The 258,710-nt window shown below is 49.6% G+C and overlaps 1 protein-coding gene across 3 annotated transcripts; it reads left to right on the plus strand.

The window, feature by feature from the left end:
* Positions 1–95,019: 95,019 nt before the first annotated feature.
* CARD11 (caspase recruitment domain family member 11) lies at positions 95,020–235,903 on the plus strand. 3 transcript variants are annotated; one of them, XM_084763893.1, is made up of 25 exons: positions 95,020–95,268; positions 175,495–175,629; positions 191,404–191,616; positions 195,759–195,896; positions 197,380–197,705; positions 201,462–201,641; positions 203,283–203,435; positions 204,443–204,568; positions 206,123–206,320; positions 208,464–208,640; positions 210,113–210,164; positions 212,367–212,455; positions 213,430–213,530; positions 215,659–215,711; positions 218,096–218,228; positions 219,616–219,817; positions 220,012–220,138; positions 221,820–222,060; positions 223,369–223,465; positions 224,372–224,470; positions 226,440–226,578; positions 228,765–228,944; positions 230,515–230,639; positions 234,468–234,583; positions 235,389–235,903. In XM_084763893.1, exons 2-25 carry the CDS (start codon positions 175,623–175,625, stop codon positions 235,591–235,593), a joined length of 3,477 nt encoding a protein of 1,158 aa, XP_084620019.1. In that variant the 5' UTR covers positions 95,020–95,268; positions 175,495–175,622; the 3' UTR covers positions 235,594–235,903. The 3 variants fall into 3 exon arrangements, with proteins under 3 accessions (XP_084620019.1, XP_084620020.1, XP_084620021.1); XM_084763894.1 differs by lacking the exon at positions 95,020–95,268 and adding an exon at positions 152,074–152,237; XM_084763895.1 differs by lacking the exons at positions 95,020–95,268; positions 175,495–175,629; positions 191,404–191,616; positions 195,759–195,896; positions 197,380–197,705 and adding an exon at positions 197,953–198,020.
* Positions 235,904–258,710: the final 22,807 nt, after the last annotated feature.

The raw sequence follows: 258,710 nt of genomic DNA on the forward strand, positions 1-258,710 counted from the left end.
CAAGAAGCCTTCACCTGTGAGCCCCTCCCTCCCCCTGTAGAGACCACATTGCGCCTATGGTGGCTGAGTGGGAAATGTCCCCTGGAGGCTTGTGTGCTTTGATACTCGGTCGTGGCTGGCAGTGCCATTTTTTGGATGAGATTATGGAACCTGTAGGTGCAGCTATAAGAGTGGATAGCCTCACTCCACTTAGAGTCCACTCTCTCCGCTTCATGTGTGACAACGTGCGATCTCTCCACTTCCTGCCACCTACTGCTGGACCTCCCTGGCCATTATAGCCCCCCTCCGGAACCAGGAGCCCACATAACCTTGTCCTTCCTAAAGCCCCTTTATGCCCCGGTGTTTTGCTATGGCAACAAAAAGTAACTACAATGCCCTGAGTCCACACCCCTTCCCAGACAGCTGTCACCCAGCAGCCAATTAATGGGGATGAATTCCCAGCTTCCTGATCAACCTCATAGTCCAAACCTCTGAGCAGATGCTGCTATACCTCCGCCAACAACAACTCACAGAGTTTAAAGCCTTGCTTCTTGAAAACATGAAATATGTGTGTGTGTGTGCATGTGTATATGAGTATGGATATATTTGTACGTGTATATATATTTGTTTGTGTGTATGTATATGTATATTTCTGTATGTGTGTATATTTTGTGTGTGTTTGTGTGTATGTGTATCTATGTATATTTGTGTATATTTATGTATGTCTGGGATACATATTTGTGCTATCTGTATTTGTGTGTTTGTGTATATGTGTGTATTTATATATTTGTGTGTGTTTGTGTATATGTATATGTGTGTATATGTGCATATGTGTATGTTTGTATGTATGTATATATGTGTGTGTGTATGTATTTGTGGTGTGTGTGTGAGTGTGTGAGTGTGTGTGTATGTGTATGTATTTATGGGGGGTGTGAGTGTGTGTGTGTGTGTGTGTGTGTATGGTAGGCGTTTTGGTGATGCGGCTGCCTCCTCACCCTCAGTGCTCCTGTACGCGCCCCATCAATCTCACTGGCCACCTAGCTGGATGAACAATTTCTCAAGTCTGTTGATGGCCACCTATATGTGGTAAGTAAATATTTGCTCATGTCTCCCAGAAGCAACACCGCACCTGGTCACATCAGCACTAGTCCTGGAAAACAGAGACAGTTTCAAGGACCCGGAGCCCATTGGAATCATTCAGTCAGCCCTGAGGGCTGCAGATATGGCTCAGGGCTTATATCCTGATGGCCTTGAGTTTGATCTCAAGTACTGGAAAAAAAAAATCAAACCGAACAACAACAAAGCCAATGCCAAACCTATCTGCCCAGCCTTACTTGTCCATTTCCTGAAGCCCCACTGAAGGCCCTCCTGACCAGTGCAGATGCTTCCCAGCATGCCCTGCGGTTCCCTACCTCCCCATCCTGGGGATTTGTGACTGTAGGCTTCCTCTGGGGCAATCATTTCTGTGAAAGCATGTCTTGCCATCTGCGACAAAAACAAATCCTAAGCGCAATGAAAACAGCAGGCCTGCCTTCCAGGTGGAGCGCTGGCCCAGGGGACACAAGGAGATGCGTGGCGTCCTCTCTGGGGTCCACAACGCAGTCCCTGGGAAGGAGGAAGTCTGATGCAGCGAGGTGTGGCTGTGGGCTTCACCTGGAGAGAGGCCTAAAGAATCTCAGGCTACGGGGCTGGAAAGGCTCCTCAGAAGGGAGAAGCTCAAGGGCAGCCTGGGAGACAAGCTTGCATCTGTGGGTGCTCGCGCAAGAGAAAGCAGGTGCCAGATAGGCTGTGGCTGGAAGATAACGGCCTTGGAAGGACCAGGGATGGAAGAAGGAAGGCTTTGATGCTGATGGAGATCCTACTGAGGCAGGAAAACATACTGACAATGCAGCAACCTAGAACCCACTTGGCTTCAACTACACAGCACCCCCACTTTCATCACGCCTCATCCGCACCGCCCCCCCCCCCCCCGGCTCTCTATACAGGAGTCTCTTTTCACTCCAAACTATAGCTCCTTAAAATTCCCCCTTTGTGCCAAACGCATCCCGCAGTGCAGTGTAACTTGGAACTAGGAGCAACAGGCCAATGCCCCCTGGGACTGGTTTTAGGTTCGTGTTCAATAAGGCAAACTAGGCTCTGGGTACATTTTTAGGGAAAAAACCCCTAATTTCCATCTTATTCATGATTGGGTGCGCAGATGATTAAAATCAGATGCATTATGGGAAAGGCCACATACAGCTAGCAAAGGCCTACATAACGCTAGTCTGTCAATCAAAACAGAAAACCACCCTCACTCCACCCATAGCAACCAATCCCTGGCAAACTCACAAAAGGAAGTCGGGGAAGTCACCAGGGGCCCTTGAGCTGCTCAGAACTCTTTGCTTCCTAACAGTGTTATCAGCCCAAACGTTCACTTTGACTCTGAATAAAAATCCTTCGCTGCTTCTCTCTTTGTGCCCACTTCTTCAGTTCTTTGAACAAGACGCCAAGTTCCTGGAAACACCCAGTCTAGACAGACCACTCATAACACTAGTTAAAAACCACTGGGAACTTCGGACTCTTGTCAGACAAAGAGGATACCTAGTGACGGCTAGGCTGAGATGGTGCTGGGCTCAGATAGATGCTGGTGCACGTGAGGAGTCTGTGGACCGCTCAGTGTGATGATTTCACTATGACCTGCCCACCATAGGTTCCTGTGTCTGAACATTTGGTCCCCAGCGGATGGTGTTATTTGTGGTACAAACCGTTAGGGGATGGGGCCTAGCTGGAAGGAGTGGGTCACTGCAGGGGTTTTGATTGAGGGTATATCTTGGCTCTGATTTCTGCCCAAGTTCTTTGCTTCCTGGTCTGAAAAGATGCGAAGAAGCAGGTGTCTGTGGCTCCCGTAGCCTCGACAAAGCCAATCCCAGCCGCCCTTTAATTGTGAGCCCAAAGAAGCTCTCCGTCCCTGAAGCTGCCTCTGTCAGGTGCTTTGTCATAGCAAGGAGAAAAGTAACTAATGCTAACTCAGCTTGTGTTGGCTCCGTGACCAGATGGAGGAAGCAGCTGTTGCAGGCAGAGATAACAGAGCGGACGTAGTCTCGAGCCATTAGGGATGCGGCGTCAGGTTTGTGGCTGAAATATGTGTGCCTTGGCTAGCAGTGGCAGAACGAGGTCAGCCTGGGACTCCCTTCACTCTGGTGGGGAAACTGGGGGATGCTGGGTCACAAGGGCAAGGTCAGCTTGAGAGTAGATCCTACTTGGGAGCAAAGTGCTCCTTGAACACAGATCTGGGGGCAGAGTTTGGAAGTCATGTGCTCTTGTCAGCAGTGGCCTGTAAACCTTAATTCCTATCTTCCGGGGCCCCACTTGCTCCAAAAGTCCCACTTCCTCAAGGACTACCAAACCATGCTTCCATCTGGGGGACCCAGTAGTCCAAGACACTGAGCCTACGGGGAACGGGTCACACTGTGTCCATCACACGGAGTTTGCTTGCTTGCTTCTCTCTCTCATTATTTTCCTCCTTTTCTTTCTCCTTTCCGTTCTCTCTACAGTGTGTTTTGAACATTAGTCTACACAGGCATTAAGAAAACCCTGACACTAATTTTGTGTGATATAAAAAAAGAAACACACAGTTTTACATTTTTGTTTGTTTTGTTTGTTTGTTTGTTTGTTTGTTGTTCCTTTTAAAGGCTTGCTCTCATGCAGCCCTGGCTGGCCTTGACCTCACCATGTAGCTAAAGATGGTAGCTCTTGAGTTTCTGATCTTCTTGCCTCCTCTTCCCAAGTGCTGGGATTCCAGATGTGCGCCACCATGCCTGGCCCCCCCCAGTTCTGCATTTTCATACTTAGAATGAATGGAGAGTTTGTTTTACTCCAGATGAGGCTCAGATAGTAGTGAATGGAAAAATGTCTGGACAGCCAAAAACTGTCAGATGCCTTTCTCGATTGCTGTCCACCTTTTTTTCTTTTTAATTTTTAAGCTTTTATTGTATTTTTAAATTGTGTTCATATGTGTATAGTGGGTGAGGGCAGTATATGGATACACCTACGGGTGCTTTTGGAAGCAGAAGAAGAGCTGGAGTTACAGGAAGCTGCCCACTGTGGGTACCAGAAACCAAACTCAGGTCTGCAAAAGCAGTGTACATTCTGAACTGGTAAACCATCTCTCCAGGCCCACCTTGGTTTTGTTTGTTTGTTTGTTTGTTTGTGAGGCATGGCTTCTTTCTGACCCTGGAGCTTACCTATGGGCTAGGCTGGCTGCCAGTGAGCCCCAGGGAGTTCACCCATCTCTGTGTCTCCAGCAGAGGGGTAAGAGATGAATGCTACCATCTGCACTTTTTATGTGGGTGCTGGGGGGTCGAACTCGGGTCCTCATGCTTGCTCCGCAAACACTTTACCACTGGCCCATCCCCCCTAGGCCTGTCTTATTTTGATGCTTAGAGGTTGTGAGCCCTTCTGCCATGGACCTTGGGTGCATTAAACATCACAGCCTCCTGAGAAGGGGACCATCTCTTGTCCCCTCTCCGAGCTGTGCTTCATGTCTCTGCTCTACCCTGGTGGGAAAGGACCGTGACTCTGTGACACCCACCCTCAGTTTGGTTTTTCCAGCCCCATTCTCCTTCCCTAGTTCACACCAATTTCCTCTGTAAGTGATTACAACGCAGAATGGGTTCCTTCCTATAAGAGTTTCCCTCGGGATAAATTGCAGCCATATTTTTCCCTTCTCATTTTTCTCCCCCCGTGGTGCGTGCTTCATCATCTTAAAGACCCCTTTGTTTGACAGTTAAGTGCATTAGCGTAGACTGTAGTGATATTTCTTCTCTATTGCAATAATTATTTCCTCTTATAATTTCTGAGTTGTATCCGAGCTTTGGGTGTTGTTCCCTAGCCCTTGAACATAAAGATCTCTACTGTCCTCTGATAGCATGTCAAACACACAAAAAAAGAAAGACATCAGCGAAACTGAACAAACGGCGTAGAGCTCTTATAAGAATAAAGAGGAGAGCACTGATTAGCAAAGCAGGGAGGGGAAAAAAATGAGCCTTGTAAGAGAAATACTGGCATATTCAGTTAACAGAAGCTCCAAACAAAGCAAGCACAGCATCAAGGTTTAGGGCAGCTCCTATCATCTCTAATAATAAGATAATTCTCTATGGTAGTAGCCCAATTAGGAAGCTCAAATGTTTGCTCATCAAAGAATTGGAGAGAGCTGTGCAGAAGGTCTCTGGGCACAACTCCACATCACCATTGAAGTCCCGTAGCTCCATAGCGCAGAGAGGAACAGGAGCCACATAAGAGAGGAGCTTGTGTTGGGGGCCCTGCAAGAGGAAGAGCAAAATAGCTTTAGAACTCATGGAATGCAGCCACCGGTTAGCACAACCACAATGGATGTGTCTCGGGGAGGCAGAGCCCTGAGGACTTTATGCTGTTATGGAGCGTTGCTCTGCTTGTTGCCCTCATGGTCACCACATCCCTCATCTATGAGCCATATGAAAACTCTAAGGGGGCTTGCAGCCCCTCACTGGGCAGTGTCACTGGCACCTACAATAATAGTGCTTGGTCTTTTTCAAGCATGGCTGCTGAGGCAGATTCGTGAATTACCCACCACCCTCAGGAAGGACTTAGATTGTTAGCAATGTCCACCATTCTTAGGAAGTGGTGATGTGGATTGTTAGTAAAGTTAGTTCAAGATGTTTTTGTTAGTGGCTCTGATGTAGAAAATCTCGGGGAACAATTTGGAGTTCAGAAAGGCACACTCTTAATAGTTGAGCTAGGGATTTTCTGAGCTCAGGGAACAAGAGCAATGGCAGCCCAACTGGCTCTGGCTGACATGACTCTCTTGCTAAGGCTGCGCTGGTGATTAAGGTGATGATTAATTTCTTGTACCACTTTTGCCCTCAGCTTCCTGATATGATTTGATTTTATATATATATATATATATTATATATATATTATATATATATTATATATATATATAATGAGTAGATGTGTACCTTGAGAATTTAAAGTAGAAATGACTGATTACTTTTTATATAAAAGCTTAGATTTATGATTCTTTTATGATTTTTATAGGATTACTTTTTTAAGATAAATAATAAAATAATTGATCCTTTCTTTGTAACAGCAAATTACAGCCTGCCAATAAAGAGAAACTGGCTGAGAAAATTACCTTGCTTGCTTATACTTTGTTAATCTATAAAAAAAATGTTGCTTAGTTACAAATGTATGTGGGTTCTTGGGAATAATTTGTTTTTCATATTTGTTTTCACCCATAATACTTAAAACATTTGACTATGTGAACATTTGACCATTGTTATCGTTCACTTAAAGAAATCAGAATGTAACTACGTTGTGATTTTTATACCGCTTGAAAGACTTTGCTGAGATATATAGGATCTGTGGGAGAAAAAATAAACTTATTGGAGCTTTGCTCCATTTGCCCAATGGGTATATGTGTATATATGTATATATGTGATATGTGTATATATGTATATATGTGAAGTTGTTGGAGCTTTGCTCCATCTATCAAGTGTGTATGTGTGTGTGTGTGTGTGTGTGTGTGTGTGTGTGTAAGTGTGTACATGCTTTACACTCATCTCCGACCCCACATCCCCTCCTTGGATCGCTGAACACACTGTTGGAGCTGACCTCCCACAGGCTTGGATTGGGGAGATGGCTCCATTGGGTCAAGTGCCTGTTTCACAATCATGAGGATCAGAAGCCTTGTTGAATACTGAGTGTGGTGAATGTGAGTGTTTATGGAGCATGCCTGTTATCCCAGCACTGGGGAACTGGAGACAGGAGGACACCCTGGCGCTCACTAACCCCAGGCGGAATTGAAATGGTGAGCACCAGGTTCAATGAGGTATCTTGTTACAAAGAATAAGGACAGCTGAAGGGCTGGGAAAATGGCTTGGCTACAGAGTGCTCTTGCTGGGACCCAAGCATGGCCCCTATCAACCCTGTAGGCTACTCAGAACAGCTCCAGGGGATCTAATGCCCTCTTCAGGCTTCTAAGGGTACTGCATTAACATACCTCTATCCCCACACAGACACACAGGCACAAACATAATTAAAAATAAAATAAAATCTTTTAAATTAGTTTCCCAAAATTAAGATGGAAAGTGATTGGGTGGAGAGCAATTGAGAAAGACACCCTATGGTCTCCACATATATGCAGACAGACAAACACACACACACACACACACACACACACACACACACACACACACACACACACCTCAGCCCAAAGCTTCTGCTTCCTTTCACCCAAAACTACCTAAACTACTTTGCCCCGGGTTCACGAGACTGCAAGTAAACTTCTTGGGGTTTTTTAGGGTGAACCAGGATGTTTCTGACAAATTACAAAGCTGACAAGTGACAGTGAAGTTGGAGCTATGCTATATGGTTCCCATAGCAACCACCTGGGGGGTCTCCTGGTTTGCTTTTGAAGGGGTGTGTACTCACTCTAGCCCGTGCTTGTGCCGTCAGAGTCTGGAAGCCAATAGCAAGCACAGAACAACCTGCTTCTAGAAGACAGATTCAGGAAGGTAAAGCCTGGGCAGCGATCATGGTCTAACCTTAGGAAACTCTACCTGTAAGGTCCTATTTCCAAATGAAGCCCCATCCTAAGGCTACAGATGGGTATTATTTCGGGGGGGGACACTTCAACCTGACATGGAGAGGAGGAAGGACCAGGAATCCTACTTAGGCATCAGGGGGAGTCAGCATTTGGGCTCTTGTCTGAGTCTGTCTCTATGTGTATAAAATATTATTTTTGTTCTATTTATTTTTAAGTTCAACTTATGTGTGTGGGGCATGTTGTGTGCATGTGAGTACACATGCCCACAGAGGACAAAAGAGGACATTGGGTCCCCTCAAGCTGGAGTTAGATGCTGCTGTGGGCCTCACTATGTGGGTGTTGGGAACTGAACGCAGGTCCCTGAGAGAGCAGCGTATGCTCTTAGTTGCAGAAGCCAGCTCTCCAGTTCCTAAAAATCTTTCCTGAAGCATAGATTCTGAGCTTGGGAGAGGACTCGGTTCTCAAAGTGCCTTCTTTGCACGTGTGAGGACATGAGTTTGGACCCCCAGAATATGAGAGGGAGAGGGAGGGAGAGAGAAAGAGGGAGAGACAGAGACAGACAGAGACAGAGAGATAGGGAGAGACACAAAGGGAGGGAGGGAGGGAGGGAGGGAGGGAGGGAGAGAGAGGGAGGGAGAGAGGGAAATAAGTAGCTCTGCACATGTGTTTACACACACACATGTGAGACCAGAGACCAGAGTGCCTTCCTCAGTTGATTTTTCCACCTTGTTTTGTTTTGTTTTGAGATAGGGCCTTCCACTGCCCTGGGTCCCGTCTCTCCCTGTCAAAGAACACTAGGATTACAAGTGTGCATGGCCACAGCTGGCTTTTACACAGCTTTGGGGGCTCTTCAAGCCTGTACAGAAAGCACTTTACTGACAGGGCAGTTCTCCGAGGTGCCTTGGGTCACGGTGTTTCGTCACAGCCATGTTAACCCTAACAAGGACAGATCCCATCAAGAAGTCAGTTCTCGGCCTCCCCCTGCCCCGCCTGAACCCCACCCCGGGATGTGAGCCGCTTCCATCTTCTTGCACCCAACACAAACCTTGTGCACTGGGACTCCCCCCATAGGAATCCAGGGAAGATTTGATATTTAAACGAAAATGATTCTCAGCCATGCTGCCTCAGGAATACTAACAAGGATGCAACCTATGAAGGTTCCTCGGCTTCTAAATCTGGCAGTGAGAGAACAGGAGGGTGGGAGGCAGGGACGGGGAGAAGGAGCTATTTTTAATTCCTGGCCGAGAAAAAAAAATTTTTTTTTTAAATCCACACTAATATTATGAGTTCAGCTTGTTCGAACAATGAATTCTGTTTCCGTAATTGTCCTGTTCACGGTTAGCACTGGGAGAGAGAGGGAGCAGGGAGTGGTGGTGATTCCTAATCGAAATCCGCTCCATTTCCCAGCGGCAGAGGGGAGGTGGGTTTCTTTCCGAGTCCCAGGAGAAGGCCTGAAGGAAGGGGAGATGGTGACCCATCCCGGGGTCGAGCCATACGACTCGTAATTAATATTTAACACTGCTTTTAAAACTAAGTGACAGGCCCCTTAATCAGCACATACATTATTTGAGGTCAGGAGGAGAAGAAAGGCATATATTGATTGAATCGCATTTTACCCCTCGCCCCATTCACACGCTTCTCTGGCTACAGTGATCATGATCGATAAGGTCTACAGTGCCCAGATATTTTTAAGGTCTCTAGGGTAGGGCTGTTAAAGCCAGCCAACTCTTGCCCCATGTGTGGGCCAACCTGTCCGGGGGAAGACAGGTTAGCCAGAAAAGCCTCTTGTCTGAGGACAGCGAATTTGTCTCCTTGTGCTGTCAGCCCCAACCTTGAGACTGTTACACCACTCTTTAAAGAAGAGGACCACAAGGATGCAGGACGTCGTTTCTCATTAGCTTTTATACATCAGGAATGTTTAAAAACACAAACAAATACAGAAAATAACAGAACAAATTCCAGACACTCTAAATGGACAAAAGCAAGATTTGCACTTTGAGTTGTTTTTTTAGTGTAAAATAAGTAAGATTAGCTTGATGATGCAGGCCTCTAATCCCACCATTTAAGAGGCTGAGACAGGAGGATTGAAAGCTCAAGGCTACGGGGTCAGACATATAGCTCCGTTTTGCCAGTGCTGGTATTGTATGCATCAGGCTGTGGACTTAATCCCTACCAAGAAAAAAGAAAAGGGCCAGGCCATGCAAAGAAAAGAAAGCTCAGGGCCAGCTTGGGCTACAGAGTGAGTTCCAGGCCAGCCTCAGCTACATAGTGAGTTCCAGGCCAGCCTCAGCTACATAGTGAGTTCTAGGCCAGCCTCAGCTACAAAGTGAGACCTTATCTTAAACCCTTACTGACCCTGAAACTGAACCTTCCACAGAGTCCCGTCCGCAGAGCCATTCCCTCATGCCCTCTCCTGAATGGGAAAGGGGGATGTGTCCTTGGCCTGCCACCCACAAGCCACTCTTGCCCTCCAATAGCCATCACATTCAAGAACAATCCAGAATGATGTTGCGGGACTTCTCAGGTCCCTGGGACCTGCTCCCCTCTCCACCTCCTGACGTTATATTATGGTGACCGAGCACACCACTGCATGCTGGCCTTGCTTACATGGTCCATCTGCTCAGACGTCTTCAGCTTTGCCCCTCTTTGCTTTGGTGATGGACATTTAGGGGATCCATCCTCAAGGTCACTCTTATCCACACAGTAAGTTTGAGGCCAACCTGGGCTCTATCACAAGAAAAATAAAGGAAGATGGCCAGGGGAGGGGAGGAGAAGAGTACAAAGAGGGAAAGAAGAAAGAAAAGAAGAAGAGAGAGAGGAAGGAAAAGAAAGACAGACAGACTTGGTTTAGGGGTGTGAACTGCAGTGACCACTGTGGAAATTTGTATGGAGGTTCTTCCCAAACAAACCCTAGAACAACCACTGTGCCACCCCTGAGTGTGTACTGAAGTCAGCATGCCACAGCAATGCCTCAACATCCATGATTTGTTTTCTGTTTTCTGGTGGAGATTATATATATATATATATATACACATCTATCTCCGTGTATGTGTGTGTGTGTGTATGATGTATGTACATATATTTTTTCACTCTTATCCCAGGCTATCCTGAAACTTACCATGTAGCCCAGGCTGCCCCAAACTCATGACAATCATCCTGCCTTGGCTCCCCAAGTCCTGGGATTATAGGCATGAGCACTGTGGCTAACCACGTTTACTACCTCCCTGCTCACAATAGCCAAGGTTTAGGATCAGCTTTTGTCAACAGATGCACAAGTAAAGAAAAGGTGGCAGATGTGCACAAATGAAAGTTTATTCAGCGACTCGGGAAAATGAAGTTATGTCGTGGGGAAACTGGTAGAACTGTAGATCATCGTGTTACATGATAAGTCAAGACTCCAAAAGACAAAAATCTAGTCCTCTGTGTGCACACACGTGTATGAAAGGAGAAGGTGGCCTATGTGGAAGGAAATCAAGAAGCACTGGGCCAGGGAAGGAGAGACAAGAGAAGGCATTGTAGGGTGTATTAGAGTAAAGTACAGTGACTCATACACCTGGAAATAGTGTATAATGGACTAGTCTTGTGTTATAGGTCTTCTATCCTACCTATTCTGGAGGCTAAAGCAGGAATGTATCAAATTTCAGGCACCCTTGACTATAGAGGGAGCTCAAGGACAGCCTAGGCAAGTCAGTGACACTTCATCTCAAAATAAAAAGTTAAAAAACAAAAACAAAAACAAAAACCACTGGGGATGTAGATCAGTGATAGAGCACCTGCCTAGAATCCCCCAGTGAGGGGCTGGGGTGTGGCTCAGTGATAGAGCCCCTGCCTAGAATCCCCTAGTGAGGGGCTGGGGTGTGGCTCAGTGGTAGAGCCCCTGTCTAGAATCCCCCAGTGAGGGTCTGGGGTGTGGCTCAGTGGTAGAGCCCCTGCCTAGAATCCCCCAGTGAGGGGCTAGGGTGTGGCTCAGTGGTAGAGCCCCTGCCTAGAATCCCCCAGTGAGGGGCTGGGGTGTGGCTCAGAGAAAGGACACTTGCCTATCATGGCTGAGACCCTAGATTCAATCCCCAATCCTGAAAGAAAAAGAAAAAAACAAAAACAAGTGTAGTTTCATGTAATAGGCCTAGGAGCATTCAAGCATGTGATAATGGCCCAATAAATATTCCTAACAGAAAAATTCTTGCAACCAGAGCCTCCCTGTGGTTTGGGCAAAATTTGCTCAGGAACCTTGCTTGACCAAGATCTCGGCAATGACACATAGTTTACAGCATAATGGAGTCATGCCTGAAGCCAGTCTCCTGACTGTACACTTTAGCACTGTGGTGAGGGCAGAGTTGTGCTGTGTGGCGTGAGCCCGCAAGGACCCAGCGCCCTCCAGCCCTGACCTGCTCTTTTGTACCCGAGGAACATCTGGCCTCCTAAGGCTTGTGAAAACTCCAGGCCAGAAAGAAGAAAGGAGGCTTCTCACTGGAGAGAGGCATGCTGCCTGCAGAAGCTGCCCCCACACATGGGTCCAGGAAAAAAGTAGATTGGATTGCCTCTGTGGTAGAAGCAGCAGCAGGAGGCGACATCAATTCTGCCCTCTTCTGAGACTCCCCCTGCTAGTATTTCGAATGATAAGAAATCACTCATTTCTGACATGGTTTCACTTTCAAAGTGTTTCCTGTAAGAAGCATCCAGCCGTCTCATTTCAAACATAGTTCAAATGGGGAAAAAAATAATCCTGCTATGTTTATTATTAATTAAACAGGATTTTCGGGATCAGCTTGACAGACACAGGTGGAGGGGAGGCTGGCATCATCTTAAATATTTTTCACCCAGGCCACCAGACCTTTTAAAGGAGGGATCTCCAGGAGCGTGTCCCTTCCTAGTAAATTCTAATATGGATCCATGCTATCTGCCTTCCAATGTAGGAGTGAGGCGCACCATGGGTGTGAGATGCAGCGTGAGTGTGGACGTTGGGTTATTTATTATTTCATGTTCCCTGGATTGACATTTGTGTGTAAGGACTGATGACAAGCTGGTCATGTGAACAGGTGCAGAATCAAGATCATTTCACAATGAGTCCTGTTATCTCTCTATCTCTGAGGAACAAGAAATCGAATCTCTGGACATAATCCAGGTGGGAAAAAGAAATAAAGGACCAACCTATGAATCAGTGGGTTCTGTTTCCTGGTCGGTTGGATGGGAGCGTGATTTTCCTTTTATGATCTTGTTACCATTGCAAATTTATGAATTCTAAAAAATTTAGAGACTGTGTGAAATATTTAAGTGCATTTTAAAGACTCTGCATAGACGTTGGAGCTGTAACCTCAGAGCATCCAACGTGGTTTTCATGAGCTGGAGGCCAGCTCTGGAAGGCCCTGGCCTAGCCTTGGCCTGAACCACATCTGTGTGATGCAGGGATGTGGGTGAGTACCAGTACAAGCAACTCAAGCATGGAATGTCATCCAACAGGGGAGGGGACAGGCAGAAAGGGTTGTTTCAATTGTGGTTAGTGTTATTTGAGATAGGATCTAACTGGCTAATCTGGAACCTCTGATCCTACTGCCTCTGCCTCTCCATACTGAGATTATAAACACTAGTTCCACAACCTTACTACCAAGCCCCTCCCTAGGGGATTCTAGGCAGGGGCTCTACCACTGAGACACACCCCCAGCCCCTCACTGAGGGATTCTAGGCAGGGGCTCTACCATTGAGACACACCCCCAGCCCCTCACTGGGGGATTCTAGGCAGGGGCTCTACCACTGAGACACACCCCCAGCCCCTCACTGGGGGATTCTAGGCAGGTGCTCTACCACTGAGCCTCACCCCAGCCCCTCACTGGGGGATTCTAGGCAGGGGCTCTACCACTGAGCCTCACCCTAGCCCCTCACTGGGGGATTCTAGGCAGGGGCTCTACCACTGAGCCACACCCCAACCCCTCACTGGGGGATTCTAGGCAGGGGCTCTACCACTGAGCCACACCCCAGCCCCTCACTGGGGGATTCTAGGTAGGGGCTCTACCACTGAGCCACACCCCAGCCCCTCACTGGGGGATTCTAGGCAGGTGCTCTACCACTGAGCCACACCCCAGCCCCTCACTGGAGGATTCTAGGCAGGGGCTCTACCACTGAGCCACACCCCAGCCCCTCACTGGGGGATTCTGGGCAGGTGCTTTTTACCAACTCAGCCATATCCCCAGCCATCTGTAGAAAACACTGAAGCAGGAATAAAACCAACAAACAGTCAATTTGTTTCTTCATTACTGCCATGTGCCAGCTAATCTGCCTACTACGCTTTCTGTCTCTCCCCCAAATCTTTTCATTGCTCTAAGTTCTACACAATGTGGCAGTTAGAGTTGAGTGTAACGATGCAGCTTCCAATTAGCACATTGTGCGATCTGCCCTCTCAGCAGACAATGTGCTGGCTGTGGAGCATAATTTGGAGAAGTCCCAGGTACACAGTTGGTGCTCCATACACAGGGGCTCAGCTGTGAGTTGTTCCTGTGGAAACAGACGCTCGCCAAGATCCTGGGCTGTTGGGCTCTCTTTTGTATATGGTTCAGGTCTTCGAAGTGTCATGCATAACACATTTCTGTGCTTAAACAGTAGATTCAACACAAGCAATCACACAATTACTGCAGAGACAAAGAACGGTAATTTGAACGCCTTTAATTCTACCTTCCTTTGTCACCAATCAGAGTTTTGGTTTGCTTAAGAAGTAAAAACACCAGAACAGGGCCAGTGAGGTGGCTCAGGCAGTAAAGAAACCTGCTGCCAAGCCTAGTAACCTGAGAGAGATCCTCAGGACACACGCAGTAGAGAGAATCAACTCTCTGGATGTCCTCTGACTTACACACACAAACACTACACAGACACACACAGCATACGCACATACCACATGGACACACACCACACACATACATGACAGACACACCACACACACATACCACACACATGTACACACACACACACACACCACACACATCACACACATGCACACACACCATATATACACACATCACACATCACACACATCATACCACAAACACACCACATTACACATTTTTTTTAGAAAGAAAAAAGAACCGAGGAGGGTCATCTTTTTGTATGATATTTGATGATTTCAGTGCATACAGAGATACCTCCACTGAATCCAAACAATACATATTACATGTAGAAAGTAGTTTTGTCCTATAGAGGTAGATAAAAAAAAATAGCAGAGTAAAGGTGTCTGTGTGCTTGGCAAGTGGCCCCCTAACACATCGGCAGCTCTCTATGCTGTTTGGCACTTGTGGTCCCAAATTTAAGTGTCAGTTTCTGCCCAGGTCAGGTCCTTAAGACTACCCAACCTTCTCTTCACAATTAACTTCAGAATAAACTATGTTATTGCATATACAGCTGCTATGAGTGTTATGTGGGACACCATTGATTGTCTCTGGGTTATGGTTTACTCTGTCACCTTGATAAAAGGCCAACTGTGATGACACACTCTTGTCAATTTGATGCAAACATAGATCTGTCTGGGAAGAGAGAATCTTTTGCTTGGTTTGGTTTGGATTGGTTTGGTTTGGTTTGGTTTGAATTTTTGAGACAAGGTTTCTCTATGTAGCCTTGGCTGGGCTGTCCTAGACTCACTTTGTAGACCAGGCTGGCCTCGAACTTACAGAGATCCGCCTGCTTCTACCTCCCGCAGTGTTGGGATGACAGGTGTGTGCCTCTGCACTGGCGAAAGAGAGAATTCCTCCATAAGTTTGACCTATCGGCCGTTCTGTAGGGCACTTTCTTAATTAGTGATTGATGTGGGAGGGCCTAGCTCATTGGAGGCGGTGCCAACCCTGGACCTCGATGGTATAAAAAAGCCGTGGGGGAACAAGGCAGCGAGCAGCACCCCTCCCTGGTCTCTGCCTAGGTTCCTAGGATTACAGGTGAGCCACCACAGCTCTGCAGGATGTATGTGGGTTCTGGTCCTCACGCTGTGGGACAAGCACTTTGACCACTGAACTATCTCTCCTCAGGTTCTCTGAGACAAGGACCCTCACTGAACGCTGAGCTCCTTTATTCTGCTAGTCTGACTATCCAATCAGTTCCAGAGACATCCCATGTCTCCCCATCCTTCCCCTGGGCTACAAACAACAGGCACCTATTTGCCCAGCCTTTTACGTGTGTGCTTCAGATCTGAACTTGGGTCGTCACTCTTACACGGCAGTCACTTTATCCATGAATCCATACCCCTAGACCCCTAGGGGACCTCTCATCTCCTTTCTTAGCTTGATTCCTGTCCACTCTGATGGTTTAATTCAGTAGACTAAAAAGTCTTTGGTTAAGCCACACGAGGTTGTGTTAGGTTCCTGTTACTTGCATCCAGAAAGTCCTGACAAACACACAACCTGCCTTGACAAGACTTGCATCTTCCTAGAACAAGAAACTCGCTCTTCCTTCCTCTGAAGATGAAGCACCAGTTAATTTGTATGCAAATGAGACAGTGGCCTCTCCCTTATCAGCTGGACTGGCTTTCCTTTTACAAAATGGAAACATACGTTCCACTTTATACAAACGATACAACACAGGGCTTCAGCCTAAAGCATCTCTCTCTCTCTCTCTCTCTCTCTCTCTCTCTCTCTCTCTCTCTCTCTCTCTCTCTCTCTCTCTCATCTCCTCCAATTGCTAAGCAAGCCCTTACTTGCTGTGTAAAGGCTTTTGTAACCTTTGACACGGTTGCTTCAGATCTTTCCTCCTGGGTGAAACTTTAGGCAGGAAGGGCAGGGCCAGGAGCACTCATCCAAAAGCAAATTGCCCACAGCTCACATGATCAAAATGCAGAGTGTGTCTGTCTCTGCAGGCTGATGTGCCAGAAAGAGCAAGTGAGGGGAGATGGATGTGTATCCATGCCAAGTGTTGGTCAATAGGTCAGTACTGGGCGGGAACAACACTAGATTCCTGCTGCAGAAGAACACAGATTGTGGAAGACCTGACAAGAAAGACGAGAAGGAAGAATCTCATTGAGATGTCATTGAGCCACAAGTGTAAGCCTGGGTACCACATGATGCTCCCAGTGATGGTGAGCCACAGGTGTAAGCCTGGGTACCACATGACGCTCCAGGTGATGGTAAGCCACAGATGTAAGCTTGGGTACCACACTATTGCTCCCAGTGATGATGAGCTACAAGTGTAAAACTGGGTACCACATGATGCTCCCAGTAACAGTGAGCCTAACTCCTAAAAGAGCCACAATCTAAAAATATTTCTTCCTCCAGATTGTGTTTCCTTCTCTTAGAGTCTAGCAAGCTCTAAGGGAAAGCAGGAAAGACTCGTGTGTGTGTGTGTGTGTGTGCGCGTGTGCGTGTGCATGTGTGTGTGCGCGCGCGCGCGCGCGCGTGTGTGTGTGTGTGTGTGTGTGTGTGTGTGTGTGTGTGTTATACGCATGAATGAGCATGGTTGCACATGCATGTGTGGATGTATTTGCATGAAGGCCTGAGGTCAATATCCGGCGTTTCTCTTGATCACTCTCCACTTTATATTATTGAGACAGAGTCTTTAATTAAACCTGGAACTCAGATTTGACTACACTAGCTGGCCAGTAGCCTGCAGGGATCCTCCTGTCTCCATGCATACAACCCAGCAATGGCATCACAGACAGGTATAGACACCGTACCTAGCTTTTTACCTGGGTTCTGGAGGTCCACCTCATGTGTCTGGACCCACATGTGAAGGTCAGAGTAGGTCATTGGTGCCTTTTTCTATTGCTTTCTGCCTAATTGACACGAGACAGGGTCTCTCACTGAACTGGAAGCTGGCTGGTTGATTAATCTTTCCAGCTAACATCTCCCCAGCCCAGCATCAGTTGTTTTTAAAATTCCCCAGGTGGAGGGCCTGCCAGGTGACTCAGCACATAAAGGCCCTTCACAATAAACCTGGTAAGAGCACTTCTCCAGATAGAGACCAGCATGACAGAGCATGGCACCTGGGAGGCTGAGGCAGGAGCGTATCCAGCTTAAACCCAGCTTGGGCTCCAGAGTAAGGTGTTATGTCAAGGAGCAAAAACAGAAACCAGAAGGTGGCTCAGTGGGTAAAGTGCTTGCCCGGACAAGCATGAGGGCCTGAGTTTAAATCCCAGCACCCATGTAAGAAGCTGAGTGTGGCGGTGTGGGCTTGTGGTCCCAGCTGCTGGGCACTAGGGCTCTAGCTACGTGGTCTAGCCTGATCAGCCAGTCCCAGATCCTAGTAAGAGACCCTGTCACAAAAAGCAAGGTAGGTGGCTTGGCCAGGCATGGTGGCACATGCCTTTAATCCCAGAATTTGGAGGGCAGAGGCCAGTCTGGTCTACATAGTAAGTTCCAGGACAGCCAGGCCTTCATAGAGAGACCTTGTATAAAAAAATCAACACCACCCCAACAGAAATAGTAAAGTAAGATTGAGGAAGATACTCACATACGTGTGCATACATATGTGCATGCTGACCTACGTGCACAGGGGCCCTGGTTTGGTTCCAAACACCCACATGGTAGCTCACAACCTCCCATAAGACTAGTTCCAGGTGATCTGATGCCCTCTTCTAGTCTTCACAGAAACTGCACGCATGCAGTGAGCAGACATGCAACCAACACACTCATACACATGAAAGAAAAAAAAACTTTTTTTTTTAAAGTCAAGCACAGGCCGATGACAGGTAAAGGTGCTTATGACAAGGCCTGATTACCTGAATTTGGTTCCTGGAAACCTCAGGCAGAAAAAAGAATTACCTCCTGGTCACCTCATTTCTGCACATGCACACAATAAATTATTCAAACACCAAGCCTGGGGGTACACGTTTGTAATCCTAGTGGTGGGAAGTGGACACAGGAAAATCCCTGGGGTTCACTGGATAACCAACCTATTCTACTTGGGAGGTAGCATGTCAAAGTCACATCTGGCTTCCACATGTGTGAGATCACACACACACACACACACACACACACACACACACACACACATGTGCACACACACACACACACACACACACACACCACACACACACCACACACAGGTTCCTTTTAGTAAAGTCATGATTCACACAAAGTGGCAGAGAGCTTGATCTCACTCCTGGTGTTGGGGAGCAGGTAGAAAAGGAGGGAGCAGAGGGGGTGATGTTGCTTGTGGAAAAGGGGGAAACACCAGATGGTAGCCATCTCATTCAAGTTGAGGGTGGGATCCCAAGAGAGAGAGGACACAAGGGTGGGATGGACTGGCGAGAGCTACAAACAGGACTCGATCCTCAGAAGCTAGCCTCTTACCTGGAGCCTCTGTGCCATCGATACATTGGTACCCTGTGCGGATGGATGCTGCAGTCTGTGCCATCAGTGCATTGGTACCTTGTGTGGATGGATGCTGCAGTCTCCCATCCATCCGATAAATAGCAATGCAACAGCAATGCTTCGCTCTCGCCCTTGCTCGTCACCTGACTGACAGTTTGGATCCATCAGAGGGAGAGCTCACGAGCTGCGTCTGTCATTATTAAACTGAAATCGATAGAGCGCATTCTGTGAAGGAAGCCTCGGGCCTGTAACAAGGCAGCGTTTCCTCTAAACTCTCAAGTCCGTTCCTGTTCCGCAGCTCCAGAGTTTTGGGGGTGGGCCCTGTTGGGACCAAGCCCTGGAAATGCATGCATCAGCCTTAGAAATTGTGCAAGTATATGCATGTGCTTAGGTACAAGTACATACGTTTGCACACGCATGTGGCGGTCACTCGTAAACCTCAGATATTATTTCTTAGTCATTATCCACCTTGATTTTTGAGATAGGGCTCTCTAATTGGGCTACAGTGGCCCAGCCATCAAGCTTGCTGGACCTGGTCTTTGCCTCCTCATCGCTGGGCACAAAAGATCACACCACCAAATCTTGTACGTGGTACCCTAATAAGCTTTAACTGTCACCTTGACATAGACTAGGGACATATGAGAAGGGCGTCTCGGTTGAGGGATTCCTTGGATCAGGCTGGCCCATAGATCTATCTGTGGGGAGGGGAAGAGGGGTATTAACCGGTGGTTGATACCCACTGTGGGTGGCACCACTCCCTGGGCAGGTGAGGCCTGGGCTGTGAGTGAGCAAGCTAGCCACGTTCTTCCACGCTTTCTACTTTAAGTTCTTGTTTGAGGTCCTGCCTCGGCTTCCCTGCGTGACAGACCATGACCTGGAAGTGTGAGCCTTTCTTCCCCAATGTCACCATTTGTCAGAGTGCCTTGTCACAACAGAAGGGAACCCAGAACACACGGATGCTGGGGATGGACCTCAGACCCTACAATTGCAAGGCCATCACTTTTTTTTTTTTAACTAGACAGCCTCGAAATTGATAGTTCAAGATGCCTGCGGTGTCAGATGCAACGTCAGTGTTGTGGTTCGAGCGTGAAATGTCCTCCGCAGTTTCATATTCTTGAACACTCGGTCCCCAGCTGGTGGCACTGTTTTGGGGGAGGCTGTGGAGCCTTTTAGCTATGGCCTACCTGGCAGAAGTGGGGCCTTGGGGATGTGTCCGCATCAAGTTCCTGCTTTCTGCCTCATGGCCCATGAATATAAAAACAAATTGCGCCAGGAGCTTCCATTGCCACAGGCCAGAGCTTTGTCGGCTACCTCAACATCTCTTCAGCTTGATGAACTATGTTCCCAAAACCAAGAGACAAAACCTAAAGCTCTTTCAGTCGGCTCTGCCCTCACAGACATTAGAAGAGCAAGCAGCATAGTATATTAAACTTTAAATTAATTTGGGGGATGCCTTGCCAGATGGGAAGAAAAGGTTTTCTTTCTGCTTTGCCTCCCCCGCCTCCCCAGCCTCCCCTGCCTCCCCTGCCTCCCCCGCCCCAGTGCAGACCTGAATGTGAGCAGTGGCCTTGCCTCGGCTCGAATATTTCTCCCATCTCAAAATCTCCTCCACCAAACAGATTATTAGCTCATTACTTATGAGTTCAGCATCACTTGCTCCTCAGGACATGGCGGAATAACAGCAAGACTCTTTACTGAGCCACCACCACACAGTTGGCTTCAGCTCAGTTCCTGACGAAATCGTGGTTGACTGCGAAACATCACGGGCTGGGCCTCCCCTGCCTGTAGTTCTCTTAGCATTGTGGTCTTTTTAAACTGCCCCTCCCCCTCCCCCAGAGCAAGCCCATTAAAGCCTCTTGCAGCATTCTAGAGTAAAGTTGTAGACTCTTCCACACTCCTCCCACGAGCCAGTTCCAAAGGTCTATAGACCACATAGAGAGGTTTATCAGAGCAACATTTTATGTATTAGTTTCTCATCGTGACAAAATGTTTGACAAAAATCACGTAAGGGGAGAGTTTATTACGACTCTCAGTCCGAGGGAATAGCCAAGATGGTGGTGAGGCCCCAGCAGCAGGAGCTTGACCTAGACAGCTGGTCACATTGCAACCACAGTCAGGAAGCCGAGAAAGGAATGCTGGTGCTCAGCTCATTTTCTCCTTTTCATTAAACCTAGGACCCCAGCCCGTATGATGGGCACTCCCCACGCTCAAGATGGATCTTCTCTGATCTGGCCAAACCTTTGTGGAAACAGATTCAGCAACACAGCCAGAGAGCGTGTCTCCCAGGTGATTCTAAATCCGGCCAAGCTGACCAGGGGATGAACCGTCACGTGGAGAGAGCAACGCCAGCCCTCTCTGAATCTGCAACTGAACTGCAGAGTGAATTCACACTCCCAGGCCCAGCATATGCACGCACCACCTCAGAGCGGTCGTGTGGATCAAAAAGTGGGAGACGGCCAGCGGTCAGCAAGGCACAACTACAGTACTCACAGACAGAGAGCTTCACTGCAGGTGTCTGGGAAGTCAGACACCCATGGTTCACTTGCTGGTGGGAGCCCCATCTTAGTCCCAAGATGGACCAAGTCTTTTGGTACATTTGGTAAGCGAGAGAGACAAAGATACACCCGTGCTGCATCTTGACCCTTAGAAGGTGTTGGTCCCCTCAGGTACACACAGTTATCCCCAAGTCTGCAGAGCTGTGGTTACCCTGTAACTAGTCACAGACAATATAATTCTGTATCTGATAGAAATGCTCGCTGTGAGCTGAAGGACGCCTAGGTGACATCATTGCATTCTCACGGCCACCCAGAGAGCTAGGATCTGTCATCACTCTATTTTACAGGGGGCATAATCGAGTGTTGACTCAAGCCTTGACTTCCTGAAGTGGCTTTATAGCCACTTTCCGCAGTGCAGGGAGATGTGGAGCCTTTCCCTGGCTGCCCCAATCCCAGTGCTGGGCGTGTCCCTGCAGGTGGTATTGGAACATCCTGTATCCCCTCAGATGCCTTTGCCTTGATCTCTAGTCTCATCGGCCAGTACCTGACTCTCCACGCAAGCAACTACCTTCTCCCTGTGGAGGCCATGTCAGTTCCCAGCGCAAAGAGATCCTTAACCTAGGTATGGAATCAATGCGGTTACACCATAACTATGTAACAGGCAACCTTCCCAGTTTCTCTCTCTGTCTCTCTCTGTCTCTCTCTGTCTCTGTGTCTGTCTCTCTGTCTCTGTCTGTCTGTCTGTCTGTCTGTCTGTCTGTCTGTCTGTCTCTCTCTCTCTCTCTCTCTCTCTCTCTCTGTGTGTGTGTGTGTGTGTGTGTGTGTGTGTGTGTGTGTGTGTGTGTGTTTGCATGTGGGCACATGTGTACACAAATATAGAAGCCAGAGGTTAATTTCCAATAGCTTCCTCCATCAGTCTCCACCTTGTTATTTTCAAACATGGTCTCTCACTGAATCCAGAGCTCACTAATCATGCTTAACCAGCTCTCCAGCAAGACCCCAGGATCCGCTTGTCTCAACTTCCCCTGGGCTGGAATTATAGATACTCATCACCATGTCCCACTTTTATGTGGGTGCTGAGGATCCAAAATCAAGTGTTCATGCACGTGCAGCGAGCACTAACCACTGGGCAACCTCCCCAGCTCAGGCATTTAAGTGCAACAAAACACCTATCACATAATTTCTGTGCGTTGGGAGTTTGTGGGTGTTCTAGTCTCCTTTCTGTTGCTGTAACGCTGGCCAAGAGCATCCTAGGGGAGGAAAAGCTGTGTCCTGCTTACACTTCTAGGTCCATCACTAAGGGAAAGTCAAGACAGGAGCTTGAAGGCTGGACGGCTTTCCATCTCACACAGCATTGCCTTCTACTCAGGACCTCAGTTCATAGCCAGGGAAGTAATGTGGGAATTGTGGGTGATGCTGCTTGATGCTCTAATAGATCTAATTTATACAGCCCAGGGCCATCTGCCTAGGGAATGGTGCTGCCCACAGCGGGCTGGGACTCCTACCTCAATTAGCAGTCAAGACAATCCCCACAGACATGTCCACAAGCCAATCTGATCTGGGTTCCGTTGCCAGGTAACCGTAGTTGTATCAGGCTGGCTCTTAAAGCTAGTGAGGATATGGGTGTGTCCCCCCCCCCCCACTAGGTGGCTCTGGTTCAGAGTCTCACAGGAAGCTACAGTGGAGATGTCCGCCGTGGGTGTTGCATCTGAAGGCCCATCTGCAGTGAGGCTATCCACCACCGTGATGCTATGATACCAAGGCCAACCTACCAGGTGGCTCTGGGCAGGAGGCCCCCAGCTCCTCACCACTTGGCACTCTCCCTTGAATATCCCCACAGCTCAGTGACGAGCCTCTTCCACAGTGAGTGGTTCAGGAGGAGATGGGAGACCCTGCGAGAAGGGGCCTTAGTATCTAGCCTTTGAAGGCACACAGTGTCATTCCCATGGTGTCACATTATCACGGCCCCATCCATTTCAAGGGGGAAGGAGCTGTGCCAGGCTGTAGATCCCAGTATAGAAGCCCCTGAAGCTGCCGTGGGGAAAAAACGTTCCAGGACACCATGGCCTTCGGGATCTCTTTCTGTTGATGGCCCTGATCCCCTCTTTTCCATCCATTTTTATTGGTTTATCTTCCTTTGTCCTTTTCCTTTATTTCATTTTTATTTAGCTTCACTTATGTTATTACCGGGGATAGAACCTAAGACCCCAAATAGGTTAGATAATTGCTCTACCACTGAGCCACACCCCAGCCCCTCACTGGGGAATCCTAGGCAGGTGCTCTACCACTGAGCCACACCCCAGCCCCTCACTGGGGGATTCTAGGCAGGTGCTCTACCACTGAGCCACACCCCAGCCCATCACTGGGGCATTCTAGGCAGGTGCTCTACCACTGAGACACACCCGAGCCCCTCACTGGGGAATCCTAGGCAGGTGCTCTACCACTAAGCCACACCCTAGCCCCTCACTGGGGGATTCTAGGCAGGGGCTCTACCACTGAGCCACACCCCAGCCCCTCACTGGGGAATCCTAGGCAGGTGCTCTACCACTGAGCCACACCCCAGCCCCTCACTGGGGGATTCTAGGCAGGGGCTCTACCACTGAGCCACACCCCAGTCCCTCACTGGGGGATTCTAGGCAGGTGCTCTACTGCTGACCACTGAGATATAACACTAGCCCTTTAAACAAACAAACAACTTTTTATTTTAGGACAGGGTCTCACACTAAGCTGTCCAATCTTACCTTCAACCCACTCTATCCCTGAATTTTTTTATCCTTCTTTCCTCAGCCTCCTAAGTAGCCAAGCTTACAGGCTGTGCACCCAAGCTAATCGCATTTCTTCTCAGGGGATTTTCACTTTTGCATGGACACTCTCCAAAGACTTGTAGCAAAGACCCCAGCAGGCAACGTGCAACCTCCATAGCTCCTTTCTGACCATCTCCAGCTTCTCACACCATTAGAGCGCCACTCGCAGCTTCACCCCTCCTTTCTGTGGCCTTTTCTCACAGGTGGTCCCAATCTCTCATAGGTCTCTACAGATACTAGCTGAGGTCCACTAGAACAAAGTAACCACTGTGCCCAGGACCAAAACGTGATCCCGAGGACTGGACCTAGAGCCCAAATCATGCTACCCAGCTCCCATACCCTTTGCGAACTCCCAGATGGATGGCCCTTCACAGCAGCTATTACCACCTGCCTTTCACAGGAGCGATTTCTTTGTGAGCTTGTGTGTGTGCTTATTATGTGCACATGCGTGCATGCATGCAGAAGCCAGAGGACAAACCTGTGTGCTAATCCTTGGGTGCTTCAACCCTTTTCCTTGAGACAGCATCTCTCACTAGCCTGGAGCATCTCTTGCAGGCTGAGCTATCTGGAACATAACCACACACTCCAGGGATCCGCCTGTCCCCACCTCCCTAGGTCTGGTATCAGAAGCACCTATGCCACCACTCTCAAGGCTCAGATGCTCACTTTATCATCCAAGCCATCTTCCCAGACCCATAGGAGACATCTCTACTTTAAGAAAATAAGCCAAATAGTCATATTTTCTTAGCTAGCATCAGAGACACCACTCAGATCCACATCTGCAATATCCAGAGCTCACATCTGCTCCTTGGCCTTTCTCTCCAGCTGCTGCCAAGGTCCAACCCTCCCACAGGAGGCTACAGATGGAGACAGAGAACACACAAAACCGCCAGTCACCACCACCACCACCCATCCTGTGGTCCACATCCTTTACTGGCACAGTGGTGACTTCCTGTCTTTCAAAACCCACACCAGGAAACCCCAACATGCATCTGCTTTCCCTGCTCGGACCAGTCCAGGACTGTGGTTACTCAGGTGAGGACATGTAGACCTCTGCTGTGTTATACTCTCAGGCTCAACACCCACGATTCAGAAATTCCACATCCTCTGAGCTCCAGGCATCCTGCCTGGCTGCAGCAAGCAGAGGGGCCTCCCTCCAGATGTGATGTACCTCTTCCCTCGCATTTAGGTTGAGCCTGGGCATGTAGGCATGGTGGAGTTCACACCAAGGACAAGGCTTGATATGTAGGTAACACCTGCTTGCTGCCCAAGCCTGATGGCCTGAGTTCAGTCCTTAGAACTCAGTGGAAGGGGAGAACCAACCGCTGAACTTTGTCCTCTAGCCTTGCTGAACAGAACTCTCCACCAAGCCAAACTGTCACCATCTTGAGGGGTTTGACTGGGCCTGCTCTACGAAGACCATCACAGATGGGCTTGTTGGCTGTTGGTCTTCCCTTCTGGAAGGAGGGGGAAGGCATGGTCGCGGGCCCCTCACCTGAGTAAACAGCCACCTCTCCAAACTAGTTATGTGTAATTTTGCTCTGACTTCATATGGCTTTGAAGTCTCTGAAGAGAGCTATGGGATATCAGTCTGGATAAAGAGGGAGACTCCGTCTATATGGCCATGGGTGTCAGGTCCAAGGAAAATTTGATGTCTTAGTTAGGGTTTCTGTTGCTGTGGTGAATCACCATGACCAAAGCAATCTGGGGAGAAAAGAGTTTATTGGGTTTACACTTCCATATCCACAGTTTATCATGGAAGGAAGTCAGGACAGGAACTCAAACAGGGCAGAAGGCAGGCCCTGATGCAGAGGCCATGGAGGGGCCAGGAGTTTACTGGCTTGCTCCTCATGGCTTGCTCAGCCTGCTTTCTTATAGGACCACCATCCCAGGGGTGGCACCACCCACAATGAGTTGACTCCTTCCCCATCAGCCACCAATTTTTAAAATGCCCTACAGATTTGCTTATGGTCTGAACTTAATGGAGACATTTTCATAGTTGAAGTTCCCTCCCCTCCAATGACTTTAACTTGTGTCAAATTGACATTAGTAGTAGTAGTAGTAGTAGTAGTGGTAGTAGTAGTAGTAGTGTTAGTATTATTAGTATTATTATTTACTATACAGCACACTCCATTAACCCCAAATTCTGGCCATTAGGGAAAAAAAAAGCTAGCATTCCTCAGGAATTTGTGAAGCTGCTTCTCCTCTAGCAAAACAAGACATTTCCTTTATCCCTGGTAGAAGGGGCAAGTGGCTGTCTGTAGTGTTTGTTAGCACAGCACAGTGCATGCTGGCCTCCAGGCTCCCTCAGCATCACAAGGACCTGTTGCACGTTTCAGACTCTAGGCTCCTCCCACTTTCTGACCTCATTCCTACCCTAACCGTCTCCAGCTCATGGGCTTACCTCCCCTCAGCCACTCATTCTCCTATTGCCCTGCTAACTGGGTACTAAGCGTTCTCTTTTCTTTATATTCTCTTTGTCTTGTATTCCCCTCTCTGTCTCTCCATCTCTGTCTCTGTCTGTCTCTGTCTCTGTCTATCTGTCTGTCTGTCTCTCTCTCTCTCTCTCTCTCTCTCTCTCTCTCTTTCTCTCTCTCCCTCTTCCTTCCCCCACCTCTTTCTCTCCTGTCCCCCTCTCTGCTCTGTTCTTGCTTCTCTCATGGCCAGATTCAGTTCAGTCTGCTGTCCATATTCAATCTACTACTTTCTCTCTCTCTATGTTCTGGACTCTTCCAGATGCCTCTAGCTCTTCTCTCTCTCTCTCTCTTTCATACATCACAATAAAATCTTTCCCCTTAACCATACCATGGAGAAATCATATAGTCAGTTTTTATAATCAGGAGTCATCATCCATGATGCAGGCACACTGTAGCCACACTGGCTGCTTTAAGGCCACCCAGGCTCCTACAACTCCCCTCACCTGTTTCCTGTAAGTAAGCCTAATATACTCTGTGTCCCCTTGAAGGAACTTTGGTAGATAACACCTTGGTTTGTCCTTGGGCCTATAGGAGGAGATATTGGCATCTCCCTCAGGGAAGGAATTTTAGCAGCATACTTCCAGAAACACATCATGGCATGTGTGCATGAACACAGAAACACACACACACACACACACACACACACACACACACACACACACACACACTACTAAAAAATAAAGTAATTTTAAAAGAAGGAAATGGCATCACTTCTGGGCTGAGGAGAGGGCTCGGTGTTAAGGTACTTACTGTGCAAACATGAGGACCTATGTTTGACCCCCAGAGCCCACATAAAAAGAAAGGCAAGTGTGGCGGTTTATGCATGTAATTCATTTGCTGGACAGGTGGAAATAGACAGATCCCTGCAGCTCAATGGCCAACTAGTCTAGCTGAGTCAGCAGGCTCCTAGCCAATGAAGAGACCCTGCCTCAAAACACCAAAGCAGGCAGCGTCCTGAGGGATGAGACCCACGATTGACTTCCGGCCTCCAAGCACACCCTCATTCCTATGCAGGCTCACCAGCGCAGACAGAGCATACTCACGCCATTGCTACCCCCCCCCCCCCATTCACACCATCTCCCCTCTTTGTGAACACTCCTCTCTACACAGGGACCTCGCTGGATCCCTGCAGGGGGTGGTGGTCTCTCACCACACAGAACAGTTCAACAGCTTCATGGGGAAGGAGCAACCCATCAATCAATGCTCCAGGCTGCCTTCCGCATTGTAGCTCCTCAGTGTCAAAGTAGCCTCCAACGGCTCTCTAGCCACAGGGAAATAGAACGGAAGCCCTAAATTTGCAGATAATTAGTCCCAGTTTGTTTATGGGCAAGTCAGGACCATTAGGCTATAAACATCGAGTTCAGAGGCAGTTAGCAGCAGTTATTTTTTTTAAGTATGCTTTAAAAATAAAGAGGAGGGGAGATAGCTCAGCTACTAAAATGTTTACCTTACAAGCATGAGGATCTGAGTTCAATTCCCCAAGCTTCCACCAGGTGTGGCGGTGTGAGCATGGAATCCCAGTGCCTGGAAGGTGGAGATAAAAGTCTCGGTGGCAGCCAATCTAGCCTAATCGGTAAGCTGTAAGCCAGTTGAAAGAACCTATCTCAAAGGAGGTGAACTGCATTCCTGAGGCTATCCTCTGGCCTCCACATAAACGTACATTAGTGTGCAGCACACACATTAAACACACACATACCATGCGCGCGCACACACACACACACACACACACACACACACAACACACACACACACACACACACTTTTTTAAAGCTTCTGATGACATTTTGTGTTACATAATGCTCCAAAAACTTTTCCAGAAACATCCTGCTATTCGGGTACACAATAATTTCAATGTTGGCTTTTTTCCCCTGGAAGTTCTGGCGATTGAACCTGGACCCTCATGCTTTGCTCCTGGGCTGCAGCCCAGACCTCCAAGATGACGGCCTCACCCATCACTGTGCTCACGTGACTGTGTCGGGATCTGTCTTCAGCATGTGTCATGCATTGGCTAAATTAACTTAAGCATGAGTCTACCTCAGCCTCCAGATGCATAAAATGAAGGACAGAAAGTCTAAGAAAATGGCACCAGGTCACAAAGCTTGTAAAAACAGATTGTAGGAGCCAATTCCAGGAAAGAGAGGACCTAGGAGCTTCTGTGGCTCATGTTGCAGCTGATGTCATCAAGTGATGACTGGCTCTCCTGAAAAAAAAAAAAAACAGGCTCAGGATATGGACCACACAAGAGGAGTCAGAGCTCAGAGCCTCTACAGAAGGGGCACACGGTTCCCTTTGCCTGGATCAGGCTTTCAACGTGTTTGTCCATCAGGCCAGGAAAACAGAAGAGCAGCTGCTCTAAAATCAAAAGTACACAAATAGGATGGGATGAGGTTGTGCAAACCTGAAATCCCGCCCTTTCTGGGAACTGACCCCAGTCCTCTGCAAAATCAGCAGGCACTCTTAGTTGCTGAGCTGTCTCTTCAGCCCCTCGTTCGCTTGTTTGCTTGCTTGCTTTCTTTCTTGCTTGCTTGCTTGCTTGCTTGTTTATGGACACAAGGTCTCCCTCTATATCTCAGGCTGGCCTGGGCTACATAGCAAACCTGCGTCTCCAAACACCAGAGAGGGGGGCGGGCGGGGCAGAGGAGGAAAGTGGCTGAGAAAAGTGCCTGCATGTGGTTTCCATTTCAAAATATGTACGTGCTCTCACACAGGGGAGCTAAATATGTATGTGATGCAGAATAAGACCCATGAGCCAAAATCCAAACAAAAAACCTTGGACCTCTTCCCGCCTTGGAACACATCCTGGGAGGAGTTTCCTACAAAGCCAAGGAAAATACAAGGTTAGCCTTTTTCAGGGGAGTCACAAAATCACAGTCATGTGAGGAGGGGGTGGTTGAGAAGGCTTGAATTATCATTTCTAGAGCAAGATGAAAGCCAACAGGAAGCTTTCAGGGCAGGCCCTGGAGGGGGGGGGTTGGTGAGGGGGGGTTGGCAGGGGGTGGGGGGACCAGACTGAGGCTCCTAACCTTTCTGCAAACCTTCAATGTCCTTTATTTATTCAGCATCACTTGACATATACTTTGTTACTGTATCGCGTATTTTCTGTTGCTGTGAACAAAGGGCTACATATGATGAAACTTTGTATAAGCAGAAAGGGTTTATTTTGCCCCCATAGTCTGTCATGGTGGGGAAGGTATGAAGATTAGAAATGAGGCCAGCCAGTCACATCTCATTGGCAGTCTCGAGGTAGAAAAAGAACTGGAAATGGATCCAAGATAGAAAAATCTCAAAGCCCCGCCCCCCCACCCCCCAACCCCCCCAGTGACATACTTCCTTCATCAAGACCCTACATCGTGACCCTTCCCAAAAGTTCCATCTCTTTTCAAACACCTCCACCAGCTTATGTCCAAACACATAAGCCTATTGGGGACATTTCACATTTAAAACACAACATATGGGGAAGTGTCACTGGCATTGAGGGCCTAGGTCATCTAGAGACCTCACACATCGTGTCCGACCCCTAGCCGGTCTTAAAGGGCAGCTTCCGAGTGTGCCTTGGATTTCTTCATCACAGAAGTATGTTCCCAGGAAGAGAGGCCCAGAGGGTGTCTACAGAGTGGTCATCCACAGAGAGCCAGGTAGGTATATGGCCTCGTCTAATCTGGCCTTAGGATGGTTCAGCATTGCCACTTGCCACCGTCTTTTGGTTCCAGGCACCGTATTGAGTTATTCAGTCTGGATCCAAATGGGAAAATGCCAGGCTCTCTATCTCACAGGGGCCACAGGAAGGTCTCGCTGAAGAAACATAATGTTGAGTGGGGGGGAGGGAGTGAGGGTGCTCCCAAACACACTCCAAGCCATGCCAGCTTCTCCCCACCCACGCTCAGCATCTGCTGGAGCCCACCTGTCTCTCCCTTAACACCTGCAGTGGTGCTCTGCATCTGCTGGAGCCCACCTGTCTCTCCCTTAACACTTGCAGTGGTGCTCTGCATCTGCTGGAGCCCAGCTGTCTCTCCCTTAACACCTGCGGTGGTGCTCTGCATCTGCTGGAGCCCAGCTGTCTCTCCCTTAACACCTGCGGTGGTGCTCTGCATCTGCTGGAGCCCACCTGTCTCTCCTTTAACACCTGCAGTGGTGCTCTGCATCTGCTGGAGCCCAGCTGTCTCTCCCTTAACACCTGCAGTGGTGCTCTGCATCTGCTGGAGCCCACCTGTCTCTCCCTTAACACCTGCGGTGGTGCTCTGCATCTGCTGGAGCCCAGCTGTCTCTCCCTTAACACCTGCGGTGGTGCTCTGCATCTGCTGGAGCCCACCTGTCTCTCCCTTAACACCTGCGGTGGTGCTCTGCATCTGCTGGAGCCCAGCTGTCTCTCCCTTAACACCTGCGGTGGTGCTCTGCATCTGCTGGAGCCCACCTGTCTCTCCCTTAACACCTGCTATAGTGGCTCCTGTAGAATCTTCTGGTGAGGGAATGAGGGCTTGGGCTCAGTGGTCAAGCTCCTGCCTGGAATCTGACAGCAAAAGAGCTGGAACATGGCTCAACAGTAGAGCATATGCCTAGAATATTCTAGTGAAGACCTAGAGGCCTAACTCAGCATTAAAGGACTCGCCTAGAATAGCCCAGTGAAGACCCGGGGCATAGCCACAGAATAACCGCCTTCATCTGGTCAGGCCAGCTCCCACTCTATAGCGCCTGTGCTGGTTTGAGTGAGAATAGCCATCATGGACTCATGTGTTTGAATGCTTGGTTTCCTGTTAGCGGAACCATTTGGGAAGGATTAGGAGGCATGGCCTTGTTGGAGGCAGTGTCTCACTGGGATGGGCTTTCAAATGCCCATGCTGGCCACAGTGCCCTCGCGCCCTGCAGGTAAGATGTAGAGCTCTCAGCTACCTCCCCAGCACCATGTCTGCCTGTGTGTCGTCACGCTCCAGGACATGATGACAATGGAGTATGCCTCGGAAACTGTAGGCAAAGCCACCAACTAAATTATTTCTTTGATGAGTGTTGCCTTGTCTCCTCACAGGTGAAGAACAGTGACTAAAACAAGGCGTGTCACTTGGGTGGGCTTTGAGGTCCTAAAAGCCTTCACTAGCGGGCCTGGTGTGGTGGCACACACCTTTAATCCCAGCACTCGGGAGGCACAGAGGCAGGGGGATCACTGTGAGTTCGAGGCCAGGCTGGACTACAAAGCAAGTCCAGGACAGCCAGGGCTACACAGAGAGACCCTGTCTCGAAAACCAAAAGCAAAACAAAACGAAAAGCCTACACTAGGGCCTGGCTGGCTGTCCAGCACCATGCCATCTGCTTCCTGCCATGATGATTGTGAACTAAAACTGTAAGCAAATGTCCCCCCCTCCCCACCCCCCACCCGCCCCCACCCCATCCCGTTAAATGCTTTCTTTTATAAGAGTTGCCTTGGTGTGGTGTTTCTTCACAGCCACAGAACAGTGACTGAGACAGCTCCAAATAATATGTCTCTCGCTTCCCACTGTGATCACCTGATGTCCCCCAGGACAAAGCTAAAACCCCTGCCATGACACAAGGACCCACTGCACTCTGGCTTCTGCGTGCTTATGGACCTCAATCATGTTCAACACTTGGCTGCCAGCCACCTCTCCAGGGTCTCAAGGGCATCTCACCACACTGACTGGTACTCCAGCATCAGCCACTGTGCGCCGGGAGCGTCTGCCAGTGTGTCACTTGACCCCGCTCACTGCATGGGGTGACACACCATGCACGTAAGCTCTGTGGCTTCTGTTAGCTTCCTCAATCCCCATGGGCATTCAGTTCCAAAAAGTTAAGGGTCTCCAGTTTAAAAAAAAAAAAAGGTAAAGTCCAGGTTGACCCGGAGGTCAAGAAACCATGAACTTCCCCTTCTAAGAACAGCTCAGACTGAATTTGAAAAGGCAGAAGTCAAAAATAGGGAAAAGGGAAGTGAGCACCCACAGAGAGTAGAAACAGAATTTGAGTCCCATGCTTCTATGGTCTCTCCAGAACAACTATGAGCACCCAGGAGATAAAGGCAGGGAGATCTTGGGTTCCAGGATAGTCTGAATAGAAGATGTAAAGAAACCTCCTCTCGAACAAACAAAACAGGAAACAAAGCCAAGCACTGAAGCACAGACCCCTTATTCCAGCTACTTCTAGGCTGAGGATAAAGAACTGCAAATTTGTTGCCAACCCAGGCAACTCAATGAGACTCTGACAAAAACAAAATGTAAAAAGTAGCCGGAGGGTGTGGCTCAGTCACATTTGATGAGAATTCCTCAATAAGGGTTGAAGTGTGACTCAGTAGTAGAGCACCTGCCTAGAATCCCCCAGTGAGGGGCTGGGGTGTGGCTCAGTGGTAGAGCACCTGCCTAGAATCCCCCAGTGAGGCACTGGGGGGTGTGCCTCAGTAGTAGAGCACCTGCCTAGAATCCCCCAGTGAGGGGCTGGGGTGTGGCTCAGTGGTAGAGCACCTGCCTAGAATCCCCCAGTGAGGGGCTGGGGTGTGGCTCAGTGGTAGAGCACCTGCCTAGAATCCCCCAGTGAGGAGCTTGGAGATGTGAATTAATGACAGCACTTCTTCCTATGTGCAAAATTCTGGGTTCAATCACTGGTATCAGAAAATAACAAAAAAGTTCTGTTCCTACTTGTCTCGCGCACCATTTGAGCTACATTAGCTTTAATAGCCAGTTAAAAGTATCTGTCTTGAGGCAAAGTGGAAACTCGGTAGGTTTTTTTTTTCCAAATTAAGATGATAATAAAACTACTTTGGAAAAAAATAACAGAAAACTGACTTAAAGAGGCCCAGATGCATCTGTCCATCCATCTCACTGATATAAATAGAATTAATCCACACATTTAAGTGGTTTCACGGTGTGACTCCATTGAACTTCCTGGGCAAACGGTGTCTGTGTAGAGCACTATTAGCTATGATTTGGTGTCCTCTAATTTATTAAATTTCGTCTGCATAGCGCTATACTTATTTTTAACAAAGAGGTTTTTAAACAAATAGAAGTAGTTGTAGATTTAATTTATTTCTTCATGTGAAGAATTCTCAAGAAAATCAATTTTCATTTGGGCAGGTATCTCGGCAGCCTGGCATCCCTATTACTTCCCGCTTGCTCCTTCCGTGGCTGGCATGTATGTGACAGATGGCTTCATTTCCCTGCCACGGCTCTATTGCCTGTGCAAAATATATATATATATATATATTTAAGACCTATTAAAGGTCTCACTTAAAATGACAAAAACCACTAAAGCTTAGGCTGACAGTCTCTTGTGTTTATTTACTTTTAGAGTGTGTTTGTGTGTCCACGTGCCACAGCCCATGTGCAGAAGTCAGCAGACAATTCACACAAGTCAGTTCTCTCCTTCCACCATATAGCCCTCCCCCCCCCCCCCCCGGGATCAAACTCCAGTCATCGGGCTTAGTGGTGGGAGCATCTCAGAGGCTCCTATGTAGTGTAACCTATTTAGACAAACCAGAGACATCCGGGAAGGTGTGCGGTACCTGGGGCAGTGGGACGTGTTTGACTTCATGCATTTCAGTAACAGATCTATAATCGTATCAAAACGGGTCTCTACCAGGCATGAGGAGATCTAAGGACAGATTCTCCCTCCTCTCTCAGAAACTTCCTGGGACCAGTTCTAAAGGTTGTAGCTCTTTGATCTTGGGTCTGCTCCTGAGTGGTCCTCTTCAAGTTCTGTCTGTCCCCAAATGCACTGCTAAATTCTCTTCCATTCTTCTTTGTAGATCTCCCCGTTTCTTCCCAAACTGATCTTTGTTCTTTCTCTGCAAGCTAATAGCAGGTTGTACTATCCTGGGTGTACACCTGTGTGCGTGTGCCCGTGTGTGCGCACGTGTGTGTGTGTGTGTGTGTGTGTGTGTGTGTGTGCATGTGTTGTGTGTGTGTGTATGTAGCAGAGGTCAATATCAGCTGTCTTCATTGGTCACCCTCACCTCATTTATTTAAAAACTTTTTCTATTACATTTGTTTGTTCATTGTGGAAGGGGCATAGGTTTGGGGGGGAGGGTCACAGGCCAACTTGCAAGAGTCAGTGTTTTCCTTCCACCCTGTGGGTGCCGAGGATTGAACACAGGTTTTCCAGGTTGATGGCGAGCCTCTTGACTCTGTTCCCATCCACCTTATGTTTTGAGACAGCCTCTCACACTGGACTTGGGAGCTCACTGAGTTGGCTAAACCAGCTAGCCAGCAAACTCCAGTGAGCCACCTGCCTCCACCGCTCCGTCCTGTGCTGGGGTGACAGGCAGGTGCTGCCACACCTGGCGTTAAGCGGACGCTGGAGATCTACATACTGGCTGCCATGTTTGTGCAGCCAGCACTTTACTGACGGATCCATCTTGGTGCCTTCGGCCTTAAGTGGGGAGGAGATAGTTTTTGGGAGACAGACATTCCTGGAGTGCTCAATATGCTTGTACCTAGAGGTCAGCGCATAACTGGTCCAAAGGAAAGCAGACAGAATGACGGCAGAGGTACATGGGCCTTTTGTCTTTTTGTACTCAGCTTGTTGTCCTGAGAAAGGGTCAGACTTTGTACCAAATCAGCCTTCGTGATGCCTGTTATACATTTGTTGAACCGAGAACACAAAGCGTAGCTTCCCTAGACACATGAACTGAGCGAGTTTCAAGAGCAATGAGGACGTCTGTGGGTTGAGTCGAAAGAGTCAAAGTCTTTTTTGGGTTGGCACAATCCTCCCTTCACTGCCCCTCCCAGGCTTCCTGCATCCCCCCAACCCCCCAGGGAGTCACTGGAACTTTACTGAGCATCCTAGAAAGGACGTCACCGTCCCCTGTTGCCCTTTCAGGGATGCATATCACACAAAAATCCCGGGAAATCCCTCAATGAAAACAGATGGCCTAAAGGAGATAAAAGCATTTTTAGCTAGGTCTTACTCAGTGCTGAAAGGAAAGCTAACAAACTTCCTGGGACACAGACTCTCCTGCCCCATGGGAACGGCTTTCCTCCCACTCCAGCGCATTTTTTTTTCTCTTGCCTACATTGGGTCAGGTACTGTGGTAGATGCTAGGAGTGACAGTGAATGAAGTGGACGCATCTCTCGCCCTTCCTAGAACAGACAGGTACGGAAGGCATGCTTGAGATAGGAATGCAAGTATGGCATGAGCCTGGTCATGATAGAAAATTCTAGAAGCTAGTCTATCTTGGGAAACACTAGCCTATAGCCAGGGGCTTAACATTTCTTTGTTGCAACAGAGGTTATTCTGTAACCCAGCCAGGCCTTGAACTTACTCTATAGCCAGGATTGAATTCAAACTCATGGCAATCTTCCTGCAATATATATATATATATATCCTCTTGGTTCTCAAACATGCGTTTGTTTGTTTGTTTGTTTGTTCATTTATTGAGACATGGTCTCACTGTGCAGCCCTGGCTGGCCTGGAATACTTTATATAGACCAGGCTCACATGGAACTCACAAAGATCTGCCTCCTGAGCACTGGATTAAAGCTATACATCACCACAGTTAGCCTCTCAGTAATTTTTTTTTCCAGGGAAACTTTTCCTCCCAAGTGTCTTTAACATCAGCACTGTCACGATCATTATTATATTTCATTATTTTAAACAGTTTTCAAATTCAAATATATTTTGATCATATTCTTCGCTTTCCCAAGGCCCTCCAGGGCTTCTTCCCCCCCCTACACACCGAACTTTACGTTCTTCCTCAAAAAGAAACATAAGCCCAATACAACAACAAAACTAAGAAAGCAAAATAAAGCCACATACAAAAAGATTTTTAAAAAACAAAACCAAACTGTGACCAAATAAAAACACAAAAAAGAAAAAAACAAAATAAACAAACAAAAAGAAAACTATAGAGTCCAGCTGTAGGTTAGTCAACTACTCCTGACCTGTGGAGGTTGATAGAACCAGTGTCACTTTACTGGGTAAAAAAAAAGTTAACTTCCCTTCTTCCCAGCAGTTCAAAATGGCGGTTGAGTTGTTAAACTTTACTCTAGTGGCTAGGTTTTCATTCATTCATCCATCCATCCATTCATTCATTCATTTTTTTTTTTAGGTAAGACAAACCAACATAAGAAAAAGAGTCCAAGCCGGGCGTGGTGGCGCACGCCTTTAATCCCAGCACTCGGGAGGCAGAGGCAGGCGGATCGCTGTGAGTTCGAGGCCAGCCTGGTCTACAAAGTGAGACCAGGACAGCCAAGGCTACACAGAGAGACTCTGTCTCGAAAAACAAAAAAAAAAAAAAAAAAAAAAAAAAGAAAAAGAGTCCAAGAAAAAGCACAAGAAACAGAGACCTGCTCATTGGAACACTCAGAAATCCCATAAAAACACTAAACTGGAGGCCATAACGTATGCACAGAGGACCTGGTGCAGACCCTCGCAGGCCCTGTGTGTGCTGCCTCAGTCTCTGTGAGTCCATACAAGCTTTGTTCAGAAGGCCTTGTTTTCTTCATGTCCTCCACACCCGCCCGCCCCCCCCCACTCTTACACTGTTTCTGCCTCCTCTTCCAAAGGGTTCCCCAAGCTCTGAGGGGAGGGATCTGATGGAGACATCCCGTTTAGGGCTGAGCGTTCCGAGGTCTCTCACTTTCTGCACGATGTCTGGCCGTGGGTCTCTGTGTTTGGTCCCATCTGCTGCAGGAAGAAGCTTCCCTGATGACGGCTGAGCAAGGCACTGATCTATGGGTATAGCAGGATGCCATTAGGGGTCATTTTATCACTACATTTCCCCCACTTTTAGAAAAGACTAGTGTATTTAGCTTTATCCTATGGCCATAGTGTAACTCATCTTAGGTTCTTAGTCACCCAAGTAGTATCAGTTTGGGGTTCCATTCCATGGGATGGCACTTAAGTCAAATCAGTTACTGGTTGGCTATTCCCATAAGCCTTCTGCCACCATTGCCCTAGAACATCTTGCAGGCAGCATGCCACTGTAGATAAAGGTTTTGTGGCTGGCTTGGTTTTTATGTTTCTCTTGTGAGAGTGTGCAGAGTACCAAAGATGCTGGAACTTAGGGGGTGAAGGCTCCACGTGGGCACCAGCTCCACTTCTCCATGCTCGGCGAGCTGTGTAGGTGTTGTCGTCAACAATGGGTCCTTGCTTTCCGTTTGTAAAGAACAGTTAGGGAAACTTCTCATGAGCAAAAGACTCGGAAGATCTTCCTCAGGGATGGAGAGACGGCACGGTAGTTAACAGCACTTGTCATTCTTGTAGAGGACCAGGGTTCAGTTCCCAGCACCCGCATAGCAGGCCACAGCCCCCTGTAATTCTAATTACAAGGGATCTGTCCTCTCTTCTGACCCTTGCAGACACCAGGTGCATGGGTGGCACAGTCATCCATCCATGTAGGTAAAACACGTATACCCCTGAAATAAAAAAAAAATAAGTAAACATACCCTTCATCCCTCATCCTAACCACAGCTGCTACAGGGAGACCCGGAGAAAGTCAGGGAGACCCGGAGAAAGTCACCACAGATGCAGAAACACAGCCTTCACCTCAACGGTCATAAGAGATGGTTTATTTTGGAGCCAAATAAGAGCAACCACAGCCAGGGGCCATATATATTAGCTTAGTGCCAAGTCCATGTTGCAGTATGGTAGCGGTTTGATGACGTTTTATAGTAACAGAACACAGGAAGTCGTAAATCAAGGCACTTTCCACGTATATTTGGTGGAAACCGCTCTCTGTCATAGGCCATGGACGCTGTCTGAGGATACCCTTAGCCTGCTGGGTGGTGGAAGCCAGGGGCTTGTTATCTATTAACCCCAAGGAAGTCAGCCTCAGAGGTGAGCACGGGACGGCTACTAAGGGGCCTGAAGACAGCGTGAGGCAAACGTAACTAGGCTCTGGACCTGCATCATCCCAACCTCCCTGCAGTCACTAAAATTCTAACCAGTTTATCCGCCTTGCAGGAGGCTCAGCGGGAGGTGTGAATCTTTCCAGGATCTTTGATTCACACCATGTTCTGATTCGTGCTCACTTTTGAAGCAAGCCATTGCACACCGGAAGTGCAGCCAGCTTTTACAGGTTGATTCAGTTGGAGAAGCCCCCGGGAAGGTGTTCTTGGATTACACAGCCGATGATCCTTTTGTCTGGAGGATGGACTGGAGAGCTCCAAGTTCAAGACCAAGGTTCCAATAGGATTATGTAGAATCTGCCTGTGGGAATGGTAAGACTAGTGCATCCTTGTTGAGGTGTACTGAAGCAATGGGCAAGAGCGATGGCTGGGGCGATGGCCAATGGGTAATATGTTTGCTCAAGTGTGGGGTCCTGAACTCAGGTCCTCAGTACACGGTAAAAGCCAAGAGGGTGACATGCACTTGTACCTCGAGCACTGACAGGAAGGGCACAGAAGCAGGAAAATCTTCGAAGCTCAATGGCCGGCGAGTCTAGCTGAAGCAATGGGCTCCATTTTCAGTGTGAAACACTGTCCCCCACTCCAAAAAAAAAATAAAGTGTCCAGTGATTGAAGAAGATACCTGATACATCCGTTTTAAACACTCATGCACTGGTGTGAACACACACACACACACACACACACAGATAACAACAAATTGAAAACAGCCAAGGGACTGGCAAGGTGGCTCAGGAGGCAAAGGAGCTTGCTGCCAAGCCTGAAGAACTGAGTCCACATGGCAGAAGGAGAGAACCCACTCCAGCAAGTTCTCCTGTGATTGCGTAATTCCATAAGCACACTAGGGCATGCACACACATGCACCATGTGCAGAGAGAGAGACAGAAACAGAGACAGAGACACAGAGACACAGAGACACAGAGACAGAGGCAGAGATAGAGAGAGACAGACAGAGAGACAGGGAGAGAGACAGACAGACAGACAGAGAGACAGAGACAGAGAACCAGAGAGAGGCAGAGAGAGAGAGAGAGAGAGAGAGAGAGAGAGAGAGAGAGAGATCAGAATCTAAGACTCACCATCACACTGGGATTTCCCACTCATTTTGTTAGAGACAGGATCTCCCTATGTAGCCCAGTGTTGGCTCAGTTTATTAACAATTAAACTTTATTATACAACCCAACTAGCATATACAAGAAGGAAAAAAAAGTTAAAGGGACAGAAGATTAAAACCTCCTGGAATCCGTTCTACAGGACGGGTCCTTAGGTGTCTCAGTCCCATGAGCTGGTCCGGTCCTTTTCTCTCTCTCCGCGCCTTCTCCTTCTCTCCTTCTACCTCTTGTTTTTCTCTCCCCCACCTTCCCAGTCATATGCAAAGGGCGGTCCCTTCTCCCTGCGAGGGTCAATTAGGAAAACAATAGCCACGGTGGGGTTCCTAGGTAGGCTTCCTGAATTCCAAGCCCAGGAAGGCTCCAAACAGTCTCTCACAAGGTATTCATGGTGTGCCCTAAGGGTAAAGCCCGCCAAGACTGCTTCCACCTGCGACAAAGCTTAATCTATCCCACAGCCCAGGCTGGCCTCAAACACACATCCCTCTTGCCTCTGCCTTCATGTGTTGAGACAGGCATGTTCGCTGAACACAGCTCCTCCGCTCTTTGGAGAATTCTAGTTTCTAACTCTTTGCCTTCTGAACCCCGACTCTGGAAGTATCCAGTAAAACCAAGTGCATGAGACAGGTTCCGGAATCCTAAAAATACTCAGCAGAACGCGCGGCTGTGAGGAGCCGGTCTTTGGCTCAGGAACCGCAAGATCGATCTTGCCACAATGCTGCTGCTAATTAAAGCCAGAGCCACCGGCACGGCATCTCTTCACAGGTGAGGTGCACAGTAATCCAGCATTCTGTACAACTTTTAACACCTCGGCCAGAGACGCGGCCGCCACCCCCACCCTCTTCTTCACAACACACAAGAAAAGACTATTTCCCAGGCAGCCTCTTATGTGCTGGGCAGAGAAAAGGAGGCCTCTGAAGACAACAGTATTTTCTTCCATGTTGGAACTTGAGTGACACTTCAGAGCCTGGACACTGTGCTCTCTCAGGGTGAACTCCTTTTCTAATGAGGTTTTTTCGTTTTGTTCTAGGGAATTATATGCAAGCTGTCCCAAATTGAGGTCTAATCGAGGCTGCGCTTTCATTATGTAATTGCCATAAGCCCCCAAGAGACAGGAAGGGATTAAACATTTCTTCTATGGGACATTCTATTGCTCTCCACTGACTGCAAAGTGGGAGCTGCTGTGGGTTTTGCTGCTCCTCCATGCTCTTCAGCCCTCCACTGTTTGAACTCAAGGCTTCCTACATGCTAGGCAGAAACTTTGCCACTGAGCCACACCCCAGCCCCTCACTGGGGGACTCTAGGCAGGTGCTCTACCACTGAGCCACACCCCAGCCCCTCACTGGGGGATTCTAGGCAGGGGCTCTACCACTGAGCCACACTCCAGCCCCTCACTGGGGGATTCTAGGCTGGTGCTCTACCACTGAGCCACACCCCAGCCCCTCACTGGGGGACTCTAGGCAGGGGCTCTACCACTGAGCCACACCCCAGCCCCTCACTGGGGGATTCTAGGCAGGTGCTCTACCACTGAGCCACACCCCAGCCCCTCACTGGGGGATGCTAGGCAGGTGCTCTACCACTGAGCCACACCCCAGCCCCTCACTGGGGGATGCTAGGCAGGTGCTCTACCACTGAGCCACACCCCAGCCCCTCACTGGGGGATGCTAGGCAGGGCCTCTACCACTGAGCCACACTCCAGCCCCTCACTGGGGGATTCTAGGCAGGTGCTCTACCACTGAGCCACACCCCAGCCCCTCACTGGGGGATTCTAGGCAGGTGCTCTACCACTGAGCCACACCCCAGCCCCTCACTGGGAGATTCTAGGCAGGTGCTCTACCACTGAGCTACACCCCAGCCCCTCACTGGGGGATGCTAGTCAAGGGCTCTACCACTGAGCCACATTCCAGCCCCTCACTGGGGGATGCTAGGCAGGTGCTCTACTACTGAGCCACACCCTCAGTTTTCTTACTTTTTATTTTGAGACAGTCTCCCTCTAAATTGTCCAGATTGATTTTGGACTCATTCTTCGGCTTGGAGCTTTCTATATTCCTGCCTCGGCCTCCTGGGTGCCTGTGATGACAATTCTGTGCCATTGCACTTGTCTCTTTTCTGGATTCGAAGAAGAAACACTTCAGAAACTGAGAAGGGACACGGGCTCCCAGATAAGGTCACTAGCCAAAAGCTGTGGTGAGCTCAGAGGCCTTTCTGATCTTGTAACTACATTGGGAGCCCTGGGTGCGCTTTGTAACCAGCTGGGCAGCTGTGGCTTCTCATTTTATCTGGAGAAAACACCACAACATTTGGACTTCTGGCCTTGCTGTCACATTCATGAAGGCACACAGATCTGTTCTGAGCCTTTCCTTCCTCTTATTTGGGTTGTGTGAGTGTGTACATGTGTGTATACATATGTGTGTACATGTGTACATATGTGTGAAGAGCCAACCAGAAATCAACTTCAGCCACCATTCCTCAGACACTGGTCTACCTTATGATAGAATTTGACAAATAATTCAGGTTGCCAGGTGAAGAAACCCTAAAGGCCCTCCAGCCTCTGCTTTTCCCATTATTTTGTTTTTTTTAAAGACAGAGTCTTATCATGCAGCCCAGTTTGACCTCAGGGTCAGAGCAATCCCCCTGCTGCATCCTCTCAAGTGCTGGAACTATCAGCATGGCATGTTCCACTGTGCCCAGCTTTGGGATTTTGAGGCAAGGTTTCACTATGTAGTCTAAGCTGATCTTGAACTCAGTTTCCTAAATGCTGGGCATGGCAGCCTTGTGTCACCAAACCTGGCTTCTTCTTTTTCCATTTTCACAGAGCAAGTCTGTTAAGTGTTTTAAGCCTCTGTGCTTCCTCCTTTGGCCCTCGACAGAGCAGTTTTGTGTACGATATGTGTGTGAGTGTGTACGGGGGTGCATACATGTGTGCATGTTTGTGTACATCACGTGAGAGCTACGCCGGGCTAGCTAGCCCATCGTCCTCTGAGGAGTCTCTTACACGTCTTACCCTAGGAGAGCTAGGATTGGCAGACATGGCCAACTCAATCTGTCCCAGGGACCTGAGCTGAGATCCTGCCACCTGACCAGGAACTCCTTTACCTTACTGAGCCACAGTCCCCAGCCACTTCACACTTCCTCTGTAGAGCCCTCAATGAGGCGCCCCAGCAGCAGCCTCAGAAGAGGCGCCCTTTCCACCTCACCCCGCGCTCTCTGCGGCAGCCGCCTGCCCTGCAGCTCCCTAACTCCCTGACATTAAACAAAAGCGAAATCGAGCTTCCCCTAATTGAGGATCATAATCAAGAATCTGTCATGAGGTCGCTTAGAAATTAATTCAGCTTGATCGCTCTTCAGCCCTTCACTAAGGAACGGCGTGTTCTCCCTGACACCGCCATGTCCCGTTTCATCCCGTATTAGCTCCCTAACAAGGCTGCGTGCTCAGCTCCAAGCTCACAAATTAGGGAAAAAATGGGCAACGATCCTGCCTGCCGAGCTCTCCCCGGATTACAGTGCCGGGCTTGTCTCCAGGCTTCCAGTTCTTTCTATGCAAGCCCAAATGGGTTTTCAATGTAACTTCCGGCCTGATTCCCGGACCACAACCTCCTCGTGTGTCACTGTCGTTATGCTACATTTAATTAATTATTAATCACTTATAAAGGACTTCACCCAGTTGCCCACCTTAGGGAAACTGGAACAGAGTGTTGAACGGTACAGTTTTAACTTCTTTAGAAGCTTTAAGAAAAAAGTAGCCGGGCGTGGTGGCGCATGCCTTTAATCCCAGCACTTGGGAGGCAGAGGCAGGTGGATCGCTGTGAGTTCGAGGCCGGCCTGGTCTACAAAACGAGTCCAGGGCAGGCAAGGCTACACAGAGAAACCCTGTCTCGAAAAAAAAAAGTGTAGATGCCTTCAGAACGTATCCCTCTGGCTGCTGAAAGTATGGTTGTGTTTCCCTTTACTGAGAATCCCTGGGTTTAGGGCATGGAAAGTTCTAGATGGACAACGAGATAGCAGTGAGTGCCACATAGTATTCCACTGCCAAAGCTTCCAGTTCCAGACCTACTTGCAACTGACATCTATCTATCTGTCTATCTATCTGTCTATCTGTCTATCTATCTGTCTATCTATCATCTGTCTATCTGTCTATCATCTATCTATTTAGAGTAGGTTTCATGTAACCCAGGCTGGTCTTGAACTCACTATGTAGGCAGGATGGCCTGGCTTTCTCCACTCCCCCAGTGCTTATAGGCAAGCCTCGCCATGTCTCGCTTAGGCAGTACTAGGGATGGAACCCAGGGCTTTGCGCATGCTAGGCAAGCTCTCTACCCACTAAGCTACAGCCCCCCCCCAATTCGGCAATTGATACCTTTTATTTGTTCTTCTTGTTTACTAAACCATAGTTCATTTAATAAGGTGCACGGGTGATAGGAAGGCTGATACACATCTCTCGTCCTCGGACTACCTCCGTCTTCTTGCTTATTAGCAGTACAAGCAAGTTGAGGTCTGTTTAAAGGCATTCTTTATAACTGACCTCTTGAGAGGAAGTTAGAATAAGAACCGCACGGGCCATTTAGTAAATACGCCACAGGCCGAGAAGAAGTTCGAACTGCATGGTTCTGAAGTCTAAGGCCAGAGAGCTTCCGAAGCCTGAAGACTGAGCGATCTGCCGTGTTTCCAGCACGTCTTCAGCTGCCTTGAGAGAGTATTCGGGGTTCCTTCTTACTTCGACCTGCAAACTGATAAGCCCTGTTTATTTGACTAGTGGCCCAACTAGCGAATTTGATGCAGTCTCTTTTTTCTTTTTTTTCTTTTTTTTCTTTTTTGCACTTGCTTTTGGATTAGAAAATGAAGAGAGGAAAACTCAAGAAATTGCAGTTGGTAATAGCTACTTCCTCCTGGAGTGCCTACAGATGTGTGATGTTCTGTCTTGTGTCCTCGTCTCCTCACCTGTAAAATATGATGGGCACAAGAGGTTGGATACTGGGGCCTTGCAGGTGATACAGAACCCAGCAGGGCCCAGCACTAAGGAGGCTAAGGTATGAGAGTTGAGAGTTTTGAGACCAGCCTGCTTCTGCCCGTTCAGACTTGAGTGGCTTTGCCTTGCATTGACGTCTAGGGCCTCTCTAAAGGTGTACCTTTAGAGAGATGTAAATCAGATCCCTGTTATGAGGGCTGGGGAGATGGCTCAGTCAGTAAAGTGCCTGCTGTGTGAACGTGAGTGCCTGAGTCCAGATACCTAGCACCCATGTAGGAAAGGCCGGACCTGGCAATACATGCATCCCAGAGCTGGGGTGGGTGGAGGCAGGTGGATGCCTGGGCCTGCTGGTTGATGCTCTAGGCTACATGGTCACTTCTAGGCCAGTGAGAGACTGTCTCAGTAATCAAAGTAGATAGGAACTAAGGTCTGTTGCTACCTAAGGTTGTCCTCTGCCCTCCACATGCTGTGCACACACACACACACACACACACACACACACACACACACACACACACAAGCACAGAGAGGAAGAGAGAGAAAGGGAGAGAGAGAGACAGATAAAGACAGGGAGTGAGGGAGAGACAGACAGACAGACAACCCCCCCACACACACACATGTGCACTCATGCACACACAATCACAGTTACGAGTGCAAGCACCCAGCTTGTAGCTCAACCCCTTATCCTGCTTCTGCAGCCCCTAGTTCTTATCTGTGGGAGATCACAAAGCCTCGCAGTGTCAGGATCCCACCCTCCACCCCGGGCAGAGCTAGCTGCTGAAACAGGAAGTGTTTATCCACACAGTAAGACTGAGACTGCCAGTAAAAGCTGAGGAGAAAAGTAAAGAAAAGAAAAAAAAAGTATGTGTGCTTCGTGGACTTATTTTCATAAAATTAACATGATAGTGTATAATAATGTTCCCAATATAACGTCTTTTCCCAATTAATATTTATAACCTTGCGCGGATTAAGCTGTGCTTTTGTGATTATGTTAATCATCATTTTTAAAGCCGTATTCGGGTCCAACGATAATGGCTGGCTGCGCCTTTTGTTTTGTTTTGTTTCCTTCTCTTTTTGAGACACTTCTCCTACGTAGCCCAGGCTAGCCTCAGACTCTCAATCCTTTCGCCTCAGCCTCCAGTGTGCAGGGATTACAGGCGCATGCCGAGGTGCCTGGCTTTTCCTTTTGTTGGCTTTTGTCTTTATAATGTTCTAGTGACATTCTAAAGTCTTCTAAGGGAGAGAGCCATTGTAACTTTTAATAGTGGTGACACGCACACATAGGCATCTATCCCTGGGACTAAAGTCTTCTTAGACACCTGGCCTGAAAAGGCGTGCAGGTTTTTATGTTGTTTTTTTTCTCGAAGCCTCCCTCTTTTACGCAAGTTAAACATGACTGAAATGGGAGATGTACGCACTCGGCTCCCACTGCTCTCCTGAACTTGCTCCCGGTGGGACCATTGCCTCCTGGGATATGGGTCTTCGGCGACGCATGAGGGGCCAGAGCACCCAGCAGGCTAGTGCAGGCAGGATTGCAGCCTGCACACAGCCTGCCTGCTCTCAGCTATGGGTTCCCGGACTCCCCAGCTTTGTGCACAGAAGCCACACACCCCACCCCACAGGCGGCACAGGAAGTGGAGCCCGAAGCTGCATCAAGCCTGCGGGCTGGCAGTGGGCAAATCTGACCGCCCTTCCTTTCCCTGCAGCAGATTTTTTTTTTTTAATCCTTTTAAGGACTGAAGAAGTGGCTCAGTTCCTGTGTAAGCGCAAGGACCCGAGCTGGGATCCTCAGCTCCCACAGTGCACATCAAAGTGCTAAGAAAAAGTGACTGCTGTGTACTCAGCCCTAAATGGGACATCTATATCAAACCCTCCTCCGTGGCGCAAGGACCATTGTGGAAACCAGGCAGAGATGTGGAAGAGAGCTGCGGAACACGGGCTTCTGGACCGCAGTACTCGTGAACCGACTGCCGTGGTGGTTACAGCCAGCACACAGTCAAGCCAGTCAGCAGTCCGGCTTGAATGGTAAAGGCGCTCATAGGCTCCACCCTCATCCATGATTGACAGCAAGGGGAGGGAGAGTCGGTTTTCTCCTAAGGCGTAGCAACTGCTCAAGCCCCACAGCCTTGGATATGAGCAGCACTAACTAGGTGCAGCCTGTTATAACAAAAGAGGAAACCTTCATGGGAGAGGCACCTGATGGAGGGTCTTGGAGAAGTTTATTACAGCGTAGATATGATCAAGATGTATTGTATAAACAGGGCGCTGTGGCGCACACCTTTAATCCCAGCACTCGGGAGGCAGAGGCAGGCGGATCACTGTGAGTTCGAGGCCCGCCTGGTCTACAAAGCAAGTCCAGGACAGTCAAGGCTACATAGAGAAACCCTGTCTCAAAAAACAAAACAAAAAACAAAAACAAAAAAACCAACCAAACAAAAAACATTAATAAATTATAAATGCTTCCAACATCAAAAAAAAGAAAAAGAAAAAAGAAAAGAAAAGAAATTTAAAAAAGAAAAAGAAAAAGAAAAAAGAAAAAAGGAAGGAAGAACTAGGGTGGAGATCAGTCAAATGGAGGAACACATTTAACCATCAACCTCCGGCCTCCACACATGTGCACAGACTCGCCTGCACTGCCTGCACACACATCAACACATATGTAAGTGGAGGAAGGACAACAGGCGCATGGCCTATCTGCAGTCTCTCACCAACCATCTCCTGAGTCCCAAGTTAGCCAGCGCTGCTGTAAGAAAACATCACCTTGCCTTTAATCCCAGCACTTGGGAGGCAGAGGCAGGCGGATCACTGTGAGTTTGAGGCCAGCCTGGTCTACAAAGCTAGTCCAGGACAGGGACAGCGAAGACTACACAGAGAAACCCTGTCTCGAAAAACCAAAAAAAAAAAAAAAAAAAAAGAAAAAGAAAAAGAAAAGAAAGAAAGAAAGAAAGAAAGAAAAAGAAAACATCACCAGGCAGCTCAAAAAGTCACATGCCATGCTGTGGGGGCCTGACGTCCAAGATCAAGGGCCATCAGCTCGGCTCCTACTGAGGCCTGGGGAGGGAGAAATGTGTCCTCCCATCTCTAGGTCATTTGCCACCCATCTTTGATGACTCCTGACTTGTGCAACTTAGGGGAGGAAGGCTTTATTTCCGCCTCCCAACTCCCGGTTACTGCCCATCGCACCTGAGAAGTCAATGCAGGAGTTTAAAGCAGCTATCCACGTCACACCCACAGTCCAGAGGATCCAGAAATGGAAGCAGGCACGCTTAGCGGACAGCTGGCTTCCCCTACCCGTACACATCCCGACTTCCAAGCCTGCGAATGGTGCTGGCCACTGTCAGGCTGGGTCCTTGCACATAATGATCAAGGCACCCCCTCTGGCCCCACCCGCAACAGGAACACTAGCCAACAGGATCTAAATTACCTCTCATTGAGCCTCTGTTTCCAGGTGATTCCGGATGGTACCGGGTTGACTGACTTTTTGTAGGGAGAGATGAATGCCAGTACCCAGCCAGCTTTCTGCCTTTCTTCTTCAGCCCAGTACCTCAGGCCATATGATGACCCTGCTCACAGTGAGATGGTGGCTCTCTCCACCTCAGTTCTCCCAACCCAGAAATTCCCTCATAGACATGCCCAGAAGTTCCCGCCCTTCCACCCCCAAATCCCCCACCCCCAAGCCCCCCACCAACCCTCTCCACCACCAACCATGATTCTAAACCCCATAAACTGACAATTAAATTGAACCACCACAGGGCCTGCCTAAGGACCTTATCTTAATTTGGTTATTTGCAAAGGACCTATTTCCCCAATAAGGCTGCATTCACAAGCCCTGGGGGGTTAGAATTTCAGCATTACCCTGAACGCGATTACACCAAAAGCAGCCTCCTTCTCTCCCACACCCCCATGGAAAGGAAGAGGCGGGCACGGGCTCAGAAATAAGTTATTGAGCTTCTCTGGGGTTCCAGTGAAAGCCTCGGGCACCCCAGAGGGGGCTCTGAAAATACGGGGGCACCCAGGGCTGTCTTCGGGCTGTCAGCAGCATCGATGCCCTCGGGCCCTGTTTGGACAGATGCCACACACTGCTTTCCTGAATACGGATGTGACTCAGACGGGCGCCCTCTCCAGCAGAGGGCTCTTCTCACATGCTGTCTCTACTTCCTGGTCCACGAAGATATAAGGAGCCTCGACCTCAGGCTCACATCACCACAGGCTAAGCTGACGCTACTGCGCATGTACGGACTGAAGATAGCCAAATAAAACCTTTTTCTGGGTTTGTGCCGACGCTTAGTAAAGTACTTGCTTCACAAACATTGCGACCTGAGTTCCAATCCCCTGGCATCTGTGTAAAGCTCCGTGAGGTGGCTTACAGCTATAATCCCAGCACTGGGGAGGAAGGCATAAGAGGGCTCACTGGCCAGGCAGTCTAGCAGAGCGAACCAGCCCCAGGTCCAGCGTGGATCCTTGTCTCAGAAAATAAGACAGAAACTGATTAAGAAACACACAGACAACGTTAAGCAGTAAGAAAGACAAAGGCACAATAAAGGCATTCCTGGTGCACGCCTTTAATCCCAGCACTCAGGAGGCAGAAGCAGGCAGATCTCTGTGAGTTCGAGGCCAGCCTGGTCTACAGAGAGAGTTCCAGGACAGCCACGGCTGTTACGGAGAAACTTTGTCTCAGAAAAAGAAAAAGAAAGAAAGATACTTGATGTCAACGTCTGGCCTCTCCACATGCGCTCGCTCTCTCTCTCTCTCTCTCTCTCTGTCTCTCTCTCTCTCTCTCTGTCTCTCTCTCTCTCTCTCTCTCTGTCTCTCTCTCTCTCTGTCTCTCTCTCTGTCTCTCTCTCTCTCTCTCTCTCTCTCTCTCTCTCTCTCTCTCTCTCTCCTTCCCCCAACCCCATCCCTCTCTCTTTCTCCCCTGTCCCCACACCAACAAAAATTCACATAAATAAACCACACCTTTCTTCCTTCCGTTAAGCTGTTTCTGCCAGGTACTGTGGGCACATCAACGTGAAAGAAATAATGCCATGCATAAATATTTATCAGGTTAATTAATTAGGCCACTCATCAATTAGCAACCAACACACACACACACACACACACACACACACACACACACACGCAATGGGAGACACCATGGGAAATCTGTGGCTACTCCCACTGGCTGTTAAGAAAATAAACACAAAAGGAGAAAAAGAACACAATGTGCTTCCATCCTTTGACGGCTCTGAGAGATTGACGGCCCGGCTGTTAATAAACAGCTGAGTGTCTACAGAGACACCAGGAAGCCATTTTCCCCCCATGAGGCTGCAACTCATGGGTTGGGAGGATTTACTGAATGGGCCCTTGGTAGGATGAGAACAAATGTGTTTTTGCCATGCTGGGCCCGACCCTGTCACCTCTGTTGGGTCAAGAATGATATCTCCTCGTGCAGGGGTGGAGGGGTGTCACTACTGTCTGCCTGGGCTACATCCCAGGTTTATATTCCTGACGTGTCCTGGGCTAACATCAAGAGCCAGTGCGAGGGGAGGGCAGGAGCTGGGATGACTGGCTGGCTTTTAAACATCCCTGTATTATTTGTGTGTGTGTGTGTGTGTGTGTGTGTGTGTGTGTGTGTGTGTGTGTGTGTGTATGTACACGTGTCTTGGCATATGGAGGTCAGAAGACAACCCTGGATGTCCAGCCTCACCCTCCATCTTGTCCAAGGCAAGGTCCCTTTGTACTCTGCTGTTGTGCACACCAGGCTAGCTGGCCTGTGTGATTCTAAGAATTCTCCTGTCTCCACACCCCAGTTTGCTGTAGACGCACTAGGTATACATACAGACATGCACTACAGCATCCAGCTTTAGTTGAGTTCTGAGGGTTTGAGCCCAGGTCCTTCTACTTCTTGAGGCAAGTACTTCATCTGCTAAGACATCTCCCCACCGTGACATCAAAAGCCGTGGTGACTCATACCATCACTCTGACAAGTGCCCGAGGAAGACTGGACATCTTCAAGAGAGGCATTTCTCCTTTCGGATGATAGTTTCTCTGCTTTCAGCCTGTAGTTGCTTGGCCCTGTGCGCACACTTGGATGGAACGTGATGGTGGTGGAAATGTTTGACAGGGGAACTTCTTCATGGAGGACAGGAAGCACAGAGACAGACAGGAAACAGGGACTGGGTGTAGTCTTCAATGGCCTATCTCTCTGCCCTACCTCCTCTAGCCGGACCCCACCTCTTAAAGTTTCCACAACCTTACCAAAGCAGCGCTCCCATCCTGGGACCAAGTGTCCTAGCCGGAAGTTGACGTGGTGAGTGACCCCTACGGAGACCCCTGCCTGCCTTCCACCTTGTTCAAGGCACCGTCTCTGGTTTGCTGCTGCCTTGTAAGCCAGGAAGCCTCCTGCCTCCACGCATCTTACCACAGAAGTTAGGATTTCCCATCAGCCCTTAGCAATTTCCAGGCTTGCTTCTTTTGTCATTGTCGTTTCGTGTTGTCCGATGACAAAGACGTCCTCTGCCGCGTGAGAAAATGTATCTATCTCTGCCGAAGTCTACAAAACAAACTGCACTGACTGAACACTGTTGCTCCAGACCCTGGGCGTGACTGGGGACACGAGACGGACAGACATCTAGGCATCCAGAGACCTTCAGTATTTTCATTGCATCCAAGCCCTAAACAGCAGATCAAGCCAAAAAGCCACCTGCTATGGAGACGAACCTCCCCCTCGGCTCCTGTGGCCTTCTGTTCCCAGCCCTGTAGCTGGAAAGTAAATGTTATACTGTGAATTCTCTCCTAAAGCATCAGTGGTCCATGACCAGGGCTTCGTCCCCGGCAGAGAGGCTCATCCATCACTGCCAGTAAAGTGGGATGCAGGTTTTCAGGGTTCTTGGCAAAATGCACTTAACTCAAAGCCTGCACCTGTTCTGGGCCACGCTGCCAGGATGGGAAGATGACCTGCGTTGGTTGGGAGGATTCAGGAATGAGGAGCCGGGGCTGAGCTGCCCTTCTCCAAGGTGAGTGAAAACAGTGCCACATGCAGGGGCCAGTCCAGGCGGTGTCACCTCAGGGCCAGGAGCAACGCCCCTGCAGGAGTTGCAATCCAGGTAGGAAGAATTCACTTAGCTGTTGCTGGGACTTTTCTCAGGAAATGACACAAGCTACCATGGAGTAGAGGAGGCTTCTGAAAGACAAAAAGGCAAAATGACAGTCTTCGGTGTGTGTTGGGTGGGAAAGAGAGCCCACCCCGGGGTCATGCTGCCTCTGTGGCCTGGGGACAGGGCTGTCACTGAAGAGTACAGTTGACCCACGAAGTACGCAGGCCCTTAGAACAATGCCACCTCTGCTTCTTGCAAAAAAAAGCATTATAACCAGGCTGAGGAAGATGATTCAGTCAACAAAGTCCTTTCTGCCCAAGCAGGAGCCCCCAACACCTATCAAGAAAAAAAAAAGGATGAGAATAGGGGTGCATGCTCGTAACCCCAGTGCTGGGGAGGCAGAGGTGAGAGGGTCCCTAAGACTCATTAGCTAGCTGGTCATCTTAGCCTACTGAGTGAGTTCTAGATTCAGTGAGAGACCCTGCTTCAAATAAACAAGGTAGACACTGGTGAGATGGTTCAGTTCCTTAGACATGAAGCCAAGACATGTGTGGCTCCTTTGCCCCACAAGCATGGAGATTCGGGTCTGGACCCTTGGCAGCCATGTGAAAAGCCAGATAAGATGACATATGGCTGCAGTCTGGAGAGGACACGGAGGCAGTTGGATCTCCAGCCAAATTGGTGAGCTCCAGGTTTAGTGAAAGACTTTGTCTAAATAAAATAAAATAAAATAGAGAACAATCAAGGAAGACACACAGCCACATAAACAAAACAAAACAAAAAAGGCCTTAGAAATCTTACCATGGGGGGAGGGGGAGCTGGAGAGATGGCTTAGAGGTTAAGAGCACAGTCTGTTCTTCCAAAGGTCTTGAATTCAATTCCCAGCAACCACATGGTGCCTAACAGCCACCTGCAATGAGATCTGATACCTTCTTGTGGTGGGCAGGCACACATGTGGGCAGAATACTGTATAAATAAATTTTTTTAATCATTAAAAAAAAAAAGTCTTACCATGGAGTCAGGCGGTGTGGTACACTCCTTTAATCTCGGCACTCTGGGAGGCAGAGGCAGGTAAACCACTGTGAGTTCCAGGCCAGCCTGGTCTGCAAAGGGAGCCCAGGACAGCCAGAGCTACCCAGAGAAACCCTGTCTCAAAAAACCAAAAACTAAAAAAAAAATTTAAAAATAATCCTACCAGGAAAACACACACACACACACACACACACACACACACACACACACACACTTACTTTCCTTCACAGTGGCATTTTTTTTTCCTGCCCAGGACATTTTATAGGAGTGACATTGAGTTCCTCAGGAGAAAGTCCCGCTGCGTGCCACACTTAAACGGATTAGCTATACCAAAGTCCGCGCGTATTCAGGCCCCAACTCCCCATCTCAAGATAGTAGGTCCCTGCTTTTCAAATATATGGTTGCTGCCTCTGCTGTGGTGTGTGAGGACAAAATAGTAAATATTATCTCCATCTTCTCTGGCCATCAGGGGAGGACGGGTGGAAAAAGGAGGTCGTAATTCTCTTTGCCAAAGTGAACAGTCACCTTGATGCTATTATCCCAGCCTGACCTTGATGCTCGCTTGGGGGGTGGGGCTTTCTGCTTGGTCTTCCAAGCTGTTCCAAAAGAAACAGGTGCGAAGAGCTAGAAGGTGTTTAAAGTAGGCACCAGTGTTCCTCTCAGCTGGGCTGTCGCTGAGAAAGGAAGGGAAAGTGTGGGGAAGGAGGGGCGAAAGATGAAGGGAGTAAGGGAAGGAGAGCTCTGGGTTTGATGTCCAGCACTGGCCTGCCATCTCTCACTTGGGTGATAGAGGCAGGGGATGATAGGTTTAAGGTCATCCTTGGTTACATAGGGAGTTCAAGACCAGCCTGGGCTACATAGGACCCCATCTCACATGAATGAGTGAGTGAGTGAATAACCAATCTAATGCCCCTTACTGAGTGGGCTCTCACACAAGGCTGCCATATACCTGTTAGCACACCTGCCGAACGGTCAATTGATGTGGTCCTTGTCTTGAGCTTGACTCGGCCGTGACCCCCCACCACCACCCCCGGCGACGTCCCCCATTCTGAGCTACCTGTTTCGGTGGCCTCTGCTATTGTCACAAAAGACTTTCTTGGCTTCTTGTCCACATTGTCCTTTAAAGCACACGTCCTTCAGGTGTCACATGTCACACGTCCCCATGTAGACTTGGTCCGGAGCAGATCAGTTCCCATTGACATGGGTATGACCGGACCTGGTTCTGTCCAAGGCTTCTTGGTGTGCCTGCCTCCTTAGCCTCCTGAGAACACCAGGCCCCTCTGGCACAGCATCCCTCCAGGGGACCACTCTGCTCCTGGTTCGCAGTGCCATCCTGGCTCCCCCTGCGCGATCCAGCTGCCTATCTCTGCAGTGATCCTTGTAAGTCTTCCAACTTCAACCATTTGATAAATTACAAACGTCTGCTTGTATTTGCATAGGAAGTCTGTAATTAGCCGTGGGGCATTTTGTTAAACTTCTCTGTGAAAGATGCTGGAGGAAGAAAAAAAGAAGAAGAATAAATTCTCGCATTGTATAGTACTCCTGGGAGAGCGCTCCGGCTCCCTGCCTCCTCCACGTCGCCCCCCCCCCCCCGCCCCCGCCACGTCACCATCCACCAAACTTGCCTGCCGGTTCTCTTTAGCTTCTGAATTCATTTTCAGGGTCCAGAGCCGTTTCCAAAAATCCTCATCTCTGTCAGGAGGGCCTTATTTACCAAAGTTAATTTTGCTCATATTGCAACATGCTTGAAAAATAACTATGAATCTTGTTTATCTTCATTTGCTGTGTTCTGCCTGTAAGCAGCAATCGGAACTGAACTACTGTTGTCCAAGGAACGTGCTCACGTATTTCAGAGCCATTGAGAGGCGTCACACGAGACAAAGCCAGGCTCAAGGAAAGCTCCATACCAAAGCGTAGTTAGCTTAGGGTCCCCTGAAAAGGGAGTCCCTTGGATCTAGGACCTTAGGGATAGCATTTGTCTCAGCTGCCAAAAGCCACGTAGTTCTACCATCTGTCCCTCTAAATCCCTGGCAGGCAAGCTGAAGGCGGGGTTCACAGGACGGCTCTGTGCCCTTTTAGAAATGTGAGCCTCTTCATTTCCTTGTAAAGAAATCTCTGGCTCTATTCAATGCTGCCCAAAGGGAACAGGGCTGTCAAGGAAGAACTCTGTACTTGGCTCAACAAGGTTAGTCTCCGTTGATTTCCCAGAAAGCAATTGGGCTCTGTACTCTAGGGAAGGGAGCAGGGGGAGTACCATCAACAGACATTTGGGGATGAGGGATGGGGACGGAAGAGGGGGAAGGGCGGGGCAGGGGCAGTCTTGCCAGTGCCTGGAAGATCCCCGCCCTCTCACAGAGTCTTCTCTGACAGACAACAGTGGCCATTGGAGAACTCACAGGGAGAGGGGCCGCCCTGGGAACAAGCACAGAAGTCAACCCAAAACAGGAGCAGGAATCTCCCCCTTTAGGATGAAGGCCTGCCTGCCAAGGGCTCCTTTCCTGTCTTACTCTGTTTCTCTTTATGGTACTTGCACTAATTGGTGCCCTGTACATGCTAGGCAAGTATTCTGCTGCTGAGCCACACCTCAGCCCCTCACTGGGGGATTCTAGGCAGGGGCTCTACCACTGAGCCACACCCCAGCCCCTCACTGGGGGATTCTAGGCAGGTGCTCTACCACTGAGCCACACCCCAGCCCCTCACTGGGGGATTCTAGGCAGGTGCTCTACCACTGAGCCACACCCCAGCCCCTCACTGGGGGATTCTAGGCAGGGGCTCTACCACTGAGCCACACCCCAGCCCCTCACTGGGGGATTCTAGGCAGGGGCTCTACCACTGAGCCACACCCCAGCCCCTCACTGGGGGATTCTAGGCAGGGGCTCTACCACTGAGCCACACCCCCAGCCCCTCACTGGGGGATTCTAGGCAGGGGCTCTACCACTGAGCCACACCCCAGCCCCTCACTGGGGGATTCTAGGCAGGGGCTTTACCACTGAGCCACACCCCAGCCCCTCACTGGGGGATTCTAGGCAGGTGCTCTACCACTGAGCCACACCCTAACCCCTCACTGGGGGATTCTAGGCAGGTGCTCTACCACTGAGCCACACCCCAGCCGCTCACTGGGGGATTCTAGGCAGGTGCTCTACCACTAAGACATGAGCCTAGGCCAGGCTTGAGGGCTTTCTGAGAAGTTATTAAACTTGGAGTATAACAACTTATGCCCCAAGTCGGATCTGGCCACCTACCCCTCAGTATGCCAATAATAGTGAGAAGCAGAAAAAAGAGATGTCTTGATATATTCAATGTGGGCACAGTGAGAAGAGGGACAAGGAGATTTGGCTAGAACCTCTCCGTCTGTCCAGAGGTCAAGGGCCAAGGAGAGGCATATCTAAGCAATCCCAAGCAGTGACAGTGTGGTCCACCATTAACCCATCCTTGTCTAGGCTTCAGCCTCACAGTGTAAGGGGGTCTGACAAGCCCTCAGAACTGGGTGAAACCCCCTTGGAAACAAATTCCCCCTCCCGGTGGGGCCTTTTTCTTCTCCCAGCATGAGATTTCCAGGAACATTCCCATTTATTCCAGGTCCACTGTTCCAATAGTCTGACAGCCAGCTTAACTGTCTCTCTAGAATACCTTCATTTCTGCCAGGCTGGTTACAAAGCAGAAAGTCTGTACCTGTCTGAAATCAACCCCAGCAGTTGAGTAGACTTTCTCTTGGGCCTTGCTAAGGTGTTAATCGCCCCTTTTCTTATTTAACACATATAAATTTCCTGGGACACCCCAAAAGTCTTAAAAACACATCGTTAGTAATTTTGTAGATCGATCCTGTGTGTTCCCTCTTGCTTAATTACAGGAAGTTTAACTTGGTCTCCAATTCCCGGCTGCAGAGCAGGGACTCCTAGCTGACTCAGCATTTCTCCTCACCACCTCCAAACCCCTCCTCCCCAGACAGGAGTAACTGTTGGTCAGTGAGCCCTTAACCATGTCAGAAAGTTCTGGAATTAGAAGCTGGGGTGGATTTTCCTGTACAGCAGGGGATCGTTTTGTTATTGATGCTTTGTGTGTGCGCCTGTAGGTGTACGTGGAGGCCCTGGGAGTCATTCCTCAGGCATTGTCAATCTTTTTCTTTTGAGACAGGGTCTCTCACTGGTCTGGAATTTACCAAGGAGGCTTAGGCAGGCCAGAGAACCCCAGAGATCTTCCTGTGTCCTAACCTCTGCTGCTAAGATTACAAGCATATAGCTCCATGGCTGGCTTTCTTATGTGGGTTCAGGGGCTTGAACTCAGATCCTTACGCTTGTAAAAACAAGCACTTTACCCACTGAGCCATCTCCTCCGCCCCCAAAAGCCATTTGTGGACAATTGGATTCCAAACTATTTAATTTTTAAGGTCAAACTTTACATCCAAAATGAAAATTCCAGTGATCTTCTAGCTTGGGAACAAAGTGCTCTGCAGCCCTCCTTGAATGCAGTCTGACTGCGTGACTTACAACGGCCATTACAATGCAGCAAAGATGAGGGCAAGCCAGTCATGAGGCTAGGCTTCAAGAGTGTGTGCCCAGGTGCTCTCTGACTTGGAAGGATGCTGTCTCCATGGCAACAGCCCAACTCTTGCTGGAGCCTGTAACAGCCTGGAATCTGTAGCTGCCAACAACTTACCCACAACAGAGGTGAACCCAACCAAGATGTTGAGGTTCAGCTTGTTGAGGGTCTGAGATCTGGAGGTGCCCAAACTCATAAATGGGAGGGTGGTGGGGGGGCATCTTTCAATCCACACAGTTATTTTGTCTCCTGGCATCATATAGGATAGTGGACACTTTTGGTAAGTTTTGGGCACTATGCTTGCTCTCTGGTGTCATGAGCAAGATCCTACCATGACTCCAGGGGCTGGGAGTCTGTAGGGTTTTCCAAACCAGCAATTCTGGCTTTGCTACTTTTGTGCTACTGCAACCAAATACCTGAAGAAAACATGTAAAGAAAAGAAAGGTTTGTTTTGGTTCATGGTTTCAGGGGACTTGTGGTCTGTCTTTGGGGGGAAGGTGTGGCAGTGAGAATGAGTGTCTGGGGGCCCCTCGCATGGTGTATGATAGGAAGGAAGGCCAGGTCAGAGGTCAGCAGAAGCTACTGTCCTAGTCAGGGTTTCTATTTCTGCGATGAAATGCCATGGCCGAAAAGAAAGCTGGGATGGAAAAGGGTTAGCTTAGCTTACACTTCCACGTCACTGCCCATTATTGAAGGAAGTCAGGACAGGAACTCAAACAGGACAGGATCCTATAGGCAGGAGCTGATGCAGAAGCCATGATGGGGTGCTGCTTACTGGCTTGCTCTTCGTGGCTTACTCAGGCTGTTTTCTTATATGACCCAGGACCACCAGCCCAGGCATGTCATCACCCACAACGGTCCTTCCTCCATCAATCACTAATTAAGAAAATGTCCTGCATCTGGATCTTACAGAGGCATTTTCTCCATTAAGGGTCCCTTCTTCCAGACAACTCTAGTTTATGTGTCAAGTTGACACAAGATAAGGCCAGCTAGCACAGCTACAAAGGCCCATGCCTAGTGTCCTACATCTATGAGCTAGGTGTACAGGAATTTTAATCCAACAACATGGCTGCTCTGGCAAGGGATCACATCCAAAGACCTAGGTCTTTGTGATCCAGCTGGAATACAGACACACCTTTAATACACACCTGTAATCCCCCTGGCTGGAATGTAAACACAAGACACCTTTAATCCCTCTGGATGGAATTTAGTACACACCTTTAATCCCAAACAATGATATCTAGTTGAGAGGCAGACAAGGTGATGAATCAGAGAAAGATTTGACCGAATGAGTCAGAGACAGGATATGCCCAACTCTCAGGAGAACAGACAGGAAAGAGAAGCTATTTAAGATCAGGAGAGAGAGAGAGAGAGAGAGAGAGAGAGAGAGAGAGAGAGAGAGAGAGAGAGAGAGAGAGAGTTCATAGAGACAATACAGTTTGGTGCAGGTCAGTGCAGTTCAGTTCTTGGAGTTCAGAGACAGTTTTTCCAAGCAGAGCAATTCAGTGAGAAGCACAAAGAAGCCAGTTTGAATCCGTCATCTTAGAGAGGAGTTTTGAGCCAGCCAGCCAGAGTTCAGAAAGAACTAGAAAGGGTGAGCTTATTCAGCAGTAAGGCCCAGAGGCTGAAACATTCTAGGCCTAGGTTAGCAGACGGAGACTGGAAGTCGAAGCTTTCACGGTCTGGGCTTGCATAAGATTAGATAGTACAAAGGCTAGAGGCTTCCAGGCCTAGGGATATTTAGACGGAACCATCCTGGGCTCAGCCCAAGTCATGTATTAGTAAAGCTTGGGGTGCAGTTCTCATCTTATTCCCACCCCCCATATAAGGAAGTAAAAACAACATTTACAGCCAGGACTTCCATCTACAAGGTTCCACAATCCCTCAGACAGCCACCCATGGGGGACTCAGGGTTCAAACACATGAGCTTATAGGGGACAATGACGGGTGATCTCATCAGCCTTATGAGACTTAGAATCACCATGGAAACAAACCTCTGACGTGTCTGTGAGGGACTTTCTAGATTAGGTTAAACTGAGGTAGGAAGACACCCTACATGTGGACAGCGCCATTCTATGGGCCGGGGTCCTTGAGTGAATAAAAAGGAGAAAGAGAGCTAATCCCCAGCATGCATCTCTCTCTGCTTTCTGACTGGATGCCACATGACCACCCTGCTCAGAGTCCTGCTTCCAAGACTTTGCCACCAGGGCAGGTTGTACCCTTGAACCCTGAGCTAAAGTAAGCCTCTCCTTCTTTAAGCTGCGTTTATGAGGTATTTTGTCACAACAGCAAGAAGAGTAACTAATATGGAGACATTTCATATTTAAACTGTTACCAGCCCCAAATTCAGAGCCAGCTATTCATGTATGCAACACACACCACATACAGACACACATACATACACATATCACCAGCTAGAGCAGTGGTTCCAAACCTTGCTAATGCGGTGATCCTTTAATACTATAAAAGTATTTTTGTTGCTATTTTATAACTATGAATTTGCTACTGTTATAAATCAGAACCTAAACCCCAGATATGCAACCTGTGCGGGGGTCGTGACCCAAAGGTTGAGAACCACTTGTCTGGACCTACACACTCATTGCCTTTGATTATTGTTATCTGCCTTGGAACAACAGGCCCAGAAGAAGCACAGAGGACATATGGTATTCTCTTTGCACCCTAACGCTCAGTCACATAAGCATTGGAGTTTTGCTGCCCCAGGCAATAGTTTGTTCCTTTTTAATTAACTTGCCTCTATTGATTTTCCAAATTCATCACCAAACACCAACATACCTTCATGTGTGCTTATGAAGCCAGCACTCACCCGGCATAGTGTTCTGAGCCACACCTGGTACTCCAGGCCACGTATGGTGATCCTGCTGTGTATGCCTTTGCACTGGGGGGAGGCCCGGAATGTCTCCTAGGGAAATTGATATATATGTTTCTCTCTGTTTTCTAGGATTGGGTATTTAATGGAAGGTCTTGTGAATTCTAAGGTATGAATTGAGCGTACGCCACACCCCAAACCCTTCCTGGGGGATTCTAGGCAGGTGCTCTACCACTGAGCCACACTCCAAACCCTCCCTGGGGGGATTCTAGGCAGGTGCTCTACCACTGAGCCACACCCCAGCCCCTCACTGGGGCATTCTAGGCAGATGCTCTACCACTGAGCCATACCCCAGCCCCTCACTGGAGGATTCTAGGCAGGGGCTCTACCACTGAGCCACACCCCAGCCCCTCACTGGGGGATTCTAGGCAGGTGCTCTACCACTGAGCCACACCTCAGCCCCTCACTGGGGCATTCTAGGCAGATGCTCTACCACTGAGCCATACCCCAGCCCCTCACTGGAGGATTCTAGGCAGGGGCTCTACCACTGAGCCACACCCCAGCCCCTCACTGGGGGATTCTAGGCAGGTGCTCTACCACTGAGCCACACCCCAGCCCCTCACTGGGGGATTCTAGGCAGGGGCTCTACCACTGAGCCACACCCCAGCCCCTCACTGGGGGATTCTAGGCAGGGGCTCTACCACTGAGCCACACCCCAGCCCCTCACTGGGGGATTCTAGGCAGGTGCTCTACCACTGAGCCACACCCCAGACCCTCACTGGGGGATTCTAGGCAGGGGCTCTACCACTGAGCCACACCCCAGCCCCTCACTGGGGGATTCTAGGCAGGGGCTCTACCACTGAGCCACACCTCAGCCCCTCACTGGGGCATTCTAGGCAGATGCTCTACCACTGAGCCATACCCCAGCCCCTCACTGGAGGATTCTAGGCAGGGGCTCTACCACTGAGCCACACCCCAGCCCCTCACTGGGGGATTCTAGGCAGGTGCTCTACCACTGAGCCACACCCCAGCCCCTCACTGGGGGATTCTAGGCAGGGGCTCTACCACTGAGCCACACCCCAGTCCCTCACTGGGGAATTCTAGGCAGGTGCTCTACCACTGAGCCACACCCCAGACCCTCACTGGGGGAGTCTAGGCAGGGGCTCTACCACTGAGCCACACCCCAGACCCTCACTGGGGGATTCTAGGCAGGGGCTCTACCACTGAGCCACACCCCAGCCCCTCACTGGGGGATTCTAGGCAGGGGCTCTACCACTGAGCCACACCCCAGCCCCTCACTGGGGGATTCTAGGCAGATGCTCTACCACTGAGCCACACCCTAGCCCCTCACTGGGGGATTCTAGGCAGATGCTCTACCACTGAGCCACACCCCAGCCCCTCACTGTGGGATTCTAGGCAGGTGCTCTACCACTGAGCCACACCCCAGCCCCTCACTGGGGGATTCTAGGCAGGTGCTCTACCACTGAGCCACACCCCAGCCCCTCACTGGGGGATTCTAGGCAGAGGCTCTACCACTGAGCCACACCCCAGCCCCTTCCTAGGTGATTCTAAGCAGGCCTGATAGCAGGTGCTTCTTGAGCCATCTCTCAGGTCATTTACCTTATTTTTTTTATGGAAGCCCTCTCACTGAGCCTGAAGCTTGCCCGTTTTTCTAGACTGACTAGCCAGGGACTCTCCTGACCTTGCCCCTCCAGCACTGGGATCACAAGTGCATGCTTCTCTTTGTGGCTCTGTGGACCTGTTGGGGATTGAACTCAGGTCCTTGTGCTTGTGCAGCCAGTGTTTTACTTGATGAGCCATCTCCCAGGTTCCATAGCTCAACAGACTTTATGGAAAGTATACCACCCTCCCTCACAGTGTTCCTGCTGCCACCTCCTCCTTGCACAGGCCTCCCCTGCAAGTGTTACGTCTTTTAGGAGAAAAAGCAGACTTCCCTAAGGCAAAGAGAACCTTGCTGCAGATGTTCTTAGCTGTCAAAACTCTGGGCACAGCATCAGTTCTTCCCAGAGCATGCAGTGCCACCCATCAGGTCTGCAGATCCGAGGTAGACCAGTCTCTACTGCATCTGCCAGTCTCTTAAAATACACCTGCGTTTATGTGTAAATGTAACACACACATATGTATATGCATACATGCATACACATCTACACATGTGTATACGTGTGCCCAAACACACACATTCATCCTGTTGATTCTATGTCTGTGGAGAACGCACATTGACAACTCGAACTTCCTGGCCAGGAACTCTCTCAGTAGACTCAACTTGGGCCATGGAGATTCCAAATATACCAGACATGGATGCGAATTTGGAGACAGTATCAGTTAGTATCCACTGTCGTGACAAGATAAACCCAACAAAAGCAACTTAGCGAAGGGTGGGCTTGCTTCGATTCATGATTTGAGGGCACAGCCCACCATGGTGGGGGAGTCATGGCTGCAGAAGCGTGAGGCGGCGGGTCACGTTGCATCCACAGTCAGGAAGCAGAGAGATGGATGCTGGTGCTCAGTGCACTTTCTCCTTTTTGTCCAGCCCAGGACCTCAGCCCATGAGATGGTACCTGCCTGTACTGGGTGGGTCTCCAATCAAGTCAATCTAGAATGTCCCTCACAGAGATGCCCAGACGTGTGTCTCCTAGATACTTCTAGATTCTGTCTGGTTGACAGTCAATACAAACCATCACAGACATCCTTCCACATGCCAGGCTGCAGAGCCGGGTGCAGACAGGAGCAAGGCATGCAACACAAGCACGTAAGGTGGACCCGGTGTGGGGCATGGGGTGAGGATGAAAGCCAGGGGACCCATCGGAGCTCTCTTCAGCAGCCATGGTTACAATGCACCACCAGGAACAGTGATCACCTCCTCAGAGCTAGCTCAGGGGTCTGTGAGATGCCCTGTGGGTCTCTACAACACACTTATCAGTGAAGACAGTATTATTTGGGAGTTCCGCTGGGTTGGCATATCCCAGGCTGCTCCTCATGTGGCTTGGGTCTTATCCACAGGATCCCTCAGGCAGTCTGGGCTCGGTGGCCATATGCATCTGGAGTCCCCCTTTGGGAGTTACTCGGAATTACTTTTGCTGGTCAAAGCCAGCCTCAGGTGCATCAGGTTTTGAGGGTGGGAGAGTGACCAAGAGTGGAAGTGCTAGGTGCGTGGTTCACAGGATGGGTGACACTCCGTCCATCACAAAAGAAAGTTCATATTTAAAGACACCGCTAAGACACAATTAAACACCCTGTAGTGAGTTTGGCTCACAACCCAAATCTTCGGAGTGGAACTGTCCACGTAGGATTTCCTGTGTCCTCCGACTTACTTCACTGACTCTCCTGTTTCAAAACTCGCCTGTGCACCTTGAAGTGTGTCTCAGTGCTGTCTTTCTTTTTTTGTGGCTTAGTAATATTCCCATTGTGTGGCTGTTCTAGATTGTACCCATCCACACTTCCACCTGGGGGACGTGATGGTTGTTTTGAACGCTGTGAACAGGGCTGATGTGGATATTCAGGCACAATCAGCATATTTTTTAAGCCACACTCAGAAGCAGATCTTAAATGAAAATGTAGGTTCTTTGGTTTTCAAACTAACACATATTCCCAGATAATGTTAAAACTAGGTAGAGCCAAGAGAGGTGTGAGGAGGTGGGCAGTCTGCCAGGTCCTGGCTGTGTCCGAGGTGACTTTAACGATGAATCAGAACTGGAAAAAATTGCTCTGGTCAAATCCCTCCCAGATGTTCATAGAACACAAATAAAGCTGCCTGCTGAGGCAGTTTCCAGGGTGGAGATGAGTTTGATCTTATGTGCACACGTGCACACACGCGCGCACACACATGCTTATGCATACACACTCAGGATCATACACAGTTTTCATGTGCACACATACTCACTCGTATCTGTCTACACACACACTCATGAGCACATACACATTCATGTGCACACACTCAGTCATGTGGTCACATGCACACACACACATACACACACACACACACACACACACACACACACACACACACACACACACACACAATCACTGCTGAGCCCAGGGACAGCACCATCATTTTCAATACTAAGAATTGTTCCCAAAGGGTCCCCAAGCCCTCCCGGGATGGTGCTTTTTGTTTTTGTTTGTTTTGCTTGTGTGTTCACAGGTGTGTACATGCCACAACACGTGTGTGGTGGTCAGAGGACAGCCTCGGGTGTCAGTCCTTGCCTTCCACCTTCTTAGGGACAGGCCTCCTCTTTTGCTCTTTGCTGCTGTGTCTGCTAAGCCAGCTAGCCCAGGAGCTTCTGAGGACCCTCCATTCCCTGCCTCCCACCTCACCAAAGAAACGCTGGGATTACAGATGTGGGCTGCCCCACCAGGCTCCACACAGCTTCTGGGGGATTCGAACTCAGGTCTCCACAGCAAATGCAGCAAACGCTTTACCCACTGAGCTATCTCCCCAGCTTTGTTTCATCTCTCCAATCCCAGGAGAGCTCCTACCAGAAATGGCAGCATCTGAAAAAAAAAACCTGAAGCTGTGGTTAGAACAAAAAAGACCCCAACACTCCCATCCTTGCCCCTCTGCTTTTCACGGGTCCACAGAACTGTCATTGTGGCTGGATTTTAAAAGAAACATCGCCACTCCCAGGGGCTCTGGAGGTCTGGGGCTTTGAGTTACAACTGAGGATCTCAATAGATGTTGGCTGTTATGCAAAATTAATTATCTTGGTCATTTGAATGTTTTCCCCCAAACATAATATAATCTCATTACAGACTACTCCGTACCAGAGTGAATCGCGAGCCAAATTCCATTTAGGAAATTGAAGGTAATTTAGAGTTATATGATTTGAAGAAGAAAAAAAAAAAAAGGAAGAAACCCCTTTCTTTGCTAAATGCTAATTTGGTCCGACTCCATAATGTAAAAGTGACTTTCATTTGCTTGGGAATTGCTGTAAGCGTGGGGGGCAGAGAAGGCTCAGTTTGAAATGTTTGAGTAAGTTCTCTGGACGTCTTTGTGAAGGAATTCTGAGATACAGCAGCAACAGGCAAAATTCCAATGGGCTTCCATAAGACAGAATTTGTCTGCCGGTGGTCCATAGGAAATGGAGCCCTTAGCATCATAGACAGTGAGGATTCCAGAGAGGAGACACCAGGAGGAGGAGGAGGGAGGGAGGGAGGGAAGGAGGGAGGGAGAGGGGCCAGCCCATTCGAAATTTGAACATGGACAGTGTATGTCAATCAGCTCAGCTGTTGTAAAAAGGGTATTATTGTTAGTATTAATAGGTATTCATCAGCTGCTGTAACAAAAGGATACATATTAGCTCAGTTAACAATAAAGGGGTGTGTATTAGCTAGCTTAGCTGCTGTAACCAGAAAGTGTGTGATATAGCACATCTGTTATGACAAAGGGATGTGTATTAGTTCAGTTGCAGTAACAAGAAGGTGTGGGCTGGTCAGCTGAGTACTGTAACAAAATGGTATGTATCAGCTCAGCCCTTATAACAAAAGTATGTATACTAGCTCAGCTGGTGAACAAAATGCCAGGAGCTGGGTGATTTAACATTAGAAACTTATTTTCTCACAATCTGAAAAACTGAAAGCCCGAGGGTGGAATATAAGCATGTTGGCAGCTCACTCTCGGCTTTTAGATGCTGCCGTCTCCCAGCATCCACATGTGGTCCTCTCCCTTTCATGTCTGTGTTCTGGTCTCCTCTCTTCTTCACCATCTTTATAAAACTGCATGCATTCACATTGGATGCAGGTCCACGTCAACAACCTCATTTCACTTTGGCTACACCTTTCAAGGTCCTTTTTCCAAATACAGCTGCATGGCCAGGCAGTAGGAGTACGGTTTCAATATCCGGATTTGGGTCAATACAGTTCTCCCTTAATCCACTATGGAGCCAAGTACTTCAGTCCAGGCCCACCATGTCAAACTGAGATGCCAACATCCTCATCTGGTCTCCCTGATCCCTCCCTCATCTTTCTACAGCATTTTATACATAGTATCCAGGGTAACAGCCGTCCTTTCCTCCTTCCATCTGTCCCTCATCCTCTCTCCTCCTTTCTTTTTCCTTCTTTTCTTCTTCCCTCCTACCCTCTCTTTCTCCTTTCTTTTATTCTATGTCTTCAGTATTGGAGGTAGAATGCCAAGCAAGCATTCTACCACTGAGCCACACCCCCAGCCCCTCACTGGGGGATTCTAGTCAGGGGCTCTACCACTGAGCCATATCCCAGCCCCTCACTGGGGGATTCTAGTCAGGGGCTCTACCACTGAGCCATATCCCAGCCCCTCACTGGGGGATACTAGGCAGGTGCTCTACCACTGAGCCACACCCTAGCCCCTCACTGGGGGATTCTAGGCAGGCGCTCTACCACTGAGCCACACCCCTGCCCCTCACTGGGGAATTCTAGTCAGGGGCTCTACCACTGAGCCATATCCCAGCCACTCACTGGGGGATTCTAGGCAGGTGCTCTACCACTGAGCCACACCCCTGCCCCTCACTGGGGAATTCTAGGCAGGGGCTCTACCACTGAGCCACACCCCTGCCCCTCACTGGGGAATTCTAGTCAGGGGCTCTACCACTGAGCCATATCCCAGCCCCTCACTGGGGGATTCTAGGCAGGTGCTCTACCACTGAGCCACACCCTAGCCCCTCACTGGGGGATTCTAGTCAGGCGCTCTACCACTGAGCCACACCCCAGCCCCTCACTGGGGGATTCTAGGCAGGTGCTCTACCCCTGAGCCACACCCCAGCCCCTCACTGGGGGATTCTAGGCAGATGCTCTGCAACTGAGCCACACCCCAGCCCCTCACTGGGGGATTCTAGGCAGGAGCTCTACCACTGAGCCACACCCCAGCCCCTCACTGAGGGATTCTAGGCAGGGGCTCTACCACTGAGCAACAGCCCAGCCCCTCACTGGGGGACTCTAGGCAGGTGCTACTTAGCCACACCCCAAGCCCTAAGGGGAAGACCCTGGGCAAGTGTTATACTGCTAAGCTATACCCCAACCCATATTTCTCATTTTATTTTGTGATGGGATCTTACTAAGTTGCCCAAAGTAGACTTGAATTCACTCTGTAGCCCAGGCTAGACTTAAACTTGTAATGCTTCTCTCTGAACTTTCAGAGTAACTAGGGTCATAGGCCTATGCCATGTACTTAAAGCCTCTATTAGAGACCATCTCTCCAGGCTCCTGGTGGCTTCGATGGGGTTATAAGTAGATGTCAAACCTTCTCTAGAACTCCCTATTCTTCTCAAGGTGGGCAGCTCATGGTCCCAGCCATGATGTTCTACCTCACCATGGACCTGGAAGCAATGTAGGCAATGGGCTGAGACCACTGAAACAGTGAGCCATGATAAGTCTTTCCTCAAGTCTTTTTTTCTCCGTTCACTTGGCATCTGTTATTTTGAGAGATGTTTGGTGTAAGGGTCTCCAGTACAGCAGTCAGCAGGAGGTCTGAAGACTCCCTGAGGAATTGACATTGTAGTAAAGACTCCAAAGATGAGAAGGCATGAATCAGCCACAAAGGAGAGTTCAGAGACAAAAGTAGATATTTAATTTAAGATATTTGCCCACATGTCAGAGAACAGTGGAGATTATGGAAGCTCCCAGAAGCCAGAAGAGGCAAGGAATGGTATTCAATTTCCTTCCTGTTGCTATGATAGAATACTCCGACCAAGAGCAACTTAAGGCAGGAAAGGTTTTATTTAGTTTTATTCTTCTAGGTCACAGTCTGTCAATTTAACAAGTCAGGGCAGGAGCTCATGCAAATCATGGAGGACACTGCTTACTGGCTCCCTTATATAGCTTGCTAGCTTTCTTATATAAGACCACATACTTAAGAATGGTGCCACCTAGGATGAGGTGGGCCCTCCTGCATCAATCAACAATCAAGAAGACCCCCTAAAGATGTGTCCTCAGGCCGAATCTGACCTAGGAAATCTCCCATGGAGACTCAGCTAGTTTACTCTTACACAGCTTAGGGCCAAAAACTAGGGAACGGTGCCGCCCACAGTGGGTTGGGAGAGGGATGATGCTGCCCACAGTGGGCTGGGTCTTACCACATCAATTAACATAATCAAGACAAGCTCCTACAGACATACTCAGAGCCCAACCGAATCTAGTCAACCCTTCACTGAGACGCTCTCTCTCTCTCCAGGTGATTCTACCTTGTGTTAAGTTGGCAATTAAAACTAACCATCTCACACTGTAGCCTAGTAAACCATCTAAAAGAAATATCAGTGCTTTGCTAAGCGTCTATATCAGCCAAACGCTGGCATCCATCCTTTTGTGGATTATGTTGTAATTCTCTCTGGATCCGAGGATTTGTTTCCTGGGGTGTCACAAGTTGCCATAAATTGAAGTATAGTCTCTTTACTGTTCTGAGGGCCAGAAGTCTGAGGAAAAGTGTTGCCAGGGTTGATTCCCTGGTTCTGCGCAGCAGTCGGCATCATGACACTCTGAGAGAGAGCTTCTGGCAGCCCCAGAAAATTCTCGGCATTTGTTCTGTGATGTGCAATGTGTGTCTCTGGCCTCTGCCTCACCTGGGTTTCTCTGTGTTGGCCCCTCTTCTTTTAAAAAAGCCCAGCAGTTACTTTCCTTTTAGCTGTGACGAAACACCAGACAAGAAGCGGCGGGAAGAAGGCAGGGTTTGACTCAGCTTATGGTCCCTCTTAGCTCAGGATGCACAAAGCTGCTGGGCATGTTGCACCCACGGCCAGAAAGCAAAGAACAGTAAATGATGGCGCACAGTGGGCTTTCCGTCTTTTTATTCAGCCTGCCTCCCTCAGCTTTCCCAGTCTAGAAATTCCCTACGTGACGTGCCCAGAGGCTTGTCTCCTAGGTAACTCTAGACCCTGTCAATCTGAAGATGAATGCCCACCATGTCTGAGCATGGTCATGTATGCCTTTTGTCCCAGCACTTGGGAGGCAGAGGTAGGCATATCTGTGAGTTCAAGGCCAGCCTGGTCTAGATAGATAGAGTCAGAACTTCATAGTGAGCCACTGTCTCAAAACAGCAACCAACCATCATATTTGTTATTGAATCTATGTTGGGTCTACCCTTAAGGCAAAAAGACATCATCTCAAAAATCCTCACCCTAGTAGAAGCTACAAACACCCTATTTCCAGGTGGCCTTACTGTCATAGTTACATCGGCATTACTGTGACCAAACACCTAACTGAAACATCTTAAAGGGGGCATTTATTTACTTATTTATTTATTTATTTATTTATTTATTTATTATCATTTTTGTTTTTCAAGGCAGGGTTTCTCTGTGTAGCCTTGGCTGTCCTGGACTCTCTTTGTAGACCAGGCTGGCCTCGAACTCACAGAGCTCCACCTCCCTAAGTGCTAGGTTTACAGGCCTGTGCCACCTCTCCCACACAGCAGGGGCTATTTATTTTAGCTCAGGGCTTCAGAGGGATTTCAGCCCATCACAGAAGAAAGCTTCTGTTCATATGACAGTGAAGAAGCAGCTCAGAGAACTCTTCAGAACCCCGGGGGCAGGTATAACTCTCAAAGGGCTGCCCCTAGCAAACTACATCTGCCACCCAGCCTCCGCCCTCTAAAAGGAGCTACAGCCTTCCAAACTGTGCCATGTGCTGGGGGCCAAGTGCTCAGCGTGAGCGCCTCTGGGCAACAGGTCCGATTCAAGCCCTAACAGTGGCTCTCTGAGGTTCTGGTGAACGTGAACTTGGGAAAGGATTCTATTTAGCTGTCTACAGATTTCCTCACTTCTTTTTCATCATATGTGCATATTCATGGTGGCAATTGCATATGCATGAATACTCTCATCCACCTGGAAGCCAGAAGCCAAACTTGGGTAGACTAATTATCATCCACCTGGATTTCCTGAGCGAGCTCTCACTGAACCTGGGGCTCACTGATGTAGCTGGACTGACTGACCAGCGAGCTCCTGGGATCCTCCTGTCTCCACTCCCCCAACACTGGGGTTACAGGCAAGTGCCCCCACTCCTAGCTTTTTCAATTGGATACTAGAGATGTAAACTCAGTCCTCACGGCTGTAAGGCAAGCACTTCACCGACCAAGCCGTTTCCCCAGCCCGGGGTTTACTCGTGTTATAATGCACAAGGACACATAGCTGGGAGTGGAAGAGAGGTACTTCTAGCCTTCTCCTACCCTACTCTGTGTTTTGGGGATTTCATAGAGCTCTGGGTTGACCAGATATACACTAGACTTCATGAACATTTCTTGCTTACCTGAAATGCATGCTCCTAGAGGCCACAGACACAAATCATTTCTCTGTCTCTCTCTCTCTCTCTCTGTCTCTGTCTCTGTCTCTCTCTCTCTCTGTCTCTCTCTCTCTCTCTCTCTCTCTCTCTCTCTCTCTCCTTCCCTCCCTCCCTCTCCCTTCCCTTCCTCCCCTTTCCCTCTCCCTTCTTTCTCCAGAACCTCATGCCCTAGAAATTTGAGAGGAAAATGTGATGTGCCCGGGATGAACTGTGTGCAGTTTCCACTTCTGTCTACTGCTGTCGTCCTTGGCGTTGGTGACAGCAGAGGCCCCAGTCTATCTCTTACCCTCGCTCCTTCTCACGCGTTCCGCAGTTTCGACGGTACTCCACCACCTTTTGTCCTTAAAGCTCCGTTTTCTCAAAGTTTATTTTTGGAGACAAAGCGAGTAAACAAAAGAAGAGACAGAATCTGACTTGATCCCAATAAATCTCAGCCAAACAAACTGGGTCTTTTCCTGTTCTGTTCAGTTTCCTTGCTGCCTGCAAAATATTCACAGGTCCTGTGTGTTGTTAATTTGTTGACACTGGGGAAAGCATTTATGCACAACTATTAAGCACGGTAAAGTGGAGTGATGATAGCATGCTTCACGAGTGTGGCCTCTGATCCGAAGGGCCCAGCTCCCGTTAAGAGGGTGTTCTGTTTTCGTTCTGTTGTTGTGACAAACACCACCACTGAAAGCAACTAGGAGGAAGATAGAGTTTATTTCAGCTACAGGTCACAGTCTTTTATTATTAAGTGAAGTCACGATAGGAATTCAAGCAGGAACTTGAAACAGAAACTATAACAGGCTGCCGCTTACCGGCTTATTCACAACCTCATGCTATTACAGCCCAGGACTGCTTGCCTAGGGGATGGGGCTGCCCAGAGTGGGCTGGGCTGCCTCTGCATCAATCAATCGCAACCAAGACAATCCCCCACAGATTAGCCTGATTTCTGGGCAATCCTCCATTGAGCCTCCCACCTGAGGTGCCGCTAGGCTGTGTCAAATAGTGCACTCTCTCAGAGGGAAACACAGATAGATACCACTGTAAGGTTTGCACTCCTACTTTGGTGTGGTCTTCTTTGAGACCTCCAGATCATAACTTCTCGCCTTTCTTCTCACCTTTAGTTAAAAGTAGAAGATGGGAGCTGAAGAGATGGCTCAGTGGGAAAAATGCTCTCGCCTTGCAAGTGTGAGGAACTGAATAACCCTGGTAGTGGGGAGATGGGAGGTAAATCCAGGTAGATCCCTGGAAGTCCATGGGCTAGCTGACCTTGCCTACTTGATGTAGTTTCAGGACAATTAAAAAAAAGGTGGGGGCTGGAGAGATGGCTCAGAGGTTAAGAGCACTGTCTGTTCTTCCGAAGGTCCTGAGTTCAATTCCCGGCAACCACATAGTGGCTCACAACCATCTATAATGAGATATGGTGCCCTCTTCTGATGTGCAAGTGTACATGCAGGCAGAACTGCTGTATAAATAAATAAATCTTTTAAAAAAACAAAACAAAACAAAACCTTGCCTCAGACAATAGTTGACAGTTACTTGTTTTAGTTTCATTTTTGTTGCTGTGACTAAATATTCTAACTAATAGCAACTTAGGAGAAAAAGGGTTTAGCTTAACTCATAAGCTCCAAGGCATAGTCCATCACCATGGGAACTCAAGGCAAGAACTTCAACTAGCTGTTCACATCTCATCCGTAGTCAAGAGCAGAGAAAAATGAATGTAGGCATGCTTGTTTGCTTGCTTGCTTGCTTGAGCTTGGCTCAATATCTTTACATTTCAGAACTCTCTGCTTAGGGAACAGTGTTACCCACGGGTGGGCTGGGTCTTTTCACATCAGTCAACTTAATGAAGACAACCCCCAATAGACATGCCCAGGTGACATGGGCACAGAGTGGGACAGCAACGACCTGGGGAGACAGGAACTAGGGATTTTGTTGTGAATACTATCTGTGCTTTGTTCTATAGAACTTGCCTCCTCTTAGGACTTGCTTGGGGCAAGAATCTCCAAGGGAGGTGACAGACAGGGCTTGTGTTAACTTTGGAGCACTGTGACCAAGACACTGAAACAACCTGAAGAAAGGGGTTTCTCTTGGGCTCACTGCTTCAATATGTCAGCCTAACACAATGGAAAGGGCATGGCGTCATGGCTCGGTTCACAATGGCCGGAGCCCATAGCACTGTTTGCTCACATGGTAGCAGGACCAGGGGACAGAGAGAGCCTCTGTCATGTCCACTTTTCCTGGGGAGACGTCTAGTCACCCCAGATGGGTACCAACTCCAACTTGGGGAGTTGATGAGTTTATTGAACTTGCTTACCAAGCAGGAATGAGGGGTTCCTTACGAGAAGTATGAGTGACCCCAAAACATCACCACAAAGTCCCGCCTCGTGATGGATGGCCACTGAATGAAAGCTGCATCATAGAAGCCCCTTTTCAGCCAAGCTTCCATTTCCTGTAAGCACTAGCACCACCCAAGATGCCTTGCAGCAGGAGGAGGAAATCTCAGGAAGATGTACAGACCCTGCTTTCATCCACTACATAGGAAAAATGCCATTCGCTTTATTATTATTATCATAGACTGATACTAGTACCATATCAGCACTGATGTGATTGCCATGGCTAATAGGACAAAATAGGGGGATACAACCTTCAAAAGCCCACCTCAACCTCTACTGGCCAGGCCCTGCCTCTTAAGGCCTCACAGCCTACAAAACAACTCCATACTCATGGGAGCAAGCCTTCAAAACATGGGCCCGCAAGGGCCGTATCAAGCTCAAACCTTGGCAGGACTTACACACAGCCAGCCCTGGTTTTGAGCCTGAGTTTCCTGGCGAATCAGGGAACGAGGCAGACACAGTCATAATTACCCTTCATCAAGTTCCTCGTGGCTTCCCTGACAAGCATCTGTGTTTCTGTGCCTAAGGGATGTGTCAAGAAAGGGACGGTACATGAAGCCAGGGTGTGGCGTGGCACATGCCCAGCACTCGGGAGATGAAGGCAAGAGGATCTCTGTGAGTACAGGTCCCAATTTTTAAAAGAAGAGTGAAAAAAAAGACTGGCAGGAAGGAAGAAGGAAAAGAAGAAAGACGTCTCTGTAGCACACAGAATCACACACACACACACACACACACACACACACACAGCACACATACATAGGCAGGTAGATAGATAGATAGATAGATAGATAGATAGATAGATAGATAGATAGATAGATAGAGTGAGTGAGTTTTGGGCTTTTTTATTTTTAACTTGTTCCCTTTATATCCTGATTGTAGCCCCCCCTCGTCACCTCCCAGTTTCACCCGCCCTCTCTCATCGCCCCTCCCTCCCTCACTCCCCTACTCCTCAGAAAGGGGGAGCCCTCCTCCCCTAACGTCTGACCTCAGCCTATCAGGTCTCATCTGGACTGCCTGTATCCTCTTCCTCTGTGGCCTGCCCCTCCCCAGGGGGAAATGATCAGCGTGTGGGAACCAGAGTCTATGTCAAAAGTAGTCCCTACTCCCCATACTATGGAGCCCACAAGGAGACTGTGCTGACTGTCTACTACATCTGAGCAGGGTCTAGGTCTTTACCATGCATGGTCCTTGGTTGGTGCATCAGTCTCTGCAGCACCCCTCTCCTCTGCCTGGATTTGGTGGCTCCATTGGTCTTCTTGCGGAGCTCCTAACCCCTCCGGGTCCTTCTATTCTCCAACTCTTCCCTGAAGTTTGGCTGTGAGTCTCAGCATCTGCTTGGAACCCTTGCTGGGTGGAATCTTTCAGAGAACCTCCCATCCTGTTCCTTTTCTAGGTAGATAATTTTTTAACAAGGTGGAAGAGCCATTAAGAAAGACACTCAGCTTTGACTCTTACCTCCAGAGCACACATGCGCATGTACACACATCTGCACACACACATACACACACACACACACACACACACACACACACACACACACACACATACACACACAGAATCAGACATCAGACATCAGAGCAACCATGGTGAGCTTTCACAGAACGGTCCTGCCAGGACCTTTAGGAGACGAGACAGGGAGAGTCAACATGCTGTTGCTCCTGCCTCTAGAGCCAGGGTGTTCTCTTCTTTCTGGTCATCCACACAGAACCATTTTATATGGCTGAACTACAGCTGAGAAAGCCCAGGTGGTGACTCTTAGGATGATGGGGACAGAGCCCCACAGTAGAGAGTACAGGGCCAGGGGTGAGGGCTTGACAGCTGCAGGAGCAGCTAGAAGAAGCACTTCCTCTTTCTGCCATGGCTTGCTCCTCTAGAAACAACTCACTCTCCCTCTCTCTCTCTCTCTCTCTCTCTCTCTCTCTCTCTCTCTCTCTCTCTCTCTCTCTCTCTCTCTCTCTCCTCTCCCCTCCACCTCGACTCTGCATAGACTACAGAGCATCCTAAAATCCCTGCCTGGCCAGTTCAAGACCTTGAAGATTGAGGTGATGCCTGCAGGTAGCATCCCCTTTTCCTTTTACTCAGGGCACCTAGCTCCATCCCTGGCTCAGCAGCAAAGCCACATTTACAAAACTTTCCACTCTGAAACAGCAGTGAGATGGGGGGAAGAGGAAAGGGAGGGGCTGGGCTGGTGGCAGCAGTTAGAGGTGCTCCATCACACAAAAAAGAAACTGAAAGAAATATTGGGGACCCAGGATGACACACTGGGTCCAAGGCAGAGCCCTGCTGCCTGGAATGTGCAAGGGTCTGGGGGGACACACCCTACAGTCCCACCCACTGTCCTGTGTTCTCTGGACAGCCCCTGAAGCATTGCAGCTCAGCTCTGTAGGTGTGTGCCCTTGAACTTCTGTGCTGTGCTGTGAGAAAAGCAGAAAGGATGCACACACCATTCCCGCCCATGGGACAACCTGTGTGTGCATCGGAGAGGATTATGTCAAGAAGGGGCCCAGAGGACCCAGGAAAAGTAACATGAGCCTTAGTATATATACTAAGGATAGGTTATTGAGAGGCATCTCCATGCTGGGTGTCCACAAAAAAAATGGCACCTTTTAAGCATAAAACCAACTGTGTTTAGCTACACAATGCCAGCTATCAGTCATCTTCTCCCAGAAAGTAATCTTGGGTGAGTGTAAGTTCCAAGCAACCGATGGGGTTACCTCTGATTTTAATGATGTATATGTGAGCCTCAAATTAGCACATTGTTTATTCCTTGAACGTAAGTACTCACCTGGAGTTCTGCTCTAGGATATGCCCCCAAAGCACACCTTCCCAGATGCAAGCCTTGTTTCAAGAATGAGTTCCCACGGCAACAAAACAGGACTGCCCACTCTGGCTGCTTCTAGTGGTTCTAGCCCAGGCAATTAGGCAAGAAAAAGAAATGAACGGTATCCAAGTAGGAAAAGAAAGATGATTGTTCCTATTCTCAGATGGCAAGGTCTTGTAGAAAAACCCCAAGGAATCCACTAAAAACTATCACAAGTAATAAACAGGTTCTGCAAGCTGGAAAAATATGAGATCGATAGTAAAAATCAATTGGGGTGGGCCACACCATGGAGAGTTGGGACACCACACTTTAATGAAAATTGCTGTACCCAGAGAACACAGGCAGGCCCAGAGCCTCAGATGAGTTATTAATAAAATATTGATATATTTAATTTCTCTACTCAGGTACTTCAAAATTATACAGGCCATTTCTGTACTGTCAGTTAGCTTCAGCATTCCCTGCTACAAACAAAATGCTGAAGAAACTGTGTGTGGGTTTGAATGTGGTATAAGTCTGAATGTAGGAGTGTGTGTGTGTGTGTGTGTGTGAGAGAGAGAGAGAGAGAGAGAGAGAGAGAGAGAGAGAGAGAGTTCGAGCACGTGTGACTGTGTTTGTGTGTAGGTGTATCTCTGCAAGAGTGTATGAGTCCCGTGGGAGGAGAATAGATGTGTGAAAGTGTTTGAATGTGTGACAGCTCTGTGTGGGTGTACAGGGTCATGTGATCTCAAGTTACGCTGTGCAGCGTTATGCCCTGGCTAGCTTTTTAACTGTCAACTTGAGAAGAGGCCTGAGTCAGCTGAGAAGAAAGCCTCAACTGAAGAGTGGCCCGTGGAGAATTGCCTTCCTTGTTAATTGGTGCGAGACCGCCTAGCCCACTGTGGGCGGTGCCATCCCCAAGGCAGGTGTCCCTGAACTATGAGAAAGTCAGCTGGGCACGAGCCTGTTCCTGCTGTACTTCTTTGTGAGTGACTTCCCTGGTCAGAGAGGCCGCCTTCGTGCTCCTGCTTTGAGCTCCCTCAGTGAATGGACTATGTTCTTTCTGCAAGAGGAAGCAGAAACAAAACTTTCCTATGTTGCTTTTGGCCACAATGTTTTTTGTCACTGAAACAGAAATGAAAGAAGGATACCATGGTGACAAAAACAACATGGTCCAAGACACACACACACACACACACACACACACACACACACACACCACAAACACAAATGGTGACAAAAACAACATGGTCCAAGACATACACACACACACACACACACACACACACACACACACACACACACACCACAAACACAAACACACACACCAATAAAACAGAATAGAAGAACCAACCATAAACCCACACAGCTACAAACATCTGGTTTTTGGCAAAGATGCCCCAAACATACATTTTCCTCCATAAGTAATACCTTAAACAGAAAATACTAAGGACACATGTACCAGATAGCTATGTGTAGAATAATGAAACTACACCCTTATCTCTCACCCGGTGTAAAATCAACTCCAAGTGGATCGAAGAACTTAATGTTAGACCTGGAATTCTGAAACTGCCAGAGGGAAAGCACCTCAAGATATTAGTATAAGTGAGGATTCACTGCACAGGACTCCATCTCTCAGGAAATGATGCCAGCAACTGACAGATGAAGTATTATGGCATTCAAAACTTCTGCACAGTAAAGGAGACTGTTGTGTGAATGGCCAACCTACAGAAAGAAAAAAAAAAATCTCTGCTAGTCTCCCATCGGATCGTGGATTCTCATCCGGAATAATCAAAGAGTTTTAAAGACCCGAACAACAAGCCATCAAACTCCCCAGTCAATAAATGGGCTGTGTAATTGCCGAGGGTTTTTTCAAATACAAAATACAAATGGCCGATAAACAGGAAACACAAATGTTCAACCACACTCTCGCTGTCAGAGATGCAAATTAACGCTATATTGTGGTTTCATCTCACCCCTAGTCGGAATGGCGGCCCGTCAAGAAAACAAATGACAACAAAACGCTGGTGCTGGTGAGGACGGGGAAGAAAGGAATCCTTACACACCGCTGGCGGGAACATAAACTGCTGTAGCCAACATGGAAATCAGTATGGAGGTCCCTAAAACACCTGGAAACAGATCAACCATAGGAGCCAGCCACACCAGGCCTGCTTACACCAAGGCAACACATTGAAAGACACTTGCGCGTGAGTGTTTCTTGCAGCGCCTTCCCAGCCCGCCAAGTCACTGAAGCCGGCCTGGAAGTCCATCAGTGAAGAATAAATAAAGTGACTGTAGTTTGCCCGCCGCACGGCAGCACTATTTCGAGCTATAGAGAAGAGCCATGTGATGTGATTTGCAAGGGGAACCAGTGCCGCGTTAAAGGCGAATGCCGCATTTTCCTCTCAATTGTGGGTCCTAGATTTTATAGAGATACATAAACTCGCATATGTACAGATGATGGGAAAGTAGATCGAAACTGTTTTAGGGGATCAAAGGGAACTGGTGGGAGGGGGAGATGGGAGGGCCGTGGGGATGTGGGGAACATGCACAAAGCAGATTTCAGGAAGAGGTGCTTACATGAGAATGGCCCCATGTGGCCAGGATAATAAAATAAAGGATGCAGCAATACGCTTAAGCTGGGAAGATGGCTCAGTGATGAAGGGTGCTCGGTACACAAGCATGAAGACAGGAGTTCAAATCCCAGCCCCCACATAACAAGCTGGGTGTGGTCCCACACACTCCTATAACCTCAGTGCCAAAGGGAAAGGGCAGAGACAGGAGGATCACTGTGGCTAGCTGGCTGCCAGCCTTGTTGAAAAAAATAAATAAGCTCCAAGAGACCCTGCCTCCAAGGTACAGAATTATGGGGGAGGGTGTCTCATGCTTCTTCATGGGCACACACACGCGCGCGCGTGCGCACACACACACACATGCACACGCACCACACACATGCACGTGCACACATTCGCACGCGTGTGAACACACACGCACACAGTACATAAAAACACATTTAATTTGACATGATGTAAAATGTCGTAAGGCTTAAACCAGAGAGATCTAAGTGTTCAGGCTCAGAAAGCCATCCAGTGTTTTACGTACCGGTCACTGTCACACATCAGCGTCTCTAGTGGTATGTTGGCAGGTGGGCATCACGTTACTCACGGTCAGCTCACTTCTCCATCGGCCGGACTGATCTTGTAAAAATCAGTGCCTGGCTGAGCCTTAGGGACATACACAGTCGTGTGCACACACACAGACCGAGAGAGGCCTCATAAAAACTCAGACTCCTATAAACCAGTTTGAGAACCACTGAAGTGTAGACGCCTGTGTTTAAAGTGGCCCATTCCATAAGCCACAACATCCGTATTTTTAATGAGGCCTGACTTTCCCACTCAAGCACTCTGTGCTAAAAACAGACATAACTCAGGGCCATTGCTGGGTATTGCCAGATGCTGTCTCTAAAAGCAAAGTGGGGGGAAGGGAAACCAGAAAAAAAAAACCAGTCAGCGGACATAGTGATGGATGCACAGGGCTACACAGCTTCCATTTTTAAAACCTGGGAACCAGGAGCAAAGATCAGGCCACCCTGAAGTTCCATGAGGAGAGGAGCTAGGCTGACCGGCTTGATGGAAGTACCTTCCAGGCCTCAGGTGACCCAGAGCGTTTTAAAAGCCTAATCAGTTACGTGCTAGTAATACAGTCTCCCCCCCCCCCCCCAAAGACAACAAAGCATCCATTATGCTCCGGCCCTGGTGGCACATGCACGCGCGTTCACACACACACACACACACACACACACACACCACTGGTGATTATTCATTATTGATGTGGAGCGTATCCGGCACACTGAAATGGATGTAATGTGCCAATTACCCTAATGCTGATTAACTGTGAGGGAAAAATAACACCGGTCAGGTGTCGGTGACTGTCCTCTCCCCATCACTCTGGGAAGGGAAAATAAAGCAGGAAGTGGGGTGGCTTTTCCTGTGCCCAACATCATCTGCCGAGTAAAAAGATGGCACCTCTGTAGAGGAGAATGGGCCGGTGGGGCTTAGGCTAAACCCTTCAATCCCCTCCAAGTAGAACTCTGTCTTAAAAAACAGTGTGTGTGTGTGTGTGTGTGTGTGTGTGTGTGTGTGTGTCTGTGTCTGTGTCTGTGCAAATATGTGTATATGCATGCACATGTATGTGAACATATTCATGTGTGTGAGTGCAGGCACATGTAAGCCATGATGTATGTACGGAGGTCAGAGAACAACCTTGGTTCTCAGCTTGTTTAAAACAATCTCTCGTCCACAGCTGTACACACAAATCTAGCTAGCTCACAAGCTTCTGAGTCTCCTGTGTCTGCCTCCCATCTCCCCACAAAAGAGCAGAGATTACAGACATGTGCTATTTTACCCAGATTAATATGAGTTCTGGGGACACAAACTCAGTCCTTGCACTTGCAGGAAAATCACTTTACATACTGGGCCATCTCCCCAGTTCAGTGTTCCTCTCTTAATATACACTCTTGTTAAAAAAAAAAAAAAACCAAAACCTTCCTCCATGCCAGTACTATGGTGGGTTAAATTTCAAGGTATCTTAGCCCCCAGTGAGACATACAGCCGGCTATATAGTATTTCATAGCCCAAGCCATGGACAATCACCACGTCTCTTGCCAGCCTGCAGATGGGAACACTTGAATCTTGGACAGAGGCCACACTTTCTGGAAGAATTAAGCAACAACATTATTGCATTAACAAAAGAAAGGAAGGAAGAAAGGAAATATCTAAAGCAAGGCAAGGGTCATTTAAGCTTGGCATAACAAGAAGCCAATGGGCCTTTTAGCAGGTTATTTTTTATTGGTGGAGAGAGACCATAACATAGACACAAGGATGCTTTTCTAGAGTTTTCTCTGCATAGGGAGACAGCAGGGAAACAATGTGAAATTAAGAGACACGAGCTTGCCGGGGCAAGGGAGAGCAATAACGTCATAAAAGTCTGAAAGTACGTAAAACATAATTAAGGCCCGAAAGGTTCTGTCTGGTTGCTGTGCCTCTTTTGAAGGGGTGTTCACGGGCACAGTCGGCGTTATTAATTCTCAGATCAATAGTTTGTGAAATGCCTCTCTCCTGTCCCAAGCGTGTGACTGCTGCTCTGATAAGGAATGATTTTCTTAGAGTCAGAAGCATCAGCAGTTGGAGGGGATGGCTCTCTAGAGGCGAAGGCAGGAAGAGGGCCGAGTGAAGAAGAGGTCATTGAAGAGACAGACCCAGGTCCCCTGGGCGCCTGTTCCCGTTCCATTTGGTTTTCGGCTGCGGCGTATGGAAATGTCTAAAAAGGGCATTGGGATGGAGGCTGAGCCCCCCTCCTCCCCTGGGAAAATCTCAGTTCCTCATCTTCCCCTCCCCTGACCCCTCCATCTCTGTTCTCTGATTGCTTTAGGGGTCTTTGGGATCCCTGAGTTACTGTGGAAAGTTAATGTTTGTCACTGGAAAGCAATGGAAGACGGGAAATGCCTGCAGATATGTGGAGAAGATTTGGGAGACGATAGGGAGAAAGGGGGTGCAGAAAGCAAGCCAAGGATTTGGGACGCACCTAAGAAGCAGAATCAAATTCTGCAGCTGGGACCCCGAGGATCCCTGGGCTGGTACATGATCAGGAGCATGTTCCTGCTCTCCCTCCCTCTCTCTCTTCCTGTCCCTCCATTGTCTGTCTGTCTGTCTGTCTGTCTGTCTGTCTGTCTCTCTCTCTCTCTCTCTCTCTCTCTCTCTCTTCCTTCCCTTCCTTCTTTCTCCCGTGTGTGTGTGTGTGTGTGTGTGTGTGTGTGTGTGTGTGTGTGTGTGTTTATGTGTGCACATGTGCACAGCCACCCGTAAGAACCAGAGATCAACACTGAACATCTTCCTTGTTGACTCTGGACCTCAATCAGCTCTAGGAGATTGGCTGGCCAGCAAGCTTCAGGGGTTATCCTTGTCCCTAGCTCTGAAATGACAAGCACAAGCCACCATCCCAGCCTTTTTAATGTGGGTTCTGGGGGATCTGAACTCAGGTCCTTGTGCTTGCATGCATGCATTTTCCTGAGTGAGCTATGTTTCCCAAGCCACACATATTTGCCTACGCGCGAGCACACACACACACACACACACACACACACACTTCAGTCTCATACTGCAACCCTGGTTGGCCTGGAACTCACTAACTAGCCCAGCTTTGAATGTGTCGTAATCCTCCTGAGAGCTGAGATGACAGGCATAAGCCACCATGTTGAGGCGCCATCTCTGTTTCACTCGGGGAGCCCACAGCTAACTAGCTGCTGATGGTACAAGCCACATTCCCATAGGAAGCTGCCTCAGTGGGTGGGCATCTAAGGCTCAGAGCCTTCGCCCCACCCCCACCTTCCATTCCCCCCCTCCGTGCCTCCACCCCCGCCCCACACCAGGTGGGAAGCCTGAGTAGTTTTTCCCTCCCCCTTTCCTGCTCCTTGAAACACACTCCGTAAATCCCACCAGAATGTGCATGCAACGTTCTGTTCAAGCCCTCAGAACATTGAGCCCACATGGATGACTGCATAAGGCTGACTTCCAGGCCCCTCAGTAGGGGGTGAGGTGATTGGGGCTGCTGGAGATCTCCCTGAAGGTGGGCAGAGGAGACAAAGAGAAAGTGTCAGAAGAATTTTTGTCTGTGCTTGCAGAAACAGTACAGTACCCAAGTCTGTCTCCAGACCTTATGTGGGTGGGGGCTGGGGGTGTGGAGTGGAGGGGGGGTGGAGGGGGGTAAGAGGGGAGGTGGCCTTCATTCCCAAACTGCTGCACATTCCCCCAAAAAGATGGGGGCGGGGCTGGTGGGACACTAGATACCGTCAGAGGTAACCGGTGATGTGTAACATCCAAGAGCTCCAAGTCAATATGCATTCCATTCGAGCCAGGTTGATGGCCCCTGGTAAAGAGAGGCCACTAACTGGACACCCAAGCCTAAGGAATGGAGGCCCAGGATACCCAGCATCCTTTTTGCATCCCTTTCTCTTGCCTCCCTTTTCCCACACACTCAGGCACCAGGAGAGGAAGTGAGAGGGAAGAGAGAGGTCACCTTCATTCCAGAACAACGGACTGAGACGGGCCTGGGTCCTAACACACACACACACACACACACACACACACACACACACACACACACACACACGTTCCAGAGGAAAACACCAAGTAGGACAGAGCTGTTTTTCCTGAACGTGCTGCTGGGGTGTGTGGGTAGCCCTAGGCCAGCTCCCCAGCTGTGATGATGTGGACATATAAGCTCAGAAGCAGGAAGTAAACTTTTCTTACTCACTGGGACACTGTCCGAGCTCAGTTTCTTGTTGCTAACGTTAAAACACTGACCAAAAGCAACTTGAGGAGTTAAGGGTTTGTTTCAGCTGATAGATCCCAGTCCATCCTGAACTCTTCTGGGGGGGGGGGGGGCAGGAACTCAAGACAAAAACCTGCAGGGCAGAGACTGAAGCGCAAGCCAGCGAGGAGTGCTGCTCAAGGCTCATCTTTCTTTCAGCCGCCTTTCTTACAGGTTCCAGGACCACCTGCCCAGGAGTGGCACCACCAATAATAGCTGGGTGCACCCACATTAATTCTTTTTTTAAAAAAAAAAAATAATTAAATTATTTATTTATTCACTTTATGTCCCAGTGGTAGCCCCCACCCTCCTCTCCGCCCTGCCCAACCCTCCCTCCATCTTCCCCCTGTCCCCCCTCCCTTACCCCTCAGAAAAGGGAAGGCACCACCCATCACATCCCAGCACATCAAGTGGCAGCAGGACTGAGCGCATCCTCTACTACTGTGACCTGATAAGACAGCCCCACCATGGGGAAAGTGACTGAAAAGCATACAAGAAAATCCTTGTCAGAGACAGGCCCCACTCCCCTTACTAAGGGACCCACATGAAGACCAAGCTGCCCATCGGGGACATCTGTGTAGGGGGACCTAGGCCCTGTCCCTATGTGGTCTTTGCTTGATGCTTCAGTCTCTGCAAGGCCCCTAGGAGGCCCAGGTTTGTTGCCCTGAGGTGGGACAGTGTCCCAAGGGTATCCGGAGGTCTCTTTGTGGAGCTCCTGTTCCCTCCTGGTCCCTCCTATCTTCCCTCCCACTCTTCCACGAGGTTGTCTGTGCTCCTCCCACTGTTTGGCTGTGAGTCATCTGGTTCTGTTGCTGGGTGGGGCCTCTCAGAGGACAGCTCTGTCTGCAAGCATAGCAGGATGTCCTTGGTAGCGTCAGGGGTTGGCTCTCTTGCATGGTGTGGCCAGGCCTTAGTTGAACATTCCCTCAATCTCTGCTCTTTCTTTATCCCTGAGGAGGGGAAATAAAATAGAAGAAAACAGGATAGGAGAGAGAGAGAGTACTGAAGGAAATGAAGGTGGGCATCCAATGTGAGGAGAGTGAGGTGGAGACAAGAGGACAGGGAGAGCTTGCAGAGAGGAGAGAAACTGTCGCCTGAGGCATCTCTGAGACAGTGGGGTAGGCTCCTGGGAGGATACGGGAGTGACTCTAGCTGGGACCCCCTACTAACAATGGTGACTGAAAAGGACACCCTCTAACCAGACAGGACTCCTAGTAGACAGAGGGGAAATATCAACCTACCCACAAAAGCTTCAGCCCAAAATTAGCCTTACTCATCCATCATCCTTGAGCACAAAAATGCCTCATAGCCTAGCCTACAGTCTGATGGAGGCATTTCTCAGATGAGGTTCTTCTTTTTAAGTGACCAGCTTGTGTTAAGCTGCCAAGAAGCTGAGTAACCAGCACACACACACACACACACACACACACACACACACACACACACACACACACACACAGACTCACTCCCAGAAGCAAGGATTTAGTTTTTACTTTGTGGGCCTGAGGAGACGGGTCATTCACTAAATGTCTGTGGTACAAACACAGGGACTTGAGTTCGATTCCCAGAACACATGTCAAAAAAAAAAAATCAATGCATAGTGATGCAGGTTTATGAACCCAACACAGAAATGGGCAGACTCTTTTTTTTTTTTAAGATTTATTTATTACATATACAATGTTCTGCCTGCATGTACACCTGAAGGTCAGAAGAGGGACCAAAACTCATAGATGGTTGTGAGCCACCATGTGGTTGCTGGGAATTGAACTCAGGACCTCTGGAAGAGCGGGTGGTGCTCTTAACCTCTGAGCCATCTCTCCAGCCCCAATGGACAGACTCTTGGGTCTCATTAGAGAGCAGGCTACACACACATAATCATGCATACACACGCATGCACAGGCACTCACACAGCCCTTGCAAGCGTATACACACGAACAATTAGAAACAGTTGTTTGCCAGAGTAGAAAGTGCAATGTTTGGAAGATAATTTGTCTTCTAGAATCCATACGGGAGTTCAAAGCACCAGGTCCTGTGCTAATGGTCAAGAGGGTGGACATTTATTCCAACAGTGGCATTTTCAAGTGTGACCTTTGAGAGATGATTAGATTAGAGAAGGTCATTGGGAAGGAAGCATCTTCCTGACTTTCTAAGAAGAAACAACCACGCCCATGCCCACACCCACGCCAAGAAATACACATACTCTACCCACAATGGGACAAGCCACCCACAGCCTTTTGACACAGCCTGTGCCATACTGTTTGCACTTCTAGTCAGTCTAAACACGGCCTAAGTAGAGCTCTTTTCCCTGTAACGCTCTATGTAACATACCCTGCCTCTGGTAGTTTGTTACAGTAATAAAAAGCCGGCTGATACAGCACATAGGGCAGGTAAAAAATAACACACAGTGTTGCTTACTCCCTTTCTAGTAAGACTCCTTAAGGGTGACCATTTTTAACACATAATGGGGAATCTGGCCAAAGTAGCATGTAGCCCAACATGCTACTACTACTTAGACTTTTTTCAGTTCTTTTGGGTAGCTAGCATCTTTCTGCTAGCTGTCGATGGTTTTTGTTGTTGTTGTTGTTGTTGTTGCTGCTGCTGCTGCTGCTGTTGTTGTTTTTACTGAAATCCCTGGCATACTAATTTTTCTCACCTAGGTCTCCATATTCATTGATTTTTTTTTCTATTACTGTCACAAAATACCTGACAGAAGCAACTTAATAGCGAAAGGAATCATACTGGCTCACAGTTTGAAGGGGTGCAGTCTGAATGCGGGGTGACTGGTCACATTGCATCTGTGGGCAGCACACAGAGAGAATGAAATGTTGGGTTCAGCTCGCTTCCTGATTTTTTTTATTCACCCAAAGACCTTAGCCTATGTTCAGGCTGTGCCTTCCCATGTTAATTAACCTTCTCTAGGAAATTCCTCTCAGACGCGCGCTAAGATTTGTATCCACAGAGGTTCTAAATCCCATCGAGTTGACAATGAAGATTTAACCATCACAGTATCTGAGGCACTCACTCTTTTGGGTTATTTTTGTCCTTCTTTATATTTTCATGTGTGTGTGTGTGTGTATGTGTGTGTGTGTGTGTGCACATGTGCGTGCAGGTACACAAGGTACATGTGCATATGTGTGTGGAGGCTAGAAGTCAACTTCAGTGGTCACTGAACATTTTTTTTTCCTGAGAAAGACTCTCTTGGTGAACCTGGAGCTCATTGGTTGGGCTTACTGGCTGGACATGGCCCAAGTGTCTTTATTCCCCATCTCTCTCATCACTAGGGCTGTAGACATTCACTGCCACACTTGGCTATTACACAGGCACGGGGGTGGGGGGGCAAGAGGAGGGAAGGAGGCGAGGGGGGAGGGAGCGGGGGGGGGGGGCGGGGGCGCGGGGCTCAAACCCGGGTCCTCGTGCTTGAGCAGCAGGCGCTTTCCCCGCTGAGCCATCTCCTCGTCCCCTGTTTCCCTCCTGTTTATTATCCTTTTGGACGTCTCTCGGTCTTTGGATCCCATGTCTTCTCCTCTTACCACATTTCTTCATTATATGCTCCCTAGTTCTCTGGCAATGCGCTACCCGAGGGCTGTGGGAAGTGACTCGTCAACACTCCCTGCATATCTAAGAATGCTGCCGCGTTTGTTTTGCCCTTGATTGATTGCTCCACTGAACGCAGAAGCCAATTTCTCTGACAAGGCGGAGGCCTCACCTCACTGTCTGTCCAGCTGGAGCAGCTCTGGGAACTCGGAAGCCGTTTGATTCACCATTGGTACGTGTGCTTTTCCTGTAAGATTTCAGAATCTTCTAAACTGCCCCTGAATCCCAGCTCCTTCCCCAAATGTCCTGTGGCTATATCTGGATAAAGAGCTTCTTATGTCTGTGTGTGTGTGTGTGTGTGTGTGTGTGTGTGTGTGTGTGTGTGTGTGTGTGTGCAGGGGCATGTGCATGTATGTATGCGTAATTGACAGTGGAGGCCAGAGGACAACCTTGGAGTTCTTCCTTAATCATCTTCTACGTTCTGTGTGAGTGATCTCTGTCTCTCTGTCTCTCTGTCTCTCTATATCTCTGTCTGTCTGTCTGTCTCTCTCTTTCTCTGTGTGTCTGTGTGTGTGTGTGTCTGTGTGTGTGTCTGTGTGTGTGTGTGTGTGTGTGTGTGTGTACAAGTCACAGTGTGAGTACAAAGTCAGAGGACAGTATTCCAGAGGCATTTCTCTCCTTCCACTATTTGGTCCCAGAGAGACCAAATTCAGTGTCATTTGTGGTAATGGGGCCTTTAGCTTTCTCACATGTCCTCCGCCTTAGTTTTGGAGACAGGCTCTCTCCCTGAACCCAGAGTTTACTGAATCAGCCAGACCGGCTGACTGCCTTTGTATCTGCCACTCCAGGGCTGAGATTGCACTACCACACCCAGCTCTTTATGTGGGGACCAGAACCCAGATGCTCAAACGTGTACAGCAAGCATTCTGCAAACTTAGCCAGCTCCTCTGTCCTAAGGATTATTTTTTAAACTCATGCTGTGTCCATTTTTGTTTTGGGGCAAGATCTCATAAAAGGTAACTATACTGGCCTTGAACTTCTGGCTTCCAGCAATCCACCTGCCTCAGCCTGGGGTGCAGCTGGGACACGGGTGCTCGCATTCAACTTCTCAGGGTTCTTCCTGGATCACCCTATAGGGCTGAGTGAGCTCTGAGACGAATTCTCATTTCCTGGTGAATCCTCCCTTTCTGTTGGAAGTCTAGGCGAGCCTGGCCTTTTGAATTGACCATTGGCATCTCACTCTTTCTCCTAACTTTTCCTTTTCTTTGGGGTTTTATACTGTTTTTGCTCTCTAGCCTCGGAGGAGGGGCCTGACTGATGTTTTCCAACCCAATTATGCGATGTTTATATTGATTTTATTAATTTGCCAATTGTGTTTTCCAAACCCAGGAATGGCCAGGCTGTCCCATAGTAATCATCTTTATTATGTGGGTGTGGCTTCTGTGTGTGTCCTAGAGTTCCATTGTTTGAGATCATATACCTTCCCAGCATCCCTTGCTCCTTTCCACCCTTGGGAAATGTTTGTTCCAGCTGCTTTTGTGAGCTTTGATCTTTTGTTCTTTCCTTCCTTCCTTCCTTCCTTGCTTCCTTCCTTCCTTCCTTCTTTTTCTTCTTTTTTGAGACAGGGACCCCAGGCTAGCTCACTACTTATTTGTGGTACTTTGAATAAGAATGGGTCCCCGTCTTAGTTAGGGTTTCATTGCTGTGAAGAGACACCATGACCAAGGCAACTCTTACAAAGACAAATGTAGAGGAATTTAAATTTAGAACATGGCTGTTCTGGCAAGAGATCACCTCCAAAGACCTTCTAGGTCTAAGTGACCCAGTTGGAATGCAGACACTCCCTTAGCACACACCTTTAATCCCAAGTGATGATGGTAAAGTTAGTTGGTATAAGGAAGCAGTGATGTTTGAAAATGGTGTCTAATTGAGAGGTAGACAAAGTAATGAATGAGAGTAACTGGGAGAGAGAGAGAGAGAGAGAGAGAGAGAGAGAGAGAGAGAGGGAGGGAGAGATATGACAGAATGAGACAGGATGGGCTATGCCCAACTCTCACCAGACAAGACAGGAAAGAGAGGACTTAGGAGAGCAGTGCAGAGGGACAGATGGAGGAGACAATTTTACTGGGACAGTTGTACCGGGACAGGTTGCAGAAAGAGAGCAAGCTAGACACTGGTGAAGATAGAAAGAGCCAGAGAATGAGAATGAGACAGAAGATTAGAACAGATTGCCGAAGTTAGTTTGAGGCCAAGCAAAACAAATTCAGAGTCAGAGGTGGAAAGAGAAGCCAGACTGAATCAATCAGCTAACAGTGGACTTTGAGTCAGAACAGCTGAGTTGAACCAGCCAGCCAGAGTTCAGAAAAAGCGAGAAAGGGTGAGCCTATTCAGCGGAACGTCTCAGAGGCTGGAAACATTCTAAGACTAGATTAGATTGTATGGAGGCTAGAAGCTTCCGGGACTAGAGTAAATTAGCAGACAGAGGCAGTAAGCCTCTGAGACGACACTTAAGTCGGGAGAATAAAAGTTCCTTTAACAGGCAAGCGTTTTTTTAATTGGGGCTGGCTTACAGTTCAAAGGTTCAGTCTATTATCATCCAGGCAGGAAGCATGGTGGCACGCAGGCAGCCGTGCTGCTGGAGAAGGAGCCGAGAGCTCTACATCTTGATCTGAAGGCTGCCAGGAGGAGACTGGATTTTTGTTTCACACTGGGCATAGCTTGAGCATTTAAGTGACAAACTTCCTCTAACTAGGCCGCACCCCCTCCAACAAGGCCACACCTCCTAATAGTGCCACTCCCTATGGGCCAAGCATTCAAACACATGAGTCTATGGGGCCAAACTTATTCAAACCAACCACAGTCCCATAGGCTCATATATTTATTTGAATGCTTAGTCATCAAGAGTGGCATCATTTGAGAAGGATTAGAAGGATTAGGAGGCGTGGCCTTGTTGGAGGAAGTGAGTCGCTGGGGGTGGGCTTTAAGGTTTCAAAAGCCTATTCCAAGCTCAGTCTCCTCCCCTCCCCCCACACCACCTCTGTCTTTCTGCCTGTGGGTCTCGCAGCTGGTTCTCCAGCACCACGTCTGCCTGTGTGTCACCATGCCCCCCACCATGGTCATACAGACTAAGCCTCTGAAACCTAAAGCAAGGCCCTAGTTAAATGCTTCCCTTTATGAGTTGCTTTGGTCGTGGCACCGCTTCACAGCGGTGGAACGGTGACTAAGACAATATCCAAGGATGATCTTGACTTCTTGATTACCCCATCCCCACCTCCCCAGTGCTGGCATCACAGGCATACTATCGTGCCTAGTCCATGCAGTGCTGGGGTTGGAACTCAAAGCTTTGTGCCTGTCAGGCAAGCGCTCTGCTAGTGTGCCGAGACTGAATCTGAGTTGAAAAAACTCCCACCTGGCGGGAGGAAAGCGGCTCATGAGCCTTAGGATACAAAGACATCTCACAAGTCCCAGAAGAGATGAAACTTACAGGATTCATAAGACCCCCCTTGCCAAGTCAGAGAAGCCACAGCAGCAGATGCTGGGGAGAGAAGACTCCAACCTGTGGAGTGCCATGCAAGTGTTGTGTGGAGCTTCAGGGATGCAGCTCTCCTAAGCCGTCACTCTGGCCTGGGCTGGCTTTGGGTGATGCACCAGGCTTCTGTCATCCATGCTTCTGTCACTAACCCCTCACCCATACTCCTGTAAGGGACCCCGCTAGAACTTGTTGATTCCCCCAAGCTGAATTCTATGGAGTCATTTCTTTGCTCCGTGCTTGGTACTCTATGGGGTGAATAGTCATTTGTTCATTTCTCCCCAGAAAATGTACACACATCTACCGACTAGCTATAGTCTCACCCCAAGCCTGGATCTTTCAAGCTGCTGACTTCAGGCCCTGATTGTGAACATCCAAGCAACCAATGTGATGTTTATCTTTCCTCTTCCAGTGGGTTCAGGAGGGAAGGCTGGGCTGGTCCGTCTCGGGGCAGACACGAGCATCATCAGCAAGCTGTCTTTTCTGCAGGGGAGCGATCCACAATCTGGCATGAGGGCCTTGTGTAGGCTAGTCCAAACCAGAAGACGTAAATGGAGACTCAGCATTTTGAGATTTTTATAACATGCCCAACATTGTTGCGGTAGCCAAGCATGGTCTGTCAGCTTGTATCTTGAGTGTCTTTTTAAACATTCCATTTTCTAGTAATTAATTTTCATTATATTTTACAAAACAATCAATCCATAACAGATTAGATATTTTAAAAAAACATTTGATTTAATCTTTTCTTTTTTTTTTTTCCTGTGAGTCCCGCTGTATCGCCCAGACTAAGCTCAAACTGGTGATCCTCCTGCCCCTCAAGTGCAGGAATTACAGGTGTACACCACCCCACCTGGTTTAGACATTTACTTTAAGAAGGGGGAGTGTCTCGTACTGCAGAGAGTTCTGGAAGAGCTGCTGTTATGAGGTTCAGTCATGCAGCCTGAGGTAGCCGCCGCAATGCTGAAATCAGAACACATGGTGACCAACAAGAGACTATCATAAGATCCGGCCCACAGCATCCCCTCCTAGAAGCTCCATGGCTCACTTTACCCTATCCCTCAACGCGGGCACTTGGCAGCTAACCCTGTATTTGTTCCTCCGCGAGTGAGGCCCTAGGCTCAATACCTAGTACAGCCCCATCCTCTGTCCTTTACTCTGCGTGTAGGCTTGGGCTCTTGTGTGTGGATGTTATGCACCCGTGTGCACGCGCAATTGCAATCTCTCGATAGAGGTTGTGAGCAAATGTCTCCTTCCCTCGAGTCTGTCTTCTTCACTGAAGCAGGGCCTCTCGCTGAACCCAGAGCGTGCAGACTCGTCTGTCTAACTGGTCATCTTGCCTTGGGAATCCCCATCTCCGCTTCCCATAAGCTGAGATCACGGTGGAGGCCACCACGCCTGCGCACAACGTACATGGGCGCCAAGGATCCGATCACTGCTTCTCACACTTGTGCTGCAAACCCTTTACCTGCTGAGCCTTCTCTCCAGCTCCTGCCTCACCTGATGTGTATGAAGTAGTCCTACAAGCCCGCCAATGAACATCCAGTTCCTCTCAGAAATATTTGTTCTCTACTTAGGTTCCGTGGAATTTCTAAGTCGGCAAGTAAATTGCTTCAGTGTGCATGAAAGGTTTTCAGTGACAGAGTCAAATAATGGTTCCTAGATTTAAGTTAAGATCAACTAAACCTAAGCAGAATTTAAAGTTTAGTGCCTATTCATAGCAGCCACCCAAACAGCATTCAGCGATCAGAAGTCACTGGATACAGCCGTATTAGACGAAGAGGTCTTGTGTCTTCGCGAGGGTTTTTGCATGACACGGTACACACATTTACCAAAATTCATTTTATCACACAGCCAAAACCTGCCTGTAAGTTTTAGGGGCTGGAGAGATGGCTTACTGGTTAGGAGCAAATGTTATTCTTGCAAAAGACCCAAGTGCTGCTCCTAGCACCAACACCAGATGACACACAAACTTCTGAGACTCCAGCTCCAGGAGATCAAATCTCCAGCCCCTGCACTCATGTGGGCATGCATGCACGCGCACCCACGTACACATACGCATATTTATATAGAGAGAGACATATACACATAATTTTAAAATAATATATTTAAATATAATATATAAATAATTTATATTTTAAATAATATAAATATATTTAAAATAGCATATAAATAATTTACATGTATAATATATACATACATAGTGAGACCCACATGTAAATTGTTGCCTTTAAATTTTTCTCTGATTAGTTAGGCGGTGGTGGCACACGCCTTTATTCCCAGCGCTCCAGAGGCAGAGGCAGGTGGATCTCTGTGAGTTTGAAGCCAGCCTGGTCTACATAATGAGTTCCAGGACACGGAAGGCTGCACAGAGAGCCCCTGTCTCAAACAACAACAAATTGTCTGATTAGGGCTGGGTAATGCCTTAATGGGTGGAGTGGCGCCTTACAAACATGAAGATTTGTGGTCCATTCCCAGAGCTGATGTTTTACATAAAACTGAGTGTGGTAGTATGTGCTTGTAACCCCAGCACTGGGGTGTCCTAGACAGGTGGGTCCCTGGCAGTGTGTGCTTGTAACCCCAGCACGGGGGTGTCCTAGACAGGTGGGTCCCTGGCAGTGTGTGCTTGTAACCCCAGCACTGGGGTGTCCTAGACAGGTGGGTTCCTGGCAGTGTGTGCTTGTAACCCCAGCACTGGGGTGTCCTAGACAGGTGGGTCCCTGGGATTCACTGGCCAGCCACCCTGGCTGAATTCCAAATTAATGACATACACTGTCTCAAAAGAACAAGTGCACAATTTCCTAGTAATCAACACCCCACGTTGACCTCTGACCTCCACACACATGCACCCCCCCACACACACACACGTGCAACTAAACACACAAGAAAACATTGCACACACAGAAAAATCTTTTAATTTAATTTTTTAAAGATAAAAAGTATAAAGAGGCCTAAGGGCATAGTTTGCTCGGTATGGGCGACGTTCTGTGTATGACCCCCAACATGAGGACAAACCCAGTTCTCCAGCGAGGGACATACAGGATGGTGTATGTAGAGGGTACCTTACCAATGTCTGCTCACCTGTTTATAAAATGCATTCAAATGAAGATTGATAGATGGAGAGGTTATGATGCGCCAAAAATATCAACTATAAGAATCAGGTGTCGGGAAATCATGGCTATCACTGCGTTCTTCTTCTGAGCTTTCTGAAAAGTTTAACATGTTTAAGAAGATTTGGGTGGGAGGAAGCCAAATCTTAATGAACTACACCTGCATTCGATCCCATCCATAAATGTCAAACACTGAAGACTGAGTGAGAAGGAAGAACAAAAGGGGAAGCCTGTGCTTGCTTCCAGTTAGGGAAAGTTTACAACCAGGGGCTGGGGATGAGACTCAGCAGGAGAGCACCTGCCTAGAATCCCTCAGTGAGGGGCTGGGGTGTGGCTCACTGGTAGAGCCCCTGCCTAGAATCCCCCAGTGAGGGGCTGGGGTGTGGCTCAGTGGTAGAGCCCCTGCCTAGAATCCCCCAGTGAGGGGCTGGGGTGTGGCTCAGTGGTAGAGCCCCTGCCTAGAATCCCCCAGTGAGGGGCTGGGGTGTGGCTCAGTGGTAGAGCCCCTGCCTAGAATCCCCCAGTGAGAGGCTGGGGTGTGGCTCAGTGGTAGAGCACCTGCCTAGAATCCCCCAGTGAGGGGCTGGGGTGTGGCTCAGTGGTAGAGCCCCTGCCTAGAATCCCCCAGTGAGGGGCTGGGGTGTGGCTCAGTGGTAGAGCACCTGCCTAGAATCCCCCAGTGAGGGGCTGGAGGTGTGGCTCAGTGGTAGAGCCCCTGCCTAGAATCCCCCAGTGAGGGGCTGGGGTGTGGCTCAGTGGTAGAGCCCCTGCCTAGAATCCCCCAGTGAGGGGCTGGGGTGTGGCTCAGTGGTAGAGCACCTGCCTAGAATCCCCCAGTGAGGGGCTGGGGTGTGGCTCAGTGGTAGAGCTCCTGCCTAGAATCCCCCAGTGAGGGGCTGGGGTGTGGCTCAGCAGCAGAATGCCTGCTTACTATACAGAAGACCCTGGACTCAATCGCCATCAATTTAAAAACAAAAAGTAACAATGTTCCTGAATGGGTGAAACCAGTCTCAGCTGGGGCTGAGCGAGCTGCTACGAGGTGAGACAGTGATTGGAAGAGAACCTGGGGGGAGACACAGAAGTCTCACGTTTTGATGGGGCACAGTGTGGGTGTGAACTACACGCTTTGTTCAGTTGGTGAGAAGTTGTCACTCGGTGCATGCGCCCTGTGTACATCTTCATACAGTTCAATTGTCTGAAAGCATGTGGATTCCTTTCTCGCCTTTTATGGGGAGAGCTCTCCTTTTTATAGAGGGCTTGGCATATAAGAGCTTACTGTGAAAGCAGGAAGATCCAAGTTCAAATCCCAAGCACTCCCTCCTCCCTCCCCCGCCCCCACACAAAGCTGTGTGTGGCCAGACCTGCAACCCTGGGGCTGTGGGCGTGGAGACAGGAGAGTCACTGCAGTTTGCTGTCTGTCAGCCTAGGAGACTCAAGGGGAAAAGTCAGAAAGCGATTTGAAAAGCCAGACACAGCATCTTTTAGAAACCAGCACATATATACCCCACCCCCACCCCACACTTTAAAAAGTAGTTATAATTAATATTTCAAACCGTTCTCCCAAGGCAAGCCTATTTCTCTGAGCCCGGTGTTGGGGATCATCTGCTGGCTCTTTTTTTTGGGGGGGGGAGGGGGGACATTCTCTTTCTGACTCCTGTCTGGCTCCATTTCCGAGCAAACTTGAGTCTCTGATGGAAGGAGAAGCTGCCCTCCTGTACATCACCCCTCCCAATAAAGAAATCAAGACCCCTCTTTCCAAACTACCCCAGAAAAAAAAAAAACGTAAAAACGGTGCCCCTCCTAAACTCTCACGGGGAACCCATGGCTGGGCCAGCTTCACCCCCATTTAAAGCAGGTAGCCTGGCCACCTTGGACTTAGTACCCAGGCCTCCGCAATGTCGTCACCCTGAGAGCACCCCTTACCTCAGTACAGCCAGAACCCCCAAAGCCTTAGGCTCAAACTCCGCCCATCCCCCTTCCTTATCTCTTTTTCTAACCTTTTGCAATTTTTTTCAAGTCTCATTTCCTGTCTGGTTTTGCATTTTTTTCTCCCCCGCCCCTACCAGCTTATGACACACTTTCTCTGTCTCTTCTCTCTTCTCTTTCTCTCCTCTCTTTCTCCCTCTTTTCTCTCTCCTCTCTCTGAGACGGCTTATTTCTGGGCTCCTGGCCGCTGGCGACCCCGTGGGTCTCCAAGGCCTGGGAAGGGTGGCAGCCTCCAGCAGGTAACCGCTGAAGGCCGGAGCCCAGCGCTGGAGGAAGCTGGAGGCCAACGTGGAGGAAGCACCCGGAGCCTGCGGAGCATGAGCACGCCAGGTAGGTGCAGCAGGGTTGGGGAGCAGAAGATATGAAGAGGGGTGCTGCTGGGACACCAGGGCCATTCTGGAGGCAGTAGGGCATGTGCGGAGGGTTGGTAAGGAGTCCACTCAGCAGTCCCCACCCCCACCCCTGTCTCTCGGCTCTCCACCCCCCACCCCACCCCCGACCCTCCTTAAGTGTTCTGGACCTCACTCTGCAACTCTTAGGTCACTAACTGCAAACACATCTGGCTCTGACCCTAGCAATCATCAGAAAGGAGGGGAATGAATGGGGAGTCCGGCCCCCTCGTCGTACCTGCCGCCAGAGACTGGCGTAGAACTTAGCTCACAAGGGAACGGCCGGAAGCTGGCAGCACACAGCCCAGCCTAACTCAGAGGCTCTTGAGAGAAGGTGGCCTTCCTTGCTGTCTAAAGAGGGATACCAGGGCAAACCATAGTCCTCCAGTGGCATGTATATTGGGGGACCAATGGCCTGTCCCTTAGAGTCACCTCCCCAAACTTGATGGGGAGGTTCAGAGCTCTTCCATCCCTTTAGGGGTTCTGAATACAAGAGAGTGTGACATATCGGCAAGGGATATATTTATGCTATGAGGAGCAAAGGTGGCCACCTTCAGGACTGCCCAGGATCATTCCCTAAGCCTGGACTTCCTCTCACTGTCTTAGCCAGAGGCAACTAGCTCAGCCTTGATCTTTAATGACCAGCCAGTTTGATTTGTAGTTTGGAAAAAAAAATTGTGACATTTATGACTTTTCTGGAAGGTATGACCTACTAGTAAGTGGGGGAGGGAGGGTCCCTCACCCAACATTTATTTAGTACCTTCTCATGCAAAATGTGTGCTGGAAATCCCGGACAGTGAATTAGTGGATGGCCAGGAACTTAACTGTAGTCCTTCACCTTCACGCCTTCCCTGAATCCCAGTCAGCCCCATCCCCAAGGCATCTGTGAAGAGAGAATAGACACCCCTGGGCCTGTGATGGGGGCTTGCAGAGGAAAGCCAGGAACTTGTTGGGACATCACAGGAAAGTGCACACACCTGTGCAGATTCAACTAGCGAAGTATCAGGAGGGCAGGCTGGTCTGTCACCAGCCCCAAGCTCAGAGCTTAAAGACACACACACACACACACACACACACACACACACACACACACACACACACAAATCCTCCATGACTACAAAGAAAAATCACTGTATCACATAACTGTATGTAAAACTCACAAGGGTACGAGGCAGTCTGGAAGTAGAGTCTAGAGGTCTGGGAGTTCTAGGCTAGCCTGGGCTATACAGAGAAATCCTAGACAGACAAAACTCTCTCATGAGGATGCCAATTTGCTTTGGTCTTGCTCTGTGTTTGACACATGGGGACCACAGAAAGAACATGAGGCTGCTTGCCCTGAGATGCCTATCTTGCAGGCAGGCTGCTCAGAGGGAGACTATAGGAGACAGCTGGACTCCAGGGATGAGTAAGGATCCCAGGCCGAGGCAGGATGGTAGAGTGACACCTAGGCTTCCTTCTCCACTTTCTGGTGGAGATTTTCTGCACCATCTCTACCAGAGACCCACCCCAGGTGTTCTACCACTGAGCCACACCCCCAGCCCCTAGGCAGGTGCTCTACCACTGAGCCACACCCCAGCCCCTCACTGGGGGATTCTAGGCAGGTGCTCTACCACTGAGCCACACCCCAGCCCCTCACTGGGGGATCCTAGGCAGGTGCTCTACCACTGAGCCACACCCCAGCCCCTCACTGGGGGATCCTAGGCAGGTGCTCTACCACTGAGCCACACCCCAGCCCCTCACTGGGGGATTCTAGGCAGGTGCTCTACCACTGAGCCACACTCCAGCCCCTCACTGGGGGATCCTAGGCAGGAGCTCTACCACTGAGCCACACCCCAGCCCCTCACTGTGGGATCCTAGGCAGGTGCTCTACCACTGAGCCACACCCCAGCCCCTCACTGGGGGATCCTAGGCAGGTGCTCTACCACTGAGCCACACCCCAGCCCCTCACTGGGGGATTCTAGGCAGGTGCTCAACCACTGAGCCACACCCCAGCCCCTCACTGGGGGATTCTAGGCAGGTGCTCTACCACTGAGCCACACCCCAGCCCCTCACTGGGGATTCTAGGCAGGGGCTCTACCACTGAGCCACACCCCAGCCCCTCACTGGGGGATTCTAGGCAGGTGCTCTACCACTGAGCCACACCCCAGCCCCTCACTGGGGGATTCTAGGCAGGGCTCTACCACTGAGCCACACCCCAGCCCCTCACTGGGGGATTCTAGGCAGGGGCTCTACCACTGAGCTGTTCTATCCCAAGCCCAGCTTTTATTTTTCTTCTTACCATTCTCTCTCTCTCTCTCTCTCTCTCTCTCTCTCTCTCTCTCTTTCTCTCTCTCTCTCTCTTTCTGCATGTGTGTATGTGTGTGTGTGTCTATCTGTCTGTGTGTCTGTGTAGATGTGTGACAAGATCTCTCTTACCTGTCCAGGCCAGCTCTTTGAGTTCTTTGAATTTACTCTGTAACCTAGGCTGGCCATCATCATACCATCCTCCTGCCTCAGATTATCTGGAAGGGATAGGCGTTCATTACCAGGCCCAGTTCCCCTGGTGTGTGTTTGTAAAACCGCTCTTGGTTCTCTCTGCTTTGAAGGTCATCAAGATGGGGCCTTGTCATGTCTCCTATGGGCCAGCATCCCAGACAGCTACCCTGGCTCAGACCGTAGCTTGTTCTGCTGTTTTGCAAAGACAGACCTGTGATGCTAGAATTAAAATATATACATAGGATCAGGGGGCAGTAGGGTGCAGTAGGGGCCAGTGTCTCAGGTTCTGTGCTCTGTGTTGCTGGGAAGGTCTGGGACGGCCTTGCTGCCTGTTGAGCTCTGTGGTGTCAGGCTCTAACAGAGATGGAGTGCCAGCCCTTGTTGTCTATAGCACGCTCTGTGAGGGCAGTTCTCAAGCTGTGGCTTGTGACCCCTTTGGTGGTCAAACGGTTTCACAGGAGCAGCCTAAGACCTTAGGAAAACACAGATATTTGCATTATGATTCACAACAGTAGCAAAATTACAGTTATGAAGTAGCAATGAAAATAATCTTATGGTTGCCAGGGGTGGGGGGGTGGGGGGAGTCACCACAACATGAGGAACTGTATTAAAGGGTTGCAGTGTTAGGAAAGTTGCCACTCTATGGTATTAGGGACAATTACAGATGTCTTGGAGCTGAAGACATGGCTCAGTGGTTAAGAACAAGTACTGTCCTTTGCAGATATGTGTTCAGTCCCTAATGCTCATGTCAGCAACTTACAACAACCTATTAAGCCCAGCACAAGAGATACTGTGCCCTCTTCTGGCCTCTATGGGCACTGCACTTACATGCACATACTCACATAGAGACGTACACGTATATACATTATTTAAAATAAATCCTTTTTTTAAATAATTCTAAAGGAAGCGAGGAAGTGATAATGCAAGCCTTTAGTTCCAGAACTCAGGAGCCAGAGGCAGCCAGATCTCTGAGCTTGAGGCCAGCCTGGTCTACAGAGTGAGTTCCAGGACAGCTAAGGATGTTCCACAGAAAAATCCTGCCTTGAAAAAAAAAAGCAAACAAATTTTTTTTAGGAAAGATGGGCCTGCCACTCACTGCCTTGGCTGCTAACAGCCAAGCCTCAGGCACATATCCAAGCTTAAAATTTGAGTTCAAACTTGGAGGCTCAGCACCACTGACTGCTCCCACTATAGACCAGCTGGGTAGGCTTCTTTGCCCAGGTTGCCTCAGTTTTCCTATTTATACTCCCAGTAATCAGGGTGACTGGGAGAATTGAAGGAATTTAGAAAGTGGTGCTCAGGAAATCTACCCTGGAGATAAGCTGCTCTCACTGGCGTGACTGCATGGCTCAAGCCACCTGGAAAATACTTGGATTGATTGAAATATGGGGCAAAAAGAAAAGCAAAGACAGCTTTTAAGGGAAAATTGCTTTCTGCTGAAGAAAATTGACATGGTTTTGTTTGGATTTTATTCAATGCTAGAGAGCAGAGCCAGGGACTCACTCAAGTTAGACAAGGGCTCTATCACTAAGCCATGCCTCCATCTCCTCACTGGGGAATTCTAGGCAGGTGCTCTACTACTGAGCCACACCCCAGCCCCTCACTGGGGGATTCTAGGCAGGTGCCCTGCCACTGAGCCACACCCCAGCCCATCACTGGAGGGTTCAAGGCAGGTGCTGTACCACTGAGCCACATCCCAAACCATCACTGGAGGATTCAGGGCAAGTGCTCCACCACAGAGAACACATTCCTGGCCCCAAAGAAACATTACCAGGCACAGATTCCCAGATACCATCCTATTCAGCCAGCCAGGCCACATGGGAAGAGCACCGTTCTTACAAGCCACCTATAAAGCACACAGCCCACGTGCATCCCCACACCCTCCTCTTGGTTCCTTGCTCTCTGGCCCGGTGGTTTTAACGGAGTGACAGTTTTCAGAAAGGTAACCTTTCAGGCAGTGATTTGCTCAAGGGCTCAGGGATTATAACGGTCACTCTCAGATTTGTGTAATGAGTGGCCGTGGCCCAGTGCCAAGAGTCATAAAAGCTCACCACCAGGTCCTTCTGCCTGGCAATTGCTCCCTCTTCCCGCCTTTGGCTCCTCCCCTTCCTCTCACCAGTACATCCGTCCCACTGTAATATCGTGGTCCACACATCCACCCGGAACTGGATGATGCTCCTGACAGGTTGAGTAAAAGAAGGATGTCCATGCTTCATTCCAAACTGCCCCCCATATGCTTTATGTGGTAGTATACCATTCTCCTTTATGCCTGTTTCACTGAGGAATATGTACACATTACATTTGAGGGCCACCCTGGCCGTCATGCTGGGCCCTGCATCCCTCTTACACCTAGAGGGAACGAAGCCAGCACCTGCCGGGACTCCTGCTTTCTCTGGGCACTTGGAGCCAGGTAATGAGGCTGCTGCCCTAGCTTTGCTTCCTGTGAGCTGTGGGACCTCAGCAAAGAGCACGTATAAAACAATACCCTCCCAGGAGCTGGGGAGTTGGCTCAGTGACCAAAGGCTTGTTGCTGTGGCAGAGTGCCTGCATTCTGTTCCCAGCACCCACACAGTGGCTCACAACTGTCTCTGACTCCAGTTCCAAGGTGTACCTCACACTCTGTCTAGCCTCTGTGGGCACTGGGCACACACATGGTGCATAGACGTACACGAAAGTAAAACACTCATAAAATAATAATAAAGTATGCATTTACTCCCAGCACTTGGGAGGCAGATGCAGATGGATTTCTGAGTCTGAGGCCAGCCTGGTCTACAGAGTGAGTTCCAGGACAGCCAGGGCTACACAGAGAAACCCTGTTTCAAGACAAACAAATAAACATCTTGAAACAAAAAATTTCCCTCCCATATAGAGAGATGGCTTAATAAAGTGTTTGCTTTGCTAGGATGAGGACCAGAGTTTAATCCCTTGCACTTATGTTTAAAAAAAAAAAAAAGCACATGTTGGCATATAGTTTTAATCTCAGAGCTGGGGATGCAAAGTCAGGAGAATCCATGGGCTTGCAGGCCAGCAGGTCTAGCCTAATTGATGAGCTAAGGAGAGCTAAGGAGAGACGCTGTCCAGATGTGGACGATGAGGTGAACAGCATCATCCCTGATGAGAGTACTCAGGATTGTCTTCTGGCTTCCATGTGAATTTAAAAAGCAAAGCAAAACAAAACACAACAACAACACACATACACACACTCACACACGCACTCATGCACACACAAACTGTTCCCTGAATGGACATGGGAATGCAGTCCTGTCATCCCAAATACTTAGAAGGTTGAGGCAGGAGGATGGCAAGTTCAAGTTCAACCAGGACTACAGAGTGAGTTCAGTCAATCTGGGCAGCTTAGTGAGACTCTGTCTGTTTAAAAAAAAATTTTTTTTTAAGTAGTATCCCTACAGTAACACAGAGAGTACTTTCGGGTGAAGCAAGTGTGTCTCAGTACTCTGAGGTATGTGCTTTGAAGTTTGTTTTCCTTTTGTTTGGATTATTATGAGGGTAGGAGGCAGAAGAGAGTTCCATGCAAAACAGAGTAGATAAGACAAAGAGTCCTTTCCTTAATATATAAAGAGCAAGATCATAAAACAATTAGTCACTGCAATCTGCTGACTTCATCCTGAAGGGTCCAAATTAAAAAAAAAAATTTTTAGGGTGTGTGAACTTTGGTCCCTTTCAATGTGACTCAACTCTAGGCCACAGACAGAATGGGTGTGTGGGAGACACAGGGTAGACCTAGTGGAACTTCACCTACCCCAGAGTAAGAGAGTTCAACCCAGGGGGGAAAGTGCTAAAGGAGACGAACAAACAGAAAAACTGACAGAGCAACGGACACGTGTTTACAATGGATCCATGCAAACTAATACTGAAGGGGTAACACCAGTTTAAACGGCTGGACTAGAAACACTCAAAACTGTTTGATGGAAAAAGAGAGTCAGGGAAGATATTCAGTCATAATGTCAGGAGTTCAAGGCCAGCCTGGCTTGCACAGCAACACCTTGCCTCAAATACTGGGGGAAAAGGTTGAGGGGTGGACAAAGTGCCTGCAGCACAGACGTGAGGTCCTGGGTTCAGGTCCCCCGAAAGCTGAGTGCTGTGTCATGCTTTCTTAGCCTGCCAGCGCTGGGTAGGGAGAGCTGAGAAGGGAGGAGTCAGTCAGTCTGGACTCCCAGTGAGCTCCAGGTTCCGTGAGAGACCCTGTCTCAAAGCATCAGGTGGCAAACAACAGAGTAAGGTCAATGCGTGACCTCCACATGCACGCATATGGGTGAGCGTGCATACACACTCATGTGAACACACAAATTAGGGAAGAAAGAGAAAGGGGCAGGGAGAGGAGGGCAGAGGTGGAGAGGGTTTGGCGAAACCTAGTCATGGCCAAGGGGAAGGGAGTGGGGCAGCCTCCCACACCGTTGACAAGGCAACACACGTCATTACATGAATGAATAAACCTGTAGCTCAAAACTTCTGCTTTTGTGAGCCGTTACCTTGAAGACGTGCTTGCACAAGCATATGAAGATTTGTGCAAACAGGCAGACATTCAGGCAGGTGCAGCTTATCACAGGGTAGAGCCAGACACACACTGGGTGCTGTGAGGGCACTGCTGCTATGAGGTGAGCTTATGGGGACCCTTCTTAGGACAGTGTGTGAAAGAAGACACTAAAATACATGTGAGACACAGTTTACAGCAGGGCCTCTGGGGCTGTGGGCTTGGGGATTGAAAATATTTATCTTAAATCCTTTCTTTCACCTGAAATGTGTACGGTGCATATATATATTTGTGTGTACATATGTGTTGGTGTATATACCTGTTTGTTAGTGTGTATACATGTGTGTATGTGTATACATTAGTCTATACATGTGTGTATATATATTTGTGTGTACATATGTGTTGGTGTATATACCTGTTTGTTAGTGTGTATACATTAGTCTATACATGTGTATATATATGTATACATGTGTATATATGTTTATGTGTGTATAGGTGTGTGTACTTATATAAATGTGTTTACATGTAGTGTGTACACACATGTGTGCATATGTATGTGTCCCTGTACACATGTGTGATTATGTGTATATGTGTGTATACATGTTTGTGTGTTTGCATGTGTATGCTTATGGAGACCAGAGGTCAACCTCAGGTACTGTTCCTCAAGAGCTGTCCACTCTGTTTTGGAGACAAGGTCTCACCAGCCTGCGGCTCGCTGATTAGGCCACTGGTGGCTGGTCAGTGCAGCCCAGGGCCCCTCCTGTCTCTCTCTGCACCAGTGCTGGAACTTTAAGCATGCACCACCCAGCCCACATTTTTTCCCCTTTCTCTTTTCATTTATTTATTTATTCATTCATTCACTTTACATCCCAATCATAGCCCCCTCCCCCTCCTCTCCTCCCAGTCCCACCCTCTCCCCATCTTCCCCCTATCCTCCCTCCTCCACTCCTCAGAAAAGGGGAGCCCCTCCCCACAACCAACCCACCCCAGCTCATCAAGCTGCATCAAGGACCGAGCGCATCCTCTTCCCCTGTGGCCTGGTGAGGCAGCCCCGCCAGGGGGAAGTGATCAAAAAGCAGGCAGCAGAGTCCATGTCAGAGACGGCTCACGCTCCCCTTACTGGGGGACCCACATGAAGCCTGAGCTGCCCATCAGCGACGTGTGTGTAGGGGCCCTAGGTCCAGTCTATGCATGGTCCTTCGTTGGTGCTTTAGTCTCCGCAAGCCCCTCTGGGCCCTGGTTAGTTAACCAAGCTCACCTTTTCTGTCCGTGCTGGGGATTGAACTCAAGTCCTTACACTTGCATGGCAGCACTTTGCTGACATAGCCACCACCTTCCCCCCCCCCCCAGCCCTTATCTAAAACATTTTTAAAGCTGTGAGTCGCAGGCTAGTCTTGGAGACTCCAGCTCACTGAGACCTAACAACATTTCCTTTAGGGCTGAGTATCCCTTTCAACTATGTCCCACCATGAGAGCAGCGTGAGAAACCCCAGGCTGTGGCCTCTGCTGTGACTCAAAACTAATGCCTATCAATGAAAAAAAAACCCACCTTATTTTACTTCATTTATTATTAGTATTGTTGCTATTTACGTGGATGATATTTGGCTTGCATGTATGTCTGTGTACCACATGCAAGCCTGACCAGAAAAGGCCATCAGGTCCCCTGGGACTGGAGTTACAGACTGCTGTGAGCAGCTACGTGGGTACTGGGAATTGAGCCCCAGGTCAGAGCTTTAAGCCACTGAGCCATCTCTCCAGCCCCTGTTTGTTTGTTTGTTTGTTTGTTTACTTACTTACTTACTTATTTTGAGGCAGGGTCACACTATATAGCCCTGGCTAGCCTAGAACTTGCTATGTAGACTAGGCTCGAAAGATCATTAAGATAGAACGTACAAGCTGGGCACCGTGGCGCACGCCTTTAATCCCAGCACTCGGGAGGCAGAGGCAGGCAGATCTCTAAGCTCAAGGCCAGCCTGGTCTACAGAGTGAATTCCAGGACAGCCAGGACTACACAGAGAAACCTTGACTCAAAAAAAAAACCAACCGAGAGAGAGGAGGGAGGGAGAGAGAGAGGAGAGAGAGAGGAGAGAGAGAGAGAGAGAGAGAGAGAGAGAGAGAGAGAGAGAGAGAGAGAGAGCATTGTTCGCTTTGGTCTTACACACATACACATACAGCTCAGCTTTGGTCTCACATATACACACAGCTTGATGAGTTTTGTTCAGCTGTCTTAGACTGGGCTATATCAGGCCACCTTCATACAAAAAATATATTTTGAGTACATTCCCTCATCAGCCTCCCCTGTCTCTCCCCTCCCCACAGCCTGTTCCCTTAGGTAGTTTCACTTCTATTTTCACGTCCTCTGCACATAGTGACTTCGCGCCGCTCTAGAAAAATCTAGGACAAGAGAGATTTCCTGTACACACAGGCGGAGCCAGTCACTCAGACCTAGGAATGGGTCATTCACAGACCTCCAGGTCTCTCCCAGCAGCCAGCCCCAAGGTAAACTCTCCCCTCGGTGCCATAAGCCTCGCCGGCCCTGCCCTTCACACAAATGCAGTCATGCGTAGTCAACTCGCTCTCCGGCCTCCTTTTTTCAGTGGGTCTGGGGAACTCCTCTACGTTGGTTTTGGCTGAGGCCGCTCAGTGTATTCTACATATTTGCTGCAATATTTTTTTTTCCATTCTACCACCAGTAAGCATTTCTACTAGGTGAAAGATGTATCCTGGGCTGGGAATTCATCTCAGTGGCAGAGTGTTTGGCTAGCCTGCCTGAGGATCTAGGCTTAATTCTCAGCACTGAAAACAGACGGGGGTGGGGGAGGGGGGGAAACGTGTACTTATATTAGACAACTGGATTCAAGTGGGTTAAGTCTGACTTCGCTGGCAATGCCTGGAGCACCCTAGTCTGAATCAGTAGGTGCCTTCTTTTCCGGTGGTAGGTTGGATAAACATGGCGTCCGTTGGGTCATATATTTGAGTGTTTGGTCCCCAGTTGATGGACTGTTTGGGAAGGGTAAGACGGTGTGGCCTTGTTGGTGAAGGCGTGTCACTGAGGGTGGGCTTTGAGATTTCAGAAGCCCACGCCAGGCCCAGACTGTCTCTCTACCGCCTTCCTTTGGATCAGACGTAATCTCTCGGCTACTGCTCCAGCACCACACCGGTCTGCCTGCCGCCATGCCTCCTGCCATGGCGGTCACGGACTCAGCCGCTGAACCTGTAAGCAAGGTCCCCGCTAAACGCTTCCTTTTATAAATTGACTAGGTCATGGTGTCTCCTCGTGGCAATAGGACAGTAACTAAGGCATCTTCCCAGCATGCTTAGCCAAGGCACTGACTTTGACAGTGTCGTCGCAGAGCGTCTTTGTGGCCTATTTGGCCTCATGCTTGCTGGCATTGACACTCAGGGGTGAACACAGATGTGGGGGTCTTCTGTCTTTCTCATAGCGGAGCCCATGGGTGGGGGTGGGGTGGCCACTTGTGTTCAGTGTGCTTCTCCTAGTGGCTGGCTTCATATCCAGGGGATCTAAGGCTCTCGGTCTCTCTATCTGTCTCTCTGTCTGTCTCTCTGTCTCTGTCTTTGTCTCTCTCTCTCTTGGTTTTTCAAGACAGAGTTTCTCTATGTAGCCTTAGCTGTCCTAGAACTCACTCTGTAGACCAAGCTGGCCTCAAACTTTTAAAAATCCGCCTGCCTCTGCCTCCTTAGTACTGAGATGAAAGGTATGTACCTCGACCATCCAGCAGGTCCCCTCTTTTCTCTAACCATCTTTTGGGGGGTGGGGGCAGCACAGCTCGTGTGTGGAGGTCAGAAGACAGCCTGTAGGAGTCAGTTCTCTTCTTCTGCCTTCTGGGCCCAGAGACGGGACTCAGTTATCAGACTTGGCTGCAAGCACTTTACCTGTTGAGCTATCACATCAACACTGCTTATCTTTTTAGTCTGATGAGAACAGAAGCCCTGGGCAAGCAGCACTTGAGAGTCAGGGGATTAGTACTAGTACGAAGTAAAACTGCATTTTATTGACGTTGATAATCCGCTTGTTGCCTCCAGAAAGGATTTTGAAACTCACTCAAGCCTTAGAAGAAGTAATAGCTTTTTTTTTTTAAGGTGTTCATATGTAGTTGAACAGTTAGTTCTGGGTAAGTGTTTGATTGATCAGCTTAGCTGAAACAGTGAGCTTCCAGTTCAGTGAGAGACTGTGACACAAGGCATGAAGGTATGCATAGAGTGATAGAAGAAGACACTGGCCAACACACACACACACACACACACACACACACACACACACACACACACACACACTGAAACTTCCACCTTAAATTCCACCTTAAATAAACAATATAAGAAACATATTTAAAGGTGAGGGGCTTTGCTTAGATTTTGTATCACTGAGCCACAGGGCAATCTTAGTCAAGTCCCTTCAGTCTACAGAGACTCATCCCTCTCACTAGTCCAAGGAGATCAGACAGTATTGGAAGTCGAAGGGGATTCCATTTTGCAGGGCCGTTCCAGGCAACTGGTAACGGCTTCCAGGAGCACTTCAGAGAGGATCCCAAACTCAGTGGTAGAGAGTTCTGGGATCGATTGCTGATGTCTGCTGTGGTCAGGAAACTGAAAAGGGCAGCCTGAGCCCCTCTTCTCTACCAGCTATAGAACCCCACGGTGACCTTGCGACTTTGAATAAATCACTTCACTGCCCCCAAGGTTTTGTTTCTTCACGAAACAAGATGAAGATGAATAACCTTTGCCTTCCTGCCGTGCAAAACTGCTCAGAGGCGCTTATGAGCTAAGTGGGTGAAAAATTGTGATGGGAGCAACAGAGCTCTCAGAAAAGTGAAGGCTGATTTTTATTAATTGACCTAGCTGGGCATGTATTGTAGTCCCCTCTGCACCAGTCTTTGCTCTGACCTTCAGCGTCTTCCTCTGACTTCCGTTCCTCTGGAAGATAGGGCCGTTTGACTTCCCTGGGGTCAGCCAGAAACAATAAATATGAACGTTGGATACAGGCTGTGGTCCTTCAGTAACCCAGCATCTATCTTTAAGTGTGGTGTGTGTGTGTGTGTGTGTGTGTGTGTGTGTGTGTGTTCAGGTGTACATGTATGCATATGCATGTGGCAGCCAGAGGTCAACCTTGAATGTCATTCTCAGGATCCATCCATCTTGAAGTGTTTTGGGGGGGGGCAGTTATCATGGGGGGAGGCACGCATGCCACAGATGTGTACGGAGATCAGAGAATAATTTGCCAGCAGTTGGTTCTCTCTTGGGTCTCAGGGGTCAAGCTCAGGTCATCAGGCTTAGCCGCAAGCTTCTTTATTCTCAGAGCCATCTCACTGGCCCTCACATTGTTTTTTGAGACAGAGTCTCTCACTGGGACCTGGTGTTAACTAATTTAAGAAGGCTGACTGGCCACCAAGCTCCAAGAAGCTGCCCATGTCCAACTCTCCAAGTGCTGGGATTACATGAGTACGCCACCACACTCAACACTGCTCCTGGGTTCCAGGGATTGAACTCAGGTCCTCATGCTTGCACAGTGAAGCCTTTAGCAACTTGAGCCATCTCCCTGGGTCACAACTCAGCATCTTTAACAACTGGCCAAGTGCAAGTCCAGAGTTCCTCCTTGCATAATGGAACCCGCAGAGCTCCTGGCCCATACCACTGCTCTCATCACTGGTGCCGCTGCCCCCAGGTGGGAAAAACATCCTCCCCAAATTCCTCTTGATTTCCCTTAAGGGTTCATCTTTCTTCTGCAGATCTCTAAGGTGGACCGAGTCCTCTGGTTGGGTACTTAGACGCACTCTGTCGCTGTGGCAGCTGTGTCTGAAAGCTCTGGTAAATCTGATGGGCTCGCACCCACCGACAGCTCTGAGGAATCCAGTGCAAATACCCAGACACGTCTATCTTTGTCACCCAACAAATGCGTACCTGTCCCTAAATCCACAAATCTTCTTTCCTTCACCTTGAATGCTCCTAACTTCTGTTATCTTCCACCATCCCACATAGGCTCCATGGGTTGCCAGGTCTTCCAGCAATTCCAGAGAACCCATCTGCTCGTCCACTGTGTGGTCTAGGCGAGGCTTTGAGGTTTCTCCTCTTGCCAGTGGTGTGTACTGAGTCGGATTTGCAGAATGATTTTCCAGGCTCTTGTTTATTGCTATGTGTATGATATGGCAATCCTCTCTCCTTCTGCCTTTTACCTTGGGCAGCCTCTGTGGTGAGCAGTGTTTGCTGTGGAGTGAAATAATACACATTCAGAATTTTCCAAGACACAAAAGTGTGGGCCTTTTTTTTTTTTCCTTTTCCTTTTAGCAGCAGATTAAATAGAGGACTTGAGTTTCCTGCCATGCTGGAAACACTGAATCAGACTTTTGTTTTCTTTAAAATCTGAACATCTCAGCCGGAGTCAAGAGTCTAGAGGCTATTGAAGGTGGTGTCACTAGGAGGCTGAGGTGCCACCGTTTGCTAAAGGACTGTTCTGGTGGAGGGGTGTGATCTCCTACACAGACAGTGAGATTGAGTAACCCAGGCTCCTTCTGGGAGAGTGTTGAGAAGATGGCTCCAGCAGTTAAGTCCTGAGTTCCAGCCCCACAATCAACATTAGAGGAGGAGGAAGAGAAGTGGAAGGGGAGGAGAAGGAAGAGGAAGAGGAGGAGGAAGAAAAAGGAAGAAGAGAAGAAGGAAAAAGAAGGAGGAGGAGGGAAGACTGAGTACAGTAACACTCACTTGTTGATTATTGAGTAACTTTGGGACTGACAGATACCTAGCCAAATGAGAGAGCTCCAAGCCAGTAAGAGATCCGGTTTCAAAAGTAACAAGGTGGTTGGCTCAAAAAAGCAACACTCAGATTGTTCTCTGGCTCATACAAACACACGCACATACATGTATAGCCACAAGTACACACATACCCCTCCCATACACACATGAATAAGAAAATTACTGATCCAGTGAGGTGGCTCTTCAGGTAAGGATGCTACAGATAAGGATGCTTATCCCTAGGTCCCATGTGGTAAAAAGGAGTGAAGAGACTCCTGTGAGCTGTCCTCTGACTTACACACACACACACCACGAGTACCTACATCCTAGCATGAGCACGTGAGCACACGCAAACAAATGCTGAACCAAGTAAATGCTGCGGGAGCTTGAGCACTGCTTGACACATCTTCCCATGATTTCACTGTTCCCTCAGGCAGTTCGAAATCTGGCATCATCCTCAGAGTAACGCTTCTGATGACCATGCCTGCCATTACCAGCCCTGGGACCTCCGACAGGTCACTGAACTGTACCTCAATTCTTACCTATGAAGTGAAGATAAATCAGGAGTGGTGGCCCCTATCTGTAGTCCCCTGACCTCAGGCATGGAATAGAAAGATCAGGGGTTAAAGGTCATCCTTGGATACATAGTGAGTTTGAAGCCAGCCTGGGCTTGATAAGACCCTGTCTTGAAGAGGAAAAAGAGGAGGAGGATGAAGAGGTGGAGCAGGGATGAGGGAGAAGCAGGCAGGGGTGAGGGAGAAACAGGCAGGGGTGAGGGAGAAGCAGGCAGGGGTGAGGGAGAAGCAGGCAGGGGTGAGGGAGAAGCAGGCAGGGGTGAGGGAGAAGCAGGCAGGGGTGAAGGAGAAGCAGGCAGGGGTGAGGGAGAAGCAGGCAGGGGTGAAGGAGAAGCAGGCAGGGGTGAAGGAGAAGCAGGCAGGGGTGAAGGAGAAGCAGGCAGGGGTGAAGGAGAAGCAGGCAGGGGTGAGGGAGAAGCAGGCAGGGGTGAGGGAGAAGCAGGCAGGGGTGAGGGAGACGCAGGCAGGGGTGAAGGAGAAGCAGGCAGGGGTGAGGGAGACGCAGGCAGGGGTGAAGGAGAAGCAGGCAGGGGTGAGGGAGAAGCAGGCAGGGGTGAGGGAGAAGCAGGCAGGGGTGAGGGAGAAGCAGGCAGAGGTGAAGGAGAAGCAGGCAGGGGTGAGGGAGAAGCAGGCAGGGGTGAGGGAGAAGCAGGCAGGGGTGAGGGAGAAGCAGGCAGGGGTGAGGGAGAAGCAGGCAGGGGTGAGGGAGAAGCAGGCAGGGGTGAGGGAGAAGCAGGCAGAGGTGAAGGAGAAGCAGGCAGGGGTGAGGGAGAAGCAGGTAGGGGTGAGGGAGAAGCAGGCAGGGGTGAGGGAGAAGCAGGCAGAGGTGAAGGAGAAGCAGGCAGGGGTGAGGGAGAAGCAGGCAGGGGTGAGGGAGAAGCAGGCAGGGGTGAGGGAGAAGCAGGCAGGCAAGCAAGCAGGTCCTGAGGGCTCTAGATTAATGCTGGTGTCACATAATTAAGTAAGTCATCTTGAGAGTGGGCTCCTGATAGAAAATGAGCCTTGTCACCTTTCTAGCCTTGTCACCTTTTTAGCCTTGTCACCTTTCTAGCCTTGTCTCCTTTCTATCTCCCTTATATAACTTCTTTTGCTCTTTCACTGTGGGTGAAGCAGTAAGCAGATTCTCGCCAAATATGGCCCCTTGACCTTGGACGTCCCAGCCTCTAGAAGCACAAGTCAAAGGCATTTCTGTTCTTTCTATATGACCCAGTCCATGGTTTTCTGTTCCAGCAGCAGAGTGGTGGACTGTCAGAAGCAAGTGCGCACACATGTGCGCATGCACACACATATACATATGCACAACACACACATAAATACAAGACACACACACATACCACATGCACATAACACACACACACACATACACACACACACACACACACACACACACACACACACACACACCACATGCATTTAATACATCCCCAGGGACTATCATGTATAAACACTATGTATGTACTAAGAAGTCAGAAAAGGACTGAAAATGTGGCTCAGTGGGCAGCGCACTTGCCTAGCATGCATGAAGTCCTGCGTTCCATCCCTGGCATTGAATTAATCAGGTATAGCGGCAAATATCTGTAATCATGACATTGGGGAGATAGAGGCATGAATATCAGAAGTTCAAGGCCATCCTTGGCTACTTGATGAGTTGGAGGCCAGGCTGCCTGAGACCCTGGCTCAAAAAAAAAAAAAAGCATATTGATGAGGGAAAGATGGGACGTGACCCCAGTGAGTATCACGTGGTGTCATAGCAGGCGGCACAGCCTAGACTCACCTGGGGAAGGCTTCAATCACTGTCTTTATCAGGTTGGCCTACAGATGTGTCTGTAAGGGATTAACCTGATTACTATGGATGTAGGAGGACCTCACCTGTTGTGGGCAGGGCCATCCCTGGGCAGTGGTCCTTGGCTAAGTAAGGAAGTGAACAAGCCAACAAGCAGCATCCCTCCCTGGGTTCCGTTCCTCAGTGATGGGGTGTGATCCGGAAGTGTACGGCAAACCCAACCTTTCCTCCCCAAGTTGCTTTTGGTCAAACATCTCGCCACAGCAGCAGGAAGGACACTACAGTATCCGTTGAGACAGATGTGTAACACTCAGGTGCATGATAGCACGGTTGCTTTGAATGACAATCTATGGAGCAGGTTGACCAGAAGGCGCTACGGGACCTCCTGCAGCTGAGAGAATCTGAAATGACAGTGGGAATATAGATGGAGTTTGTGTGGCAGGCGAGGAGGGAGACTGATCTATACAGTACTATGATGGGGCCAAGGAGGTGGCTCACACCGAGGCCCTGAATTTCATCCCCCAAACCCTTGTTATATATGTGTGTATATATGTATGTATGTATGTATGTATGTATGTATATGTGTATGTATGTATGTGTGTATATATATATATATATATATGTATTTTTTTTTTAAGTCAGGCAGTGTACTTTTGTAATCTCAGTGCCAAGGAGGTGGAAACAAGTGGATGCCGAGGATTCATGGAGACCTTGTCTCAAAAACAAAGTGGGGAGATGGCTCAGTGGGTGAGAGGGAGCGCTGTTTGAAGTGTGGTGACCTGAATTCAAATCTCCAGCATCCAGGTTAAAAAAAAGAAGTTAGATATGGCTGTGCATGTCTATAGCCTGTGAAGAGTGGAGACAGGAGGATTGCTGTGTCTTCTGGCTACCAGCCTAACTTCAGGCTCAGAGAGAGACCCCCGTGTGAAAGGGAAAAGACAGATCGTGATAGAGCAGGGCACGTGATGCCCTCCTTTAGCCTGTACATGCATGCATGGCAACACAAACACAGAGAGAGAGAGAGAGAGAGAGAGAGAGACAGACAGACAGACAGACAGACAGACAGACAGACAGACAGACAGACAGAGGACACGGGGCAAGGGTGGGAGGCCACCACAAGCTTGGGATGCTGTGCCAAGGAGGGCAGATGCTGTCCTACAGGCAAAGTTGAGCCACTGGGGCATTGGAACAAGGGCTGCAAGCCAGGATAGAGGGACAGGTTAAAGAGATCACGGATGGCAGCGAGGAGAACAGATGGGGCCCTCAAGGCAAGAGGCAAGCCCTCATTCAACTGGACACAGGCCAGGCAGAGTTTCACCGTTACTCCATTGCTGCATTAAAGTGCAACACACACACACACACACACACACACACACACACACACGCACGCACGCACACACAAGAGCCACGCAGCTCCTGAGTGTGTAGTTCTGTGATTGTCACAAAGTGTGCACACATTCCTGAGGGACACTGAAGCAAAAACAGAACACAGTAAGCTGAAAGATAATATTGTAGGGTGATTGTTTGTAACACGCTAGAAATTTTAAGTTATGTATGCCCCAAGTATTAAAAAGGAGAAAGCAGGCCCAGCTCCCACATTCATCTCCCTGCGTCCTGAATTTGTGGGCAGTGAAACCAGCTGCTTCACGCTGCTGCCACCTTGATTTCCCCACCATAGTGGGCTACGCCCTCAAACTCTGGGCCAAAATAAATCCTCTGTTTTAGATTCATTTCTATTACTGTGATTAAAATACCCTGATTTTAATTTTTTAAAAAACTTATTTTATCTCACAGTTCCAGGTTACGGTTCCTAACTACAGGGATGTCAGGGAAGGAAGCAGCTGGCCACATCACACCCCATAGTCAAGAACGGACAATAAATGCTCACTTCTCAGCTCCATCTCTACACGTGTACAGTTCAGGATCCCTTGCCTAGGGAATGGTGCTGCTCACAGTGGGCTGGGCGTTCCCACATCAATAACCAATCAAGGCTATGCCCCACAGACATGATCTGAGTCCCTCACTGGGACTCTGCCCAGGTGAACCTGCACTGTGTCAAGGTGACTATGAAAACTATCATGCCCTTTCTTGCATACGTTGGTTTCTTTAGGTACCTTGTCACATCCATGGCAAAAGGAACTGATACGCGGTATAAGCTGTGTGCTCTAAAGCAAACTCACTGAAGCGCACATTCGGTGGGCCCTCATGTCTTTAGCCGCGTAGCCACAATCTCAGTTGGGATAGAGAATGCTTGAATGACATCTTGGTACTCAGCACGGTCCCTGAGACACCAGCTTCCACCTGTACCTGGGGCTGTCGGAAACGTACTCTCAGGCTCCACCCTGAGTCTGCTGGGTTCAAATTCTCATTTTAACAAGTTTGTGGGTTACTCTGGGTGCACGTAGAGACAACCCGAGTTCCCACAGAGAGGGCTGACAAGCCAAAAGTGCTGTTCCCCTCAATATAAATAGCATGGCCTGAAGCAGTTGAGAATAAATGGTATATGATCGAGTTTGAGGAGGGGAAAAAATAGAGGAATAAAGAAAGCGCTAAGCTGGTAGGAAACTGGGAGCTCCTCTGATCCCTAGACCACAGACTTGCTCTCCACAGGCCTGCCTGACCCCAGTGACCTGACAACTCAGGAAAACTCTGAGGGCAAGTTTGGGAGCACTGTAGCTTGTGAGGAAGCTGCTTCTTGCTCTTTTTTCTGGATAAGAACTGAGAAAAAATCTGACCAAATATGTGTAGCAGATACATTAATTTAGAAATTTGTCTATAATTTTTTCACTTTTGTCTGCTTATAATATTTGACATTGAATCCAGTGTCTTCCACACGGAGAATGCTCTACCACTGAGCCACACGCCAGCCCCTCACTGGGGGATTCTAGGCAGGTGCTCTACTGATGAGCTATACCAAGAGCCCTTTATACTTTTTATTTTGAGCGAGGGCTCTTAGCTAGATAAGTTAAACCTTGATCCTGTAATCTTCCTGCCTCACCCTCCCAAATCCTGAGCTTATAGCCATGAATCACCAACACCCATTTCTGTAGTTTTAAATGTGAGTTAAAACTTTTTAGCAATTGTTTATTTATTTACTTGCATGTGTGTGTGTGTGTGTGTGTGTGTGTGTATGTGTGTGTGTGTGTGTGTATCCTTTTCTAACCAGGAATAACTCACTCTGTTGCGTGTGTGTGTGTGTGTGTGTGTGTGTGTGTGTGTGTGTGTGTGTGTGTATCCTTTTCTAACCAGGAATATCTCACTCTGTTGCGTGTGTGTGTGTGTGTGTGTGTGTGTGTATCCTTTTCTAACCAGGAATATCTCACTCTGTTGCGTGTGTGTGTGTGTGTGTGTGTGTGTGTGTGTGTGTGTGTGTGTGTATCCTTTTCTAACCAGGAATATGTCACTCTGTTGCTGGCAAATGGAGCCAATAACTCAAGAAGGACCATGGCAGGAGATGGACAAGTTTCCTTTGGCAACAGGCCAGCAAGTAGAAAGTAGATATTGTTTTCACCCCCCACCTCTATTTCTTAGGCACAAAACTTTATCTGAGTTTTTTGTGGGTCTAGCTCATGTATTTATCTTTAAAACAGAACCTCGATTCTTTAGGCCAGGTTGGTTTGAACTCACTGTGAAGTCAAGGTTAGCTTCAAACTCATGGCCCTAAACTTCGTTGTTTCTAGTTCCTCGCACAACCTTTCTTAGCGTTTCCATTTTCTGTCCGCCCTGTGCACTGCTCCCGCTTGCTCCTTGCCTCCCGCCCTATGCAAATGAGTCATAATTATTTTCACCCCCTGACTGGCCATCCCGGCACCGTTGCACATCACTGCTGGATCAGGGTGTGGCACCATTTTATCCTCAGAGTGTAGTGGTATTTGTTTGTTGTCCTTGTCTTGTGATAGGCCTTGTATTCTTTATGATGGTGTCTGGACGTGCCGTGTTGAGCGATAAAAGTTGAGGTTTGGGGCTTTGGAAGTAGCTCAGCTCTTTACTGTCCCCAAATTAAGGACTGCTTCCCAGCACCCACACTGAGGCTGCACAGGGTCTGGCCTTTTGGGACACTGTATATATGCATACAGAGCACCCACAGGCACAGGCATACATATAATTAAAACATTCTTTTAAATCTTTTTTTAAGCAAATTGTTGAGTTATACTCTGCAGTGAGAAGGTTCATGTACTTAGCTTCAGTTAAATACTTAATGCCTTTAAAAAATTTTTGCATTGTATATTTTAATTGAAAACTATTAATAATTTATTTACAGAGTTCAATAGTGTCCTTTTTCAGAGAAATATTTTTCTTTAAAATTTCTGTTTTGTTTTTTTTTTATTCTTCCTAGCATAGACAGTGACTTGACTGTCAGTAGGTGCTTATGGATGCCTCACAGGACTGACGATCAGCTACAGCTGCAGCCTTATAGTTATTCTTTTTACTGGTAGCTTCACGGTTCTCCAGCCCACCTTTGTAGAATTCGGCTGAAATTTCCTCCCTTGACCCAGTCGTCCCTGTGTGCTCCTCCATACAGCTAAGCTAACTTCTGCAGCCCTTTGGGCTAAAATCCACTCCCACTTGGGGTCCGTCAGGGGTAGCTACAGTTTTAGGCTGCGGGGGGATGGGGGGGGGATGGGGGGGTGGGGGAGGGGGAGGTGATGGGGGGGCGGGGAGTTGACACTGCAGCAACATTCACAGGCTAGGTCCAGCTGCCCACACCACCGCACTGCTGAAAAAGACACGTTGCTGAGCAGCAGAGAGAGGAGGATTAGCCAATGTTACCTTCGGGAAAACAAAAGACCCCTCAAGCCCACCTTCAGGGACTGACTGATATGAAGTGAGATTCAAGTTTAAGTTGAGAAGGAACTGAGGCACAGATGGGGACACATCCTGGTCAAGATGAGGTCTGGCCGGCTGCCGTCTCAGTTCTTGCTCTGCAAGGTGTTTTGGAAGAAGTCCTGACCACCGCCATGGCTTGGTGGAGCCAGCTGTGTCTCTCAGGAGGTAGACATTTCTGCTCGGGGGATGAGCCTCTGCCATCACCGTTGTCTGCCCTGCCTCACCCCATGTGGGCAGAGTCTGTCCAGCAGGCTTCCGGGTGCCTAGGAGTTGCTTTAGGTCCCTCACAGTGAAGATTGCTTATGGGTCGGTCCTGCTGTTGTGAAATTCCCAGTGACTCAAGATGAGGTGAATCAAAAGTTAGGAGGGGCAGCGAGGAGGAGGAGTTCATTAGGCCAACAACTGGAGTCCTCATTTGGACATTCTGGAAATGGGGCGGGGAGGAGGAAAGTGCTTTATAAACTGCCGTTAGTATCAGTATTCCCTGCGCCTGTGCTTTGGCGCTGGGGCATTCGTAAATGAATCTCCAAGAACACACTTTACCCCCTACCTCTGAGGCCACATGTAGGTGAGTCCACAAGGTCACACCTAGGCCGTCCTCTGGCCACCAGGAGCTAAGATGCAACAGTCCCTATGGAACTACAGCCCGCACAGCCTTCTCTGGTTGGCAGAGAATATTCTGATGGAATGCCACCATTGGGTCCCCAGAGAAGTCCTGTAGGGGTGTGGCGTTCTCTACCGACCCTCAGTGAGGTCCAGTACTAAGTTATGTATTTTTTGGTAATTGACTCTGTTGAACTCACTGTAGGTGATTTGAGGAATTCAGCTTAAAGCCAGAGAGATAAGAAACAAGAGCCACTGGCTTCATACCCTCCCCCCCCACCCCCCACCCCCCGCCGCCCTGCTGGTACAGTGTGGCTTGCTAGCTTCCCCACTTGGCACAGCTCTTTTGTGACCTCTTATAGCTGTAGGATGACAGCTTTGGTGGCCTGATGCTGCACAGGAGAGCCAGGACACCAGGAGCACATCACCTCTTCATGCCCCCCCTTGTCTCCTCCTGAGACACTCCTAGAGTCAAAGGGGGCACTCAGCCTCCCGCCACGCGAGGGCATGGTGGTTTGGCCCCATCCTGCAACCAGTGTCTATATAAATAACTTCAAAGCACACCTTCCAGAGGCCAAGGCAGTGGCTCAGTGAAGAAAATGCTTGCTCTGCGAACATAAAGACCTGCGTTCAGCTCCCCAGCTCCCACATACAGCCAGTATCTCTACACCAAGAAAGGAGAGAGAGATGGGAAAACCCCCAAAGGCTCAAGGTCAACTAGCCTGGTGCGTGCAATCATGAAGGTCAAGACAGCTCACCTCCAAGAAAGGAAAGGCAAAGCTCAACACCTGAGGCACACACACACACACACACACACACACACACGGATGGACACAGACATGCCTGCACACACACATTAAAAATCAAGCAAAGCTGGAGAGATGGCCCAGAGGTTAAGAGCACTGGCTGCTCTTCCAAATATCCTGAGCTCAATTCCCAGCAAACATGGTAGTTCACAGCCATCTATAATGAGATCTGGTGCCCTCTTCTGGCCTGCAGATGTACATGCAGGCAGAATGCTGTGCATATAATAAAAAAATAAATAAATCTTTAAAAATCAAGCAAAAAAGCTGTCAAGACTCCCTGCACTTAATGCCTGCATCAGGCTCAGCTGTTGCCCAAGCCCAGCAGCATGCCCCTGCCCCTGACCTCTGCCCCACTGCTCTCCCTCCCTGGACTACTCCCCTGCCTGCTTTCCTGACAGTTCTCTCCCACACAGCTGCCTCCCTTCTCTGACTTTCCCCTTGAACCTGGTGGTGAAAACAAATCACATCCTGGGCTGTGGCTCAGTGACTAGAGGGTTTGCCTGGCATACAGGGAGCCCTAGGTTTGGTCCCAAGTGCCTGTGGCACTAGCACTTGGGATACAGAGGGAAGGGGATCAGAAATCCAAGGCCATTTTCAACTAGATAGTTTGGGGTCAGGCCAGGCTTTTAAAAAAAATGAGTCAGGGGTGGGGATGGAGAAATACCTCATTGGATATTCGTGTACACATGAGGACTTATAACCACACTGCTGTGAGGGTAGAAACGGGAGTGTTGCTAGGGTTTGCTGCCTATCAGATTAGCTCCAAGCTCGTGAGATATCCTGTCTCGTGGGAATAAGGCAGATAGTGGTAGAACAAGGGACCTGCTGCCATCTTCCTCTGGCCTCCCAGCATGCACACACACCGTGCACGCAGACACACAAAACCGAAACAAAACAAGACTCAGAAGCTGTAATACAAATGCAAAGAGGTGCAGCCACTGCAGGAAACACGTAGGCAGCTGCAGGAAGAGTTCCCTTAGAGATGTTGTTATGAGGGTTGATATTTACTTAACGGCGTGTGCTTGCCTGCATGTATGTATGTATGTATGTATGTACACCACATGTGTGCCTGGTGCCCCCAGAGGTCAGAAGAGAGCATCCCTGGAACTAGAGTCACAGATGATGAGCCACCATGTGGGTGCTGGGAACCAAACCCAGGCCCTCATCAAGAGTAGTAGCAAGTGCTCTTAACCACTAAGCCACCTCTCCAGCCCATAATGATTAATCTTTATCATCAGTTTGACTGAATCACTTAGGAGACATATCTCTGGGCATATCCATGAGAGACTATCCAGAGAAATTGAGGGCATGGCTCACTGGTAGAGCCCCTACCTAGAATCCCCCAGGGAGGGGCTGGGGTGTGGCTCAGTGGTAGAGCCCCTGCCTAGAATCCCCCAGGGAGGGGCTGGGGTGTGGCTCAGTGGTAGAGCATCTGCCTAGAATCCCTCAGTGAGGGGCTGGGGTGTGGCTCAGTGGTAGAGCACCTGCCTAGAATCCTCCAGTGAGGGGCTAGGGTGTGGCTCAGTGGTAGAGCACCTGCCTAGAATGCCCCAGTGATGGGCTAGGGTGTGGCTCAGTGGTAGAACCCCTGCCTAGAATCCCCCAGTGAGGGGCTGGGGTGTGGCTCAGTGGTAGAGCATCTGCCTAGAATCCCCCAGTGAGGGGTTGGGGTGTGGCTCAGTGGTAGAGCACCTGCCTAGAATCCCTCAGTGAGGGGTTGGGGTGTGGCTCAGTGGTAGAGCATCTGCCTAGAATCCCTCAGTGAGGGGTTGGGGTGTGGCTCAGTGGTAGAGCATCTGCCTAGAATCCCTGCTCTAATATTGGATGATCCCCGTCTCTCTGAACTCTGGTTCCTTATCTGTGAGATGAGGACTGGATTGGCGACCTTTTCACTTCTATGACTAACTGCCCGACCTAAAAGAAGGAAAGTTTCACTTTGGCTCACAGTTCAGAGGGTTTTCCTCCAAGGATGCCCAACCCCATTTGTTGGGGAAGAACATCATGGCATCAAGAGGGTGTGGTGGGGCGAGACATATCCCCAGGTACCCACACCCAGTGACTGCCTTCCTCCAGCTAGACTCCACCCTCTGATGTTTCCGGAATCACACAGAAAAGTACCACCATCTGGTACTCAAGAATTCAACACATAAACCTGTGAGGGAAAGTTGCTAGTCAAGTGTAATGTCTGTGTATCCCAGACACAGACAAGTAGGGCATCAGCTGTGAAATGCTTAGAGCCACATGTGGCCAAGTCAGCCAACAGGGGTGATCGTTATAGGTATTTACGATGCCAATTTCCTCCCCTGTCCTTGTTTGGATTTTCATATTAATCACCAAACAGCCCCCTCTCTCTGGTTAGTTAGAGTGACCTTCTAATTTATTATCCAAACCCTGGTGCTTTTTTTGTTTTAATTAACATCCAGAAAATTAACTCCCTTTGGCATGTAGCGCTATGAATTTTAATGCCTGTGTGGGCTTATGGAACCGCCAGGGCAAGCTGGATTCAGAATGTCTCCATCCCTCTGAAGTAACTCACTGGTACTGTCTCTCTGTAACACCTCCCACTTCTTGCCCCAACCCTGGTGCTGCTACTGTTGGGCTGCGGCATTACGAGTTTCTCTTTGCAAGAATATTCTATGAGCAGCGTTCTATAATATGCAAGCTTCTGACGCCACTTTCATTCACTGAATCGCCTACTGCCTTGAAGACTGTTATTCTGTTGTTTATACATCTATGTTATTACATGTAAAAAAAATTTCTTTTTTGTTGTTGCACAATATTCCATTGTATGGATGTACCGTATTTGCTATTTCACCAATTGGTGGACACTTTCATTGGTTCTGTTTGGAGCAGTTCGTGGAGAGATGTGTGAAAGGAAGTTTCCATTTTTCTAGGGTGAATACATATGAGTCAGGGTTTCTTAGTTTATAGGAAATGACCATGCTGCTTCCCAAAGCAGGTTTTGTTGTTGTTTGGAGGTAACAGGGGATGGAACCTTGGGACTTCATGCATGCTAGGCAGGTGCTCTAATAGTGAGTGTTAGCAGCCCTGCCAGTGCCAGTGAGTTCTACTCACTGCACGTCTTCACTAGGGTTTGGTGTTGTCAGGATTTTTCCAGCTGGAATAATGCTTGAGCCAAGGAATGGCATCTCAATGTGCTTTTGCTTTCCTTGATGGCGAATGCTGCCTGTGATGGCTTCGATGTGATCGTCTCCTGGAAACAGCTTAGCCTGTTTACCTTTTAGTCTCAAGCTGCTGGAGTATCTGGAACCCTTGGAACAAGGGGTCTGGTGTGTAGACATAGGAGTGAGGGGACAGGGCTAAGAGGATCAGTCTGTAGTACAGCATTGTGTCCAGCCTGCTGATTCTCTCTCTCTCTCTCTCTCTCTCTCTCTCTCTCTCTCTCTCTCTCTCTCTCCTGCCAATGTCTATCTCTCCCTCTCTCCCTCTCCCTTTGTCCCTCTCTCCCTCTCTGTCTCTGTCTTTCTGTCTCTCTGTCTCTGTCTGTCTGTGTCTGTGTCTCTGTCTGTCTCTGTCTGTCTCCCTGTCTGTGTCTCTCTGTGTCTGTCTCTATCTGACTCTCTGTCTGTGTCTCTGTCTCTGTCTGTCTCTGTCTCTCTGTGTCTGTCTGTCCTCTCTCTCTCTCTCTCTCTCTCTCTCTCTCTCTCTCTCTCTCTCTCTCTCTCTCTCTCCCTGCCAATGTCTCTATCTCTCCCTCCCTCCCTCTCCCTTTGTCCCTCTCTCCTTCTCTGTCTCTCTCTGTCTTTCTGTCTGTCTGTGTCTGTCTGTGTCTCTGTCTCTGTCTGTCTGTGTCTCTGTCTCTGTCTGTCTCTGTCCGTCTCTCTGTCTGTGTCTCTCTGTGTCTGTCTCTATCTGACTCTCTCTGTCTTTCTCTCTGTGTCTGTGTCTCTGTCTGTCTCTGTCTCTCTGTGTCTGTCTGTCCTCTCTCTCTCTCTCTCTCTCTCTCTCTATCTATCTATCTATCTATCTATCTTCTTCCCTCCCCACCACCATGTGAGCAAACCAAGCACTAAGTTCCCGTTGCCACATTTGCATACAGCTCCTGCCACCATGCCTTCCCTGCTGTGATGGACGGTATCCCCTTAGACCATGAGCCAGATTAAACCCCTCCTCCCTTGCCTTGTGTTTGTCCGTCTGTGTGTCACAATGATGTGAAAAGTAGTTAATACAACACCGAAACTTTCTTATGTGTATGTATGTGCACAGTTGAACACTTGCGTGGGTTTTCTTTCATGTGCACATCTGTGCAATGTCACTGAAGTCCTGGGGTGGAAGGAAAGTGTCACCCACCGTGCTCTGTCTTGAAGCAGGGTCTCTCACAGGCCTAGACCTCACCATGTAGGCTAGGCTGGCTGGCCAGCGAGTTCCAGAGACTCACATGTCTCCACGTCCCCAGTGCTAGGATTACAGGCATACATCACTACAGCCAGCATTTTAAAGCCATTTTTATTCTTATTTTTTTATTTTATTATATGTGTGTGGGTTTTACCTGCATGTATGTCTGTATAGCATGCACATGCAGTGCTCATAAAGGCCAAAAGAGGGCATCAGATACCCTGGAGCTGCAGTTACAGATGACTGGGAGTCATCAGGTGGGAGCTGGGAATCAAACCCAGGTCTTTTGAAAGAGTACCAGGTGCTCTTAACCACTGGGCCATCTCCATCCCCTGACTAGCTTTAAAAGAAAATCTTTATGATCATTTTAATTGTGACATCATGTGTGTATATGATGCATCCATCGCGATACCATTCACTCCAAGCACTCTCTCACATTCCTCTCTCTTTCCCTCCCTCTTTCCTTCCTTCCTTCCTTCCATCTGTATTTCTTTCTCTGGGCCTCTGCAGGCTGTCACAGTCATGTTTGCAATGATCAAATTGCATCCAGAAGGCGGAAACCATCGCCCTCCGCCCCATCCCTCAGCCACTCAGTCCCCACCCTCCTTAGAACCCTTCTGTGATATCCCCTGAGGTTCAGAGAGGATGTCACAGATGCCCTACTTGGGGCCAAGCACTCAGCAGTCATTTGTTTGCAATACTTTGCCCAGTTGTGTGTCCCCGTGTTGGCTACATCCGTGCTTCTGTTTAAGCACACGACCCATTGTGAATTCGTCTTGTATAAGATCTGAGGTGTGTTTAAGGTTTGCTTTTCGGAGACCAGTGGCCAATTCTTCGAGTGCCATTACTGAAGGCCTGCCCCTCCCTGTCGGATCGCCTTTGAGCCTTTGTCAAAACCCTGCTAGCCTGTGTGTTTCTGGGGGCTATTTCTGTGCATGGTGCTGTCCCCTGACCCGTGTGTCTGTCCTTTCACTGATATGACACTGTGAGGTCTGGTCACTACGGGAGTTTTACAGGTCTGAAAAAAAAATCAGATTTCAAAACCGTTGCGACTATTTTAGTTTCTTTGTCTTTCCCTATAAATGTAAGACTCGGCTGGTCTGTGTGTACAAAAAAGTAAGGCTGGAGCTTTATTGTCATTGAGTTGAATCAGCACACGAGCTTGTCAAGGGTGTATTTAAGTCTTCTTTCAGTTCCTTCATCCGTGTTTTATAGTTTTCTATAAAGTGATATTATGCTCATTTTGTGAGTTTTACTTAATTTGTTTCCTGGGTTACAGGGATCGCCTTTAAATCACACCAAGCATTTAAGGAGGTGACAGCGGCAGTTGCTGGGGGGGTGGGGAGAACGGCGGTGGCGGGAGTGGGGGGAGGTCAGGCTTGTTCTCTGACAAGTATCTTAGAAAGACAGTTTCATTCCTAAAGGCAAATGGTTTGGTTGAGTTCCTGGAGTAAGACACTCCAACTGCAGATCAGCTGGCTCTGTTGCTTCCACAGCAGGAGTGTGTGGCAGGGTTGCTCACCTCATGGTGGCCAGCGAGCAAAGAGAATAAAAAGAAAGGGGGCAAGGATGAAGTATACCCCCCATAGGCATGCCCCAACAACACACTTCCTTCAGCCAGCTGTACCTTCCCCTCTCACGGTCCCAACACCCACGGTGGTACAGCTGCATTTTTAATCCATCAAGGAACAAAACCATTAATTAGGTGGTCTGAGCCTTCAAGATCCAACTGTGCACCTCGGTCTAGTCAAGTCCACAGTCCTGGTCACGATTACCCATCACAGAGTGACTCCAGTCTGCTGCAACTCGTTGTTAATACCGGCCTCCCATCGCAGAGGTGGCCACCTTCCTAGGTCAGATGGCAAAAAGAAAAACCCGTCGAGTGGTCGAACCCACCTCGGCTACCGTAACAAAATGCTGAGAACGGTGTGGTTTGCAAACAACAATTATTTCTCACAGTCCTGGAGATTAAGAAGTAACAGATCAAGGGGCTGTGGGTAAAGGCTAGCTTCATCTTAGACGACGCCTTCCCGTTGGTTTCCCACATGCTACAAGGTACCAGACATGTCTGTGGGCCTGTGTTACCAAGGCCTTCCCCACCTGTCCCAGTTAACTATCGACACAATAATCTGAGAAGAGACTCTCAAGGAATTATCTGGATCAGATCAGCCTTTGGGCATATCTGGGGGGCAGTGTCTTGGTTGTTAATTGCTGTAGGAGGGTGCAGCCCACTGTGGGTGGCGACATAACCTAGGCAGGTGGCATGGGCTATATAGGGAAGCCAACCGAGCACACGTCTGTCTACCACGCAGTAAGCATCGTCCTCAATTGTTCCTGTCTCGCTCCTCTGGCTGTGAAGTGAGTTCCTTGGCCAGGCAGTGCTGTGTGAAACAGCAAGCAGCCTAGCCTTCAAGTCCCTGCCGTGACCTCCCTCGGTTGATGGACTAAGACCTGGGACTGTATGCCACATTAACCTTTTCTCCTTCAAAGTTGCCTCTGGGTATTTCATCACAGCAACGATCGTTTGAACAGAATTGCCTCCAAAGTCAGGCTGTTCTACTTCGCTTCCTGACTGACCATGTAGAGGTCAGTGCGTGGTTTCTGGAGAATAAACAGTTATTCTGACCATAGCATCAGAGAGAGAGAGAGAGAGAGAAAGTGTGTGTGTGTGTGTGTGTGTGTGTGTGTGTGTGTGTGTGTGTGTGTGTGGGATGTGTGGTGTGTGCTGAGATACATTACCAAATTAGTTGCTGGGCTAGTTTATATTCTCACCAAGATGGGGGGAGGGTTGTTTATTATCAAGTATAAATTTGTGTGCGTGTGTGAGTGTGTGTGTGTGTGTGTGTGTGTGTGTTTGTGTGTGGTGTGTGTGTGTGTGTGTGTGTGTGTGTGTGTGTGTGTGTGTGTGTGGTGTGCTGAGATACATTACCAAATTAGTTGCTGGGCTAGTTTATATTCTCACCAAAATGGGGGGGAGGGAGGCGTTGTTTATTATCAAGTGTAAATTTGTGTGTGGGTGTGGGTGTGGGTGTGGGTTCACATGATCTGTGTGCACATGATTGTGAAGGTCAGAAGTCAAAGTCTAGTTTCATCATCAGTCACTTTCCATCTTATTTTAAAGATTTATTCATTTTGAGTGGGGGAGAGAGAGAATGTATACACCACATGGATGCAGTACCCATGGAGGCCAGAAGAGGGCACGTGATCTCCTGGAACTGGAGTTAAAAGGTGTCCTGAGTTGCCGTGTGGGCCCTGGGACCTAAGCTCAGGTTCTCTGCTAGAGAGGCCAGCACTCTTAACCACTGGGCTATCTCTCCAGCCCCTCTTCCATCCTTCGCCTTCGTTAAAAAACCATCTTTTAATTATGTGTGTGCATGTGTGTCTACACAAGCACGCTCACAGGAATGTGGGTGCCTACAGTTATAGGCAACTGTGAACCACCCAACCTGGGTGCTGTGCACTAAACACCCATCTTCTGCAAGATCAGTGTACCCTCTTACCTGATGAGCCATCCCTGCAGCCCCTCTACCTTATTTTCAAGTCAGAGCCTTTCACTGAACCTGGGCTCACTGATTTGGCTAGACTGGCTGGCCAGAGAGCCCCGCCCCCCCATCCTCCTGTCTCTACCTCCACTACCCAGAGATCCTCCTGTCTACCTCCAGCACAGGGATTACAAATGTTCATCACCACACCCTGTAGGCACCAGGGGATCCAAACGCAGGTCTTCACACCTGCACACTTGAGTCCTCAGACCTGGACACTCAGGTCTTCACACCTAGACACTCAAGTCTTCACACCTGGACACTTGTGCCTTCACAACTGCACGCTCAGGTCTTCACACCTGCACATTCAGGTCTTCACACCTGGACACGCAGGTCTTCGCACCTGCACATTCAGGTCTTCACACCTGGACACGCAGGTCTTCTCACCTGCACACTCTGGTCTTCACACCTGGACACAGTAAGCCCTTTTACCCATTAAGCCATCTCCCCAGCTCCAGCTCCCGCTGCCTATTTTACAGCTCAGGGTGCTCATGTGGACTACAGCTGTGCTGCCCCCACATATCTCCAATCCCATTAGCAAGCCTCCTTGTCACTGTGTTCTTTGGCCACATAAGCTTCAGTGACTTGCTGTCTGGATTTCCGGCTCTCCTCTACCGTGTGCCTTGTCTTTCTCTTATTGATGGTGTGCGTATTTGTCGCCATTTCATATATTACAGATGTTTCCCTGGACCATAACTTATATTTTAACTTTGTCGTGCTGTTTTTCACCAGGCTGGAGTTTTAAATTATGATGTACTTTGAAGCATCAATCTTTTCCCAAATGACATTAGCATATTATGCCTTGTTTAAGAAGGCCTTTCCTATCCCAAGGTTATAAACATATTTTAATTTTTTTCCCTCTAATACATCTGGAATTTATTATTTAATTTCTAAGTCATCCATCTATCTGCAGATTATGTTGGCAAAGGGGCAGGGGGAGATGTAATTTTTTTTAAAACAACTTTGCTAGCATATGATCAAATGCTTATTGAATATTTATTTTATTCTGTACATTGTTTTGTGATATGGCCCTAGCTATGCGCTAATATTTAATCTGTATGTGTGGTGGCGGGGGAGGAGGGAATGTACGTGCCTTAATACAGGTGTGGAGATCAGAGGACAACCATCTTCAAGGCAGGGTCTGCTGCTGGTACTGCTGTGTACGATCAGCTCAGTGACTTGTGAGCTTCCGGACTGTAATGCTTTAACTGTCTACCTGACTAAACCTGTAACCGCCTGGGAACAGTGTCTCAATAATCTCTATCAAATCGGCCTGCGGGTGTGGCTGTGGGAGACTGGTTTAGCTAAGTTAGTTGATCTAGGAAAACACAGGCCCACTTCGGGCGGCACCATTCGCTAGGCAGGATGTCCCGGACTGTGCAAGAGCGGAGAAATCAGTCTGAGCACAAGCAAGCTTCACTCCTGACTGTGGATATGGTGTGACTAACTGGCTCAAGCTCCTGTCACCTTGACTTCCTGCTGTGATTCCCCTGCCTGACCCTGCCCCTCTCCCTGGCCCATCTCTTCACAGAAGCACTGGTCTGACAGATGTGTTACTGTGCCTGACTTTCCCTGTGTTCTTGAGATTTGAACTCAGATCCTCACATTTGCACAGCAGACACTTTACTTCTGAGCTGTCCCTAGGCATCAAGCGATCCTTGACTCATCTTGCCCGTGGTTCTAATTAACTATTTCCACACCACCGAGCCTATTGCTTTCTACTGTGTCCTATCTTCTGATCCAGGAGCTGCATTTTCCCATCAGTACAGATATATAATCGTATTATTGTTCATCTGTAAAGACGTTTATTTTGAGTTTTTATACTTCTAGTATATACTTTAGAGAGCATTACACTGGAGTTCTTCATTTTTTTTTTTTAATCACCGGGTCTGACAAAATGGCTTACTTGGTAAACGCGCTTGCTGCCAAGTCTAAGGATAACCCGAGTTCCAACGCCAAGACCCACACAATGAAAGGAGAGAACAGCTCCCAGAGTTGTCCTTTGACACCTATACCCTGTGTGCTGTACTGCCCATGCTCACATGCACATTCACGTGCACATGTGAATACATAAGTGTGACAAAAGCTAAAAACAATACAATTTAAAATGTACTGTTTTGCCAAGCAGATAAGCCATGTTACTCCTGATTTGTTTTTTTTTTTTTAATTACTGGAATTTTCCTTGGTGTCTAATCCATGGTGAATTTTCATGAAATCTGTTAAAAATTTGTATCTGGACTTTGTTGGGTCCCAGACTCTGGGTCTAGGCTCTGGGCTCTGGGCTCTGGGTCCCTCTGAGACAAAATGCTTTATTTTGTCATTTGTAATTATGCTCCTTTGTCCCCTCGTCTGAGAACCTTGTGGCTGTGATGACATCTTCACTGGTTTACCTGGATTTTCTTCTGTGTACTTTAAAGCTGATTTGAGGCATGAAAACTTTAGAGCACTATCACACATGCGTGTGTGTCTGTGTGTGTCTGTGTCTGTCTGTGTACGCTCACGTGTTGGTGCAGGTTTGGTTAGATGTGTGGGCACATACCACCATGTCTGAATTTTTTACATGGATGTTGTGGCTCTGACCTCAGGTCCTTAGGCTGGGGCAGCAAGGGCCTGGCCAGTCGAGCCGCGACCCCAGCCCTGATAGCTCTTTTTTGTGCCTTTCAAAGCTGTAAGCCCTAAATTCTGCTGCCCTGTAAAAATAGTATGCCACCCCTTTATTGCACGTATTTATGTATTTATTTACTTATTGATTTATGTGTGCCCCACTGTAGCAGACCGAGTTTAATTTAATTTTCATATATATTATAATTTAATTCTTATATATATATGTGTGTGTGTGTGTGTGTGTGTGTGTGTGTGTGTGTGTGCGCGGGCTGGCCTTGAACTCACCACGTAGCTGATGATGACTGACCCACCCCCCTGCCCTTCTGCAGTGTGTGGCAGCATGCCCAGCCTTAACTATTTCTTCACCCACCCTGTCTTGGAGCACAATGATTGTCTGAGGTCCCAGGACCTTAGTATTTCAGCGTGTCAACATAGGGACAAGTATCCAGCCTGTCACAGACAGAGGCTTCCTGGCGCTTCCTGTTCCTTCCCCCTTGAGGCTCCTCTCTCTTCCTGGCCTGTCTACGTCTTTTACTAGTTATTTCATTAAAGGACTGTGGGGCCTGAAAACTTTTTGAGTCTTTAAATGTATGGCCAAAACTTCTCCCCCATTTTTCTAACACTTGTGTCATTGTTTAGCTAAACATAGAATCCTAATTACAAAGTTATTTTTCCTTAGAACTTTAAATCTATCACCCATTGTCTTCTTGCAGCTGAGATTGTCAATGGCAGCCTCTCGTTCTTTTTATTTGTGTGGGTTTATTTTTGAGGGGGGGAATGTTGTTTGCTTGTTTGAGACAGGATTTCCTGCAGCCCAGGCTGGCCTCCAACTCACTGTGTAACCCCAAATGAACCTTGAACTCCTCAATCCCCTGCCTCCACCTGCCCTGTGCTGAGATTACAACTAGCTTGCATGGTGCTAGGGACGGAACCCGGAGCTCCCCATATGCTGGGCAAACGCTCTACCCACTGAGCCACACATCCCCAGTCTCATTCTGCCACACACACAGCGCATCTCTGCAAGCTCTTGGGATTTTCCCCCCAGCTTTTCCTTCCTCTGAGTTACTGAGGTGGCCCTGTCCAGTCTTTTAGCTTAGTGACTGGACCGGAGGCTATGTCTAAACAAGAGGTCAGTCAAGAGGTCAGTCAGCCTGCAGGTTCCTCTCCGTGTGCTGTGGTGGCATCTCCCACTTTCCTTGGCTGGGGGGTGTGAAGCACACATTTCTTTGAAGGTGTTTTGCTTTGTATTTTGTTTGTTTGTTCGGTTGGTTGTTTGGTTGGTTGGTTTTATTGCTTTGGGGTTGTTTTTTTTTTTTTTGGTTGGTTGGTTGGTTGGTTGGTTGTTGGTTTTGACAGCATCTCATGTAGCCCAGGCTAGCCTTGGATTCTCTATGTAGCTGATAATGACCTTGAACTCCTAATTCTTCTGCTTCCACTTCTTTTTTTTTTTAAGATTTATTTATTTATTATGTATACAGTACTCTGCCTGCATGTACACTGCAGGCCAGAAGAGGGCATCATATCCTATTACAGATGGTTGTGAGCTACCATGTGGTTGCTGGCAATTGAACTCACTATCTCTGGGAGAGCAGTCAGTGCTCTTAATCGCTGAGCCATCTCTCCAGCCCCCCCTTCCCCCCCCACCTCCACTTCTACAGTGCTGGTCTACAGGCACGCACCATTGTACACACTTTTAATGTTTTGTTTTGGTGACTTTGCTCTCTTCCGGGTGGAGTACCCATCTATTGGCTTTGTCCATCTTCTGATGTCCAGTGCTCCTAGTGAGAGGACCATCCTCCAGGGGACATTCCCCCTGGTCTGCCTACCGTGGCTGCGTTTGCTCATTGCAGCCTTTCGAGGACAAGATGGCGCCCGCTGTGATATAAAGAAGTCGTTGGACCCAATGCATCCTACTTCCCTCAGGTCCCCCTGCCCCTTCATCTCTGACCTCCAAACCCCATATCTATCCCCGCACTCTGCTGCCTAACCACAGGGTGGATGAAGTCACCTGTCCCATTTCAGGCAGGTTCTAATTGTCGCCTTGGAGCCATCCCTGGTGCGTGGCTACTCATATCTTGGGGACAGCTTTTCCTTCAGCCACTTGCACTGGTTTGTGTTGTTTTTCAGCCTATGCCTCATGGCAGCTACTGAAAGATCTCTTGTCCATTCCACTAAGAGTAGGAGAGAGGGGGAACTGTGTTTACCATGTGTCTTATCATCAGCTAGCCTTGCCTGTTAGCGAATTGGCACTTAGCATTCAGTAGGTGGAGGCAGGAGGACTGTCATGAGTTCAAGGCCAACCTGGGATACATTAATGAGTTGAAGGCCAGCCTTGTTATATAGCAAGACTCTATAACAGAGAGAGAGACAGACAGACAGACAGACACAGAGATACAGAGACAGAGAGACAGGACAGAAAGACAGAGGCAGAGAGACAGACAGAAAGAGACAGAGAGACAGAGACAGAGAGAGAGAGAAAGAGAGACAGAGACAGAGAGAGACAGAGAGACAGAGACAGAGAGAGACAGAGACAGAGACAGAGAGAGACAGAGACAGAGAAAGAGAGAGAGAGAGACAGAGATAGAGAGAGACGGAGACAGAGACAGAGAGAGAGACAGAGAGAGACACACAGAGAGAGAGAGACAGAGACAGGGGCTAGGATATAGGTCCACGATAGAGAGCTGGCCCGGCATGTGTATAGCCCTAGCTTCAGCCTCAGTTCTCTAGATACGAATAAATAAACGTAAAAAGAGTTCTTTTTGCTGTGTCAGCTCCTCCCATCCTGCTCCAGCACACGGGGCTAAGGCACAGTCCAGCAGCTCATATACATACCTATAAAGCCCCGTGTTGTGGTTTGGGGCCTGCGTCATTTTAATTGTGTTGGAGGAAGCATGTGAGGCAGCACGAATGCAGAAGTCAGATGACCCCTATACATAGGCTGGCACAGCGGGCACCTTTACTTTACATCATGCCAGCCCCAGGGGCCTCTGTTCTTGCCTCTCTTGTCTTCTTGCATATTAATGAATGTATTTATCATATTCATTATCTCCTCTTCCAACTTCTTGCGACTTGCAGTTTGTCCCCTGTGTCTTCCCTTACACACCAGCCAAAGGTGTTTGATAAAGCAGGACCCAAAGTGGGACTTTTGTCCTCCCCGCTTCTCCACAGTTTTAAAATATTATTCAGCACATGCTGGGGCTGACGGGTCATATTTATGAGTCCATCACTTAGGAGGTAAAAGCAGAAGGATCGGGAGTTCAAGACCAGCCTCTGCGCCATATGAAGTTTGAGGCTAGCCTGGGCTACGTAACAAGATCCTGTCTCAAAATTGTGACTCAAGCCACATAAATACATGTTCCTGTCAGAACCCTACTTAGGCAATGGTGTTCACGCGGGTTAATGTTCAAGAAAGCCTGACTAAGCTGCCAGGATGGTTCAGGGTAAAAGCATTTGCCGTGCCCTGGAAGGCATACGGCAGAAGGAGAGAACCGATTCCACAGAGTGATCCTCTGGCCACGTGCACACACTCACACACATGCACATAAGGAGGAGGAGGAGGAGGGAGGAGGAGGAGGGAGGAGGAGGAGGAGGAAGAGGAGGAGGAGGGAGGAGGAGGAGGGAGGAGGAGGAGGGAGAGAGGAAATCTCCATCTAACTTCTACTGTTTTGGTCTCAGTGTCATAGAAGAGTGCCCAGGCTGGGCATGGCGGCACACACCTGTGATCCCAACGCGTGGTAGGAGGATCCTGGGTTCAAGGTCAGCCTGAGCAGTTTAGCGTGATCTGAAAGAAGGAAATGAAAGGAGAAGAGGAAGGAGGAAAGAGGTGGGGAAAAGGGAAGGGGAAAAGTAGACGGAAGCAGAAATTAGATGGCAAATGTAAAGCACAGTAGAGGTCTCAGAGTCTTAGATGGGGGAGCGAACAAAAAGTCTCATGATTTTTATGATGATCATGTGTCAAACTGATCCAGTTTTGGATTTATTAGTGGAAACACAGTAATAATCATTTCTCCCATTTCTTATGGCTTCCATGTGCCTGTCAACATCTTCAGTCTCGCTGGGTGTGGTAGCACATGTTGGGAGTCCCATCTCTCACCAGGCAGAGGCAGAAGCCTCGATTTTTGAGGGTAGCCTGGACTATGTAGTGAGTTCCAGGCCAGCAAAACATTGTGTTATTCCCTATTTTGTTTGTTTATTCGCTTTGTATTCATTTGAGAAAGTGCCTGGTGCTATAGAGCAAGCCAGCTTTGCTCTCACAACCCACTTCCCTCCACCTACTGAGAACCAAGGATGACAGGCTTACACAACCAGGCCTAGCAATGTTGCTTTTTGTTTTAAATATATAATAATGATAACCTTGAGGGAGGCTGAGGAGATGGCTCAGTGGGGAAGAACACTGGTTGTTCTTGCAGAGGGGACTCAGGGCCAGTTCCCAGCACCCACATGGTAACTCACAATGATCTGTAACTGTAGTTCCAGAGGATCCAACGCCCTCTTCTGGCCTCTGGTGGAACAGCACACACTTGGTGCACATATCAATAGGCACACACACACATATGCATAAGTAAAAATAAATTTAATTTTTAAAAAGTTATTTACTTTTTTACTCTTTCCTATATGTGCATATGTATTTTGATTATGGGCACCCTGCCCTGCTCTCATTCCCCTCTCACTCCTTCTAGAACCATCTTCCCAACATGTCACTCTATCCTTTTATTTTTATTTTTTCCATGTCTCTGTATTTAGTTAAAGTGGCCTGCATGGATTGGGGCTGTTTACTCTCTCATGGACAAGTTATCAATGACTGCATCACTGAAAATAAAAACAATTCTCCCTGCCTAGGTCATCAATAGCTTTTCAGCTGTGTGTATAACCTCAAATGCCCCTCCCAGTCCATGCCCAGCAAAATCTTCTCACTGATGTCTCCAATCACTGACTTGATGCCAGGTAAACTCTTTGAAGCCCTGGATCACCTTGAGGGGTAGACACTGCCCCCTTCGTGTCACTGATACAAAACTGTAGAAAACTAACTCGTGGACCAGGCAACCTAATATACATGGCAGCAAACAGGAGACGCTGCCTCAGGCAAGGCAGAGGGCAAGCATCTGAGCCTGAAGTCGTCCTCTGACCTCTGCATGCACGCCCACACTCACACCTAAGGTCACACTCACACCACACTTGCATGCTTGCACTCTCACGTGAGCATTATTCCGGACCTCGGGAGATAGATCCACAGAACCTATGCAATGCCAAGTGAGCTTGCAGCTCACCTATAATCCTAGCCTCAGAGTGTAGACACAGAATCCCCTGAGCAAGTGGGCCAGCTAGGTTTTCTATATCGATGACCTCTGGGTTTGATGGAGATACCCTGCCTCAAAGAATAAGACAGAGTTATCAAAGTAGACTACCAAAGCCAGTCTCTGGCCTCCACACAGGCACCCACCTGTACAGAGGCATGTAACTGCACACGTGCCAAGCTGTGTCCAGATGGATACACATAAGAATTTTTTTGCAAATTAAAAACATCAGTCTAGATATAATTCCAAATAGTAAGTGGACTCAGAAATTGCTGCCTCCTGGGAAAGAATTCACTATCTTGACTTTATGAGAGGAAGGCTCCCTTGTAGTCCAAGCTGGCTTTGAACTCACCGGGTAACTCAAGACGGTCTGAAGTTCCAGATCCTCCTGAATCTACCTCAGAACCACATGTAGATTTGCACCTGCAGGTATTTCTAGAGCAGAGGGAAGGGTGGGGCCTGAGAGGCAAGGAACTGACAGGCAGCACTCCTGCGGCCAGCCACTGAGGAAGATGACTGACCAGAGGCCATGAGAGTGACACCACGAGGAAGAATGCAACTTGTCACAGACTGTTCTCAACCATCCTGGAGGGGCAGGAGCTATCATAGAGGAAAGAACAACCTCCTCAGAGAACCATGATCCTACTTTGTGCATGGGCGCTGTTGAACTTACTGGCTTGAAAATATAACTGTGGTGTTGCCAGGCAAGAGAGTGCACACCTGTGATCTCGAACTCAGGATGGTGAGGTGGGAGGGTTATGGGATCCCGGGTAGAATGGATAGCTAGGAAGACATTAGCTCAAAGTAAAAACCAAAGGATGGAGCTCAACGGGAGAGCCCCTGCCTGAAATCCCCCAGTAAGGGGCTGGGGTGTGGCTCAGTGGTAGAACACCTGCCTAGAATCCCCCAGTGAGGGGCTGGGGTGTGGCTCAGTGGTAGAGCACCTGCCTAGAATCCTCCAGTGAGGGGCTGGGGTGTGACTCAGTGGTAGAGCCCCTGCCTAGAATCCCCCAGTGAGGGGCTGGGGTGTGGCTCAGTGGTAGAGCCCCTGCCTAGAATCCCCCAGTGAGGGGCTGAGGTGTTGCTCAGTGGTAGAGCACCTGCCTAGAATCCCCCAATGAGGGCCTGGGGTGTGGCTCAGTGGTAGAGCACCTGCCTAGAATGCCCCAATGAGGGCCTGGGGTGTGGCTCAGTGGTAGAACACCTGCCTAGAATATCCCAGTGAGGGGCTGGGGTGTGGCTCAGTGGAAGAGCACCTGTCTAGAATCCCCCAGTGAGGGGCTGGGGTGTGGCTCAGTGGTAGAGCACCTGCCTAGAATCCCCCAGTGAGGGGCTGTGGTGTGGCTCAGTGGTAGAGCCCCTGCCTAGAATCCCCCAGTGAGGGGCTGGGGTGTGTCTCAGTGGTAGAGCCCCTGCCTAGAATCCCCCAGTAAGGGGCTGGGGTGTGGCTCAGTGGTAGAGCCCCTGCGTAGAATCCCCCAGTGAGGGGCTGGGGTGTGGCTCAGTGTTAGAGCACCTGCCTAGAATGCCCCAGTGAGGGGCTGGGGTATGGCTCAGTGGTAGAGCCCCTGCCTAGAATCCCCCAATGAGGGGCTGGGGTGTGGCTCAGTGGTAGAGCACCTGCCTAGAATCCCCCAGTGAGGGGTTGGAGTGTGGCTCAGTGGTAGAGCCCCTGCCTAGAATCCTTTAGTAGGTGACTGAGAGTTTAGCTCAGTGATAGAGTGCTTATCTAGCATGTACAAGGCCCTGAGTTTCCAACCCCAGAACTGCAAAGGAATAAAAACCCCAGAGTCACTAAGGTAGAGAAAGCTCCCTGTGACTTCTGAAATACACCATTGGGGTTGCCAAGCCGTGCTTGACTCATTCTCTGGAAAATGTAGTGTTTGGTGTCAGAGCTGTGATTGAATGGATCCTTGGTCAGCTACAGAAACAAGTGTGTTAAGAGTGGCGCATCAGTCTCAACGGTGTGTGACCTCGTTTTATTGCCCTGCGCTGTGACCTCAGCATTACTTAAGTGGAGTTGGTGTGTGTGTGTGTGTGTGTGTTTTATTGCACTTTCCCCATCTTTCCCCACGGCTGCCCATATTTTGTGCCACGTTCCCTGTCTCTCGTCAGCCACCGGCCATTACTGTCATCCTGTCAGCTCTGCCTGATGTCCTTGCAGTGGGTGCCAAATGGAGTTGTCCTGGTTAAATAAACTGAGAGAGACTGAGCTCCAGATGAGAAACTGAAATACAAACATCGGAAAGGAGACGACAGTAACTGGGCATCAAGGTGTGTTAGTTGGTACTGGCAGAAGGCAGAGACTGTTAGCGTGCAGAGTGCACTGTAGATGGATCAGAACCAGTGCTGGGAAACCAGAAACCATCGCCCAAGGGCCTGGGAATTCTGCTTTCTCGTTTGTGGTATGTGGTTGAGTTTCCCATTCATTTCTACAATGAATTTTTATTCCCAGCTGCCTAACTGCAGACATGAAAAATTAGATTTTTTTTAAGAGAAGGAGGGGCTTGGGGCGTGGCTCAGTGGTAGAGCCCCTGCCTAGAATCCCCCAGTGAGGGGCTGGGGTGTGGCTCAATGGTAGAGCCCCTGCCTAGAATCCCCCAGTGAGGGGCTGGGGTGTGGCTCAATGGTAGAGCCCCTGCCTAGAATCCCCCAGTGAGGGGCTGGGGTGTGGCTCAGTGGTAGAGCACCTGCCTAGAATCCCTCAGTGAGGGGCTGGGGTGTGGCTCAGTGGTAGAGCCCCTGCCTAGAATCCCCCAGTGAGGGGCTGGGGTGTGGCTCAATGGTAGAGCCCCTGCCTAGAATCCCCCAGTGAGGGGCTGGGGTGTGGCTCAATGGTAGAGCCCCTGCCTAGAATCCCCCAGTGAGGGGCTGGGGTGTGGCTCAGTGGTAGAGCCCCTGCCTAGAATCCCCCAGTGAGGGGCTTGGGGTGTGGCTCAGTGGTAGAGCCCCTACCTAGAATCCCCCAGTGAGGGGCTGGGGTGTGGCTCAGTGGTAGAGCACCTGCCTAGAATCCCCCAGTGAGGGGCTGGGGTGTGGCTCAGTGGTAGAGCCCCTGCCTAGAATCCCCCAGTGAGGGGCTTGGGTGTGGCTCAGTGGTAGAGCCCCTGCCTAGAATCCCCCAGTGAGGGGCTTGGGGTGTGGCTCAGTGGTAGAGCCCCTACCTAGAATCCCCCAGTGAGGGGCTGGGGTGTGGCTCAGTGGTAGAGCACCTGCTTAGAATCCCCCAGTGAGGGGCTAGGGTGTGGCTCAGTGGTAGAGCACCTACCTAGAATCCTCCAGTGAGAGGGGCTGGGGTGTGGCTCAGTGGTAGAGCACCTTCCATTCCACCCACAGAATCACAAAGAAAAGTATTACATTATATAGTGCCTTTACATATTTAACCCCAAGGGTGATGGCAGCCATGGGTGACAGACCATGGGACATGTTATTCCAGATGCTACAAACCAACCAGGACCTGATTCAAAATGCAGTTTTCCCAGCCTGGGGACAATCGACCTCAGCGGTCAAGAGCCTCCTTTTATTTTAGGGTAATTTTAGTGAATTGAACAAATAAATCTGTGTTGTGCTATGTCGTAAAGTCAAGAAAAATGACTGATGCTACTGAAGGGATTCACAGATGGAGCCCAAATGCACTCTGGAGAATTTGAATCCAGCTCTTTACAGGGAAGGAAAAAGGCCCAGAGAGGGTGGCTGTTTGCCAAGGCATAACAAGGTTGTGGCTGTGTGGTCTATGAAAGCCACCCACTACGAAGCACCAGAGGCCTTTGTCTTAGCCTACCGATCTGCAGTTTGGGTAGAGCACTTGGAGCATCCGGGCCAGTGAGGGCAACTTCCCAGAGCTCCATTTCGCCGCCGCTTCCACAAGCTCGCAATGACCGTGTTTGCCAGTAGGGGGCGCAGTGAGTCTCGGGGCTGGGAACCTTGATTCCAGCGACCTGGGCCTCTCCTGTGGGTGCGGTGTCCTCCTCCTAGAGTGTGCTTGAGTTTTAGAGTGACTCTCCCAGCAGACAGGCAGGAACACACCGTCAGAAAGGGAAGGAGGAGGGAGAGGGCGAGGATGGAGCAGCGGGTATATGGAGAAGAGAGGAGGCGAAGCAGCACGGCGACCTCTTCTTCCTCCAACTGTGTGTCTCCCCTTTCCACTACCCACTCTGCCTTCTCTTCTTCCTCCTCCGCCTCCTTCCTCTCTGTTTTTTTCGAGACTAGGTCTTACCATATAGTGCCAGTGAGCGTCAAACTCTCCATCCCCCCTCTCTCGGCCTCCTGAGGATGACAGACATACCCAGAACACGCTGGGGCCCAAGTTCCTTTCAGCTCAGTTCTGAGAGTCTCCCATGCTGCTGTGACCCTAGTTCTTTCATTTTTATTACTACTTTGTTGCTGATCCGCCCTCCTATGGATAGATGTTATAGGGGGGGCCACTAAGATATTTGTGCACAAGCCCCGCCCCTCCTTCACCCCTCCCCCTGCCCCCCCCCTCCTCCTCTGCTCATGGACAAGTCTTCATTCTTGCCAAGCAAATCCGTGCAATTGAACTGGGTTTGAAATCAGTTGGTAGAGTGCTGCTTAGCATGTAGGAAGCAAAACTGTGTGAACCAGGTGTGGCCACACCCATACGTCATCCCAGCACTAGGGAGGTGGAGGCAGAAGGATCAAAGTCATCCTTGACTCCACCGAGAATTCAAAGCCAACACGGACTACATGAGACACAAATTTCAAAACGGCGGCCACTGAACTGGCCCACCAGGTAAAGGTGCTTGCCGCACAAGTCTGATGAGCAGCGTCCAATCTCTAGAGCCCATGTGAGGTGGGCGGAGAGGACAGACTCCACAAAGTTGTCCTCTGACCTCCACATTGCAAGTCATGGACATGCACCCACAAGCACACGTGTTCAGTTATAGTAAATGTATTTGTTCACCTCTCGGGCTCTTGAGACTTAGAGGCCCAGGTATCTGCTGAGTCCCTGGTGATCGGGTTGTTCCATTTCCCCAATAGCTGTGTTGTCTTATACCTTGCTCTGTGTTGACTGTTTCAGTTACTACACACCTCACACACTGGAGTCTTAAATCTTCCGTGTGTGTGTGTGCGCGCGCGCGCGCGCGCATGCGCTATGCGGAACTGTGGGTGCATGTATACCACAGCATGCAATGGAAGTCAGAAGGAGAGTTGTGTGCTGGCCCTGGCTTTCTGTTTGTTCGAGGCCAGGTCTCTTGTTTACTGTTGCATATGCCAGTCTTCCGGTCCGCGAGCTTCCACCTCCCCTCTCGCTGGAGGGGCGCTGGGATTACAGACGCCCGTGATCATGGGCTCTGAGGATTTGAACTCAGGTTTTCATTCCTGCACAGCAAGCCTTTCCCCCACTGAGCTGTCTCAGCAGGGTCCTCTCTGGAGTTTTAATTTGCATGACCCGATGACAAATGGCACGGAGCATTTTCTCCTGCATTTATTGGCCATTCGTGTCTTCTTCTGCAAATGCCTGTTTAAACCTTTGCACACTTTTAATTGGGTTATTCATTCTTGACGCTGTTATGTGAAAATATCTTGTCAGCTATATATCTTGGAGCTGTTTTCTCCAAACGGCTTACCTGTTCACATTACTAGTAACATTTCGTGTATACAATTGCTTATTTTGATTAGTTCCCCCCCTCCCTCAATTTGTGGGCCAGTGCTTTCTGAAGTGTCAGGAAATAATCTTTGCCAACCCTGAGATTATAGAGGTTGTTTTGTGCCATATGTGGTGATGATGTGCACGCCAGGATACCGGCCAGGTAGACAGAGAGAAGGAAATCGGCCACATTGAAGGACCTCATCTCAAAAATACAACTAAAGTCTTACATTTGCATCCTAGAAATTCGTTGCTTTGAGTTTGACTTCTAAGTCAGCAAGCTGGGGCTGCTGAGAGCATGGCTCTATCTGTCAAGTGCTTGAAGTGTGGGGAACCCATGCAGCCATGTAAAGGCTGAGCCTGGCAGCCCACCTCTGTTACCTGAGCACTGGAGGGCGGATCCTCGGAGCTCATTAGCCAACCAGCCTAGCCAATTAGCGAGCTCCAGGTTCGAGACTAAGCCAGGCTCACAAATAAAGACTGGGCAGGGGAGTGGCACAGTGGTTAAAAACTGCATGCACTGTTCTTGCTGGAGACCCAAGTTCAATTCCCAGCATCCGTTCTGGCGGCACACAACCTCTTACAACTCCCACTGCAGGGGACCCAACACCCTTTTCTCACTTCTGCAGGCGCCGCACATAGACACACAGAACTTAAAGTTTTTAAATCTTTTAAAAATGCCAAAGTGGAAGCTGAAGAGACAACTCAGCAATGTGGTTAAGCGCACTTGTTGCTCTTGCAGAGAAGCCAGGTTCAGTTCCCAGTGTTGCGTGGTAATTCCCAGCTGTGCATGCATCCAATGCCAGTGGTTCTAACACCCTTCCTCGGACCTCCGTGGGCACCAGAAATGCACATGGTTCACACGCATTCATGCAGGCAAAGCATTCATACACATTAAATTAAATTAAATTAAACAGATTTTAAAATTAGTACATATACTGGTGACATACGTAAGACATCCAAATGTTAACATCAGCCTCCTCACACATGCACATACATGTATACACACACACACACACACACACACACACACAGAGTACACCTTTGCATACACACCAAAACCCAAAGCACTCAATCTGTCTTACACTGCTCTTATCAAAGCCTAACTGACCCTATAAGTGTAGCTCCAATTTCAGACTCACCGTAATGACTGACTATGGTTTCTCCATCTGCTTCCTCCACTTATATTTAGCTTGACACCCCCACCCCCACCCTGCACACCCACACTTAGCATATCTTGATTTGTGTGGCATCACAGAAGCCCTTGAAATCAGATCATGTAAGTCCCTCTGGCCGCTCAGAGCCCTTCGCTTGTCTCCCCTTCTTCTGTGTGGTGTGTGTGTGGCACACGCATGTGAGTGTGAAGGTTCATGCTGATGCACAAGCATGCAGAGGCCAGAGCAGAACGTCAAGTGCCTTCCTCTATCACCCTCCACTTTATTGGCCTGAAGCAGGTTCTCATTGAGCCAGAAGCCATTTCGGCTTCACCTGCTGGTCAGCAAGCTCTCTGCTCACCCTACGTGCTGGGCTGACAGACCAGTGCAGCCACGCCCAGCTTTCCACGCGGGCTCTGCAGATTCGAACTCGGGTCCCCGCACATGCAGAGCAAGCACTCGAAATCGCTGAGCCATTGCCCCAGCCTTCTCACTTTTCTGTATGCATTTAAGAATTATTTTGCTATCATTCAACAGGGGGGGGAAAAAACACTTAACAGAGATGTGGCTGGAATCTTCTGAGGCTCCAGATCACGGGAGCGCGTTATCTTAATGATATAAAACAATCATATGGTTCATGAACATGGTATATCCTTGCATTTGGTTTAAGGCTCCTCAGCATCTCTTAGCGTTTCCTTGTATTTTCAATGTGGATATCTTTTATACGTTTGAATCTTAAACATTTTATGTTTTCATATGTTAGGTTTTGTTGAGTTTTGTATATCAATCTTCTGTCCTATAGCCTTGCTAATTGGTGACTATTTGTTGTTAGTTATTATTAATTGGTTCTAGGAGATTTTTCTGTAGCCCCTTTTAGATGTTTAAGGTAACCGCGTCGTCTGCAGAGATAGCTGTAGTCTTTCCTTGCAGATTCCACATTCTTATTTCTTTCTTGTCTTGTATTTTTATATCGGCTGGGGACTCCAGTATGTTGAGTGAAATGGGTTAGTGTGAGTATCCTGGCCTTCCTCCCAGGATGGTCTTGAATTCACTACGTAGCTCAGCCTGGACTCAAACTCACCATCTCCCTGCTCCAGCCACCCGAATGCTGGGGCTGCAGGTAAGCACTACTTGCCCATCATAAGGAAATGGTTAGGTTTTTTTTTTTTTTTTAAATCTCAAAGTATGGTGGTACCCGTTATTGGTCAAGGGACAACCCTGTCAGCACTCAGTTCCTGCGAGTTTTTAATACAAGTGACAGCAAGTGGCATTTCCTGGAGACACATAAACAAATGCCTATTCACCCAGATAGGCCACCAATGACAGACCGAAGAAATCACCTCACTCAGGTCTGAAGTTCATTGGGGTTATTTACAGGAGTGTGGGTGAGGGGTTATTTACAGAATGTGGTTAACTCAAAAATAGCTAAGCAAAAACAAAAACAAAACAAAACAAAAACAAAAACATAGCACAACCGAAAATTCCAGAAAGCTGCATCCCTGGAGATCCCTGCATAACTTACAGGTCACTCTATTGGAACGTGTGCTGTCAACCATCAATTGTTACTGTTTAAACAACCATGGAAAAAATATATATATATATAATACCTTCAGGAACTTCTTGAGACTGTGGTTTTGGTTTACTTCCTGAGTCTTATGAGCCTTCCTCCTCCCTTCAGGAGAGAATATTTTAATTCAAAGGAAATAGCTACAAACAAATGGATACTGATTTCTCCCAAATTATTGTTTTTTTTTCCTGCCATCTAGTGATGGCAAACATGAAGACTTGAGATCAAATCCCCAGAACTTACATAAAGTTAGATTCAGTAGTGTGTGTGTGTGTGTGTGTGTGTGTGTGTGTGTGTGTGTGTGTGTGTAATCCCACTACTCCTATGGAAAAATGGGAGACAGATAGGAAAATCCCAGGAAGATCAAGAGCCAGCTAGCCAAGCAGGCAAGGAGCAAACAAGATACCCAGGCCAGCTAATTAGCATATGAGGCCGTAAAACAATAGACTGCAGCAACAAGTTGTATTCTAATTTCCATGCATGTGCCATGGCATTTACATGCTATTCTCATACACACGCTTACATCACACATAAGCATAAGGCACATGAGGGGTGCTGGAAATTGGAAAATAAAGGAGACTCATTTTTAATGGACCCTGCAATCCTGATCAGACGTAATATTAGTCTAATCTTCTATGACCTTGCTTTTTATTTTCCAATCCTAACATTGGGCAAAAGAGGACCAACTATTGAAATGGATACTGAACAAAACAAACAAACAAACAAAAAAACTCCAAAGCTTTGTGTGCAGGCAGTTTATCAGACTGCTGAGAAAATACACAGTCAGTGACGTGTTTGTTTTACAAGCACAAGGACCTCGCCCCCCCCCCCCCAGTTCAATGCCTCAGTGCCCGTGTTAAAGAAGAACATGGGTGTGGTGGCCTCCCTTAGGAAATGAAGGTGGGCAGATCCATGGGTCTCACTAGACAGCAAGCCAAAACAAATCAGTGAGTTCCGTGCAGCTCAGGAAAGAAGGGGACAGCGCCTGAGGAACAGCGGCCAAGACTGACCTCTGACCTTCACATACATGAGTACATTCTCCCTCCCTTTCTCTCTCTCTCTCTCTCTCTCTCTCTCTCTCTCTCTCTCTCTCTCTCTCCTTCCCTCCCTCCCTCCCTCTCTCCCCCTCTCCTTCCCTCTCCCTCTCCCTCCTCCTCTCTCTGTCTCTGTCTCTTTCTCTGTCTCTTTCTCTCTGTCTTTCTCTGTGTATCTCTCAGTGTCTGTCTGTCTGTCTGTCTCTCCCTCCCTCCCTCCCTTTTAAGAGGAGGAAAAGAAGGGAAGAAGGGGATTATGGAGGGAGACAGACAGGCGGACAGACAGGCAGGCAGGAAAGCAGGCAAACTCTTCTCTTTCAGTTTTAGCGCTGCTCAAGTTTTGTGTCTCTGGATGAAACACATCTTTCAGGTTGTTTTCTCTTTTTGTCGATTGGCTGTGCATCTCTGTGCTGCTCTCTTTACAGCTGGCAGTGCCTTCTTGCCTGTTTCTCAGACGGCCACTTTTTTGTGTGTGCACAGTGTTTCCCTCTGTTTATTTTATCTTCTCCAAGTCTTAGATAATTGTAAAAGATGTGTGTATATGTGCGTGCTTGCGTGTGTGCACATATATAATCATTTTTGCCTGCATGTATGTCTGTGCACCACATGCATGCAGCACACATGTGGATGCCAGAAGAGGGCGTTAGGTCCGCTGAAACTGTGGTTATAGGTGGTTGAGAGTCACATTGTGGGTTCTAGGCAAGAGCAGCCAGCGCTCCTAACTGCTGAGCCATCAGTCAGCAGGCCACTCTGACAATCCTAGAGTTTCTACATTCAACCTGCAGCCCCCTCACCTATTAACCCTGTCACGTGTGTGTGTGTGTGTGTGTGTGTGTGTGTGTGTGTGTGTGTGTGTGTTCCTTCTCACTCATCTCCTCCTTGTTCCATTTGCTCTACATTCTTTGCTTCTCTGTGTGTGTGTCTGTGTGTGCACATGCACGTGCACCTGCGCATTGAGGCCAGAGGTCAGAGGTCATCAGCAGGTGTCTTCCTCTACCATTCTCTGCCTTATTTTCAGAGACAAGGGTCTCTCACTGAACAGCGAGACTGGCTGGCCAGGGAACCTCTCGCTTCCTCCCTCCCCCCCCCCCCCACCCCAGCTCGACCTCCCCTCTCTTCCGCAATTCCCAGAAATGGAATTACATGTCTGTACTGCTGCTCCTGGTTTACTTAAATGTGGGTTCTAGAGCTGTGACTCAGGCCCTCCTGCTTGAGCAGCACTTGGCCATCTCCCCGGATCTTTCTTGTTTTCTGTGGACATGCCCAGGGCTTCCCTCCGCTGGCTTGTTAGCCTGGCTCTGTGTTTTATCTCTGTGCACTCACTGCTCCTCCTCGGCTTTTAAAGTGGGTCTTTAACTTGCCCTGGACGATCTTGTAATGATGCTACTACGTGACTTCACACATATCGCAGAATTTTACAGCCACATCCATTCCATTAACCCTCTGTGGTCCTCCATGCTGTTGTCTTCTGCCTGATTTCTACCTCTGGAATTACACTGTTCAGTACATTGCTATTTTGGCTTTAGGCAGTCACATTTGAAAGAAGCCAAGAGTGACTTTAGAATACCTCGTTAACTCAGTCCCTTCCGTATCAAAGACGCTGCAGCCTTTCGTGCTGCACATCAGAGCCTCATCCAGTATCGTTTTTCAGTCTGGGAAATGTCCCTCAGCAGGATGTGGCAGCTCATGCCTGTTCCTCCAGCATTTGAGAAGCCGAAGAAGAAGGACAGAAAGCCAGAGGTCACAGTGTTCCTGCGATAGTTTCTATTGTCAGCCTGACAGGTATGTGTGTGACAGAGGAGCTGCATGGGTTAGGCTCACTGAGGTGGGAAGTGAAGTGGGTGGCATCGTTCCATTGGGCTGGCCTCTCAGGCTGAATAAAAAGGAGAAAGAGAGCCAAGTACCAGCATTCATCTCTTTCTGCTTCCTGACTGTGATGTGCAATGTGACCAGCCATTTCATGTTCCCGCCTGCCATGCCTTTCCACCATGATGGACTGTGCACCCTTGAACTGTAAGCCAAACATAGATGCTTCCTTCTTTAAGTTGCTTGAAGCTTTTCGGCATCTCAGGTGAGAGATCCCTGCCCCAGGACCATCTGTTAACTAGGGAGTCACAGGAAGTGCCTCAGTCAGTAGAGTGTCTGTCAATATGTGTAAAAGGGTGAGGTAATGCTGCTGCCACACTGCGGCTTGGGCAGAGGCTAAAATTCTTTTTTTTAAAGATTTACTTTTAATGTGTACTGGTGTTTTTCCAACATATGTGGCCGTGTACCACATACATGCTAATGCCAACAGAGGCCAGGAGGTGTTGGACCCCCTGGAACTCGAGTTAAAGATAGTTGTGAACCACCATATGAGTGCTGAGAATCAAGCCTGTATCTTCTGGAAGAACAGTCCTTCCTCTTAAGCACACAGCCTTCTTTCAGGCCCCAGAGTCTATGACTACAGTCTCACAATTGGATGCAGAGTATCAAGGCAGGCTCGAGAAGTCCTAAGCCTAACAAGTTCCGTGTGATGTTAAATTGATGCTGATGTAGATATTGATGCTGGTGCTGGTACTGGTGATGCTGATGATGCTAAAGCTGGTGGGGATGTTAGCGATGATGGTAAATGATGGTGCTGATGCTAAGCTGGTGGGGATGTTCGTGGTGTTGCTGATGCTGGTGATGGTGCTGATTCTAAAGCTGATGGAGATGTTGGTGATGATGCTGATGCTGGTGATGTTCCTGATGCTAAAGCTGGTGGGGATATTGGTGGTCTTGGTGAGGTTTCTAATGCTAAGCTGGTGGGGATGTTCGTGGTGTTGCTGATGCTGGTGATGGTGCTGATTCTAAAGCTGATGGAGATGTTGGTGATTATGCTGATGCTGGTGATGTTGCTGATGCTAAGCTGGTGGGGATGTTGGTGATGGCGCTAGTGCTGCTGTGGATGCGGCAGCCCACTTTACTTCACAAGGTATCTGAGCCTGTGAGAACAGTTTGCATTAAGGCACTGAACCCAGAAAGTGAAAAGAAACGAGGATGATTTTCAAAAAGCTCATTTTTCTTCCAAATCTTTGATGTTTTCAGCCATCTGCACCCGTTGAACTAACAGCCATGCCTGAGGCATTCAGGCTATAGCACCCCAGACACGTCAGTACTGACCCAGGAAAATTCCTGCAGTGCCTCAAGGTGTCAAAACGCAGGCTCTTCCTCCTTGTTCCAGAGCCAAAAACCCAAACGCAGGAAGCTTCTGATTTTTTTTTTAATCCCTCAAAAAACTCTATTACTTTCCACTATAAACTTTTTTTTTCTAGAATGTAATGATATGGGCTCTGACTGCAGATAAATTCTGCAGTGCCATTCTGCAGACTCTGTATTCTTATCACACATAACTAGTGTTTGGTGTTCACCATGGGTGGCTCTGTGCCTGCTCCTGTGTACACAGCATGCAGAACTGGGCACGCAGAACTGGGCACGCAGGACTGGGTGTCCAGACATAACCTCTGCATAGGTCAAAGGCATGGCCTCGTGCCATCTGAGCAGGCAAGGATTTCAAACATGGTCGTGCAAAGGACCCTGTCTATGAACATGCTTCTGGGGACTAGGGTTATGTCGGCATTGACCATATGAGCTTGTTTCTGCCCAGCATGTTTGAGAGATTCACAATTGAGTTGTAATTTCAGCTTCTTTGATAATGCGTGGAATGATCTGGTTGGTTGGTTGGCTGGTTGGTTGCAAGACCTGGAGACAAGGTCTTGCTGTGTAGCCCAGGCTATCCTGGTACTTATAACCTTCCTGTTTCTGGCTCTCAAGCACTAGGATTATGGGCATGCATTGCCACATCTGGCCTGCTTAGTCTTGATTTATTGAGAAGTTAGTTAATTCTTTACTTTTGATTTTTTTTTAATTTATGCGTTTTTGGTTGGTTGGTTTTTGGTGCCATGAACAAAACTCACTGCCTTGCGTATGCTAGGTAGGTACTGTCCAACCGAGCTACACTCACCAGCTCCTCACTAGGGGATTCTAGGCAGGGGCTCTACCACTGAGCCACACCTCAGCCCCTCACTGGAGGATTCTAGGCAGGGACTCTACCACTGAGCCACACCTCCAACCCCTCACTGGGGGATTCTAGGCAGAAGCTCTACTGCTGAGCCACACCCCAGCCCCTACACTTGGGAATTAACAACAAACTCACAGAAGGATGTTGATAATAAAATTCCAGACTTGTGCTTCAGAAATGCATTCAAATCCTGCCTGCTGTGAGCGTCGTCATGCCCGCTTCATGGAGAAGCCAGAGGTAGGCATAGCTGGAGGAACAGGGTATGTCCTGAGGTGCAGCGGTGAGCCTGCATAGTCCTGCTGACCTTCTGGGCCATGAGGCGAAGAAACTAAAAAAGTCCCTTTGAGAAAGATGAGGCAGTGCCTCCCCGCCCCTCAGCGTCACATCCCCATCAACGGTTGGGCAAATTGAACCCACTGTTTGCTCCCCAGCACCCATCTAGCGTCTGAGGTCTGCTGCTGGGTTTCCTTTAAGCTCCTTGGCAGCCACACCTCATCGTGCCACGTCTCTCCCACTGCCCCTGGGCGGCACTCCTTTAGAAGGGTTGTGAAGACAAGAGACCAGCCAGTCAGGGACACGGAACTGATAGGACTTACAGAGATGGGCACATGCTAGTATGCTACGGACCTGATTTGCCCTAGGAGTCCCAAGACACATCCCAGGAGGCTGCAGAATCTTAAAAGCCGGTGGCTGACCCACTCCAAGTCTTGAAATCTAAGAGCAAGGGGGCCCTTTGGAGCCTTGGAGTCCAAGAGAAGACAAAGATGCAGAGAGAGAGAGAGAGAGAGAGAGAGAGAGAGAGAGAGAGAGAGAGAGACAGAGAGAGACAGAGAGAGACAGAGAGACAGAGAGAGAGAGAGAGAGAGAGAGAGAGAGAGAGAGAGAGAGAGAGAGAGAGAGAGAGAGAAGAGAGAGATCCTTACTTGTCTCCTCGCAGGGACAAAACACCTGACAAAAGCAACTTAAGGGAGGGAGGGCTTACAGCCATCATGACAGGGATTGCACAGCTGCAGGAGCATGAGGCAGCTGGTCACATTGCAATCACAGTTGGGGAAGCAGACAGAGATGGACGCTGGTGCTTGGCTTGATCTCAGGACCTCAGTCCGTGGGACGATGCTCCAAACATCCAGGGTGGGTCTCCTTCCAACTGGTGGCTCCAAATGCCAGGAAGCTGATAATCAAGATCGACTATCGGTTCCGGGCTGTGCGTACTCCACCCTGAATACATCCATGGTGTCCACCGATGCCGATGACAGAGGGTGTTCTCACCCAGTCAGTATCAAATGCTCGTACCTTTTGAGACACACCCAGATATGTCCCGAACCCGGCTGTCTGGGCATCCTTCAGCCCAATCGAGCTGACACATAAAATTAACCACCACATATATGGCTACTGTGTGTAGACACACCTAGAGACTCAAGATGGCGACACAGAGGCCTGAGTGAGCAGCCGTTCCTCATCCTTCCGGCCACATCCTTCCCGTCTTCTGTCTACAGACGAGCTGCCGCATGTGGCCATGGGCAGGACCATGGGGACAGGTGGACGGAGGACAGGAAGAGTTAACAGGATGGTGGGCTTGACTTTATGTGCCTCTCTGCATCTCCACTCTGGCTTCCATGGCGGCTTCATTAGCAGCAAGCTGCTAATTAAATTTCATATTTACGATCAGAAAATAAAATCATTGGACCTTTCTGAAACAGGATTTTATGAGTTTGGGCTCAAGCAGCTGAGTCAGCAGCTGAAGGCCTGGGCTGTTTAGAATCACAGTTTCAAAGCGAAAATAAATAAGGCAAACAGAATCCAGAGATGCGGCTGAGTCCCCGGAACTGGCTTGTGGTGGCTTTAAACAAGACAGACCTCTACCCGCTCTGAAAATGGAGCTTGTGCCTGGATGCTTACACTCTAGGCTGCTTGGAGTTTGAAGGTTGATTCAGCAGCTCCTAGTTAAAATGTGGGTGTTGTGTTTCTGGGTCCCCAAAGCTTCTTTGAGAGTGCTACAGTGCGTACCTGGCTATTCTGGGTAGCATTTCTCCCCCTGCGTTGGAAGCATCCTTGCCATCAATCTCAGACTCACGCCCTGCGGTGTGCACATACCAGAAGTGCTCCAATGCCACTTCCTTTTTGTGTGGGGTTCAGTGGCCACCGTTTTTCTTGAGGGGTTTCCGGGCCACCCCTTCCCCATGGCCTCAGGGAGATTTTTCTACTCTGCTGCTGCCAAGGAGAGAGGTTTAAAAACAAGTTGAGTCTCTCACAGTGTGGGGTTAGAGGTCCAAAAATCAAGATGTAAGTGGCTTTGGGGGGACAAACTCTGCTGCTTCTTCCAACTCTCTTGGTTTGTTTCTTGCAAGGTTTCCTTGTACAGATCAGGCTGGTCTCACAGTCATAATCCAAATCCCCCTGCCTCAGCCTCCCAAGTGCTGGGATTAAGCATTTGTACCACTAGGTGTGGATCCCCTTCTGGCTTGTTATTTTTTGGTGTATGTGTGTGATGTATGCGCACTTACATGTGTATGTGACATGGTGTGAGTGTATGTGTATGTATGTATGCATGTGTGTGTGTGTGTGTGTGTGTGTGTGTGTGTGTGTGTGCTAAAGGCTGACAGGAGTCCTGCTGTATCACAATCCATCTTATTCTTGAGACAGGGTCTTGTCACTGACCCTGGAGCTGAGCTGGTGCCCAGCAAGCCCGGCTGTCCTCTTGTCTCCACTCCCCACTGTACAGGAGTTACAAGCACAAACAACCATGGCTGGTTTTATGTGGGTTCTGGGGATCCAAGCTGAGGTCCTCAAATGCTCCTCTGCCCTAGGTTATATCCCCACCTCCCACTTCCAGCCTTTGGTGGCTCCTGATCCAGTCCCTGCCCTTGTTTTCATCTCCTCTTCAAATGCCCCCCACGCCCCACCCCTGTCACAGGCTCACGCCTTTCATCTCAGCACTCAGGAGGCAGAGGCAGGTGGATCTCTGTGAGTTCAAGACTAGCCTGGTCTATAGAGTGAGTTCCAGGACAGCCAAGGCTACACAGAGAAACCCTATCAAAAAAAAACAGTTACTGGATTTAGGCCCAGTGTGGCCTCATCATAATGGAGTTTGCAAAGGACCCACTTCCAAATAAGGTCATCTTCTATGTGGACATGAATTTAGGAAGAGGCATCCTTTGACCTCTGTATTGGTTACTTCTCTCCTCACTGTCACCAGAAATACCTGCGACAAAGAAACCTAAGTAGGGAAGGGCTTATTTAGTCTAAGAGTTTGATGGGATATGGTCCATCTCTGTGAGGGAGGCCGAAACGGTGGCAGGAATGAAGGGCTGATCTTTGCAGACAGTCAGGACACAGGAAGCAAATAGGAAGTAAGGTGAGGCTTTAAAACCTCAAAGCCCACCCAGAGTGGCCCACTTCCTCCAGCAAGGCTCTACTTCCTAAAGTCACCACAATAGCACTGCCAGCTGAGGATAAAAAGTATAAAAAGCGTGCAAGCCTATGGGGGACATTTCCCATTCAAACCACAGCCCCCAAATGAGAGGTCCGGTTGGAGGGAACGGTTGAGAGCAGGAAGGTGTGGGACGTACAGGGCGCGCAGTGTTAACCACCCACTCAGGGAAGGCCTGAGCGGCCAAGAACCTGACACTCTAAGTATCAAGGATGCTCTGAGGATAACCAACATCCATCCTGTGATTGACAGGCCCACTACACAGTACGTTCCCACAAGAAATGATGGCGTATGTCCACTTAAAGACTTCCAGCCAAACAGTAAACCCGAATGTCCACTGACCGGTGAACCAATGAATAAATGTGGTGCATGCATCAGCAAGCTACTGTTCAGTAACAAAGAGGATCGGCCTACTGGTGGATAGCGGACCTGATGAGGGCTGGGAAGTGGTGGTGATGATACTGGGGGAGGCAGTCTAAGGTGCTTTGGGCTCTGTGTTCACCAATAGCAAAGTCAAGAGGAGATGAAAACAGAGTACGTGTGTACCCGTATATAAATTGTCCCTTTTCTGGAATGTTCCAGGACCCTTCTACTCCCTAGATGGAGTCCTTGGTCTCCTAACATGAGGATCTGGCATAGCAGCAGGGGCCAGTGCAAAGGCCAGTGTCACCAAGGATGCTGGGAAAGAGAGGCTCCTGTCTTGTTCCTTGCACCCCTTCTGCCACCCATGTCTAATGTACCCCGGCTCCTGTGGCACCCTGTGTTCCACAGCCTCTTCCTAACCCAGGAGCTCATATCACCCACAGACTTCAGTTAAGCAATCATTTAAGCAGCCAGCATTGCAGGGGTGGGAGGGTCTTGTTTTTCTTCCTTTTTTTTTTTTTTTAAACTGTATGTGTTATCTGTGTGGGCATTTTGTTTATGCACACATACTGGTGTGTATACAAGTGTGTGCATGTGAATGTAGAAGGCAGGGGTCAATGTCATTTCTCCCCAGATCATTTGTACTGTGTGTGTTGGTGGGGAGTGGTATTTACTCATTATTTGTGTGTGTGTGTGTGTGTGTGTGTGTGTGTGTGTGTGTGTGTGTGTGTGATGTGTGGGTGTCTGTGTGTTCATATGTATGATGTGTATATATGTGTGTACATGAATGTAATGTATGCATATGATGTGGGTGTCTGTGCATATCTGTGTACATAATGTATGTGCAGACACATGTACCACAGCGCTCCTCTGGAGGTCAGAGGACAGCTTTGTGTTCTGTCCTTCCATCTTTAGGTTGGTTCTGGTGATCAAACTCAGGTCCTCAGGCTTATGCAGCCAGCATCTTTGCTGAGCCATCTTGCCGGCCCTCTGCTGAACCGGGAGATCACTGAAAAGCTAGGCTGACTAGCCAATGAAATGCGAGGATCTGTCTCCCTCGATGACACCCCCCCCCCCACTAGGATCATAAGCACCTGATAAGTGTCTGGGTTTCTTCTTCTTCTTCTTCTTCTTCTTCTTCTTCTTCTTCTTCTTCTTCTTCTTCTTCTTCTTCTTCTTCTTTATCCTCCTCCTCCTCCTCCTTCTCCTTCTCCTCTTCCTCCTCCTCCTTCTCCTCTTCCTCCTCCTCCTTCTGTTTCTGTTTTTGAGGCAGAATCTCCTCACACTGTAGCCCAGGCTAGCCTCAGGCTTGCCGTCTCCTGCCTTAGCTTCTCAGGCACATGCCACCACATCTGTCTTCAGGTTCTGCTCAGAGTACAACCAAAAAGAGAAGTGTGCAGCCCACCACAGCCTCCCTCTGCACCTGCTAAAAATAGAAGCAGCCTCCTCAGAGTGCAGCACCCCGTGTGAGTTTCCGGGGGAGGCTGCGGTAGCCTGTCAGTGTCAGCACTTTTCCGGGTGCCGTGAACCCCACAGCAGCAGACAGGGAATTTGACAGGATCGTGGACAGTTGCCCTTGCCAGGCCCAGGACACAGCTGGCGTGCAAACCCGTGAGTATGTTTCCCCCATAATCCTTCTGTGGCCAGCATGAGCAGAAGTGGTGAAGCTGTGCCCCGGGTCTACTAGCATTGGTCTCCACACCTGGTCCTTTTGCTTGTGTGTGTGTGTGTGTGTGCGCGCGCGTGCACACACACACATGCTAGGGGCCTTCAAATTTGTCTCTTCTCATTTTTCCCTTCAGCACTTAGGATGGAGTCTAGGGCCTTATACATGCTGGGGAAGCTGTTACCATTGAGATACACACATCTCCTCCACCAGCCTTGAGCTTTTTGTGTGTGTGTGTGTGTGTGTGTGTGTGTGTGTGTGTATGTGTGTGTGATGGGGACTCACTGGGTAGTGAAATCCTCCTGCTTCTTCCTGTCCAGTGTTGTGATGACAGGCATGTGCCACCATGTGTGACCCCTTACTTTGTAACCTAAGTTGGATGTGTAGTCTCAAGTGCAAGGGATCTTACAACACACTGGGCTGGGCTTGTACAAGAGCCCAGAACTGATCCACAGAAGGCTCTCCACCAACCCGATGTTCCATGGGAACAGTATGTCCCCGTTGCTCCAGTTGTCACAGTGGATGCTTTGTTCCCTCTGACTGAACAAACTGTCACAGCTGAGGAACAGGGTCAGTACCTGAAGTGTGCTTTCTGGAAGGCTAGAGACATTTGCAGCCCCCTCTGGGGACAAGAAGCGTCTTTCAGAGATGTGCCCCTCTCATCCTGGTGACCCCACAGAGAGGCGAGCCTCTCTACTGTGAAAGGATTCCTTCCTGCCCACCCCCAGTGCTGTCAGCTGGGCTCCATGGGGTTGCTTAGGTTTGTATGTGTGGTGAGATGAACGGGGTATTGGTACTGTCCAGCAAAATGCCTAAGGCCACTCAGGGGCACCTGTACCCCGAGACCCATGTCAGACGTGTTCAGGTTGAGCTACTTCCCCAGAAACCCAGAGCAAAACTGGAGGCCCCAACGATGGGCTCCCCTTAGGAGCTGCTGGGGCCCACTAGAATGTTTTAACTCCTGGTGAGAGGCTTGTGGGATGTCTTGCGGAAATGTAGCATGAAGAATCTTTGGAAGGGACCAAGGAGATGGCTGAGCAGATAAAGGGCTTGCCCTGTAACAATGTAGACCCAAGTTCAATCCCAAAACTCACTTTAAAAAGTAAGCTAGCCAGGCATGGTGGCGCATGCCTGAAATCCCAGTGCTTGGGGAGACAGAGGCAGACCGATTTCTGTGAGTCCGAGGCCAGTCTGGTTCACAAAGCAAGTTCAGGACAGCCAAGACTACACAGAGGAAAAAAAAAAAAAAGTAAAGCTAGACCTGATGTCTCGTTCTCAAATTCCTGGCTCAGACAAAATGAGCGTGTTAGCCAGGAGGACCCCTGGAGCTCCCTGGAGCATGCTGCCTTGATGAAGTTCCAGGCCAGTAAGAGAACCTGTCTCAAAGGAAAATACCTGCCTTTTGACTTACACACACACACACACACACACACACACACACACACACACCCGCACACACATATTACGTATACATCACACATACATCAAACACATCACACATACACATGCACACACACTGACACACACATACAACCTGTGTACCTTCACACACAGGTACACCCACACACTTATGCATGAAAAAGAGATTGAGAGACACTTTAGAAGCCCCAGGAGCCCTTTTGTTCACCAGAGACGAGAGACCACACACAGCTCTTTTTTTTTTTTTTTTTTTTTTTAAGACAGGGTTTCTCTGTGTAACAGCTCTGGCTGTCCTGGACTCACTTTGTAGACCAGGCTGGCCTTGAACTCACAGAGATCCGCTTGCCTCTGCCTCTTGAGTGCTGGGATTAAAGGCGTGCACCACCACGCCCAGCTCACAGCTGGCTTTTATGGGATTAAATTAACTTCAGTGAGTTGAAAAGTCAACCAGAGCGGCTGTGACGGTTCACACCTTTAAGTGTAGTCCAAGAACGTGGGAGGCTGAAACAGGAAGATCATTAGTTAGAGATCAGCCTGAGTGGCTTGGTGAGTTCTAGGCCAGCCTAGATACGGAGGGAGACCCTGTCTCAAAACCGGAAAGAAAACACTGAGGGCTGGAGAGATGGCTCTGGCAGTTAAAGCAAGGGAGTCAGAGTTCAGACCCAGAAACCCATACCAAGGCTCACCGGTGTGGCAACTTGCTTATAATTTCAGCCTCCAAAGGTGGGCACAGGGACTCTTGGAGCAAGCTGGCTATTGAAAGTAGCCATACGGATAAGATGAGACCCTGTCTCGATGAATAAGGTGGCAGAGAAGTTGAAAGTGATTCCCCAACTTTGGCCTACGGAAGAGAGGGGGCAGAGGACAGAAAAGCCAGCAGGGCTTAGAGACGCCTTGGAAATAGCACACAGTACATCCACGCCATACAAAGTCGCTCTGTGGTGCAGATAGTTTAGGGTCACCTCTGCTGTCACGCCTTCAGGTAGACCCCAGCCTGTAGATCCCTGGAAATCTCCAAGTCTGGCTCCCTAGGTAGGCTCACTGATGCTCCGGACAGAGGGGTGAAAAGACTTAGAGATGGGAGGAACATTTCGCACAGACCAGGAGCCCGGCCGAGCTGCTGGGCTCTTTGTTTCATTCCTTGGGTTGGTGTTGTCATCGGCACACACATAAAAGACTATGTGATGGCATCTGACTTCCTTCCACTCAACTGCGTGTCAAGAAGTCGGAACTAGTCCCTGGGCACGGAGTCTCAAGTTCGCGCCCTTGTGTTTGGAGTCTGGGCAATGTGTTCTTAGTATGGCTAAGGTGTAGGAAACATTGAACATCAAAAAGATGCAGTCTTCTGTTTACTGATCTCTGTCTCTGTCTCTGTCTCTCTGTGTCTCTGTTTCTCTCTCTCTATGTCTCTCTCTATGTCTCTGTGTCTGTCTATGTGTGTGTCTGTCTGTCTCTCTCTCTCTCTCTCTCTCTCTCTCTCTCTCTCATCACTATATAGTTCTGATTGGACCAGGCTGGCCTCAAACTCACAGAGATCCACCTGCCTCTGCCTCCCAAGTGCTGAAATGAAAGGCATGCGCCACCGCCACCCAACGATCTAATATTTCAATAAAGGAGGACCTAAAGGTTTTAAAGCCAACAATCTCATTTAAAGACAAGCTTACACTATACGTAGATCATTAAGGAAAAAAAGAAGGGTGTCTCTGCCTTGAGAAAGGAAGGAAATAGGAGTGTCGTAAGACGAATCACCCCTGACACCTCTCACTCTACTCAGATAGGCGGAAAGTGTGAATCAAAGTTTTGTTTTGGTTTGTTTTTAAGTTTCAACACTACCAGTGGCTTCAAAGCAGGTGAGCAGGTCTCCGGGAAATTGCTCAAATTCTGTTTAAGCGGCTTGTGGTCTCGGGAGCTCTCCGCCGGAGGGATGTATGTAATCTGAGTTAGCGATGGCCTTCCTTGCTGGCTAGCCCTGTCACCCACCCCCGCCACCCTCACTGGCTCCCTTCTCTGTTTCCTTTCTTCATTTCTCTTTCCTTTTCTCACCCCTGCACCTGTTTGTGCTAAAATAAAACTGACTTCTTGTTCCCCTTTCTCGCGAAAGCCCATGGTTTTGTCTGTCCCACTCCCCCACATGACCCCACACATACACATACATGCACACACATGCACACGTGCACACACATACACACATGCCATATTTCTTTCTTGCATCTGCCTTAACTTCATCAGTATCCCATAAAAGCGCGCGCGCGCACACACACACACACACACACACACACACACACACACACACACACACACACATACTTCCAGTTTCTCCCACATCATTTCCTCCAGGGACCTTCAGGTTTGAAAAGCCATAGTCATTCTCCATTGACAAGCTATGGGGACCACCTTCTGGGCACAAATCCTTGCACTCAACCCCCCTTAACCATATCATCCTCTCCCCCCCATTGTCCCAGTCTTGAACAACAACAACAACAACAAAAATACTTGTAGTCAGATTGTCTTGGGGTTGGAGTCCATGTGACTTTGCACCTGGTCCCTGCCCCCGAGAGCTCCGGAAATTGTAGCTGCATGTATTTTCATTTACAGCGGTGAAATTTATAAAGCTTAAACCTCCCACCATCTTTTTCCTTCCATTTTTTTTTCTTTGTGTGTGTGTACTTATCAATACAAGAAGGGGGCATCGGATCCCCTGGAGCTAAAGTTACAGTTGGCTATGCACCACCCAATATGGATGCTGGGTGCAAAGGCAGTATCCACTCTTAGCCCCTGAGCCAATGCCCCTCGCCCTGTTGTTGTCTGTTTGTCTGTGACAGCCTTTCACTGTCCTGAAATATATCGACTGGGCTAGGCTAACACACGAACACGTGCGCGCTCTTTGATAACTGAGCCCTTTTGTCTGGCCGGACATTCACCGTTGTTTGTTTTTTGTTTTTTTTTTTAATAGATTTATTTATTTATTACACAGTGTTCTGCCTGCATGTACACCTAAAGGCCAGAAGAGGGCACCAGAGCACATTATAGATGGTTGTGAGCCACCATGTGGCTGCTGGGAATTGAACTCAGGACCTCTGGAAGTCACCATTGTTCTTAAAGTTGGACATCTTGGCAGCATCTCATATATTCAGAAAATTTGGCAGCAGTCATTTCTACCTAGTTACAAAATATCCTAAGTGTGTTGGGGACATGCATGTATATGTTTATGAATACATATGCATGTGTGTGTTTGCATGTATATACATGTGGAGGCCCCAAAAGTCCATCTCAGGTGTCTTTTCAATTGCTCTAAACCTTATTTTATTTATTTATTTACTTATTCATTCATTCATTCGTTTTTTCCATTCATTCATTTTTCGTTTATTCCTTTATATGAGAGAGAGAGAGAGAGAGAGAGAGAGAGAGAGGAGTCTGAGGCTGGGGAGACGGCTCGGTGAATGCCTTCATTTTATGTCTTGTGGTCATGATTAAAAAAAAAAAATACTTCGACAAACGCAAGTCAGAGGACAAAGAGTTTATTTGGCTCACGATTCTGGACCACAGTCCATCCCTGTGGGGAAGCCATCCGCAGCCCACAGCAGAGGGAAGTGACCGCATGCTCATTCGCTTGCACTCAGTTCCTTTTATCTACTCCTGTACCATCCAGGATGCCCTGACTAGGGAATGGCGCCACCTACAGTGGGCAGGTCTTCCTAGCTCAACTAACATAGTCAAGGCAATCTCTTGAGCAATCATCACTCTACCTGGTTACAAAATATCTTCCTGGGTGTGTTGGGATGTTTGCAAATACATGTGTCTACGTGCATGTGTCCATGCATGTGCATACATGTGTAAGTCAAAAGTCCACTTCAGGGGTCTCCTTCAACTGCTCTCTACCTTTTTAGTGTGTATTTATCTATTTGAGAGAGCAGGGAAGAACGCTACAATGTATAATAGGGCATCCATTCCACCATGCGGGTCCTGGGGACAGACGCGCGCTCCAGACCAACCTGACCTAGGCGATCTGTCACTGAGATCCCCTTCCCAGGTGATTCCAGATTGCGTTGTTGATGGACAAAACCAACCAGCACTGGTGGGTAGAGCACTTGCTGTGAAGACATGAGGATCTGAGTTCAAATCCCCAGCGCTCAACTAAAAAGTCAGGTTATTGTGGTGCGCACCTGTAAACCCAGTTCACAAGGGACAGAGACAGGAGGATCCTGTGGCTCAGTGGCCATCTAGCCTAGCTGAATCCCTGAGCTCCAGGACGGTGAGAGGGCTTAGCAAAAAAGAAAAAAAAAAGAGAGAGAGAGAGTAATAGAGGAAGACACCCAACTTTAACATACATGCACAGGTGAGAGCACACACATACACACACACACACACACACACACACACACACACGTCTATGTCTATGCTATGAACCTTGAGTATTGTATTTCAGATTCTTTGGGCTCTAGGGTCCAGAGAAGAGCTGCATCTGTACTGAATAGTTCCAGCGGTCACTTTAGGTAACTCTTGGCTGTGGAGGGCAGACCCCTCTAGTCTGCCTCTTGCTTCTCCGATTTGCCCACTGTGTTCTTTGTCAGACTGTCTCCCTCCTCGCAGTGTCCCCCAAGGCTCGTTCGTGTAGCAGCCTGTGTCAAAACCACATTCATTTTTTTTTTATAACCAAGTAATATTTCATACATGCATAGGCTCCCTTTGTTTCGACATCAGTGGCTTTATGGGTCCAGGACTTTGAGCGCCACACAGAGACAGATGACAGGAGGTGGGAGAAGGGAAGGCAGTGCCCAGTGCCAGATGCATTGAAAGAACCAGGGGAGCTCTGACAACCCTCTGCCCGTGTTCCCCACTCACCCCGTTGTCTCCTTTGTGCAGGCTGAACCCAAGCTGGCCCTTCCAGGAAGCCAGTTAGAGAAGACGGCAACTATTGCCAGCCTTCCAGAGCTGCCATTTGGCTTCGCTCCGGAACACATTACAGCAATTAATTACATCCAACCCTTGATTATCTCAAGTAATAGGGGACAGAATAACAGAGCTAATTGAAGATCGGGGTGCGGGGATGGAGGGGGCCCATTCCATGGGAGAGCTATTTACTTTGTGGTTAATTACTAGTGAAGAACCTCTTTCTGGTCCCCCCACTCTCGCACACACGCACCATCTCTCTCCCATGCCGGAGCCTAATGTTTAATTGGCTTCGAAAGCCTATTTTTATTCTCAACATAGTGGCTGCTCAATTAATGTATTTAACTAGCAGGTTCCCCTGGTAGCACCTTGGCAGGGCTCTGGGGGATGGAGATGGAAAAGCAGGCCAGTTTCTGGGGCCACCTACTCCTCGGTGGAAATGCTCCGTGTTACAGTCACGCTGCGATTAAGAGGTTCACATGAAGGCGCTGGGCCGGGTTCTTCTACAAAGGCTCCTTCCAGGCATACGGGAGAAGGGTAAAGGAGGCAGATATAGAGCCTCCTCACAAGAGCTGCCAGTCCAGACGTTGAGAAATGGCTGGTCGCTGTTGCTCTCAGCAGCTCTGTCTCCCTGCAGGCATGTGGACAATTCTGCTTCTGTCCAGTTAAAATCTAAGAACCTTGGCCATGTTCTGCCATGTCCCCCCAAACACCAGCATCCCGCTGGTCCATTTTCCTCCCGGGAAGTCCAGCTAAGTTGAGACCCATCCTGGGTCAGATCACAAACACCCAAGGATGAACGCACAGAATGGCAGCCGGCTGCCTTTTCAGCTCCTGGCACTACTCGGGATGCCACAGCCACAGCCTCCTCCTCGCTGCGGCCTGCTCCGCCCTGGTGTCTGTTGCTGGTTTGTCAGTGAGTCACTCTGGTCTCCATCTCTGAGATGGATTGAGGGCCAGCTGTACTCAGATAGCACAGCTCAAGGGCATCCCCACCTCAGGTCTCCAGGGATATCTGTCCTGAAGCTCGCATGGTGACAATGACACAGTGAGGGGGCAGTAGCCGGTGTCTGGTTGTCAGTTCTCTAAGAACTAGAATCCTATACCATGCCTGGGATGTGTCTCAGCAGTAGATATCTGAGTAGAATCCCCCAGTGAGGGACTGGGGTGTGGCTCAGTGGTAGAGCCCCTGCCTAGAATCCCCCAGTGAGGGACTGGGGTGTGGCTCAGTGGTAGAGCCCCTGCCTAGAATCCCCCAGTGAGGGGCTGGGGTGTGGCTCAGTGGTAGAGCCCCTGCCTAGAATCCCACAGTGAGGGGCTGGGGTGTGGCTCAGTGGTACAGCACCTGCCTAGAATCCCCCAGTGAAGGGCTGGGATATGGCTCAGTGGTAGAGCCCCTGCCTAGAATCCCCCAGTGAGGGGCTGGGCTGTGGCTCAGTGGTACAGCACCTGCCTAGAATCCCCCCAGTGAGGGGCTGGGGTGTGGCTCAGTGGTAGAGCCCCTGCCTAGAATCCCCCAGTGAGGGCCTGGGGTGTGGCTCAGTGGTAGATCCCCTGCCTAGAATCCCCCAGTGAGGGGCTGGGGTGTGGCTCAGTGGTACAGTGCTGGTCTAGGCGGTAAAAGGTATTTTAGATCCTATCCCAACACAAGGGGGAGGAGAGAAAAAAGAAGAAGAGAAGGAAGAACAAGAGAGGAAGAGAAGAAGGGGGAGGGAGGGAAGGAAGGAGGGAGGGAGGGAAGAGAGAAAGAAATATTACTATATCCTAATAATTTCTCCCACAAACAAAACCAAACTCCGTAATCCTTCATTGAGCACGGACCCTCGTGCAAGGCTGTAGAAAGTGCGCCTCCATTCTGGTGCCACCCCAGGGCAGGTGCACACTGCAGACACCCATCTCTTCCTGGGGATGTGGTAATACACAGGGTTGCAGCAAGAAGCCCATACAGTGCTCAGCTTGTGGGACAGCCGCTGTCTCCTCTTTACTCTCCCAGTAAGATGGTTTGTAACAAGCAGTCTATGTCCCCGCAGGTCAGACACTGGAGGGACGTTTCTTGTAGACTTCAAGCCCATGACTGATGGAGAGGGAGAGATGGATTGGCACTTAGCTGCAAACTGCAGGCACAGCAAAACACAGGGGGGACGAACGAAGGGCGCCAAGCCCATAAGCAGGCTGCTGTGGCCGCAACCCTCCCCAACACGTGGGGCTTGAGGGGAGAAGGGCTTATCAGCTGGAGGGGAGGCTGCTAGGACAAGGAAAAGAGAGGCCACGCTTATCCATTGGAAATCAATCCGCTCATAAATATTAAACGCCCACTTAGGTAAGACACTTGCTAAGCCACAGGGTGGACAAGGAAAGATGAGAGAGGTCCTCGCTTGGAGATAACTACACCGTAGATATAAAAAAGATACTGACATCTCCAGGAAAAGGGGCTCTCAAGTCAAAGACCCTGGCAGAAAGACTGAGGAGAGCACTCCAGAGTTTCCCCTAGATCCTACCGAGGATGGAAGGACCATGTGAAGGGGGCAGGCGGGAGGCTGGCCAGTGCTTTGTGTTTGGTTCCTTCTGTTTGCTTACTGGAAGATTTTCATGCCCTTTCCCCCCACACTCTACCCTTCTTAGATCTCATTTCTCACTAACAAACACAACTGACCTGACGCTCTCATGGGGCAGGAGGTCTCTCTTCCTTATTTGTGGCTGCTCTGCCTGCTGGACCCAGCCATCCAACTAAGTCAACAACAGAAAGGACGGCTGGCCACAGCAGCCCATTGGCCAAAACCCACCTCCTTCTTTTTCTGCTGCCTGGAAATAGATCCACTGACCACACAGAACTACAGGGGTGTTGTTGTTGTTGTTGTTGTTGCTGCTGCTGCTGCTGTTTCCATTTATATGAATTTAATATCTTTACAGCCTGAACTCAGCCCCCTCCCTCCCTCTCTCCTCCCAGTCCTACCCTCACGCCGCCACACTGCACTTTCCCGTTTCCTCCTCCTTCTTCTTAGAGAAGGGGAGGCCCCCTCAAAGGCTATCAACCCACGCAGGCATGTCAAGTCACAGCAGGACTAAGCTAAGCACATCTTCTCCACTGAGGCCTGACAGGCAGCCCAACTAGGGGAAGAGGGATCCAGAGGCAGGCAACAGAGTCAGAGACAGCTTCTACATGCATTGTTAAGGGACCCACATGAGGACCAAGCTGCACATCTGCCACATATGTGTAGGGGGTCTAGGTCCAGTCCATGTATGTTCTTTGGTTGGTGGTTCAGTCTCTGTGAGCGCCCATGGGCCTATGTAGTTTCCTCTGTAGGTCTTCTTCTTGTGTCCTTGGCCCCTCTAACTTGCTCAGTCCTTCCTTTCAGTCTTCCACAGAACTCCCTGAGCTCAGCCTATTGTTTGGCTGTGGGTCTCTGCATCTGTTTCCATCAGCTGCTGGATGAAGCCTCTCAGAAAACAGTTATCCTAGGCTCCTGTCTGCAAGCATAGTAGAGGACCATTAATAGTGCCAGGAGTTGGCTCTCTCCCATGGGGTGGGTCTCAGGCTGGGCCAGTCATTGGTTGGCCCTTCCCTCAATCTCTGCTCCATCTTTATCCCTACACTTCTCGTAGGCAGGAACATTTTTTGAGTCTAAGGTTTGATGGGTGGTGTCCCCCTCCCTCCCTCCCTAGTTATCAGGGAAATGCAAATCAAAAAGACTGTGGGATTCCATCTTACACCCATCGGAATGTCTAAGATCAAAAACCTCAAGTGACATCACGTGCTGGCGAAGATGCAGAGCAAGAGGTACACTCCTCCATTGCTGGTAGGGATGAAAACTTGGACAACCACAGTGGAAATCAGTCCGGAGGGTTTTCAGGAAATTGAGAATAGAGCTACCTCAAGACCCAGCTATATCACTCCTGAGGATACACCCAAAAGTTGTTCCACCATACCTCCAGGACACTTGCTTAACTATGTTCATAGCAGCTTTATTTGTAATAATAGCCAGAAAGAACCTCTATGTCCCCCAGCTGAGGAATGGACAAAGAAAATGTGGCACATTTACACAAATGGAGTATTACTCAGCTATTAAAAACAAAGAAATCATGCAGTTTGCAGGCAAATGGATGGAACTAGAAAAGACCATCCTGAATGGGGTAACCCAGACCCAGAGAGACACGCATGATGTGTACTCACCTATAAGAGGATATTAGCCATAAAGTACAGGATAATCATGCTATAATCCACAGATCCAAAGAAGCCAAGGACGGCCCACGTGAAGGTGCTGAATTTCACTCAGAACAGGAAATAAAATAGACACCTGATGTCGAGGGAGGGCGGGAGCTGGTGGGAGAGGAGGGGTGGGGATGTTGACAGGGGTGGGGATCAGGTGTGCAGAGAGCAGGGTTCGGGGCTAGGGGGTTGGGGAGGGGACTAGGAGGGAGAACAGAAATCTGTTGGGGCGCATCTCTGGGATAGGGAAGGCTCCTGGGAGCCGAAGGGGGTGACCGTAGCTGAGACTTCTAGCAGTGGAGGTGGGGTGTTTAAGGTGTTAGCCAGACCTAAAGGCCCCTTGATAAAGATCTTGGACCCTAGGACTACGGATGTAGTTCAGTGCTTGCCTGACATGTGCGAATCCCTGTGTTCCACCCCCCCCCCTGCACTGCATAAACCAGGTGGTGGGGCGGGGATACACACCTGTGATCCCAGCACTGGCGAGGCAGAAGCAGGAGGAACCAAGGACCATCCATAGGTGTATAGTGTGTTTAAAGCTAGCCTAGGTTATGTGACAACCTACCAGGGAGAGATTTACAGAGACAGACAGACAGACAGACAGACAGACAGACAGACAGACCAGCCCTGAAGTTCCATGCAACAGTAGCAAAAGCCACTCCTGAGTCCGTTCCTGAACCCTTTCTGGTTGGAGGGAGCTGTGGTGTCTTACTTCAAATGTAGGAGGATCCTGACACAATAATGAGAGGGTTAGAAAGCTGCTGGAGGCCAAACCAAGATGGCAGCACTGGGCACTGGCAAGGCTGAGACAGGAAGACTGCTCTGAGCCTGAGAGCAGGCGACACAGTGAGCCTAGGTCAGCATGAGCTGTACATCCAGACCTTGTCTCAAAATAAAAATAAATGAAAGAGAGAGACAGAGACAGAGAGACAGAGAGAGAGATACAGGGAGACAGAGAGAGACACACACACAGAGAGACAGACAGACGGACAGAGAGACAGAGACAGAGAGAGAGATACAGAGATACAGAGAGGGAGGGAGAGAGAGAAATACAAGGGGACACAGAGAGAGGGGGGGTCCAATCTAGCACCACGGTGCCATTACAAGGAAGTTGAGGCCTGTACTTTTCCAGTTATCAACCCAGCTGTTGGGAAAAGTTGGCAGAGCTCTCTTCAAATAGAGGGAAACGGGTTCGGAAGTACAGACTGCAGTCACCTGCCCCTGTGATATTTCAAAACATGTGTGGCCCGGCGGCTGGAAACGCATGGAAAATCAATCACCAAGTCGATTCTCTGCAGAAGTTTCGGTGCATCTTATAAATGCAAAAAAAACGAGGCCAGCTCAGTCTTTGAGCTGCAGCCCGAAGGGCCTCAGGGGCAGCACCCGGGGCTGCAGAGCCAGCTCTGGCCTGAGAGATAATGTCACTAACTCTGCTGGCAGTGGCCCCGTGATGAGCAGCCATTTGTATTCACCCTTCAGGTAGCTGGGACTGCGATCCAAGCCGCCTGCTGGGGGGCCTGCACCCCTCTGTCTTTCCCCCTCCTTGGCGCCTCTGTATTCTTCTGACTTCTACGTATAGTATTGTTTGCTCAATCATATGAATAAATAAATGAATGGGTCAGTTAGTGAATGAGTGAGCAAAGGAAGGAATGGTTGGAAAAGTGAATGGGTAAGTGAGTGAGTGTGCAAAAGAGTGACTGGACGGATGAATGAATGAGTGAGTGCATGAATGAATGAGTGAATTAATGAGGAACTACATATATATATATATATATATGATGAATACATGATCATAACTGAATGAAAAATGATTGCAATGAGTGAACAGTGGCTGAGCGAGCGAGTGAGTGAGCGAGCGAGTGAGTGAGTGAGTGAGTGAGTGCAGCCCAGATGCCCTCTTCACCAGACCTTGCAGGCCTTCCCCGGATGACGTCCAGGATCCTGGGCCTAGTCTTCCATCTTAACCTTGTCCCACCTCCCTGAGACCCCTGTGCTCACAGGGATACTTGAGAAGACACAAGGGGACGTTTCAGAATCCTGCTCCCCTCCTTGGATGCTGTGTGGGGCGGGGCTCCTACTTGATGATGCCGTGACCTTTTCTATGCAATTCGAGACCATCTGACCTTTCTCTTTTAGCAGGTTATCGGGGCCCGCCACAGACGTTCATGTGCTAGCCATGTCTCCCCAGAGCAGGATTCTATTGGTCAATGCGAGCAGAAGGCAACTGTGCCTCCCGCCTGCCTCTACTTGCAGAGTCTGATTCCCATCTCTGGGGCCAGAATTTCCGGGCTGCGATCTGGAAGCCCGCGCATGCTCTACGCTCTCTCTGAGCGCTGGGATGGCCTCACCACCCACCTGGGATAGACAAAAGATGAGGTTGATAGCAAGAAAGTATTGTGCTGTCCCAGCTCCCTAGGGTGGGGGACCACAGAACTGCCTGCTCTGAGGGGTCATACATAGCACTTTCACTCATCAAGTTTTCTTGGTTGGCAGATGCTGTGACTGGTATGTCATCACCGCGTCTCATGTCATTACAGCATTTGGCTGAACAACTATGTTTCTTTTTTTTTATTTCTTTCTTTCTACCTTTCTGGGTTTTGTTTTGTCTAGACAAGGCCTTATGTCGACCAAGCTAGCTTCACCCTTTTTATGTGGTCAAGGATGCCCTGACCCTCCTACCTCCATTTTCTGAGTGCTAAAATTACAGGCATGTACCACTCTGCCCAGTTTATGCAGTGCTGAGGATGGGACCCAGGGCTTCCTGCAAAAGTACTCTACCAACTGAGCTCCATCCCTAGGCTTTCACAACTATTACCAGATAGCATCCCAGAGACAGGGGGTTCCAGCTTCCTCTCAACCCTAACCACAGACTAGGATAGCCAAGATGTCCTCTTTGTACACCAGAGGAACAAATTCCATTATGCCTGCAGCCGGGAGCCAGGGGTCCACCTGGCGAAGCACTCAGGGGTTTTGATTGGAATCAGCGTGTGTCCTCAGTCGCCACAGGCCTCAGCAGGAGGGGGGCAGCATTTCATTAGCATCAAAGCCAGGCCTCCCGTCCCCTCTCCTGGCTAGCCACTCCTACAAGGCTGGGTTTCCTGGGAGCTCCAAAATAGATGACCTCGCCCTGGAATTCCTCACGGCCCTAGGTCCTGGTGGCCCTCCAAGATGAGCCATTCACACAGCCCTGGGATCAGTACAGGACGAACATCCACAAGGAGCCAGCATGAGAAATTGGTGTGCATTCCAGAGCCTTTTAAATCTGTTGGTCCTAACTGTGCTTTTTCTTCAAAAGCTTTTCAGGAGAAAGGGGGGGAGGGGGAGCACTCTCCTTCGGCAGGATGAGAAGTGTGTGCCTTTCCAAAGTTTATAGTTTTGGTACAAGTCTGAAACCACTAGAGGAAATTTCTGGGGGCTGGGAGTGGGAGGAGATGATGTTTGGGCATTGCCCTTGTGATTTTGGTAATGTGCCACTGCTCTGTATTTTCAACTTGGCTGGATTTGTGTGTGTGTGTGTGTGTGTGTGTGTGTGTGTGTGTGTGTGTGTGTGTGTGTGCGCGCGTGCGTGCCTGCACTGGCATGTGGTGGGCATGCCTGCATTGAACACATGTGGAAATCTGAAGACAGCTTGTGGGAGTCAGTTCTCTCTTTCCACCATGAAGGTTCCAAGGATCAATCAAGTCCCCAGGCTTGGTGAGAACAGCACCTTTATCTTTCAGCCCCTCTTGACTGGGTTTAGAATCACCATGGAAACAAACCTCTGGGCCTAACTGTGAGGGACTCTCTAGATTAGCGTAATTAAGGAAGGAAGTCTTGCCCTAACTGTGGGTGGCGTCACCCCTTAGGCTGGGGTCCTGAGAAAGCAAGCTGAGCTCCATATGGCTCTCTCTGCTTCCTGGTGAGGATACCATGTGACTGTCTCACACTCGTGCTGCCTTGATCAACAGTGGTACCTCAGACAGTGAACCAGAACATGCCCTTTCTCCCTGAACTTGCTTTCGGGGTGTTTGATGGAAGCAACAAGGCAAGTGACTCAAACACACACACACACACACACACACACACACATACGTGCATAAACACACACATACACAGGCACACACGCACGCACATGCACACACACACACTTGTGCTTCCTGTGGAAGTGCCCTCCCATCTCAATTGATACAAAGTAGAGATATTTTAATCTGCAGACCCTTGATCCCTGCCAGTACCCCCCAACAATAGACAGGCATAGCGCCCCCCAAGACTTGTAGCTGACTGTGAATATGTAAATATTCCAGGTATCCTGGTGCTTCGGGAGCTGCCTGGGCTGGTGGGCTGTGCTCTTGGCTGGATGATGCTAAAAAACGTTGGCTGTGATGCAGATGAGGTGGTGGGTGCCCACTGACTACGGAGAGCCTATGAGGGAAGGGAGGGAGTCCAACCGGCCTTGTGGAGGATAGAGAAGGGGCAATATTTTCTGTTTCTGAACAGTCAAGGACATCTTGAGGACCCGGGACGGGACGGAGCAGGTGGGCGTGATGAATGGTTGGGCCGATGCCCGTCGCCAGGGATCCAAGAGCCAAGCTGCAGATGGCCAAGCACTTGACGGTGGTGAAGGCTGTCAATTCCTGTTTCCTAGGTGACACTTACGTCCCGTCCCACTAACCTCTCAAAAATGCCTCTCTAATTTCTCCCCTACAGAACTTAAGATGTGCGGAGTATTTAGTCTTCACCTTCCCCCGCCCCTAACTAACCCCCGCCCTCATAGCTCCCTGGTGTGCCTTGGCAGTGACGAGTCTCCTGAAGTCTCGTGTGTCAGAACACTTGGTTGCCAGCAGATGGCGCTGTTTGGGGGGAGTCGTGGTTACAGGCTTTAAGGTTTTTAGTCCCAACCCACATCCATCTTTTTTCTACTTCCGGATCCGTGAAAAGATAAACAAGCTGCCTCATGCTCCTATCCCATGCCTTCCCTCCCCTGACGGGCTGTCTCCTCAAACTGTGAGGCTGAGTCAGCCCTTCTTCCTTTAACTTGCTTCTTGTGAGGTATCTGATCACAGCAATGCCCTCTCTGCTGTCATCGAGACTTGAAAGGCACAAGAGAAAAAAAAAAAATGGGGCAGTTGCTTGGTCTTAGGGACCAGGAGTGTGTGCCTAGGAGGAATGCAGGAAAAAATATGGCTTTGTTTTCGTAGTCACAAAGTAGCCGCTCTGCTTCCAAACAGCACATCCACATTCCAGTTAGAAAAACAAGTTAAAGGCTCTTCCCATCTGTTTCTGCCCAAGTTTTCCGTGTGGTGGCGCATGTCTGTAAAGCCAACATTTTAGAAGCTGAGGCAAAAGGGTCATGAATTTGAGAATAGCCTCGGCTACCTAGCAGTCCCTGTCTCAAATAAAAATAAAAATAAAAAAAGAAACGGAGAGAGGGGTGAGAAAGGAGGAGGGGAAAGAATAAAGGGGTGAGAAGAGGATAAAAAGCATTCCCAGATTCTACACCGGGGTGCAGAGGGCTCCTCTCCGCCACCGTAACTGTGTCGGATAGCCACAGCTAGCTGCAAGGGAAGCCGGAAGCGCAGTTCTTGAGAAAAGTTCAGCTAATGCCACAGACAGACGAGCCTGAAGGCCTTTTGACAAGTAAGAGAGAAGAGATATGTTTGGCAGCTGGCAGTGTCTGCCACTCCACTGTGAATTTAAAATGATAATTGCTGCTTTCAAAATATGTATCCGTGGAGCTGTGCTGATTGCTGTACACATGTTAATTGATGGGAAACATCATCCTGTCAATAATTCGGTTGAGGGAGCTTGGATGAGATAGGCAGAAGTTAACGAGTTAACTGGGGAGCGAGGGAGAGTCGTGCAGGGAGACATTTCCAGCTGCCTCTGTAAGCGCCCTGTTTGCAGGAATGAAGGGGGTTATTTGGGACAGGAGGGGGGGCCATGCAAGAGTGGCTCTGATGTGCTCGCATAGAGCCGCCACCTTAGGGTTACAGATGCTGTGTGCCCTGGGAATCCAGGCACAGGACAGTGTCTTTTTGGTCCTCTCCTTCAGCAATGGATCATCCTTTTTAAAAAAAAAATTTATTTTTTATTTTTTGCCAGAAGCCCTTTCAATTAAGTGAAGGTTTCACTGGAATAATTAAGCCCTGTGTATCAAGCTGCTCACTCCAGTCACCCACAAAAATCGATTAAGAGAGATGCATTTATCTCACTGACTGCTGACCCACGTCTGGTTCCAGAGCTCTCGTGCTGGGGGTGGCCCATGGAGGGAAGGGACTTAGGTTTGCCCATATAAAACAGCTCCCCATGGCTGGGGAGATGGCTCAGCGGTTAAGAGCACGTGTGGCTTGCTCTCGAGGAGGACTCTGGTTCGGTTCCCAGCACCCATATCAGCTCATAGCTACCTGTAATTCCAGCCCAGGGAGATAAGCTGCCCTCTTCTGGTCACCACAGGCATCTATGAGTACTACACACACACACACACACACACACACACACACACACACACACGTGCTATATGCACACACACACACATACACACACGTGCTGCATGCACACACACACACATGCAAAGGAAAAAAATCAAAGAAAGATGATTAAAGAACTAAATTTTAACTAATTAAAATAAATCTCAAAAATCCCACCTCCTTTCTGAAAGGCCTGGAATTTTCTGAACTTGTAACAACAACCTTGCTGTTTATTTGACTCAAGATGAGATATTTGTTTCTATTTACTCAGCTTACAAATATATATTGATGATGTATTCAGAGGAAAGGCTTGTGCTATGGTCTCCTGGGAGTACAGACCTCTCTGAGGCTCCTATAGGAGATGCTCTAGAAGAACAAATGAATAAAGCAATAGGAGGATGTGCACTCAAGAGGCAAGCAACATCATTAGGAAGAGGAGCTGAGAAGGCCCCAGTCCAAAAGCAACGCAGCCAGAGCGGCTGGCCCAAACTACAGCATGGTCAGCATGCGACTGTGAGCTAAATCCTTGTTACCTAACAATGTGTTGATTGGTAATGCCTTACGATGGGTACACCAATAAGATCCATCTACAAACATGCCTCTCCCTCCACTTAGCCTTCCCGCAGACATCTCATTAGGTCATGTATGTTAGTGTTGGAGTTGTATGCTGTGATTGTCTAGAGTTTCTGTTTTGGTTTTTTGTTTTTATTTTGTTTCTGAAGTTAGCAATGCCTCTTTTTTTTTCCCCCTATTTGTTTTTATTTTTATTTTTTTATATCATTAATTTTTCTCATCTGGCTCCCAGGTTTGTCAATTGCCCTGATAATATCACATCCCAGGTATAAAATATGTTGAGTAACTGTTCAGTGTTTCTTCCCTGGCAGCCTGCATCTGGGCTGCCTTCCCGACTCAGCTGACGTTTGGGGGCTTCTTTCTCCAGTGAGATCCCTTGTTTCCTGAGTCTCCATCTTCCTCCTTGAGGCTTCATTCATTTTTTAGTTAATTAGTTTATTTATTCACTTTACATCCCTGTCACAGCCCTGTCCCTCCTCTCCTCTCTGTCCCACCCTCTTCCTCCTTCCCCCCTCCCCTTCTCTTCAGAAAAGGGGAGCCCCCCCCTTACCAACCCACCCTGGCACATCCAGTCACATCAGGTCTAACTGCATCCTCTTCTACTGAGGCTCGACAAGGGAGCCCAGCTAGGGGAAAGTGATCCAAAAGCAGGCAACACAGTCCACATCAGAGACAGCCCTGCTCTAATTGCTAGGGAACCCTCATGAAGACCACGAGATACCCATCAGCTACATGTGTGTAGGGGACCTAGATCCAGTCAATGCATGTGCTTTGGTTGGTGGTTCAATCTCTGTGAGCCCCCCATGGTCCTTGGTTAGTTGACTCTGTTGGTCGTCTTGTGGAGTTCTTGTCCCCTTGGGGTCCCTCTATCCTTCCCCCAACCCTTCCTCAAGACTCCCCAAGCTCCGCCTAGTGTTTGACTGTAAATCTCTGCATCTGTTTCCATCTGCTGCAGGTGGAGCCTCTCAGAGGACAGCTATGCTTGGCTCCTATCTGCAAGCACAGCAGAGTATCATTAATACTGTCAGGGGTTGGCTCTCTCCCATGGGATGGGTCTCAGGTTGGGCCAGTCATTGGTTGGCCATTCCCTCAATCTCTGCTCCATTTTTATCCCTGCACACCTTGTAGGCAAGGTAAATTTGGATTTAAAGGTTTGCGGGTGTGGTGGCTCATACCTTTAATCCCAGCACTCAGGGAACAAAGGCAAGTGGATCTCTGTGAGTTAGAGGCCAGCCTGGTCTACAAAGCAACTTCCAGGACAGCCAAGACTACACAGAGAAACCTTGTCTCAAAAAAAAAAAAAAAAATTCAAAACAAAACAATATCTTTTAAAACTGGGTGTGGTGGCTTTAATCATTTGTTTTGCTGGAGCACAGCCTCTAGAAGCTGCCTAAGGCACATGGAAAATAAAGACTTTGGCTATATGAAAACATGTCAATTTGTCCTACTTAGCATTAACTATCAACTTTATACAACCTAGAATCACCTTTTATAAGAGAGTATCGGCTGAGTAATTGTCTTTATCAGGTTGCTATGTGAGCAGGTCTGTGAGGGATTGTCTTGATGGTTTTAATTGATGTAGGAGGACTCAGCCCACTGTGGGCAGAGCCAGGGAATGGTGCCACCCACGGTGGGCGGTGCCAGGGAATGGTCCCTCTCATAGTGGGCGGGACCATTCCCTGGCAGTCCTGAGCTGTACCAGGAATGTAGTCAGGAGCAAGCCAGCAAATTGTGTTCCTCCAGGCTTTCTCCTAAACTTCCTACTTTACTTCCTGCCTGACTCCCCTCAGTGATGGACTGTGATCTGGAAATGTAAGCCAAATAAATTCTTTCCTCCTCAAGTTGTTTTTTTGGTCATGATGTTTGTCACAGCAACAAACAGGGAACCAGAACGTTCATTTATTTTCATATGTGACAAGTAGTTTGGGTACATATAGAAATCAAAATTTAAAGACGCTTTCTTGTAAAAATGGTGAAGGTCTTGCCCTTCCAGGTTTCCATTTCCAGATTTCATATCCAGAAGTCTGACACCACACTTTCCTCCCCTCCAAGTGCAACCTGAATTTTCACTTCTGGGAGATTCTAGGGTCTTCACTCATTTACCGGTGATGTGAAATGTCAAAATGGCACAGTGAGGCTGCTGCGCTAAGCATTCTAGGGGTGCTTTAAATCTGGAGGTTGAGGTCTCTTATATTCTGAGAAGTCTTTAGCTTTGTTCATAGTAAACCCATCCCTTTAATTTATTTTCCATCCTCAAAGGTTACTAAAATGGAGACACATCTGTGCTCTCTTCTGGGATTTGTTTCATCTTTAGACCTCAGGCACTGACCTCCCATTTCTTATCTTCCTTCTCCAACTTTTCCTGAGATGGAGCCTCCTCACTCTGTAGCTGAGGCTACTCTGTAACTCACTGTCCTCCTCTGCCTCAGCCTGCCCGGGTCTGGGGTTACAAACTTGCACTAAAGAAGCCTAGTCAAATAGTTGTTTGTTTCTTTTTAAGCTTTTCTCTTTTTTGATTCATTGTTTCCCTCCCCCCTTTTTATTTTATTTTATTTTATTTTATTTTATTTTATTTTTTGAGACAAGTTTCTCTGTGTAACCTTGGCTGTCCTGGAATCTCTTTGTAGACCAGCCTGGCTTCGAACTCACAAAGATACACCTGCCTTAGCCTCCCAAGTGCTGGGATTAAAGGCATGCACCACCACTCCAGGCTTTCATCATCCTCCTTTTACAGCTGTCTTTTACAAGTCTGTGTCTTGGGCTCTATCTAAAGAGTAGAGATTTTTAGATCAAGCCATCCTTGGCACTGTCTCTGTTTATGCTTAGGTGGAAGGCAACAAAATGCAAAGTGTATTAATTTTGCCTGTGGTCTGATGGCCTTCCCTGTGGACCAGCCCTAACTGACCATCTGAGAGCTTAGTTTAAGCCTGCCCTGAGCTTATATAGGAACATGGCCATCGCAGGGAATCTGTGCACATACTTTCCGGTCATAACCCTTTTAAAAAGTTAACCCTTTTGCAACCAATTCCAGAGAGTGTGTATTAGCTGAGTGAAATCGGGGAGACCTAGATCCACATATGCTCATACTGATGTGATGGGTGAGGTGATAATGTGCCATCAGTCCCCCAAGCAGTTCCGTTGTTTTTCTCATTGCACCTGACAATAGACAACTCAAGGTAGAAGTGGTTTCTGTTAGCTCACAGTCGGGGCGATACAGTCCAGGAAACCATGATGGCAGAAGAATACACACAGCAAGAGGGGGCTTGCTCACATCTCTGCAGATCAGGACGTGGGGAGAGGAGAAGGCAGCATGCACACAGGTGCTCCTTTTTCCTTTCTTTGTTTAGTCCATGACCCCAGTCCATGAGACGGTGCCACCCACATTCAGGGTGGTCTTTCCTGCCATCAATTAATCCTCTTTGAAAGCCTTCAAATGGATGTCCAGGGGTGTACCTCCCTAGGGTTCTGTGTGTTTCTCAATCCAGTGAGTTGACAATTGAAATGAACCATTGCAGACACTGACACGTAAAGAACAGTCTATGAGTATTGGCAGTGGGAGCTCCCATCATTGAGTATACCAGAAAGTCAATATCAAAAGAAATATTAATCAAGAAACCAGGCAGTGGTGGTGCTCGCCTTTAATCCCAGCACTCAGGAGGCAGAGGCAGGTGGATCACTGTGAGTTCGAGGCCAGCCTGGTCTACAAAGAGAGTTCCAGGACAACCAGAACTACAGAGAGAAACCCTGTCTCCACAAAAAAAGAAGGAGGAGGAGGAGGGGGAAAAAGAAGAAGAGAAAGAAGAAAAGAAAGAAATCAAGAAGTTGATTTATATAGCCTGGCGCAGTGATACACACCTGTAATCCCAGCACTCAGGGAGGCAGAGGCAGGAAGATCTCTGTAAGTTCAAGGCCAACCTGGTCTAGGACAGCCAAGGCTACAGAAAGGCCCTGTCTGGAAAAACTAAGGAAGGAAGGAAGGAAGGAAGGAAGGAAGGAAGGAAGGAAGGAAGGAAGGAAGGAGGGAAGAAGAAAGAAAAGAATTTATCAAAGCAAAGTCCTAAAATTTCCCCTGACTTTAGGACCAAGTTCTCAAAGGCTGTAATCAAACTTCTAAGACCAAAACCAAAACCCCAGCCTCCCTGTTGGTAGCCCTGTGCCTCAGTTTCCCCAACTGACATTAATCTGCCATCAAGGTAGAAAAGAAGGGTGGACAATCATACAAACTACAACCTGTTTTCTCTTTTCTAACAATTAAAACTTTTCTTATAACTAACAACAAATCATCGGAAACCCTCTTCTGCAAATCCTAAAAGAAACATTGCATTCTCTAAAGGAGAGGTGCATGTAGGGCCTGAGGATGAGGACCTGTGTCTGAGCCCCCACAACCATAGAAACATCTGGGTACAGTGGTGTGTACTTGCAATGCCTGGGACTTTGCCACCGAAGATACCCTGTCTCTAAAAATAAGACAAACAGTTCCTAAGAAAACCTGCTTGAGGTTGCACTCTGGCCTCTGCACACACAGGCACATACATGCAAGCACACATGAACAGTCACACAGAAAAGCATGCATGGAAGAGTGACAATCCCTTTGCTCCCTGACCCGTGGCTTCCTCATGTCCCATGAAGCAGTCTGCTCTCAGGTCACCTCCTCCCTCATCACTAGCCACAGCCCAGGGTAGCCACGTGTCCCAACAGCACAGCAAGGAGACCATGGAGGGACCAAGGAGATACTGTCCTCAAGAGGCGGGCGGTCCCGTTGCATCCCATAGCTAGAGACCTCTGACAGCTCATCCCACGCTGCCAGACACTGGCGGGAACAGCTTGAGACAGGGGGGATGGGGGGGGGGGGAGCCAGTGTCACCAGTGATTAATGCTCCGGGCTCACACTAAGCAAGTTCCTGATTACACCGCAATGCTCCATGGCCCTTGTCACTTGAAAGAAGAAAGGACATCGGGCAGTGGCCCAAGGCCCCCAGGGGTTCTAGGAACCCATCAGAGCAAGTATTAATCTCCTCTTCACCTTTGCTGACTTTGCATCCCACCCTTCCTTCTCCTGGACCAGTTTTCCCAGAAGGAACGCTGACATTGTTCCTGGCCCCTCTAACCCCCGCCCCCCAAGCCACCACTGGCCTCCCAGCATGACCAAGCCCAGGGTCAGCCATGACAATGTCAGTCACCGTGAGGAACACCACCTTTGGGAAATTAAAGAGTGTGTGCACTGTGGCAGGTCCTTGACCAAGTCCCCAGCAGGCTGGAGGCCAAAGATGTAATTCATAGCGAAGGGAAGTCTTATGGGTCAGAAGGAAGCTCACTGCCCAGAACCTAATGAATTTGTAGCTGAGTACAACTTCTCCATTCTGCGGGTCGCTTGAGTATCTGCCACCCAGGCCCCGCATGTGACCCCAGGGCTACTACCTGCCCATCTCTCCCTCCCCTTAGGTCTAAGTATGTGTGGTCAACTGCTTTCTAAAGCTACCGTCCTGCAGCTCACGGTGTGCTGCACCTAATACCGTCCCCAGAGAGATGCACCCCGAGTTTTTATTTCCCAGTAGAGACCCTTTTGGAATCTTTGAATGTTTTCCTTTTTCTCCTGTCTCTACACACACACACACCCTTTGCTCCAATTTAACGATCTTTCCTTTTTTTTTCTTCCCCCCCCCCCAGATTCTGGCCACACCCATTCCAGATCCAACCACAGACTGGCCCAAAGGAAGACAGCACGGAGCCAGAAAGCGTGACTGTCCGATCTGGGACAACGGTTCCGCGGCTCTCGTTCGTAGAGCACCGACCGTATGCCAGGTACCGCTGCTCGGTCTCTTCCGTACTGAAAAGCCGCGGCGTGGAGTGATGGGTCACTTTCCTGTTGCTGTGACAAAATTCCCGGCACGATCAGCTTAAGGCACGTGAAGGGTTTCTTTTGGCTCGTGGTTGGAGAGCACACAGTCATCACGGCAGCTGCAGTCAGGAAGCAGAGAGCAGGGAATGCAGGTCCTCGGATGGTGACGCCCACTTCCAGGGTGGGTCTTCCCTCCTTGACTAACTCCTTCTAGACGGCCCCTCACACACATGCGCAGAGGTGTGTCTCCTGGGTGATTCTAGATACTGTCAGGTTGACGGTCAATACCAGCTGTCACGCGGAGGTGACTTCATGTAGGGGAGAGTAGAAGCCCAAGTCTGGGGACAGTTAAAGGAAAGGGCGGCTTGCCTAGCATGTGCTTGTGACAAGACTGTGGGGCTGACAGGAAGTTATCTACAGAAGCCTTTACAGGTCAAAAGTCAAGAGTTTTTTTTTTTTTTAATTTATGTGTGTTGATGTGGTGGTGTGCACATGTGTGTATCACTGCATATGTGTATGCACGCATGTGAAGGTCACAGGACCTCCTTGGGTATTGGTCCTCAGTCACTTCCCACCTCTTCTTTGAGATGGCATTCTCACAGGCCTAGGACCTCACCCCCTTAGGCTAGATTCAAGGGTACAGGGACCCTTCCTGTCTCTGCCTCCCACCTCCAGGATTACAAGTGTGTGCAGCCACGCCCAGATTTTTTATATAGATTCTGGGGGGGGGTCTCAAATCAGGTCTCTATGCTTGCTTACTGACTGAGCCAGCACCCCAGATTGTTTTTTGTTTGTTTGTTTGTTTGTTTGTTTGTTTGCTTTCCAAGACAGGGTTTCTCTGTGTAGCCTTGGCTGTCCTAGACTCACTTTATAGACCAAGCTGGCCTCGAACTCACAGCAATCGGCCTGCCTCTGCGTCCTGAGAGCTGGGATTAAAGGCCTGCACCACCATGCCCGGCTGCCCCCAAGATATTTTAGCGCCTCCCAAGCGCTAAGATCACAAGCCTACTACCGAGCCTGGCTAAGATCAGTATCTGAATTTTATTGTAGCAATGAGAGGAGCCACATGATAAAAACCATGAATGTAAGCGGCTGGCAGTGGGCAATGATGGCGCACACCTTTAATCCCAGCACTGGAGAGACAGGGGCAGGTGGATCTCTGGGACAGGCAAGGTTACACAGAGAAACCTTATCTCAGAAAAAGGGGTGGCGGGGCACCTGGCAGGAGCCAGGCAGCTGTGATGAGGTCTGTGGGAGTATAAATGGTCTTCCTGGCATTTACTTCCTTGGTAAAGATGAGCCTGGGTCGAGGCTTGAACCTTGCTTCTGGCTCTTAACACAGAGAGCAGCACTCCGGTCCAGTGACAGCACGGGGGGGGGGGGGGGCACGCGACGGGTTTTCTCCCACACCCTACTCCCCAAAATAACAACTCTGAGGTTTTTATTATTTACGAATAAATGTCCAGGCTATAAACTTTGGCTCGTTCTCCCACTAGCTTTTAACTTAAATTGCCCATTTATTTTATTCTATGTGTGCCACGTGGCTGGTTACCTCTCCTCCAGGTTTCAAGCACCATTTCTTCCCAGAGTCCGCCAGTGAAATCTCCTGCCTCTCTCTATCCCAGAGTTCATCTCTCTCTGCCAGAACTCCCACCTCCTTACTTCCTGCCTCGGCTAACAGGCCATTAGCTTTTTATTGACAGGTGATGCTACCATACAGACACAAGAGATTCTTTCTGCAGTCCAAAGTAGACTCAACAGAGCCAGGATGCAAACAGGTTAGACACAAACCATCCCTCCCAGAGGTACTGTAGATTGAACCCAGGGCCTTGTGTATACTAGTTGTGTGCCTGACCACTGAGCCATACCCCAGCCCCTCACTGGGGGATTCTAGGCAGGGGCTCTACCACTGAGCCACACCCCAGCCCCTCACTGGGGGATTCTAGGCAGGGGCTCTACCACTGAGCCACACCCCAGCCCCTCACTGGGGGGATTCTAGGCAGGGGCTCTACCACTGAGCCATACCCCCAGCCCCTGACTGGAGGATTCAGGGCAGGTATTCTACTACTGAGCCACACCCCAGCCCCTCACTGGGGGGATTCTAGGCAGGGGCTCTACCACTGAGCCACACCCCAGCCCCTCACTGGGGGATTCTAGGCAGGGGCTCTACCACTGAGCCACACCCCAGCCCCTCACTGGGGGGATTCTAGGCAGGGGCTCTACCACTGAGCCACACCCCAGCCCCTCACTGGGGGATTCTAGGCAGGGGCTCTACCACTGAGCCACACCCCAGCCCCTCACTGGGGGGATTCTAGGCAGGGGCTCTACCACTGAGCCACACCCCAGCCCCTCACTGGGGGGATTCTAGGCAGGGGCTCTACCACTGAGCCACACCCCAGCCCCTCACTGGGGGGATTCTAGGCAGGGGCTCTACCACTGAGCCACACCCCAGCCCCTCACTGGGGGGATTCTAGGCAGGGGCTCTACCACTGAGCCACACCCCAGCCCCTCACTGGGGGGATTCTAGGCAGGGGCTCTACCACTGAGCCATACCCCCAGCCCCTGACTGGAGGATTCAGGGCAGGTATTCTACTACTGAGCCACACCCCAGCCCCTCACTGGGGGGATTCTAGGCAGGGGCTCTACCACTGAGCCACAGCCCAGCCCCTCACTGGGGGATTCTAGGCAGGGGCTCTACCACTGAGCCACACCCCAACCCCTCACTGGGGGATTCTAGGCAAGCACTCTACCACTAATCCATACCTATAAGCCCTTTTTAATTATTTTTTTTATTTTGAGGCATGATCTCTCTAAGTTGCCCACTCTCAACCTGAACTAATTGTATAGCCCAGGCAGGCCTTTAACCCAGCCTCAACTTAAGCAGAGTGACTTCCATGAAGGTTCAGACATGATGACTGGCGCACTGTGCCGCTTCTGTAGGTTTTATGATTTCCCCTTCTGTGTGTCTCAGAATGCTACTGGGACATGTTCCCAGGGCTTTTTGTGTCAGTAACTGACTCTCACTGTGGAACTCCAAGCCCCCCAGTGGGAGGAGCCACAGCACTCACTGGATCTCTTTCCCGAGCACCTCTCAATCTATGATGGCTGAGCTAAATGCTGAACAGGGTGCTCATAATGTGTCAGTTCCTGTAACATCACAGGTCTGTGACAACCTTGTCTCTGAGGCTGAAGGTCCCCACCGTGTCTACTTAAGGAGGAAGGCTTTTTTTACCCTAGTCATTTTCTGCCTTGCTGACTGCCCTGCCATGCACGGGGCACCTCAGAAAGCATCTCTACGGCACTAAGCGCCCCATGATGTGTCCCCGAAGGGCAGAGGACTCTTTCCTACTCAGCCCTCCAGATGTGCCTCTCAGCACCTGTCTTGCAGCTCTCTGCTGAGTGGCTCTTTGCACAGAGTCACACATTTGCAGTTCAGGGATTTGGACCGTGTATCACAGAGGGCCAGCTTCACATGGCCTAGGACAACAAGGCACCCACCATTTTATAGATGAAGGGGTGTGGGGTAAGGGACAAGAACATGGGGGGGATGCAACTTCAGGTTGATTAAATCAGTGTCCTGGTTTCATCTTTTTTTGTTGTTATAGTTTTGTACCCTGGAGAAAGGCAACTTATGGTAGGAAAGGTTTGTCTTAGCTCACAGTTCCAAGATACAATCTACCATTGTGGGAAAGTTGAGGCAGGAACTTGAGGAAGCTAATTACATCACATCTGCAGTCAAGACACAGAACAGAGAATGCTGCGTGCTTAGTGTTCAGTTCATTTCTTCTCCTAATATACAGCCTAGGGCCTCAACCTAGGGACTGTTACCACCCACAGCTGGCCAGGTCATCCACTTTAATCAGTCCAATTAAGAGAAACATTCCCAGGCTTAAGAGATGGCTCAGAGGTTAAGAGCACTGTCTGCTCTTCAGAGGTCCTGAGTTCAATCCCCAGCAACCACATGGTGGCTCACAACCATCTATAATAGGATCTGATGCCCTTTTTTGGCCTGTAGGTGTACATGGAGGCATAGCACTATATACATAATAATAAATAAATCTTTTTTTAAGTTACTAAAGAAAAAAATCCCTCATGGACATGTTTATAGGCCAACCAGATCTAGACAATGTTTCATTAAGGCTCTCTTCCCAGGTGACAATGAAGTTGTATTGACACCTAAAACCAAGCATCACAGAAAGTGAGAGCAGGGAAAGGTGGACAGAGCACGCTGTGGCACAGCGGAATGATTACAGAGAACTGTTCTGTGTGTCTGGGGGGTGTCTCAGTGGCTAAAGCGATTCATGCCTAAATCTGAGGACCTGAGTTCAGATTCTCCAGTGCTCACATAAGTGTTGGCAGGCATGGTGGTCCATTTGTAGTCCTAGCACTCAGGAAACAGAGACAAGGGAACCCAGGGGCAAGCTGAGCAAGCTCTGGGTTCAGGACATGGGTATACGTAATATATAATGTATAATATAATATGTAATGTGTAATATGCACCGTGCAGTATGTAATATGTATGTGAATACATGATGCAGAGCAATAGAGGGAGACACTTGACATCGACTGAGTTACACATACACATTCTTGCACACCCATGTGCAATTAAATGCAAACTCACATACACTCACAAAAAATATTCAAGAATCTGTGATATGAGGTTGTTGTCTATGCAACAACAATGTATCATGTGCCAGCCTTGTTTTCTGTCCACTTCAATCCAGTTTGGGCTTATCACAGCAAGCATATTTTTACTCAAGCCTCCAGTTGTATAGAACAAACTCCCATAAAAATCAATAAGTCATCTTAATAAGGAGGCTTGTGAAGGCCTCCAGCAAGGACCAGACACCGTGCACAATGACCAGAAACCAGGCTCGTCCGAGGCTCAAAGAGAAAGGAGGCTCATACATGAGGAGAGGGGGACCTGCTGCCTCCCTCAGGCCCCATTGCCCTGACCCTTCCTCTGTTCACTCACCCCTTCTCTACCCACAAAGCTGCAACACCCCTGTGCTTCTGCTTTCTCATGGTCCAGCTCGACAGACACACACACACACACACACACACACACACACACACACATACATATACACATACACACATACATACACACACATACATACACACACACAAACACACACACAGAGCCTCTCCTTGGCCACATCTACAAAACCCAGGGCCTAGGACTGGTGGGTGCCATCCTCTGTACGCCAGAGGATGACCAGGGGGTTCTCTTTGGCACTAACAAGGTGTCAGGGCCATCAGTGGCTTTCAGAGAAGATGTTGTTGATGTGTTTGAGGAAAGATACTGAAGAATCAACCTCCAGGGACTCTGTTAAGTTATCACAGATACGGAGAAGAAAATAAATGGCACATTTCTGAATAGTGAGTAAGTTGAAGAAGAAATCTCACGGGAAGTTAGCTGCATCGGTGAAAGCACAGCATCCTAGAAAGTGTGAGATGCAGCCAAAGTGGAGCTCTGGGGAAGAATCATAGCTCTGTATGCCTGCGCTTGAAAGGAAGAAAATCCCAAGTTAGTGAGCAGAAGAAAGAAATGATTAAAAAAAAGACTGAAATAAATAGCTCTGAGATAGGGATGGAGTAGAAAATGCCAGTGAAGCCAGGAGTCAGGACTTGAAGTCAGGGATGGTAGTGTTGATGGTGGTGGTGGTGATGGTGGTGGTGGTGGTGGTGGTGGTGGGTGATGGTGGTGGTGGTGGTAGTGGTGGTGATGGTGGTGGTGATGGTGGTGGTGGTGGTGATGGTGGTGTGTGTGTATGTGCATGCGCATGTGTGTGTATGTACATGTATATGTATGTCACAAGTGTTTTCAGGTGCACCAGTAGGCCAACTTCGGTTATCATCCTCAAGGATGCCATCCACCTCCTTAGAGACATGGTCTCTCACTGAACCTGGAGTTCAGTGATTCGGCCCTCAGGATCTTCCTGTCTTCACCCACCCAGCACTGGGATTACATCCCACATCTTTGATTTTTAGTGGGTCCTGGGGACCCACTAAATGACCTCATGGTTGTGCAACAAACACTTTACCCACTGAGCCATCCTGCCAGCCCTTGGAATGGCTCTCTTGACAAACCTTTATCTACAGTGATGAAGGGAGGGAAAAAAAAGATGACTCAGATTACTAGAATCAGAAATAGAAAGGGTATTGTAACTGACTTTACAGAGATGAAAAAGATTGTCACCAGTAAACAGGACAACGTTGGGGAGACAAATTCCTAGAGTGGTACAGATGGCCAAAACCAGCTCAAGAAAAACAGAGCATAGAAGCTGACCCATGGCAAGTTAAAAGAGCGATCTCTCCAAAATAGAAGTGGGTCTAGAGAGATGACTGTGTCTGGAAACTGCTTGTCGTGATTGTATGAGGACCAGACCTGAATTTGATCCCCAGAAGCCGTGTTTTTAAAAAAGAAGAAAAACCAGTGCAGTAACACCATCCTGTAATCCCAGAGACAGACAAGAGGACCTTGCGTGCTCACTGTCTCCAAATAAGGTGGGCGACACCTGAGGAACAACACCTAAGGCTGACCAGTGGCTTCTACATAGGCGAACACATGTGCACAAACACACACAGATGACTCCACATGTGCACAAACACACACAGAGACAACTCCACACATAGACACACATACACAGACAACTCCACACATGCACACACACACAGACAACTCCACACATGCACAAACACACACACATGACTCCACACATGCACAAACACACACAGACAACTCCACACATGCACAAACACACACAGATGACTCCACACATGCACACACACACACAGACAACTCCACACATGCACACACACACAGACAACTCCACACATGCACACACACACAGACAACTCCACACATGCACAAACACACACAGATGACTCCATACATGCACAAATACACACAGACAACTCCACACATGCACAAACACACACAGATGACTCCATACATGCACACACAGACAACTCCACACATGCACAAACACACACAGACAACTCCACACATGCACAAACACACACAGACAACTCCACACATACACAAACACACACAGACAACTCCACACATGCACAAACACACACAGATGACTCCACACATGCACAAACACACTCAAACGATTCTACACATGCACAAACACAGACAGACAACTCCACACATGCACACACACACACAGACAACTCCACACATGCACACACACACACAGACAACTCCACACATGCACAAACACACACAGACAACTCCACACATGCACAAACACACACAGACAACTCCACACATGCACACACACAGACGATTCTACACATGCACAAACACACAGACAACTCCACACATACACATGCACAAACACACACAGATGACCCCATACATGCACACACACAGACAACTCCACACATGTACAAACACACACAGACAACTCCACACATGCACGCACACAGAGAGACAACTCCACACATGCACAAACACACACAGATGATTCCACACATGCACAAACACACACAGATGACTCCACACATGCACAAACACACAGACAACTCCACACATGCACAAACACACACAGACACACACATATGCACAAACACACACAGACAGCTCCAACGCACAGAGAGAAGCCTGTGCTCAAATGCCTATAGATGTAAGCTTGATGAGGCAAGAGGAATTTTAATACTAATTCTCCTAAAACCTCTTCCAAAAAGTTGAATGGGAAAGAATGGTTCCCAAGTCGTTCCTATCAGCCTAGAGCTCAGACCCTGAACTCAGAACCAGACACCACAGGAAAAGAAAACTGCAGATGACCAACTCTTATGAAGACAGATGCAGAAAACCCTTTTTGTTTCAAACCTAAAAAATTGAATCGAGGGGTGTGTGTCTGTCTGTCTGTCTGTCTGTCTGTGTGTCTGTCTGTCTGTCTGTGTATGTGTAACTAAATTGGATTCATCGTCAGGGTGGAAGGTTTAAATAGCATCTGGAAACAACATGGAACACACCATGTTGATAGAATCATAAAAGCCACATGGTCATCTCAATAGATGCAGGAAAGTCTGATGGAAGAAAATCAGAATCCGTGTACTATTCATGGTAGCAGTGTTGGACAACCAGGAAGAAAGAGAGGTGGAGAGAGAGAGAGAGAGAGAGGGGGGGGGGGGGAGGGAGGGAGGGAGGAGAGAAATATATTATGTTCAATGGTAAAAACTTGGTGCTTCTTCCCTAAGATCAGGAACAAGAGTGTCCATGCTCTCTACTTCTGTGTCCTTAGATACTAGACAGAGCAATTAGATATGAAAGATAAATAAATGACAAAAGATCTGGGGAGGAAACCCAAGGGTAGAACGCTTGTTTAGAACCTCCCAGTAAGGGCTTGGACTCAACAGCAGTTAAGCCTCTGCCTAGAATCCCCCAGTGAGGGGCTGGGGTATAGCTCAATGATAGAGCACCTGCCTAGAATCCCCCAGTGAGGGGTTAGGGTGTGGCTCAGTGGTAGAGCCCCTGCCTAGAATCCCCCAGTGAGGGGCTGGGGTGTGGCTCAGTGGGAGAGCACCTGCCTAGAATCCCCCAGTGAGGGGCTGGGGTGTGGCTCAGTGGTAGAGCACCTGCCTAGAATCCCCCAGTGAGGGGTTAGGGTGTGGCTCAGTGGTAGAGTTCATATTTTTCATTTATTTATTTATTCAATCACTTTACAGCCTGATCTCAACTCCCTCCCTCCTCTCCTTTCCATCCCACCCTCAACACCCTCACCCCTTACCCCTTACCCACTTCCCTTCTCAGAAAAGAGGAGCCCCCCCCCTCCCTGGCTACCATCCCACCCTGGCACATCAGGTCACAGCAGAACTAAGCACATCCTCCCCAACTGAGGCCACTCAAGAAAGCCTAGCTAGGGGAAAGGGATCCAAAAACAGGCAACAGATTCAGAGACAACCCCTGCTCCAATTGTTAGGGGACCCACAGGAGAACAAGTTACACATTTGCTACAGATGTGTAGAGGGTCTAGGTCCAGCCCATGCATGCTCCTTGGTTGGTGGCTCAGTCTGTGTGGCCCTCATGGGCCCAGGTTAGTTTACGCTGTGAGTCTTCTTGTGGTGTCCTTGACCTGCCGGTTCCCTCAGTCCTTCCTGCCATAAGTTTTCCTTCCACAAAACTGCCCAGCTTGGCCTATTGTTTGGCTGTGGGTCTCTGCATCTGTTTCTGTCAGCTACTGAATGAAGCCTCTCAGAAGACAGTTATGCTAGGCTCCTGTCTGAAAGCATAGCAGAGCATCATTAATAGTGTCAGGGGCTGGCTCTTACCTAGAAAACTCTAGGCCCTGGGTTCCATCAACACCACAAAACCATATCCATGAGCGCGTGCACACACACACACACACACACACACACACACACACACACACACACACACGCACACACACAATGTACCAAGATTGGAAAGATCGAATTAAAAGTATCTGAGATGACATGACCTTACACATAGATAATCATATGATTATCCCCACTAAGGAACTATCCAAACTAATTAATGACTTCAAATGACATGGGCTTCCTAACAGCCGGAGCCTCCCACCCCAAGTTGTGCCACTCTGAAGACCATGTCTTTACATACAGACCTTTGAGTGGCATTCAACACCCATGCTGTAACATTCCCTGCAAACTATAAAACATTGCTGAATAAACTGAAGATTGAAAATCAACACATGAAAATCGATTCTGTATTTGTACACCATCAATGAACATTCCTCAAATGAATTTAAGGAAGTAAAGCCCATTTATAATCATTGAAATAAAAAAAAACACACACACACACACACATGCAGGAACAAATTTAACAAAAGAAATGCACGGCTTACTTGGTGTGTTAGTGAGATTTCTGACATTGTAATGAAATTCCCTGATACATGATGCTTAACAGGTGAAAACTACCCATGCTCTGGAAGAGTCCAAGGGCGGGTGGCACTCTGCTTGGCCTCTGGTGAGGACAACACATCATGAGGAAACAACATCAAGGCAGAAAGGACAGAGCAAAAAAGAGGGAGGGAGGGAAAGAGGGGGAAAGAGAGGGAGGGAGGGGGAAGGAGGAGAGGGAGGGAGGGAGGGAGGGAGGGAGAGGGGGGAAAGAGAGGGAGGGAGAGAAAGAGCGGGCAGGAGGGAGAGAGACAGAGACAGAGATAGAGACAGAGAGACAGAGAGAGATCTTCACCTTTTATCCTATGTCCATAGTGACAAACCTTTGGGTGATATTTGACATCCAGGCTGTGGCATACACCACCCGTATAAACCATCGCTGAGAGAACTGAAGAAGATGTCCACACAGGGAAAGGCATCCTGTGTATTTGCATCAGGGGACTCAATCTTGTTAGACAGCAACAGTGCCAAAGTTGCTTTTTGAATTCAGTGTGTTCACTGGGTTCACTGTCAGAATACCAGCTGACTTTTCCCCAGAAATGACAGGGGAGGGCCTGGGGAGATGTCTGTCCCCTTCACACAGGGAAGAAGCCAGGCACGGCAGTCCATATCTATAACAACAACAACAGCACTCGGGAGGCAGAGGCAGGAGGAGGCACGGAGCTCACTAGGCAAACAGTCTAGAGCTCTAGGCTCACTGAGAGGCCCCATACAAAAAATAGATAAATAGATAGGTAGGTAGATAGATAGATAGATGATAGGTAGATAGATAGATAGATAGATAGATAGATAGATAGATAGATAGATAGATAATTGATAGATAGATGATAGAGAGAGAGAGAAAAAGAGAGAGAGAGAGAGAGAGAGAGAGAGAGAGAGAGAGAGAAAGAGAGAGAGCGCTTTGGGGGGAAAACAAAACTTCGACTGTTGGTTCCACATGTGTCTGCACATGCAAACACGTAATACACACATCCAGAGAAACTAACTAACAAATTATAAAACTGTAAGGGGGCAACTTATTAGGTGCCAAAGTTACCTGTAAAGAGAGAGGAGGGGGAGAGAGAGAGAGACAGAGAGAGACACAGAGAGACAGAGAGAGACACAGAGACACACAGAGAGAGACAGAGACAGAGAGAGAGCGACAGAGAGAGCGCGCACTACATGAACCTAGACATTGTAGTGCTGGCATGAAAATGTGGATCCATGCAATGGTGTTGAGAGCCCAGGAACAGACACTGGCATTAACCAGTTGCTTTGCAAAGTACAAGGTCATTCGGTGGGGGGGAGATTAGATTTTTTTTTCACCAAATCTTTTGCTTGTTTGTTTGTTTTTGTTTTTTTGAGACAGGGTTTCTCTGTGTAGCCTTGACTGTCCTGGACTCACTTTGTAGACCAGGGTGGCCTCGAACTCATAGCAATCTGCCTGCCTCTGCCTCCCAAGTACCGGGATTAAAGGCGTGCGCCACCATGCCCAGCTCACCAAATCATTTTTGTAAAGCTAGATGCCTACACATTTTTAAAATGCAATTGAGGGGGCTTGCTACTCTTGTAAAGGACCCAGGCTCAGTTCCCAGCACCCTCGTCAGTGGCTCGGCCCCTTGTTACTCTAGTTCCAGGAGACAGATGCCCTCTCCTGGCCTCCATGGGCACCTGCACTCATGTGCAGACTCACATGTAGTCATGCACACACATGCAAAATTGAAGCTTTCATCTTGAAGATGGAGGAGGAAGAAAGAGGAGAAGGAGGATGAGGAGGAAAAGGAGGATGAGGAGGAGAAGGAGGAAGAGGAGAAGGAAGAAGAGGAGAAGGAGGAAGAAGAGAAGGAGGAAGAGGAGGAGGCGGAGGGGGAGGAGGAGGATCCAATCCAGTTGGACCTTTATGTGGCTTGAATGTGAAATACTCGCCATTGGCTCGTGGGTTTAAACACTTGGCTCTAGCTGGTGGTGCTGTTTGGGAAGGGGCTGTAGAACATTTAGGAAGTGCAGCCTTGATGGAGGAAGTGGGTGACTGGAGGTGGGCTTTGAGACTTTATAGTCTGACCTCACTTCCTGTTCATTCTTTGCTCCCTGAACGTGGATGTGATGTGACCACCTGGCCTCTGTTCCTGCCACCAGACCTTTCCCGCCATGACAAAATGGTCCCTTCCAAATGAGCTCGAGAGCAAATCCTTTCTCCCTTAACTTGATGCTGTCCAGGGTGTTTTATCACGGCAGCAGGACCAGATCCCTACCTCACACCAAAAACAAAAACGTAACAAAGTGGGTCATAAGCGTTGAATGAAAAGCAAAAATAGAAAACTGTAACAAGAAAGGAAACAGTCATTGCTTTGCCATTACACCAGTGGTTCTCAACCTGTGGGTCACAACCCTTTTGGGGGTCAAGGTTACATATCAGATATCCTTCATAGGAAAATTACAGTTATGAAGTAACAACAAAATAATTTTATGCTGGAGGGTCACCACAACATGAGGAACTGTATTAAAAGGTCACAGCATTAGGAAGGCTCAGAACCACACTGTGTTAGACAACGGCTATTTTATGAATACTGAAGTGAAAACATTCAACAAATTGAACTACATCTAAATTTAAAAAGTTATGGACCACAGAGATGGCTCAGCACCATGCCTGTCAACCTGAGCTCAGTCTCAGGGGCCCAACCCGGTGGAAAGAGAATCAACTCACCCAAGTTGTTCCTCTGACCTCCACATGTGTGCTATAGTACATGCTCACCCACATACATATGCACACGCGTGCGCACACACACAGACACACGTAATTTTACAAGAGATCCAAAAGTGTACGCAAAGCACATTGTGCCATAGACAGTGCGAAGATCATTGACGGAAAAGGAGAAAACACTTGCAAGTCAGATAGCTGATGACAGTCTTGTACGGAGAATTCCTGAGGAACCCCTGAAACTCGGTGATAAATGGAAAGATACCCGATCTTAGCGTGGGGGGGGGGTCTGAGCAGAGCTCCCTCTACACAAACAGCCAGTGTGCACGTGAAAGGCACTCTGCACCACTAGCCATTAGGAAAATCCAAATCAAAACCACGATGAGATGCCGCAAGTAGGGGAGTTGGCTATCGCGGAGAAGAGCTGGCATTAGTGAGACTGCAGAGGGGCCAGGGTCCTCACGCTTCCCTCGCGCCAGTGTGAGGTGGCACCCCTTGCTTTCCAATACACTGTGTGGCAGGTCCCCTGGCAGGTCCTCAGAATGGAATGCATCCTGGGTTGGAGGAGGTGGCTCAAGTATCCGTGCTGCGGGAACATGAGCTTCCACATTCCTGAGTTCAAATTCCCGGCACGGAACTAGAAAGCCAGGTGTGGCTATGCTTTGGAGAAGGAGCCAAGCAGGTCGCTGTGGCTTGCTGACCCCCAGCCTACCTCCAGTCAGGGAGAGACCCTGGAAGTGAGAGAGTAGGACACCCACTATCCTCCTCTGGCCTCCACACATGTGCAGGGTTGTGTGTACACACATACACACATACATCATACACACATACATACATACATACATACATACATACATACATATATACATACATACACAAAGTATTTTTTAAACATGCAAATTCCTTACATCTTAAGGTGTCCAGTTTTCTGTATCTACTCAAGGGAATTTAAAAAAAAAGTCTCAAAAAAAAAGAAAGTGAAGCTTGCCGTAAAATGGAGAGAAGAAAAAAAAAAAACATGTCCACACAAAATTCTGTCCATGTGTGTCCCGAGCAGCATTGCCCATCAAATTACTCAAGAACTGTCTAGTAAAGCTTGACCTGCGGGCCAGGTGTTCAGATTACATTGGCTGTTGTGGGAAGAGCCCTTCCCTAGGCTTGACTTTTGACCTGCCTTAGGGTAGAGAACCCGAGCCGAGCATCGCTCTCTGCTCTTGACTGTGAGAGCGTTATAATCGGCTGCTTCAACCCCCTGCTTTGTCTTCCCCGCAATGATGGATGGTGAGCTGGAATCCTGAGCTAACATAAACCCTTCATCCCCTGTGCCGCTGTCTTGTCGGGCCATTTTATCACAGCCACGGAAAGGAAACTGGGAAGCCGAGGAGAGAGAAAGCGTATTAGCTGTTGCCAGGAGCTGGTAGGTGTTGGAGGGAAATGAATGGCTGGCTCTCTTTTTTGAAATAATGAACATGTTTTTAATTGATTGTGGTGACAGACACACAGTTTGTGAACCATTGAGCTGTGCACATTAAAAAGATGAATCATATGGCCCATGACTTATAGCCCAATAAAGAAAGCTGTTTTGAAAAGAGGGGCCAAAGAAAAGGAGGCAGCCCAGAGAGGGAGGGAGAGAGGGAGGGAGAAATGACTGATACTTGCTTCAAAATGATCAGATTTTGAGGATAGTGTGAGGGGGGGAAAAAGTTGTCCAGAAAAGATCACATATTTCGAGTCTGTGCCTAGGCAAAACCACAGACAGAAAGCCGATTGTGGCAGCAGGTGAGGACGCTCGGGAAATCAAAAATAACTGCTAATGGGGCCTGGGGAAATGGTTCAGTGGAGAGAGCTTGCTGCAGAAGCATAAGGACCTGAGTTCAAATCCTGGCACTCATGTAAAAAGCCAGGCAGGACAATCATGTCTGTAACCCTCGGGTATAGGGGCAGAGACAGGAGGATCTCTGGGGTTCGATGGATGCTAGCCTAGTTCCAGGCTCAGGAAGAGACCCCGGCTCAAAGGAGTAGAGACAATCAGTATGCCTGATGTTCTCTGGCTTCCATTAGTGCACACAGGTGCACCCTGCGTGCACACGCGTGCACACACACACACACACACACACACACACACACACACACACACACACACAAAACTAACCAGCCAACAAAATATTTTCGTCAAAAGAGTAACCTCCAATAGCTATGAGATTTCTTTTAGAGGAGACAAAAGTATCCTAAAAATATTAGGCCATGATGATAAATGATCAACATCAACATCATAGCATTTTTAAAAGCCCGTTATGCTGGCGACATGACTCAGCACCTAAGGGCACTTGCTGATGTTTCATAGGACCCAGGTTCAGTTCTGAGCACCAAGATTGACGACTGACAAGACCTGCAACAACCGGTTCAGGGAGATCTCACCCCCTCTTCCGGCCTTCACGTGCGCCTACACACACAAGGTGTACATAAACTCATGTAGGCATACATAAGTAATAAACAAAAGTTTTGTCACTGAATTAAAACGAGCAAGTTTATGGTGTATAATGAACTAATTAATTATATATGTACCCACCTAAGTAAACCTCAAAAGAGTTCCTGAGGGACTCAGAAGGTAGAGGCCGGCAGATCTCTGTGAGTTCAAGGCCAGCCTGGTCTACAAAGCAAGTACGGGACAGCCAGGGCTCTGTTACACAAGGAAACTCTATCTCAAAAAAAAAAAAAAAAAAAGCAGAGGGGAAAAAAATCAGCATTGAAAGGGATATAGACAGTATGGTATCATTTGTGTGGGATTTGAAAGCAAATGGTATTATAGAAATATTGTTTGGAGAAAGATATGTTTTTAGTGAGTTAAACCTGCATGGGAAAGCATATCCCAGCAAGAGGACTTCCCCCTCCCCCTGTAAACCGTCTTTTAAAAATGTTACAGCTCATCTTTCTATTGTTTTGTGTTTAGTGTGTAAGAAAATTTATATTCATATTTATGTCCCCATAACTTTCTCGCTCAGATAAAAGGCAATATGTCCTGTGCACTTTTCTCTGCTATACTTTTCTCTTTTTTTCCCCCAGTTTAGCGGTATATCCCGGCCTTCACTCCTGAGCATTTTATAGCCTCGTTTCCCAGAGGCTTTTTTTTATTAACCTTGTTGGTGTTTGCGCCGCCTCACAGGAGGAGGGCCCGCTATGGATGACTACATGGAGACGCTGAAGGACGAAGAGGAGGCCCTGTGGGACAACGTGGAGTGCAACCGGCACATGCTGAGCCGCTACATCAACCCTGCCAAGCTCACCCCCTACCTGCGCCAGTGCAAGGTCATCGACGAGCAAGACGAAGATGAGGTGCTCAACGCGCCCATGCTGCCGTCCAAGATCAACCGGGCAGGTAACGGCTGGCGGGAAGGGGAAATGAGTCATGCTCATGCCTCTGCTTAGCTGGATCAAGATGGGGGCTCCTCCGGAGGAGGGGTTTTACTCCGGGATCCCAGAGGTGCTAGTTGACTTTTCCTAGTGAGGGCCCGAGCGAATGTCTTCTACTCACGCCAGCCAGGCTCCACCCAAGTCTATCTCGGGAGCTAAGGAGTTGCTTGTAAGGTGACTTACAGAAGCTTGGGTGAGGAGTCACGTGAGCATGAATGGCAGCGCTGCTTACAGGGACGGAGGCGGAGGGTTCCTTAGAGGAACACGGGCGGGGGGGGGGGGACCCTAGCAGGAGTGTGGGTGAGATTTTGCTTACATGGGTAAAGGGGTCCTTATACTGTGAGTGAGCGTCCCCTCTCGCAGGAGCATAGGTGACTCGGGCAGCTTCAGCACAGACATCCCACCCCAACACGGGTGACAGATCCTCAAAAGCTGCATCGCTGGAGCTCCTTGTGCAACTTGCAGGCATCTCCACGAAAGAGTCTCCTACCCCCACCAGAGCCCCCCCCCCAGCCATTATCACTGACTATGAACCCTCTGGGAGGGGCCTTGTGACTCTCCTGAGCCTCACGGTGCCCCCACGTCTTGGTAATTCCTCACCTGAGCATCCCTGGTCCTCTCTCCGGGTTGCAATCTTACACGTGGAGGGAACGACGTCACAGGAGACCACTCCCTGCCCTGTCTAGGCTTTGTGTGTGCGGAACTCAGAATCAATGGGCTGGAAGGGGAGGGCGCATGTTTTGCTCCTACAAACCCACACTGACATTTTACGTTATGAATGTCAGCAGGCGACAGAGAGCCCTGCTGATTAGTAACACCTGTGACTCTGTCAACAGGAAACACAACAGGGAGGTCTGTATCACATCACAGCCCTGCAGGTGCCTGTGTGTGCTATTTTCACTCATCCCAACTAGAACTTATAGCAGCTATTAGACCTGTCAAGGAAACTTGTTTAATACATTAATAAAGAAAGTCATTTAGTATCAACTCACAATTTTGTTTCATATTTGAGAGCTGCATTTTATGATAATGGGGTTCCTTTGCCGTCTGGTGTGTGTAATGTTCTAAAATACTATTTTGCTGAGAGGTGTAGCTATGTGGTAGAGCCCCTGCCTAGAATCTCCCAGAGAGGGGCTGGGGCATGGCTCAGTGGTAGAGCACCTGCCTACAATCCCCCAGTGAGGGGCTGGGGTGTGGCTCAGTGGTAGAGCACCTGCCTACAATCCCCCAGTGAGGGGCTGGGGTGTGGCTCAGTGGTAGAGCACCTGCCTAGAATCCCCCAGTGAGGGACTGGGGTGTGGCTCAGTGGTAGAGCACCTGCCTAGAATCCCCCAGTGAGGGGCGGGGGTGTGGCTTAGCCGTAGAGTGTTTGTCTAATATGCACAAGGCCCTGCTTTAGATCCCCAGCACCACAAAGCGTGTATTATATACTGTTCTAAAAAGACTCCACAGGCTTTCTACTGGTTCAGAAGACTTGCTCAACTTTATTGTGCTTTTTCATGTACCCATATTTGTGTGCTCACCTCTGTGGGTCACCCACACACAATGTTTTTCTGTCTGCGGATCACAGCTGGAAGAGTTTGAAGTCCCCATCCTGCAGCCTAGCCCATGACAAATAGTCGGCAAGCTCCCACCGTCTCTTGCATCCGTGGAAGCCAGCCTTAATTAGGCCCAGCATGCTTTCCCACTGAGCTTGGATGCCACTTTGGAATCCTTTTCAACACAGTGCTCCAGGCAGCTTAAAACTAAACAGTCAAGATTGACGTACAATGAAATTGATCCTCTCTGTCCTAGGGAAACGGTGGAGCGATAGGAACCTCAAGGGAAGTGATGTGCGAGAATATTTAAAGAAAGGCCATGAAGTAGAAACAGGGAGAGAAGTCAGTACTGTCTTAGTTCCTGTACTGGTGGATATAGCAAAACCCTGAGGCAGGACAGTTTATAAAGAAAAAAAAAGTGTGTTTAGCTTAGTTTCGACTCATCTCTGTCAAAAAGGCCTCTTCTTCTTGTGATATGACAGCAGGGGCACGTGGGTGAGGAAAAGATGACATCATCAGGACACCAGTGAGCACATCCCTGAATGACTCTAGGATCCTCCACTGGGCCCCATCTCTTAAAGGTCCCACCACCAAGTGTCTTCTCTAGAATTAAGGGCCAAGGTCCCAACCCACAAGCCTTTGGGAGGACAAAAAGAAGCCAAACTACAGCAATTAGGAACAGACGCTAGACACTGCAAAAAGGGGTTGCACATAAAGATGCCTCCAGGATGTGCAAGACTCCCAACGAACAAATCCGCGCCCCTTTCCTATGACTTTCCGAGCTTTCCACATGTATGACCTGCCTTTCTCGTTGCTGTGACAGATTACCTGACAAGAAGCAACTTAAGGGAGTGAAAGGTTTGCTTTTGGCTCACAGTCTGAGGTGTCTCAGTCCATTATGGCTGCTCACACCGCATGCACACAGGGGAAGCTAAGCACCATAAACAACAGGAAATGGGGCTGGGCTGTACAGCCTCAAGGCCCTCCTCCTGCAAGACTCCACCTCCTAAAGCTTTCACAGCCTTCCCAGAACGTGCCACCAGGCTGAGGAGCAAGTGTTTAAACACTCAAGCCTTTGGAAGGCATTTCATGTTCAAACGACAGCATGCAAACATTTGTCTTTCTGCACTGAATCCCAGGGAGCCAGGCGATTTTTACCCCAGGGCCTCACGATCTTCTCCAACCACAGAAGCACTGATGCCCTCGTAGTTTGTTTGTTTGTTTGTTTGGCTTTGTGGGGTTTGGTTTTTGTTTTTTGGTTTTCGTTTTTTGCTTTTGTTTTTGTTTTTGTTTTGTGGTACTTGGGCCTTGTACATGCAAGGCAGTTGCTCTGCCCCTGAGCTTCGTGTCCAGACCCTTCCTGGTTCATCTCAGCCCTCGTAGTTTGGAAAGATCTCTGAAACTGCTCGTTTATGTCTCTGTCTGGCAATAGTGTCGTCTATCCAGGTTTTATCAGTTTGTTAACACACTGGTAAAACTCACAGGCCTCTGCCGCCGAGGGCCTGGCTCTTTGTTTTGCATTGTGCAGATTCCGTGCTATTATAGCTGGGAATGAGACTTTGAGTGCGGTGAGTCCTGCTTTAATGCCAGCGCTGGGGAGGTGAGACAGGCTGCAGCTCACTGGCCACACGGTCAGTAAATGGCCATGTATCAAGCAGGAAGTTGTCTAGAAGAGTGATTGTGCCTCTCCATTGTCTAAGTGGGATATAAAACACACACACACACAACACACACACACACACACACACACACACACACACACACACACACACACACACCACGAGGCTCAAGGATCATCAAAAAAGAGGGAGCAGAAAGAATTTAAGAGCCAGGAGTGCTGGGTGTCTGGACGAGAAAACAGCATCTGTCAGCTACGACAGGGCCATTGCACACAAGAATTCATAGTCGCTGTGACAGGCACAAGACCAGCACAAGATAAAGCCAACCCAAATGCGAGCCTGGGCAGGAGAGGGTCTGGTGAATTCCCCATGAAATCTCCACCCTAGCTGAGGAGTTTTTGGTGCTTGGTAATATCTGGGAGAAGGGGAACCAGGTTTCTTCAAGGGGATGGGAGCTGGATAATGGAGAATTTCTGGAAGCTACCAGGCCAGCAGCCCAGCATCCTCAGTGGCAAACAAGAGATGCTGTCTCAAGTAAGGCGGAAGGAAAGGAATGACCCTGAGGTTTTCTTCTGACCTGCACACATACACCATGGCACATAAGTACTCACACAATATGTGCACACACACACACATGCGCGTGCGTGCGCGCGCGCTCATGCGCACAAAAACTCAAAATTTGAGATTTTTTTTTATGGGGTTTTATCGCAGCAATAGAAACCTTAACTAAGAAAACCTTAACACACATGCATACCCACTCCTGCAAATACATGTGCATAAACACACACACACACACACACACACACACACACACACACACACACCTACACACACACAAGAATATAAGACCGACTTCTTAGAGCTGTTAAGGGCTATAAGTTTAGGAAAAGACACAGAGTCTAGCATCCAATCAAACATGTTCTCATGGTTGGACTGAACTTCTCCCCCAGGCCGACTGTTGGACATCCTTCACACCAAGGGACAAAGGGGCTATGTGGTCTTCCTGGAGAGCCTCGAATTTTACTACCCAGAACTTTACAAGCTGGTGACCGGAAAGGAGCCCACCCGGAGATTCTCCACTATTGTGGGTAAGTGGCTTTGCTACCAAGGCTAGGGAAATCTAGCAGGAAGGTGTGTGTGTGTGTGTGTGCGTGTACATGCATGTGTCTGTGTGTATGCATGTGTGTACATGCATGTGTGTCTGTGTGTGTATGCACGTGTGTGTGCATGCATGTGTCTGTGTGTATGCATGTGTGTACATGCATGTGTGTCTGTGTGTGCGCATGTGTGTGCATGCATGCGTGTCTGTGTGTGCGCATGTGTGTGCATGTGTGTGCATGCATGTGTGTCTGTGTGTGTGTGTGTGTGTGTGTGTGTGTGTGTGTGTGTCTGAGGGATAGTGACATGCTGGACTTTTCTTCATCTGCCCATCTCCTACTTTAACTGACAACACAAGATAGGTGAGGGGGGCAAACTGAAGCAAGGGCTAAGAGAACGGGGTACTCACTAATCACCCCTTATTCTACCCTCAGAATCTTCCTTCCTAAGAGTTCTTCGCTCAGTTTACCCTATCTGGTGTCCAGACCCCAAAATCCCTTTATTCAACTGAGACCTGCTGAACCGTTCACTCAGTTCTTCACGGGTCACTTTCTCGCCTTAGACCCAAGACACTGGTCTTTAACGTGACCACATATTGCCCGCTCCAGTTTTTCTCTGCTCTCTCCCCTCCCTCCCTCCTTCCCTCCCTCCTCCCTCCCCTCCCTCTCCTTCCAAAATTGCTAACCTGCCCCTCCAAAATTCAGCCCCTGCCCCTGCACACTCATGACCCTCCCGCCTATGCTGTGTGGAATCCTCACAGTCTAACTATGTTGTTGTCACCATTTGATTTTTTTTTTTAATCTGTCTTTCTTGCTATACGGTAAGGTCTACTACAACGAAGGCCTGTTTGGCTCACCCTGAACCCCTAGCGCCTGGCAGGAACTACGTGCTTGGTGAATTCTGTTATTCAGGCCTGGTAGTACATGCTCATGATCCCAGAGACTTGGCAGGTTGAGCTAGGCAAATTCCAGGTGAAGGCCAGCCTGGACAACTCCAAAATGTTGTGAAGTAGTGTGAGGGGGAGCCACAGCAATGCAATAAATAAACAAATAAAATGCCAGTGAGTGTATTTGGTGCTGTTTTCATTCCCGTGGTTAAGGAATTACGGAAGGGTTTCTTTTTTTGAGGATCCAGGATCATCAGAGTCGGGAGGGCAAGATGGTAGGAGCGAGAGGAAGCCGATCATGTTGCATCCACAGTCAGGAAGCAGAGAGAGAGAGAGAGATGGGTGTGCTTTCTCCTTTTCATTCAGCCCAGTTCCGCAGCCTAGAGAATGGTGTCTTCCCACCTCAGTTGACCTCATGTAGGTGATTCCTCCCAGGCATGTCCAGAGGTCTGCCTCCTAGGCGTCTCTAGCTCCTGTCTGCTCGGCTCGGCAATATCCCAGTGAGTGTATGAGTGGATAAATGCCGCCGCCCCCGCCCACCCCACCCCGCAACGCCTCAGGTCTGACTGGGTACCCCCTCTCCACAGTGGAGGAGGGCCATGAGGGCCTCACGCACTTCCTGATGAATGAAGTCATCAAACTCCAGCAGCAGGTGAAAGCCAAGGACCTTCAGCGCTGTGAGCTGCTGGCCAAGTCCCGGCAGCTGGAGGATGAGAAGAAGCAGCTGACCCTGATACGGATGGAGCTGCTGACCTTCCAGGAGCGGTACTACAAGATGAAGGAGGAGCGGGACAGCCACAACGATGAGCTGGTCAAGGTTAAGGACGACAACTACAACTTAGCCATGCGCTACGCCCAGCTCAGCGAGGAGAAGAATATGGCGGTGATGAGGAGCCGCGACCTCCAACTCGAGGTGGGCATGCCGGGGCTCTGGCTGAACTGGGGGAAGGGGAAAGAAATGTCTTGAGGGCTCAGGACCCCTAGAGGGGCACATGCAGATATGCCACACAGCCCTCCTTCAACTTTGTGCCCCAGATAAATGAGTGGAGACGGAGGGTGGAAAGCGCAGGCCTCTGCAGAGTACTCCAGAGCCGCCATGCACCGTAAGGCTGGGGTTATCCACCTAGATGCACTCTGCGCATGTGCAGACAGACATATGCGTCCTGGGCAGAGGGTGATGGGCCCACCCGGCACATGTGTAGCCTCATGCATAAAGGCTCACAGGAAGGTAGGGGGCCTCAATCCACTCTGCACACGTATAGACACGTGCACACCAACCCTGAGCCGACATTGGCGACTCAGGACCGAAGGTGTGGGGGGAACGTGGGAGACACAGGGCCCCGTGACATGATGCTCACAAAACTTAATGGAAAAAAGGATAGGATAGGCGTAAACTGCTGAGAACCTGTACTCGTAATTTCCGGCACATCAGATAAGCGATATGTTTAGCAAGGCGCAGCCACCAGCCAAACGACTGGCCTGTGTAATGAATTTACCTAACTGTAAAAAAAGAAATGTTTGCTTCGTTTCCATTTTTGTTTATCTGTTTGTTGTTGTTTTTCTGAGACAGGGTTTTACTGTATAGCCCAGGCTGTCCTTGAACCCACAATCCTCCTGCCTCAGCCTCATAAATTCTGGGGCTACAGGCCCTGTGCCACCAGTGTCCTTATTTTTCCTTTGGTTTGTTGATGACCGCCATATTCCTAGCTGTGTTCCAGGTGTATAGACCTGAAGACTAAGATGCCCCCACGGAACTCCAGGATAATCCACTTGATTATCTGAGGTGCATCAAGAATAGGAGAGGAAGCCATGCACGGGCGGTCACACCTGTAGTCCTAGTGCGCAGGAAGCTGAGGCGGGAGGATCGCACATTTCCATGCCAGCTCAGCCCATGCTACGTAACAAAAGAGCGCGGCCCTGTCTAAAAGTTAAAAAAAAAAAAAAAAACAAAAAAGATGAAGAATGAGGAGAGAAAAAAATAAAAAATTAAAAAAGAATGAGGAGAGAGGGGCGGATGTTGTTTATTGCCTCCCCAGAGGCACGGAGGGCATCATGGGAAATGGGACTGAACCGAGGAAGAGCAGAGGAAGGGGCGGGGTACTGGGAAATGCTGTCTTTCGGACTTTACCTGGCATTGCACTCCCAGCAGATGCACAAGACTGGGCCCATCGGCATCTTGCCATGGGAGGGGGGAAGGGCCATGGGAGGGGGGGAAGGGCCTCTGTGCCCCCAGTCCTCTCCAAGGATCGATAACAGTTCATGGTTACTAAGGGAGGGGGAGCCATTTTCTTCAGCAGTGTAGCCAGTGGTAAGGTGTTCGAATTCCTGTCAATAACCCTTCACCTTTGCCCCTATAAAGCAACCCTAATGAAATTCACTGGCCCCCCAAAAGGGGGTGGCGTGGAACTGGGAAAAGAAATAAAATATACAAGAGTAGGAGGGGTTAATAGGCTGAATATGATAAAGAATTGAGAAAAGGTATACATGCGTGAAAATATGTATAATTAGTGCATGCTAGTAACTATTTTAATAGATTTAATATAATACCATTATTTATAAATAGATAAATATTTAATAAACAGAAATAAGAGAGCAAGAAAAATGAGGCGTGCAAGCCAGGGATAGAAATGTAAAACAAAACAAACAAGAAACAAGTAGGGGACCTCTTGGCTCTTTCTGTCTTCTTAAGTAGCTGGAGAAACAGGGAGCCCTGGAGCCAAATGAGCAAATGGCACAACAGGAGGAGGGAGATGTGTTGTGGTCCAGATCACATGGCCATGGTGAGAGCACCGGGATTTACTCTCCCAGTGACGGGAAGCCATTGACAGACCGCGAGCTGGGGGGGAGTGACAGCTGATTTATCTCTCGGGAAGCTTGCTCTGGCCGCAGGGTGGAAAGCAGACTCTCAGGATATTTATTAAGCACCTGCCATGAGTAAGACACTACGCTAAGCACTGCAGGGGGACGTGGGGATAAATAACCTGAGCTCTGCCCAGGTCGCGTACCATTTAATGAAGTAGACCAGTCAGTACGCAGGCTGTGGGAATTCCTGTGCCTTGAGCCTTCATCTCGGTTAAAAACATGAAGCCAGGCACAGAGGGTGCAGGCGAATCACAAGTTCAAGCCCAGCTTTGGCTATGTAACAAATCTGAGGCCTGTCTGGGTTACACCACTAGACCTCGCCTCAGAAATGAGGGAGGGCTGGAGAGAAGGTTCAGTGGTTAAGCGCACTTGGTACTCTTTCAGAGGACCCAGGTTCAGTTTCCAGCACCCACATGGCAGCTCATGACCATCTGTGACCCCAGTTCCAGAGTATCTGATGCCCTCTTCTGGCCTTCGTGAGCACCCGGCACGTATGTGGTGCAGACACACACACAGACAAAACACTCACATTTTTTTAAAGGAAGTTCTATCTTTCAGAGTTCAGATTTTTACTTCTGACTTCATGGCCTTATTGGCTATAGCCTCCATGTTTATGGGTTGTTTGTTCACTTGGTTTTGTTGTTTTGTTTTGTTTGTTTGTTTGTACATGATAAAGGGAATGGTATCAGTGCCCTAAGATTGCTCAGTTAACACCATAAATCTTTTTAAATATTTATTATTTAAATAGTATTCTGTCTGCATGTATGCCTGCCCACTGCAAGAAGGCACCAGATCTCATTACAGATGGCAGCGAGTCACCATGTGGTTGCTGGGAATTGAACTCGAGACCTTTGGAAGAGCAGGCAGTGCTCTTAGCCTCTGAGCCATCTTTCCAGCCCCCAACATCATAAATCTTAAGCAGAGTAAGTCTCACACCTGTGTGGGACTGGCAGTCTGGACACACCCTGAATCCACTTTCTTGGGCTGAACTTCAAAGATGGTGAATAGCAACTGACTTATAAGGTTCAAGAAGAAGGGGCCTCTGGGCTGTACTGAGGAGTTGAACACGCCAGCCTGTAGCAGAGACTTAGACATTTCTTTCTTTCTTTCTTTCTTTCTTTCTTTCTTTCTTTTTTTAAGATTTATTGATTTATTATATATGCAATGTTGTGCCTGCATGTGAGCCTGCCCGCCAGAAGAGGGCACCATATCTCATTATAGGTGGTTGTGAGCCACCATGTGGTTGCTGGAAATTGAACTCAGGACCTTCGGAAGAGCAGCCAGTGCCCTTAACCTCTGAGCCATCTCTCCAGCCTGACATTTCTTTAGTAGATCTTTATTCTGAATTATGATACAATAGATGGATGATAGACTGGTAGACAGATGGACAGACAGACAGATGGATGGTTGGATGGATAGACAGATGGATGGATGGACGGACAGACGGATGGACGGACAGATGGGCAGGTGGACAGATGGACAGATGGATGGATGGATGGATGGATGGAGAGATGTTTAGATAGTAGGGGATGTACATGCAAATGTGGTTGCGTGAGTGTGGGGACCACAAGACAACTTCAGCCATCTTTTCTCAGGCAGGGTCTCTCACTGGCCTGCAACTCACCTAACAGGATAGTCTGGCCAGTGAGCCCCAGGGATCAGCCAGTCTCTACTTTCCCAGCACTCGGATTTTGGGCACACACCGGCCGTGCCTACGAGCATTTTGCCAGCCAAGCCAGCTCCTCAGCCCCTTCCCCACACTTCCTGCCAGCCGTCCTCAGCCCTCTGCTGATGTGGGTGTTTTCAGATCGACCAACTCAAGCACAGATTGAACAAGATGGAGGAGGAATGTAAGCTGGAGAGAAACCAGTCCCTGAAGCTCAAGAATGACATTGAGAACCGGCCCAGGAAGGAGCAGGTCCTGGAACTGGAGCGGGAGAATGAGATGCTGAAGACCAAGATCCAGGAGCTGCAGTCCATCATCCAGGTGAGAAGCGCCAGCCTTCCGTAGGTGAGGGATGGCCAGGGGACGGCAAGTGCACCCGCGGGGATGAACACCAAGTCCCAGCTTACTTGCTAGAGGGTCACAGGCAATGGGCACCAGCTTTAGCACTGCTCAACCTCCAAGTGTAAAGTAGAAGTGACCGCAAGCCCTCATAGCAGAGGATGACTTTTGGGGGGGGGGCATGGGGAGGGGGGGGCTGGTGCAGGTCTGTCATCCTAGCTACTTGGGATGCTGAGGCTAGAAGATTACAAGGTTGAGGCCTCCCTACGATAACAGAATGTAGTCAGGGGCAACCAGGGCAACTTAGTGAGGTGTTGTCTAAATTTTTGAAATTTTAAAGAGGGGTGACAATATAGCTCAGTGGTAGAGCACCTGCCTAGGATCCCCTAATGAGGGGCTGGAGTGTGGCCCACTTGTACAACCCCTGCCTGGAATCCTCCAGTGTGGAGCTGGATGTGTGGCTCAGTGGTAGAGCACCTGCCTAGAATCCCCCAGTGAGGGGCTGGGGTGTGGCTCAGTGGTAGAGCAGCTGCCTAGACTCCCCCAGTGAGGGGCTGGGGTGTGGCTCAGTGGTAGAGCAGCTGCCTAGAATCCCCCAGTGAGGAGCTGGGGTATGGTGCAGTGGTAGAGCACCTGCCTAGAATCCCCCAGTGAGGGGCTGGGATGTGGCTCAGTGGTAGAGCAGCTGCCTAGACTCCTCCAGTGAGGGGCTGGGTTGTGGCTCAGTGGTAGAGCAGCTGCCTAGACTCCTCCAGTGAGGGGCTGGGGTGTGGCTCAGTGGTAGAGCACCTGCCTAGACTCCCCCAGTGAGGGGATTAGGGTGTGGCTCAGTAGTAGATTCCCCTGACTCAGATATCCAAAACTCAGATGTCCTTCAATCCCCCATGAACTCATGGCCATGCCTTGAATATTCTAGGCAAAGTCTCTATCACTGAACTCCACCTTCAGCCCTTATTATAGGTGATAATACTTATGATAGAAAAAACTGACCAATGAGAATCACCATCCACATGGAAACCAATGCCCCGGCTCTGGGAGAGAAGAACATTCAGGAAACCTTAAAGATCCCAAAACACTCTACTGAACGTGGTTCCCAATGCTCCAACCTCAAGCACCTCCCACACTTATCACCTCAGAAATGCATGGCTTCAGAACGAGAGTTAATGCTTACCAAGTGGTTAATGTTCTAAAACATATCTGCAAGGAAAGAAAACACATCTCCATCCTTCCAGAATGATCCCCCATGATTAACTGGGGCTCAAGACTCTTGGAGCATAAGCTAGGTCCTAGATTAGCAGGATCTGGGTGGCCAATGTGTCCGGGGATAGCCGGAATGTGGAGGTATATCCTTTCTTGTCCCCTCTGACGTGACTCGAGGTGTCACAGATGCTTCTCTGGGCTGCAGTAAGAGCTGGGACAGAACAGTGGGCCCGGGGTACCCCTCTTCTTTCCAGGAAATAAACTGAAACGATACTAAGCTGAGGAAAGACCCAAGACAAATCCCCTGGTGCATCTGTTTCTCTGCCACGAAACCTTCTGCAGTTTTGGAGGTGTCCGGGGCTAGCTCTTTTGTCTCCCTCCTTCTGTATTCAACTCTGTCTCCCCACCCCCAACTCCACCCAGGCTGGCAAGCGCAGCCTCCCTGACTCAGACAAGGCCATCTTGGACATCCTGGAGCATGACCGGAAGGAGGCGCTAGAGGATCGGCAGGAACTGGTCAACAAAATCTACAACTTACAAGAGGAAGTCCGCCAGGCAGAGGAGCTGCGGGACAAGGTAGGAGCACCATCGACTCCAGGGATCAGGTAGGAGCACCATCGACTCCAGGGATCAGGGCCTCAGCGAGCCCTCTTCCCAGCAGAGCGCATGGATGCGTGCAGACGTAAATTCCTGATGTCATGCCCTAATCCGATTGCTTATATGTACATCCCAGCATATCCAGTCCCTCTGTGGCTTGTACATGATGTATGTTAGTGTGTAGTCTTCCCTTTGCGATGCCAAGCAGCCACCGGAGATGTGTCTCCGTGGTCCATCCCTCGACAATCCACTGGGAATTGGGGCCAGGCTCCTCCTAAAGTCCCTGTTGATCAGACACCTGGCGATCAAGACCAACTTAACACACCAAGTCTGGGAGGGGATCCTCAGCTGTAGCCCCTAAGCAAACAGCCACTGGACCGAGGAAATGGCCCGGACTGTAAAGTGCAAGCATAAGGATTTAGATTCCTGGTACCCATTTTGAAAGCCAGGCACGGTAGCACACACCTGTTATCCTAGTGCTTGGGAGGTAGAGACTGGAGGATGCTTAGGGCTAGCTGACCAGCCCGCTTTACCCTATCAGTGAGCTCTAAGTTCAGTGAGGGACCCTGTCTCAAGAAAATCAAGGAGCGTGAAGGAGAAAAATACTTAATGTTGGCCTCCAGCCACGGGCATTCATTTGCATGTGTGCACCAAGACAGACAGACAGACAGACAGAAAGACACACACACACACACACACACACACACACACACACACACACAGCCACTATTCTTTGTTTAAAGATTTATTTACTTATTATTATGTATACAGAGCTCTGCCTGCATGTACACCTTCTTACCAGAAGAGGGCACCAGATCACATTGTAGATGGTTGTGAGCCATCATGTGGTTGCTGGGGATTGAAATCAGGACCTCAGGAAGAGCAGCAGTCAACACCCTTAACCTCTGAACCGTCCCTCCAGCCCCACCACTATCCTTAATGTATTGATGGCTCACTACTCTCTCTCTCTCTCTCTCTCTCTGCAGTACCTGGAGGAGAAGGAAGATCTGGAACTTAAGTGCTCGACCCTGGGGAAGGACTGTGAAATGTACAAGCACCGCATGAACACAGTGATGCTGCAACTGGAGGAGGTGGAGCGAGAGCGCGACCAGGTACACCCTGGGCCTTAGGGGACCATGGAGGCCTGAGCTGCACCCCAGTGCCTCCCATAACAGAGCACGGGGCTTAGCTGATCTCTTTAGTGAAATGAGGAAGTTAAATTCCAGTCCTGCCACTAATAAACCACATACCCAAGACAAGATGTCCGCATGAAGGCTCATTGTCCTCATGTTAAATAAAATAGCTTCCACACTAGCATGGTACAGAAGGACAGGTTATACTGCTCTAGGAATGCAGCATGCAGAAGGGAGAGATTAGAATGCTCAAGCTTCAGGGACAAGCTGGGTGTGCTAGGACAGGCTTGCCATCTTGGCATTTAGGAGACAGAAACAAAAAGATCATAAGCTCAAGGCCTGATGGGGCTACAAGAATGGACAGCTTAGTGACACCTTGTCTCAGAATAAAAAGCAAGGACATGGCTGGGGATTGGGGCTTAACAGTGGAATGTGTATCTAGAATCCCCCAGTGAGGGGCTGGGGTGTGGCTCAGTGGTAGAGCACCTGCCTACAATCCCCCAGTGAGGGGCTGGGGTGTGGCTCAGTGGTAGAGCACCTGCCTAGAATCCCCCAGTGAGGGCCTGGGGTGTGGCTCAGTGGTAGAGCACCTCCCTAGAATCCCCCAGTGAGGGGCTGGGGTGTGGCTCAGTGGTAGAGCACCTGCCTAGAATCCCCCAGTGAGGGACTGGGGTATGGCTCAGTGGTAGAGCCCCTGCCTAGAATCCCCCAGTGAGGGGCTGGGATGTGGCTCAGTGGTAGAGCCCCTGCCTAGAATCCCCCAGTGAGGGGCTGGGGTGTGGCTCAGTGGTAGAGCACCTGCCTAGAATCCCCCAGTGAGGGGCTGGGGTGTGGCTCAGTGGTAGAGCCCCTGCCTAGAATCCTCCAGTGAGGGACTGGGGTGTGGCTCAGTGGTAGAGCACCTGCCTAGAATCCCCCAGTGAGGGGCTGGGGTGTGGCTCAGTGGTAGAGCACCTGCCTAGAATCCCCCAGTGAGGGGCTGGGGTGTGGCTCAGTGGTAGAGCCCCTGCCTAGAATCCTCCAGTGAGGGACTGGGGTGTGGCTCAGTGGTAGAGCACCTGCCTAGAATCCCCCAGTGAGGGGCTGGGGTGTGGCTCAGTGGTAGAGCCTCTGCCTAGAATCCCCCAGTGAGGGGCTGGGGTGTGGCTCAGTGGTAGAGCCCCTGCCTAGAATCCTCCAGTGAGGGACTGGGGTGTGGCTCAGTGGTAGAGTACCTGCCTAGAATCCCCCAGTGAGGGGCTGGGGTGTGGCTCAGTGGTAGAGCCCCTGCCTAGAATCTCCCAGTGAGGGGCTGGGGTGTGGCTCAGTGGTAGAGCACCTGCCTAGAATCTCCCAGTGAGGGGCTGGGGTGTGGCTCAGTGGTCAGACACACACCTAGTATACACAAGGCCCTGGGTTCAATCTACAGTACCCCTGGGGAAAGAAAGAGTAATGCACAGTGGGTCCCTTGGCCAACGCCTAAACTAGAGTTGATGCACAGCTCTGGCCACACTTTAGTTTGCCTTGGGTGTACACATAGCCCTTCCTTGGCAGGCCTTCCACTCCAGAGATGAGGCGCAGACTCAGTACTCCCAGTGCTTAATTGAGAAGGACAAGTACCGGAAGCAGATCCGTGAGCTGGAGGAGAAGAACGATGAGATGCGAATTGAGATGGTGCGGCGGGAAGCCTGCATTGTCAACCTGGAGAGCAAGCTCCGGCGCCTGTCCAAAGACAGCGGCAGCCTTGACCAGGTAGACTTAGCCAGCCATGTCCCCAGACCCACAGTCAGGTGTCCTCCTGATCCCGCTGATGGCCAGAGCAACCCCATCTCACACCGTCACCATCGTGTCCCCTACAATCCCTAACCAGTGTGTGTGTGTGTGTGCCTGTGTGTGTGTGTTTCTGTGTGTGTGTGCCTGTGTGTGTCTGTGTCTGTGTGTGTGTGTCTGTGTGTGTGTGTCTATGTCTGTGTGTGTGTGTGTGTGTGTGTGCCTGTGTGTGTGTGTGCCTGTGTGTGTGTGTGCCTGTGTGTGTGTGCCTGTGTGTGTGTGTGCCTGTGTGTGTGTGTCTGTGTGTGTGTGTGTCTGTGTGTGTGTGTGTCTGTGTGTGTGTGTCTGTGTGTGTGTGTATCTGTGTGTCCGTGTCTGTGTCTGTGTCTGTGTGTGTGTGTGTGTGTGTGTGTCTTGTGCACACACAGGATGAAAGCGCTTACCACCAAGCCTGATGACTTTAGTTCCATCTCTGGGACTCACAGGGTCCCAGGAAGGACAAAACTAGCTTCCTCAAAATTAGAAATTTCAGTGACATTCCAGGCTGGCCTCCGCCTGGCTGAGTGACTCAGCTCACCTCTCTAACTTTCTGTGCCTCTCCATGGGTCACAGCCAGCAGTGAGCCTTCCCTTGGCACTCTCTCATAATGTGGAAGGTCATCAGGATTAAGATACCCTGTTCTTGTTAAAGTCACTGGTGCCCGTGGGTGAACATTCATTAGCAGACAGGGAGGAAGGTACAGACTGTGTCTCCCAGGAGCCCCCCGTGACACGTAGAAGTGAAGGAACACGTTGCCATCTCTTTGTGTGACACGCAATTGCTGTAGCTGAGGGTCTCCAGACTCTGTCCTGAGCAGAGGCTTGAAGTCTCATATAAAATACCACAGCACAAGCTGGGAAGATGGCGCGACGGGTAAAATACCTACCAGACCAGCATAAGGAACTGAGTTCAATCCCCAGAATATGCATTTTTTTAAAGGTCAAACATGGTGGAACTTGCATATAATTTCAGTGCCAGAGATATGGAGACACGCAGATCCCTGGGGCTTTATGCCCAGCCAGTCTGTACTATTGGATGAGGCCCAAGTTAGGGGGTGGGAGATTGTCTCAAAAACAAAAGGTAATAGCAAGTGAGTAATGACCTTAAAGTTTGTCCTCCAACCTCCACATACTTAGGCACTCGCACCTTATACACATGCACAGATATTACACACATAAGCACATGCATGTGCACGCACATGTGCACACACATACACAGAGAGACAGAGAGAGAGAGAGAGAGAGAGAGAGAGAGAGAGAGAGAGAGAGAGAGAGAGAGAACAAAAGAAGCACCCTGATGGAAAGTGCCGTGCAGTTACATTCTCATCTTTAAAGAAAGGGAATACAGAACCAGCAGCTGACAACAGGCAAAGCCACAGTGTTTGAACTGTGTCATATATTTCAAGTTCAAGGGCATCATAAAACCCATGAAGGAGCCTTTCCTTTTAGGGGTCTCGAAATACTCCATACTTGGGGACTTCTGGAGACCACAGGTACCACCTGGGAGGGGGCCTTTAGCCTGCCTCTTCTGGCCACATGGGCCACTTAGCTTCCAATCTTGCCAACACGCTCCCTTTCTGGCCCCCACAGTGGAATTCAGGAGCCCCCTTGGCTAAGATTTCATCCTGTAAGCATGACAGTTTGTAATTTGCCTGCACCTCACCCAGGTTCCTCTACAGTGAGCCCACCACTAGACACAGGACTGCCCAGTGAGTAACCGCTAGTTGTCTTCATGAATCTAGAGTTCCCCCACCCATACTGGGCAAGGAGCAGCACAGGTGGCAGTCTCACCCTGGAGACAGCAAGAGCCAAGACCAAGAGGCAGACGGGGCCAGCAGGTGGCCAGCAAGTGACGGTCCCCATTATCCGTTAGACTGGGAAGCAGGAGAGATCGAAAGGAGGCACAGACCCAGGTCAAGGTGTGCTGACAAGCCATGACATCCAGGTGGATATTCAGGGAGTCAGAAGAGAATAGATCAGACAGAGTGTCAAGCTTGGGTACCCAAGGAGAAAAATGGTACCATGAGCCAATCTACCTTATGCCTACTGCCAGCTTTTCCCTCATGTTCCTCATCCCTTGCGTCCAGAGTCTGCCTAGGCACCTTCCAGCCACCATCATTTCACAGAACCTTGGAGACACCAGCCCCAGGACCAATGGTCAAGAAGCTGATGATTCTTCAACCTCAGAAGAGTCTCCTGAAGACAACAAGTACTTCCTGCCCTACCACCCTCCCCGGCGCCGGATGAACCTAAAGGGCATCCAGGTACCCAGGGGCAGGGGTGGGAGGCAGATGGTGGCATGGGAGCCCCAAGCAGGTTGAAGGGTGGAAGCACTTGGCTCTGCTTGGCTGTGACTTGACTTGTTATAGGCCTGGACAGAAATCATGCCTGCTTATGGGTGTTCATTTGTTTAGAAATGTGTCTGAGAGAATTGTCTTCAGAGTCTTCTTTCCTAGGCCCCATGTTGAGAGCTGGCATCGCAGCAGAGACTCTGTCACTTTGGTTGGTGCCCAGGGAGAGATCTGTAGCATACAGCTGGTTCTAAGGGAGTTCATGAGTCAGTGGGTGGGTAAATGGGAGGAGTTGTTACATCAATGGATAAACGCATTGGTTGGGTAGGTAGGAAGATGAAGGGATGGATGAGTGAGAGGATGAGTGGATGGATTAGTGATAACATGGATGGATAGGATGATGGATGATGGAGGACTGGGTAGATGGATGAATGGTTACAAAATGGATGATGGGCTGATGGATGAGTGGGTGGGTGGACGGACAGACTGGCGGGTGAATGATTACATGGATCTACAGAGATGGTAGACTGATGGGTAGGCAGTTGGGTTGCTCGGTGGGTAAATGGGTAATGGGTGGATGTGTGAATGGATGAATCATTACACAGATGGACAATAGATGGATGGATGGATAGGTGGAGAATGGATGATGGATGGATGGATGTGTGGATGGATGGATGATGGATGGATGTGTGGATGGATGGGTAGATTGTTACATGGATGGATGATTGATGGTATATAGATGGATTAAAGAGAATGGATGATAGATGGTTACAAAGATGAATGGATGAATACATGTTGGATAACAGATGGATGGATGGATGGATGGATGGTTTCGTGAACTGATAGCTCATTGATAGATAGGTAGACAGTAAATTAATGGGTAGATAAACAGTTACACAGAATGGTGGTGGGTGAATGAGTAGATGGATGGATATGAATGGACAGATGGATGATGAATACATGGATGAATAAATGGATATTTCCATGCATGTGTCGATGATGCGATGATAAGTGAGTGCGTAGTAGGTGAATGGGCAGATGAATATTTCGTGGGTAGGACCACCTCGTCGGAGCCTAATTACTCCTGCTTCTATGTGCTAACGGGGGAGGGTAGCACACGGGTGGCAGGTAGCTTCTCTGGAGCCCAGCCTCTCACATAGGTCCCCTGCACATTTGTCATCTTGGCATACAGGGCCCCTGTGCCTCAGTATCTTAGTGCTCTGGGCAGGGGCTCCTTTGGAGCAGCAGTTGGCTGATCCGGACCTTGGGGGAGAGGCCACATCTTGTCCCAACTGCAGGAGACTGGCGGCAAATGTATGCGCCAAAGGCAGGCAGCTGGGGATCAGGCGGTTTGTTGTATTTTTCTCTTACTGTGCTGACACGTGTCTAGGGCCCTGTTTGATTTGTGTCCTCTGTCTGGTGTCTTCCCTTCCTCTCTCTTTCAGCTGCAGAGAGCCAAATCCCCCATCAGCATGAAGCAAGCATCTGAGTTTCAAGGTTAGTGAGCTGCCCTGATCTTTTTTTGCCTTTGCTCCCCTGTCACTCTCCCTCTCTTGTTCCATCTGTTTCTCCCACTGCAGTGAGCACAAGTTCAACCTGGGCAAGGCCCCAGGGCTATCAGTGCGGCACGTGTCAATCAGCCAATAGCTACTGCTTGCCATCAGTCAAAGTGTGCCGTGCTCTGTCCATCAGTGCGCTGCCTCTGCGGCCCTCTTGGATAATGGAGCGTCTTTAATTAATTTCCTTTTGCATGAGTAGTAGTGTGATATCTATGTGTGTGTGTGTGCTTGTTCCCATGTGTGTGCATGCCCCCTATGTGGTTGTATGTGTGTACAGAGACACCAGGCTGGCTTGGGAGTCTTCCTCAATTGCTCCTCAACTTTATTCACTGAGGTAGGATCTCTCAATTGAACCCAGGACTCGTGGATAAGGGTAGACTAGCTAGCCAGGTTTCTCCAGGTGGTCTCTACTGGGTGTCAGAATGGCAGGTCGGCTGCCGCACGTCCTGAGCATTTGCATGGGTGCTGGAGATCCAAACTCGGGTCCTCATACTTGTACAGTAAGTAAGCGTTATCCTCTATATATACTGAGCCATCTCCCTAACTCCTGATCTACTATACATACTGAGCCATCTCCCTAACTCCTGATCTACTATACATACTGAGCCATCTCCCTAACTCCTGATCTACTATACATACTGAGCCATCTCCCTAACTCCTGAGCTGAGCATGACCGTGTGTAAAGGGACTTTTGACCTTCCTTATGTAAGATTGTGGCTGGCACTGCCCAGGTGTGTGAGGCCACCAGTTCAGTCACAAATTCCTGGCTCTCCAAGGCATACTGTCTTCGGGGTTCCTCTCTCAGCCTCACTCTCTAGGAGTGGTAACTGTCTGGGGGAAGGAGGGTGGGGTTGCAAGACAAATGATGCTCCTGCTATACGACAGACACTGGAAAGTTCTAAAATGTACGCCCACAGCCCATACACTCAAAATCAGGGTCACAGGAAGAAGGCGGAAGGTGCCAAAGGCTACCCCAGGAAGCAACTGAAAGAATATTGAGACATCCATTTAATGGGAGAATTTAAACTCATGGGCGTAGTCCGTACAAATGGAGGAACAAAAGGAGTGGGGTGGATCTGGGAAGTGTGGGGTACAGGAAAGAGTGTGAGAGGAGTGAGGCCTCAGACAGAGAGCAGCCACACAGCCCAGAGGTCCATCCCAGTTACCTCACCTCCAGTCTACTGTAGTGACGTTCGGGAGGGTAGGCAAGAACAGTCCAGACCTAAATTCGAACTGGGATCTGGTTGAGCCGCGCCTTGTGAGCTACGTCAGGTGCCTCAGCGACATTCTTTATCCAGATGTGATGCGCAAAGGGCCTGGGGCCTGTGGAATGCACATAAAATATCCCTCCTGAAAGGAAGGGGAAGGATGCTAATGGACCAGGGCGGGGGCTCTTCATCACTGTCCACCAGGCCCGACAGGTCATCTAGTATGAGGATCTAGGGGTACATGGAAGTGCAAGACTTCCCTCGTAGTTCACTCAGAATCGGCACCCGTGTCTACATGGCTGTGCATGCATACAGGGCGAGGCACCTCAGGGTACAGGTAGAGCAGGTCTGTCTGTCACCCAAAAGCTGAGGAAGATGGTCACACAAACACCAAAGCAGCCCCCTGAAGAGCAAGGGGCAACAGGGAGGGCTTTGCTCAGGAAGTGACCAGCTTGCCCCTCCTTTGCTGTGCTCTGCCACCAGCGCACCTTGTCCAGCAGGGAAAGGTGGGACCAGTTTTGATGACGCGAAAACAGACATGAGCTTTTCCTGTCTACCCAATGCTCCCTCGTAGAGGTGGGGGATGGGGGAGCCTCCGTGAGGCCTCCCATGGTTCAATGACATGGTTTGGTCTTGACTGCAGCCACCTTTGGCCAGCCTTGCTTAGGACAGGATATATTATCCTGAAGAAAAAAAAAAAGTGCCACCTGCTGGGAAATGAGAAGTGGAGGTTTTACTGTTGTGGCTCCCCAGGTTGCCACAGAGGGCAGAGCAAGCTCCTGACTTGCTCACCAATACCACCAACACCAACCAACACCACCTGTCAGGCGAACCCCAGGCAGAGATTTAACGTCCCTCTCCCTCCCTTTTCTCTCCCTTCTATTTTCTGTGCTGCTTCTCCCTGTCTCCCGCTGCTGCTCGGATGAGGACAGTCAAGGGGCACGGACACGAAGAGGATTTCACAGACGGCAGCCCCGGTTCCTCACGCTCGCTGCCGGTCACCAGCTCTTTCTCCAAGATGGTGAGCTGCCGTAATTCCCACCCCCCTTGCACACTCTCCTCCGAGTCCCCGGGGCTGAGCCTGGGGGCCTCACTGATGTTTATTTAAAGAAGTTTCCCTTTCCCCAGCCCAGCAATGTATTCACACCTTCCGGCTGCCGCCTCCTTTCCCAATTTAACACTTGGTGGGGGGAGGAGATGGGCCTCCTAAGGGGCGGTGGCAAGCAGCACAAATTCTGCAACTTTACAGCCCCAGGCAACCCCGGGCCACTGTCCTGGGGGGACTTAAGGCGGGGGAGGGGGGGCGGGCTGCTGGAACAGCAGGAAAGGAAGAACCCCCACTCCTGGACAGAGCTAGGCAGGGCCCCAGCCCTTCAGTTACATCCAGCTATCTATTTGTCCCGGGCAGAAGGCACAAGATTAGAAATTCTAAGCCTGAGGGGTGCCCTGGGAAAAAATGTCAGCTCAGCTTCTCAAATCAGACCCCCAGGGGGAAGTAGAAATTTGGTAATGAATGTACAACGGTCTGGTATCAGCTCCCTGTGCCAAAATCCAAGGTCCTTGTCCCTCCCCGCCCCGCCCTGCCTCTCCCCCCCCCCACACACACACTCCAACCCCGCACAGCACCCCTCTCCACACCACCCATGTCCAAAGCAGAGCCTGCAGATACATGCAGCAGGGGGGCTCACAGCACCTAGCCTGTGTCGGGTCACGAGGTCTGGACCCTGCCTCCCCAGCTCAGCGGTTCCCGTCTGCTTCTCCCAGCCAGCAGATGTGGAAACAGCTGTGCTCCAAGCTCCACTGTCTGCCCTAGGGCTGAGCCCAGCCTCCTCCAGCCAAGGTCATGCTGAGGACCAGCTTGCTCAGCCCATGCTGCCCGAGTCAGGGTGGGAAGGAACATCCCAAGTTAAATTTAGTTCTCATGTATATAATATTTATGCCCGCGGAGGCATCACGGGATAAATATCCAGTAACACAGCTGTGCCCTGTTCACAGCAACCCCATCGGAGTCGCAGCAGCCTCATGTCCATCATGGCTGAGCCCCCGGGAAATGACTCCATTGTCAGGCGCTGCAAGGAAGATGCCCCGCACCGCAGGTGAGTGGCAGGGGGAGGTCTTGGCTGACCCTGTCTCCAGGTCCCCTGTATTGGTATGAACCCCTTAGGCCTCTCAATGACAAAGAAGGAAAGGCGAGAAGAGGGCCCACTGTCCACATTGGGTAGTTGAGGCTTGGAGAAATGGGGAACCAGCCTCTTTAGCTCTATACACCCAAGGCTGCCCAGAAATTTGCTTCCCAGCTCCTGAGTCCTCAGATCTTGGGGGTGTTTTGTTTTGTTTTGTTTTGTTTTGTTTTGTTTTCACCCAAGGAGTGGGATATATACATGTACCTCCTCCAATCTCCTGAAAGCCATCAGTGTACTAACATAGAGGCAGCAAATCCCAATTACACTCCACTCGAGTGTATGATAACCACCCATAAGTAAAGTTGCCTCGCAAGACAGAGTCATGAATCTAGTGCCCCGGAAGCCACAGTCACAAAGCCAGCCATGAGGCCAGCAAAACGGCTCCACAGGTTACGGCATTTGGCTGCCACGCCTGACAGGCTTGAGTTCTTACCCTAGAATCCACAATGGACAGAGATAACCACCTCCAGAAAGTTGACCTCTAACACTCACACGGGTATGCACATGGGCGTGCATGTGCACGCGCGCGTGCGCGCGCGCACACACACACACACACACCCTCGAGGTAAAATAATGTAATTTTTAAATTTTAAAGTGGAGGCTAGAGAGACGGTTCGGTGGCTAAGAGCACTTGGCTGCCCGTGCAGAGGACCTGGGTTTGGTTCTCAGCACCCACATGACGGCTCACAATCATCTGTAGCTCCAGATACAAGAGATCTGACCCTCTTCCAGCCTCCATGGTCACCAGTGACACACATGGTGCGCATGCACACATGGGGGCAAAACACTAGCACATGTTAAATAAAAATAAATGAACTTTCAAATAAAATTAATGACAAGCATGGAGCCTTGTGCTTGGAATCCCAGTAAGGGAATGGATAGGTCTCTGGGCTTGTAGGCCAGTCAACATAGCCTAATCCTGTGGTTTCCAACCTTCCTAATGCTGCCACCCTTTAATACAGTTCCTCGTGTTGGGGTGACCTCCCCCCAAATCATATAATTATTCCTTTGCTACTTCATAATTGTAATTTTGCTACTGTTATGAATCGCAATATAAATATCTGACGGGAAGGACACCTGAAATGGGACCCCTGTGAAAGGGCCATTCAGCGCCCGCCCCCCCCCCCAGAAGGTCACAGCCCATAGCTTGAGAACCATAGGCTTAACTGGTGAGTCCCAGGCCAGTGAAAGATTCTGCTTTAAAAGACACCTAAGTGGGTTTTGGGGATTTAGCTCAGTGGTAGAGCGCTGGCCTCGCAAGCGCAAGGCCCCGGGTTCAGTCCTCAGCTCTGGGGGGAAAAAAAGACACCTAAGGGTATCCTGTAGCCTCCACACACACATGAAAATATACCTTGCATGTGCTCGAACACACACACACACACACACACACACACACACACACACACACGAGTCCAATGCTGAGGGCTTCTGAGAGAAAGAACTGAGGGGTCACGAGTCACTGCCTAGTCCTGCTGGGTCTGTGTTCGGGCCTCTCAGCCATCCCCTTCCCCCGAAGGCTCTCGGCCCTCCCAAGCCTCTTCAACAGCACGGCCAACCCTCACCTGAGAGAATACCTGCCCAGTACCCCTAGGGGCCGCACCCTTCTAGAGAGCTGTTCAGGGAAGTTACAAAAGTCTCACGGACCCACCTAAACCACTGTGGCCAGCCAAGGGTTCATCCCACCCACGCCTGCCTAGACAGCGCCCTGCTGCCTCAGAACCATCTGAGCATGCGCAGGCGGCAAATGTGTGGCGTGACTAGCCGAGGCTGCTTGGCCCTCTGGGATATTTGTACCCAGGCTAGCTTCTCACAGCCATCCTCCCTGCTTCTGCCTCCTGAGTACTGTGACTACGCAGACCCACCAGGGCGGCCTTCCCGGATGGTTTAGTCCCTGTTCCTCGCGTATTCCAATTTCATCCCATCCTCCTAGAAGGCCAGATGGAAAGCCAGAACATTCTAGACTCTCCACACACACACACCTCGTTCGCCCGCAGCACATACTTACACCAGTGTCCTCGCCCCGCCCCCTTGTGTCTTGCAGCGCTGTGGAAGAGGACAATGACAGCTGCGGGTTTGATGCCTTGGACCTTGACGGTGTGTATCTGCCAGGGCCGGAGGAGCCCTGGTGACCTGGGAGGGTATGGGAGGAAGTCTGACCATAGGCTCGAGCCGGAGACCAGGGCGGTTCTGGGATATATAGGGACAGCCCGCCACCCAACTGAAGAAAAAAAAGAAAAGCCGTGGATAAAAAAAAAAATTTAAATTAAAAAAATAAAAATATAATTATAATAATAATAATAATAATAATAATAATAATAATAATTCTAGAACGCAGAATGTGGCTAATGTGCAGAGTGATTTCCTACAACCCCCCAGTGAGGGGCTAGGGTGTGGCTCAGTGGTAGAGCACCTGCCTAGAATGCCCCAGTGAGGGGCTGGGGTGTGGCTCAGTGGTAGAGCACCTGCCTAGAATCCCCCAGTGAGGGGCTGGGGTGTGGCTCAGTGGTAGAGCACCTGCCTAGAATCCCCCAGTGAGGGGCTGAGGTGTGGCTCAGTGGTAGAGCCCCTGCCTAGAATCCTCCAGTGAGGGGCTGGGGTGTGGCTCAGTGGTAGAGCACCTGCCTAGAATGCCCCAGTGAGGGGCTAGGGTGTGGCTCAGTGGTAGAGCACCTGCCTAGAATCCCCCAGTGAGGGGCTGGGGTGTGGCTCAGTGGTAGAGCCCCTGCCTAGAATCCCCCAGTGAGGGACTGGGGTGTAGGTCATCCTCAGCTACTTAGAGAAATGGTGGCCAGCCTTGGTTACATAAAATTGGAGGTAGAGGTGGATGGTCCTCAAATAGTCCACGTTGGAGACACTGAAATTCTCTTAGCCATACGTAGGCTGTATATATGGAGAACCAGAATTGAAGGCCTGTACTCCAGCGACATAGAGCATGTGTGTGGCCCAAATGACCTGCCCCTCCCAGCCAGGGCTCCCACCTCAGTCCCAGTCCCAACATCCCTTCTGGCAGAGGCCATGGTGTTAGCCCCATGAACCCAATGTGTATGTCTGACTGGATCTCAGACAGAGAGGAGAGCCTGGAGATGGGCCCATGCCTCAGGTGTCCCCGACTCCTCCCCCCCCCCCGCCCCCTGCCTGACTCCTCCCCCCCTGCCCCCCTGCCTGACTCCTTCCCCCCCCACCCCCCTGCCTGACTCCTCCCCCCACCCCGGCCCCCTGCCTGCTTGCAGGTTAGGCTCCTGTGCCTCAGAATCCTCAAGACATGCCCTGCTAGCGTGTGTGTGTGCGCGCACACACGCGCACACACGCTCGCACACACACACACACACTCCAGTCCTCCCCAATCCCATCTGTCCCCCTAACTAGCAGAGGCCACCAGCAGATAAAATGTAAAGATTAGTGTGATCCTCCACAACTGGGGGCCATCGTAAGCTATCAAGTGTTAAAGAGAGGTTAGCACCTAATAGAGGCTGGCTAATGAAAAGGAGCGAGAGAATTTTAGAATAGGGGAAGCTGGGAAGTGAATCCTGGGCAGGCGTCCAAAGGATCTCGTGGGTGTCGGGGAGGAAAAACTCCTTGTGCAGGACTAGCCTTTGTTATCAGCCCCAAGCAGGACCAGGTGTGTGCCTCACTCTCTATTCTGGTGAGTATCACCCCTGGGAACTTATAGTCCAGTTGAGGTGGGAAAAGAAGATAAGGACCCCAGGCCCCCCCCCCAAACCCAGAGTCTGAGAGTCAGCAGGGAGGGTGATGAGACGGCTGGAGGCAGGTGCGGAAGTGAGAAGCCCAGAGCCCACTTCCAAAACAGACAGAACTGGGGACTGGAGCAATGGTTGCACGGCTATGGGTTCCTGCTCCATGACTGTGAAGCTGAGGATGCTGGGAGCTGGGCTCCCAGCATCCTCACAGCAATGGATGTCCCCGCAAACATCTCTAAGCCTAACTCTGAGGGGCACAGAAACAAGACCGCTGGGCCTGGCTAGCCTCCTGCCTATCTGAGAAGGCATGGGCCCCAGGTTTGGGGAGAGACCCTGTTGCAAAGGGGGGGGGGGGTAGGTGGAGTAAGTGGAAAGTGATAGAAAATACCAGGCGCCCTCTTCCAGCCTCCTAACTTCCTACACACAGGTATCTGGTGAGGTTCCGTAAAAAGAGAGGCAGGAGGATGTCTAATTTGGACTTTACCATCTGCCCTGGTGGCAGGAAACAGACAGAGTGTAGTAAGAGCCACAGGGTTCCAATCCCAGATCCCTGCATGTGTAATCCCAGCACTTGAGAGATGGAGGCAGGAGGATGGCAAGTTTGAAGATAGCCTGGGCTACATACTACAACCATGTGCTCTGCCTCTGGAGACTGATGCCAAATTCCAGTCTACGGGGCTATGCTGCTATTTAGCTCCATGCTGGACAAGGGCAGGTGGTCCTAGGTGGTGCTCCCCTAGTGCTCCTGAGTCCTGACAAGGATTCCTTGCTCCTCCACAGATGACAACCACGAACGTTACTCCTTCGGACCCCCCTCCATCCACTCTTCCTCCTCCTCACACCAGTCAGAGGGACTGGATGCCTACGACCTGGAGCAGGTCAACCTCATGTTCCGGAAGTTCTCTTTAGAAAGGTATGGGGACAAGGCTAGGGAGATGGCGCTTGCCACACAAGCATGAAGGCCCGAGTTCAACTCCCCAGACCCTGCATGAAAAGCTGGGTGTGGTGACATGTGCATGCTATCAGCAAGCAGAGGGACTCTACCAAAAAAAACCAAGGGGAGGGCTGCAGAGATGGCTCAGTGGTGAAGTGTGCCGCCTGCTCTTCCAAAGGTCCTCAGTTCAATTCCCGGCAACCACATGGTGGTTCACAACCATCTGTAATGTGATCTGATGCCCTCTTCTGGCCTGCAGGTGTACATGCAGGTAGAACACTGTGTACATAATAAAATCTTTTAAAAAAAAAAAGGGGGGGGGGACGGAATTGAGGAACAACACCTGAGCTTGACCTCTGACCTAGACATGCATAGACAGAGAGAGAGAGAGAGAGAGACAGACAGACAGACAGAGACAGACAGAGACAGATGGAGGGAGGGAGGGAGGGAGGGAGGGAGGGAGGGAGGGAAGGAAGGACAGAGAGAGAAGGAGAGAGAGAGACCAAAGGGCAAGGGATGGGACAACATCACCAGGGGTGGGAGTGGCCAAATGGGGGCTCAAGGATGGAACCCAAGACCATCTTCCCCCCACTTCCCTATAGAGGGGACCATCTGTGTGCTCTAAGACTAAGTCCAGGGTCTCACTTCTCAAATCAGTCCCTCAGACTAGGGGTGTGGCTCCGTCGGGACGGTGCCCACCTAGCACACAGGAACCCCTGGGTGGGTTCCATCCCCAGCAGCACATATGTTAGACCAGGCAGTGCACACCTGCAATCCCAGCACTTGGCAAGTGGAGGCGGGGGATCAGAAGTTCAAGGTTAACCTCTGATACCTAGTGAGTTGGCAGCTAGCCTGTGCTACGTGAGACCTATCTCAAAGCCAGGGAATGGGGTGCTTGGCGAGGGTAGAGGGGACCACTCCACCTGTTCCTTGACTGTCCAGGATAAGGAACCTAGACACTGCCGGGCGGTGGTGGCGGTGCGCATATTTAATCTCAGCACTCAGAAGGCAGAGGCAGGAAGATCTCTGTGAGTTCGAGGCCAGCCTGGTCTACAGCGTGAGTTCTAGGGCAGCCAGGGCTACACAGAGAAACATGACTCAAAAAAAAAGTGGGGGGGGGTGGAGGGAGGAGACAGAAGAGAGGAGAGGGAAGGGAAACCTAGGCACACAGAGGAAGGGGCAGGTAGTCAGCCATTCACACTACCCGAGGCCAGGAAGGTGGCTGCCCTTTAGAACCCGGAGGCTCCCAAGCTTCAAAGACACCGGCAATCCTGCCACCAGACTCCTTCCCAGCCTGCTAGTATGTTCTAGAAAGGTCCATCCCTTCCCTTTTGAACCCAACTGCCTATTTTATTTCCCAACTCAGACCCTTCCGGCCGTCGGTCACATCTGGGGGCCATGTGCGGGGCACTGGCCCCTTGGTGCAACATACAACTCTGAATGGCGACGGACTCATCACACAGCTCACACTGCTGGGCGGCAACGCGCACGGGAGCTTCATTCACTCTGTCAAGCCAGGCTCGCTGGCTGAGAGGGCCGGGCTGCGTGAGGGCCACCAACTACTGCTGGTGAGAGATAGAGGGGGGAAGCTGTGGGGTGGCCCCTGGCCCGTCTCTTCTAGGCACACATATGTGCGCATGCGTGCACCCCCAGAGTCACGTGCAGCCCCATTGCAGGAGATGCCCTTGTGTCTGACGAAGGCTGCTCCCGTGGGAAGCTGCCTTAGCCCCGCCACGCTGCCCATCTTGTTTTCACCCTGTAGCTAGAAGGCTGCATCCGAGGCGAAAGGCAGAGCGTTCCACTGGATGCCTGCACGAAGGAAGAGGCCCGTTGGACCATCCAGAGGTGCAGCGGCCCAGTCACCCTGCACTACAAGGTCAACCAAGAAGGTAAGGCCTGGGCTGGACCTGGTCCACACGAAGGTGAGATACAGGACTCATTCCTGGAGCCACCCCCTTGCTCACCTGTGCCCCCCCCCCCCGTGAGGAATGAGCCAAGAGGAAATCAGGATGGCGACGCTCTGCGCCACCCTGAACCAAGTCCACAAATCTCCGGGGCAAACATAGAGGACACAGCTCCAGCAGCCTGGCTGGCTCCTCTCCCTGCCGCGGGTGACATCTGTCCCCTGCGTCAGGCTTCCCAGCCTATCAACAGGCAGAGACTCTGGGCCAAGCCCATGAGGGCCCCTGACAGGCAGGCAACCCTGCTTTCCCGCTTCCCCGTCTGGCCCAGCCGCCCCCTCCCCCAGCATCCCTGCTGCCTGGGTGATAACTTGGATTCTCATTCTCACCTCTGGGTTTTCCTGCGTGATTGCCTCTGCAGCTGGGTCTTATTTTTAACCACAGTAATCATGAATATTTGAGCAGAGCATAAATAGCCAGCTAGCTCTTCCCAGCCGCCCTCCTGCCCCTTCCCCAGCAGCACCCTGGTGAAGAAGATGGCACTTAGAACACTAGTCACCTTCACTCACGGCACATGCTCTTACAAGCTCCTGAGGGTGGGCTTCCCAGGCCAGCACAAAAAATCAATCAATCTCAAGGGTACACCTTCACTGGCTGGCCACAGGGCTGCAAAGTGAGCTGCGCCCCCTAGAGGTGAATGGTAGTATAACCCTCCAAATTAAATTTCTGGGTAAAGCTCAGGCCCCAAAGTAGAGCCCAGACTCAGGGACACTGGGTGGTGTTAGAAATTCTGAGCCAGTGCTGGGCAAAGCTAGGACACCCATGAAGGACTCATGAACGACCCACTAGGTTCCCCCTTGTTACAGCTCCCACTTTGACCCACAACCCTCTGTCAATGGTGCTACACTGGGGATAAAAATTATAGGTATATTACCATAGGCGTTCACTGACAGCTTGCAGGCCTGAATGCTTCCGAAGTTATTTGCAATTTTTTACTCAAAAGACCGGAACATTTGGCCTTGATAACATGTGTCTTATTAACCTAGAAACGCATTTGGCTGTAGCTACTAAAGTTTCCACACAGATTCACTGTGACCTGGTAACTCAACTTCTGTTTTTATATCCAAGAAAGACGAGGACATCTGTCTACCAAAAAATAGCATATCTGAGTAACACACAGCAGCGTGGAGTACTATACAGCAATGAAAAAGGAACGTGTGCCACAGTGCTGTGTCTCACAAACGTAATGTTGAGCAGTATCAGCCAGAAGCAAAGGAGCTCATGGTACTTGCTTTTTCGTTTGTGCAGCGTGAGGTACAGATAGCTAGGACAATAGCAATCAGGATAAAGTTAACCATTAGCAAAGGGCTCAGTGTAGGAGCTATCCACATGTATGCATTTGTGGGAATGCGTTGAGCCGAGGGACGCATATAGCCTACAGCATGTTAATTACCAGTTAGTAAGCTCCTTGTACTGGCAGAGATGGCTTGGAGACCACAATACAGATGCTAGCACAGATTTCGGCTCCAAGCTTCCTAGAAACAAAAACAAAAAAAACAAAAAAGGGAAACCCATAGATGGCACGGCTGCCCACTCACAAGGAGGGAGACAGGCACCCAGGTGAGGCGTCTCCAGGGTTGCCACGGTGTTTGGGTTATTTCCCCCTCAGGGTACCGGAAGCTGCTGAAGGAGATGGAGGACGGTGTGATCACGTCAGGGGACTCGTTCTATATCCGCCTGAACCTGAACATCTCCAGCCAGCTGGATGCCTGCTCCATGTCCCTGAAGTGTGACGATGTGGTGCACGTCCTGGACACCATGTACCAGGACAGGCACGAGTGGCTATGTGCACGAGTCGACCCCTTCACAGACCAAGACCTGGACATGGGCACCATCCCCAGCTACAGCCGGTAAGCTGGGATGGGGGAGGGGCTCCCAGGCCACCCCAGGATGGCAGCTCCCTCAGCCTGGGGAACTGGAAGTTACTGGAACCCCCTTCTGTGGAAGGCTTCAATGCCCTTGCAATAATGGGACTGTGTCCTCACAAAGACTCCTAGCACTCTCTGTCCCGTGACCACCAGCCCTCTACCAGGAGCCACACTGCAGCCCCTCACTGGGAAATTCTAGGCAGGTGCTCTACCACTGAGCCACACCCCAGCCCCTCACTGGGGGATTCTAGGCAGGGGCTCTACCACTGAGCCACACCCCAGCCCCTCACTGGGGGATTCTAGGCAGGGGCTCTACCACTGAGCCACACCCCAGCCCTCACTAGGGAATTCTAGGCAGGGGCTCTACCACTGAGCCACACCCCAGCCCCTCACTGGGGGATTCTAGGCAGGGGCTCTACCACTGAGCCACACCCCAGCCCTCACTAGGGAATTCTAGGCAGGGGCTCTACCACTGAGCCACACCCCAGCCCTCACTAGGGAATTCTAGGCAGGGGCTCTACCACTGAGCCACACCCCAGCCCCTCACTGGGGGATTCTAGGCAGGGGCTCTACCACTGACCCACACCCCAGCCCCTCACTGGGGGACTCTAGGCAGGTGCTCTACCACTGAGCCACACCCCAGCCCATCACTGGGGGATTCTAGGCAGGGGCTCTACCACTGAGCCACCTTCCCAGCCCACTTTTCTTTCTTTCTTTCTTTCTTTCTTTCTTCCTTTCTTTCTTTCTTTCGTTTTTTTTTTTCAATAGTCTGACTGAGTCATCAGCCTGAAGTTAAACTTACAATCCCCTTACCCTTAACCATTCCCCTCCCAAGGCAGCTGCAATGACAGTCCTGCCTGGCCTTTTCTTTCTATCTTAGGTTTAGGGTCAAGGGGGAAGAGTATGGAACCCAGAGCCCTGGGACATCTTAGGTAATCATTGTGTCTCTGAGCCATGCCCCAGTCTTTAGTCTTTTCTTTTTAATCATCCTAGACTGAACCCCAGCAGGTGCCAGGACTATAGGGGCACCTGTTCTTCCACGCAACGACACCTGCTCTTCTGGGCCCTCACTGCTGCTCGGACAGTCACAGGCAGTGGGTCTCAGCCAGTCAGAAAGACTGGTCGGTGAAGTAACCCGGGGGCAAGGTCCCGACCCCACAGCTGGGTCTGCAGGAGGCTGGATCCCGAGCCCTAACGGGAGCCCTGTGTTGTGCAGGGATTCCTCAGACCCAAGTTCCATCCACCTTGCCTAGTTCTAGCCCTGAGGCTGCACCTCTGTCCCCTCCGCAGAGCTCAACAGCTTCTCCTAGTAAAGCTCCAGCGACTGGTTCACAGAGGCAGCCGAGAGGAGGCGGACAGCGCTCACCACACCCTGCGCAGCCTCAGGGTAGGTACACACACACACACACACACACACACACACACACACACACACACACCCCACAAAGATGGAGACAGATGCAGAGACCCGTAGCCAAATAGGCCGAGCTCAAGGAGTTCTGTGGAAAAATGGGTGGAAGGATAGAGGGAGCCAGTGGGGTCAAGGTCCTACAGAGGCAACTAACCTGAGCCCATGGGGGCTCCCAGAGGCTGAACCACCAACCAAAGAGCATGCGTGGGCTGGACCTAGACCTCCATACACATATGTAACAGATGCGCTAGCTTGACCTTCATATGGGTCAGCTAACAACAACAAGAGTACAGGCTGTGTCCAGATCTGTGGCCTGCCTCTGGACCCCTTTCCCCCTAGCTGGGCTGCCATGTCAGTCAGGCCTCAGTGGGAGGGGGGATGCTCTTAGTCCTGCTGTGACTTGAGGTGGCAGGGTGGGTTGGGTAGCCCTTTGGGGGAAATGAAGAAAAGGGGGGCATGAGGGTAAGACTGGGAGGAGAGGAGGGAGTGAGCTGGGGCCGGGCTGTAAATGAAAAAGTGATGGAGGGGAAGGGGGCGCTGCCCTCCAGCTGCCCACTTCCCCCTGCATATAAGAAGCAGGAACAGGGCCACGCCAGTCGGGGGCGCGGGGAGGGAGGAGACTTGGTTCCTTGGGAAGGGAGAGCCCCCGAGAGCCCTCCGCAGCTGACACTTCAGAGACTCACAAACTCAACTTACCCTTCTCTCTCTTCTGGTCTAAAGCAGCTGTAGTCCCCCTCCGGGGCTGCCCAGCTGCAGGTCTGTGACATTGCACCTGACCCTCGGGCCAGAGGGGACTTGGGGTCAGATGTCCATCTCTCCACAACAGTCTCACACTCAGGAGCCCTTTGCTCAGCCCCGGGCTGATTGACAAACTCGTTTCAGAACACCCTGCAGCCCGAAGCAGAGACGCTTTCAACCAGCGACCCCCGGGTCAGCCCCCGCCTCTCCAGAGCGAGTTTCTTCTTTGGTCAGCTCCTGCAGGTAAGGCTGGTCACTGTCACCGGAAGCCCGCTGACTTTTAACGCCGGGATCCGCCCTCTGCCTACCAAGAAGAGATGCCAGTGTGGAGATAACGAGGCTTTGTATTTCTGAGCCTCCTCGTGGCTTCTCACAGTGCCTGGCTTCTCCCATCCCATTTTATCCTCACAGTGACAGGGTCGGTAGACAGACTCCGTGCCTGCTGGAAGCCAGTCTCACTTTCATAAAAGATTTGAGGAAACTTCAGGTCAAAAGAGCTTCAACAACTCAGCCACTAAAATATAAAAGAAAAAAAAAATCAGATGTGCTGGATAGGGGAGAGAAAATAAGCCCTCCTGATATTTAGGCCAGTTTGTTTCCTCTGGTGGAGCATGCTGCTCACCTGAGCATCCCGGCGGTCAAGGAGATAAGAGAAAGCAGCAGGTTCCTTGGATCTTACCTGTGTGTGGAACAGTTCAGCTCTTCAGAACTGGGAAGGAGTTTTCCCCCTTGCACTTAATTTCAAAAGAAAAAAAAATATTTCGGGTGGGGCTAATACAAGGACCATTGGCAAGCCTGTTGAGTGACTTTATATAGATACAGATTCAGTCTCTATACCCATTTCTTTTTAAGATTTATTTATTTACTTTGTGTATGAGTGGTCCGTCTGCATGTACACCTGCAGGCCAGAAGAGGGCATCAGATCACGTTATGGACGGTTGTGAGCCACCACATGCTCGCTGGGGATTGAACTCAGGTCTTCCGGAAGAACAGACAGGTGCTCTTAACCACTGAGCCATCTCTCCAGCCCCATCCATTTCTTGGATTGATAGCTGAGAAAAGCAAAGAGTGTGAGCATGCAGCACGTATGCACATTAATTAAACTCTAATGCAGCACATGTAGTGTGAAATAGCTAGTACCTTGACCCCAAAACCCAGGTAGATACAAACATGTGACAGAGACAAGCACATTGGAGGGGACCTTGCAGAGCATGAGGCCTCCTGAAGGCAGGGCCCTCCGTCTGCTATGACACTGTTAGGCCATTTGTCAAGGTCAAGCCATCAGAGTTTCATCAAAGAGTCAAGTTTAAGCTAGGAGCATGGAGCAACTGTTTAAATGCTTGCTTACCCCGCACAGAGCCCTGGCTTCCTTCCCCAGCACCACATAAGCCTGGTGTGATGGCGCATGCGTGTAGCCCCAGTACTCAGGAAGTAGAGGCAGGGGGATCCGATTCAAGGTCCTCCTGGGCCTCTTAGTGAGCTGGAGGCCATCCTGAGCTACATGAGTCCCTGTCTCAAATATATATGTGTGTGTGTGTGTGTGTGTGTGTGTGTGTGTGTGTGTGTGTGTGTGTGTGAAGCTGATGCACACAAGGACTGGGAAGGCTGCGAGCTCTTCCCGCAGAAGAAAGTGGGGCGAGGCTCGAAGGCCTCCAGGGAGCCTCGTGGGAACCTGGACACTGTCCAGGCCAGAGAATTATCTATGAATTGTGTGAGGGAGCCATGCTTCTAGAACTCAGAGTCCCATGCGAACAATGTGGGGCAGTTGGAGGGTTCCAACAGCATGTATGGGCACCAGGGGCTGCCAACCAGAGTCCTCACCAGCTAGAACAGTTAGCTGCACGTCGTCGTGTCTTCGTCGGACAGTAGCTAGTGTGCTTCAGAGACTCGTGCAGGGACTGGTTCTTTACAGCAGAGGTGATCTGCCTTGGACCCTTAAGAATAGAGTTGAGGTTTGCAAAAAGGCCTGGCTGGTTCTGTCGGCCAGTGTAGCTCAAGACTTGAAGACAAAAGAATTCTGCCCTGCCCTACTACTCTACTCTCATGCCCCGCCCCCTTGCTCCACTCTTATGCCCCGCCCCCTTGCTCCACTCTCATGCCCCGCCTCCTTGCTCCACTCTCATGCCCCGCCCCCTTGCTCCACTCTCATGCCCCGCCCCCTTGCTCCACTCTCATGCCCCGCCCTCCTACCCCACCTTCCTTCTCCCCACAGTTTGTCAGCCGGTCAGAAAACAAGTACAAACGAATGAACAGCAATGAGCGTGTGAGAATCATCTCTGGGAGCCCCCTGGGGAGCCTCTCCCGGTCCTCGCTGGATGCCACCAAACTCCTTACGACAGAGAAACATGAAGGTGGGTGAGGACCCCCCCTCCAGCCCCTCCCCTCCCCCTAGCCCAGCAGCAGCATGTTTAGGCTGGCCTCTTGGTTTTACACACACACACATACACACACACACACACACACACACACACACACACGCCTACGGAGCCGCATCTGCCCCTGTGACTGGCTTAGCAGGATGAACAGACGAGGGAGGGGTCTGGAGAGATGGCCCCGGCAATAGTAAAGTGCTTGCCCCAGAACTGTTACAGATTGTAAGATTTGCACTTACAATCCCAGCACGCAGGAAGATGCCTCCTGTAGTTCGCTGGCCAGTCATTCTGGCCACTGGTAAGCTTCTTATTGAGTGAGAGACCCTGTCTCAAAAAATAAGATGTAGAGTGATTGAGAAAGACACCCAGTGAGACACCCAATAGTGACCTCTGGCCTGTGTACTCAAGTACACACGGCGGGGGGGGGGGGGGAGATATGGAGGGAGGGAGAGAGCGCAGGAAGTGGAGGGAGGAAGGGAGAGAGAGCAGGAAGTGGACAAGAATACTATATATCTAAGCCCAGGATTTAGTCAGCTAAGCCAGGAGAATTGCCATGAGTTGAAGGCCAGCTTGGGCTACGTAGTGAGACCCTATCAAACAAACAAAATAAAACAAAAGGCCAAAAGGATGCCCACGAAGAGCCACCCAACCCCACCGCCATCTTGCCATCTTGTCATCTTCTTATCCCTCACCGAGCTCTGGCCTGACACCTCTCATGTCCCATTAAGCCCAGATGCTCACCCTGACTAGAGCCATTTGCCAAGACATTTCTTTATTGGCTTCTCTCCCCCACTGAGCCCCTTTTACTATTTACCTGGATGGCTAAAAGCCACCCCATGCCATGTCTTCCAGATGACGGTAAGCCTTCCCTGCCTCCTCCAGCCAAGCTGGGCGCTCTTGGGGACAGAGAGGCAGACCCTGAGTCAGGCGATTAGGGCAGCCTCTTCAGCCCCAAACTGGGCAGGCCAGGGGCAAAGGAAAAAGGACCTGGCCTTACCAGATCCCCACGCCCTGGGCTTTGGGAGAATAGAGGTCTCTGCCTTCCGTGACAGACCCCAAAGCCTTGCCCTAGGGCCCTGCCATCTTGGCCTCTGGTCATCTCTGCCGCCCTCCACCCTCCTGCATCACTCAGCTGTCTGCCTGAACCATCACACCACAGGATTTTTCTTGAGGAGTTCCTTCTCTGTTCACACCAGACAGGGAGGGCAACAGCAACCAAAGAAACAAGTGCTGCCAAATCTACCATGGTGAGCCAGTGAGTTTATTGGGGCTGGTGACAGCCGCATGGGTGACTCCCTGCACAACTTGCAGGCAGCTCTACTAAAGAGTTTATCTCTCTAACAACTGTTTGCTGTGCCTGCCTCTAACTCCTGAGTGCTGGGTTAAAGGCGTGCACACACTCTTGCCACATGAGTGCAGTACACATTCTGACCAGAAGAGGGCGATGAGCCCTCGGGAGCTGGAGTTACAGGTATCTGGGAGTCACCTGAGGTGGGTGCTGGGATCTGAACTCTGTTCCTCTGCAAGAGCAGCAAGTGCTCTTAACTGCTGAGCCACCTCTTAACAACCCCCCCCCACCCCCGCCGCTTGTTTTGAGACAAGCTCTCTCATTGGCCTGCCCTGATCCTGATGAGGCTAGACTGACTGACCAGCAAGTCCCCACCTGTCTCTGCCTCCCTGGCACTGGGATTGTAAGTGCGCACACCACGCAGGACGCTTACGTGGGTTCCAGAGATGAGCGCAGGTCTTCGCAAACTTTCACAGCAAATACTGTGTCCATCCACTGAGCTAGCCCCAGCTCCTCGGTTCGGCAGGCTTCCGACCCTCTGGGTCATTAGTTCCTGGTGAGCCACTGCATACCTGGCTTTACTCCTCATACTTCAGAACCCACAGAGGCTCCAGTGTGTCTCCCCTACAGCCCCCTCAGGCGTTTCTGGGTGCCCAGAGTAGCTCAAAAATATCCCTCCTGAGTGCTGGGATTAAAGCCATGTGCCACCACTCTTGCCACGAGTGCAGTACACAAACTGACCAGAAGAGGGCGATGAGCCCTCGGGAGCTGGAGATAGAAGTATCTGGGAATCACCTCAGGTGCAAGGGCCCCATGCCCTGAGTGTGCCCTGGAGCAGGACAGACTCTGACAGCCTGCTTCTTCTGTTCTCCATCAGAACTGGACCCTGAGAATGAGCTCAGCCGGAACCTCACCCTGATCCCCTACAGCCTTGTACGCGCCTTCCACTGCGAGCGCCGCCGGCCTGTGCTCTTCACGCCCACCATGCTGGCCAAGACCCTGGTGCAGAAGCTGCTCAACTCGGGGGGCGCCATGGAGTTCACCATCTGCAAGTCGGGTAAGCACGGCCAGATGGCAGAGGGACACAAGCCTCCAGAGCCCATCACAAGAGTGACTCGACACCCACATCCTCCCCCGCCTCTCTTCCATTGCTCCTCCTCCTCCTCCATCTGTGTGTGCCAGGAAGCCTGCCTGCCCCCTCCCCATTCCTCCTCAGTGTTCTCACAAAAGGCAGCCATCACTGTACCCACTAAGTCGGCAATGATCTGTAACCGACGTCATCCGTTCCTGCTAGATCATGGCTCCTTGAGTACAGCGGTGTGTTGCATCCTAATGCTTGGCCATGAGCAAGATCCTGTGGGTGGTGGGTAGAGAGATGGCTGGGCAGGTCAGTAGATAAAAGGGTGGGCGGGTGGATGGGTTGGTAAATGGGTGGGTGCGTGGACAGATGGACGGATGGATGGATGGATGGATGGGTGGGTGGGTGGGTGGATGAAAGATGGAAATGGGTAGTAGGCAGATGGCTAGAGTGTGCCAGAGAGATGGGTAAATGGGTAGGTGTATGGATGGACGGACGGACGGACGGATGGACGGATGGATGAAAGATGGAAATGGGTAGTAGGCAGATGGCTAGAGTGTGCCAGAGAGATGGGTAAATGGGTAGATGGTAGATGACTGAAAAGTAGACGGTAGATGGATGGAAGGTGGGTGAATGGTGAGTAGGTTAGTGGGTGGTAGACACTTGGGAGATGGATGAATGAATGAATGAATGAATGAATGGCTATAAACGGATGGTGAGTGGTTGGGTGGCATATGGACGGATGGGTACATTGATGGATGGATGGATGGATGGAGAATAACTGGATAATGGATGGGTGGGTTGGTGAATAGTTGACAGACGGGCAGTGTAGGCGAGATAAACATGTTTTTGTGTTGATCCCAAGCGTGGGATGGGGAACAGACTAGTGAGAGAGCAGGATGTTTATCCTCTTAGAAGTCAAACCACTTCATGGGGAAGCTCGGCACGGGGTGGGGTGCCCGGCAGGGCCAAGGTGGCCGTCTGGATGGGAAGTTCATGGTGACGATGAAGTCCACCCCAGGTTTCCAAGGTGGCAACAGACAAGGTGGCGGAAAAGCTGAGTTCTCTACTCTCTCATGGGTGAAGAACACAGTGTGGCATACAGTCAGTCAGATGGCCAGTCAGGTGGCCAGTCCATCTGCTTTTGGGTGGATTGATGATAGATGTGTGGCTGGGTTGATGATGGGTGGATGGATGGATGACGGATGGATGATGAATAGACAAATGAGTGGATAGGTATGTAGGGTTGGCTCCATGGATGAGTTCCTTTATTGGACCATACACAGTGTTGATCCACGACACTGGAGCTACTTTGTCCAGTGACACTCACAGCTGAAGAGCCAGAGCACAAGTGTCCACTAAGCCTCTGCTGCATAGTCTGGCACAAAGAGCATAAGCCACGGCATTGATCCCACCCGAGGTTCCATGTAACCATAATGAGAGTGCACCAGATGGATAGATATCAAACTCCGTGGCACCCAAGAGGGGACAGGTATGACCCACCACAAATGGCGCTTGCCACTCTCGGCACTAACTCCCCTCTCTGCAGATATTGTCACAAGAGACGAGTTCCTCCGAAAGCAGAGGACGGAGACCATCATCTACTCCCGGGAAAAGAACCCCAACACCTTCGAATGCATCGTCCCTGCCAACATTGAGGCTGTGGCGGCCAAGGTGAGGGACATTGGGTACCAGCCAGACCAAGACCCCATCCAACCATCTCCGTGAAGCTCTGGGTCATGGGCAGCGGTGGCCACAGCCATGTCCATCTTCTCTCTCTATTCAGGCCCAGACCACTTCTCTTCCTCCACTCTTTGTCCCCAGATCTCTGATGTAGGCTTGTATGTTGGGACCCATGTCAGCTAAGTGTGTGTGTGTGTGTGTGTGTGTGTGAGAGAGAGAGAGAGAGAGAGAGAGAGAGAGAGAGAGAGAGAGAGAAAGAGAGAGAGAGAGAGAGAACCAGGGTGAGACAAGAGCACATCTTAATTTGCTTTCGGTTGCTGCGATAAAGACCATGAAACAAAAGCAACTTGGGTGCTGGAGAGGTGGCTCAGAGGTTAAGAGCACTGATTGCAGCCGGGCGTGGTGGCGCACCCCTTTAATCCCAGCACTCGGGAGGCAGAGGCAGGCGGATCGCTGTGAGTTCGAGGCCAGCCTGGTCTACAAAGTGAGTCCAGGACAGCCAAGGCTACACAGAGGAACCCTGTCTCAAAAAACAAAAAACAAACAAAACAAACAAAACAAAACAAAACAAAACAAAAAAAGCAACTTGGGGATGGAGGCCACGGGTAAATTTCATCTTACAGCTCTCAGGTCACACTCCATCACTGGAGGAAGTCAGAGCAGGAACTCCAGGCAGGAAGGAGCCTAGCGACAGGAAGTGAAGCAGAAGCCGTGGAGGAAAACTGCTTACTGCCTTGAGCTTCTTGGGCTTGCTGGACCTGCTTTCGTATACAGCCCAGGACCGCCTGCCTAGGGGATGGCAACCGCCCACAGTGGGCTGGGCTCTTCCACATCAACTGCTAATCAAGAGAGGTGCCCACGATTTGCCTGCAAGCAATATGGTGAAGGCAACTCCTCGGATTAGTGCGTGCCAAGTTGACTAAATACATAAATAGCTCGGGGTGGGTGTCAGGCGTCACATCCACTCAAGCACGAGAAAGGGAAGCAATAGAAGGACTCACAGGCAGCCACTCAAGAGCGTCACAGTGTGAGGGTCAGAGTCCTCCGAGTGGCCCTAATGGGACAAGGTGATAAAGCATGGAGCTCTTTCTTGCTCTGAGACTTGAGGGCTGTGGCAGGGCATGGGACAGCACTTGGCTTACAGCACATCCGGATGGCCTCGGGTACACCTTCCCCCACGCATCACTGACGCACACAGATGAAGGCAGGGCCAACCTTTTTGGCTAGCCTGCATACGTTTGTTAGATTGTCTCCTTTTTAAGTGTGTGAGTCAGAAACCAGCACGTATGTGTGTGGGCTCATGTGTGAGGAAGTGCATGTGTATGTATGTACATATGTGTGTCGAGATCAGAGGACAGCCGCGAAGGTGACGGTGGAGTTGGTTGATTGCAACTATGTAAGAATGAGGGGCTGAATTTAATAAAAAAAAAAAAACCCAGGCATGGTGGCAAATACTGTAAACTCAACACTGGGAATGGAGCAGGAGGGGGGGGGCTGGGGGGCGGTGGAGGGTGTGCTGGCTAATTTTATGTCAACTTGACACAAGCTAGAGTTTTATCTGAGAGGAGGGACCCTCAGTTGAGGAAATGCCTCCATTAGATCCAGCTGTGAGGCATTTTCTTAACTAGTGATTGATGGAGAAGGGCCAAGCCCATGGTGGGCGGTGCCATCCCCAGGGCAGGTGGTTCTGGGTTCTATAAGAAAGCAGGCTGAGCAAGCCATGAGGAGCAGGCCAGTAAGCAGCACTCCTCCCCTCTGTGGCCTGTGTCAGGTTCCTGCCCTGCTTGAGTTCCTGTCCTGACTTCCTTTCATGATAAACAGATGTGGAAACCCTTTCCTCCCCAAGTTGCTTCGGTCATGACGTTTCATCACAGCAGTAGTCACCCTAACTAAGACAGGAAGGTTCCTGAGGCTCACTGACCAGCACTTAAACAAATCAAAGAGCCCCCCCAGGCCAAGAGAACAACCCTGTCTCAAAAGAAACCAGGAGGCCTGCCCCTGTGCTTAGCACTACAGCTGAGTTCTCTTGCCTTCCATCACCTTAGCCAAATATATAGGTAATTAGAAGCCACAGTGGGCTACCTGAGACCTTATTTTAAAAAGAAAGAAAGAAAGAAAGAAAGAAAGAAAGAAAGAAAGAAAGAAAGAAGAAAGAAAAAAGAAAGAAAGAAAGAAACAGGTGCTCACCACGTAGCCCAGGCTAGCCTTGAACTTGACACAAGCTAGAGTTTTATCTGAGAGGAGGGACCCTCAGTTGAGGAAATGCCTCCATTAGATCCAGCTGTGAGGCATTTTCTTAATTAGGGAGGTCGGGTCACGGTGAGGAGAAAGTGAATGGATCTAGTCACGGACAGACAAGATGGCGGGACAAGGGGGACAAGGTGGTGCCCCTCCAGCCTGGGTTAACAGGAGGCAGGGAACAAAGAGTGAGGGGAAGAAAGCCCCCAACCCCAGGGGTGTGCTGTGTCTACCTGCAGCCTGGGTGCCAGGTCCTCAGTGTGTGCAGACAAAAAATTCAAAGAATGGCAATTCATCCTCATGTTCTCTCTCCTCCTCCCCTCCCTCCTCCCCTCCCTCCTCCCCCTTCCTTCCCCTCCCTCCTCCCCTTCCCCTCTCCTCTTCTCTCTTCTTCCTCTCCCTCTTTTTCTAGTTTTTCAAAAGGGTCACACTATGTAGGTCAGACTGGCCTGAAAACTAACTGAAGTCTCCTCCCTCCTGAGCAACAGGATTACAATCATGTACTGCCACACTTGATTTTTTGGGGGAGGGGGGGCTGGGTTTTTTAAAAAAAGACATTTGGTTTGTGTGTGTGTGTGTGTGTGTGTGTGTGTGTACATGACTGCAGTGCCCACAGAGGTCAGAAGGGGGCATCACATTCCCTGGAGCTAGACTTCCAAGTGGTTGTAAGCTGTCACATGGGTGATGAGACCTGAACCCAGGTCCCATGCAAGAGCAGCAAGTGCCCTCTCCAGCCTTTGTTTGCTTAATTTTTAAGATGTGCTCTCACTATGTACCCCAGGCTGGCCTGGACTGACTATGTTGCCCAGGCTGCCCTCCAATTGCTACCTTCCTGCCTCTGCCTCCCGAGTGCTAGGATCACAGGTGATCCTGTGAGCCTGCTTTTTTTTTTTTTTTTAACATTCTGTTTTCTTTCTCTTCTTTCTTTTTAATTTTGACACTAAGTCTTTCTAGGTAGTCCGGGCTTTCCAACTCATGAGGCCCCTTCCTCAGCCTCCACATGCTGGTATTACAGACACACACCCACACACCCAGCTCTGTGTTTGTTTCTTGTTTGGTTTGGCTTGACCTTTTAGACAGGGTCTCATCAGGTAGCCCAGGCCGACCTGAAATTAATTCTCCATCTTCCCAGTACAGCCTCCCCCAGGGCTGGGATGGCAGTTGTTCATTTTTTTTCTCTTTGATGTAAAGTTTGATTTTTTTTTTTTAAGCGATGCCTCCAGCCAAGTGGGAATCGTCCTTTTCTGCACATAGCGAGCTCCTACTTAAGCAGGTGGCCCCGAGGACCCTTCAGCCGGCTGCCCTTCCTGGCATTTTCTGTTCTGCTCGCCTTATTACCAGGAACCCCCTAGAAGGCGGGGAGGCGAGTGTCCATTGCAAGCCCCTCTCAGGCAGGGCCTAGTCAGCCCGTGTCACTGTGCTCAGCAGGGTTGAACAGTATTCACAGGTGTGGGGCTCCAACCTCACCAAGGCCAACTTTCAAGGTTCCCTAATACAGCCTGGCAGCCAGGCTTGGCCCGGTGCCCACAAGGGCGGGGAATGTGGGTGCCACTGCTGACAGCGTCTGCTCTACTTTTGCAGAATAAACACTGCCTGCTGGAGGCCGGGATCAGCTGCGTTCGCGACCTGATCAAGTGCAAGGTGTACCCCATCGTGCTGCTCATCCGGGTGAGCGAGAAGAACATCAAACGGTTCAGGTAAGGACGCCCCGTAACCATGACACCCCGTAACACCCCCCCACACACACACCACCTTCTGCTCAGCCCTTCCAAACATCCTGGATGCCGAGACCTTCGATACTGACCCTGAGCTCAGCAGGGCAGATGCTGGCGCCCATTTGTAAGATGCAATGGGATGACTGTGGCTGTTGGGAGAGGACCTTTCAAGTTCCTGTCACTGAGAAAACGAACTTCAGAGGGGGGTGGGGGAGTGGCCAGATGTGGCGGCACAGGCCTAACATCCCAGCCAGTCAGGAGGATTGAGAGTTCAAGGTCAACCTGGTAGAATGGTATTCAACCTTGAAAAGGGGGCATCTTCTAACACCTGCCGCAGTATGGGTGACTCTCAAGGATAGGATGCTGTGAAGTCAGCCAGGAGGGCAGACACCATCTGGTTCCACTTACACAAAATCCCCTACAGGATCAGACTCCCAGAGACAGAAACCAGAATGGTAGGAGCCCGGATCTAAGGAGGTGGGAGGATGGAGTTTGTGTTTAATGGGGACAGAGTTTCCATTTGGGACGATGACCTGATTCTGCAATGAAACAGGTGCTCACCACGTAGCCCAGGCTAGCCTTGAACTCACATGTTAGCCCAAGCTGGTCTCAAACTCAATAGTGTTAAGTATGCTCACTGCTATATTCCCAGCACCCAGGAGGTGGGGGCAGCAGGGATGGGACATGTGTGGTCCAGTGGCCCAGGCAGGGAACTGTGCAACCCAGGCTTCTGTCTCACACTGTGGGCATCAAGACCCACAGCCTCCCCCTGCCCACCCCACCACAGGAAGCTGCTACCACGGCCAGAGACGGAGGAGGAATTCCTACGTGTGTGCAGGCTCAAGGAGAAGGAGCTGGAAGCGCTGCCCTGCCTCTACGCCACCGTGGAGGCTGAGATGTGGGGCAGCGTGGAGGAGCTATTGCGTGTCCTCAAAGACAAGATCGTGGAGGAACAGCGGAAGACCATCTGGGTGGACGAGGACCAGCTGTGAGCACGTCGGAGTCTGAGCCCATGGACAGAGACACGGGGTTCCTGAGGCCCTGGCAAATAAGGTCCCCAGAAGCCACCTGCAGGTGTGAACAGAGCCTGCGGCCCGAGGTCAGCAAACCCTCCGAGACCAGAGCATCAGTAGAGTGTAAATGCACGGGACAGGGACAGGTGACTACCTGCAAGGTGCAAGCCTCCAACCTCCAGAATGGCTGCGGGGCCCTAGAGGAAGCACAAAGCATGCATCCCGGCCAGGCTGGGTCCGGGGAGACCGGACTCCTCGCCTGCCATTCTTTTTCTTGCATTAAATTTTCTCCAGTTCTTTGTTTTTGATCAAATCCTTTGCAGGGGTTCTAATCCCACCCCTAACCACAAGCTGGGGTTCCTGCCGGCAAACTCAGTGGGAATGGGCTGAGGTTTCCCACAGGCACACATGCTCTGAAGGGACTCGGTCTAGTTTCTCAGCTAGGGGTGGGGCCTCGGAAGCCACGCCCACTCCTATAAGTCATCGCTTGCGAGATTGCTTACTGGCTATGAGCTCCTGAGCTTAGTGCCCTGTAGGTGTCCAGAGGGCAGCATTTTACACCTCCCCTCCCCATCCTCAGACTTTTGCAATCTCCCCACACACACTTGGGGGTGAGGGTTGATAGAGATGTTCTGTCTACAGCTGGCCACTCGTGATCACTTAACGGCGCTCCAGCTAGCCGCCCTTCTCTGCAGCAAGCATTGCCCGATGCACTCAGGAGCTTCTCTGACCCGGGTTGAGAGCAACACATTTCCATGGGTTTATTATGGCAAATGGATCTCCATTGGTCTTGTCACATAATCAAGACACCATTTGCCCCATCTTTGTTTAAAAAAAAAAAAAAAAGCAGAATGCCTCGGTTACCGCCATTTTCAAAAGATACCCAAAATGCGGTTCTAGTGAGTTGGGAGTGGATAGCCGGCAACCTGGAGGACGCTGGTTTTCTCCTGCCTGCCTCCCGAGCCATCCCCAATCCGCCAAGGAGCCAGGCACCTTCCCAATCAGCAGTCCTGGCAAGGCCAGCAAACATGGAGCCTTCTTTTTCCAGAACAGCCCCTGGAAACAAGCTAACTGCTCTGGGTCTGCTGAGGTCCAGCTGCAGCCGTTTAAGCCGAGATAAAGCGCCTGGTGAGGAGCCGAGGGGCTGCAGGGCTAACGCTCCCACCTCGATAAAGCCTGAAGTGACGGTAAATTTCCTCCTAGCGGAGGCCGTCGCACTTCCACTTAGAAGCCTCGCCAAGGGGACAGACGTGACCGGAAAGGAGTCTCGGATAAAAGGTCTACTGATTTATCTCTATTTATTTGTTTAAGTTCACAAGCCTCGGGCTGGCTGGGCTGAAAAACCAAATGCACTTGCATAGAGTTTTCGGGGAGAGGCGGGGTACAGAGTGATCTAGGAAAAGAATGAGTGTCTAGGTGTTCCCTCCCTCCAGAGATGGTCGAGGTCCACCATGTAATGGCGGGGGGTGGGGGGGTGGGGGGGCCACAGACCCAGAGTGACAAGGCGGGGAGGGAGTGAAAGGAGGCTCCCTTCAATGCCCCACACTCTCCACATTGACCTCAACACAGCCTTAAGTCTCCAGGCTCCTGGCCCTTGTCCTCCCTCACTTAGGGCCACCACAGGCTTGCCAACCCTCCACACACAGGGCCACCACAGGCTTGCCAACCCTCCACACACAGGGCCACCACAGACTAGCCTGGGCCTCTCTGGAAGGAACACTCACATGTGGGCAGAGCCCAAAGCTGCACAGGAAAGGGGGTGTAGGAAGCAGGAGGACAGAGAACGGGGTGCTCTCTATGTTGTTTGAACATCAAAGTCATGAGTGAGAGGGTAGATGTTAGCACCCCACCCCCACCTCCTCACCCCACCCCACCCCACACACACTAGGCTCCTTTGAAGCCACTAGATGCCTGGTTCAAAACCATATTGAAAGTTTCCACACACAAAAAAAAAAAAGAAAGAAAGAAAGAAAGAAAGAGAGAAAGTTAGTTTCCACGCTAGCTGGGTGACTGGAAGCACCATCCCACACCCCACCCCACCCCCAGTGTGGGAATTTGTTTTTCTGCAACATTGCATTCTGAGCTTCTTTCCCCCCTCCCCCCACAACAGATGATGATGTAATTGGGGGCGGGGCTAGGCTGGACAACTATACTCACCTATAGGTTTATATCTGGAGGAGGAGGAAGGGGAGGAGGAAGAGGAGAAGGAAAGGGAAGAGAGAGGAGGAATCACAAAACACAGTGGAAGGGTATTTGCCAACCCCAAGGACCGCTGGGGTGGCAAACCCATGTACCATCCCTGGCTTGTTTATGTGGGTTCTGGGGATTGAACTCGGGTCCTCACACTTGTCGTACAAGTACCATCTCCCAACCTTACTAATCCCATTCGGGGTAATGAGCCTCTTGGAAATTGGAGCCGTGAAGGCCGAGTCAAATGTCCCCTTAAAAATTACTTATTTATTTTAACACTTTGTGTACATGTGTGTGTGCCATGGCACACATGTGGAGACCAGAGGACAGATCTCTGGAGTCACTTCTCTTCCTTCTGCGGTGTCGCTCTCAGGGATCAAACCCAGGTTGTCATGTCTGATGACCAGCAACTTTACCTTCTGGGTCATCTCACTGAGCCTTTTATCCTCAGCGTGTCGCTGCTGCCTCTGCCTGTGGCTGGGGGCTTTCCATTAGACATGGCTCCATTGTCCCCACTCCAGGGGAGTCTCCTGCTGAATCTCTAGCCCTCATCCCTCAAACCCAATCTAGCTCAGAGCGTGTAGGAAGAAGCATCAAGTGGCCCAATACTGCAAGGCCAGGGTTGCAGGGTCAGCACACCCAAGGTCAGCCCAATCATGCCTCCACCACCCAGAGAGGAAGGCTAATGTCCGATGCTTGGGAACATTCCAAGCAACCTTCGAGAGCCATAGTGTTGCTAGCACCCTGTAGACTCCAGGCTGGCAAAGGCTCACAGGACCCGGGGTCCAGGATCCTTTCTGGTATCTTACAAAAGTGACCCTGACCCTGGGCGTAGCTAAGAGTGAGCTGTTGCTCAGCAACCTAAGTGGTCAGGACTGCCCATCACACAATCAAAACTGGAGCCCCAGGAGTTGGGGGGGGGGGGATGTAGCTCAGTGGGTAGAGTGCTTGCCTAGCCTGAAGTCCTGGCACTCAGGGGGTAGAGGCAGGAGGATCAGAAGTTTAAGGGCACATCCTGGTCTATCTGAGACTGTATCTAGTAAATAAGTAGATAAATAAAAATTCTGAAAGGACCTTGAGGAGCTGGGGGGGTGCAGCTCAGTGGTTAGACCACTTGTTTTTCATACGTGAGTCCCTGGGTTTGATTCCCAGCAGCACACACAAGCAAAAATCTGGAGCCTTGGATACCCAGCTCAGAACTCACCTCTGAAAGTTCATGTCATCCTGACCCTAGAGCAAATGTGCATCGTCCACGGACGGGAGGTGAAGGGTGCTATGGGGTTATCTCTGGTTCTCGCTGAGGATGCCAGATCCCTCAGCTGCACTTGCCCGTCCCTGGAGGGGAGGAGGACACCCAAAGGGAGGGAACACCAGCCCGAATCCCCAGCCCAGCAGAGACAGGGACTGGAGCCAGCACACCCACCCAGCGCTGAACTTTTCAAAACTTGCCTCAGCTGTATTGGGGGCTGAGGTTAATGAGCAGATACCGCTCAGGGGAAGGTGTTTGTGAAATCCACCCCGCCCCAGAGCAGATGGAAAGCAAAACCCGAAACTAGGGAGGAGGTGTACACCTAATGCCCTCAGACCTGGAGATGGGGGCTGAGTTGGGGGCCAGGTGTCCGGGAAGAACCTCAAATGGCTGACTGATCTCGGAAGCCCCGTTTGCTTCCTATGTCTGTCAATCTGGCCTCGGTCCTTCATACTTCATTATCGTCAACAGCCTAGGGGATTTACAGCTGTCTTCACTGGAATTACCGTCCGGGAGGCTTTTTCCAACGGCTCCCTTTTCTTCTGCTTTCTTTTGGCGCAGAGAGAGAGAGAGAGAGAGAGAGAGAGAGAGAGAGAGAGAGAGAGAGAGAGAGAGTCTTCTAGCGCCCTCTAGTGGTGGGAATGGCTTCACCATGCCCTCTGTGTACCTAGGTGTGTGTACATGCTTATTTATTTAGGTCTGTGAGGATGTTAAGTACACATGTTTACATGAGTGTTCCAGCACCTGCATGTGTATGCACGTTTAAGTATATAGATGTGTGTGTGTGCACATATGTGTGTTCTACTGTATATGTGGCTGTGAGTACCCATGAGCACACATGTCCACTCATGTTAAGTGACGGGGGTTGCGGGGGGAGGGGGGGAAGTGGTGGGAGGGGGGGGCTCAGATCTGTGAAAGGCACATACGGGCACAGTCCCGATGTGAATGCCTGGATGTTCTAACTCTCCTCTATTAGGTTCAACACCTCCCTGATGTGCTAGCCAGCTGTGCCCTCGGACAGAGTAGACCCAACCTTCAATGACTGTCCATCCCCCTCAGACCCACTGGTCTGCCTTTCATCCAGAGAGAGGGGGAAGCCAGGAAGTGAGGACACAGGGGAACCTCCACAGAGAGGCAAGACTATCAGGAGTTCCTGAGACTATATAGCAAGACCCTGCCCAAAAAAAAAAAAAACAAATTAGATGATTGATAGATAGATGATTGATAAATACATAGATAAATGATAAATTCAGAAGATACATAAATAGATTAGATCGATAATAGAAGTAATTGATAGATTATAAAATAGATATGATAGGTAAAGAGATATAGATACATAGATGATAGATAAAAGATAGATAGATAGATGATAGATAGATAGATAGACAGACAGACAGGTAGACGTGACATTAACCTACAGAGGACACTCAGCCACCTCCAAGGACTGCTGGAAGAGTGAATGTTGGGTGCTCAATCCTCCTGTCCCTGCACCTGCTGTGTGATGCTTCACCTCATGACCTGCTGTCCGTCCTGACTCATTGTCTCCACCGAGCCTTAGAGATGTGCACTCACTGGAGATGTGCACCCCGTAAGCACAGCCTACAACCTCAGTACCATCACAGGCAGGGTCCAGGGAGCTCCCAATATGCAATGCATGAGGCGGTTTAGTGGGTAAAGACAGTAGTATATATCCTATAGAAGGCATGTGTGTGATAGATACTGTGAAACTGAAATATATTGACTATCTTGATTTTCTGTTATCATCTATCATTAGCAAGAAATGCAGGCTTCCCGTAAGTTCATAAATTATGGTGATGCATACCCCTCTCTCTCTCTTCCCAACTCCCCTCCTTTCTCTTGGGAAGAACAGCTTCTCTGCATGTAATCCAGGCATCCTAGATCTTCCGGCTTCTACCTCCTGAGTGTAAGGGTTACAGGTGTGGGCCACCGCACTTGGCTTACAAAGTTTCCTTTTATAATCCAATTATTGGAATTAACAAAGAAATGAGGTGACAGCTGGGCAGATAGTTCCTTCCATAAAGTACTTGCTGTGCAAGCATGGGACCTGAGCCCCCTACAATCCATCGAAGAAGTCAAATATGGTGGCACACAGCCATTTGTAACTCCAATTCTGGAGACTCTGGCGCCCTCTTCTGGCCTCTGTGGGCACTGCACACAGTATATACCCATACATATAAAAAAATTAAAATAAAAATAAGTAGATTTTTAAGAGATGGTGGATCAACAGATAAAGGCTCTTATCACACTAGTCTGATGATCTGAGTTAGAGCCTCAGATCTCATTTAAAGGGGGAAGGAAAAAACTGATTTCACAAAGTTCTCTGACCTCCTTATGCATGCTGTGTCATGTGTATCCACACACATGGGCACACATACAAAATAAATAAATGTAAAGACCTTAAAAATAGATCTTTCTGGGCTGGAGAGATGGCTCAGTGGTTAAAAGCACTGCCTGCTCTTCCAAAGAACCGGGGTTCAATTTCCAGCCCCACATAAAAAATAGATCTTTCTTTCAAAAAAATCAGCTCCTGGACAGTAGCACCAAAAGTTGGGCTCTGGTCTACACACACACACACACACACACACACACACACACACACACACACACACACACAGGAAGGCACAGATGCTACATACCAAAAGAAGTGGTTATACTTAAAGATGAGTGTGGTGGAGGGTGCTGAAGGAAGCGCTTTGCCCCAGTCAAGTGTCTGGCTCTGAAACCTACATGTGCTGCCCCTGAGATGCACTTGTGTGCTGGCTGCGCCACCTGGAACATAAGACATCTTTTCCTATATACCAAGGAGCCAGATGCACACTAAATATCCTTCAGGTGGAACTGGAAATTCCTAGATTACAAGACCCCAATATCCTCTCCTCTTCTCTTCTCTCTCTCTCTCTCTCTCCCTCCCTCCCTCCCTCCCTCCCCCCTCCTTCTCCCCCCCTCTCTGAAATCCCAGGGGCAACATCCCTCCATCCCATTCTCATGTGCCCTTCATTTCAAAGTAATCACAGATTTACTCAAGCCTGGAACTTGCTCTAACCCCATGTCCGATTAGTTAGCTGTGTAACCTCAGACAAATGTTTCTTTCTACCTGGGCCTGGTCTCTTCATCTGTCAAAACAAAAGGTGATCTGGAATGTGGCTCAATGGTAGAGCACCTGCCTAGAATCCCCCAGTGAGGGGCTGGGGTGTGGCTCAGTGGTAGAGCCCCTGCCTAGAATCCCCCAGTGAGGGGCTGGGGTGTGGCTCAGTGGTAGAGCCCCTGCCTAGAATCCCCAAGTGAGGGGCTGGGGTGTGGCTCAGTGGTAGAGCCCCTGCCTAGAATCCCCCAGTGAGGGGCTGGGGTGTGGCTCAGTGGTAGAGCACCTGCCTAGAATCCCCCAGTGAGGGGCTGGGGTGTGGCTCAGTGGTAGAGCCCCTGCCTGGAATCCTCCAGTGAGGGCCCTAGTGTTTTCTGAAGATGTTTTCAGCACAGTCTGGGATTGTGTGTTCAGTTATTTCTCCATGAGAAGATGCTACATTTAATCCATGGTTGCATCTGACAGATCCCACCAGCAGAAAACATTTTCCATCTGGAGCCTTATGGATTTATCCCTTGCTTATCACCCATGGCCTAGCCCAGTGGTTCTCACCCTTCCTTTAGTACAATGCCTCATGTTGTGGTGACCCTAAGCCATAAAATGATCTTCCTTGCTACTTCACGACTGTAATTTTGCTAGTTATGAATCATAATGGAAATACCTGTGTTTTTCAATGATCTTAGGCAACCCCTGTGGAAGAGTCATCAACCCCCCCCAAAGGGGTCATGACCCACAGGTTGAGAACTGGCCTAACCAGACCAGCTGGCAGGTGGAGGCAGGTGCTACACACACACACACACAGAGCACTCTGGGTAGAGCTAGCCCAGAATGCCCCAGAATCATAGCTGCACTTAGACCCGGTAACCCGTGGACATTTTGTTTATGCCACAGGAAGCAGAGTGGTCATGGCAAGGGTTCATGGACCAACTCTTCTCTTAGAGAAGGCCACCTGTGGAGGGTGGCACACGATGAACCTATAGGGATTTCCATAGATCTACCAGCGGGGACAACAAAATACAAGTCTTAGCATGGCTCCCCATGCAGGCCAGGGTAAGGTCAGGGCGCTTCTACTCTCTTCCCTGCCTCACCTTCTAGGCTTCTTTCTGCCCCATCCTCCAACCAGGACCCCTGATGCCCGAATGTCTGTGGACCTGTCAGACCCTCTCCTCGCCAGGCTCTAGAGAAACCATTGTCTGCCGGGGACGGTGGTCCACGCCTTTAGCCCCAGCACTGGGGAAGTAGAGGCAAGTGGATCTCTGTGAGTTCAAGGCCAGCCTGGTTCAAGGCTAACCAGGGGCTGCCTGGCGAGACCCTGTCCAAAAGAAAAGACAAGAGCTGGAGAGATGGCTCAGAGGTTGAGAGCACTGACCGTTCTCCCAAAGGTCCTGAGTTCAATTCCCAGCAGCCACATAGTGCCCTCTTCTGGCAGAATATTGTATAAGTGAGTAAAATACATTTAAAAAGAAAAGAAGAAACCTTATCTTTCCTTGGCAGTGGAATGGGCCCTGTGAACACTGCATGGTGAGGGCCGCATAGAACGGAAAGTCCCCAGAAAGAACTAAGGCACTGTCATTTTTGCCTCCTTGGGACCAGGGCTTAGAATCCCACTTGACCATCCCTCTGGTCCTTAAGATGTCCTGATACACAATTGCATGCGTCCTTTCTAACACGCCAAAGAGGAAGCTAAGGCCCAGAGGTGTGACTCCCCCCAGCCAAAAGCTGCAGCTGGGCTTTAGAACTGACTCACGGGGACCCAGGCAGGCTGATGGACTCTGGTCACCCACGGTGCACGCTAAGAGGAGATGGAGCCACACAGACGCCCATGGGAAACGGTACCCAAAGCATAGCGTGACCTCGGAAAGACCGTGCTAACCATCACAGGACTTAGCAAGGGTTTGGTGTGGCATGATATGGTTTCATTTGGTTATGACATACCCCACTACTTAGCCCAGGCTGGCCTGGAACTGGCTATGTATCAGGCTGGTCTTGAACTAGCCGAGACTCTCTTGTCTCAACCAAGAGCTGGGATTATGGGCATATACTACTACACTTGGCTGGACAGGAGCTCCAGTGTGTCATCTCTGGAGACATGTGGGAGAGGTGAAGGGGTCAGTGGGCCCCAGTGGGCCCCCAAGAACCATTACTATTTATATATTGCACCAGTATCTTCCCCTTGTGCCTGGAAAGCATAGCTCCCACAGTGAGAAGCATGGTGACCCCTCAGCTGAGCTTCTAGAGTTCCACAGCTAGGGGAGACAAGAATGATCTAATTGGGGGGGAGGGGAATGCACCTGCCCAAAGCCCACGGCTGGTGGGGCCTTGAAATTTGGGGGCAAAGCTGCACATGGTAGTGTATACCTGTCATCCCAGCACTCGGGCAGCTGAGGCCTAAGAATTGCAAAGTTGGGGCTAGCCTGTGGTACATAGCAAATGCTAGACCATCGGAGGCGAAGACCATCTCAAAGTTGCAAAAGAGGGAGTGAGGATCTAGCATATACTTGGTAGAATACTTGCCATGCAAGCATAAGGACATGAGTTGGGATCCCATCACCTGCATGAGAAGACAAATGTGGCAGCGCGTGCCTGTTATCCTAGCAGTGGGGAGGCAGAGATCCCTGAGAACTCCCCAGTCAAAGGGCCTAGGCAAAAGTGAGCTCCTGAGAGACTGTCCAAAAAATAACGTGGAGATGGCCTGAGGAGATGGTCCAGTGAGTAAAGCGCTTGCCACGCAAGCATAAGGACCTGAGTTCGAATCCCAAAAGCTCAGATTAAAAGCTGTGCACATGAGTGTATGCATCTATAATCCTAGTGTCCCTGTGCTAGGACGACAGTGAGGATAGGGGAGTCCCCAGAAGCTCATAGGCCAGCTAGCTTGGCATAGACAGTGGTAAGACCCTGCCTCAAACAAGCAGGAAAGCAAGGACTAACAGTCCAGGATGTCCTCTGACCTCCACACACTCACTGTGGTATATGCACACCATACACACACACACACACACACACACACACACACACACACACACACACACACGATAGAGAGAGAGACAGACAGACAGAGAGACAGAGCAAGATTTTTAAAATAATCAAATGAAGATCACTTAAGGAAGACATCCAACATTGACCTCTGGCCCCACACGCATGTGCATGTGAACACATACAACGCACATGCACAAAAGAATTTTAGGGTCCTGGTGCCCCCCAGGATGACCACTCCTCTCTACTGTAGGACTTGACTACAAGTACTCCTGGCAGAAGAGCACCCCTCCAGGGGTGAAGCCCTGGCCCCCCACTGTGGGCTGGGATATAAATTAAAATTCAATTTCATTAGAGCCAGTGAGCAATCAATCCCTGGCTGGGCTAACAATGCGGGGCAGGGGGCCTCGCCGCCTCTGAAGCTGTAATTCACTTGGCCTCCCCCGCTCTTGTTCCCAAACTGCTAGAGCTGCACTTTCCAACCAAATTTATGGTCCTGGCAGCGTCTGGGGCCTGAGTTACAGCTGCAGGTTTGATCGGGGACTGCATTATTCTGCATCAAATCCTTCCGCGTGACAGCCAGGGAGAGGCCTAGCGTTGTCCCAAGCTAGGCATTGTCCTCTGGCCAGCCAAGCTCAAGGGAAGGCCAAGGGGTCCCATGCCTGGGCTCTGAGCCACACCCACCCACACAGGACAGCTGGGAAGCCAGAGCTCGGTCCACGTCTGTGCCGACGTCTGCCAAGCACTGTTAGCTGCACCGAGTTCTGAAAGGGAAAGGGGGGAACTGAATCCCACGTCACAGAGCCATAAACGGAGGCGTGGAGAGGTCAGTTGAAGCTTGAAGTCCAGGAAGTGGACTCTGAGCCTGTACGTCACAGAAATACTTCCGAGGAATACGGAGTCTGTGTCCTCAGGTTCCATTCCATTGCTGCCAACTGGAGCCCGAAAACAAAACCCATGCATCACACATCAAGGAAATGAAGGAATCTCGGGTTTTCTTCTCCGCCCCTCCTGCTCTCTCTCTCTCTCTTTCTCTCTCTCTCTCTCTCTCTCTCTCTCTCTCTCTCTCTCTCTCTCTCTCTCTCTCTCTCCATCCCCCCACTCCACCCTGTGTGTGTCTGTATGTGTGTGCCTGCTGCATGCACATATATGCACACAGATGTACATACAGATCACTGCTTGATCACTTTCCACCTTTATAGCCCTGAGAAACAGTCTCCCCGGGTGGCTCAAACCAGCCCAGAATTCATGCCACTCTAGTTTGCTTGGCCCTAGAGTGCTGGGATTATAGAGGCGAGCCATCATATCCAGAAAAGCATGCTTTTTATTTATTTATTTTTACTTTTTTATTTATTCATTTTTGTTTTATGTGCATTGGTGTTTTGCCTGCATGGTAAGAGTATCAGAGGCCCTAGAGCTGGAATTACAAGACAGTTTGTGAGCCACCATGTGGATGCTGGGAATTGATCCCAGACCTCTGGAAGAGCAGCCAGTGCGCTTAACTGCTGAGCCATCTCTACAGTCCCTTGTTTTTATTTTTTATGGCAAAGGTCTAAATAAAACCTGAGGTCTCGCACATGCTAGGGAAATGTTGTAGCATTGAGTCACATTCCAGCCCCTCACTGGGGGATTCTAGGCAGGTGCTCTACCACTGAGCCACACCCCAGCCCCTCACTGGGGGATTCTGGGCAGGTGCTCTACCACTGAGCCACACCCCAGCCCCTCACTGGGGGATTCTAGGCAGGGGCTCTGCCACTGAGCCACACCCCAGCCCCTCACTGGGGGGATTCTAGGCAGGTGCTCTACCACTGAGCCACACCCCAGCCCCTCACTGGGGGATTCTAGGCAGGTGCTCTATCACTGAGCCTGAGATTTATCTGTAGCTCTCAGAAGGCATCCCTGCCTCCCAGAGAGGCTTAGCACTCAATAGAGAAGCAATGCCTATGGTATAGGACTCACCACACTACTCCCATCTTTAGGAGTTCTGCTGGGCCTGCTTACAAAAGGGTATCATCATAGCTGGGCTTGTTGACTATTGATGTCCCTCATAGGAGAAGGCAGGGAGGGCTGAAGGACCCTCACCTGCTATCCAGCCACTTTCCCAAGCAATCATTTGCAATTCTGCCCTAATTGTGCTTGGCCTTGGGGTCTCAGGGAAAGGCTAGAGGATATCAGTGGGAACAGATAAGGAGAGGAGACTGCATTTACACAGCCATGAAGGGTCATCATCCATGCTGGTTAAAGACCTCCCAACGTGCCATGCTCTTTCCCATAATTCCTCTCTTATTGCTCTGTGAGTAAGTCTAATGAACTGATTGCAGGGTAAATTTTGGTAGCATTGTCCCTTGGTTTGTCACTTGGACCTTAGGAGGAAGAAGTGATGTTTATGCCTCTCCTGGGAAAGAAATTTTAGCAGCAGAGATGCAAACATAGCAAAATGAGCCATGCCAGCCTGGGCAGCTGTCCAGCCAAGTCTGTCACCTCTTCATCATAGCTGTCATTTCCAGGCCAGGCTACTGTCACCTCCCATGGGCCACAGCAAAAGTCCCCTCCTGTCTGTGAGGGCTTTCTCTAGTTTGCTACCTTCCCTGTAACAAAAAGGTTAGTGTGTGTGTGTGTGTGTGTGTGTGTGTGTATGTGTGTGTGTGTGTGTGTGAGAGAGAGAGAGAGAGAGAGAGAGAGAGAGGAAGGGAGAGGGAGAGAGAGAGAGAGAGAAGAGAGAGAGAGAGAGAGAGAGAGAGATGTGGAGGTCACCATGTAAGTCCTGGGACTCAAACCCAAATCATCAGGCTTAACAGCAGGTGTCTTTACCCACTCAGTGAGTCCACTTACCAGCCCCAACTCCCCACCCCCACCCCCACCCCCCACCTCCCACTTCCTACCCCCCACCTCCATGTCTTCTTAACTTCTGTGGCTCTCTCTAAGTTTCCTGAGCTGTCCCTGTAGGTCTATCCTCCTGCCTCAGCCTCCGAAGTAGCCGAGATGACAGATCTGGTCCTCCAGGACCAACTAACATTATTGATTGAATGTTGAAGATCGAGCTGGGTTTTGTAAGAATGCCAGAGTTGGTCAGCTAAGAGGAGAAAGAGGCACTCCAGCGTGGAGCTTCCTCTGAACCATGACATTGAGGTAGAAAGGAGCCTGAGGGGGAGGGACAAGAAGCCAGCAGAAAGCCCTGCCTGGTGGGGAAGCAGGAAGAAAAGCCTGTGAGATTCAAGGTGATCCCCCTCCTTGGTACAGTACAGAACCGTAACTGAGCATGTCCTACAGAATCTTCCCTTTGCCGTGATAATCCAGACTCCAGGTTCCCAGCCTACAAATTCATACTGGCAGGGCACAGGCAAACTCAGCTCCGTGGGCAGCAAGCCGGCAGCCTCTGTGTCTCCAGCCGGGGCACACCCAAGGGCCATCCATCACAGATATGTGTGCCTTCTGATGGGATAAGGAAGGGGCCCCGTTCCTCCTCTGCATGCTCACCCAGCCTCTTGGTAACTCAAAATATATTTTTTTTCCTTTTCCTAATTAACTCCCTGCCACCCTGCTTGCAGTAAAGGCTGATTTATTTCCGCCTTTTTGCATTCAGGCAACGGGCTATTTAATCTCCGCTGTGTGGACTCCAACACGCCGTCTCAATGAAACGCAGATCCCTCACCCATGAGCTTCTTGCCAGTGTCCCTCCATCTTCCTGCTCTCCACAGCTCTGCTGTCCAGGCTGTGGCTGTTCATCACTCAGGCTCTCTTTTATCACAATATCCTTCGACCTTCGGACGCACCTGTCAGCAGGCTTGGGACTCTGTTTGCTGAGCCAACATCAGCGGCTCACTCGTTGGGGCAAACAAGCCTTGGACAGGTCCTGGCCATTTCGTCCACAGGGAAACTGGAATTTGAAACTGTCTGCTTGCCTGGCCCCATGGAGTAGATGTTCTGCCTGTGGTCCTCAGCCAAACCCACATGCAGGCAATACTCCCGTGTTCCCCGGGGAGTATCTGCTGGCCACGCTTGCCCATTCACCAAGCTACCAAGGAAAGAAGGAACCTTTGGAGAAAATAAATGAAGGGGGATACTATGGTCTGGAAAAGGAACCCCAAACTTCCATGTGTTGTAGGCCAGCCCATCAGTCCATATTGCTGTTAGGAAATGGCAGGACTTTTCTAAGGTGAGGCCTAATGGAAGGATGTTATATCATTGAGAGAATGCCCTTGAAAGGATCCTAGAAGCCCAGCCTTTTCTCTTCTCTCTCTCTTTCTACTTTGTGGCCACTATTAGGTGAGCAACTTGTTCTTCCATGGATTCCCAGCACAATTATGCTATAGCACTACAGACCCATCATAACAGGACCCTAGTGACCATAAACCAAAGCATCTGAGACCATGATCCAAATCTTTCCTTTTTTTTTTTTTTTTTTTTTAGGTTGATCATCTCAGGTAGTTTGTGGCAGTGGCAGAAAACTCACACATATAAAGACAAAGGTATCAAAAAGCCTAATTGATAACATTCTCTAACCTCTCTGGTGTAAATAGTCCCACCATAGCAAATTTTTTGACAGCCAACATGATGTTATTGAGTTCAAGGCCAGGAAGAAACACCCATACAAAAGATCTTGCCGGCTAATCTGAAATGACTCCAGTACATCACCATACCACAGTAGGGGGGGCATCAAAGCCCCTCCTGGGACAATTCCTAACAAATCAAGTCCTCAACGGCCAATAGCTATAACCCCTTATGTTATCAGTTACACTGTCTTTAAAAGAGAGATATTTGAGTCCTACCCACTAGTACCTGTGATTGCAATAGTCACAGATCACCACAGGTAGAAGGACAGGTGAACCTTCATAACCTTGCAAGAACAAGGCTCTAGAGTAAAGGTCATTTGTATTTGTACTAGTCACTTGAAGATGAGCATAAATGGGAAGAAGAGGACATTTGAGCTAAGTCAAAGGATGTGCAGGAGCCACTTGGGCTGGGTATAAAAGGGTGAACAGGAGCCACTTGGGTTGGGTACCAAAGGGTGAGCAGGAGCCACTTGGGTTGGGTACCAAAGGGTGAGCAGGAGCCACTTGGGTTGGGTACCAAAGGGTGAGCAGGAGCCACTTGGGCTGGGTACCAAAGGGTGAGCAGGAGCCACTTGGGCTGGGTATCAAAGGGTGAGCAGGAGCCACTTGGGCTGGGTACCAAAGGGTGAACAGGAGCCACTTGGGCTAGGTACCAAAGAGTGAGCAGGAGCTTGATAGGCAGAAGAGGAAGAGAAAACAAGGACACATTCAAGGAGCACAGGAACAGGAGCTGAACATGGATAATTTAGAGAATGATTTTAGTCATCTGGTTTGAGTGTAAAGTATCTTCCATCCTCAGATTCATGTGTTTGAACACTATGAAACTGATTGGGCGTGTCGTGGAACCTTTCGGAAATAGATCCCAGCCAGAGGAAGTACATCACATATTGGGAAGGTCTTGAGGGTTATACCCTGGCTCCACTTCCAGCCCCAAGTTCCCCAATTCCTAGTCCCCCAAGACGTGAGGAACCCTAGTCAATACTCCTACTATCATCAGTTCCACCGTGCCTCCCCCGGCCATGATGGACTAAACCCTATTCAGCTACGAGCCAAACTCACCTAAGTTTTCAAGAAGAAGAAAGCTGCTTTGTTAGGTACTTGACACAGCAGTGAGAAATGTAACTACCAGGTGCGTTGTAGAGAATGCACACAGGTAAGGCCATGATCATTATAGTGCATCGTTACCATGGCACCCGGCACTGCCTCTCAGTGGCTGGAACAGCCTCCTCTGGCCACAACAGATGGCTGCATTTCTTTTCCGGAAGAATGAGCCCTAATTCATCATGATGGTTGGCTGGGTGGGTTTTTGACACACCCTAAATTAAGCCCTCGGAATCCCTCTGTACTAAAAGTTTTGCCACATGCCTTGCAGCCTTAAAGGCCTGTGAGCTATGTATCTGTATCATTCAGGCTTCTTTACTAATATAATTATTTTATTTTATTTTATTTATAGGCATTTCTGTTTATGTGTGTTTTGCCACAAGGGTGCGGGTATCTTAGAAGACTAGAAGAGGGTGTTGGTTCCCTTGAAGCAGGGGTTACAGACAGTAATGAGCCACCCCAAAGTGGGTGCCAGGTTCTGAACTTGGGTTCTACAGAGAGCAGAAAATCCTCTTAACTTTTGGACCATCTCAGGATTCTCTATAGGAATAGAACCAAAAGAATGAATTATTAAATTGGCTTTTGTGATAGGGGCTGGGTAGTTCAACAGTGGTTGTCTGCATGCTGGAGAGGTTGAGAACCTGGTAGCTCCTCAATATATGCAGCTGGGCACCTCAGCATTCCCAACGTGGTGCTGAAGAGCAGCCTGCTGGATTTCTGGCGAGCTGCGGGTTTCTATCCCGTGTTAGAAGGCTGAAGAAGCTGGATTCTGGTGTTCGCAAAAGATGACTGTAGCAGCGCCAGCAGCAGCAACAGAGTAGATAGGCTTACAAGCAAGGAGAAAAAGCAGGCAGGCAAAGTACTGCTTTCCCCTTGGGCCACCAGAAGGTACTGCCCACTCTGGGGGAGGTTCTCCTCCTATCTGTTGATCCGTCATGGTAATACCTTCAGAGACCAACCTAGAGGCAAGCCAGTTGGTCCCCACAAGTTGACAAGATTAGCCATGGCAGACCACTTTCTTCTATTCTGCTGCCAAGATGCCAAGAACAAACCTTGGTTGGAGTCTTACACATGTGGAATGAGAGGAGTCACATGCAGCGGATGGTGATGCTCAGACTTGAGTGACCATGGGGACAGAGGGCAAGCTTGGGACCTGGGTAGTCTCAGACTCCTCTACCAGATGTTCTGAATCTGGAGGTGCCGCTGACCCTGAGACTCCGCATTTCTTGTATGTAAATATGGATGTGGTGGAATGTGGGGGTGTGTACGTGTACACAGGTGTGTGGAGATCAGAGACGACATTGGGTGTCATCGCTTAGGTGCTATCCACCTTGCTTTATTGAGACAGGGTCTCTCACACTACACGGAACTTGCCAATTCAGCTAAACTGGCTGTCTTGTCTCTATCTCCTCAGTGCTAGAATTACAAGTGTTCCCATGATCCCTTGCTTTTTGTTTGTTTGGTTGTTGGTGGTTTGGTTTGGTTTGGTTTGGTTTTTTGAGACAGGGTTTCTCTGTGTGTGTAACAGAGCCCTGGCTGTCCTGGACTTACTTTGTGGACAAGGCTGGCCTCAAACTCACAGAGATCCAAGTGCTAGGATCAAAGGCATGCACCGCCACACCCGGCGCAGATGCCCTGCTTTTTATACAAGGTCTAGAACTCAAACTGGGGTCCTCATGCCTGTGAGACAAGTGTTTTATTCACTGAGCTATCTCTTGAGCCCAAAAATCCAGGTCTCTAATAGGCTCCCAGTAGGTGCTGCCTACTGATGGAGCTCTGACTGCAAGCCTGTCCTGGAACATGAAGTCAGAGACCCTAAGCAGAAGTGTCAGAGAGCCCGTGAATGTTTGGACAACATTCTCATAGCTGGCTGTGGGTCTACACCTGCCTGGCTGAGCCAAGGACACACCTAAACATAAGCAATACAGGGCTGGATGGCTCTCAGTGGTAAGAACATTGACTGCTCTTCCAGGGGTCCTGAGTCAGTTCCAACAACCACAGGTTGGCACACAACCATCTATGATGGGATCTGATGCCCTCTTCTGGAGTGCAGGTATACATGCAGGCAGAACACTTAATCGTAAAACTGAAAAGAGTTTGCCTGCCTCTCTCTTCCTCCCTCCCTCTCTCCCTCCCTCTCTCTGTCTCTCTGTCTTTGTCTCTGTCTCTCTGTCTCTCTCTCTCTGTCTCTGTCTCTGTCTCTCTCTGTGTCTCTGTCTCTCTCTGTCTCTCTGTCTCTCTGTCTCTGTCTGTCTGTCTCTGTCTCTCTCTCTCTGTCTCTCTCTCTCTGTCTCTCTCTCTGTCTCTCTCTCTCTGTCTCTCTCTGTCTCTGTCTCTCTCTCTCTCTCTCTCTCTCTCTCTCTCTCTCTCTCTCTCTCTCTCTCCCTCCCCCCCTCTCTCCCCCTCCTCCCTCCATAATCCTCTTCCTCCCTTCTGTCCTTCTTTTCCTCCTCCTATAAGGGGGAGAGAGAGCCTGCAGTCTCATCCACAGCTGCCCAGGCTTGTGCTTGCAGTGCTGGTTACACCTGTCAGGTTCTGGGGGAGCAAACCCCAGTAGGTGCTAATGAGAAGGAACAGCAGGCTGCAAGCAGAACTCGGAAAAGATTTCTTCCAGTGCCCAGGACACAGCAGAGTTTAGTGGCTCCTGTATGTGCCCTGAGTGACCCCTGCTGGTCACAACTAGAATTTCAACCAGCCACTTCCCAGACTCCAACCCTAAGGTGGGGGCCTTTGTGAGGGGCAGCAACTCGGCAGGTGCCTGATGACCTGGCAAAGATGCACAGGTATGAGGTCACACCTTCTCCCATCCAGAAGTTCGTTTGTTTGTTCATTTGTTCGTTCATTCATTCATTCATTCCTCCAGCATTTGCCGAGTGCCCACTGTATCTGGGGCACAGAGGAACATGACAGGTTTCATGAAATTTGCACCTAAGAGGGAGGTAGAAAATGAGCCTGTACATATGAAAGTAGTTTCAGGCTGGCAAGGTGGTTCAGTAAGTAAAAGCTCTTCCTGGCAAGCCTGGAGGATCTGAGGTCAACCCCTGAGACCCACATGGTCAAAGAAGAGAACCAGCTCCCAGAAGTTGTCCTCTGACCTCCACACAAGCTGTGGAGCCTGTGCACATGAACATACATGTGCATATGATTTTTTTATTTAAAAAAAAAGGACGATAACTCAAGCCTGGCATGACACTTGTAACCTCAGCACTGAGAGGGGAGAATCTGAATCTGAGGCCAGGTAGGGCTGCACAGCCAGACCCTGCTTCAAAAGTCAAAAAAAAAAAAAAAAAAAAGATTACTTCGCTCAGGTTTAAGGGCTGTGGGATTTTACAAAACACAGAAATGCAATCCAAAAGTGTTTCTCATCACCTTCAGTAAACCTCACCCCCAGCCTTACATCCAAGTACTCAGTGAGTCAAAATGCAGGCTACCTGTTCGCTAAAACATCACTGCACGACCTGTCACTTTGTGTAACAAATATACTCTGTATCAGTTACTTGTATTACTGTGACAAAAAAAAATACCCGCTTTGGAGAAACTGCTCCAGCTCCCATCTGTGGCCTCCATGCTTCCCACCATGGTGACAATGTATGAAATCGCTGAAAGTGTTAGCAAGCCACCCACTAAATGCTTTCTCTTGAACAAGTTGCCTAGGTCACAGTGTTTCTCCACAACAACAGAACAGTGACTAGGACACTCCTCCTCCTACTCTTCTTTCTCTCCTCTTCTCCCTTCCCGTCCACCTCTCCCCGCCCCCTTCTCTTGTGACTTTTCCTCTTGCCCTCTCCCGCCTCCTCTGACTCCTCCCCTTTTCCTCTCCCTCCTCCTTTCTTTCCTCCTCCCTCTCTTCCCATCCTCCCCTCCCTGCCCTCTTCTCTTATGACTTTTTCTCTTATTCTTGCCCTCTTGCCCTCTCCCACCTCCTATGACTCCTCCTTTTTTCTTCTCCCTCCTCTTTTCCCTCCTCCCCTTCTTTTTCTCTCTCCTCCTCTCCCTCCTCCCCTTCTCTTCCTCTCCCTGCTCCTCTCCCTCTTCCCCTTCTTTTCTTCTCTCTCCTCCTTTCCCTCCTCCCCTTCTTTTTCTCTCTCCTCCTCTCCCTCCTCCCCTTCTTTTTCTCTCTCCTCCTCTCCCTCTTCCCCTTCTCTTCCTCTCCCTCCTCTTTTCCCTCCTCCCCTTCTTTTCCTCTCCCTGCTCCTCTCCCTCTTCCCCTTCTTTTCTTCTCCCTCTTCCCATCATCTTCTCACTCTTCCCCTCTCCTCTCCCTTCTCCTCCCTCCTCTTTCTCTTCCCTCCCCCGCCCCCTTCTCTTCCTCCTAGTCAGCCCCTCTCTTCTGTTCCCCTCCCCTCCTTCCCTCCTCCCTAGCCCTAGTTGGTTCTACAGGAAGCAACAAGAAGACCATGTTGTTAGATCTGAGATGGAAATTCTTGGTTCAATTAAACCAACTTTTTTATTGTCCCAAAATGTGTAGGCCCCAGGAAAGGGACAGGAAGCCAGGATTGGAAAGGGCAAGGCTAAAAGACAAGTGAGTCACCACTGGAGAAGGAAAACCATTTGCTGTGTGTCCCATAGATGTCAAAGCTGCAAACACACAGCATATTCGTCCCTGGGCTCTGAAGAGCCTCAGTACCCAGCCAGCACTGCCAGGAATGAGCTGTTCCCTCTGCCCAGGGCATCTGCAGCCCCAACATGGGTAGGATGGGCTGGCCTCTGCCCCCCAGCTCTGCCCAGAGGCCTGGTTCTCCGGAGACTCTACTGGTTCTTGGAAAGGCCCCAGCACCCTGCAGTTCTGGACCACCAGGATCACAAGCACCTGGGTTTTCACTGCCTGCCAGCATATGCAGCGGCTTCCAGGCATTGCCTCAAGTGGGTGTCACATTCTTGACCCCACCAGCCCTCTCCCTCTCACAGTACTGGGACTCAGCGCAGAGTACAACCTGTCCGCACAACAAGTATGAGGCAGGGATGGGGGAGACTAGGGTACAGTGAATTCCCTGGTGATCTCACCATGTGTGTGAGGTGGCCTAAACTCCAAGGCAGTGATTCGTACTGAGCAAATATTCCATGCACCAGCAAGTTCAAGATGAGCACTGTTGACATAGAGTGGATCCCAAGGGAGATGACCCATCAGGGAGGCTTCAGGCAGCAAAAAAAGAAAAAGTGAAATACAGCTTTGTTGTTAAAAGTGACACAGAAGCTAAACCTGGAGGTACAGGCCTACTTCCAGAGCTACTGGGCATCTGAGGCAGGAGGATTACAAGTGTCTTACTAGACTACAAAGTGAGTTCAAAGCCGGCCTGCACAATTTAATGAGACCCTGTCTCAGAGTTTTAAGGTGAAAGGCTGGTAAGATGGCTTAGTGTGTAAAAGCATGTGCTACCAAGCTGATAACCTAAGTTAGATTAGAGAGTCCACATGGCGAATGAGAGAACCAGCTCCTGAAAGTTGTCTGCTGACGTCCACATGCATGCTGTGGTAGATGTGCGCGCACGCGCACACACACACACAGAGGGGAGCGGGAATTAAAACAAATAAACTAAAAACCCAAAAGACTGAGAATGCAGCCCAGTGGCAGAGCCCCTGCCTAGAATCCCCCAGTGAGGGGCTAGGATGTGGCTCAGTGGTAGAGCACCTGCCTAGAATCCCCAGTGAGGGGCTGGGGTGTGGCTCAGTTGTAGAGCACCTGCCTAGAATCTCCCAGTGAGGGGCTGGGGTGTGGCTCAGTGGTAGAGCCCCTGCCTAGAATCTCCCAGTGAGGGGCTGGGGTGTGGCTCAGTGGTAGAGCACTTGCCTAGAATCCCCAGTGAGGGGCTGGGGTGTGGCTCAGGGGTAGAGTCCTTAGCTAGTGTACACATGGCTTTGGATTCTAACCAGCATCACAAAAATAGACAGGCAAATGTATTTGTTTGGTGGTAGTTTTGTTGTTGCTGTTGTTGTTGTTTTCTGCACTGTAACCTACCTTGTCCTCACTGGTATAACTTCTTGGAGGGTTTGAAGTCCTGGCTGTCTGCATTGGAATCCTGGCTCTATCAGCTATTAGCTATGGCCTCTTGAGCACATGACCAAACGTTGCTATGTCTTCCTGCTCCTCATCTTAAAAGTGGGAACAATATGAACATATTACAGGAACAACAGTGAGAACAATAAATGCAGCATACAGGGCTCATTGGGTCAGCTTCACACAGTTGACCTCTGACTTCCATGCACATGCACATGCATGCATGTACACACACATGCACACGCACAAACATTAAAGCAAGAAAATATTACCTTCCTATTGTATAAAATAAAACCAATGCTCAACAACCTAGCCTTTCACTCAGAATAAAACACCACTGTCCATGAAAGAAGAGAATATGAGCCATCTTCTGGCCCTAACGATGCATTGGGATCTCTTCCCAACACAACACTCCTCCATAGCACAACATCTTCCTCGATCTCTCTTCCTGCCTCCATAGGAGCCCACCCACTCCAAACAGTCCCTCAGGCCAGCTCACAGCCGAGTCAGCGGTTGCTCTTACCTCTGGACCTTGGCCTCTGTTGTTTCCCAGGCCAGAAAACCATCTGTGATGGCCTTAATTGTCAACCTGACACACATAGAGTGAGGGACTGGCTACTTTGGCTTGGCCTGTGGGTATGTCTGCAGGGGGTTGACTTGATTGATGGGAAGACATACCCACTGTGGGTAGCACCATTCTCTAGGCAAGAATGGAGAAACCAAGAGCACAAATGTGCAAACAAGTGGTCATGCCTGCATTCATTTCTCTCTGCTCTCGGCCCTGCACGTCTTGATGTTACTGCCTGACTTCCCTACAAGGATGGACTGTGATCTAGGATGGTAAGCTAATAACTTGCACTTTGTCAACGTGGTTTTTTTTTTATCATAGAAATGTAAATACAATTAAGACACTATCTCCCTCCAATTCACTCCTTTCAAACTCAACTTCTCCAAAGAAATATTAATTCAACCCTAAATTCTACCATGCCACCAAACTGGCCCCAACTACAGTGATCTTCCATTCAGATAGATGAGTGAGAGAGTGAGTGAGTGAGTGAGTGAGTGAATTAATGAATGGGTGAGAGAGTGAGTGAGTGAGTGAGTGAATTAATGAATGGGTGAGAGAGTGAGTGAGTGAGTGAGTGAATTGATGAATGGGTGAGAGAGTGAGTGAGTGAGTGAATTAATGAATGGGTGAGAGAGTGAGTGAGTGAGTGAATTAATGAATGGGTGAGAGAGTGAATGAGTGAATTAATGAATGGGTGAGAGAGTGAGTGAGTGAGTGAATTAATGAATGGGTGAGAGAGTGAGTGAGTGAATTAATGAATGGGTGAGAGAGTGAATGAGTGAGTGAATTAATGAATGGGTGAGAGAGTGAGTGAGTGAGTGAGTGAATTAATGAATGGATGAGTGAGTGAGTGAATTAATGAATGGGTGAGAGAGTGAGTGAGTGAGTGAGTGAGTGAATTAATGAATGGGTGAGAGAGTGAGTGAGTGAGTGAGTGAATTAATGAATGGATGAGTGAGTGAGTGAATTAATGAATGGGTGAGAGAGTGAGTGAGTGAGTGAGTGAGTGAATTAATGAATGGGTGAGAGAGTGAGTGAGTGAGTGAATGGGTGAGTAGATGGATAGGTGGATGGGTGGATTAATAGATTCCAGAATTCTCATTCTTGGCTCTTAACAAACTTGAGATTATACATGTGAGCATACTTTGTCTGCCCCCCAAGTTTATCCATGAGGGAGAGACTGTGTCCATCAGGGTGAGGCTGGTGTCCCTGAATTCCATCACTGAATGAAATATGGATGAAGGATGGAAGCTAGAGCAATGAGTGGGTCGATGGAAGAATTAGTGGGTGGGTGGGTGGATACAATACATGGGATAGTGATGGGATGCATAAGTGGGGAGGATGGAGAGAGGAGAGAAAGATGG

Source organism: Acomys minous, assembly GCF_964271855.1.
Source record: "Acomys minous genome assembly, chromosome: 16".
Classification (NCBI taxonomy): Eukaryota; Metazoa; Chordata; class Mammalia; order Rodentia; family Muridae; genus Acomys; species Acomys minous.

Excerpts from the sequence above, each read along its gene's own strand:
- CARD11 (XM_084763893.1), top strand. Across the intron at positions 218,229-219,615 it reads CGGAAGTTCTCTTTAGAAAG|ACCCTTCCGGCCGTCGGTCA; the intron begins GTATGGGGACAA and ends TTCCCAACTCAG. Across the intron at positions 230,640-234,467 it reads TTGAGGCTGTGGCGGCCAAG|AATAAACACTGCCTGCTGGA; the intron begins GTGAGGGACATT and ends CTACTTTTGCAG.